The sequence below is a fragment of the Trachypithecus francoisi genome, unplaced genomic scaffold (genome assembly GCF_009764315.1).
Source record: "Trachypithecus francoisi isolate TF-2019V2 unplaced genomic scaffold, Tfra_2.0 Lachesis_group10, whole genome shotgun sequence".
NCBI lineage: Eukaryota > Metazoa > Chordata > Mammalia > Primates > Cercopithecidae > Trachypithecus > Trachypithecus francoisi.
Window position 1 is genome coordinate 85820091 of NW_022681455.1, and position 288358 is coordinate 86108448.

Below are 288358 nucleotides of genomic sequence, written 5' to 3' on the forward strand. Positions count from 1 at the left end.
GTGTGATTGCGTCTCACAGAGTTTAACTATTCTTTTCATTAAGCAGTTGGCTAACACTGTTTTCTATGAATCTGCAATAGGATATTTCTCAGTTCAATGAAACTTATGGTGACAAAGGAAATATCCTCAGATAAAAACTGGAAAGAAACTTTGTGAGAAACTGCTTGGTGTTGAGTTACTTCATCTCACAGAGTTACACCGTGTTTTCACTGAGCAGTCTGCTAACACTGTTTTGGAGGGATCTGCATTAGGATACTTGGGAATGCACTGAGCCAGTGGGGTAAAGGAAATATCCTCAGATTAAAAACCAAAAAGAAGCTTTCTGAAAGACTGCTTTGGATGTGTGAATTCATCTCACAGAGATACATGATTCTTTTCATGGATCACCTTGTAGCACTCTTTTGGGGAATCTAAGAAGGGATATTTGGGATTGCATTGAAGGCTAGGATGACAAGGAAATATCCTCAGATAAAACTAGAAAGGAAGTTTCTGAGAAACTGCTTTGTGATATGTGAAATCATCACACAGAGTTATATGGTACTTTTCATGAAGCAGTTTGCTAACACTCTTTTCATGGAATGTGCAAAGCGATATATGGGAGGACTTTGAGGGCTATGGGGACTAAGGAAATATCCACAGATAAAAATCAGAAAGAAGTTTTCTGAGAAACTGCTTTGTGGTATGCGAATTCATCTCACAGAGTTACACTACTTCATGGAGCCAATTGCTAGCACTCTTTTTGTGGAATCTGAGAATGGATATTTTTGATCAATTGAAGCCTATGGTGAGGAAGGAAATATCCTCAGATAAAAACCAGAAACAAGCTTTCTGAGAAACTGTTTTGTGATGTGTGAATCATCTCACAGAGTTACACCACTCTTTCCTGGAGCCATTGGCTAGCACTGTTTTTGTGGAATCTGACAAGGGATATTTTTGATTGCTTCGAAGCCTATGGTGACAAAGGAAGTAGCCTCTGATAAAAATCAGAAAGGAGTTGGGGGGGAGCAAGATGGCCGAATAGGAACAGCTCCAGTCGCCAACTCCCAGCACGAGCGACACAGAAGAACACTGATTTCTGCATTTTCAACTGAGGTACTGAGGTCATCTCACTGGGGAGTGCCGGACAATCGGTGCTGGTGAGCTGCTGCAGCCCGACCAGCGAGAGCTGAAGCAGGGCGAGGCATTGCCTCCCCTGGGAAGTGCAAGGGGGAAGAGAATCCGTTTTCCTTGCCAGGGGAACTGAGACACACAACACCTGGAAAATTGGGAAATTCCCACCCCAATACCACGCTTTAAGCAAATGGGCACACCAGGAGATTATACCCACACCTGGTCGGGAGGGTCCCACGGCCATGGAGCCTCCCTCATTGCTAGCACAGCAGTCTGCGATCTAACCACAAAGCAGCAGCGAGGCTGGGGTAGGGACGCACACCATTGCTGAGGCTTAAGTAGGTAAACAAAGCTGCTGGGAAGCTCGAACTGGGTGGAGCTCACAGCAGCTCAAGGAAACCTGCCTGTCTCTATAGACTCCACCTCTGGGGACAGGGCACAGCTAAAAAACAACAGGGGAAGCAGCAGAGGCCTGTGCAGACGTGAACGACTCTGTCTGACAGCTAAGAAGAGAGCAGTGGATCTCCCAACATGGAGATTGAGATCTGAGAACGGACAGACTGCCTGCTCAAGTGGGTCCCTGACCCCTGAGTAGCCTAACTGGGAGACATCCCCCACTAGGGGCAGTCTGACACCCCACACCTCACAGGGTGGAGTACACCCGACAGGAAGCTTCCAAAGTAAGAATCAGACAGGTACACTCGCTGTTCAGCAATATTCTATCTTCTGCAACCTCTGCTGCTGATACCCAGGCAAACAGGGTCTGGAATGGACATCAAGCAATCTGCAAAAGACCTACAGCTGAGGGTCCTGACTATTAGAAGGAAAACTGTCAAACAGGTAGAACACCTATACCAAAACCCCATCAGTACGTCACCATCATCAAAGACCAGAGGCAGATAAAACCACAAAGATGGGGAAGAAGCAGGGCAGAAAAGCTGGAAATTCAAGAAATAAGAGCGCATCTCCCCCTGCAAAGGAGCACAGCTCATCACCAGCAACGGATCAAAGCTGGTCAGAGAATGACTTTGACGAGATGAGAGAAGAAGGCTTCAGTCCATCAAACTTCTCAGAGCTAAAGGAGGAATTACGTACCCAGCACAAAGAAACTAAAACTCTTGAAAAAGGAGTGGAAGAATTGATAGCTAGACTAATTAATGCAGAGAAGGTCATAAATGAATTGACCGAGATGAAAACCATGACACGAGAAAAACGTGACAAATGCACAAGCTTCAGTAACTGACTCGATCAACTGGAAGAAAGAGTATCAGCGATTGAGGATCAAATGAATGAAATGAAGTGAGAAGAGAAACCAAAAGAAAAAAGAAGAAAAAGAAATGAACAAAGCCTGCAAGAAGTATGGGATTATGTAAAAAGACCAAATCTACGTCTGATTGGGGTGCCTGAAAGTGAAGGGGAAAATGGAACCAAGTTGGAAAACACTCTTCAGGATATCATCCAGGAGAACTTCCCCAACCTAGTAGGGCAGGCCAACATTCAAATTTAGGAAATACAGAGAATGCCACAAAGATACTCCTCCAGAAGAGCAACTCCAAGACACATAATTGCCAGATTCACCAAAGTTGAAATGAAGGAAAAAATCTTAAGGGCAGCCAGAGAGAAAGATCGGGTTACCCACAAAGGGAAGCCCATCAGACTAACAGCAGACCTCTCGTCAGAAACTCTACAAGCCAGAAGAGAGTGGGGGCCAATATTCAAAGTTCTTAAAGAAAAGAATTTTCAACCCAGAATTTCATATCCAGCCAAACTAAGTTTCAAAAGTGAAGGAGAAATAAAATCCTTTACAGATAAGCAAATGCTTAGAGATTTTGTCACCACCAGGCCTGCCTTACAAGAGACCCTGAAGGAAGCCCTAAACATGGAAAGGAACAACCAGTACCAGCCATTGCAAAAACATGCCAAAATGTAAAGACCATCGAGCATAGGAAGAACCTGCATCAACTAACGAGCAAAAAAACCAGGTAGTATCATAATGGCAGGATCAAGTTCACACATAACAATATTAACCTTAAATGTCAATGGACTAAATGCTCCAATTAAAAGACACAGACTGGCAAACTGGATAAAGAGTCAAGACCCATGAGTCTGCTGTATTCAGGAGACCCATCTCACATGCAGAGACATACATAGGCTCAAATAAAGGGATGGAGGAAGATCTATCAAGCAAATGGAGAACAAAAAAAAAGCAGGGGTTGCAATCCTAGTCTCTGATAAAACAGACTTTAAACCATCAAAGATCAAAAGAGACAAAGAAGGCCATTACTTAATGGTCAAGGGATCAATTCAACAGCAAGAGCTAACTATACTAAATATATATGCACCCAATACAGGAGCACCCACATTCATAAAGCAAGTCCTGAGAGACTGACAAAGAGACTTAGACTCCCATACAATAATAATGGGAGACTTCAACACTCCACTGTCAACATTTGACAGATCAACGAGACAGAAAGTTAACAAGGATATCCAGGAATTGAACTCATCTCTGCACCACGCAGACCTAATAGACATCTATACAACTCTCCACCCCAAATCAACAAAATATACATTCTTCTCAGCACCACATTGCACTTATTCCAAAATTGACCACATAACTGGAAGTAAAGCACTCCTTAGCAAATGTAAAAGAACAGAAATTATAACAAACTCTCTCTCAGACCACAGTGCAATCAAACTAGAACTCAGGACTCAGAAACTCAATCAAAACCACTCAACTACATGGAAACTGAACAACCTACTCCTGAATGACTACTGGGTACATAACGAAATGAAGGCAGAAATAAAGATGTTCTTTGAAACCAATGAGAACAAAGATACAACATACCAGAATCTCCGGGACACATTTAAAGCAGCGTGTAGAGGGAAATTTATAGCACTAAATGCCCACAAGAGAAAGCTGGAAAGATCTAAAATTGACACTCTAACATCACAATTAAAAGAACTAGAGAGGCAAGAGCAAACACATTCAAAAGCTAGCAGAAGGCAAGAAATAACTAAGATCAGAGCAGAACTGAAGGAGATTGAGACACAAAAAATCCTCCAAAAAATCAATGAATCCAGGAGTTGGTTTTTTGAAAAGATCAACAAAATTGACAGACCGCTAGCAAGACTAATAAAGAAGAAAAGAGAGAGGAATCCAACTTACAAGGGATGTAAAGGACCACTTCAAGGAGAACTATAAGCCACTGCTCAGTGGAATAAAAGAGGACACTAACAAATGGAAAAACATACCATGCTCATGGATAGTAAGAATCAATATCGTGAAAATGGCCATACTGCCCAAGGTTATTTATAGATTTAATGCCATCCCCATCACGCTACCAATGACTTTCTTCACAGAATTGGAAAAAACGGCTTTAAAGTTCATTTGGAACAAAAAAGAGCCTGCATTGCCAAGACAATCCTAAGTCAAAAGAACAAAGCTGAAGGCATCACGCTACCTGACTTCAAACTATACTACAAGGCTACAGTAACCAAAACAGCATGGTACTGGTACCACAGCAGAGATATAGACCAATGGAACAGAACAGAGTCCTCAGAAATAATACCACACATCTACAGCCATCTGATCTTTGACGAACCTGAGAGAAACAAGAAATGGGGAAAGGACTCCCTATTTAATAAATGGTGCTTGGAAAATTGGCTAGCCATAAGTAGAAAGCTGAAACTGGATCCTTTCCTTACTCCTTATATGAAAATTAATTCAAGATGGATTAGAGACTTTAATGTTAGACCTAATACCATAAAAACCCTAGAAGAAAATCTAGGTAGTACCATTCAGGACATAGGCACGGGCAAGGACTACATGTCTAAAACACCAAAAGCAATGGCAGCAAAAGCCAAAATTGACAAATGGGATATGATTAAATTAAAGAGCTTCTACACAGCAAAAGAAACTACCATCAGAGTGAACAGGCAACCTACAGAATGGGAGAACATTTTTGCAATGTACTCATCTGACAAAGGGCTAATATCCAGAACCTACAAAGAACTGAAAGAAATTTACAAGAAAAAAACAAACAACCCCATCAAAAAGTGGGCAAAGTATATGAACAGATATTTCTCAAAAGAAGACATTCATACAGCCAACAGACACATGAAAAAATGCTCATCATCACTGGCCATCAGAGAAATGCAAATCAAAACTACAATGAGATACCATCTCACACCAGTTAGAATGGCAATCATTAAGAAGTCAGGAAACAACAGGTGCTGGAGAGGATGTGGAGAGATAGGAACACTTTTTTTTTTTTTTTGAGACAGAGTCTCACTCTGTCGCCCAGGCTGGAGCGCAGTGGCCGGATCTCAGCTCACTGCAAGCTCCGCCGCCCGGGTTTACGCCATTCTCCTGCCTCAGCCTCCCGAGTAGCTTGGACTAGAGGCGCCTGCCACCTTGCCTGGCTAGATTTTTGTATTTTTTAGTAGAGACGGGTTTTCACCGTGTTAGCCAGGATGGTCTTGATCTCCTGACCTCGTGATCCGCCCGTCTCGGCCTCCCAAAGGGCTGGGATTACAGGCTTGAGCCACCGTGCCTGGCCAACAGGAACACTTTTACACTGTTGGTGGGATTGTAAACTACTTCAACCATTATGGAAAACAGTATCGCGATGCCTCAAGGATCTAGAACTAGATGTACCATATGACCCAGCCGTCCCACTACTGGGTATATACCCAAAGGGTTATAAATCATGTTGCTATAAAGACACATGCACACGTATGTTTATTGCAGCACTATTCACAATAGCAAAGACTTGGAATCAACCCAAATGTCCATCTGTGACAGACTGGATTCAGAAAATGTGGCACATATACACCATGGAATATTATGCAGCCATAAAAAAGGATGAGTTTGCATCCTTTGTAGGGACATGGATGCAGCTGGAAACCCTCATTCTTAGCAAACTATCACAAGAACAGATAACCAAACATCACATGTTCTCACTCATAGGTGGCAACTGAACAATGATATCACTTGGACTCGGGAAGGGGAATATCACACATCGGGGCCTATCATGGGGAGGGGGGAGGGGGGAGGGATTGCATTGGGAGTTATACCTGATATAAATGACAAATTGATGGGTGCTGACGAGTTGATGGGTGCAACACACCAACATGGCACACGTATACATGTGTAACAAACCTGCACGTTATGCACATGTACCCTAGAACTTAAAGTATAATAAAAAAGAAAGAAAAAAAGAAAAAAAAACCCTTAAAAAAAAACAGAAAGACACTTTCTGTGAAACTGCTCTGTGACGTGTAAATTCATCTCACAAATTAACAACAGTCTTTCATAGAAGAGTTTCCTAGCACTGTTTTTGTGGAAACACAGAAGTGAATCTTGGATAACATTGAATCCCATGGTGAATAATGAAATATCATCAGATAAAAAATGAAGAGAAGCCTTCTCAGAAACTGCTTTGTGGTGTATGAATTCATCTCATAGAGTTACAACACTGCTTTCATTAAGAAGTTTGCTAACACTGCTTTTGTAGAATCTGCAATGAGATATATGGGAGCACACTGAGGCCTGAAATATCCTCAGATGAAAACAAGAAAGAAGCTTTCCAAGATACTGCTTTGTGATGTGTGAGTTCATCTCACAGAGTTACACCACTCTTTCCTGGAGCCATTGGCTAGCACTGTTTTTCTGGAATCTGAGAAGTGATATTTTGGAATGCTTTGAAGCTTATGTTGACAAATGAAATATACTCAGGTGAAAGGTAGATAGAGGCCTTCTGAGAAACTGCTTTGTGATGTGTGAATTCATCTTACAGAGTTACACTACTTTTTCATGGAGCCGTTTGCTGGCACTGTTTTTGTGGAATCTGAGAACCTATTTTTTAGATCACTTTTAAACCTATGTTGACAAAGCAACTATCCTCAGACAAAAACCAGAAAGAGGCTTTCGGAGAAACTGCTTTGTGATGTGTGAATTCATCTCACAATGTTATACAACTCTTTCATGGAGCAGTTTGTTAGCACTGTTTTTATGGAATCTGAGAAGGGATATTTTTGATTGCATTGAAGCCTATGGTGACAAAGGAATTAGTCTCAGATAAAATCTAGAAAGAAGCTTTCTGAGAAACTGCATTGTGATGTGTGAATTCATCTCACAGAGTTACACCACTCTTTCATGGAGGAGTTTGCTAGCACTGTTTTTGTGAAATCACAGAAGTGATATTTTCAAAAGCTTAGAATCCTATAGTGAGAAATGAAATACCCTCAAATAAAAACTGGACAAAAGCCTTCTTAGAAACTGCTTTGTGGTGTGTGAATTCATCTCACAGAGTTACACCATTGCTTTCATTGAGAAGTTTGCTAATACTCTTTTCGCGGAATCTACAATGAGATATACGCGAGCGCATTGAGGCATGTGTTAAAAAAGGAAATACCTTCGGATAAAAAGAAGAAAGAAGCTTCCTGAGAAACTGTTTTATGATGTGAGAATTCATCACACAGAATTACACTACTCTTTCATGGAGCCGTATGTGAGCACTGTTTTTGTGGAATCTGAGAAGTGAAATTTTGTATCGCTTTGAAGCTTATAGTGACAAATAAAATATCCTCAGATAAAAACTAGGAAGAACGTTTCTGGGAAACTAGTTTGTGATGTGTGAATTCATGTCACAGTGTTACACAACTTCTTCATGGAGCCATTTGCTAGCACTGTTTTTGTGGAATCTGAGAAGGGATATTTTCGATCTCTTTGAAGCCTTTGGTGACAAAGGAAATATCCTCAGATAAAAACCAGAAAGAAGCTTTCCGAAAAACAGCTCTGTGATTTCTGAATTCATCTCAAAGAATTACACAATTATTTCTTTGGGCCTTTGGCTAGCTGTGTTTTTGTGGAATCTGAGAACAGATAATTTGGATCACTTTGAAGTCTATGGTGACAAAGGAAATAACCTCAGATGAAGACCAGAAAGAAGCTTTCTGAGAAACTGCTTTGTGACGTGTGAATTCATCTCACAGAGTTACAATACTCTTTCCTGGAGCCGTTTGCTAGCACTGTTTTTGTGGAATCTGAGAAGGGATAATTATGATCACTTTGAAGCCTATGGTGACAAAGGAAATATGCGCAGATAAAATCCAGAAAGAGGCTTTTTGAGAAACTGCTTTGTAATGTGTAAATTAATCTCACAGAATTACACAATTATTTCTTTGGGTCTTTGGCTAGCGCTGTTTTTGTGGAATCTGAGAACAGATAATTGGATCACTTTGAAGTCTATGGTGACAAAGGAAATAACCTCAGATGAAGACCAGAAAGAAGCTTTCTGAGAAACTGCTTTGTGATGTGTGAATTCATCTCACAGAGTTACAATACTCTTTCATGGAGCTGTTTGCTAGCACTGTTTTTGTGGAATCTGAGAAGGGATAATTATGATCACTTTGAAGTCTATGGTGACAAAGGAAATATGCGCAGATAAAATCCAGAAAGAGGATTTCTGAGAAACTGCTTTGTAATGTGTGAATTAATCTCAAAGTGTTACACAACTCTTTCATGGAGCCATTTGCTAGCACTGTTTTTGTGGAATCTGAGATGGATATTTTTGATTGCTTTGAAGTATATGCTGACAAAGGAAATATCCTCAGATAAAAATCGGAAGCAAGCTTTCTGAGAAATAGCTTCACGATTTGTGAATTCATCTCACAGAGTTACACCACTCTTTCATGCAACCATTCACTAGCACTGTTTTTGTAGAATCTGAGAAGGGATACTTTTTACCGCTTTGAAGCCTATGATCCCAAAGAAGTATCCTCTGAGAAAAACTAGAAAGAAGTTTTCTGAGAAACTGCTTTATGATGTGTGAATTCATCTCAAAAATTAACAACACTTTTTCATGGAAGATTTTAGCAGCACTGTTTTTGTGGAATCACAGAAATGATATCTTGGATAGTATTGAATCTCATGGTGAAAAATGAAATATCCTCAGATCAAAATTGGAGAGAAGCCTTCTCAGAAACTGCTTTGTGGTGTGTGAATTCATCTTACAGAGTTACAACACTGCTTTCATTGAGAAGTTTGCTAACATTGTTTTCACAGAATCTGCAAGTAGATATACAGGAGGGCCTTGAGGCCTGAAATATCCTCAGATAAAAACAAGAAAGAAGCTTTCTGAGAATCTGCTTTGTGATATGTGAATTCATCTCAGAGAGTTACACTACTCTTTCATGGATCCGTTTGCTACCACTGTTTTTGTGGAATCTGAGAAGGGATATTTTGGATCACTTTGTAGCCTATGGTGACAAAGGAAATATCCTCATATAAAAACCAGAAAGAAGCTTTCTGAGAAACTGCTTTGTGATTTCTGAATTCACCTGAGATTGACATCACTCATGGAGCCATTGACTAGCACTGTTTTTGTGGAATCTGATGCCCATGGAAACAAAGGAAATATCCTCAGCTAAAAACTAGAAAGAAGATCTCTGAGAAACTGCTTTGTGAGTTGTGAATTCATCTCACAGAGTTACACCACTCTTTCTTGGAGGAGTTTGCTAGCAGTGTTTTTGTGGAATCTCAGATGTGACATTTTGGATAGCATTGAATCCAATGGTGAAAAATGAAATATCCTCAGTTAAAAACTGGAGAGAAGCCTTCTCAGAAACTGCTTTGTGGTGTGTGAATTCATCTTACAGAGTTACAACACTGCTTTCATTGAGAAGTTTGCTAACATTGTTTTCACAGAATCTGCAAGTAGATATACAGGAGGGCCTTGAGGCCTGAAATATCCTCAGATAAAAACAAGAAAGAAGCTTTCTGAGAATCTGCTTTGTGATATGTGAATTCATCTCAGAGAGTTACACTACTCTTTCATGGATCCGTTTGCTACCACTGTTTTTGTGGAATCTGAGAAGGGATATTTTGGATCACTTTGTAGCCTATGGTGACAAAGGAAATATCCTCATATAAAAACCAGAAAGAAGCTTTCTGAGAAACTGCTTTGTGATTTCTGAATTCACCTGAGATTGACATCACTCATGGAGCCATTGACTAGCACTGTTTTTGTGGAATCTGATGCCCATGGAAACAAAGGAAATATCCTCAGCTAAAAACTAGAAAGAAGATCTCTGAGAAACTGCTTTGTGAGTTGTGAATTCATCTCACAGAGTTACACCACTCTTTCTTGGAGGAGTTTGCTAGCAGTGTTTTTGTGGAATCTCAGATGTGACATTTTGGATAGCATTGAATCCAATGGTGAAAAATGAAATATCCTCAGTTAAAAACTGGAGAGAAGCCTTCTCAGATGCTACTTTGTCGTGTGTGAATTCATCCCACAGACTTACATCATTGCTTTCATCAAGAAGTTTGCAATCAGTGTTGTTGCAAATCTGCAATGAAACACACAGGAGTGCATTGAGGACTAAAATATCCTCCGATAAAAACTAGAAAGAATCTTTCTAAAAAAGTGCTTTGTGATGTGTAAATTCATCTCACAGAGGTACACTACTCTTTCATGGAGCCGTTTGCTAGCACTGTTTTTGTGGAATCTGAGAAGAGGTATTTTTGATTTTTTTGAAGCCTATGATGACAGAGTAAACATCCTCAGACAAAAATCAGGAAGCAGCTTTCTGAGAAACTGCTTTGTGATGTGTGAATTCATCACACAGTGTTACACAAATCTTTCATGGAACCATTTGCTAGCACTGTTTTTGTGGAATCTGAGAAGGGATATTTTGGATCGCTTTTAAGCCTATGGTGACAAAGGAAATATCCTCAAATAAAAAGTAGAAAGAAACTTTGTGAAAAAATGCTTTGTGATGTGTGAATTCGTCTCACAGAGTTACACCACTCTTTCATGGAGCAATTTTTTAGTACGTTGTGTGTGGAATTACAGAAGTGATATTTTGGATAGCATAGAATCCTATGGTGAGAAATGAAATATCCTCAGATCAAAACTGGAGAGAAGCCATTTCAGAAACTGCTTTGTGGTGTGTCAATTCATCTCACAGATTTATACCATTTATTTCATTGAGAAAAAAATTTATTAACACTGTTTTCACAGAATCTGCAATGAGATATATGGAAGCACTTTGATGCCTGTTTTTAAAAAGGAAATATCTTCAGAAGAAAAGAAGAAAGAAGCTTTCTGAGAAACTGTTTTGTGATGTGAGAATTCATCACACAGTGTTTCACTCCTCTTTCATGGAACACGTTGTTAGGATTGTATTTGTGGAATCTGAGAAGGGAAATCCCCTCATATAAAAACTAGAAAAAGCTTTCTGAGGAAACATTTTCTGATGTGTGAATTCATTTCACAGAGTTACACTGTTATTTTCATGAAGCAGTTTCACAGCATTCTTTTTGGGGAATCTGCAATGGGCAATTTCAGAGCACATTGAAGTCTCTGGTATCAAAGGAAATATGCTCATATTCAAACAAGTGAAATATCCTCAAAAACATAAAGGAAATATCCTCATATAAAAAATTTTTTGATGGTTTGATTCATCTCACAGAGTTACATGATACTTTTTATGGATCAGTTTTGTTGCACATTTTTTGAGTAATCTGAGAAGGTGTATTTTTTATCGCATTGAAGCCTATGATGACAAAGGAAAGATTCTCAGGTAGAAACTAGAAATAAGCTTTCTGAGAGACTGCTTTGTGATGTGTGAATTCATCTCACAGAGGTACACTCTTCTTTTCATTGAGCAGTTTGCTAACACTATTTTCTTGGAATCTGCAATCGGATAGTTCAGATCACTTTGAAGCTTATGGTGACAAAAGAAATATCCTCATATAAAAATTAGAAAGAAACTTTCTGAGACACCACTTTGTGATGTGTTAATTCATCTCACAGAGTTACACAATTCTTTTCATGGATCAGTTTGGTAGAACTGTTTTGTGGAATCTGAAAGGGATATTTGGATTGCATTGAAGTCTATGGTGACAAAGGAAATATCCTCAGATAAAAACTAGAAGGAAGCTTTCTGGGAAACTGCCCCACGATGTGGGAATTCATCATACAGAGGTTCACCATTCGTTTAATGGAGCAGTTTCATAACACTGTTTCCATGGAATCACCAATAGGGTAATTTGGAGAGTATTGAAGCCTATGGTGACAAAGGAAATATCCTCAGATGAAAATCACAAAGAAGCTTTCTGTGAAACTGCCTTGCAATGTGTGAAATCATCTTACAGAGTTACACCATTCTTTTCATTGTGAAGTTTACTAACACGTATTCTGAGGAGTCTGCAATGGGATATTCTGGAGCACATTGAGGACTATGGTTTAAGAGAAATATTCTCTGTTAGAAACTAGAAAGAAGCTATCTGAGAAACAGCCTTGGATATGTGAATTAATCTCACAGAGTTACACCACTCTTTTCATAGAGCAATTTTGTAGCACTCATTTTGGGGAATCTGAGAAGGGATACTTTGAATAGCATTGAAGCCTAAGGTGACAGATGAAATATCCTCAGATCAAAACTAGAAAGAAGCTTTCTGAGAAACTGCTTTGTGATGTGTGAATTCATCTCACAGATTTACACCTTTATTTTCTTGCAGCAATTTGCTAACACTGATTTCATGGAATCTACATTAGGATATTAGGGAGCGCATTGAGGCCTAAGGTGACAAAGTAAATATCCTCAGACAAAAACCGAAAACAAGCTTTCTGAGAGACTGCTTTGTGATGTGTGAATTCATCTCAGAGATTTACACCTTTGTTTAAATGGAACAGTTTGCCAACACTGTTTTCATAGAATCTTCAGGGGTATATTTGTGAGCGCATTGAAACCTATGGTGACAAAGGAAATATCTTCAGTTAAAAACGAAAAAGAAGCTTTCTGTGAAATTGCTTTGTGATGTGTGAATTCATCTCACAACGTTACACCATTCTTTTCATAGAGAAGTTTGCTAACAATTTTTTCTTGGAATCTGCAATGAGATATTCAGGAGCACATTGAGGAATATGGTGAAAAAGGAACTATCCTCAGACCAGAACTAGAAATAATCATTCTGAGAAAATTCTTTGTGATGTGTGAATTCATCTCACAGAGTTATACATTTCTTTTCATAGAGCAATTTGCTAACACTCTTTTCATGGAATCTGCAAAGGATATTTGGGAGTGCATTAAGGCTTGTTGTGAAAAAGGAAATAACCTCATATAAAAACTAGAAAGAAGCTTTCTGAGAAACTGCTTTGTGATGTGTGAATTCATCTCACAGATATACACCTCTATTTTCTTGCAGCAATTTGCTAACACTGATTTCACTGGATCTACAGTAGGATATTTTGGAGCTCATTGAAGCCTATGGTGACAAAGTAATCTCCTCAGACAAAAACCAAAAACAAGCATTCTTAGAAACTGCTTTGTGATGTGTGAATTCATCTCACAAATTTACACTTTTCTTTAAGTGGAGCAGTTTGTCAACACTGTTTTCCTAGAATCTGCAAAGGTGTATTTGCAAGCACATTGAAACCTATGACGACAAAGGAAATATCCTCAGTTAAAAACCAAAAAGAAGCTTCTGTGAAATTGCTTTGTAACGGGTGAATTCATCTCACAGCATTACACCATTCTTTTCATAGAGAAGTTTGCTAATAATTTTTTCTTGAACTCTGCAATGGGATATTCAGTAGCACATTGAAGAATATGGTGAAAAAGGAACTATCCTCAGACCAAAACTAGAAAGAATCATTCTGAGAAAGTTATTTGTGATGTGTGAATTCATCTCACAGAGTTACACATCTCTTTTCATGGAGCAACTTGCTAACACTCTTTTCATGGATTCTGCAAAGGAATATTTGGGAGTGTATTAAAGCTTATGGTGAAAAAGGAAATAACCTCATATAAAAACTAGAAAGAAGCTTTCTGAGAAAATGCTTTCTGATTTCTGAAATCATATCTCAGAGTTAGACTGTTCTTTTCATTGAGTAGTTTGGTAACACTGTTTTCTTTGAATCTGCAATGAAATATTTTGGAGTGCATTGAAGCTTACGGGGACCAAGGAAATACCCTTAAACAAAAAGTAGAATGCTTTATGGGAAACCGCTTTATGATGTGTTAACTTATCCCACAGAGTTACACGATGCTTTTCATGGATCAGTTTTGTAGCACTCTTTTTGGGGAATCCGAGAAGGGATATTTTGCATTGCAATGAACCCTAGGGTGACAAATGAAATATCCTCAGACAAAAACAAGAAAGAAGCTTTCTGAGAAAGTTCTTTGTGTTGTGTGAATTCGTCTCACATAGTTACACCATTCTTTTCATTGAGCAGTCTGCTAACACTGTTTATGTGGAATCTGCAAAGGGATATTTGGGAGTGCATTGCGAACTGCAGTGGAAAAGGAAATATCCTCAGATAAAAACTAGACAGAAGCTTTCTGAGAAACTGCTTTATGATGTGTGAATTCATCTCAGAGTGTACACCACTCTCTTCATTGAGCTGTTTGAAAACACTGTTTTTGTGGAATCTGCAAAGGGATATTTGGGAGCGCATGGAGGCCTGTGGTGAAAAAAGAAATATCCTCAGATAAAAACTAGAAAGAAGCTTTCTGAGGCACTGTTGCGTGACATTTGAATTTATGTCACAGACTTACACTGTTATTTCATTGAGCTGTTTGAAAACACTGTTTTTGTGGAATCTGCAAAGGGATATTTGGGAGCGCATGGAGGCCTGTGGTGAAAAAAGAAATATCCTCAGATAAAAACGAGAAAGATGCTTTCTGATAAACTGATTTTTGATGTGTGAATTCATCTCACACAGTTACACTGTTTTTTCATTGAGCAGTTTGCTAACACTATTTTCTTGGAATCTGCAATGGTATATTTCAGAGCACATTGAAGCTTATGTTGACAAATGAAATACCCTCAGACAAAAACTAGAAAGAACTTACTGTGAAACTGCTTTGTTATTTGTGAATTCATTTCAGAAGGTTACAAGATATATTTCATGGAGCAGTTTGATAGCAGTGTTTCTCGGGAATCTGAGAAGGGATATTTGGATCACACTGAAGCCTATGTTGACAAAGGAAATACCCTCAGATAAAAAATAGAAAGAAGCGTTCTGAGAAAGTTATTTGTGATGTGTGAATTCGTCTCACAGAGTTACACCGTTCTTTTCATGGAGCCCTGTGTTAACACTGTTTTCGTATAATCTGCAAAGGGATATTAGGGAGGGCATTGAGGAATGTATTGACAAGGGAAATATCCTCACATAAAAAGTAGAAAGAAGCTTTCTGAGAAACTGCTTTGGGATGTGTGAATTCATCTTACAGAACTACTCTGTTCTTTTCATTGAGCAGTTTTCTAACGCTGCTCTCATGGAATGTGCAATGGTATAGTTTGGAACACATTGAAACTTATGGTAGCAAAGTAAATAACCTCAGATACAATCTACAAAGAAGCTTTCTGAGAAACTGCTTTGTGATGTGTGAATTCATCTCAGAGTGTTACACCACTCTCTTCATTGAGCTGTTTGAAAACACTGTTTTTGTGGAATGTGCAAAGGGATATATGGGAGCACCTTGAGGTCTATGGTGAATAAGGAAATAACCTCAGATAAAAACTAGAAAGAAGCTTTCTGAGAAACTGCTTTTTGATGTGTGAATTCATCTCACAGAGTTTCATTGTTCTTTTCATTGAGTAGTTTGCTAACACTGTTTTCTTGGAATCTACAGTGGGATATTTTGTAGCACTTTGAAGATTATGGTGACAAATGAAATATTCTCAGACAAAAACTAGGAAGAAGCTTCCTGAGAAAATGCTTTGTGATTTTTGAATTCATCTTACACAGTTACACAATTCTTTTCAAAGAGTAGTTTGGTAGCACTGTTTTGGGGGAATCTGATAAGGTATATTTGGGATCACATTGAAGCCTATGGTGACAAACGATATATCCTAAGATGAAAACTAAAAAGAAGCTTTCTGAGGAAGTACTTTGTGATGTGTGAATTTGTCTCACAAGGTTACAATTTTCTTTTCTTGGAACCGTTTGCCAACACTCCTTTCATGGAATCTGCAATGGGATATTTGGGATTGCATTGAGGCGTACGGTGAAAAACAAAATATTCTCAGACAAAAACTAGAAAGAAGCTTCCTGAGAAACTGCTGTGTGATGTGTGAATTCATCTCTCAGAGTTACACTGTAATTTTCATTGAGCACTTTGTTAACACTTTTGTCGTGGAATCTGCAAAGGGGTGTTTTGGAGTGCTTTGAGGCCTATAGTGAAAAAGTAAATATCCTCAGACAAAAACTACAGAGAAGCTTTCTGAGAAACTGCTTTGTGATGTATGAATTCATCTCACAGTGTTACATCATAATTTTCATTGAGCTGTTTGATAACACTGTTTCCATGGAATCTGCAAGGGATATTTTGGTGAGCATTGAGGCCTATGGTGAAAAACTAAATATCCTCAGATAAAAACTAGAAAGAAGCTTTCTGAGAAATTGCTTTTGATGTTTGGATTCATGTCACAGAGTTACACTGCTGTTTTGATTGAGCAGTTTTCTAATACAGCTTTCTTGGAATCTGCAATGGGATATTTTGGAGTGCATTGAAGCTTATCATGACAAAGGACATATTCTCTGACAAAAACTAGAAAGTAGCTTTCTGAGAAACTGCTTTGTGATGTATGTATTCATCTCACAGAATGACATCTTTCTTTTCATAGATCAGTTTGCTAACACTATTTTCTTGGAATCTACTAAGGTATATTTGGGAGCATGTTGAGGCCTATAGTGAAAAAGGAAAAATCCCTTGAAGAAAATTTAAAAGAAGCTGTATGAGAAACTACTTTGTGATGTGGGAATTCATCTCATTGAGTTACACCACGCTTTTCATGGAGCAGTTTTGTAGTACTGTTTTTGGCAAATCTGAGAAGGGATACTTTGAATTGCATTGAAGACTATGGTGACAAAAGGAATATCCTCAGATAAAAACTAGAAATATGCATTCTGAGAAATTCCTTTGTGATGTATGAATTCATCTCCCAGAGTTAACCCTTTATTTCATGGAAAAGTGGCTAACACTGTTTTTGGGCACTCTTCAAAGGGATATTTGGGAGTGCTTTGAAGCATACGGTGAGAAAGGAAATATTCTCCAATAAAACCAATAAGAAACCTTTTGTTAAACTGCTTTGTGATGTGTGAATTCATCTCACAGAGCTACACCTTTCTTTTCATGGAACAGCTTGGTAGCACTCATTTTGAGGAACTTGAAAAAGGATATTTTGGATTTCATTGAAGCATATGGTGACAAAGGAAATATCCTCAGGAAAAGAAACTAGAAGGAAGCTTTCTGGCATACTTCTTTGTGATGTGTCTATTCATCTCAGAGAGTAACACCTTCCATTTCATGGAGCCATTTGCAAATACAGTTTCGGGGAATCTAGAAAGGGATATTTTGGAGTGAGCTGAGGCCTGTTGTGGAAAAAAAAATCCTCATATAAAAAGTAGATAGAATCTTTGTGAGAATCTGCTTTATGATGTGTGAATTCATCTCACAAAGTTACACTGCTCTTTTCATTGAGCAGTTTACTAACACTCTTCCCTTGGAATGTGCAAGGGGATATTTTCGAGTGCATTTAAGCTTATTTTTACAAAGGAAATATCCTCATATAAAACCTAGATAGAAACTTTCTGAGAAACGGCTTTTTGATGTGTTAATTCATCTCACAGAGTTACACGATTCTTTTTATAAATCAGTTTTGTAGAACTGCTCTTGGGGAATCTGAGAAGGGATATTTGCAAGTGCAATGAGGAATATGGTAAAAAAGGAAATATCCTCATAAAAAAACCAGAAAGAAGATTTCTGTGAAATGGCTTTGTGATGTGTGAATTTATCTCACAGAGTTACACCATTATTTTCATTGAGAAGTTTGCTAACTATTTTTTTTTGTGGAATTTGCAATGGGATATTCCAGAGAGCACTGAGGAATATGGAGATAAAGGAAAGATCCTGTGATAAAAACTAGAAAGAACTTTTCTGAGAAACTAGTTCTGAGGTATATATTCCCCTAACAGAGTTACACCTTTTTTTTTCATGCAGCAGTTTTCTAACACCATTTTCGTGGAATCTGCAAAGGGATATTCGCGAGTGCATTGAGGCCTATTGTGAAAAAGGAAATATCCTCAGACCAAAACTAGAAAGAAGCTTTCTGAGAAACTGCTTTTTCATCTGTGAATTCATCTCACAGTGTTACATGGAGCAGTTTGGTAGCACTGTTTTCTTGGAATCTACAATGGGATATTTTGGAGCACATTGAAGCTTGTGGTGACTGCTCAGTGAAATAAAAGAGGACACAAAAAAATTGAAGAACATATCATGATCATGGATAGGAAGAGTCAATATTGTGAAAATGGCCATACTGCCCAAGGTAATTTATAGATTCTATGCCATCCCCACCAAACTACCAATGACTTTCTTCACAGAATTGGAAAAAAACTGCTTTAAAATTCACATGGAACCAAAAAAGAGTCTGCGTTGCCAAGAAAATTCTAAGTCAAAAGAACAAAGCTGGAGGCATCATGCTACCTGACTTCAAACTATACTACAAGGCTACAGTAACCGAAACAGCATGGTACTGGTACCGAAACAGCATGGTACTGGTACCAAAACAGAGATATAGACCAAGGGAACAGAATAGAGCCCTCAGAAATAATACCACACATCTAGAGTCATCTGATCTTTGACAAACATGACAAAAGCAAGAAATGGGGAAATGATTCCCTATCTCATAAATGGTGCTGGGGAAATTGGCTAGCCATAAGCAGAAAGCTGAAACTGGATCCTTTCCCTACTCCTTTTACAAAAATTAATTAAAGATGGATTAGAAACTTAAATGTTAGACATAATACCATAAAAACCCTAGAAGAAAACCTAGGTAGTACCATTCAGGACATAGGCATGGGCAAGGACTTCATGCTAAAACACCAAAAGCAAAGGCAACAAGAGCAAAAATTGGCAAATGGGATCTATAACTAGAAATACCATATGACCTAGCCACTGCATTACTGGGAATATACCCAAAGGATTATATAGCATGCTGCTACAAAGACACATGCCCACATATGTTTATTATGGCACAATTCACAATAGCAAAAATTGGAATCAACCCAAATGTCCATCAGTGACAGACTGGATTAAGAAAATGTGGCACATATACACAACAGAATACAATGCAGTCATAAAGAAGGATGAGTTTGTGTCGTTTGTAGGGGCATGGAGGCAGCTGGAAACCATCATTCTCAGCAAACTATCACAAGAACAGAAAACGAAACACCACATGTTCTGATTCATAGGTGGGAATTGAACATTGAGATCACTTGGACATGGGAAGGGGAACATCATACATCGGGGCATATTGTGGGGAGGAGGAAGGAAGGAGGGATGACATTGGGAGTTAAACCTGATGTAATTGACGTGTTGAAGAGTGCTGACGAGTTGATGGGTGCAGTACACCAACATGGGACATGTATACATATGTAACAAGGATCCACGATGTGCTCATGTACCCCAGAACTTAAACTATAATAAAAAATAAGAAAACTTTAATAAATAAAGTACTACTTGTAGCAATGGACTAGGTGCAGTGTAGACAGTACTGAACAAAGGAAAACAAACAAACAAAAAAGAAATATTCTAATATAAAAACTAGAAAGAAACTTTCTGAGAAATTTCTTTGTGATGCATTAATTCATCACACAGAGTTACCCATTTTTTTCCATGGAGCAGATTGTTAGTAATGTTTTTGTGTAATATTAGCAGGGATACTTTGAATCACATTGAAGCCCATGGTGACAAAGGAAATATCCTCAGATAAAAACTAAAAAGAAGCATTCTGAGAAACTTCTATGTGATGTGGGAATTCATCTCACAGAGTTACACTGTTCTTTTCAGTGAGCAGTCTGCTAACACTGTTTTCGTGGAATCTGCAACGGGATATTTGGGAGTGCATTGAAGCCTATGGTGACAATGGAAATACCCTCAGATAAAAACGGAATAGAAACTTTCTAAGAAGCTGCTTTGGAATGTTTCAATTTGTCCCACACGGTTAGTAGCTCTGTTTTTGGGAATCAAGAAGGGATACTTTGGATCGCATGGAAGTCTATTGTGAAAAAGGAAATATCATCAGATGAAAACTGGAAAGCAGCTTTCTGAGAAACTTCTTTGTGATGTGTAAATTAAACTCACAGAGTAGCATGATTCTTTTTTGGGAGCAGTTTGGCAAAACTGTTTTTGTGGAATCTGCAATAGGATATTTGGGAGTGCATTGAAGCCTATGATGGCCAAGGAAATATCCTCAGACAAAAAAACAAAATGAACCTATATGAGAAACTGCTGCAGTTGCTAACACTATTTTCGTGGAATCTGAAAAGGGGTATTCATGAGTGCAATGAGGCCTGTGGTGAAAAAGGAAATATCCTCAGACAAAAACTAGAAAGAAGGTTTCTATGAAAATGTTTTCTGATTTGTGAATAAATCTCACAGATTTACAGGATTCTTTTCATGGAGCATTTTGGTAGCACTGTTTTTGGAGAATCTGAGAAGGGCTATTTTGGATCATATTGAAGCCTATGGTCACAAAGAGAATATTCTCAGTTAAAAACCAGATGGAAGCTTTCTGAGAAACTGTTTTGTGATGCGTGTATTCATCTCATAGAGTTACAGGATCCTTCTCATGAAGCAGTTTGGTAGCACTGCTTGGGGGAAATTGAGAAGAGATATTTCAATTGCATTGACACCTATAGTGATAAAAGAATTATCCTCAGATAAAAACTACAAAGATCTTTTCTGAGAAATTGCTATGTGATGTGTTAATTCATCTCACAGTGTTACACGATTCTTTTCATGGATGGGTTTGCTAGCACTCTTTTTGGGAAATCTGCAATAGGATATTTGGGAGCACATTGGAGCACATGGTGACAAAGGAAATATCCTCAGACAAAAACTAAAAAGAAACTTTCTGAGAAGCACCTTTCTTTTCATGGAACAGTTTGCTAACACTATTTTCATGGAATCTGCAAAGGGATGTTCACGAGCACATTGAGGTCTTTTTCAAAAGGAAATATCCTCAGACAAAACCTAGAAAGAAGCTTTCTGAGAAATGCCTTTGTGATTTGTGAATTCATCTCACAGTGCTATCCGATTCTCTTTAGAGAGCACTTTGTTAACACTGTTTTCTTGGAATCTGCAATGGGATATTTTGGCGTGCATGGAAGCCTATGGTGAAAAACAAAATATCCTAACATAAAAACTGGAAAGCAGTTTTCTGAGAAACTTCTTTGTGATGTGTGAATTCATCTCACAGAGTAGAATGATTTTTTTTGGAGGAATTTTGTAAAACTGTTTTTAAAACTCCTTTTACACTGTATGCCTGAATGTGCTCCCAAATGTCCCTTCGTGAATCTGTCTGTGACGCAGGCTCAAAACTGCGTAATATAAAGAAAGTTTTCTCTATGTGACAAGAATAGGCTTATCTATCACATAGCAGTTTCACAGAAAGCTTCTTTCCAGTTTTTTTCTGGTTATACTTCCTTTTTCACCATAGCCATCCATATACTCTCGAATGTCCCATGATAGCATTTTCTCCAAACGGGATTCTGTAATACTCTATGAGAATAAAACTATAACTCTATGAATGGAACTCACACGTGACAAAGCAGCTCCTCAGATATCTTCCCGCCAGTATCTGTCTGAAGATATTTTCGTTTTCACCATAAGCCTCAAAGCGCTCTGAGTATCCCTTCGCTGACTCACCTAAAAGAGTGTTAGAATACTCCTCAATGAAAACAGAAGCTTAACTGTGTGAGTGGAATTCACGTGACCCAGAGCAGTATCACAGAGTGTTTCTTTCTCTTTTTTATTGGAGGGTATTTCTTTTTCACATATTCTTGAGAGCGCTCCCAAATGTCCTTGCTCAGGTTCCACAGAAACAGAGATATCAAACTGCTCAATACAAAGAATGATTTAACACTATGAGATGATTACACACATCACAAAGGAGTTGCTCTGAAATCTTCTCTGCAGTTTTCATCAGAAGACGTTTCCGTTCTCACCACAAGCCCAGGGGAACCACTAAATATCCCTTCACAAAGTCCTCAAAGACAGAGCTTCCAAACTGGGCAACCTAGTGTAAGCTTTAACTCTCTGAAATGAATGCACACGTCAGAGAGGAATTTCTCAGAACGCTTCTTTCCTGGTTTTAATTCAGGATATTTCACATTTTGCCAAATTCTTCAATTTGCTGCAAAATTTCACTTTTTCAGTTTTACAGGAACAGTGTTCTAAAACTGCCTTATGAGAAAAGAGGTATAATTCCCTGAGTGGAATGCACACATCACAAAGCAGTTCTCAGAAGGCTTCTCTCCAGTTTTTATGTGAAGATATCTGCTATTTACCCACAGGCCTGAATGAGCTCCCTAAAGTCCCTTCGCGTTTCCGTCCATTTCACAGTTTCAAAACTGTGTAATAGAAAAAAGTGTTATCTATTGGAGGAGAATAGACATATCTACCACAACGCAATTTCACAGAAAACTTCTTTCCAGGTTTGTCTGGTGATATGTCCTTTTTCACCGTAGCAGTCCATATATTCCCGAATGTCCCCTTGTAGCTTTTTCTCCAAACGGGATTCCCCAATCTTCTAGGAGAAAAAAAGTATAACCCTGTGAGTGGAATACACGTGTCACAAAGCAGCTCCTCAGAAATCTTCTCTCTGATATGTATCTGAAGATGTTTCCTTTTTCACAGAAAGCCTCACAGCGCTCCAGCATATCACTTCACAGACTAAACAAAAACAGTGTTAGAATACTGCTCAATGAAAACAGAAGCTTAATGGTGCGAGTGGAATTCACGTGAAAAAGAAGTTTCACAGAAAGTTTTCTTCTGTTTTTTATCAGAGGGTATTTCTTTTTCAGCATATTCTAGGAGCGTTCCCAAATGTCCTTTCTCAGCTTCCACAGAAACAGTGAGTTCCAGCTGCTCAATCCAAAGAATAATTTAATTCTCTGAGATGTGTACAAACATTAAAAGCAGTTACTCTGAAAGATTCTATCCAGTTTTCATTGGAAAGTGTTTGCTTTCTCACCACAAGCCTCCGGGCGCCATTTAATATCCTTTCACAGATTCTTCAAAGACAGAGTTTCCAAACGGGGCAACATAGTGTAAACTTTAACTCTCTGAAATGAATGCACACGTCAGAGCACAGTTTCTTGGAATCCTTCTTTCTGGGTTTCACTTCAGGATATTTCACTTTTCACCATAGTCTTCAATGCGCTGCAAAATATCGCTTTTTGAGTTTTACAGGAACAGTGTTCAAACACTGCCTTATGAGAAAAGAGGTATAAATCCCTGAATGGAATGCACACATCAAAGTACTTTCTCAGACAGTTTCTCTCCAGTTTTTATCTGAAGATAACCCCCTGTTCACCGTACGCCTGAATGCCCGGCTGAACCTCCCTTCGCAAATCCGTCCATGACAGACTTTCAAAACTGCGTAATGGAAAGAAGGTTTTATCCATGTGAAATGAATAGACATAACTATCACAAAGCAGTTTCACAGAAAAATTCTTTCCAGTTTTTGTGTGAGGATAGTTCCTTTTTCACCGTAGCCTTTCATATACTCTCGAATGTTCCCTGGTCGCTTTTTCTCCAAATGGGATATCCCATTCCTCTATGAGAAGAAAAGTATGTCTCTGTGAGTAGAATGCACACGTCACAAAGCCCCTCCTCGGAAATCTTCCCCCAGTATCTATCTGAAGACATTTCCATTTTCACCAAAAGCCTCAAATCGCTCCCGAGTATCCCTTAGCTGCTTAACCTAAAACATTGTTAGAATACTGTTCAGTGAAAACAGAAGTTTAACTGTGGGAGTGGAATTCAAGCGACCTAGAGAAGTTTCACAGACAGTTTCCTTCTTGCATTTATCGGACGGTATTACTTTTTCAGCGTATTATTTAGAGCGTTAACAAATGTCCTTTCTCAGATGTGACAGAAACAGTGATTTAAAACTGCTCAATCCAAAGAACGATTTAACTCTATGAGATGAATACAAACGTTACAAAGCAGTTGCTCTGAATGTTTCTCTCCAGTTTTCGTCAGAAGACGTTTACTTTCTCACCACAAGCCTCCGGGTGTCACTTAATATCCCTGCACAATTTCCTCAAAGACAGAGTTTCCAAACTGGGAGGGTTAGTGTAAGCTTTAACACTCCGAAATGAATGTGCACATCAGAGAGCAGTTTCTTGGAACGCTTTTTTTGGGGTTTTATTCCCAGATATTTAAATTTTCGCCATAGTCTTCAATACGCTGCAAAATATCTCTTTTTCACTTTTACAGGAACAGTGTTCAAACACTGCCTTGTGAGAAAGGAGGTGTAACTCCCTGAGTGGAATGCAGACATCACAAAGCAGTTTCTCAGAAAGTTTCTCTCGAATTTTTATCTGAAGATATCTCCTGTTTCCCCAGCAGCCTATATGTGCTCTTGAATGTGCCTTCGTGAATCCGTCCATGATGCTGGTTCAAAACTGTGTAATAGAAGGAAGGTTTCATCTATGTGAGATGAAGAGACACATCTGTCTCCAAGCAGTTTCACAAAAAGTTTCTTTCCAGTTTTTGTCTGAGGGTATCTCCTTATCCACCATAGCAGTAAATATACTCCTCAATGTCCCTGGTAGCTATTTCTCCCAACGGGATCCTGTAAACTCCTATGAGAAGAAAAGTTTAACTCTGTGTGGGCAATGCATACGTCACAAAGCATTTCTTCATAAATCTCCTCACGAGTATCTATCTGAAGATATTTCCGTTTTCACCATCAACCTCAAAGTGCTAACAATTATCCCTTAGTTGACTCACATAAAAGAGTCTTAGGATACTGCTCAATGAAAACAGCAGCTTAACTGCACTAGTGGTCATGATATTACCTAGAGTGGTTTCAGTGAATGTTTCCTTCTGGTTTTTATCAGAGGATATTCCTTTTTCAGCATATTCTTAAGAGCGTTCCCAAATGTTCTTTCTCAAGTTACACAGAAACAGTGATTTCAAACTGCTCAATCCACAGAATGATGTAACTCTTCGAGTTGAATACACACATCACAAAGCAGCTCTTCCGAAAAGTTCTCTCCAGTATTCATCGGAAGTCGTTTCCTTACTCACCACAAGCCCAGGGGTGCCTCTTAATAACACCTCAAAGATTCCAAAAAGACAGAGTTTCCAAACAGGGCAGTGTAGTGTAAGCTTTAACTCTCTGAAATGAATGCACACGTTAGAGAGCATTTTCCTGGAATGCTTCTTTTTGGGTTTCATTTCAGGATATTTCACTTTTCGTGAGAGTTTTCAACGCACTGAAAAATATCACTTTTTCACTTTTAGAAGAACCTTGATCAAACACTGCCTTAAGATGAAAGAGGTGTAACTCCCTCAGTGTAATGCCCAAACCACAAAGCAGTTTCTCAGAAAGCTTCCTCAAGTTTTTTTCTGGCGATACCTCCTTTTACACCATATGCCTGAATGTGCTCCCAAATGTCCCTTCTCGAATCTCTCCATGACGCAGTTTTAAAACTGCATAATATAAAGAAAATTTTCTCTATGTGAGATGAATAGACATATGTATCAGATAGCAGTTCACAGAAAGCTTCTTTCCAGTTTTTTTCTGAGTGTATTTCCTTTTTCCATAGCCGTCCATATAGTCTCGAATGTCCCAGGTAGCGTTTTCTCTAAAAGGGATTCCGCAATATTCTATGAGAATAAAAATATAACTCTATGAGTGGAATTCACACGTCACAAAGCAGCTCCTCAGATATCTTCTCTCCAGTACATGTCTGAAGATATTTTCATTTTCAACGTAAGCCTCAAAGTGCTCCCGAGTATCCCCTCATTGATTCACCTAAAAGAGTGTTAGAATGCTGCTCAATGAAAACAGAAGCTTACATGTGCGAGTGGAATTCACGTGACCAAGAGCAGTATCACAGAGTGTTTCCTTCTTTTTTATTGGAGGGTATTTCTTTTTCAGATATTCTAGAGAGCGTTCCCAAATGTCCTTGATCAGGTTCCACAGAAACAGAGATATCAAACTGCTCAATCCAAAGTTTGGTTTTTCTTTGTGATATGATTACACACATCACAAAGCAGTTGCTCTGAAAGCTTCTCTACAGTTTTCATAGGAAGACGTTTCCTTTCTCACCACAAGCCCAGGGGAACCACTTAATATCCCTTCACAAATTCCTCAAAGACTGAGCTTCCGAACTGGGCAACGTAATGTAAGCTTTAACTCTCTGAAATGAATGCACACGTCAGAGAGGAGTTTCTTGGAACGCTTCTTTCCTAGTTTTAATTCAGGATATTTCACATTTCACCAAAGTCTTCAATTCCCTGCAAAATATCACTTTTTCAGTGTTACAGTAACAGTATTCAAAAACTGCCTTATGAGAAAAGGGGTATAATTCCCTGAGTGGAATGCACACATCACAAAGCAGTTTCTCAGAAAGCTTCTCTCCAGTTTTTATGTGAGTATATGTCCTATTTCCCCACAGGCCTGAATGTGTCCCCTAATGTCCCTTCGCCTTTCCGTCCGCTAAGCAGTTTCAAAACTGCACAATAGAAAACAGTTTTATCTATAGGAGGTGAAATATCTACCACAACGCAGTTTCACAGAAATCTTCTTTCTAGTATTTGTCTGATGATATTCCCTTTTTTACCATAGCAGTCCACAGATTCTCGAATGTCCCCTTGTAGCTTTTTAATCAGATGGGATTCCCGAATCTTGTAGGAGAAAAAAAGTATAACCCTGTGAGTGGAATGCACATGTCACAAAGCAACTCCTCGGAAATCTTCTCTTTGGTATGTTTCTGAAGATGTTTCCTTTTTCACCGAAAGCCTCAAAGCGCTTCAGCATATCACTTCACAGACTAAACAAAAAGAGTATTAGAATAATGCTCAATGAATACAGAAACTTAACTGTGCGAGTGGACTTCACGTGACAAAGAGCAGTTTCACAGAAAGTTTTCTTCCGTTTTTTATCGGACGGTATTTCTTTCTCAGCATATTGTTAAGAGTGTTCCCAAATGTCCTTTCTCAGGTTCCACAGAAACTTTGAGTTCAAACTGCTCAATCCAAAGTTTCTCTCCAGTGTTCATCGGAAGACGTTTCCTTTCTCACCACAAGCCTCCAGGTGTCACTTAATATCCCTTCACAATTTCCTCAAAGACAGAGTTTCCAAACTGGGCGACTTAGTGTAAGCTTTAACACTCTGAAATGAATGTACACGTTAGAGAGCAGTCTCTTGGAACACTTTTTTTCTGGGTTTTATTTCCAGATATTTAAATTTTCGCCATAGTCTTCAGTACGCTGCAAAATATCTCTTTTTCACTTTCACAGGAGCAGTGTTCAAACACTGCCTTGTGAGGAAAGAGGTATAACTCCCTGAGTGGAATGCAGATATCACAAAGCAGTTTCTCAGAAAGTTTCTCTCCAATTGTTATCTGTAGATATCTCTTGTTTCCCCACCAGCCTGTATGTGCTCCCGAATGTCCCTTCGTGAATCCGTCCATGATGCAGTTTCAAAAGTAAGATAAAGACGGTTTCATCTACATGAGATGAATAGTCATATCTCTCACAAAGCTCTTTTACAGAAAGTTTCTTTCCAGTTTTTGTCTGAGGATATTTCCTTTTCTACCATAGCAGTAAATATACTCCTGAGTGTCCCCGGTAGCGATTTCTCCCAACGGGATTTCATAAAACCCCATGAGAAGAAAAGTTTAACTCTCTTTGCAAATACATACGTCACAAAGCATTTCTTCATAAATCTCCTCTCGATTATCTATCTGAAGATATTTCCATTTTTTCCGTTATCCTTAAAGGACTCCTGATTATCATTTAGCTGACCCATGTAAAACTGTGTTAGGATACTGCTCATTGTAAAAGAAAGCTTCACTGTGCCAGTGGACTTGATATGACCTAGAGTGGTTTCACAGAATGTTCCTTCTGGTTTTTATCACAGGATGCTTCTTTTTCAGCATATTCTTAAGAACGTTCCCAAATATACTTTCTCAGGTTCCACAGAAACAGTGATTTCAAACTGCTCAATCCAAAGTATGATTGAATTCTATGAGATGCGTACACACATTACAAAGCAGTTACTCCAAAAGATTCTGTCCAGTTTTCATCGGAAGGCGTTTCCTTTCTCACCACAAGCCTCCAGGCGCAACTTAATATCCCTTCACAGATTCTTCAAAGACAGAGTTTTCAAACGGGGCAATGTAGTGTAAACTTTAACTCTCTGAAATGAATGCACACCTCAGAGTGCAGTTTCTTGGAATCCTTCTTTCTGGGTTTTATTTCAGGATACTTCACTTTTCACCACAGTGTTCAACTAGCTGCAAAATATCACTTTTCATTTTTAGAGGAACCTTGTTCAAACACTGCTTTATGATGAAAGAGGTATAACTCCCTCCGTGGAATGGACACACCACAAAGCTTTTTCTCAGAAAGCTACTCTCCAGTTTTTTTCTGATGATATCTCCTTTTACACCATACAACTGAATTTTCTCCCAAATGTCCCTTTGCGAATCTGTCCATGACGCAGTTTCAAAACTGCATAATATAAAGAAATTTTTCTCTATGTGAGATGAATAGACATATTTATCACATAGCAGTTTCACAGAAAGCTTCTATCCAGTTTTTTTCTGAGTATATTTCTTTTTTCACCATAGTCGTCCTTATACTCTCGAATGTCCCCTGGTAGCGTTTTCTCCAAATGGGATTCCGCAATACTCTATGAAAAGAAAAATATAACTCTATGAGTGGAATTCACACGTCACAAAGCAGCTCCTCAGATATCTTCTCTCCAGTATCTCTCTGAAGATATTTTTGTTTTCACCGTATGCCTCAAAGCACTCCCGAGTATCCCTTAGCTGACTCACCTAAAAGAGAGTGAGAATACTGCTCAATGAAAAGAGAAACTTAGCTGTGTGAGTGGACTTCACATGACATAGAACAGTTTCCCAGAAAGGTTTCTTCTGTTTTTTATAGGAGGATATTTCTTTTTCAGCATTATCTTAAGAGCATTCCCAAATGTCCTTTCTCAGATTCCACAGAAACAGTGAGATTAAACTGCTCAATTCAAAGAATGACTTAATTCTATGAGATGTGTACACACATTACAAAGCAGTTACACAGAAAGATTCTGTCCAGTTTTCATCAGAAGGAGTTTCCTTTCTCACCACAAGACTCCGGGCACCACTTAATATCCCTTCAGAGATTCTTCAAAGACAGAGTTTCCAAATGTGACAATGTAGTTTAAACTTTAACTCTCTGAAATGAATGCACACTTCAGAGTGCAGTTTCTTGGAATCCTTCCTTCTGGGTTTTATTTCAGGAAATTTCACTTTTCGCCAGTCTTCTCTGCACTGCAAAATATCACTTTTTCAGTTTTACAGGAACAGTGTTCAAACCCTGCCTTATGAGAAAAGGGGTATAAATCCCTGAGTGGAATGCACACATCTCAAAGCACTTTCTCAGACAGCTTCTCTCCAGTTTTTATCTGAAGAAAACTCCCTTTTCACCATAGGCCTGAATGTCCTGCAGAAATTCCCTTCGCGATTCTGTCCATGAAAACTTTCAAAACTGGGTGACAGAAAGAAAGTTTTATCCATGTGAGATGAATAGACATATTTATCACAAAGCAGTTTCATAGACTGCTTCTTTCCAGTTTTTGTCTGAGGATAGTTGCTTTTTCACTATAGCCTTTCATATACTCCCGAATGTTCCCTGGTCGCTTTTTCTCCAAACGGGATTTCCCATTCTTCTATGAGAAGAAAAGTATATCTCTGTGAGTAGAATGCACAAGTCATTAAGCCTTTTAGGGAAATCTTCCTCCAGTATCTATCTAAAGGTATTTCCGTTTTCACCGGAAGCCTCAAATCGCTCCCGAGTATCCCTTAGCTGATTAACCTAAAACATTGTTAGAATACTGCTCAATGAAAGCAGAAGCTTAACTGTGTGAGTGAAATCAAGCGAACTAGAGAAGTTTCACAGACAGTTTCCTTCTGGCATTTATCGGATGTTATTTCTTTTTCAGCATATTATTAATAGTGTTCCCAAATGCCTTTCAGTGATTAAAATTGCTCAATCCAAAGAACGACTTTTCTCTATGAGATGATTACACACATCACAAAGCAGTTGCTCTGAAAGTTTCTCTCCAGTTTTCATCGGAAGACGTTTCCTTTCTCACCACAAGACTCCGGGTGTCACTTAATATCCCTTCATAATTTCATCAAAGACAGAGTTTCCAAACTGGGTGACTTAGTATAAGCTTTAACATTCTGAAATGAATGTACATGTCAGAGAGCAGTCTCTTGAAACGCTTTTTGCTGGGTTTTATTTCCGGATATTTCAATTTTCGCAATAATTTTCAGTACACTGCAAAATATCTTTTTTTCACTTTTACAGGAACAGTGTTCAAGCACTGCCTTCTGAGAAAAGGGGTATAACTCCCTGAGTGGAATGCAGACATCACAAAGCAGTTTCTCAGAAAGTTTCTCTCCAATTTTTTTCTGAAGATATCTCCTGTTTTCCCACCAGCCTGTATGTGCTACCGAATGTCCCTTCACGAATCCATCCATGTTGCAGTCTGAAAACTGCGTGATAGAAAGTCAGTTTCATCTATGTGAGATGAATAGACATAACTTTCACAAAACAGTTTCACAGAAATTTCTTTCCAGTTTTTGTCTGAGCATATTTCCTTTTCCACCATAGCAGTAAACATACTCGTGAATTTCCCCGGTAGCTATTTCTCCCAACAGGATTCCATAAACCCCTATGAAAAGAAAAGTTTAACTCTGTGTGGGAAATGCATACGTCACAAAGCATTTCTTCATGAATCTCCTCTCGAGTATCTATCTGAAGATATTTCCGTTTTCACCATTAGCCTCAAAGCACTCCCGATTATCCCTTAGCTGACTGAGCTAAAACAGTGTTAGGATACTGCTCAATGAAAACGGAAGCTTAACTGTGCGAGTGAACTTGATATGACCAAGAGCGATTTCACAGAATGTTTCCTTCTGGTTTTTAACGGAGGATATTTCTTTTTCAGCATATTCTTAAGAGCGTTCCCAAATGTTCTTTCTCAGGTTCCACAGAAACAGTGATTTCAAACTGCTCAATCCAAAGAATGATGTAACTCTACGAGAGGAATAAACACATCACAAAGCAGCTGCTCCGGAAGCTTCTCTCCAATTTTCATCGGAAGTCGTTTCCTAACTCACCACAAGCCCAGGTGCACCTCTTAATAACACCTCAAAGATTCCTCAAAGACAGAGTTTCCAAACTGGGCAATGTAGTGTAAGCTTTAACTCTCTGAAATGAATGCACACGTCAGAGAGCATTTTCTTGGAAATCTTCTTTCTGGGTTTTATTTCAGGATATTTCACTTTTCCCAATAGTTTTCAACACTCTGCAAAATATCACATTTTTACTTTTAGAAGAACCTTGTTCAAACACTGTGTTGTGTTGAAAGAGGTATAACTCGCTCAGTGGAACGCACACACCACAAAGCAATTTCTCAGAAACCTTCCCTCCAGTTTCTTTCTGATGATATTTCCTATTACACAGTTCACCTGAATGTGCTCCCAAATGTCCCTTCGTGAATCTCTCCATGACACAGTTTCAAAACTGCGTAATATAAAGAAAATTTTCTCTATGTGAGAGGAATAGACATACGTATTACATAGCCATTTCACAGAAAGTTTCTTTCCAGTTTTTTTCTGAGTATATTTCCTTTTTCACCATAGCTGTCCATATACACTCCAATGTCCCCTGGTAGCGTTTTCTTCAAACGGGATTCCTCAATACTCTATGAGAAGAAAACTGTAACTCTATGAGTGACATTCACACATCACAAAGCAGCTCCTCAGATATCTTCTCTCCAGTATCTCTCTGAAGATATTTTCGTTTTCACCGTAAGACTCAAAGCACTCCCGAGTATGCTTTGCTGACTCACCTAAAAGAGGGTTAGAATACTGCTCAATGAAAACAGAACCTTAACTGTGCTAGTGGAATTCACGTGACCTAGAGCAGTATCACAGAGTGTTTCCTTCTCTATTTTATGGGAGGGTATTTCTTTTTCATATATTCTTGAGAGCATTCCCAAGTGTCCTTGCTCAGGTTCCACAGAAACAGAGATATCAAACTGCTCAATCCAAAGAATGATTTAACCCTATGAGATGATTACACACATCAAAAAGCAGTTGTTCTGAAAGCTTATCTGCAGTTTTCTTTGGTAGACTTTTCCTTTCTCACCACAAGCCCAGGGGAACCATTTAATATCCCTTCACAAATTCCTCAAAGACAGAGCTTCCAAACTCAGCAACGTAGTGTAAGCTTTAACTCTCTGAATTGCATGCAGACGTCACAGAGGAGTTTCGTAAATGCTCTTTCCTGGTTTTAATTCAGGATATTTCACATTTCACCAAAGTCCTTAAATTCACTGCAAAAATCACTTTTTCCGATTTACCGGAACAGTGTTCAAAAATTACCTTATGAGAGAAGAGCTAAAATTCCCTGAGTGGAATGCACACATCACAAAGCAGTTTCTCAGAAAGCTTCTCTCCAGTTTTCATGTGAAGATATCTCCTATTTCCCCACAGGCCTGAATGTGCTCCCTAATGTCCCTTCACGTTTCCGTCCATTACACAGTTTCAAAACTGTGTAATAGAAAAATGTTTTATCTATGGAAGGTGAATAGACATGTATACCACAGCACAGTTTCACAGAAACATTCTTTCCTGTTTTTGTCGGATGATATTTCCTTTTTCACCATAGCAGTCCATACATTACCGAATGTCCCCTTGTAGCTTTTCCTCCAAACGGGATTCCCCAGTCTTCTAGGAGAAAAAAAGTATAACCCTGTGAGTGGAATGCACATGTCACAAAGCAGCTCCTCGGAAATCTTCTCCCCGGGATGCATCTGAAGATGTCTCCTATTTCACCGAAAGCCTCTAAGCACTCCAGCGTATCACACACAGAATAAACAAAAACAGTGTTACAATACTGCTAAATGAAAACAGAAGCTTAACTGTGCGAGTGGATATCAAGCGACAAAGACCAGTGTAACAGAAAGTTTTCTTCTGTTTTTATCGGAGGGTATTTCTTTTTCAGCATATTCTTAAGAGCATTTCCAAATTTCCTTTCTCAGCTTCCACAGAAAAGTGAGTTAAAACTGCTCAATCCAAAGAATGATCTAATTCTATGAGATATGTACACACATTACAAAGCAGTTACTTCGAAAGATTCTGTCCACTTTTCATCAGAAGACGTTTCCTTTCTCACCACAAGCCTCCGGGCGCCACTTAATATCTCTTCACAGATTCTTCAAAGACAGAGTTTCCAAACGGGGCAACATAGGGTAAACTCTAACACTCTGAAATGAATGCACACGTCAGAGCGCAGTTTCTTGGAATTCTTTTTTCTGGGTTTTATTTCAGGATATTTCACTTTTCACCATAGTCTTCAATGCACTGCAAAATATCACTTTTTCTGTTTTACAGAAACAGTGTTCAAACACTGCCTTATGAGAAAAGAGGTATAAATCCCTGACTGGAATGCACACATCTCAAAGCACTTTCTCAGACAGCTTCTCTCCAGTTTTTACCTGAAGATGACTCCCTTTTCACAGTACTCCTGAATGTCCTGCTGAACATCCCTTCCTGAATCTGTCCATGGCAGACTTTCAAAACTGCTTAATAGAAAGTTTTATCCATGTGAGATGAATAGACATACCTATCACAAAGCAGTGTCACAGAAAGCTTCTTTCCAGTTTTTTTCTGCGGATAGTTCCTTTTTCACCATAGCAGTCCATATATTCCCGAATATCCCCTGGTCGGATTTTCTCCAAACGGGATTTCCCATTCCTCTATGAGAAGAAAATTATATCTCTCTGAGTAGATTGCACACATCACAAAGCCACTCTTTGAAAATCTTCCTCCAGTATCCATCTAAAGACATTTCCGTTTTCATCGGAAGCCTCAGGTCACCCCCAAGTGGCCCTTAGCTGATTAGCCTAAAACTTTGTTAGAATACTGCTCAAGGAAAACAGAAGCTTAACTGTGCGAGTGGAATTCAAGCGACCTAGAGAAGTTTCTCAGACAGTTTCCTTCTGGCGTTTATCGGATGGTATTTCTTTTACAGCATATTATTAAGAGCGTTCTCAAATGTCCTTTCTCAGGTATCACAGAAACAGCAATTTAAAACTGCTCAATCCAAGAACGATTTATCTCTATGAGATGAATACACACATCACAAACAGTTACTCCTAAAGTTTCTCTCCAGTTTTCATCAGAAGACTTTTCCTTTCTCACCACAAGCCTCCAGGTGTCACTTAATATCCCTTCACAATTTCCTCAAAGACAGGGTTACCAAACTGGTCGACTTAGTGTAAGCTTTAACCCTCTGAAATGAATGTACACGTCAGAGAGCAGTTTCTTGGAATACTTTTTTCTGGGTTTTATTTCAGGATATTTCACTTTTCACCATAGTCTTCAATATGATGCAAAATATCACTTTTTCACTTTTACAGGAACAGTGTTCAAACACTGCCTTGTGAGAAAAGAGGTATAACTCCCTGAGTGGAATGCAGGCATCACAAAGCAGCTTCCCAGAAAGTTTCTCTCCAATTTTTATCTGAAGATATCTCCTATTTCCCTACAGGCCTGAATGTGCTCCCGAATGTCCCTTCGTGAATCCACCCATGATGCAGTTTGGAAAGTACATAATAGAAAGATGGTTTCATCTATGTGAGATGAAGAGACACATCTGTCTCCAAGCAGTTTCACAGAAATTTTCTTTCCAGTTTTTGTCTGAGGATATTTCCTTTTCCAGCATAGCAGTAAATATAGTCCTGAATGTCTCTGGTAGCTATTTCTCCCAACGGGATTCCATAAACCACTATGAGAAGAAAAGTTTAGCTCTTTGTGGGAAATTCATATGCCACAAAGTATTTACTCATAAATCTCCTCACGAATATATATCTGAAGATATTTTCGTTTTCACCATTAACCTCAAAGCGCTCACGATTATCCCTTAGCTGACTCATGTAATACAGTCTTAGGATACTGCTCAATGAAAACCAAGCTTAACTGCACGACTGCACTTCATGTTACCAAGAGCGGTTTCACAGAATGTTTCTTTCTGGTTTTTATCAGAGGATATTTCTTTTTCAGCATATTCTTAAGATCGTTCCCAAATGTTCCTTCTCAGGTTCCACAGGAGCAGTGATTTCAAACTGCTCAATCCAAAGAATGATGGAACTCTATGAGATAAATACACACATCACAAAGCAGTTGCTCTGAAAGCTTCTCTCCAGTTTTCATCGGAAGTCGTTTCCTTACTCATCACAAGATCAGTGGCGCCTCTTAATAACACCTCAAAGAGTCCTCAAAGACAGATTTTCCAAACTGGGCAATATAGTGTAAGCTTTAACTCTCTGAAGTGAATGCACACGTTAGAGAGTATTTTCTTGGAACACTTCTTTCTGGGTTTTGCTTCAGGATATTTATCTTTTTGCGATAGTTTTCACTTTTTCACTTTTAGAAGAACCTTGTTCAAACACTGCCTTATGATGAAAGAGGTATAACCCCCTTTGTGGAATGCACACACCACAAAGCAGTTTCTCAGAAAGCTTCTCTCCAGTTTTTTTCTGACCATATCTCCTTTTACACCATATGCCTGAATGTGCTCCCAAGTGTCCCTTTGGGAATCTGTCCATGACACAGTCTCAAAACTACATAATATAAAGAAAAGTTTCTCTATGTGAGATGAATAGACATATCTATCACATAGCAGTTTCAAGAAAGCTTCTTTCCAGGTTTTTCTGTGTATATTTCCTTTTTCACCATAGCCGTCCATATACTCTCGAATGTCCCCTGGTAGCGTTTTCTCCAAACGGGATTCTGCAATACTCTATGAGAAGAAAACTATAACTCTAAGAGTGGAATTCACACGTCACAAAGCAGCTCCTCAGATATCTTCTCTGCAGTGTCTGTCTGAAGACATTTTTGTTTTCCCCGTAAGCCTCAAAGCGCTCCACAGTATCCCTTCGCTGACTCACATAAAAGAGTGTTAGAAAACTGCTCAATGAAAACAGAAGCTTAACTGTGTGAGTGGAATTCTTGAGAGCGTTCCCAAATGTCCTTGCTCAGGTTCCACAGAAACAGAGATATCAAACTGCTCAATCCAAAGAATGCTTTAACTCTATGAGATGATTACACACATCACAAAGCAGTTGCTCTGAAACTTCTCTGCAGTTTTCAGCAGAAGACGTTTCCTTTCTCACCACAAGCTCAGGGAAACCACTTAATATCACTTCACAAATTCCCCAGAGGCATAGCTTCCAAACTGGACAACGTAGTGTAAGCTTTAACTCTCTGAAATGAATGCACACTTCAGAGAGGAGTTTCTTAGAATGCTTCTTTCCTGGTTTTAATTCAGGATATTTCACATTTCACCAAAATCTTCAATTCGCTGAAAAATATCACCTTTTCAGTTTTACAGGAACAGTGTTCAAAAACTGCCATATGAGAAAAGATGTAGAATTCCCTGAGTGTAATGCAAACATCACAAAGCAGTTTCTCAGAAAGCTTCTCTCCAGTTTTTTGGGAAGATATCTATTTCCTCACAGGCCTGAATGTGTTCCCTAATGTCCCTTCGCATTTCTGTCCATTACACAGTTTCAGAACTGCATAATTGAAAAAAATTTTATCTATGCAGGTGAATAGAGATATCTACCAAAACGCAGTTTCACAGAAAGCTTCTTTCCAGTATTTGTCTGATGATATTTCCTTTTTCACCATAGCAGTCCAAATATTCCCGAATGTCCCCTTGTAGCTTTTTCTTGAAACGGGATTCCCCAATCTTCTAGGAGAAATAAGTATAACTCTGTGATTGGAATGCACATGTCACAAAGCAGCTCCTCGGAAATCTTCTCTGCAGTATGTATCTGAAGATGTTTCCTTTTCCATCGAAAGCTTCAAAGCACTCCAGCATATCACTTCACAGACTAAACAAAAACAGTGTTAGAATACCGCTCAATGAAAACAGAAGGTTAGCAGTGCAAGTGGACTTCACGTGACAAAGAGCAGTTTCACAGAAAGTTTTCTTCTGTTTTTTATCTGAGGGTGTTTCTTTTTCAGCATATTCTTAAGAAAGTTCCCAAATGTCCTTTCTCAGGTTCCACAGAAACAGTGAGTTCAAACTGCTCAATTCAAAGAATGATTTAATTCTAGAGATGCGTACACACATTACAAAGCAGTTACTCCGAAAGATTCTGTCCAGTTTTCATTGGAAGGCTTTTCCTTTCTCACCACAAGCCTCCAGGCGCCACTTAATATGCCTTCACAGATTCTTGAAAGACAGAGTTTCTAAATGGGGCAATGTAGTGTAAACTTTAACTCTCTGAAATGCCTGCACACGTCAGAGTGCAGTTTCTTGGAATGCTTCTTTCTGGGTTTTATTTCAGGATATTTCACTTTTCGGCATAGTCTTCAATTTACTGCAAAATATCGCTTTTTCCATTTTACAGGAACAGTGTTCAAACACTGCCTTTTGAGAAAAGAGGTATAAATCCCTGAGTGGAATGCACACATCTCAAAGCACTTTCTCAGACAGCGTCTCTCCGTTTTTTATCTGAAGATAACTCCATTTTCACCGTATGCCTGAATGTCCTGCAAAAAATCCCTTCACGAATCCGTCCATGGCAGACTTTAAAAACTACGTAATAGAAAGAAAGTTTTATCCATGTGAGATGAATAGGCATATCTATCACAAAGCAGTTTCACAGAAAGCTTCTTTCCAGTTTTTCTCTGAGGATAGTTCCTTTTTCACCCTAGCTTTTCATATACTCCCGAATGTCCCCTGGTCGCTTTTTCTCCAAACGAGATATCCCGTTCCTCTGTGAGTAGAATGCACAATTCACAAAGTCACTCCTCAGAAATCTTCCCCCAGTATCTATTTAAAGATATTTCCGTTTTCACTGGAAGCCTCAAATCGCTCCCGAGTATCCCTTAGCTGATTAACCTAAAACATTGTTAGAATATTGTTCAATGAAAACAGAATCTTAACTGTGCGAGTGGAATTCAAGCGACCTACAGAAGTTTCACAGACAGTTTCCTTCTGGCGTTTATCGGATGGTATTTCTTTTTCAGCATATTATTAAGAGCGTTCCCAAATGTCCTTTCTCAGGTATCAGAGAAACAACGAATTAAAACTGCTCAATCCAAAGAACAATTTAACTCTGTGAGATGAATACACACATCACAAAGCAGTTGCTGCGAAAGCTTCTCTCCAGTGTTCCTTGGACGTCGTTTCCTTTCTCAACACAAGCCTCCGGCTGTCACTTAATATCCATTTACAATTTCCTCAAAGGGAGAGTTTCCAAACTGGGCGACTTAGTGTAAGCTTTAACACTCGGAAATGAATGTACACGTCAGAGAGCAGTTTCTTGGAACGCTTTTTTCTGGGTTTTATTTCCGGATATTTCAATTTTCACCATAGACATCAATACGCTGCAAAATATCTCTTTTTCACTTTCACAGAACAGTGTTGAAACAGTGCCTTTTGAGAAAAGAGGTAAAAGTCCCTGAGTGGATTGCAGGTATCACAAAGCAGTTTCTCAGAGAGTGTCTCTCGAATTTTTATCTGAAGATATCTCCTCTTTCCCCACCAGCCTGTATGTGCTCCCGAATGTCCCTTTGCAAATCCGTCCATGATGCAGTTTCAAAACTGCGTAATAGAAAGACGGTTTCATCTCTGTGAGATGAATAGACATATCTGTCACAAAGCAGTTTCACAGAAGGTTTCTTTCCAGTTTTTGTCTGAGTATATTTGCTTTTCCACCATAGCAGTAAATATACTCTTGAATATCCCCAGTAACTATTTCTCCCAATGGGATTCCATAAACCACTATGAGAAGAAAAGTTTAACTCTGTGTGGCAAATGCATACGTCACAAAGCATTTCTTCATAAATCTCCTCTCGAATATCTATCTGAAGATATTTCCGTTTTCACTGTTAGCCTTAAAGCACTCCCGGTTTTCCCTTAGGTGACTCATGTAAAACAGTGTTAGGATACTGCTCAATGAAAACGGAAGCTTAACTGTGAGAGTGGGGTTGATATGACCTAGAGCGGTTTCACAGAGTGTTGCCTTCTGGTGTTCATTGGAGGATATTCCCTTTTCAGCATACTCTTAAGAGCGTTCCCAAATGTTCTTTCTCAGGTTCCACAGAAACAGTGATTTCAAACTACTCAATCCAAACAATGATGTAACACTACGAGATGAATACACACAGAACAAAGCAGCTGATCCGAAAGCTTCTCTCCAGCTTTCATCGGAAGTCTTTCCTTACTCAAAACAAGCCAAGGGGCGCCTCTTAATAACACCTCAAAGATTTCTCAAAGACAGAGATTCCAAAATGGGCAATGCATTGTAAGCTTTAACTCTCTGAAATGAATGCACACGTTAGAGAGCATTTTCTTGGAACGCTTCTTTCTGGGTTTTATTTCAGGATATTTCACTTTTCGCGATAGTTTTCAACGTGCTGCAAAATATCACTTTTTCACTTTTAGAAGAACCTTGTTCAAACACTGCCTTATGATGAAAAGGTATAACTCCCTCCGTGGAATGCACACACCACAAAGCAGTTTCTCAGAAAGCTTCTCTCCATTTTTTTTCTGACAATATCTCCTTTTACACCATATGCCTGAATGTGCTCCCAAACATCCCTTCCTGAATCTGTCCATGAGGCAGTTTCAAAATAGCATAATATAAAGAAAATTTTCTCTTTGTGAGATGAATATGCATGTGTATCACATAGCATTTCAACAGAAAGCTTCTTTCCAGTTTTTTTCTGAGTATATTTCCTTTTTCAACATAGCTGTACATATACTCTGGAATGTCCCCTGGTAGCGTTTTCTCCAAACGGGATTTCACAATAATCTATGAGTAGAAGTCTGTAACTCTATGGGTGGAATTCACACGTTACAAAGCAGCTCCTCAGATATTTTCTCTCCAGTATCTGTCTGATGATATTTTCGTTTTCACTGTAAGCCTCAAAGAGCTCCCGAGTATCCCTTAGCTGACTCACATAACAGAGTGTTAGAATACTGCTCAATGAAAACAGCAGCTTAACTGTGTGACTGGAATTCAAGCGGCATGTAGAAGTTTCACAGACTGTTTCCTTCTGGCGTTTATTGGATGGTATTTCTTTTACAGCATATCATTAAGAGAGTTCCCAAATGTCCTTTCTCAGGTATCACAGAAACAGCGTTTTAAAACTGTTCAATCAAAAGAACGATTTAACTCTATGAGATGAATACACACATCACAAACAGTTACTCCTAAAGTTTCTCTCCAGTTTTCATCGGAAGAAGTTGCCTTTCTCACCACAAGCCTCCGGGTGTCACTTAATATCCCTTCATAATTTTCTCAAAGACAGAGTTTCCAAACTGGTCGACTTAGTGTAAGCTTTAACCCTCTGAAATGAATGTACACGTCAGAGAGCAGTTTCTTGGAACGCTTTTTTCTCGGTTTTATTTCTGGATATTTCAATTTTCGCCATAGTCTTCAATACGCTACAAAATATCTCTTTTTCACTTTTACAGGAACAGTGTTCAAACACTGCCTTATGAGAAAAGAGGTATAACACCCTGAGTGGAATGCAGACATCACAGAGCAGTTTCTCAGAAAGTGTCTCTCGAATTTTTATCTGAAGATATCTCCTGTTTCCCCACCAACCTGTATATGCTCCTGAAAGTCCCTTTGCGAATCCGTCCATGATGTAGTTTCAAAACTGCGTAATAGGAAGATGGTTTCATCTATGTGAGTTGAATAGACATATCTGTCACAAGGCAGTTTCACAGAAAGTTTCTTTCCAATTTTTGTCTCAGGATGTTTCCTTTTCTACCATAGCAGTAAATATACTCCTGAATGTCCCCAGTAGCTATTTCTCCCAAAGGGATTCCATAAACCCATATGAGAAGAAAAGTTTAACTCTGTGTGCAAAATGCATACGTCACAAAGAATTTCTTTATAAAGCTCCTCTCGAGTATGTATCTGAAGATATTTTCGTTTTCACCGTTTCCCTCAACGCGCTCCCGATTATCCCTTAGCTGATCCATTTAAAACACTGTTCGGATACTACTCAATGAAAACGGAAGCTTAATTGTGCGAGTGGACTTGATATGTCCAAAAGCGGTTTCACAGAATGATTCCTTCTGGTTTTTATCGGAAGATATTTCCTTTTCAGCATATTCTTAAGAGCGTTCCCAAATGTTCTTTCTCAGGTTCCACAGAAACAGTGATTTCAAACTGCTCAATCCAAAGAATGATGTAACTCAATGAGATGAATACACCCATCACAAATCAGGTGCTCCTAAAGCTTCTTTCCTGTTTTCATCAGAAGTCGTTTCCTTACTCACCACAAACCCATGGGTATCTCATACTAACATCTCAAAGATTACTCAAAGACAGAGTTTCCCAACTAGGCAATGTAATTTAAGCTTTAACTCTCTGAAATGAATGCACACGTTAGAGAGCATTTTCTTGGAACGCTTCTTTCTGGGTTTCGTTTCAGGATATCTCACTTTTCGCAATAGTTTACAATGCGCTTCAATATATCACATTTTCACTTTTAGAAGAACATTGCTCAAACACTGACTTATGATGAAAGAGGTATAACTCCCTCAGTGGAATGCACACAACAAAAGCAGTTTCTCACAAATCTTCTCTCCAGTTTTTTTCTGATGATATCTCCTTTTACACCATACACCTGAATGTGCTCCCAAATATCCCTTTGCAAATCTGTCCATGATGCAGTTTCAAAACTGTGTAATACAAAGAAAACTTTCTCTATGTGAAATGAATAGATATATCTATCACATAGCAGTTTCAAAGAAAGATTCCTTCCGGTTTTTTTCTGAGTATATTTCCTTTTACACCATAGCCATCCATATACTCTCGAATGTCCCCTAATAGTGTCTTCTCCAAACGGGATTCCGAAATACTCTATGAGAAGAAAAGTATAACTCTATGAGTGGAAATCACACGTCACAAAGCAGCTCTTCAGATATCTTCTCTCCAGTATCTCTCTGAAGGTATTTTCATTTTCACCGTAAGCCTAAAAACGCTCCCGAGTATCCCTTAGCTGACTCACCTAAAAGAGTGTTAGAATATTGCTCAATTAAAACAGAAGCTTAACTCTGCGAGTGGAATTCACATGACCAAGAGCAGTATCACAGAGTGTTTCCTTCTCTTTTTTATTGGAGGCTATTTCTTTTTCACATAATCTTGAGAGCATTCCCAAATGTCCTTGCTCAGGTTCCACAGAAACGGAGATATCAACCTGCTCAATGCAAAGAATGATTTAACTCTATGAGATGATTATACACAACACAAAGGAGTTACTGTGAAAGCTTCTCTGCAGTTTTCACTGGAAGACGTTTCCTTTCTCACCATAAGCCCAAGGGAACCACTTAATATCCCTTCACAAATTCCTCAAAGACAGACCTTCCATTCTGGGCAAAGTAGTGTAAGCTTTAACGCTCTGAAGTGAATGCACACGTCAGAGAGGAGTTTCTTAGAACGCTTCTTTCCTGGTTTTAATTCAGGATATTTCACATTTCACCAAATCTTCAATTCGCTGCAAAATATCACTTTTTCAGTTTTACAGGAACAGTGTTCAAAAACTGCCCTATGAAAAACGAGGTATAATTTCCTGAGTGGGATGCACACATCACAAAGCAGTTTCTCAGAAAGCTTCTCTCCAGGTTTTACGTGAAGATGTCTCCTTTTTCCCCACAGGCCTGAATGTGCTCCATAATGTCCCTTCGCGTTTCCGTCCATTAGGCAGTTTCAAAACTGCATAATAGAAGAAACTTTTATCTATTGGAGGTGAGTAGACATATCTACCACAACGCAGTTTCAGAGAAAGCTTCTTTTTCTGATGATATTTCCTTTTTCACCATAACAGTCCGTATATTCCCGAATGTCCCCTTGTAGCTTTTTCTGCAAACGAGATTCCCCAATCTTCCAGGAGAAAAAAAGTATAAACCTGGGAGTGGAATGCACATGTCACAAAGCAGCTACTCAGAAGTCTTCTCTCCGGTATGTATCTGAAGATATTTCCTTTTTCACCAAAAACCTCACTGCACTCTAGTATATCACTTCACAGACTAAACAAAAACAGTGTTAGAATACTGCTCAATGAAAACAGAAGGTTAACTGTGCGAGTGGACTTCACGTGACAAAGAGCAGTTTCACAGACAGTTTTCTTCTGTTTTTTTATCATAGGGTATTTCTTTTTCAGCATATTCTTCAGAGCATTCCCAAATGTCCTTTCTCAGGTTCCACAGAAACAGTGAGTTCAAACTGCTCAATCCAAAGAATGATTTAATTCTATGAGATGCATACACACATTACAAAGCAGTTACTCTGAAAGATTCTGTCCCGTTTCAAGGGAAGGCATTTACTTTCTCACCAAAAGCCTTCGGGCGCCACTTAGTATCGCTTCACAGATTCTTCAAAGAGTTTCCAAATGGGGCGACATAGTGTCAACTTTAATTCTCTGAAATGAATGCCCACATCAGAGCCCAGTTTCTTGGAATCCTTCTTTCTGGGTTTTATTTCACGATATTTCACTTTTTGCCGTAGTCTTCAATGCACTGCAAAATATCACTTTCTCAGTTTTACAGGAACAGTGTTCAAACACTACCTTATGAGAAAAGAGGTATAAATCCCTGAGTGGAATGCACACATCTCAAAGCACTTTCTCAGACAGCTGGTCTCCAGTTTTTATCTGAAGACAACTCCCTTTTCACCATATGCCTTAATATATTGCCGAACGTTTCTTAGCGAGTCCGTCCATGGCAGACTTTCAAGCTTTAACTCTCTGAAATGAATGCACACGTTAGAGTGCATTTCCTTGGAACGCTTCTTTCTGGGTTTTATTTCAGGATATTGCACTTTTTGCGATAGTTTTCAACGCGCTGCAAAAGATCACTTTTTCACTTTTAGAAGCACCTTGTTCAAACACTGCCTTAGGATGAAAGGGGTGTAACTCCCTCCGTGGAATGCACACACCACAAAGCAGTTTCTCAGAAAGCTTCTCTTCAGTTTTTTTCTGACGATATCTCCTTTTACACCATATGCCTGAATATGTTCCCAAATGTCCCTTCGGGAATCTAAATGATGCAATTTCAAAACTGCGTAATATAAAGAAAATATTCTCTATGTGAGATGAATAGACATATCTATCACATAGTAGTTTCACAGAAAGCATCTTTCCAGTTTTTTCTGAGTATACTTCCTTTTTTGACCATAGCCGTCCATATACTCTGGACTGTCCCCTGGTAGTGTTTTCTCCAAACGGAATTCTGCAATACTCTCTGAGAAGAAAACTATCATAGGGTATTTCACACGTCACAAAGCAGCTCCTCAGATATCTTCTCTCCAGTATCTGTCTGAAAGTATTTTCGTTTTCATCGTAAGTCTCAAAGTGCTCCCAAGTATCCCTTACCTGACTCACCTTAAAGAGTGTTAGAATACTGCTCAATGAAAACAGCAGCTTAACCGTGGGAGTGGAATTCACCTGACCTAGAGCAGTATCACAGAGTGTTTCCTTCTCTTTTTTATTGGAGGCTATTTCTTTTTCACATATTATTGAGAGCATTCCCAAATGTCCTTGCTCAGGTTCCACAGAAACAGAGATATTAAACTGCTCAATCCAAAGAATTATTTAACTCTATGAGATGATTCACACATCACAAAGCAGTTGCTCTGAAATCTTCTCTGCAGTTTTCATCGGAAGACATTTCCTTTCTCATCATAAGCCGAGGGGAACCACTTAATATCCCATCACAAATTCCTGAAAGACAGAGCTTCCAAACTGGGCAACGTAGTGCAAGTCTTAACTCTCTGAAATGAATGCACACGTGAGAGAGGAGTTTCTTAGAACTCTTCTTTCCTGGTTTTAATTCAGGATACTTCACATTAGGCCAAAGTCTTAAATTTGCTGCAAAATATCACTTTTTCAGTTTTACAAGAAAGGAGTTCTAAATCTGCCTTATGAGAAAAGAGGTTTAATTCCCTGAGTGGAATGCACATATCACAAAACAATTTCTCAGAAAGCTTCTCTCCACTTTTTATGTGAAAATATCTCCTATTTCCCCACAGGCCTGAATGTGCTCCCTAATGTACCTGCGCATTTCCGTCCATTACGCAGTTTCAAAACTGCATAATAGAAAAAAGTTTTATCTATGGGAGGTGAATAGACATATCTACCACAACTCAGTTTCACAGAAAGCTTCTTTCCAGTCTTTGTCTGATATTATTTCCTTTTCCACCATAGCAGTCCGTATATTCGCAAATGTCCCCTTGTAGCTTTTTCTACAAACGGGATTCCCCAATCTTCTAGGAGAAAAAAAGTATAACCCTGTGATTGGACTGCACATGTCACAAAGCAGCTCCTCAGAAATCTTCTCTCCGGTATGTATCTGAAGATGTTTCCTTTTTCACCGAAAGCCTCACAACACTCCAGTATATCACTTCACAGACTAAACAAAAACAGTGTTAGAATACTGTTCAATGAAAACAGAACCTTAACTGTGCGAGTGGACTTCACATGACAAAAAGCAGTTTCACAGAATGCTGTCTTCTTTTTTTTATTGGAGGGTATTTCTTTCTCAGCATATTCATAAGAGCGCTCTCAAATGTCCTTCCTCTTGTTCCACAGAAACAGTGAGTTCAAACTGCTCAATCCAAAGAATGATTTGATTCTAAGAGATGCTTACACACATTACAAAGGAGTGACTCTGAAAGATTCTGTCTGGTTTTCATCGGAAGGCTTTTCCTTTCTCACCACAAGCCTCTGGGCGCCACTTAACATGCCTTCACAGATACTGCAAAGACAGAATTTCCAAACGGGGCAACATAGTGTAAACTTTAAATCTCTGAAATGAATGCACAGCTCAGAACGCAGTTTATTGGAATCCTTCTTTCTGGGGTTTATTTCAGGATATTTCACTTTTCGCCACAGTCTTCAATGCGCTGCAAAATATCACTTTCTCAGTTTTACAGGAACAGTGTTAAAACACTGCCTTATGAGAAAAGAGGTAAAAATCCCTGAGTGCAATGCACACATCTCAAAGCACTTTATCAGACAGCTTCTTTCCATTTTTTATCTGAAGATAACTCCCTTTTCACCGTATGCCTGAACGTCCTGCCGAACGTCCCTTCATGAATCCATCCATGGTGGACTTTCAAAACTGTGTAATAGGAAGAAAGTCTCATCCATGTGAGATGAATAGACATATCTATCACAAAGCAGTTTCACAGAAAGCTTCTTTCCAGTTTTTGTCTGAGGATAGTTCCTTTTTCATCATAGCCTTTCATATACTCCCGAATGTCCCCTGGTCGCTTTTTCTCCAAATGGGATTTCCCATTCTTCTATGAGAAGAAAAGTATATCTCTGTGAGTAGAATGCACAAGTCATTAAGCCTTTTAGGGAAATCTTCCTCCAGTATCTATCTAAAGGTATTTCCGTTTTCACCGGAAGCCTCAAATCGCTTCCAAGTATCCCTTAGCTGATTAACCTAAAGCATTGTTAAAATACTGCTCAATGAAAACAGAAGCTTAACTGTGCAAGTGGAATTCACGTGACCTACAGAAGGTTCACAGACAGTTTCCTTCTGGCATTTATCGGATGGTATTTCTTTTTCAGCATATTGTTAAGAGCATTCCCTAAATGTCCTTTCTCAGGTGCCAGAGAAACAGAGATTTAAAACAGCTCAATACAAAGAATGATTTAACTCGATGAGATGATTACACACATCACAAAGCAGTGGCTCCAAAAGTTTCCCTCCAGTTTTCATCGGAGACATTTCCTTTTTCACAACATGCGTCCAGGTATCATTTAATATCACTTCACAATTTCCTCAAAGACAGAGTTTCCAAACTGAGCGGGTTAGTGTAAGCTTTAACACTCGGAAGTGAATGTACACGTGAGAGAGCAGTTTCTTGGAACGCTTTTTTCTGGGTTTTCTTTCCAGATATTTTAATTTTCGCCATAGTATTCAATACACTGCAAAATATCTCTTTTTCACTTTTACAGGAGCAGTGTTCAAACACTGCATTGTGAGAAAAGAGGTATAACTCCCTGAGTGGATTGCAGACGTCACAAAGCAGTTTCTCAGAAAGTTTCTCTAGAATATTTATCTGAAGATATCTCCTGTCTCCCCACCAGCCTGTATGTGCTCCCGAATGTCCCTTCGCGAATCCGTCCATGATGCAGTTTTAAAACTGCGTAATAGAAAGACCATTACATCTATGTGAGATGAAAAGACCTATCTGTCACAAAGCAGTTTCACAGAAAGTTTCTTTCCAGTTTTTGTCTGAGGATATTTCCTTTTCCACCATAGCAGTAAATATACTCCTGAATGTCTCCGGTAGGTATTTCTCCTAACGGGATTCCATAAACCCCTATGAGAAGAAATGTTTAACTCTGTGTGGGAAATGTATACATCGCAAAGCATTTCTTCATGAATCTCCTCTCAAGCATCTATCTGAATATATTTTCGTTTTCACCCTCAGTGTCAAAGCGCTCCCGATTATCCTTTAGCTGACTCACGTAAAACAGTGTAAGGATACTGCTCAATGAAAACGGAAGCTTAAGTGTGCGAGCAGACTTGATATGACCGAGAGCGGTTTCACAGAATGTTTCCTTCTGGATTTTAATGGAGGATACTTCTTTTTCAGCACGTTCTTAAGAGCGTTCCCGAATGGTCTTTCTCACGTTCCACAGAAAGAGTGATTTCAATCTGCTAAATTCAAAGAATAATGTAACTCTACGAGATGAATACACACGTCACAGAGCAGTTGCTCTGAAAGTTTCTCTTCAGTTTTCATCAGAAGCCGTTTCCTTGCTCACCACAAGCCCAGGGGCGCCTCTTAATAACACCTCAAAGATTCCTCAAAGACTGATTTTCCAAACTGGGCAATGTAGTGCAAGCTTTAACTCTCTGAAATGCATGCACACGTCAGAACGCAGTTTCTTGAAATCCTTCTTTCTGGGTTTTATTTCAGGATATTTCACTTTTCACCATAGTCTTTCATATACTCCCGAAATCTTCCTCCAGTATCTATGTAACGATATTTCCATTTTCACCAGAATCCCCAAATCGCTCTCGAGTATCCCTTAGCTGATTAACTTAAAACATTGTTAGAATACTGCTCAATGAAAACAGAAGCTTAACTGTGCGAGGGGAATTCAAGCGACCTAGAGAAGTTTCACAGACAGTTTCCTTCTGGCATTTATCGGATGGTATTTCTTTTTCAGCGTATTATTAAGAGCTTTCCCAAATGTCCTTTCTCAGGTATCACAGAAACAGCGATTTAAAACTGCTCAACCCATAGAACGATTAAACTCTATGAGATGAATACACACATCACAAAGCAGTTGCTCCAAAAGTTTGTCTCCAGTTTTCATCGGAAGACATTTCCTTTCTCACCACAAGCCTCCGGTTGTCACTTAATTTCCCTTCACAATTTCCTCAAAGACAGAGTTTCCAAACTGGGCTACTTAGTGTAAGCTTTAACACTCTGAAATGAATGTACCCATCAGAGGGCAGTTTCTTGGAATGCTTTTTTCTGGGTTTTATTTCCGGATATTTCAATTTTCGCCTTAGTCTTCAATAGGCTGTAAAATATCTCTTTTTCAATGTTCAGAATCAATGTTCAAATACTGCCTTGTGAGAAAGAAGTATAACTCCCTGAGTGGAATGGAGACGTCACACAGCAGTTTCTCAGAAAGCTTCTCTCCAATTGTTATCTGGAGATATCTCCTGTTTCCCCATCAGCCTTTATGTGCTCCTGAACATCCCTTCGAGAATCCATCCATGATGCATTTTCATAACTGCATAATAGAAAGACGGTTTCATCTATGTGAGATGAATAGACATCTCTGTCACCAAGCAGTTTCACAGAAAGTTTCTTTCAAGTTTTTGACTCAGGGTATTTCCTTTTCCACCATAGCAGTAAATATACTCCTGAATGTCCCCAGTAGCTATTTCTCTGAACGGGAATCCATAAACCCCTATGAGAAGTAAAGTTTATCTCTGTGTGGGAAATGCATATGTCACAAAGCCTTTCTTCATAAATCTCTTCTCAAGTATCTATCTGAAGATATTTCCATTTTCACCATTAGCCTCAAAGCGCTCCCAATTATCCCTTAGCTGACTCACTTAAAACAGTGTTAGAATACTGCTCAATGATAATGGAAGCTTAACTGTACAAGAGGAGTTGATACGACCTAGAGTGATTTCACAGAATGTTTCCCTCTGGTTTTTATCGGAGGATATTTCTTTTTCAGCATATTCTTAAGAGTGTTCCCAAATGTTCTTTCTCAGGTTCCACAGACACAGTGATTTCAAACTGCTGAATCCAAAGAGTGATGTAACTTTATGAGATGAATACACACATCACAAAGCAGTTGCTCAAAAGTTTGTCTCCAGTTTTTATCTGAAGACGTTTCCTTTCTCACCACAAACCCCCAGGTGTCAGTTAATATCCCTTCACAATTTCCTCAAAGACTGAGTTTCCAAACTGGGCGACTTAGTGTAAGCGTTAACACTCTCAAATGAATGTGTACTTTAGAGAGCAGTTTCTTGGAATGCTTTTTCCTGTGTTTTATTTCCGGATATTTCCATAGTCTTCAATATGCTGCAAAATATCTCTTTTTCACTTTTACAGGAACAGTGTCCGAACACTGCTTTGTGAGAAAAGTGGTATAACTCCCTGAGCGGAATGCACACATCACAAAGTAGTTTCTCAGAATGTTTCTCTCCAATTTTTACCTGAAGATATCTCCTGCTTCCCCACCAGCCTGTATGTGCTCCCGAATGTCCCTGCGTGAATCCATCCATGATGCAGTTTCAAAAATGCATAAGAGAAAGATGGTTTCTTCTATGTGAAATGAATACACATATCTGTCACAAAGCAGTTTCACAGAAAGTTTCTTTCCAGTTTTTGTCTGAGGATATTTCCTTTTCCACCATAGCAGTAATATACTCCTGAATGTCCCTGGTAGGTATTTCTCCCAATGGGATTCCATAAACCCCGATGAGAAGAAAAGTTTAACTCTGTGTGGGAAATACATACATCACAAAGCATTTCTTCATAAATCACCTCTCTATTACCTATCTGAAGATATTTCCGTTTTTACTGTTATCCTCGAAGGACTCCCGATTATCCCTTAGCTGACCAATGTAAAACAGTTTTAGGATACTGCTCAATGTAAAAGGAAGCTTAACTGTGCGAATGGACTTAATATGACCTAGAGTGGTTTCACAGAATGTTTCCTTCTCGTTTTTATTGGAGGATACTTCTTTTTCAGCATATTCTTAAGAGGGTAAGCAAAAACCCTTTCTCAGTTTCCACAGAAACAGTGAGTTCAAACTGCTCAATTCAAAGAATGACTTAATTCTATGAGATGTGTACACACATTACAAAGCAGTTACACAGAAAGATTCTGTCCAGTTTTCATCAGAAGGAGTTTCCTTTCTCACCACAAGCCTCCGGGAGCCACGTAATATCCCTTCACAGATTCTTCAAAGACAGAGTTTTCAAACTGGGCAATGTAGTGTAAAGTTTACCTCTCTGAAATGAATGCACACCTTAGAACGCAGTTTCTTGGAATCCTTCTTTCTGGGTTTTATTTCAGGATATTTCACTTTTAGCCACAGTCTTCAACACACTGCAAAATATCACTTTTTCACTTTTAGAAGAACCTTGTTCAAACACTGCCTTATGATGAAAGAGGTATAACTCCCTCTGTGGAATGCACACACCACAAAGCTGTTTCTCAGAAAGCTCCTCTCCAGTTTTATTCTGATGATATCTCCTTTTACACCATACACCTAAATGTGCTCCCAAATGTCCCTTTGCGAATCTGTCCATGACTCAGTTTCAAAACTGCATAATATAAAGAAAATTTTCTCTATGTGAGATGAATAGACATATCTATCACATAGCAGTTTCACAGAAAGCTTCTTTCCAGTTTTTCTCTGAGTATATTTCTTTTTTCACCATAGCCGTCTTTATACACTCCAATGTCCCCTGGTAGCGTTTTCTCCAAACGGCATTCCACAATACTCTATGAGAAGAAAAATAGAACTCTATGAGTGGAATTCACACATCACAAAGCAGCTCTTCAGATATCTTCTCTCCAGTATCTGTATGAAGATATTTTCGTTTTCACTGTAAGTCTCAAAGTGCTCACGAGAACTTCTTTTCATTGAGACGTTTCCTAACATTTTTGCGTGGAATCTGCAATGGGATATTCATGAGCACATTGAGGCCTATGGTGAAAAATAAAATATCTGTAGACAAAAATAGAAAGAAGCTTTCATAGAAAGTGCTTTGTGATTTGTGAATTCATGTCATAGAATTACACAATCCTTTTCATGAAGCATGTTGTTTGCACTGTTTTTGTGGAATTTGGAAAGAGATATTCATGAGAGCATTGAGGCAAATGATGACAAAGAAATTATCCTCAAACAAAAACTAGAAGGAAGCTTTCTGAGAAACTGCTTTGTGACGTGTGTATTCACATCACAGACTTACAGGATTCTATTCTTGGGGTAGTTTGCTAACACAGTTTTCATGGAATCTGCAATAGGGTATTTTCTGAGTGCATTGAAGCCTCCCAATGACAAAGGAAATAACCTCTGACAAAAACCAAAATAACCTTTTGGTCATACTGCTTTCTCTTTTCATTGAGAAGTTTGCTAACACTTTTTTCGTGGGATCTGCCTTGGGATATTCAAGAGCGCCTTGAAGAATATGATAAAAAAGGAAATATCCTCAGATAAAAACTAGAAAGAAACTTTATGAGAAACAGCTTTGTGATATGTGAATTCATGTTACAGAGATACACTATTCTTTTCGTGGATCAGTTTGGTAGAACTGCTTTTGGGGAATCAGAGAAGGGGCATTTTAAATGGCATTGAAGCCTATGGTGACAAAGGAAATATCTTCAGATAAAAGCTCGAATGAAGCTTTCTGAGAAAGTTCTTAGAGATGTGTGAATTCATCTCACAGATTTACACCTTTATTTTCATGAAGCAGTTTGTTAGCACTGTTTTTGTGGAATCTGAAAAGGGATATTTTGGAGTGCATTGAGGCCTATGGTGATAAATGAAATATCCTCAGATGAAAACTAGAAAAAGATTTCTGAGAAACTGCTTTGTGATGTGTGAATTCATCTCAGAGTTACACTGTTCATTTCATTGTGCAGTTTGCAAACACTGTTGTCTTGGAATCTGCAAAGGGATATTTCAGAGCACATTGAAGCTTATAGTGACAATGGAAATATCCAATATAAAAACGTGAAAGAAGCTTTTTGAGAAATGCGTTATGATGTGTTAATTCATCTCACGAAGTTACAAGGTTCTTTTCATGGATAAGTTTGGTGGCACGGTTTTTGGGAAATCTGAGAAGGGATATTTTGGATTGCAATGAAGCCAATGGTGACTAAGGAAATATCCTCAGAAGAAACTATAAAGAAGGTTTCTGAGAAAGTTCTTCATGATGGGTGAATTCATCACAAAGAGTTACACCTTTGCTTTCTTTGAGAAGTATGGTAGCACTGTTTTTATGGAATCTGTAAAGGGATATTTGGGAGCACATAGAGAAGAAATGGAAAAGAAATTTCTCCAGGGAAAAACTGGAGAGAAGCTTTCGCAGAAACTCCTTTGTGATGTGTGCATTCATCTCAATGAGCTAAACGTTTCTGTTCAGGGAGGACTTTGGCATCATTGCTTTTGTGGTGTCTGAGAAGGGATATTTGGGAGCTCATTGAAGCCTATGGTGACATAGGAAATATCCTCAGATGAAAACCAAAAAGATGCTTTCTGAGAAACTGCTTTACAAAGTGTGAATTCATCTCACAGATTTAAACCTTTCTTTTCATGGAACATTTGGCTAACCCTATTTTCGTGGAATCTGCAAAGCAATATTTGCAAGCGCATTGAGGCAAATGGTGAAAAAGCTGGAAAACACTGTATTTGTCGAATCTGCAGTAGAATACTTGGGAGCACATTGAAGTCTGTGGTGATAAAGGAAAGAAGCTTTCTGAGAAACTGCTTTATGATGTTTGAATTCATCTCACAGAGTTACACTCATCTCTTCAATGAGCAGGTTGCCAACACTGCTCCTGGAAACTGTATTGTGATATTTCGGAATGCATTGAAGCTGATATTGACAAAGGAAATGTCCTCAGACAAAAACTAGAAAGAATTTTTCTGAGAAACTTCTTTGTGATTTGGGAATTCATCTCATAGAGGTACATGATTCTTTTCATGGAGCAGTTGGGTAGCACTGTTTCTGTTGAAACTGAGAATGGATACGTTGGACCGCATTGAACCATAGGTTTACAAAGGAAGTAACCTCAGATAAAAACTAGAAAGATGCTTTCTGTGAAAGTTCTTTGTGATATGTGAATTCATCTCACAGAGATAGACATTTCTTTTCATGGAGACATATGCTAACATGTTTTCCTGGAATCTGAAAGGGGATATTTACAGCTCTTTGAGGTATATGGTGAAAAAGTAAATATCCTCAGATTAAAACTAGAAAGAATCTTTCTGAGAAACTGCTTTGTAATGTGTTGATTCATCTCACCGTGTTACACGATCCTTTTCATGGATCAGTTTGGTAGCAGTGTTTTTGGGGAATCTGAGAAGGAATATTTTGGATTGCATTGAAGCCTGTGGTGAAAAAGGAAATATCCTCAGATAAAAACTAAAAAGAAGTTTTCTCAGAAAGTTGTTTCTGATGTGTTAATTAGTTTCACAGAGTTACACCTTCGTTTTCATGGAGCAGTTTGCTAACACTGTTTTCCTGTAATCTGCAAAGGGATATTTGGGAGTGCATTGAGGCCTACAGTGAAAAAGGAAATATCCTCAGATAAAAACTGGAAAGAATCTTTTGGAGAAACTGCATTGTGATATCTGAGTTCATCTCACAGAGTTACACCATTTTTTTCATGGATCAGTTTGGTAGCACTATTTTTGGGGAATCTGAGAAGGGATATTATGAATCACATTGAAGCCTATGGTGACAAAGGAAATATCCTCAGATAAAATCTATAAAGTTACGTTCTGAGAATCTACTTTGTGATGTATGAATTCAGCTCACAGAGTTATATCGTTGTTTTCATTGAGCAGTTTGCTCACCCTGTTTTCGTGGAATCTGCCAAAGGTTATTTGGGAGTGCATTGAAGCCTATGGTCACAAAGGAAATATCCTCAGATAAAAACCAAAAGGAAGCTTTCTGAGAAACTCCTTTGTGATGTATTAATTCAGCTCACAGAGTTCCACAATCTTTTTCTAGGATCAGATTGGTTGTAATGTTTTTGGGGAATCTGAGAAGGGATATTTTGAATCATTTTGAAGCCTACAGTGACAAAGGAAATATCCTCAGATAAAATCTATAAAGCTACATTCTGATAATCTTCTTTGTGATGTGTAAATTCATCTCACAGAGTTACACCATTCTTTTCATGGAAAAGTTTTGAAGCACTGTTTTTGGGAATCTGAGAAGGGATATTTTGGATCACATTGAAGCCAGGGGTGACAAAGAAAATATCTCCAGAAAACACTAGAATGAAGCTTTATGTGATACTTTTTGTGATGTGTGAATTCATCTAACAGAGATACACGATTCTTTTCTTGGAGCTGTTTGCTAACAATGTTTTCGGGGAATGTGCAATAGGATATTTGGGAGCACATTGAAGACTAATACTAGAAAGAAGCTCTCTGAGAAACTGCTTTGTGATGACTGAATTCATCTCACCAATTTACACTTTTCTTTTCATGGAGCAGTTTGCTAACACTGTTTTCATGAAATCTGCAAAGGGATATTTGGGTGCACTTTGAGGCCTACGGTCAAAAAGGAAATATCCTCAGATAAAAACTAGAGAGAAGCTTTCTGAGAAACTGCTTTGTGATGTGTAAATTCATCTTCCTCAGTTACACAGTTCTTTTCATTGAACAATTTTCTATCACTGTTTTCTGGTTATCTGCAATGGGATATTTTGGAGCACATTTAAGCTTATGGAGAGAAAGGAAGTATCCACATATAAAAAACAGAGGGAAGATTTCTGAGAAACTGCTTTGTGATGTTTTAATTCCTCTCACACTGTTACACGATCTGTTTTATGGTTTAGTTTGGTAGCAGTGTTTATGGGGAATCTGAGAAGGGATATTCTGGATTGCATTGAAGCCTATGGTGAAAAAGGAAATATCCTCAGATAAAAACTAGAAAGTAGCGTTCTGAGAAAGTTCTTTGGGATGTGTGAATTCATCTCACAGAGTTACACCGTTCTTTTCATGGAGACGTCTGATAACACTGTTTTCATGGAATCTGCAATAGGATATTTGGGAGCACTTTGAAGCCTATCGTGACAAAGGAAATATCCTCAGATAAACACCAAAAATAAATTTTCTGTGACATTGCTTTGTGATGTGTGAATTCATCTCACATTCTTTTCATGGAGAAGTTTGCTAACATTCTTTATTTTTTAATATGCAAAGGGATATTCGGGAGCACATTATTGAGGAATATGGTGAAAAAGGAAATATCCTCAAATAAAAACTAGAAAGAAATTGTCTGAGAGACATCTGTGTAATATGTAAATTTATCTCACCGAGTTACACCGTTCTTTTCATGGAACAGTTTCATAGTACTGTTTTTGGGGAATCTGAGTAGGGATATTTTGGGTTGCATTGAATCCTATGGTGACAATGGAAATATACTCAGACAAAAAACAAAGAGAAGTTTTCTGAGACACTGCTTTGTGATGTGTGAATTCAACTCACACATTTACACCTTTCTGTTCATGGAACAGTTTGCTAAAACTGTATTCCTGGAATCTGCAAAGGGATATTCATGAGCACATTGAGGGAAACGGTGAAAAAGGAAATATCTTCAAACAAAAACTAGAAAGAGACTATCTGAGAAACTACTTTGTGATTTATAAATTCATCACACAGAGTTACACGATTATTTTCATGGAGCAATTTGGTAGCACTCGTTTTGGGGAATCTAAGAAGGGATATTTTGCATTGCATTAAAGCCTATGGTGACAAAGGAAATATCCTCAGATAGAAACTAGAAAGAAAATTTCCGGGAAATTTCATTCTGATGTGTAAATTCATCTCACAGAGTTACACCAGTATTTACATTGAGAGGTTTCACAACACTATTTTCTTGGAATCTGTAATGGGATACTCCAGAGTGCACTGAAGAATATGGTGAAAAGAGAAATATCTTCATATAAAAACTAGAAACAAGCTTTCTGAGAAACAACTTTGTGATGTGTGAATTCATCTCATAGAGTAACACTATTCTTTGCATTGAGCAGTTTGCTTACACTGTTTTCTTGGAATCAGCATTCTGATATTTTGGAATGCATTGAAGCTTATGGACACAAAAGGAATATTTTCCTGGCCGGATGCCATGGCCCAAGCCTGTAATCACAGCACTTTGGGAGGCTGTAGTTTGAGTAGTTTGCTAACACAGTTTTCTTGGAATCTGCAATGGGATATTTCATAGGTGCTTTGAAGTATATGGTGACAAAGGAAATACCCTCATGTAAAAACCATAAAGAACCTTTCAGACAAACTGCTTTGTGATGTGTTAATTCGTTTCATCAAGTTGCATGATACTTTTCATAGAACAGTGTGGTATCACTGTTTTTGGGGTATCTGAGAAGGGATATTTTGGATCGCATTGAAGCATATGGTGACAAAAGAAATATCCTCAGATACAAACTAGAAAGAAGCTTTCTGAGAGACTGCTTTCTGATGTGTGAATTCATCTCACAGAGGTACACTGTTCTTTTCATTGAGCAGTTGGCTAATACTCTTTTCTTGGAATCTGCAAAGGGATATTTCAGAGGGCTTTGAAGCTTATAGCCACAAAGGAAATATCCTCATTCAAAAACTAGAAAGAAGCTTTCTGAGAAACTGCTTTGTGATTTGTAAATTCACCTCACAGGGTTACACGATTCCCTTCATGGATCAGTTTTCTAGCACTGTTTTTGGGGAATCTCAGGAAGGATATATTGGATCACATTGAAATCAGTGGTGACAAAGGAAACATCCTTAGATTAAAGACCAGAAAGAAACTGTCTGAGAAAGTTCTTTGTGATGTGTGAATTTATCTCATGGAATCTGGAATGGGATATTTTGGAGTGCAATGATTCCTGTAGTGAAAAAGTAAATATCCTCAGATAAAAACTAAAAGGAAGCTTTCTGAGAAACTTCTTTGTGATGCGTGAATTCATCTCACAGAGTCACGCCCTTCTTTTCATGGAGCAGTTAGCTAACACTGTTGTCTTTGGATCTGCAAAAGGATCTTTGGGAGCACATTGAGGCCTATGGAGACAAAGGAAATATCCTCAGATAAAAAATAGAAAGAAGCTTTCTGAGAAACTGCTTTGTGATGTGTCAATTCATCTCACAGATTTACATCTTCTTTTAATTGATCAGTTTGCTAACACTGTTTTCTTGGAATCTTCAATGGGCTCTTTCAGAGGGCATTGAAGCTTATAGTGACAAAGGAAATATCCTCATATAAAAACTAGAAAGAAGCTTTCTGAGAAACCTCTTTGTGATTCGTAAATTCATCTCACAGAGTTACATGATCCTTTTCATGTAACAGTTTGGTAGCACTGTTCTTGGGGAATTTGAGAAGGGATATTTTAGATTGCATTGAAGCCTATGGTCACAAAGGTAATATCCTCAAATAAAAACTAGACAGAAGCTTTCTGAGAAAATTCTTTGTGAGGTGTTTTTCCATCTGACAGGGTTACACCTTTCTTTTCATGGATCAGTTTGCTAACACTGTTTTCATGGTATCTGCATAGGCATATGTTGGATCTCATTGAAGCCTGTGGTGAGAAAGGAAATGTCCTCATATAAAAACTAGAAAGAAGCTTTCTTTCTGAGAAACTGCTTTGTGATGTGTCAATTCATCTCACAGAGTTACACTTTTCTTTTCATTAAGCAGTTTGCTAACATTGTTTTCTTGGAATGTGCAATGGAATATTTCGGAGTACATTGAAGCTAATGGTGTTAAAGGAAATATCGTCAGACAGAAATTAGAAAGAAGCTTTTGGAGAAACTGCATTGTGATTTGTGAACGCATCCCACAGAGTTACACAATTCTTTTCATGGGGCCGTTAGTTAGCACTGTTTTTGGGGAATCTGAGAAGGGATATTGTGGATAGCATTGAAGCCTATGGAGAAAAAAGGAATATCCGCAGATAAAAACTAGATGGAAGCATTGTGAGAATGTTCTTTGTTAAGTGTGAATTCATCTCAAAAAGTTGCACCTTTCTTTTCATGGGGCCGTTTTCTAACACTGTTTTCATTTAATCTTCAAAGGGATATTTGGGAGCGCCCTTAATACTATGCTGAAAAACTAAATATCCCCGGAAAAAAACTACCAAGAGGCTTTCTGAGAAACTGCTTCAGGATGTGTGAATTCATCTCACAGAGTTACACTGTTCACTTCATTGACTGGTTTGCTAATACTGTTTTCTTGGAATGTGCAATATGATATTTCAGAGCACATAGAAGCTTATGGTGACAAAGGAAATATCCTCAGACAAAAACCAGAAAGAAACTATCTGAGAAACTGCTTTGTGATTTGTGACTTCATCTCACAGAGTTACACAATAATTTTCATGTTACATGTTGTAGCACTGTTTTGCAGGAATCTGAGAAGGGATAATTTGAATCATGTTGAAGCTTATGAAGACAAGGGAAATATCCTCTGATCAAAAACTGGAAACACGCTTTCTGAGAAATCACTCTGTGATGTGTTAATTCATCTCACAGAGTTACATGATTCTTTTCATGGATCATTTTGGTAGCACTGTTTTTGGGGAATCTGAAGAAGAATATTTTGGATCGCACTAAAGTCAATGGTGACAAAAGAAACATCTTTAGATAAAAACTAAAAAGAACCTTTCTGAGAAACTGCTTTGTGATGCGTGAATTCATCTCACAGAGTTACACCCTTCTTTTCATGGAGCAATTTGCTAACACTTTTTCAATGGAACTGCAAAGAAATATTTGGGAGTGCATTGAGGAATATGGTTAAAAAGGAAATATCCTCATATAAAAACTAGAAAGAAGCTTTCTGAGAAATTGCTTTGTGATGTGTGAGTTCATCTCACAGATTTACACTCCTCTTTTCATTGATCAGTTTGCTAACACTGTTTTCTTGGAATTTTCAATGGCATATTTCAGAGCTCATTGAAGCTTATGGTGTACAATGGAAACATCATCATGTAAAAACTAGAAACAAACATTCTGAGAAACTGCTTTGTGATTTTTAAGTTCATCTCACAGAGTGACATGATTCTTTTCAGGGATCCGTTTGGTAGCACTGTTTTTTGGGAATTTAAGAAGGGATATTTTGGATCACATTGAAGCCTATAGTGACAAAGGGAATATCCTCAGATAAAAACCAGAAAGAATCTTTCTGCAAAAGTTCTTTGTGATGAGTTTTTCTATCTCAAGGTGTTACACCTTCCTTTTCATGGAGCAGTTTCCTAACACTCTTTTCATGGAATCTGCAAAGGTGTATTTGGGAGTGCATTGAGGCCTATTGTGAAAGAGAGCTATCCACAGATAAAAACTAGAAAGAACCTTTCTGAGAAACTGCTTTGTGATGTGTGAATTCATCTCACAGAGTTACACCTTTCTTCTCATTGAGGATTTTGATAACACTGTTTTTGTGGAATCTGCAATAGAATATTCAGGTGTGAATTGAAGCCTATGTTGACAAAGGAAATATCCTCACATGAAAACGAAAAGAAGCTTTCTGAGAAACTGCTTCATGAAGTGTGAATTAAACTCACAGCGTTACCCTGTCATTTTGATTTAGTAGTGTGCAAACACTGTTTTCTTGGAATCTATGATGGGATATTTTGGAGCACACTGAAGCTTATTGTGTAAAAGTAAATATCCTCAGAAATAAAATAAAAAGAAACATTCTGAGAAACTGTTTTGTGATTTGTGAGTTCATCTCACAGAGTTACACAATTCCTTTTATGGATCATTTTTAAAGCACTGTTTCTAGAGAAACTGAGAAGAGATATTTTGGATTGCATTGGAGTCTACAGTGACAAAGGAAATATCCTCTGACAAAAACTAGAAAGAAGCTTTCTGAGAAAGCTCTTTGTGATGTGTGAATTCATCTCAGTGAGTTATACCTTCTTTTTCATGGAACAGTTTGCTGACACTGTTTTCCTGGAATCTGCAAAGGTATATTTCATAGCTTTTTGAAGCTTATGGTGATGAAGGAAATATCCTCACAAAAAAACTAGAAAGAAGGATGCTGAGAAACAGCTTTCTCATGAGTTACTTCACCTCACAGAGCTACAAAATTCTTTCATGTAGTAGTTTGGTAGCAATGTTTTTGGAGAATCTGAGAAGGGATATTTTGAATCACATTGAAGCCTATAGTGACAAAGGAAATATCCTCAGATAAAAACTAGAAAGAAGCTTTCTAAGAAACTGCTTTGTAATGTGTGAATTCATCTCACAGAGTTACACGATTCTTTCATGTAGTAGTTTGGTAGCAATGTTTTTGGGGAATCTGAGAAGGGATATTTTGGATCACATTGAAACCTATGGTGACAAAGGAAATATCCTCAGATAAAAACTAGAAATAAGCTTTCTAAGAAACTGCTTTGTAATGTGTGAATTCATCTCACAGAGTTACATGATTATTTTCATGGAGCAGTTTGCTAACACAGTTTTCATGTAATATGCAAAGGGATATGCAGAGAGGGATTGAAGTCTACGGTGACAAAGAAAATATCCTTAGATAAAAATCAAAAAGAAGCTTTCCAATAAGCTGCTTTGTGACGCGTGAATTAATCACACAGTATTACGCTGTTCTTTTCACTGAGCAGTTTACTCAACCTGTATTCTTGGAATCCGCAATGGGATATTTCAGAGAAAATTGAAGTTTATGGTGACAAAGGAAATGTCCTCAGACAAAAACTATAAAGAACCTTTCTGAGAAACTACTTTGTGACTTTTGACTTCATCTCACAGAGTTACACCTTTCTTTTTATGGAGACGTTTGGTAGCACTGTTTTTGGGAAATCTGAGAAGGGATATTTTGCTTCGCCTTAAAGCCTATGGTGACAAAGGAAATATCCTCTGATAAATACTGGAAAGAAGCTTCCTGAGAAACTACTTTGTGATGTGAGAATTCATCTCCCAATGTTACACCTTTCTTTTCATGGAGCAGTTTGGTTGCATTCATCTCACAGAGGTACACTGTTCTTTTCATTGAGCTGTTTGATAACAGTGTTTTAGTGGAATCTGCATAGTGATACATGGGAGCGCTTTGATGCCTATGGTGAAAAAGGAAATATCCTCAGATAAAAACTATAGAGAAGATTTTTGAGAAACTGCTTTGTGATGTGTGAGTTCATCTCACAGAATTATACTATTCTTTTCATTGAGCAGTTTGCTAACACTGTTTTCATGGAATCTGCAATGGTATATTTCAGAGAGCTTTGAAGCTTATAGTGACAAAGGAAACATCATCAGACAAAAACTAGAAAGAAGCTTTCCAAGAAACTGCTTTGTGAATCGTGAAATCATCTGACAGACTTACACTATTCTTTTCATGGAGGAGTTTGGTAGCACTGTTTTTGGGGAATCTGAGAAGGGATATTTTGGATCACATTGAAGCATTCGGTGACAAAGGAATTATCCTCAGATAAAAACTAGAAAGAAACTGTATGAGAAACTTCTCTGTGATTTGTTAATTCAGCTCACATGGTTACAACTTTCTAATCATGGCGCAGTGTGCTAACACTGTTTTCATGGAATCTGCAAAGGGATATTTCAGAGCATATTGAGGCCTATGGTGAGAAAGGAAATATCCTCAGATGAAAATGAGACAGAAGTTTTGTGAGAAACTGGTTTACGGTGTGTTAATTCGTCTCAAGGAGTTAATGATTCCTTTCATGGATCAGTTTGGTGGCACTGTTTTTCCGAAATCTGAGAAGGGATATTTTGGATCGCATTGAAGCCTATCTTGACAACGGAAATATCCTCAGATGAAAACTAGAAAGAAGCTTTCTGAGAAACTGCTTTGCAATGTGTGAATTCATTCACATAATTACAGTATTCTTTTCATTGAGCAGTTTCCTAACACTGTTTTCATGGAATCTGCAAAGGGATAAAATTAGGAGCACCATAAGGACTATAGTGAAAAAGGAAATATCCTCAGATAAAAGCTAGAAGAAATCATCTGAGAAACTTCTTTGTGATTGGTGAATTCATCTCACAAGTTACACTGTACTTTTCTTTGAGCAGTCTGATAACACTGGCTTCGTGGAATCTGTAATTGGATGCTTGGGAGTGCGTTGAAGCCTATGGTAACAGAGTAAATATCCTCAGATAAAAACTGAAAGGAAGCTTTTGGAGAAACTGCTTTGTGATGTGTGAATTCATCTCACAGAAGTACACCTTTCTTTTCATTGAACAATTTGCTTACAATGTTTTCTTGGAATCTGCAATCTGATATTTTTGAGTGCATTTAAGCTTATGGTGAAAAGGGAAATATCCTCATATAAAAACTAGAAAGAAGCTTTCTGAGGAACTGCTTTGTGATGGACGAATGCAGCATACAGAGTTACACCTTTCTTTTCATTGAGCAGTTTGGTGGCACCGTTTTGAGGGAATCTGCAAAGGGATTTTTGGTAACTCATAGAGGTCTATGGTGAAAAAGGAAATAACTTTAGATCAAAATTGGAGAGAAGGTTTTTGAATAACTGTTTTGTGATATGTGTATTCACCTCATAGAGATAAACCATTTTGTTGATTGAGCAGTTTGGCATCGCTGTATTTGTTGTGTCTGAGAAGGGATATTTGGGACTGCATTGAGGCTGAGGGTGGAAAAGTAAATATGCACAGATAAAAACTAGACAGCAGCTTTCAGAAAAATTTCTTTGTGATGGGTGAATTCATCAGACACAGTTACACTTTTCTTTTCTTTGACCAGTTTGGTAGCACCTTTTCTATGGAATATGCAAAGAGATATTCAGGAGCTTAGAGGCCTATGGTGAAAAAGGAAATAACTTCAGATTAAAACTTTCGAGAAGCTTTTTGAGAAACAGTTGAGTGATGTGTATATTCATCTCAGAGTTTAACATTTTTGTTGATTGAGAAGTTTGGCATCACTGTTTCTGTGGTATCTGAGTGGAGTTATTTGGGAGTATATTGAAGCCAATGGTGAAAAAGGAAATATTCTCACATTTAAACTAGAATGAAGGTTTCTGAGAAACTACTTTTGGATGGGTGAGTTCATCTCACAGAGATACACTGGTGTTTTCATTGAGCAGTTTGATAGCACTGTTTTCATGGAATCTGCAATAAGATATATGGGAGCGCATTGAAGCCTATGGTGACAAAGGAAATACTTTCAGATAAAAAACAAAAAGAAGCTTTCTAAGAGACTGCTTTGTGATGTGTGAATTCATCTCACAAAGTTACACTGCTCTTTTCATTGAGCAGTTTACTATCCCTGTTTTCTTGGAATCTGCAATGGGGTATATCAGAGCACATCAAAGCCTACGGTGATAAAGGAAATATCCTCATATAAAAACCAGAAAGAAGTGTTCTGAAAAACTGCTTTGTGGTTTGTGAATTCATCTCACAGAGTTACACTATTCTTTACATGGAGCAGTTTGGTAGCACCTTTTTTATGGAATCTGCAAAGGGATATTCAGGAACTCCTAGAGGCCTACGGTGAAAAAGGAAATAACTTCAGGTATAAACTGGAGAGAAGTTTTCGAGAAATTGTTTTTGATGTGTTTATTTATCTCATAGATTTTTACCTGTTTGTTGATTGAGGAGTTCTGCATCACTGTTTTTGTGGTATCTGAGAGGCTATATTTGGGAGCACATTGAAGCCTACAGTGAAAAAGGAAATATGATCAGATTTAAACTAGAAAGAAGCTTTCTGAGAAACTGCTTTGTGATGGGTGAATTCATCTCACAGAGTTACACCTTTCTTTTCATTGAGTAGTTTGTTAGTACTGTTTTTGTGGAATCTGCAGAGGGATATTTGGAGCATATTGAGGCCTAAGGTGAAAAAAGAATATTCTTCAGGTAAACATTGGAGAGAAGCTTTCTGAAAAACTACTTTATGATGTGTGCATTCATCTCATAGAGCTAAACGTTTCTGTTGAGTATGCACTTTGGCTTCACTGTTTTTGTGGACTCTGAGAAGGGATATTTGGGAGTACTTTGAAGCCTATGTTGGAGAAGGAAATATCCTCAGATAAAAACTAGAAAGAAATTTTCAGAGAAACTGCTTTCTAATTTGTGAATTCATCTCACAGAGTTAAAATTTCCTTTCATGGAGCAGTTTGTTAACACTATTTTTGTGGAATCTGAGAAAGGACATTTTGGATCACTTTCAAGCCTATGCTGACAAAGGAAATATGCTCAGATGAAAACTAGAAACAAGCTTCCTGACAAACAACTTTGTGATGGGTGAATTAATCTCACAGCGTCAAACCTTTCTTTTCAACGTTCAGTTTGGTAGCACTGTTTTGTGGAATCAGCAGTGGGATTTTTGGGAGTGCATAGAGGCCTAAGGTGAAAAAAGAAAATTCTTCAGGTAAAAACTGTAGAGAAGCTTTCTGAGAAACTCGTTTGTGAGGTTTGCATTCAGCTCATAGAGGTAAACATTTCTGTTGAGAGGGCACTTTGGTATCACTGTTTTTGTGATGTCTGAGAAGGGATATTTGGAAGTGCACTGAAGCCTGTGGTGGAAAAGGAAATATCCTGATATAAAAACAAGAAAGAAGCTTTCTGAGAAACTGCTTTGTAATGTTTTAATTCATCTCACAGTGTTACACAATTAGCAGGCTGGTAGCACTATTTTTGGGGAATGTGAGAATGGATATTTGGATTGCATTGAAGTCTATGGTGACAAAGGCACTATCCTCATATAAAAACTAGAAGGAAACTTTGTGAGAAAGTTCTTTGTGTTGTGTGAATTCATCCTACAGAGTTACACCTTTATTTCATGGAATAGTTTGTTAACACTATTTTCATGGAATTTGCAAAGGGATATTTGGGAGTGCATTGAGGCCTATGGTGAAAAAGAAAATATTCTCAGATAAAAACTAGAAAGAAGCTTTCTGAGAAACAGCTTTGTGATTTGTGAATTCATCTCACAAAGTTACACTGTTCTTTACATTTAGCAGTTTGCTAACAATGTTTTCATGGAAACTTCAATAGGATAATTCGGAGTGCATTGAAGCCCATGGTGACAAAGGAAATATCATCAGATAAAAACAAAAAAGAAGCTTTCTGACAAATTGCTTTGTGATGTGTGATTTCATCTCACAGATTTACACCGTTCTTTCTTTGATCAGTTTGCTAAAACTGTTTTCTTGGAATCTGTAATGTGATATTTTGGAGCACTTTGAAGTTTAGGGTGACTAAGAAAATATCCTCAGACAAAAACTAGAAAGAAGCTTTCTGACACACTCCTTTCTGATTTGTGAATTCATCTCACAGAGTTACACGATTCTTTTAAGGGAGCAGTTTGGTAGCACTGTATTTATGGAATCTTCAAAGGGATATTCGGGAGCTTATAGAGGCCTACGGTGAAAAAGGAAATAATCTCAGACAAAAACTGGAGAGAAGCTTTTCGAGAAACAGTTTTCTGATGTGTGTATTCATATCATAGAGTTTAACCTTTCTGATATTGAGCAGTTCGGCATCACAGTTTTTGTGGTATCTGAGAGGAGATATTTGGGAGAATCTTGAAGCCTACATTGAAAAAGGAAATATCATCAGATTTAAACTAGAAAGAAGCTTTCTGAGAAATTGCTTTGCAATCAGTGAATTCATCTCAAAGGGTTTCAATGTTTTCCCATTGAGCAATTTAGAAGACACGATTTTTGTGGAATCTGCAAAGGGATATTTGGGAGTGCATTGAGGCATATGGTGAAAAAGGAAATATCCTCAGATTTGAACTACAAAGAAGCTTTCTGGGAAACTGCTTTGTGATGGGTGAATTCATCTCATAGACTTACATCTTTCCTTTTATTTAACAAGTTGCTAACACCGTTTTCTTGGAAACTGCAGTGGGATATTTTGGAGCACATTGAACTTTAGGGTGACAAAGAAAATGTCCTCAGTCAAAAACTAGAAAGAAGCGTTCTGAAAAACTACATTCTGATTTGAGAATTTGTCTCACAGAGTTACATGATTCTTTACATGGAGCAGTTTGTTAGCACTGTTTTTGTGGAATCTACAAAGGGATATTCAGGAGCTCTAGGAGGCCTATGGTGAAAAAGGAAATAACTTCAGATAAAAACTGGAGAGAATCTTTAAGAGAAATGGTTTTTGATGTATTTATTCATCTCATAGAGTTTAACCTTTTTGCTCATTGAGCAGTTCAGCATCAGTCTTTTTGTGGTATCTGAGGTGGTATATTTGGGAGCACACAGAAGCCTATGGTGAAAAAGGAAATATCATCAGATATAAACTAGAAAGAAGCTTTCTGAGAAACTGCTTTGTGATGGGTGAATTTACCTCTCAGAGTTGCACCTTTCTTTTCATGGAGCAATTTGCTAACTCTATTTTCTTGGAATCTGCGAAGGACACTTTGAAGCACTTGGAAACTTATAGTGACAAATTAAATATCCTAATATAAAAACTAGAAAGAAGCTTTCTGAGAAAACGCTTTGTGATGTGTTAATTCACCTCACAGTGTTACACGATTCTTTTCATGGATCAGTTTGGTAGCACTGTTTTTGGGGAATCTGAGGAGGGATATATTGGATCGCATTGAAGCCTTGGTGACAAAGAAAATATCCTCCGATAAAAACTAGAAAGAAGCTTTATGAGAAAGTTGTTTGTGATGTTTGAATTCATCTCAGTTTTACATCTTTCTTTATATAGAGCAGTTTGCTAACACTGTTTACGTGGAATCTATGAAGGGATATTTCAGAGTACATTGATGCCTATAGTGAAAAAGGAAAAATTCTAAAATAAAAACTAGAAAGGAGCTTTCTGAGAAACAGTTCTGTGATGTGTGAATTCATCTTACAGAGTTACACCATTCGTTTCGTTGAGTATTTGATAACACTGGTTTCATGAAATCTGTAGTAGGATATTTGGGAGCACATTGAAGCCCAAGGTGACGAAGGAATTAACTTCAGATAAAAACTAGAATGAAGATTTCTAAGAAACTGCTTTGTGATGTGTGAATTCATCTCACAGAGTTACCCCCTTTATTTTCATTTACCAGTTTCCTAACACTGTTTTTGTGGAATCTGAAAAGGGATGTTAGGGAGTGCATTGAGGCCTATGGAGAAACAGGAAATATTATCAGATAAAAACTAGAAAGCATCTTTCTAAGAAACTGCTTTGTGAAGTGTGAATTCATCTTACAGAGTTACACCATTCTTTTCATTGAGCAGTTTGATAACACTGTTTTCATGGAATCTGCAATAGGATATTTTGAAGTGCGTTGAAGCCTCTGGTGACAAAGTAAATATCCTCAGATAAAATCCAAAAACAACGTTTCTGAGAAATTATTTTGTGATGTGTGAAATCATCTCACAATGTCACACCATTCTTTACAGTGAGAAGTTTGCTAACACTTTTTTCATGGAATTTGCAATGGGATATTTGTAAGCACATAGAGGAATATGGTGAAAAAGGAAATATCCTCACATAAAAACTAGTAAGAAACTTACTGAGAAACAGCTTTGTAATGCCTGAATTCATTTCACAGAGTTACACCGATTTTTTCATGCAGCAGTATGGTAGCACTTTTGTTAGGGGATCTGCAATAGGATATTTGGAAGCACATTGAAGCCTCTGGTGACAACAGAAATATCCTCAGACAAAAATCAAAAAGAAGATTTCTGAGAAACTGCTTTGTGATGCGTGAATTCATCTCACAAATTACACCTTTCTTTTCATGGAACAGTTTGTTAACAATATTTTTGTGGAATCTGCAAAGGTATATTATTGAGCGCATTGATGCCTATGGTGAAAAAGGAAATATCCTCAGGTAAAAACTAGTAAGAAGCTTTCTGAAAAACAGCTTTGTGATATGTGAATTTATTTCACAGATTTACACAACATTTACATGGAGCAGTTTGGTAGCACTATTTTAGGGGAATCTGAGAAGGGATATTTTGGATTGCCTTGAAGCCTATGGTGACAAAGGAAAAGTCCTCACATAAAAACTAGAGAGAAACTTTCCAAGAAAATTCTTTGTGATGTGTGAATTCAACTCACAGATGTACACTGTTCTTTTCATTTATCAGTTTGCTAACACTGTTTTCTTGGAATCCACAATGGGATATTTCGGAGCACATTTTAAGCCTATGGTGACGAAGGAAATATCCTCATATAAAAACTAGAAAGAAACTTTTTGAGAAACCACTTTGTGATGGGTTAATTCATCTCACAGAGTTACACAATTATTTTCATGGATCACTTCGGTAGCACTTTTTTTGGGGAATCTGAGGAGGGATGTTTTGGAACGTGTTGAAGCCTATGGTGACAAAGGAATTCTCCTCAGATATAAACCAAAAAGATATTCTGAGAAATTGCTTTCTGATGCGTGAACTTATCTCACGGAGTTACAGTGTTCTTGTCACTGAGCAGTTTGCTAAGACTTTTTTCATGGAATCTGCAATAGAATGTTTTGGATTACATTGAAGCTTATGGTGACAAAGGAAATATCCCCAGATAAAAAACAAAAAGAAGCCTTGTGTGAAACTGCTTTGTGATGCATGGTTTCAGCTCACAGAGTTACAACTTTCTTTTCATTGAGAAGTTTGCTACCACTTTTTTCATGGACTATGCAATGGGATATTTGGGAGCGCAGTGAGGAATATGGTGAAAAAGAAATATCCTCAGATAAAAACTAGATAGAAGATTTCTTAGAAACTGCTTTGTGATGTGTGAATTCATGTCACAGATCTACACCTTTCTTTTCATGGAGCAGTTTGCTAACACTTTTTTCCTCTAATCTGCAAAAGGTATATTTGAGAGCGCATTGAGGCCTATGGTGAAAAAGGAAATATCCTTAGATAGAAACTAGAGAGAAACTTTCTGAGAAACTGCTTTGAGATGTCTGAATTCATCTCACAAAGTTACACCACTCTGTTTATGGAGCAGTTTGGTAGCACTGTTTTTTGTGGAATCTATGAAGGGATATTTTAATCGCATTGAAGCCTATTTTGAAAAAGGAAATATTCTCAGATAAAAAGTAGAAAGAAGCTTTCTGAGATACTACTTTGTGATGTGTGTATTCAACTCACACAGTATCACTGTTCTTTCCTTGGAGCAGTTTGCTGAAACTGTTTATGTGGAATCTGCAATAGGATATAAGAGAGTGCACTGAAGAATATGGTGACAAAGGAAAGATCCTCAGAAAAAACAAAAAGAAGGATTCTAAGAAACTGCTTTGTGATGTGTGAATTCATCTGACAGATTTACACCTTTCTTTTCATGGAGTAGTTTGCTAACACTATTTTCATGGAACCTGCAAAGGGATATTCGAGAGCACAGTGAGGCCTGTGGTGTAAAGGGAAATATCCACAGACAAAAACTAGAAAGAAGCTTTCTGAGAAAGTGCTTTGTGATGTGTGAACAGTTACACTGTTCTTTTCATTGAGGAGTCTGCTAACACAGTTTTCTTGGAATCTGCAATGTCATATTTTGGAGCACATTGGAGCTTATGCTGACAAAGGAAATATCCTCATATAAAAACTAGAAAATTCTTTCTGAGAAACTGTGTTGTGGTAGGTTAATTCATCTCAGAGAGTTACAGAATTCTCTTCATGCATCAGTTTGGTAGCACTGTTTTTGGGTAATTTGAGAAGGGATATTCTCGATCACTTTGAAGCCTATGGTAACAAAGGAAATATCTTCAGATCAAAACTAGAAAGAAGCTTTCTCAGAAACTTCTTCATGATGTGTGAATTCATTTCACAGAATTACACGTTTCTTTTCCTGGATAAGATTGCTAAAACTGCATTCATGGAATCAGTAAATGGATATTTGGAGAGCATTGGGTCCTAGGATGTAGAGGGAAACATCCTCACATAAAAACTTGAAAGAATCTTTCTGAAAAAATGCTTTGGGCTGTGTAAATCCATCTTAGAGAGTTACAATGTTGTTTTCATAGAGCAGTTTGGTAACACTGTTTTCTTGGAATCTACAATCAGATATTTTGGAGCGCGTTCAGGCTTACGGTGACAAAGGAAACACAGTCGGATAAACACTAGAAAGACGCTTTCTGAGAAACTGGTTTGTGACTTGTGAAGTCAACTAACAGAGTTTCACCATACTTTTCATTGAACAGTTTGAAAACACTGTATTTGTCAAATCTGTAGTAGTAGACTACTTGGGAGCGCATTGAAGTCTGTGCTTACAAAGGATATATCCTCAGACAAAAACTAGAAAGAAGCTTTCTGAGAAACTGCTTTGTGATGTTTGAATTGATCTCACAGAGTTACACTCGTCTCTTCAATGTGCAGGTTGCCAACACTGTTCCCGGAAAATGCAATGTGATATTTCAGAGTACATTGAAGCTTACATTGACAAAGGAAATATACTCAGAGAAAAATTAGAAAGAAGCTTTCCGAGAGACTGTTTTGTGATTTGTGAATTCATCACACATAGTTACATGATTCTTTTCATGGAGCAGTTTGGTAGCACTGTTTTTGGGTAATCTGAGAAGGGATACTTTGGGTTGCATGGAAGCCTATGGTGACAAAGGAAATATCCTCAGACAAAAACTAGAAAGAAGCTTTCTGAGAAACTTCCTTGTGATGCGTGAATACATCTCACAGAATTAGAAGATTCTTTTCATGGAGGAGTTTGGTAGCACTGTTTTTGGGGAATCTGAGAAGGGATATTATGGATCACATTGAAGACTATGATGACAAAGGAAATATCCTCAGATAAAAAATAGAAAAAAGCTTTATGAGAAACTGCTTTGTTATGTGAGAATTCATATCACAGTGTTACACCATTGTTTTCATTGAGCTGTTTGATTACACTGTTTTCATGGAATCCACAAAGGGATATTTTGAAGCACTTTGAGGCCTACAGTGAAAAAAGAAATATCCTCAGATAAAAACTAGAAAGAAGCTTTCTGAGGAACTGCTTTGTGATGGGTGAATTCACCTCACAAAGTAATACTGTTCTTTTCATTGAGCAGCTTGCTAACCCTGTTTTGTTGCAATCTGCAATGGGATATTTCAGAGTCCATTGGGGCTTATGGTGACAAAGGATATATCCTCAGATATTCTAGATAGAAGATTTCTGAGAAACTGCTTTGTGAATTGTGAATTCATCTCAAAGAGTTACATGATTGTTTTCATGGTGTAGATTGGTTGCACTGTTTTTTTTATGGGTAGTTTTGTTTAATAAGCATTGAATTGAAAAATAGCTCAACATGACATCTTACAAAACATCTTAGAAAATACACAGCCCCATACACACCCTGCAACCTCCCCCCATAGGCACACTATTAGTATTGATGAGAGTGACACGAATATTAGCATAATCACAAATGTTTCTGCCTGTGTAGGAGTTACAGACACTTTACATTTTCAAACTGGGTTGACTATGTTTCTCTTTTGGCTTTTGCTTTGGCCTGCTGCATTATTTCAGCTCAGTGAATTTTTTTGATAACTTGTTACAACTCAGTTTCACACACTTGAATAATTCAAAGCCCTTTCACACATACACACAGACATACATATGCACACATCATGCATATACAAGCAAACATACGCACACATTCACATGTATGCACACTCAAACACACATTCATTCCTTCAACTAACACTTTTGATCTCATTCCATGCACATAAGTAGGTGGTGGGTACTATAAACATGGGGTGGTGGACTAATCAATAGCAGAGCCACAGTCATTGTCCTTGAGGAGCACTCAAGCAGGTGGAGATGGCAAGTTGAGAACTACAAGCAAGGAGTACTCCCTGACATGGAGTCAGAATGATTCACTCTCACGGAGGATGTGGGAACAAACTTCGTGAGAAGTTACCACCTGCATGGGTCTTCGCAGATGGAGAATGGGGGAAATGACATCTGAGCCTAAGAATATCAGAGCAAAAGGAAAATACTTAATGAGCAGTGGATGCTTGCTTGTTATGTTGGAGAACGATAGCTAAAATAGTGGTTCCTGTAGACACCAAGAACTCAGGTGTCTCATTTTTAGAATTTATCTTACATTCCAGAATAGCTGCTAGATCTCTAGTTATCACAATATTCAAAGCTGAAATAAAAGAAAAATTGGACTAAGGGGATAATAGCACATCATTTCAAGAGCTTCCCTGGCAACCTCACCTGCATACGTAGGCTTATATTACATCACCTAGAAGTATTCACATTACCCTAACTAGCTACAAGAGTGTTTGGTCAATGCAGTCTTTATCCAGCTTTCTGACCACCCTAAAATAAAATGAAAGTTCTGATTCAATGTGAGAAGAACTAAACAGATACTGGATAGATAACCAGCAGTCACTACTATAGAAAAACGGAGAAGTTTTGTGGCCATTTTACTTGGGAAAAGAATGCATTCAATTTTGGACATGTTGAATGAACCAGGTAATGTTAAATTATGTGGCTATTTTGGACAATCTAGGTTCTAAGAGTGTTACTGTTCTCAAGATTACAGATGTATGCTAAGATCTGTGGAGCACATATCATTTATATTTATAAACATTACTGTCAAATTGAATGTGGTAGATAAAGAGAAGAAAATGTTATGGATATTTTCCATTTCGGCTAAATAAATAGCATTGTCATTTTCTCACAGTGAGAATTCCTCTTGAGAACTTTAATGAATAAATGTCTCTTGCTGGAAAGGGTTGCAAATTACAGAAAGAAGTCAGAGGCATTTTTCTTAATTATTTGCTGTTGCTTGCCATCACAAGAGACATTTCACTGTCTTTCACTGTAAGTGAATCTATCACATTTTTTCTCTTAAGTTAAAGTGTTTTATTTTTCATTTTTTATTTTTTAATTTTTTTTAAATTATACTTTAAGTTCTAGGGTACATGTGCATAACGTGCAGGTTTGTTACATATGTATGCTTGTGCCATGTTGGTGTGCTGCACCTATCAACTCGTCAGCACCCATCAATTCGTCATTTATATCAGGTATAACTCCCAATGCAATCCTTCCCCCGTCCCCCCTCCCCATGATAGGCCCCGATGTGTAATGTTCCCCTTCCCGAGTCCAAGTGATCTCATTGTTCAGTTCCCACCTATGAGTGAGAACATGCGGTGTTTGGTTTTCTCTTCTTGTGATAGTTTGCTAAGAATGATGGTTTCCAGCTGCATCCATGTCCCTACAAAGGACGCAAACTCATCCTTTTTATGGCTGCATAATATTCCATGGTGTATATGTGCCACATTTTCTTAATCCAGTCTGTCACAGATGGACATTTGGGTTGATTCCAAGTCTTTGCTATTGTGAATAGTGCCACAATAAACATACGTGTGCATGTGTCTTTGTAGTAGAGTAATTTATAATCATTTGGGTATTACCCAGTAGTGGGATGGCTGGGTCATATGGTACATCTAGTTCTAGATCCTTGAGGAATTGCCATACTGTTTTCCATAATGGTTGAACTAGTTTACAATCCCACCAACAGTGTAAAAGTGTTCCTAATTCTCCACATCCTCTCCAACACCTGTTGTTTCCTGACTTTTTACTGATTGCCGTTCTAAGTGGTGTGAGATGGTATCCCATTGTGGTTTTGATTTGCATTTCTCTGATGGCGAGTGATGATGAGCATTTTTTCATGTGTCTGTTGGCTGTATGAATGTCTTCTTTTGAGAAATGTCTGTTCATATCCTTTGCACACTTTTTGATGGGGTTGTTTGTTTTTTTCTTGTATATTTGTCTGAGTTCTTTGTAGATTCTGGATATTAGCCCTTTGTCAGATGAGTACATTGCGAAAATTTTCTCCCATTCTGAAGGTTGCCTGTTCACTCTGATGGTAGTTTCTTTTGCTGTGCAGAAGCTCTTTAATTTAATCATATCCCATTTGTCAATTTTGGCTTTTGCTGCCATTGCTTTTGGTATTTTAGACATGAAGTCCTTGCCCATGCCCATGTCCTGAATGGTACTACCTAGGTTTTCTTCTAGGGTTTTTATGATATTAGGTCTAACATTTAAGTCTCTAATCCATTTTGAATTAGTCTTCATATAAGGAGTGAAGAAAGGATCCAGTTTCAGCTTTCTACTTATGGCTAGCCAATTTTCCCAGCACCATTCATTAAATAGGGAGTCCTTTCCCCATTTCTTGTTTCTCTCAGGTTTGTCAAAGATCAGATGGCTGTAGATGTGTGGTATTATTTCTGAGGACTCCGTTCTGTTCCATTGGTCTATATCTCTGTTTTGGTACCAGTACCATGCTGTTTTGGTTACTGTAGCCTTGTAGTATAGTTTGAAGTCAGTTAGCGTGATGCCTCCAGCTTTGTCCTTTTGACTTAGGATTGTCTTGGCAATGCGGGCTCTTTTTTGGTTCCAGATGAACTTTAAAGCCGTTTTTTCCAGTTCTGTGAAGGAACTCATTGGTAGCTTGATGGGGATGGCATTGAATCTATAAATAACCTTGGGCAGTATGACCATCTTCACGATATTGATTCTTCCTATCCATGAGCATGCTATGTTCTTCCATTTGTTAGTGTTTTTGGGGAATCTGAGAAGGGATATTGTGGATCGCATTGAATACTATGCTGACAAAGGAAATATCCTCAGATAAAAATTAGAAAGAAGCTTTCTGCAAAAGTTCTTTTTGATGTCTTAATGTCTCAGAGAGTTACAGCATTCTTTTCATTGAGCACTTTGCTACACTGTTTTCATGGAATGTGCAAAGAGATATATGGAGTGCATTGAGGCCTATGGTAAAAAAGGAAATATCCTCAGATGAAAACTAGAAAGAAGCTTTCTAGGAAACTGCTTTTTGATATGTGAATTCATCTCACAGTGGTACACTGTTCTATTCATTGAGAAGATTGCTAACACTGCTTTCTTGTAATCTGCAAAGGGATATTTTGAAGCACATTGAAGCTTAGGGTGACAAAGGAAATGTCCTCATATAAAAATTAGAAAGAAGCTTTCTGAGAAACTCCTTTGTGATTTGTGAATTCTTCTCAAAGAGTTACACAAATCTTTTCATGGAGCAGTTTGGTAGCACTGTTTTTGGGGAATCTGAGAAGCGATATTTTGGATCACCTTGAAGCTTATGGTGTCAAAGGAAATATCTTCATGTAAAAAATAGAAAGAAGCTTTCTGAGGAACCACTTTGTGATGTATTAATTCATCTCACAGAGTTACATGATTCATTTCATGGATCAGTTTCATAGCACAGTGTTTGGGGAATCTTAGAAGGGATATTTTGGATCACACTGAAGCTTATGGTGACCAAGGATATATCCTCATATAAAAACTAGAAAGAAGCTTTCTGAGAACCTGCTTTGAGATGAGTTAATTCACCCATAGAGTTACACAATTATTGTCATTTATCACTTAGGTAGCACTGTTTTGGGGGAAACTGAGAAGAGATATTTTGGATCACATTGAAGCCTCTGGTAACCTAGGAAATATCCTCAGCTAAAAACTACAAAGAATATTTCTGAAAAATTCTTTGAAATGTGTGAGTATATCTCACACAGTTACACCTTTCTGTTCATTGAGCAGTTCACTAACACTGTTTTCTTGGAATCTGCAATGGAATATTTCATAGCACATTGAAGCTTATGGTGCCAAAGGAAATATCCTAAGACAAAAACTAGAAAGAAGCTTTCTGAGAAACTACTTTGAGATTTGTGAATTCATCTCACCCAGTTACATTATTCTTTTCATGTAGCAGTGTGGTAGCACTGTTTTTGTGGAATCTGACAAGAAATATTTTGGATCGCACTGAAGCCTATGGTGACAAAGGAAATATCCTCAGATTAAAACTACAAAGAAGTTTCTGTGAAAGTTCTTTATGATGTGTGAATTTATCTCACAGAATTACACTTTTCTTCTCATTGAGCAGTTTGTTTACACTGTTTTTGGGGAATCTGAAAAGGGATTTTTGGGAGCTCATAGTGGCCTATGGTGAAAAAGGAAAAATCTTCAGTTAAAAACTTGAGAGAATGCTTTTGAGACACTCTTTTGAGATGTGTGGATTCACCTCATAGAGATAAACCATTTGTTTTGATGGAGCAGTTTGGCATCACTGTTTTTGTGGTGTCTGAGAATGGATATTTGGGAGCGCATTCAGTCTAACGGTGGAAAAGTAAACATGCTCATATGAAATCTAGAAATTAGCTTTCTGAGAAATTTCTTTGTAATGGGTGAATTCATTACCCAGAGGTAAACCATTCGTTTCATTGAGCAGTTTGGTAACTCTGTTTTGTGGAATCTACAAAGGGATACTCTGATTGCAGAGAAGCCTATGGTGGAAAAGGAAATACCCTCAAATAAAAACTAGAAAGAAGTTTTCTGAGAGACTATTTTGTGATGGGTGAATTCATCTCACAGAGTTCAATCATTCTTTTCATTGAACAGTTAGGTACCACTGTTTTTGTGAAATATGCAAAGGTATATTCGGGAGTGGATAGAGGCCAAGGTTGAAAAAGGAAATATCTTCAGGTAAAAACTGGAGTGAAACTTTCTGATAACTCCTTTGTGATGCAGGCTTTCATCTCATAGAGGTCAAGCTTTCTGTTGAGAGAACAGTTTGATATCACTGCTTTTGTGGTATCTGAGAGGGGATATTTGGGAACGCATGTAAGCTGATGTTGGAAAAGGAAATATTCTCAGACAAAAACTAGAAGGAAGCATTCTGAGAAATATCTTTGTGTTGGTGAATGCATCACACAGTGTTACATGATTCTTTCCAGGGATCAATTTGTTAACACTGTTTTTGGGGAATCTGAGAAAGGATATTTTGGATCACATTGAAGCGTATGGTGGCATAGGAAATATCCTCAGATAAAAGCTAGAAAGAAAGTTTCTGAGAAAGTTCTTTCTGATGTGTGAATTCATCTCATAGAATTACACCTTTCTTTTATGGAGCAGCTTGCTAACATTGTTTTCGTGGAACCTGCAAAGGGATATTTGGGAGCGCATGATGGTCCATAGTTAAAAAAGAAATATCCACAGATATATACTAGAATGAAGCTTTCTGAGAAACTGTTTTGTGATTTGTGAATTCATCTCACAGAGATACATGATACTTTTCATGGAACAGTTTGGTAACACTGTTTTTGGGGAATCTTAAAAGTGATACTTTGGATCACATTGAAGTCTGTGGTTACAAAGGAAATATCCTCCTTAAAAACTAGAAAGAAGCATTCTGAGAAACATCCTCAAGATGGGTTAATTCACCTCACAGCATGACATGATTCTTTTCATGGATCAGTCTGTTAGTACTGTTTTGGTGGAACCTGAGAAAGGATATTTTGGATTTCATAGAAGCCTATTGTGAAAAAGGAAATATCCTCAAATAAAAAACAGATAGAAGGTTACTGAGAAAGTCCTTTGTGATGTGTGAATTCAACTCACAGAGCTAGAAATTTCTTTTCATGGAGGAGTTTGCTTACACTGTTTTTGTGGAATGTGCAAAGGGATATTTGGCAGCGCATTGAGGTCTATAGTGAAAAAAGAAATATATTCAGGTAAAAATCAGAAAGAAGCTTTCTGAGAAACTGCTTTGAGATGCGTGAATATATCTCACACAGTTACACTCTTCTTTTCATCGAGGAGTCTGCTAACACTGTTTTCTTGGAAACTGCAATGGGGTATTTCGGAGTGCAATGAAGCTTATGGTGACAAAGGAAACATCTTCATATAAGAACTACAAAGTAGCTTTCTGAGAAACCACTTTGTGAAGTCTTAATTCATCTCACAGTGTTACACGATTCTTTTCATAGATCAGTTTGGTAGCACCGTTTTTGGGGAAACTGAGAAGGGATATTTTGGATAGCATTGAATCCTATGGTGACTAAGGAAATATCCTCTGATAAAAACTAGAAAGAGGCTTTCTGAGAAAGTTCTTCGTGATGTGCGAATTCATCTCACAGAGTTACACCTTTCCTTTCTTGGAGTAGTTTGCTAACACTATTTTTGTGGAATCTGCAAAGGAATATTTGGGAGCACCTAAAGGCCTATAGTGAAAATGGAAATATCCTCAGATAAAAACTAGAAAGAACCTTTCTCAGAAACTGCTTTGTGGTGTGTGAATTCATTCCACAGAGTTACACTGTACTTTTAATGGAGCTATTTGCTAACACTGTTTTCGTGGAATCTGTAATAGAATATTTGGGAGTGCATTGAAGTCTATGGTACAAAGAAAATATCCTCAGGTAAAAACCAAAAAGCAACTTTCTAAGAAACTGCTTTGTGAGGTGTGAATTCACCTCACAGAGTTACAGTGTTCTTTTCATTGAGCAGTTTGCTAACACTGTTTTCTTGTAATCTGCAATGGGATATTTCTGAGCTCATGGAAGCTTATGGTAAAAAAGGAAATATCCTCAGACAAAAAGTAGAAAGTTTCTGAGAAACTGCTTTGTGATTTCTGAGTTCACCCCACAGAGTTACACGATTCTATTGATGGAACAGTTTGGTAGCACCCTTTTGGGGAATCTGAAAAGGGATACTATGTGTTGGATTGAGGTCTTTGGTGAAAAAGAAAATATCCTCAGATAAAGCTAGAAAGATGCTTTCTGAGAAACTTTTTGTGATGTGCAAATTCAACTCACAGAGTTACCCTGTTCTTTTCATTGAGCAGTTTTCTAACACTGTTTTCTTGGAATGTGCAATGGGATATTTCGGAGCACATTGAAGCTTTTTGCGACTAAGGAAAAATCCTCAGACAAATAAAGAGAGAACCTTTCAGAGAAAATGCTTTGTGATTTGTTAATTCAACTCTCAGTGTTACATGATTGTTTTCATGTATCAGTTTGATAGCACTGTTTCAGGAGAGACTGAAAAGTGATATTTTAGATCACATTGAAGCCTATGTGACAAAGGAATTATCCTCAGATAAAAACTAGAAGGAAACTTTCTGAGAAATTTCTTCATGATGTGGGAAATCATCTCAGGGAGTTCCACCTTGGTTTTCATGGAGCAGATTTCTAATGCTATTTTTGAGGAAACTGCAAAGAGATATTTCGGAGCACATTCAGGCCAATAGTGAAAAAGAAAATATCCTCAAATAAAAACTAGAAAGAAGCTTTCTGAGAAACTTCTTTGTGATGTGTGAATTCACCTCACAGAGTTACATGATTCTTATCATGGGGCAGTTTGTTAGCACTGTTTTTGGAGAATCTGAGATGGGATATTGTGCATCGCATTGATGACTATGGTGACGAAGGAAATATCCTCACACAACAGCTGGAAAGAAGCTTTCTGAGAAAGTTCTTTGTGATGTGGGAATTCATCTCACAGAGTTACACCTTTCTTCCCATGGAGCAGTTTGCAAACCCTGTTTTTGTGGAATTTGCAAAGTGGTATATGGGAGAGCAGTGAGGCCTATGGTGAATAAGGAAATATCTGTGATTTGCGAATTCATCGCAGAGAGTTACACGATTCTTTTCATGGAGATTTTGGTAGCACTGTTTTTGGGGAATATGAGAAGGGATATTATGGATTGCATTGAAGCCTATGGTGACAAAAGGAATATCCTCAGATAAAAACTAGAAAAAAAAAATCTTCTGAGAAACTGCTTTGTGAAGAGTTAGTTCATCTCACAGAGTTACACAATTCTTTTCATGGATCAGTTTGGTAGCACTGTTTTGGGGGAATCTGAGAAGGGATAATTTGGATCTCGTTGAAGCCTATGGTGACAAAGGAAATATCCTCAGATAAAAACTGGAAAGAAGCTTTCTGAGAAAGTTCTTTGTGACGTGTGAATTCATCTCACAGAGTTACACCTTTCTATTCACAGAGCAGTTTGCTAACACTGTTTTTGTGGAATCTGCAAAGGGATATTTGGGAACGAATTGAGGCCAATCATAAAGAAGGAAATATGACCAGAAAATACCAAAAGGAAGCTTACTGAGAAACGGCTTTCTGATGTGTGGATTCACCTCACAGATCTACACTGTTATTTTCATTGAGCAATTTGCTACTACTGTTTTCTTGGTATCTGCAATCTGATATTTCAGAGCTCATTGAAGCTTACAGTAACAACGGAAATATCCTCATATAAAAACTAGAAAGAAGTTTTCTGAGAACCTGCTTTGTGATATGCTAATTCATCTCACAGAGATACACGATTCCTTTCATGGATCAGTTGGTTAGCGTCGTTTTGAGGAAACTTAAAAGGGATATGTTGGATCGCATTGAAGAATATGGTGACAAATGAAATATTCTCAGATAAGTAATAGAAAGAAGCTTTCTGACAAAGTTCTTTGTGATGTATGAATTCATCTCACAGAATTGCACCTTTCTTTTCATGGAGCTGTTTTTGACACTATTTTCGTGGTATCTTTTAAGAGATATTTTGGAGTGCATTTAGGCCTATAGTGAAAAAAACAAATATATTCATATAAAAACTTGAAAGCACCTTTCTAAGAAACTGCTTTATGATGTGTGACTTCATCTCACAGAGATACACTGCTCTTTTCACTGAGCAGTTTGATAAAACTGTATTCATGGAATCTGCAATAGGATATTTGGGAGCACATTGAATCCTATGGTGACAAACGAAATATCTTCAGATAAAAAACAAAACTAAGTTTTCTGAGAAACTACTTTGTAATGTGTGAATAGATCTCTCAGAGTTACACTGTTTTTTTCATTGAGAAATTTGCTAACACTGTTTTCTTGGAATCTGCAATACGCTATTTTGGAGCATATTGAAGCATATGGTGATAAAATAAATGTCCTCAGAGAAAAACTAGGAAGAAGCTTTCTGAGAAACAGCTTAGTGATTTCTGAATTCATCTCACAGGATTACATGATTAATTTCATGGAGCAGTTTGGTAGCACTGGTTTTGGACATCTGAGGAGGAATAATTTGGATCGAATTGAAGCTTATGGTGACAAAGGAAATATCCCCAGATAAAAAGTAGAATGAAACTTTCTGAGAAAGTTCTTTGTGATGTGTCAATTCATTTCACAGAGTTACATGATTCTATTCATGGATCAGTTTGGTAGCAGTGTTTTTGGGGAATCTGGGAAGGGTTATTTTGGATCGCATTGAAGTCCATTTTGACAAAGGAAATATACTCATATAAAAACTGCAGACAAGCTTTCTGTGAAACTGCTTCATTATGTGTTAATTCATCTCACTGAGTTAAAACTTTCTTTTCATGGAGTAGCTTGCTAACACTGTTTTTGTAAAATCTGCATGGGGATATTTGGGAGCAAAATGTTGCCTATAGTGTAAAAGGAAATATTCTCAGGTAAAAACTAGAAAGAAGGTTTCTGAGAACCTGTTTGTGATGTGTGAATTCATCTCACAGTGGTACACCCTTCTTTCTATTGCCCATTTGGGGACAGTGTTTTCATGGAATCTGCAATAGGATATTTGGTAGCACACTGTAGACTATGGTGACAAAAGAACTATACTCACAGAGAAAGAAAAAAGAAGCTTTCTGACAAACTGCTTTCTTATGTGTGAATTCATTTCACAGAGTTACACGTTTCTTTTCATTGAGCAGTTCAGTGGCACTGTTTTTGGGCAATCTGAGAATGTATGCTTTGAATCACAGTGAAGCTTGTGGTGACAAAGACTATTTCCTCACAAAAAAAGAGGCATACTGGCAAATTGCTTTCTGATGTGTGAATTCATCTCACAGAGTTACACTGTTCTTTTCATTGAAGAGTTTGCTAACACTGTTTTCTTAGAATCTGCAATGGGATATTTTGGAGTGCATTGAAGCATATGGTGACAAAGGAAATATCGTCAGCCAAAAAGTAGAAAGTTTCGGAGAAACTGCTTTTGTGATTTGTGAATTCATCTCAGAGGGTTACACGATTCTTTTCATGGAGGAGTTTGTTAGCACTGTTTTTGGGAAATCTGAGAAGGGATTTTTTGATTGCATTGAAGCCTTTCGAGACAAAGGAAATATCCTCAAATAAAAACTAGAAAGAAGCTTTCTGATAAACTTCATTGTGATGTGTGAATTCATCTCACAGTGTTACACCTTTCTTTTCATGTAGAAGTGTGCTAACTTTTTTTCATGGAATCTGCAAAGGTACATTTGGGAGTGGTTTGGGGAAAATGATGATAAAGGTATCATCCTCAGAAAAAAACTAGAAAGAAGATTTCTGAGAAACTGATTTGTGATTAGTGAATTCATCTCACAGAGTTACAGTGTTCTTCTCATTGAGCAGTTTGCTAACACTGTTTTCTTGAAATCTGCACTGGGATATTTCAGAGTGCATTGTAATTTATGGTGACAAAGGAAATAAATACATATAAATACAAAAAAGAAGCTTTCTGAGAATCTGCTTTGTGATGTGTTAATTCATCTCACTGAGTTACACCTTTCTTTTCTTGGAGCAGATTGCTAACACTGTTTTTTTTTTTTGGAATCTGCAACGGGATATTTGGGAATACATTGAGACCTATAGTGAAAAAGCAAATATCCTGAGATAAAAACAAGAAAGAAGCATTTTGAGAAACTGCTTTGTGGTGTGTGATTTCATCTCACAGAGATACAAGGTTCTTTTCATTGAGCGGCTTGATAACACTGTTTTCGTGGAATCTGCAATAGGATATTTGGGACCACATTGAAGCCTGTGGTGACAAAGGAAACATTCTCACATAACAACCATAAAGAAGCTTTCTGAGAAATTTCTTTGTGTTATGTGAATTCATTTCATGGAGATACACTGTTCTTTTCATAGAGCAGTTTGGTAGCACTGTTTTTGGGGAATCTGAGAAGGAATATTTTGGATCACATTGAAGTCTTTGTTGACAATGTAAATATCCTCAGATTAAAACTAGAAAGAAGCTTTATGAGAAAGCTGTTTGTGACTTGTGAATTTGTCTCACAGTGTTACACCTTTCTTCTCATGGAGCCAATTACTATCGCTGTTTTCATGGAATCTGCAAAGGTATATTTGGGAGAGCATTGAGGCCTCTGGTGAAAATGAAAATATTCCCAGATAAAAACAAGAAAGAAGCTTCCGGGCAAAGTTCTTTGTGATGTGTGATTTCAGCTCACAGAGTTACACCTTAGTTTTCATGGACCAGTTTGCTAACACTGTTTTCGTGGAATCTGCAAAGGGATATTTGAGAGTGCATTGAGGCATATGTTGATAAAGGAATTATCCTCAGAGAGAAACTAGAAAGAAGCTTTCTGAGAAACTGCTTTGTGACGTGTGAATTCATGTCACAGAGATACAATGCTCTTTTCATTGTGGACTTTTTTAATACTGTTTTCTTGAAATCTGCAATGGTGGATTTCGGAGTGCATTGAATATTCTGGTGACAAAGGAAATATCATCATATAAAAACTAGAAAGAAGCTTTCTTAGAAACCACTTTGTGATGTGTTAATTCATCTGTCATCTCACAGAGTTGCACAATTCTTTTCATGGATCAGTTTGGTAACACCGTTTTTGGGGAACCTCAGAAGGGACACTTTGGATTGCATTGAAGCCTATGGTGACTAAGGAAATATCCTCAGATAAAAACTAGAAAGAAGCTTTCTGAGCGAGTCGTTTGTGATGTGTGAAATTATCTCACAGAGTTACACCTTTCTTTTCATGGGGCAGTTTGATAACAGTTTTTGTGGATTCTACAAAGGGATATTTGGAAGCACATTGATGTCAATAGTGGAAAAAGAAATATCCTCAGATAAAAACTAGAAAGAAACTTTCTGAGAAACTGCATCATTATGTGTAAATTAAACTCACAAAGTTACACAATTCCGTTCTTTCAGGAGCTTGCTACCACTGTTTTCTTGGAATCTGCAATGGGATATTTCAGAGTGCATTGAAGCTTACAGTTACAGAGGAAATATCCTAATATATAAACAAGAAAGAAGATTTCAGAGAAACTGGCTTGTGATATTTTAATTAATATCACAGAGGTACACGAATCCTTTCATGGATCAGTATGGTAGCACTGTCTTTTGGTAATCTGAAAAGGGATACTTTGAATCACATTGAAGCCTTTGGTGAAAAAGGAAATATCCTCATATAAAAACTTGATAGAAGCTTTCTGAGAAACCGCTTTGTGATGTGTTAATTCATCTCACAGAGTTACACTATTCTTTTCATTTGGCAGTTTGCTAACACTGTTTTCCTGGAATCTGCACAGGGATATTTGGGAGTGAATTGAAGTCTATGGTGAAAAGGGAAATATCCTCAGATAAGAACTGCAAAGGTTTCAGAGAAAGTTCTTTGTGATGTGAGAGTTCATCTCAGAGAGTTACACCTTTCTTTCTTGTAGCACTTTGCTAAGTGGAATCTGCAAAGGGATATGTGGGAGTGCTTTGAGGCCTATAGTGAAAAAACAAATATCCTCAGAGAAAAATTAGAAAGGAGATTTCTGAAGAACTACTTTGTGATGTGTGAATTGAACTCACACAGTTACACTGTTCTTTTCATTGAGCAGTTTCCCAGCACTGTTCTTGGAATCTACAATGGGATATTTTGGAGCACTTTGAAACTCATTGTAAAAAGAGAAATAACCTCAGAAAAAACTAGAAAAAAGCTTTCTGAGAAATGGCTTTATGATTTGTGAAGTCATCTCACAGGTTTACACAATACTTTTCATGGAGCAGTTTGGTAGCACTGCTTTTGGAGAATCTGAGAAAAGACATTTTGGATCACATTGAAGCCAATGGTGACAAAGGAAATATCCTCAGAGGAAAAGCAGAAAGAACTTTCTGAGAAAGTTCTTTGTGATGTGTGAATCCACCACACAGTGTTACGTCTGTTGTTTTATGGAGCAGTTTGCTAAAACTCTTTTTCTGGAATCTGCAAAGTGATATTTGGGTGTACATTGAGGCCTATGGTGAAATGGAAATGTCCTCAGATAAAAACTAGAAAGAAGCTTTCTGAGAAACTGCTTTGTGATGTGTGAATTCATCTAACATAGTTATACTGTTCGTTTCATTCAGCAGTTTGCCTACAGTATTTTCTTGTAATCTGCAATGGGATATTTTGAGGTGCATTAAAACTTAGAGTGACAAAGGAAATATCCTCAAATAAAAACTACAAAGGAGCTTTTTGAGAAACAGTATTGTGATGTGTTAATTCATCTCACAGAGTTACAGGATTATTTTCATGGATCACTTGGTTAGCACTGTTTTGGAGAATCTGAGAAGGGATATTTTGGATTGCATTGAAGAATATGGTGACAAATGAAATATTCTCAGATAAGAACTAGAAAAAAGCTTTCTCACATAATTCGTTGTGATGTGTGAATTCATCTCACAGAGTTACACCTTTCTTTTCATGGAGCAGTTTGCTAACACTGTTTTCATGGAATCAGCAAAGGGATACTTGGGAGCACATTAGGGCCTATAGTGAATAAAAAAAATACTCATAAAAAAGCTAAAAAGGAGCTTTCTGAGAATCTGCCTTATGATCTGTGAATTCATCTCACAGAGTTACACAATTCTTTTCATTGAGCAGTTTGACAATACTGTTTTTGTGGAATCTGCAATAGGATATTTGGGAGCACATAGAAGCCGATGGTGAAAAAAGAAGTGTCTTCACATAAAAAACAAAGAGAAGCTTTCTGAGAAACTGCTTTTTGATGCTGAATTAATCTCACAGTGTTACACTGTTCTTTTCATTGAGGAGTTTGCTAACACTGTTTTCCTGCAATCTGCAATGTGATATTTTGAAGCACATTGAAGCTTATGGTAACAAAGGAATTGTCCTCAGAGAAAAACTAGAAAGAAGCTTTCTCAGAAACTGCTTTGTGATTTATGAATTCATCTCACAGAGTTACATGATTCTTTTCATGGAGCAGTTTGGTAACACTGTTTTTGGGGAGTCTGAGAAGGGATATTTTGGATCACATTGAAATCTTTTGCGGCAAAGGAAATATCCTCAGATTGAAACTAGAAAGAAGTTTTCTTGAAAGCTCTTTGTGATCTGTGAATTTATCTCACAGTGCTACACCTTTCTTTTCATGGAGGAGATTGCTAACTCCATTTTCGTGGAATCTGCAAAAGGATATTTTGCAGTGCATTGAGGCCTCTGTTGAAAAAGGAAATATCACCAGATAAAAAATTGAAAGAAGCATTTGGACAGATTTATTTGTGATATGTGAATTCATCTCACAGAGTTACAATGTTCTTCTCATTGTGCAGTTTGTTAACACCGTTTTCTTGGAATCTGCAATGGAATATTTCAGAGCACATTGAAGCTTGTGGTGACAAAGGAAATATCATCACATAAAAACTAGAAAAAAGCTTTCTGAGAAACTGCTTTGTGATGTGTTAGTTCATCTCACAGAGTTACACTGTCCTTTTTTTGAGCAGTTTGCTAACACTGTTTTCTTAGAATCTGCAATGGGATATTTGGAGCTCATTGTAGCTTATGGTGAAAAAGGAAATATACTCAGTCAAAACTAGGACAGTTTCTTTGTGAGAAACTGCTTTGATATTTGTGAATTTATCTCACAGTGTTACCTGATTCTTTTCATGGAGCAGATTGGTAGTACTGTTTTTTTGAGAATCTGAGAAGGGATATTTTGGATCTCATTCAAGCCTATGGTGGCAAATGAAATATCCTCAGAGAAAAACTAGAAAGAAGGTTTCTGAGAAACTTCTTTGTGATGTTTGAATTCATCTCACAGATTTACACATTTCTTTTCTTGGAGTAGTTTGCTATCACTGTATTCCTGGAATCTGCAATGGGATATTTGGGAATGCTTTGAGCCTGTAGTGAAAATGGAAATATCCTCACATAAAAACTAGATAGAAGCTTTCTGAGAACCTGCTTTGTGATGTGTGAATTCATCTCACAGAGTTACACCATTCCTATCATTGAGCAGTTGGCTAACACTGTGGTCTTAGAATCTGCTATGGGATATTTCAGAGATCATTGAAGTTTAGAGTGACAAAGGAAATATCCTCAGACAAAAACTAAAGAGAAGGTTTTCGAGAAACTGCTTTGTGATTTGTGAATTCATCTCACAGAGTTGCACAATTCTTTTCAAGGAGCAGTATTATAGCATTGCTTTTTGGGAATCGGAGAAGGGATATTTTTAATCGCATTGAAGCCTATGGTGACAAAGGAAATATCCACCGATAAAAAGTAGAAACCAGCTTTTGGAGAAGCTTCCCTGTGATATATTTATTCATCCAACAGGGTTACACATTTCTTTTCATAGAGGAGTTTCCTAACACTGTTTTCATGGAATCTGCAAAGAGATATTTGTGATCACTTAGAGATCTATAGTGAAAAAGAAATATCCTCAGATAAAAAAAAGAAAGAAGATTTCTGAGAAACTGCTTTGTAATGTGTGAATTCATCTCACAGAGTTACAATGTTATTTAAATTGAGCAGTTTGATAACACTGATTTCTTGGAATCTGCATTAGGATACTTGGGAGCTCATTGAAGTCTATTGTAACAAAGGAAATATCCTCAGGTAAAAACCAAAGAGAATCATTCTGTGAAACTTCTTTGTGGGGGGGGGGCGGAGCAAGATGGCCGAATAGGAACAGCTCCAGTCTCCAACTCCCAGCGCGAGCCACACAGAAGACCGGTGATTTCTGCATTTTCAACTGAGGTACTGAGGTCATCTCAGTAGGGAGTGCCGGACAATTGGTGCTGGTCAGCTGCTGCAGCCTGACCAGCGAGAGTTGAAGCAGGGCAAGGCATCACCTCACCTGGAAGCACAAGGGGGAAGGAAATCCGTTTTCCTAGCCAGGGGAACTGAGACACACAACACCTGGAAAATCGGATAACTCCCACCTCAATACTGCGCTGTAAGGAAACAGGCACATCAGGAGAATATATCCCACACCTCGCCGGGAGGGTCCCACACCCACGGAGCCTCCCTCACTGCTAACACAGCCGTCTGCGGCGATCTATCCGCAAGGCAGCAGCGAGGCTGGGGGAGGGGCGCCCGCCATTGCTGAGGCTTAAGTAGATAAACAAAGCCGCTGGGAAGCTCGAACTGGGTGGAGCTCACAGCAGTTCAAGGAAGCCTGCCTGTCTCTGTAGACTCTACCTCTGCGGACAGCGCACAGCTGAAGTCCAGTAGGGGAAGCAGCGGGGGCCGGTGCAGATGCGAACGACTCTGTCTGACAGCTTTGGGGACAGCCGTGGATCTCCCAACGCGGAGGTTGAGATCTGAGAATGGACAGACTGCCTGCTCAGGTGGGTCCCTGACCACTGAGTAGCCTAGCTGGGAGACATCCCCCACTAGGGGCAGTCTGACACCCCACACCTCACAGGGTGGAGTACACCTCTGAGAGGAAGCTTCTAAAGGAAGAATCAGACAGGTACACTCGCTGTTCAGCAATATTCTATCTTCTGCAAACTCTGCTGCTGATACCCAGGCAAACAGGGTCTGGAGTGGACCTCAAGCAATCTCCAACAGACCAACAGACAGCCCTTCTGATTGTCAGACGGAAAACTATCAAACAGGAAGGACACCTATACCAAAACCCCATCAGCACGTCACCATCATCAAAGACCAGAGACAGATAAAACCACAAAGATGGGGAAGAAGCAGGGCAAAAAAGCTGGAAATTCAAAAAATAAGAGCGCATCTCCCCCTGCAAAGGAGCGCAGCCCATCGCCAGCAACGGATCAAAGCTGCTCAGAGAATGACTTTGACGAGATGAGAGAAGTAGGCTTCTGTCCATCAAACTTCTCAGAGCTAAAGGAGGAATTACATACCCAGCACAAAGAAACTAAAAATCTTGAAAAAAGAGTGGAAGAATTGACAGCTAGACTAATTAATGCAGAGAAGATCATAAACGAAATGACAGAGATGAAAACCATGACACAAGAAATACGTGACAAATGCAAAAGCTTTAGTAACCGACTCGATCAACTGGAAGAAAGAGAATCAGCGATTGAGGATCAAATGAATGAAATGAAGCGAGAAGAGAAACCAAAAGAAAAAAGAAGAAAAAGAAATGAACAAAGCCTGCAAGAAGTATGGGATTATGTAAAAAGACCAAATCTACGTCTGATTGGGGTGCCTGAAAGTGAGGGGGAAAATGGAACCAAGTTGGAAAACACTCTTCAGGAGATCATCCAGGAGAACTTCCCCAACCTAGTAGGGCAGGCCAACATTCAAATTCAGGAAATACAGAGAACGCCACAAAGATTCTCCTCCAGAAGAGCAACTCCAAGACATATAATTGCCAGATTCACCAAAGTTGAAATGAAGGAAAAATCTTAAGGGCAGCCAGAGAGAAAGGTCGGGTTACCCACAAAGGGAAGCCCATCAGACTAACAGCAGACCTCTCGGCAGAAACTCTACAAGCCAGAAGAGAGTGGGGGCCAATATTCAACGTTCTTAAAGAAAAGAATTTTCAACCCAAAATTTCATATCCAGCCAGACTAAGCTTCAGCAATGAAGGAGAAATAAAATCCTTTACAGATAAGCAAATGCTTAGAGATTTTGTCACCACCAGGCCTGCCTTACAAGAGACCCTGAAGGAAGCCCTAAACATGGAAAGGAACAACCGGTACCAGCCATTGCAAAAACATGCCAAAATGTAAAGACCATTGAGGCTAGGAAGAAACTGTATCAACTAACGAGCAAAATAACCAGTTAATATCATAATGACAGCATCAAGTTCACACATAACAATATTAACCTTCAATGTAAATGGACTAAATGCTCCAATTAAAAGACACAGACTGGCAAACTGGATCAAGAGTCAAGACCCATCAGTCTGCTGTATTCAGGAGACCCATCTCACATGCAGAGACATACATAGGCTCAAAATAAAGGGATGGAAGAAGATCTACCAAGCAAATGGAGAACAAAAAACAGCAGGGGTTGCAATCCTAGTCTCTGATAAAACAGACTTTAAACCATCAAAGATCAAAAGAGACAAAGAGGGCCATTACATAATGGTAAAGGGATCAATTCAACAGGAAGAGCTAACTATCCTAAATATATATGCAACATAGGAGCACCCACATCATAAAGCAAGTCCTTAGAGACCTACACAGTGACTTAGACTCCCATACAATAATAATGGGAGACTTCAACACTCCACTGTCAACATTAGACAGATCAACGAGACAGAAAGTTAACAAGGATATCCAGGAATTGAACTCATCTCTGCACCAAGCGGACCTAATAGACATCTATAGAACTCTCCACCCCAAATCAACAGAATATACATTCTTCTCAGCACCACATCGCACTTATTCCAAAATTGACCACATAATTGGAAGTAAAGCACTCCTCAGCAAATGTACAAGAACTGAAATTATAACAAACTGTCTCTCAGACCACAGTGCAATCACACTAGAACTCAGGACTAAGAAACTCAATCAAAACCGCTCAACTACATGGAAACTGAACAACCTGCTCCTGAATGACTACTGGGTACATAACAAAATGAAAGCAGAAATAAAGATGTTCTTTGAAACCAATGAGAACAAAGATACAACATACCAGAATTTCTGGACACATTTAAAGCAGTGTGTAGAGGGAAATTTATAGCACTAAATGCCCACAAGAGAAAGCAGGAAAGATCTAAAATGGACACTCTAACATCACAATAAAAGAACTAGAGAGGCAAGAGCAAACACATTCCAAAGCTAGCAGAAGGCAAGAAATAACTAAGATCAGAGCAGAACTGAAGGAGATAGAGACACAAAAAACACTCCCGAAAAATCAATGAATCCAGGAGTTGGTTTTTTGAAAAGATCAACAAAATTGACAGACCTCTAGCAAGACTAATAAAGAAGAAAAGAGAGAGGAATCAATAGATGCAATAAAAAATGATAAAGGGGATATCACCACTGACCCCACAGAAATACAAACACACTATCAGAGAATACTATAAATGCCTCTACGCAAATCAACTAGAAAATCTAGAAGAAATGGATAATTTCCTGGACACTCACACTCTCCCAAGACTAAACCAGGAAGAAGTTGAATCCCTGAATAGACCAATAGTAGCCTCTGAAATTGAGGCAACAATTAATAGCCTACCTACCAAAAAAAGTCCAAAACCAGATGGATTCACAGCTGAATTCTACCAGAGGTACAAGGAGGAGCTGGTACCATTCCTTCTGAAACTATTCCAATCAATAGAAAAAGAGGGAATCCTCCCTAACTCATTTATGAGGCCAACATCATCCTGATACCAAAGCCTGGCAGAGACACAACAAAAAAAGAGAATTTTAGACCAATATCCCTGATGAACATCGATGCAAAAATCCTCAATAAAATACTGGCAAACCGGATTCAGCAGCACATCAAAAAGCTTATCCACCATGATCAAGTGGGCTTCATCCCTGGGATGCAAGGCTGGTTCAACATTCGCAAATCAATAAATGTAATCCAGCATAAACAGAACCAAAGACAACAACCACATGATTATCTCAATAGATGCAGAAAAGGCTTTTGACAAAATTCAACAGCCTTTATGCTAAAAACGCTCAATAAATTCGGTATTGAGGGAACGTACCTCAAAATAATAAGAGCTATTTATGACAAACCCACAGCTAATATCATACTGAATGGGCAAAAACTGGAAAAATTCCCTTTGAAAACTGGCACAAGACAGGGATGCCCTCTCTCACCACTCCTATTCAACATAGTGTTGGAAGTTCTGGCTAGGGCAATCAGGCAAGAGAAAGAAATCAAGGGTATCCAGTTAGGAAAAGAAGAAGTCAAATTGTCCCTGTTTGCAGATGACATGATTGTAGATTTAGAAAACCCCACTGTCTCAGCCCAAAATCTCCTTAAACTGATAAGCAACTTCAGCAAAGTCTCAGGATACAAAATTAATGTGCAAAAATCACAAGCATTCTTATATACCAGTAACAGACAAGCAGAGAGCCAAATCAGGAATGAACTTTCATTCACAATGCTTCAAAGAGAATAAAATACCTAGGAATCCAACTTACAAGGGATGTCAAGGACCTCTTCAAGGAGAACTACAAACCCTGCTCAGTGAAATCAAAGAGGACACAAACAAATGGATGAACATACCATGCTCATGGATAGGAAGACTCAATATCGTGAAAATGGCCATACTGCCCAAGGTGATTTATAGATTCAATGCCATCCCCATCAAGCTACCAATGAGTTTCTTCACAGAATGGAAAAAACTGCTTTCAAGTTCATATGGAACCAAAAAGAGCCCGCATTGCCAAGACAATCCTAAGTCAAAAGGACAAAGCTGGAGGCGTCACGCTACCTGACTTCCACTATACTACAAGGCTACAGTAACCAAAACAGCATGGTACTGGTACCAAAACTGAGATATAGACCAATGGAACAGAACAGAGTCCTCAGAAATAATACCACACATCTACAGCCATCTGATCTTTGACAAACCTGAGAGAAACAAGAAATGGGGAAAGGATTCCCTATTTAATAAATGGTGCTGGGAAAATTGGCTAGCCATAAGTAGAAAGCTGAAACTGGATCCTTTCCTTACCCCTTATACGAAGATTAATTCAAGATGGATTAGAGACTTAAATGTTAGTCCTAATACTATAAAAACCCTAGAAGAAAATCTAGGTAGTACCATTGAGGACATAGGCATGGGCAAGGACTTCATGTCTAAAACACCAAAAGCAATGGCAGCAAAAGCCAACATTGACAAATGGGATCTAATTAAACTAAAGAGCTTTTGCAAAGCAAAAGAAACTACCTTCAGAGTCAACAGGCAACCTACAGAATGGGAGAAAATTTTTGCAACCTACTCATCTGACAAAGGGCTAATATCCAGAATCTACAAAGAACTCAAACAAATATACAAGAAAAAAACAAACAACCCCATCAAAAAATGGGCAAAGATATGAACAGGCATTTCTCAAAAGAAGACATCCATACAGCCAACAGACACATGAAGAAATGTTCATCATCACTCGCCATCAGAGAAATGCAAATCAAAACCACAATGAGATACCATCTCACACCAGTTAGAATGGCAATCATTAAGAAGTCAGGAAACAACAGGTGTTGGAGAGGATGTGGAGAAATAGGAACACTTTGACACTGTTGGTGGGATTGTAAACTAGTTCAACCATTATGGAAAACAGTATGGCAATTCCTCAAGGATCTAGAACTAGATGTACCATATGACCCAGCCATCCCACTACTGGGTATATACCCAAGGATTATAAATTATTCTACTACAAAGACACATGCACACGTATGTTTATTGCGGCACTATTCACAATAGCAAAGACTTGGAATCAACCCAAATGTCCATCTGTGACAGACTGGATTAAGAAAATGTGGCACATATACACCATGGAATACTATGCAGCCATCAAAAAGGATGAGTTTGCATCCTTTGTAGGGACATGGATGCAGCTGGAAGCCATCATTCTTAGCAAACTATCACAAGAACAGAAAACCAAACACCGCATGTTCTCACTCATAGGTGGGAACTGAACAATGAGATCACTTGGACTCGGAAAGGGGAACATCACACACTGAGGCCTATCATGGGGAAGGGGGAGGAGGGAGAGATTGCATTGGGGAGTTATACATGATATAAATGATGAATTGATGGGTGCTGACGAGTTGATGGGTGCAGCACACCAACATGGCACAAGTATACATATGTCACAAACTTGCACGTTATGCACATGTATCCTAGAACTTAAAGTATAATAAAAAAGAAAAAGAAACTTCTTTGTGACTTGTCAATTCACCTCATAGAGATACACCGTTCCTTTCATTGAGACTTTTGCTAACACTTTTTTCCTGGAATCTGCAATGGGATATTCCAAGCTCATTGAAGAATATGGTGAAAAAGGAAATGTCCTCAGATAAAAACTAGAAAGAAGCTTTCTGAGAAACTGCTCTGCTATGTGTCAATTCATCTCACAGAGTTATACCATTATTTTCATGGAACAGTTTTGTAGCACTGTTTGTAGAGTCTGAGAAGGGATATTTTGGATTGCATTGAAGCCTATGCTGACAAAGGAAATATCCTCAGATAAAACTTCATAAGCCTTTCTGAGGAACTTCTTTGTGATGTATGTATTCGTATCTTAGAGTATCACCTTTCTTTTCATGGAGCAGTTTGCTGACACTGTTTTCACAGAATAAACAAAGGGATATTTGGGAGCGAGGTGAGTCCTATGTTGAAAAATGAAATGTCCTCAGATAAAAACTAGAAAGAAGCTTTCTGAGAAATTGCTTTGTGATGTGTGAATTCATCTCACAGATTTACAACTTTGCGTCCATGGAATCATTTGCACACATTGTTTTCATGGAATCTGTAAAGTGATAATTGGGAGTGCATTGATGCCTGTGGTGAAAGAGGAACTATCCTCAGATAAAAACCAAAACAAGCTTTCTGTGAAACTGCTTTGTGAGATGTGAAATCATTTCACCAAGTTACCCGTTCCTTTCATTGAGAAGTTTGCTAACACTTTTTTCTTGGAATCTGCAATGGAATATCCTGGAGAGCACTGAGGATTATGGAGAAAAAGGAAATATCCTCAGATAAAATCTAGAAAGAAGCGGTCTGATAAACGACTCTGTGATTTGTGAATTCATCTCACAGAGTTACACCATTCTGTTCATGGAGCAGGTTGGTAGCACTTTTTTTGGGATGTGAGAGTGGATATTTTGGACAGCATTGAAACTTATGCATGACATCTGGAAATATAATCAGAGAAAAACTCACAAGAAGCTTTCTTAGAAACTTCTTTGTGATGTGTGCATTCATCTCTCAGAGTAACACATTGCTTTTCATGGAGAAGTTTGCTAACACTCTTTTTGTGAAATCTACAAAGTGATATTTCGGAGCAAGGTGAGACCTATGGTGATAAGAAAAATATCCTCAGATAAAAAGTAGAAGGAAGCTTTCTGAGAAACTGCTTTGTGATGTGTGAATTCATCTCACAGAGTTACACCATTCTTTTCATGGAGCAATTTGCTAAGAATGTTTTCGTGGAATCTGCAGTAGGATATTTCCGAGTGCATTGAAGCCTTTGGTGACAAACGAGATATCCTCAGACAAAAACCAAAAAGAAGCTTTCTGTGAAAGTGCTTAGTGATGTGTGGATTCATCTGACAGAGTTACACTTTTGTTTTCATGGCATAGTTTGGTAGCACTAATTTGTGGAATCTGAGAAGGGATTTTTTTTATGACACTGAAGCCTATGATGACAAAGGAAATATTCTCAGACAAAAACTAGAAAGAACCTTTCTGAGAAACTGAAAGTGATGTGTAAATTCATCTCACAGCTTTACACAGTGGTCTTCATTGTGCAATTTGCTAACACTGTTTTCTTGGAATCTGCAATCTGATATGTTGGACCACATTGAAGCTTAGGGTGACAAAGGAAATATCCTCATCTAAAAACTAGAAAGATGCTTTCTGAGAAACTGCTTTGCTATGTGTTAATTCATCTCAGAGAGTTACATGATTCTTTTCATGGATCAGTTTTGTAGCACTGTTTTTGGGAAATCTGAGAAGAGTTACTTTCAATCGCAATGAAGCCTAGGGTGACAAAGGAAATATCCTCAGATAAAAACTAGAAAGAAGATTTCTGAGAAAGTTCTTTTTCATGTGTGAGATCATCTCACAGAGTTACACCTTTCTTTTCATGGAGCACTTTGCTAATGCTGTTTTCTTGGAATCTGTCAAGGAATACTTGGGAGCACTCTGAGGCCTGTGGAGAAAAAGGAAATATCTTCAGATAAAAACTAGAAATATCCTTTCTGACAATCTGCTTAGTGATGTGTGAATTCTCTCACAGCATTAAACTGTTTTCTTCATTGAGAAGTTTGCTAACACTTTTTTCATGCAATCTGCAATGGGATATTCAGTAGCGCTTTGAGAAATATGGTGAAAAAGGAAATGTCCTCAGATAAAAACGAGAAAGAATCTTTCTGAGAAACAGCTTTGTGTTGTGTGAATTCATCTCACAGAGTTACACCATTCTTTTCACGGAGCAGTTTGGTAGCCCTGTTTTGGGGGTATCTAAGAAGGGATATTTTGGATCGCATTGAAGCATATGGTGACAAAGGAAATATCCTCAGATAAAAACTGGAAAGAAGCTTTCTGAGAAGTTGCTTTTGTGATGTGTGTATGCATCTCACAGAGTAACAGCCTTCTCTTCAGGGAATACTTTGCTAACACTGTTTTAGTGCAACCTACAAAGGGATATTTTAGAGTGAGTTGAGGCGAGTTGAGGTGAGTTGAAATATCCTTCTCTGAGGAAATATCCTCAGAGAAAAACTAGAAAGAAGCTTTCTGAGAAATTTCTCTGTGTTGTGTGAATTCATCTCACAGAGTTACACCTTTCTTTCCTTGGAGCAGTTTGCTAACACTGTTTTCATAGAACCTGCAAAGGGATATTTGGGAGTGCATTGAAGCCTAACGTGAAAAAGGAAATATCCACAGATGAAAATCAAAACGAAAGTTTCTGAGAAACTGCTTTGGGATGTGTGAATTGATCTCACAGAATTTCACTTTTATTTTCATTGAGCAGTTTACTAACACTGTTTTCTTGGAATGTGCAATGAGATATTTTGGAGCACATTGAAGCATAGATTGACAAAGGAAATAGTCTCAGACAAATACCAAAAAAAAAAAAAAAGGAAGCTTTCTGTGAAACTACTTTGTGATGTGTGAATTCATCTTACAAAGTTACATCATTCTTTTCTTTGAGAAGTTTGCTAACACTTTATTTCGTGGAATCTGCAATGGGATATTTGGGAGCGCATAGAGGAATATGGTGAAAAGGGAAATATTCTCACATAAAAACTAGGAAGAAGCTTACTGAGAAACTGCTTTGTGATGTGTGAATTCACTTCACAGAGTTACACCATTATTTTCATGGAGCAGTATGGTAGCATTGCTTTTGGGAAATCTGCAATAGGATATTTGGGAGTGCATTGAACCCTATGGTGACAAAGGATATATCCTCAGACAAAAAACAAACAGAAGCTTTCTGAGAAACTGCTTTGTGATGTGTGAATTTACCTCACAAATTTACACTTTTCTTTTCATGCAGCAGTTTGCTAACACTATTTTTGTGGAATCTGTAAAGAGATATTCATGAGCCCATTGAAGCTGATGGGGAAAAGGAAATATCCTCAGACAAATACTAGAAAGACGCCTTCTGAGAAACTCCTTTGTGATCTGTGAATTCATCTCACTGAGTTACACGATTCTTTTCATTGAGCAGTTTGGTAGCACTGTTTTTGGGGAATCTGAGAATGGATATTTTGGATCGCATTGAAGCCTATGGTGACAAAGGAAATATCCTCAGATAAAAAGTAGAAAGAAGCTTTCTGAGAAACAGCTTTGTGATGTATGAATATATCTCACAATGTTACACCATTCTTTTCATGGAGCAATTTGGTAACTCTGTTTTTGGGGAATCTGAGAAGGGATATTTTGATGGCATGAAGAATATGGTGACAAAGGAAATATCCTCAGATAATAATTAGAAAGAAGTTTTCTGAGAAACTTCTTTCTGATGTGTGTTTTCATCTCACAGAGTAACAAGTTTCTTTTAATGGAGGAGTTTGCTAACAATGTTTTCGTGGAATCTACAAAGGGATATTTTGGAGCGAGTGTAAGCCTATGGTGGAAAATAAAGTATCGTCAGATAAGAACGAGAAAGAAGCATTCTGAGAAACTTCATTGTGATGTGTTAAATTATCTCACAGAGTTACACTTTTCTTTTCATGGAACAATTTGCTAGCATTGTTTATGGGGAATCTGAGAAGGCATATTTTGGATCACATTGAAGCCTATGGTGGCAAAGGAAATATCCTGAGATACAAATGAAAGGGAAGCTATCTGAGAAATTTCCTTGTGATGTGTGAATTAATATCACAGAATTGCACGTTTCTTTTCATGGAATAGTTTGCTAACACAGTTTTCATGGAATATACAAAGGGATATTTGAGAGTGCATTGAGGCCTATGGTGAAAATGGAAATATCCTCATATATAAACTAAAAAGAAGCTTTATGAGAAACTCCTTTGTGATTCGTGAATTCATCTCACAGAGTGACACTGCTCGATTTGTTGAACAGTTGTCTAAACTGTATTCTTGGAATCTGCAATCTGATATTTTGGAGGGTATTAAAGCTTATTGTGACAAAGGAAATATCCTCATATAAAAACAAGAAAGAAGTTTTCTGAGAAACCGCTTTGTGATGTTTAAATTCATCTCACAGAGTTACACGTTTCTATTCATGGCGCAGTTTGGTAGCACTGTTGTTGGGGAATCTGAGAAGGGATATTTCGGATCACATTGAGGCATATGGTGACAAAGGAAGTATCCTCAGATAAAAATCAGAAAGAAGCTTTTTGAGAAAACTCTTTGTGATGTTTGAATTCAACTCAATGATTTATTCCTTTGTTTTCTTGGAGCTGTTTGCTAACACTATTTTCATGGGATCTACAAAGGAATATTTGGGAGTGAATTTAGACCTATAGTGAAAAAGGTAATATCCTCAGATAAAAACTAGAAAGAAGCTTTCTGAGAAACTGCTTTGTGATGTGTGAATTCATCTTCCAGAGTTACATTGTACTTTTCATTGAACAGTTTGATAACACTGCTTTCATGGAATCTGCAATAGGATATTTGGGAGCACGTTGAAACCTATGGTGACAAAGTTACTATGCTCAGATAAAAGCCAAAAAGAAGCTTTCTGAGAAAGCTGTTTGTGATATGTGAATTCATCTCACTGAGTTACACCATTCTTTTCATTGAAAAGTTTGCTGACACTTTACTCATGGAATCTGCAATGGGATATTCTGGAGTGCATTAAGGAATATGATGAAAAAAGAAATATCCTCAGGTAAGAACTAAAAAGAACCTTTTTGAGAAACAGCTTTGTGATGTGTGAATTCATCTCAGAGAGTTACACCACACTTTTCATGCAGCAGGTTAGTAGCACTGTTTTGGGGGAATCTGAGAAATGATATTTTGAATTGCATTGATGCCTATGGTGCAAAAGGAAATACCCTCACATAAAAAGTGGAAAGAAGCTTCCTGATAAACTTCTTTGTGATGTGTGAATTCGTCTCACAGAGTTACATGATTGTTTTCATGGATCAGTTTGGTAGCACTGTTTTTGGGGAATCAGAGCAGGGATACTTAAGATCGTATTGAAGATATCTTGACAAATGAAATATCCTCATATTAACAGTAGAAAGAACTTTTCTGAGCAAGTTATTTGGGATGTGTGAATTCATCTCACGGAATTACACCTTTCTTTTCATGGAGCAGTTTGCTAACATTGTTTTCACAGAATCTGTGAAGGGATATTTAGGAGAGCATTGAGGCCTTTGTTGAAAAAGGAAATATCCTCAGATAAAAACTTGAAAGAAACTTTCTGAGAAACTGCCTTGTGATGTGTGAATTCATCTTACAGAGTTACACTGTTCTTTTCATTGAGCAGTTTGTTAACACTATTTTCTTGGAAACTGCAGTGAGATATTTTGGACTGCACTGAAACTTACAGTAACAAAGGAATTATCCTCAGATAAAAACTAGAAAGAAGCTTTCTGACAAACTCGGTTGTGATGTGTTAATTCAATTCACAGAAAAACATGATTCTTTTCATGGTGCAGTTTGGTAGCACTGTTTTTGGGGAATCTGAGAAGGGATATTTTGGATCGCATTGAGGAATATGATGACAAAGAAAATATCCTCAGATAAAAATTAGAAAGAAGCTTTCTGAGAAACTGCTTTTTGATGTGTGAACTCATCTCACAGAGTTACACCATTCTTTTCATGGAACACTTTGCTAACAGTGTTTTCATGGAATCTGCAAAGGGAGATTTGGGAGAGTATTGAGGTGTACAGTGAAAAGGAAAATATCCTCAGATTAAAACTAGAAAGAAGCTTTCTGATCAACTGTTTTGTGATATGAGAATTCATCTCAAAGAGTTACTCTGTTCTTTTCATTGAGCAGTTTGCTAACACTCTTTTCTTGGAATCTGCAATGGGATATTTTGGAGCTCATTGAAGCTTACGGTGACAAAGGTTATTTTGGTCTATGGTGAAAAAGTAAATATCTTCAGATAAAAAATAGAAAGAAGATTTCTGAGAGACTTTTTGTGATGTGTGAATTCACCTCACAAGGTTACACCTTTCTTTTCATGGAGAAGTTTGCTTACAATCTTTTCATGGAATATTCGAATGATAATTGGGAGGGCACTGTGGCCTCTGGTGAAAATGGAAACATCCTCATATAAAAACAAGAAAGAACCATTCTGAGAATTCACTTTGTGATATGTTAATTCATCTCACAGAGTTCACGATTCTTTTCATCAAGCAGTTTGGTAGCACTGTTTTGCGGAATCAGGAAGCAATATTTTGGATCGTATTGAAGTCCATGGTGGCTAAAGTAATATCCTCAGACACAACTAGAAAGAATATTTCTGAGAAACTTCTTTGTGATGTGTGAATTCATCTCGCATTGTTACACCTTCCTTTTCATGGAGCTGTTTTGTGGCACTGTTTTTGGGGAATCTGAGAAGGGATATTTTGAACTGCCTTGAAGTGTATTGTGGCAAAAGAACTATCATCAGTTAAAAACTAGAAAGAAGCTTTCTGAGAAACTGCTTTTGATGTGTGAATTCATCTCGTACAGTTATACTGTTCCTTTCATTTAGCAGTTTAATAACACTGTTTTCATGGAATCTACAATAGGATATTTTCAATCACATTGAAGCCTATGGTGACATAGGAAATATCCTCAGATAAAAACTAGAAAGCATTTTTCTGAGAAAGTTCTTTGTGATGCGTGATTTCATCTCACAGAGTTACACCATTTTTTTTGCAAGGAGCAGTTTGCTAATACTGTTTTCATGGAATCTGTAAAGGGATATTTGGGAGCACATTGATTCATTTAGTGAAAAATGAAATACCCTCAGATAATAAGGAGAAAGATACATTCTGAGAAGCTGCTTTGTGATATGTGAATTCATGTCACCGAGTTACAGTTCTTTTCATTGAGAAGTTTACTAACACTTTTCTCGTGTAATCTGCAATGGCATATTTAGGAGCACATTGAGGACTAAGGTGAAAAGGAAATATCCTCAGAAAAAATCCAGAAAGAAGCTATCTCAGAAATTGCTTTGTGATGCGTGAATTCATCTTACAGAGTTGCACTGTTCTTTTCATTGAGCAGTTTGATAACACTATTTTTTTGGAATCTGCAAAGGAGTATTTGGGAGTGCATTCAGGCTGATGGTGAAAAAGGAAATACCCTCAGATAAAAACGAGAAAGAAACTTTCTAAGAAACTTCTTTGTGATGTGTGATTTCAACTCACAGAGTTATACTATTTTTTCATGGAGCAGTTTGCTAACACTCTTTTCGAGGAATCTGCAAAGTGATATTTGGGAGTACATTAAGGCCTATGTTGTTACAGAAAATATCCTCAGAAAAAAACTAGAAAGAAGCCTCCTGAGAAACTTTTTTGTGATGTGTGAATTCCTCTCACAGACTTATACCATTGTTTCCTTGAGCAGTGTGATAACAGTGGTTTCATAGAATCTGTAATAGAATAGTTGAGAGTGCATTGAAGCCGCTGGTGACAAAGGAACTATCCCCAGATAAAAAGCAAAACGAAGCTTTCTGAGTATCTGCTTTGTGATATGTGAACCCATCTCACAGAGTTACACCATTCTTTTCATTGAGAAGCTTGCTAACACTTTTTTCGTTTAATCTGTAAAGGGATATTCCAGAGCAAATTGAGGAATATGGTGAACAAGGAAATATCCTCAGATAAAAACTAGAAGAAAGTTATCTGAGAAACACCTTTGTGACATGTGCATTCATCTCACAGAGTTACACCATTCTTTTCATAGAACAGGGTCATAGGACTGTTCTTGGGGAATCTGAATAGAGATATTTTGGGTCACATTGAAGCCTATGGTGACAAAGATAATGTCCTCAGACAAAAACGAAAAAGAAGCTTTCTGAGAAACTGCTTTGTGATATGTGAATTCATCTCACAGATTTACACCTTTCTTTTCATGGAGCAGTTTGCTAACACTGTTTTCCTGGAATGTTCAAAGTGATATTCACGAGAGCATTGAGGCAAAGAGTGAAAAAGGATATATCCTCAGACAAAAACTAAAAAGAAGCTTTCTGAGGAACTGCTTTGTGATTTGTGAATTCATGTCAGAGAGTTACACGATTCTTTTCTTAGAGCAAATGAAATATCCCCACATAAAAACTAGAAAGAAGCATTCTGAGAGACTGCTTTCTGATTTGTTAATTCGTCTCACAGAGGTACACTGTTCTTTTCATTGAGTAGTTTGCTAACACTGTTTTCTGGGAATCTGCAAAGGGATAATTTAGAGTGCTTTGAAGCTTATGGTGACAAAGAAAATAGCCTCGTATAAAAAATGGAAAGAAGCCCTGAGAAACTGCTTTGTGATTTGTAAATTCACCTCACAGGGTTTCACGATTCCCTTCATGGATCAGTTTGCTAGCACTGTTTTTGGGGAATCTGAGAAAGGATATTTTGAAACTCATTGAAGCCAATGGTGACAACGGAAACATCCTTAGATAAAAACTAGGAAGAAGCTTTCTGAGAAACTTCTTTCTGATGTGTGAATTCATATCACAGAGTGGCACCTTTCTTTTTATGAAGAAGTTTGCTAACACTGTTTTCATGGGATCTGCAAAGGAACATTTGGGAGTGCAATGAGGCCTATGGTGAAAAAGGAAATATCATCAGATAAAAACTATAAAGAAGCTTTCTGAGAAATTGCTTTGTGATATGTGAATTCATCTCAGAGTTACGCTGTTCTTTTCATTGAGCAGTTGGCTAATACTGTTGTCATGGAATCTGCAATGGGTTATTTCACAGCGGGTTGAAGCTAAGGGTGACAATGGAATATCCTCAGACAAAAGAAAAAGAAGCTTTCTGAGAAACTGCTTTTTGATTTCAGAGGTTTACAAGATCCTTTTCATGGAGCAGTTTGGTACCACCATTTTTCGGAAGTCTGAGAAGGGACATTTTGGATCCCTTTGAAGACTATGGTGACACAGGAAATGTCCTCAGATAAAAACTAGAAAGAATTTTCTAAGAAAATTTTTGTGATGTGTGAATTCATCTCAAAGAGTTATACTGTTCTTTTCATTGATCAGTTTGATAACACTGTTTTCTTGGAATCCACAATCAGATATTTTGGAGGGCATTTTGAACTTATGGTGATAAGGCAAATACCCTCATATAAAAACTAGACAGAAGCTTTCAGAGAAACCATTTTGTGATGCGTTAATTCATCTCACAGAGTTACACAACTCTTTTCATGAATCAGTTTGGTAGCCCTGTTTTGGGGGAATCTGAGAAGGGATATTTTAAATCTCTTTGAAGCCTATGGTGACAAAGTTAATATCCACAGTTAAAAACCAAAAAGAACTTTCTGAGAAACTGCTTTTTGATGTGTACATTCATCTCACAGAGTATCACGATTCTTTTCTTGGAGGAGTTTGCTGAAATTCTTTTCATGGAATCTGCAATAGGATATATGGGAGAGCATTGAAGAATATGGTAACAAAGAAAATATCCTCAGACAAAATCCAAAAAGAAGCTTTCTAAGAAACTGCTTTGTGATGTGTGAATGCATCTCACAAGTTTACACCTTTCTTCTCACGGAGCTGTTTCCTAAAACTATTTTCGTGGAATCTGCAAAGGGATATTGCGAGCACAGTGAGGCCTATGGTGAAAAGGAAATATCCTCAGACAAATACTAGAAAGAAGTTTTCTGAGGAACTACTTTGTGATGTGTGAATTCATCTCAAAGTGTTTACACTGTTCTTTTCATTGAGGAGTTTGCTGACACTGTTTTCCTGGAATCTGCAATGGGATATTTTGGAGCACATTGGAGATAATGGTGACAAAGGAAATATCCTCATATAAAAACTAGAAGAATTGTTTGTAAGACACCGCTTTGTGTCGTGTAAATTCATCTTACAGGGATACACTGTTCTGTTCATTGAGCAGATTGCTAACACTGTTTTCTTGGAATCTGCAATGGATTTTTTTTATTGAATTGAAGCTTATGATGACATAGGAAATATCCTCAGTTTTAAACTAGAAAGAAACTTTCTGAGAAACTGCCTTCTGATGTATGAATTCATCTCACAGACTTACACATTTTGTTTCATTGAGCAGTTTGTTAAATCTGTTTTTCTGGAATCTGCAAAGGGATATTCGGGAGCCCATAGAGTCCAATGGCAAAAAGGAAATATCTCCAGGTGAAAACTGGAGAGAGACATTCTTAGAAATTCCTTTTTGATGTGTGCATTCATCTCATAGAGTTAAACGTTTCTCCTGAGGGAGCATTTTGACAACACTGTTTTTATGGTGTCTGAGAAGGAATATTTCAGAGTGCATTGAAGCTGAAGGTGGAAAAGGAAATATCCTCAGATAAAAACTAGAAAGAAGCTTCCTGAGAAACTGCTTTGTGATGTGTGAATTTATCTCACAGTGTTGAACCTTTCTATTCATTGTCCAGTGTGGTAGCACTGTTTATGTGGAATCTGCAGTGGGATATTTGGGAACAAATAGAGGCATAAGGTGTAAAAAGAAAATTCTTCTGGTAAAAACTGGAGAGAAGCTTTCTGAGAAACTGCTTTGTGATGTGTGCATTCATCTCATAGAGATAAACTTTTCTGTTGAGGGAGCACTTTGGTATCACGGTTTTTGTGACATCTGAGAAGGAATATTTGGGAGCACATTAAAGCCTATGGTGGAAAAGGAAAATAGACTTGTATAAAAACCAGAGAGAAGCATTCTGAGACAACACTGTGATGTGTTAAACAATTCTTTTCATGGAGCATTTTGGTAGCACTGTTCTCGGCGAATCTGAGAGGGAATATTTTAGAACACATTGAAGCCTACGGTGACAAAGCAAACATCCTCAGATAAAAACTAGAAAGAAGTTTTCTGGGAAATTTCTTTGTGAAGTGTGAATTTGTCTCACAGAGTTACACCTTTCTTTTCATGGAGCAGTGTAGTAACCCTGTTTTCTTGGAATCTGCAATGGGATACTTCAGAGCATATCGAAGTTTATGGTGACAAAGGAAAGATCCTCAGATAAAAGCTAGAAAGAAGTTTTTTGAGAAACTTCTTTGTGATTTGTGAATTCATCTCATGGAGTTACACCATTGTTTTCTTGAAACAATTTGGTAGCAGTGTTTTTGGGGAATTTTAGTAGGGATATTTTGGATTGCATTGAAACCTATGGTGACAAAGGAAATATCCTCAGATAAAACCAGAAGGAAGCTTTCTGAGAAACTTGTTTTGATGTGTGAATTCGTCTCACAGAGTTACACCTTTCTATTCATGTAGTAGTTTGCTGAAACTCTTTTTGTGGAGTCTGCAAAGGGATATTTGGGAGGACAATGAGGCCTATGGTGAGAAAAGAAATATCCTCAGATAAAAATTAGAAAGAAGCATTCTGACAAACTGCTTTGTAATGTGTGAATTTATCTTACAGAGTTAAACCATTCTTATCATAGACAAGTTTGCTAACACTGTTTTCTTGGAATTAGCAATAGTTTATGTCATAGCCAATTGAAGCTTAAGGTGACAAAGAAATTATCCTCATATAAAAATTAGAAAGAAGTTTTCTGAGAAACTGCTTTGTGATTGGTGAATTCATCTCACAGAGTTACACCTTTTTTTCATGGAATGTTTAGGTAGCACTGTTTTGGGGGGATCTGAGAATGGATATTTTGGATTGCATTGATGCATATGGTGACAAAGGAAATATCCTCAGATAAAAACTGGAAAGAAGCTTTCTGAGAAACTGCTTTGTGATGTGTGAATTCATCTCACGGAATTACATGGTTCTTTTGATTTGCCAGTTTGTTAACACTGTTTTCTTGAAGTCTGCAATGTGATATTTTGGAGTGCATTGAAGCTTATGGTTACAAAGAAAATATCCTCAGGAAACACCAAAAAGAACCTTTCTGAGAAACTGCTTTGTTATGTGTGAATTCATTCAACAGATTTATACCTTTCTTTTCATGGAGCAGTTTGGTAGAACTCTTTTTGGGTATTCTGAGAAGAAATACTTTGGATCACATTGAAGCCTATGGTGCAAAGCAAATATACTCAGATAAAAACTAGAAAGAAGTTTTCTGAGAGATTTCTTTGTGAAGCATGAATTCGTCTCACAGGGTTACACATTTCTTTTCATGGAGCAGTGTGCTAACACTGTTTTCTTGGAATCTGTAATGGGACACTTCAGAGCACATCAAAGCTTATGGAGACAAAGGAAATATCCTCAGAAATAAACTAGAAATAAGCTTTCTGAGAAACTTCTTTGTGATGTGTGAATTCATCTCACAGAGTTACACGATTCTTTTCTTGGAGCCATTTGCTAACACTGTTTTCATGAAATCTGCAATAGGATATTTGGAGTGCATTGAAGACTATGGTGAAAAAGGAAATACCCTCAGACAAACCAAAAAGAAACTTTCTGAGAAACTGCTTTGTGATGTGTCAATTCATCTCACAGATTTACACTGTTGTTTTCATGAAGCAGTTTGCTAATGCTGTTTTTGTTGAATCTGCAAAGGGATATTCACGAGTGTATTGATGCCTACGGTGGTAAAGGAAATATCCTGAGACAAAAACTAAAAAGAACCTTTCTGAGAAACTGCTTTGTGATTTGTGTATTCATCTCATAGAGTTATACAATTCTTTTCATGGAGCAGTTTGGTAGCCCTGTTTTGAGTGGATCTAAGAAGGGATATTTTCGTTCGAATTGAAGCCTGTGGTGACAAAGGAAATATTTTCAGATAAAAGCTATAAAGAAGATTTCTGAGAAACTCCTTTATGATTTGTTAATTGATGTCACAGAGTTTCACCTTTCTTTTCATGGAGCAGATTGCTAACAGTTTTCATGGAATACGCAAAGGAATACTTGGGAGCACATCGAGGTCTATATCGAATAAGGAAATATCTTCAGTTGAAAACTAAAAAGAAGCTTTCTGAAAAACCACTTTGTAATGTGAAAATTCGTCTAACAGAGTTACATTGTTCTTTTCATTCAGCAGTTTGCTAACACTGTTTTCGTGAAATCTGCAATAGGATACTTGGGAGCACATTGAAGTCTATATTGACAAAGGAAATATCCTCAGGAAAAAAAACAAAAAGAAGCTTATTGTGAACTGCTTTGTGATGTGTGAAATCATCTCACAGAGTAAAAAGGACTTTTCATTGAGAAATTTGCTAACATTTTTTCCATTTAATCTGCAATTGGATATTCAGGAGCTCATTGAGGAACATGGTGAAAATGGAAATGTCCTCAGATGAGAACTAGAAAGAAGCTTTCTGAGAAACAGTTTTGGGATGTGTAAATTCATCTCATAGTGTGACACCATACTTTTCATGGAGCAGTTTTTTAGCACTATTTTTTTGGTATCTGAGAAGGGATATTTTGGATCACATTGAAGCCTAGGCTGACAGAGAAAATATGTTCAGATAAAAACTAGAAAGAAGCTTTTGAAAAAACTTCTTTGTGATGTGTGAATTCATCTCACAGAGTTACACGATTATTTTCATGGAGCATATTGTTGAAACTCTTCTCGTGAAATCTACAATATGGTATTTTGAGCACATTGAAGCCAATGGTGTCAAAGGAAATATCCTCAGACAAAAAAACAGAAAGAAGCTTTCTGAGAAACAGATTTGTGATGTGTTAATTCATCTCACAGTGTTACACGATTCTTTTCATAGATCGGTTTGGTAGCACTGTTTTTCAGGAATCTGAGATGGGATATTTTTGATCGCATTGAGACCTATGGTGACAAAGGAAATATCTTCAGATAAAATCTAGAAAGAAGCTTTCTGAGGGAGTTCTTTGTGATGTGTGAATTCGCCTTGCAGAGTTACACTTTTGTTTTCATGGAGCAGTTTGCTAACACTGTTTTCCTGGAATATGCTAAGGGATATTTGGGAGCACATTGAGGCCTATTTTGAAAAAGGAAATATCCTCTGATAAAACTTGAAAGATGTGTTCTGAGAAACTGCTTTGTGATGCGTGAATTCATCTCAAAGAGTTACACTGTTCTTTTCATTGAGTAGTTTGCTTACACTTTTTTTTGGAATCTGCAATCTGATATTTCAGAGCACGTTGAAGCTTATGGTGACAAGGAAATAACCTCATGTAAAAACTAGAAAGAAATTTTCTGAGGAATTGCTTCGTGATGTGTTAATTCATCTCATAGAGTTCCAGGATTTTTCCAATGTAGTGCTTGGTAACACTGCTTTTGGGGAATCTGACAAGGGATATTTTCCATTGCATTCATGACTATGATGACACATTTAAAGTCCTCAGATGAAAAGTTGAAAGAAGCTTTCTGAGAAACTTCCCTGTGATGTGTGAATTCATTTCACAGAATGACACCGTTCTTTTCATGGAGCATTGGTTAACACTGTTTTCCTGGAATTTGCAAGAGGATATTTGGGAGCACATTGATGTCTATGATGACAAAGGAAATATCCTCATAGAAAGACAAAAAAGAAGCTTTTGGAGAAACTGCTTTGTGATGTGTGAATTCAACTCACAGAGTTACACTGTACTTTTCATTTGATCAGTTTGCTAACATTGGTTTCTCGGACTCTGCAATGGGATTTTGTGGAGAGAATTGAACTTTAGGGTGACAAAGGAAATATCCTCAGACAGAAACTAGAAAGAAGCTTTCTGATAAACTTATTTGTGTTTTGTGAATTCATCTTACTGAGTTACATGATCCTTTTCATGGAGCAGTTTGGTAGCACTGTTTTTGGGGAATCTGGGTAGGGATACTTTGGATAGCACTGGGGCATATGGTGACAAAGGAAATATCCTCAGATAAAAACTAGAAAGAAGTTTTCTGAGAAATTTCTTTGAGATGTGTTAATTCATCTCACAGTGTTACACCTTTCTTTTCATGGAGCAGTTTGATCATACTGTTTTCAAGGAATCTGCAATAGGATATTTGGGAGTGCATGGAATCCTATGGTGATGAAGGAACTGTCTTCAGATAAAAAACAAAAAGAAACTTTCTGTGAAATGACTTTGTGATGTGTGAATTGACCTCACAGAGTTACACCATTCTTTTCATTGAGAGGTTTGCTAACACTTTTTTCATTTATTCTTCAATGGGGTATTCAAGATCACATTGAAGAATATGGTGAAAAATGAAATATCCTGAGATAAAAATTAGAAAGAACCTGGTGAAACCCCATCTCTACTAAAAATTACAAAAAACTATCTCAGCATGGTGTTGGGCATCTCTAGTCCCAGCTACTTGGGAGACTGAGACAGGAGTATGGTGTAAACCCGGGAGGCATAGCTTGCAGTGAGCTGAGATCTGGCCACTGCATTCCAGCCTGTGCAACAAAGCAAGACCCCATCTCAAAAAAAAAAAAAAATAGAAAGAAATTTTGTGAGAAAGAACATTGTGATATATGAATTCATCTCACAGAGTTACACCTTTCTTTTCATGTAACAGTTTGGTAGCACTGTTATGGGGAATCTGAGAAGGGATATTTGGACCACAGTGAAGCCTATGGTGACAAAGGAAAAATCCTCAGATAAAAACTAGAAAGAAGCTTTCGGAGAAAGTTCTTTGCGATCTTTGCATTCATCTCACAGAGTTACACCTTTCTTTTCATCGCACAGTTTGCTAACACTGCTTTTGTGGAATCCGCAAAGGGATATTTGGGAGCATATTGAGGCCTATGGTGGAAAAGGTAATATCTTCAGATAAAAACTTGGAAGCAGCTTTCTGAGAAACTGGTTTCTGATGTTACTATTCATCTCACAGAGATAAATCATCCATTTCATTGAGCAATTTGGTAACACTGTATTTGTGGAATATGCAAAGGGATATTCGGTAGAGGATAGAGTCCAATATTGAAAAAGAAAATATCCTCAGGTAAAAACTATAGAGGATGTTTCTGATAACTATTGTGATGTGTGCATTCATCTCATAGAGGTAAAATTTTCTGTTGAGAGAGCAGTTTGGCATCACTATTTTTCTGGTGTCTCAAAACGGATATTTGGGAGCGCATGGAAACCAATGGTGCAAAAGTACATATCCTGAGGAAAAAACTAGAAAGGAGCTTTCTAAGAAATTTCTTTGTGATGGGTCAATTCATCACACAGAATTACACCTTTGTTTTCTTTTATTAGTTTGGTAGCACTATTTCTATGGAATCTGCAAAGGGATGTTTTGGAGCTCCTAGAGGCCTATGGTGAAAATGGAAATAAATTCAGATAAAAACTAGGGAGAAGCTTTTTGAGAAACGGTTTTATGATGTGTGTATTCATCTCAAAGAGTTTAATGTTTTTGTTGATTAAGCAGTTTGGTATCACTGTTTTTGTGGTATCTGAGAGGAGTTATTTTTGAGCACATTGAAGCCTATGATGAAAAAGGAACTATCCTCAGATTTAAGCTGGAAAGAAGCTTTTTGAGAAACTGCTTTGTCATGGGTGAATTCATCTCACAGAGTTACACCTTTCTTTTCATTGAGCAGTGTGGTAAAGCTGTTTTTGTGGAAACTGCAAAGGGATATTCGAGAGCGCATAGAGTCCAATGGTGAAAAAGGAAATATCTTCAGGCAAAAACTGGAGAGAAGCTTTCTGAGGAACTTCTTTGTGATGTATGCATTCATCTCATAGAGCTAAACATTTCTTGAGGGAGCACTTTGGCATCACTGTTTTTGTGGTATCTGAGAAGGGATTTTTGGGATTGCATGAAGCCTATGGTGGAAAAGGAAATATCCTCAAATGAAAAGTAGAAAGAAGCTTTCTGAGGAAGTGGTTTGTGATGTGTGAATTTATCTCATGGAGTTACACCTTGCTTTTCATCATGCAGTTTGCTACCACTGTTTTCATGGGATCTGCAAAGGAGTATTTGGGAGCACATTGAGGTCTATAGTGAATAAATAAATATCCTCAGATAAATATTAGAAAGACTCTTTCTGAGAAACTGCTTGGCAATGTGTGAATTCATCTCACAGAATTACATTGTTCATTTCATTCAGCATTTTGCTAACACTGTTTTTGTGGAATATGCAATAGCATATTTGGGAGCACACTGAAGAGTATGGTGACAAAGCAAATATCCTCAGATAAATACTAGAAAGAAGTTTTTCTGACAAACAGTTTTATCATGGGTGAATTCATCTCACAGAGTTATACCATTCCTTTCATGGAGCAGTTTGGTAGCACAGTTTTCAGGGAATCAGAGAAGTGATATTTTGGATCACACTGAAGCCTATGGAGACAAAGGAAAGATTCTCAGATAAAACCTAGAAAGAAGCTTTCTGAGAAAGTTATTTGTGATGTGTGCATTCAATTCACAGAGTTACACCTTTCTTTTCATGGAGCAGTTGGCAAACACTGTCCTCGTGGCATCTGCAAAGGGACATTTTGAGTGCGTTTAGGCCTAGAGTGAAAAACAAAATATCGTCAGATAAAAACGGGAAAGAATCTTTCTGAGAAATTGCTTTGTGATGTGTGAACTCATCACACATATTTACACCCCTCTTTTTATTCAGCAGTTTGCTAACACTGTTTTCTTGGAATCCACAATGGGCTATTTTGGGATGCTTTGAAGCTTATGGTGACAAAGGAAATATCCTCCTATTAAAGCTAGAAAGAATTTTTCATAGAAACTGCTTTGTGATGTGTTAATTCGTCTCACACAGTTACTAGATTCTTTTCATGGATCAGTTTGGTAGCACAGTTTTTGGGGAAACTGAGAAGGGATATTTTGGATCACATTGAAGCCTATGGTGACAAAGGAAATATCCTCAGATAAAAACTAGAAAGAAGCTTTCTGAGAAAGTTCTTTGTGATGTGTGAATTTATCTCATACAGTTACAATATTCTTTTCATGGAGCAGTTTGCTAACACTGCTTTCCTGGTGTCTGCAAAGGGATGTTTGGGAGCTATTTGAGGCCTATGCTGAAAAAGGAAATATCCTCAGATAAAAACAATAAAAAAGCTTTCTGAGAAACTGCTTTCTGACATGTGAAATCATGTCACAGATTTACATCTTTCTTTTCATTGTGCAGTTTGGTAGCACTGTTGTTGGGCAATCTGCAAAGGGATTTTCAGGAGTTCATAGAGGAATATGGTGTAAAAGGAATTATCTTCAGATAAATACTGGAGAGTAGGTTTTTGATAAACTGTTTTGTGATGCGTGCATTCACCTCATAGAGATAAAATATTTTGTTGATTGAGCAGTTTGGCATCACTGTTTTTGTGGTGTCTGAGAAGGGATATTTGGGAATGCATTGAGACTGATGGTGGATTAGTAAATATGCACAGATAAAAACTAGAAAGAAGATTTCTGAGAGACTGTTTTGTGATGTGTGAATTCATCTCAAAGAGTTAAATCTTTCTTTTCATTTAGCAGTTTGTTAACACTGTTTTTGTGGAATATGCAAAGGGATATTCAGGAGCGGATAGAGTTCAATGTTGAAAAAGGAATTATCCTCAGGGAAAAACTGGAGAGAAAGTTTCTGATAACTCTTTTGTAATGTGTGCAATCCTCTCATAGAGCTAAAGCTTTCTGTTTGGAGAGTACTTTGACATCACTGTTTTTGTGCTGTCTGAGAAGGGATATTTGGCAGCACATTGTAGCCTATGGTGACAAAGGAAATATCCTCAAGTAAAAACTAGAAAGAAGATTTCTGTGAAACTACTTCACCATGTGTGAATTTAGCTCACAGAGTTACACTGTTGTTTTCATTGAGCAGTTTGATAACACTGTTTTCGTGGAATCTGCAATAGGATATTTTCGAGTGCATTGAAGCCTACGGTGACAAAGGAAATATCCACAGACAAAAAACAAAAAGAAGCTTTATGAGAAACTGATTTGTGATTTGTGAATTCATCTCACAAATTTGCACCTTTCTTTTCATGTAGCAGCTTACTAACACTGTTCTTTTGGAATCCAGAAAGGGATATTTGTGAGTGCCTTGAGGCCTATGGTGAAAAAGGAAATATCCTCACATAAAATCTAGAAGAAGATTTCTCAGAAACTGCCTTCTGATGTGTAAATTCATCTCACAGATTTACACTGTTCTTTTCATTGAGAAGTTTGCTAATACAGTTTTCTTGGAATCTGCAATGGGATATTTAGGAGCGCATTGAAGTTTATGGTGATCAATGAAAAACTAGAAAGAAGCTCTCTGAAAAACTGCTTTGTGGTGGGTTAATTCAACTAACAGAGTTACATGATCCTTTTCATGGATCAGTTTGGTAGCCCTGTATTTGGGGAATCTGCACAGGGATATTCGGGAGCTCATAGAGAATAATTGTGAAAAAGGAAGTATCTTCAGATAAAAACTGGAGAGAAGGACTTTGAAAAACTGTTTTGTGATGTGTGTATTCACCTCAGAGAGATAAACCATTTTTTTGATTGAGCAGTTTGGCATCAATGTTTTTGTGGTGTCTGAGAAGGGATATTTGGTAACGCATTGAGGCTGATGGTGGAAAAATAAATATGCTGCACAGATGAAAGCTAGAAAGGAGCTTTCCGAGAAACTTCTTTGTGATGGGTGAATTCGTCTTGCAGAGGTAAACTACTCTTTTCATTGAGCAGTTTGTTAACCCTGATTTTGTGGAATCTACAAAGGGATATTCAGAGCACAGAGAAGACTATGGTGAAAAAGGAAAAACCCTCAGATGAAAACTAGAAAGAAGCTTTTGGAGAGACTGTTTTGAGTTGGGTGTGTTCATCTCACAGAGTTAAATCTTTCTTCTCATTGAGCAGTTTGGTAACATTGTTTTTATTGAATCTGTAATGGGATATTTTGGAGCACATAGAGGACCAAGATGAAAAAAGGGAAGTCTAAAAGTAAAAATTGGAGAGAAGCTTTCAGAGAAAATCGTTTGTGATCTGTGCATTCACCTCATAGAGCTAAATGTTTCTGCTGAGGGAGCACTGTGACGTCACTGTTTTTATGGTGTCTGAGGAGGGATATTGGGAGCACATTGAAATCTATGGTTTAAAGGAATTATTCGCATATAAAATTAGAAAGAAACTTTCTGAGAAACTGCTTTGTGATGTGTGAGTTCATCTCACAGAGTTACATGATTCTTTTCATAGAGGAGTTGTTAGCCCTGTTTTTGGGGAATCTGAGAAGGGATTGTTTGGATCGCAATGAAGCCTATGGTGACAAAGGAAATATCCTCTGATAAAAACTAGAAAGAAGCTTTCTGAGAAAGTTCTTTGGGATGTGTGAATTCATCTCACAGAGATATATCTTTCTTTTCATGAAGCAGTTTGTGTACACTGTTTTTGTGGAATCTGCAATGGGATACTTTGGAGCACATTGAGGAAAATAGTGAAAAAGGTAATATCCTCTGACAAAAACTAAAAAGAAATTGTTTGGAAACTGCTTTGTGATATGTGAATTCATCTCACAGAGTTACGTCATACTTTTCAGTGGGCAGTCTGATAACACTGTTTTCGTGGAATCTGTAATAGGATACCTGGGAGCACATTGAAGCCTATGGTGACAAAGGAAAATCCTCAGGTAAAAACCGAAAAGAAGCTTTCTAAGAAACTGCTTTATGATGTGTGAATTTATCTCACAGAGTTACACAATTCTTTTCATGGAGCAACTTGGTAGCAGTGTTTTTGGGGAATCTCAGAAGTGATATTTCAAATCGCATTGAAGCCTATGGTGACTAAGGAAATATCCTCAGAAAAAAAACAGACAGAAGCTTGCTGAGAAACTGCTTTGTGATTTGCGAATTCATCTCACAGAGTTAGACATTTCTTTTCATGTAGCAGTCTGTTAACACTGTTTTCATGGAATTGGCAAAGGGACATATGGGAGCACATTTAGGCCTATTGTGAAAAAAGAAATATCCTCAGTTAAAAAGTAGAAAGAAACTTTCTGAGAAACTTCTTTGTGATGTGTGAATTCATCTCACAGTGTTACAATCTTCTTTTCATTGACAAGTTTGCTAACACTGTTTTATTGGAATCTGCAATGGGTTAATTCGGAGTGTATTGAAACTTATGTTGACAAAGGAAATATCCTCAGAAAAAGACTAGAAAGAAGCTTCCTGAGAAACTTTGTGATAGGTGAATTCATCTCACAGAGTTACACCTTTCTTTTCGTTAGCATTTTGCAAACACCGTTTTTGTGAAGACTGCAACAGGATATTTTGGAGTGCATGGAGTCCAATGGTGAAATATTAAATATCTTCAGGTAAAAACTTGAGAGAAGCTTTCTGAGAAACTCTTTTGTGAAGTGTGCATTCATCTCATAGATTTAAACGTTTCTGTTGAGGGAATACTTCGGCATCACTGTTTTTATGGTGTCTGAGAAGGGATATTTGGGAGTGCATCGAAGACTATGGTGGAAAAGGAAATAACCTCATATAACAACTAGAAAGAAGGATTCAGAGGAACTGTTTGTTATGTGTTAATTCATCTCACAGAGTTACACGATTCTTTCCATGCAACGGTTTTTTAGCATTGTTTTTGGGAAATTGGAGATGAGATATTTCGCATTGCATTGAAGTCTATGGTGACAAAGGAAATATCCTCAGACAATAACTAGAAAGAACCTTTCTGAGAAACTTCTTTGTGATGTGTGAATTCATCTCATGAGTTAGACCTTTCTTTTCATGGAGCAGTTTGCTAACATTGTTTTTGTGGAATCTGCAAAGGGATATTTGGGAGTGAATGGAGGCCTATGGTGAAAAAGGAAATATCCTCATATAAAAACTAGAAAGAAGATTTCTGAGAAACCGCCAAGCGATGTGTTAATTGATCTCATAGAGTTGCACAATCCTTTTCAAGGAGCAGTTTGGTCGCACAATTTTTGTTGAATCTGAGAAGGGAAGTTTTGGATAGCATTGAAGACTTTGGTGACAAAGGAAATATCCTCAGATAAAAATTAGAAAGAAGCTTTCTGAGAAAGTTCTTTGTGATGTGTGAATTAATCTCACAGAGTTACACCTTTCTTTTCACGGAGCAGTTTGCTAATACTGTTTTCATGGAAACTGCAAAGGGATATTTGGGAGCACATTGAGGCCTACAGTGAAACAGGAAATATCCTCAGATAAAAACCAGAAAGAAGCTTTCTGAGAAACTGCTTTGTGATGTGTGAATTCATTTCACAGAGTTAAACCATTCTTTTCCTTGAGCAGTTTGGTAACAGTGTTTTCATGCAATATGCGATAGGATATTTTGGAGCGCATGGAGCCTATGGTGACAAAGGAACTATCCTCAGGCGAAAACTAAAAAGAAACTTTCTGAGAAACTGCTTTGTGATTTTTGAGGTCATCTCACAGAATGACACGATTTTTTTCATGCAGCAGAGTGATCACACTGTTTTTATGTAATCTATAATGTTGAAAATGGAAATATCCTCAGATTTAAACTAGAAAAAAGTGGATGGTGGGAAAGAAAATATCCTCAGAGAAAAACAAGAAAGAAGTTTTCCAAGAAATTTCTTTGTGATGGGTGAATTCATCACAGAGTTACACCTTTGTTTTCTTTGAGAAGTTTGGTAGCACTGTTTTATGGAATCTACAAAGTGATATTGGGAGCTCTTAGAGGCCTACAGTGAAAAAGGAAATAATTTCCTATAAAAACTGTAGAGAAGGTTTGTGAGAAACGTTTTTTGATGGATCTATTCATCTCATAGAGTTTAACATTTTTGTTTATTGAGCAGTTTGACATCACAAGTTTTTGTGGTATGTGAGAAGAGATATTTGGGATCAAACTGAAGCCTATAGTGAAAAAGGAAATATCTTCAAATTTAAACTAGAAAGAAGCCTTCTGAGAAACTGCTTTGTGGTGGGTGAATTCATCTCACAGAGTTACATCTTTCTTTTAATTCAGCAGTTTGGTAACACTGTTTTGTTGGAAACTCCCAAGGGATATTCTGGAGCACATAGAGTTCAATTGCAAAAAAGGAAATATCTTCAGGTGAAAACTGGAGAGAAGCTTTCTGAGAAACTCCTTGGTGATGTGCATTCATCTCATAGAGCTAAATGTTTCTGTTAAGGGAGCACTTTAGCATCACAGTTTTGTGGTGTCTTAGAAGGGATATTTGGGAATGCAATGAAGCCTATGGTGGAAAAGGAAATATCCTCAGATAAAAATTAGAAAGAAGCTCTCAGAGAAACTACTTTGTGATGGGTGAATTTTTCTCACAGAGTTAAACCATTCTTTTCATTGCACAGTTTGTTATCTCTGTTTTTGTGGAATCTGCAGTGTGATATTTGGGAGCACGCAGAGGTCTAAGAAGAAAAAAGAAAATTCTTCAGGTAAAAATTGGAGAGAAGCTTTCAGAGAAACTCATTTGTGATGTGTGCATTCGTCTCATAGAGCTAAACATTTCTGTTGAGGGAGCACTTTGGCATCACTCTTTTGGTGGTGTCAGAGAAGGGATATTTGGGATCACGTTGAAGCCTATGGTGGAAAAGGAATATCCTCAGATAAAAACTAGAAAGAAGCTTTCTGAGAAAGTTCTTTGTGATGTGTGAATTAATCTCACAGAGTTACACCTTCTTTTCACGGAGCAGTTTGCTAATACTGTTTTCATGGAAACTGCAAAGGGATATTTGGGAGCACATTGAGGCCTACAGTGAAACAGGAAATATCCTCAGATAAAAACCAGAAAGAAGCTTTCTGAGAAACTGCTTTGTGATGTGTGAATTCATTTCACAGAGTTAAACCATTCTTTTCCTTGAGCAGTTGGTAACAGTGTTTTCATGCAATATGCGATAGGATATTTTGGAGCGCATGGAGCCTATGGTGACAAAGGAACTATCCTCAGGCGAAAACTAAAAAGAAACTTTCTGAGAAACTGCTTTGTGATTTTTGAGGTCATCTCACAGAATGACACGATTTTTTTCATGCAGCAGAGTGATCACACTGTTTTTATGTAATCTATAATGTTGAAAATGGAAATATCCTCAGATTTAAACTAGAAAAAAGTGGATGGTGGGAAAGAAAATATCCTCAGAGAAAAACAAGAAAGAAGTTTTCCAAGAAATTTCTTTGTGATGGGTGAATTCATCACAGAGTTACACCTTTGTTTTCTTTGAGAAGTTTGGTAGCACTGTTTTATGGAATCTACAAAGTGATATTCGGGAGCTCCTAGAGGCCTACAGTGAAAAAGGAAATAATTTCCTATAAAAACTGAAGAGAAGGTTTGTGAGAAACGTTTTTTGATGGATCTATTCATATCATAGAGTTTAACATTTTTGTTTATTGAGCAGTTTGACATCACAAGTTTTTGTGGTATCTGAGAAGAGATATTTGGGATCAAATTGAAGCCTATAGTGAAAAAGGAAATATCCTCAAATTTAAACTAGAAAGAAGCCTTCTGAGAAACTGCTTTGTGGTGGGTGAATTCATCTCACAGAGTTACATCTTCTTTTAATTCAGCAGTTTGGTAACACTGTTTTGTTGGAAACTCCAAGGGATATTCTGGAGCACATAGAGTTCAATTGCAAAAAAGGAAATATCTTCAGGTGAAAACTGGAGAGAAGCTTTCTGAGAAACTCCTTGGTGATGTGCATTCATCTCATAGAGCTAAATGTTTCTGTTAAGGGAGCACTTTAGCATCACAGTTTTGTGGTGTCTTAGAAGGATATTTGGGAATGCAATGAAGCCTATGGTGGAAAAGGAAATATCCTCAGATAAAAATTAGAAAGAAGCTCTCAGAGAAACTACTTTGTGATGGGTGAATTTTTCTCACAGAGTTAACCATTCTTTTCATTGCACAGTTTGTTATCTCTGTTTTTGTGGAATCTGCAGTGTGATATTTGGGAGCACGCAGAGGTCTAAGAAGAAAAAAGAAAATTCTTCAGGTAAAAATTGGAGAGAAGCTTTCAGAGAAACTCATTTGTGATGTGTGCATTCGTCTCATAGAGCTAAACATTTCTGTTGAGGAGCACTTTGGCATCACTCTTTTGGTGGTGTCAGAGAAGGGATATTTGGGATCACGTTGAAGCCTATGGTGGAAAAGGAAATATCCTCAGATAAAAACTATACAGAAGCTTCCTGAGAAACTGCTCTGTGATGGGTCAATTTATCTCACAGAGTTACATCATTCTTTTCTTTGAGCACTTTGTTAGCACTGTTTTTGTGGAATCTGCAGAGGGATATTTCAGAGTGCATAGGGGCGTGAGGTGAAAAAAGAAAATTCTTCAGGTAACAACTGGAGAGAAACTTTCATAGAAACTCCTTTGTGATATGTGCATTCAACTCATAGAGCTATACATTTCTGTTGAGGGAGTCTTTGGCATCACTGCTTTTATGGTGTCCGAGAAGGGATATTTCAGAGTACATTGAAGCTTCTGGTGGAAAAGGAAATATCCTCAGATAAAACCAAAAAGAAGAATTCTGAGAAACTGCTTTGTGATGTGTGAATTCATCTCACAGAGTTACACTGTTCTTTTCATTGTCCAGTTTGCTAACACTATTTTCGTGGAATCTTCAAAGGGATATTCACGAGTGTATTGAGGCCTATGGTGAAAAACGAAATATCCTCAGAGAAAAACTATAAAGAAGCTCTGTGAGAAATCCCTTCCTGATTTGTGAATTCATCTCACCGAGTCACAAGATCGTTTTCATGGAGCAGATTGGTAGCATTGTCTTTGGGGAATCTGTGGAGGGATATTTTGGATCGCATGAAGCCTGAGGTGATAAAAGAAATATTCTGAAATAACCAGTAGAGAAAAGTTTCTGAGAAACTTCTTTGTATTGTGTGAATTCATCTCACAGAGTTACAGCTTTCTTTTCATTGAACAGTTTGCTAATGCTTCTTTCGTTGAATTTGCAAAGAGATATTTGGGAGCGCATTGATGCCTATAGTGATAAAATAAATATACTCAGATAAAAACTACAAAGAAGCTTCCGAGAAACTGCTTTGTGATGTGTGAATTCATCTCAAAGAGCTACACCTTTCTTTGCCTTGAGCAGTTTGGCAACACTTTTCGAGAAATCTGCAATTGGATATTTGTGAGTGCATTGAATCCAATGGTGACAAATAAAATATTCTCAGATAAACAAAAAAGAAGCTTTCTGAGAAACTGCTTTGTGATGTGTTAATTCACCTCACAGAGTTACACTGTTCTTTCATTGAAGGTTTGATAACACTGCATACTTGGATTCAGCATTGAGATATTTTGGGGCACATTGAAGCTTACGGTGACAATTAAAATATTCCCAGACAAAATCTAGAAAGAAGCTTTCTGAGAAACCACTTTGTGATTCGTGAATTCATCTCACAGAGATAAAAGATTATTTTCATGAAGCAGTTTGGTAGCACTGTTTTTGGGAAATCTAAGAAGGGATATTTTGGATCACATTGAACCCTATGGTGACAAAGGATATATCCTCAGATCAATACCAGAAAGAACCTTTCTGCGGAATTTCTTTGTGTTATGAGAATTCATCTCACAGAGCGACACCTTTCTTTCATGGAACAGCTTGCTAACACACTTTTGCTGGAATGTGCAATGTGATGTTTTTGAGCACATTGAGGCCTATAGTGAAAAAGGAAATATCCTCAGATAAAAACTTGAAAGAATTTTTCTGAGAAACTGCTTTGTGATGTGTAAATTCAACTAACAGAGTTACACATTTCTTTTCATTGAGCAATTTGATAACATTGTTTTCGTGGAATCTGCAATAGGATATTTGGGAGCGCATTGAAGCCTATGGTGACAAAGGATATATCCTCATATAAAAAACTAAAAGAAGCCTTCTGAGAAACTGTTTTGTGATCTGTGAATTTATCTCACAGTGTTAAGATGTTGTTTTCATTGAGCAGTTTGCTAAAACTGTTTTCTTGTAATCTGCATTGGGATATTTCGGAACGCATTGAATCTTATGGTGACAAAGGAAATATCCTCAGACAAAAACTAGAAAGAAGTTTTCTGAGAAACTGCTTTCTGCTTTCTGAATTCATCACACAGAGTAACAACTTCCTTTTCATGGAGAAATTTGGTAGCACTGTTTTTGGGGTATCTGAGAAGGGACATTTTGGATCACCTTCATGCCTATGGTGACAAAGGAAAAATCCTCAGATAAATACTAGAAAGAAGCTTTCTAAGAAACTTTTTTGTGATGTGTGAATTCATCTCACAGAGTCACACATGTCTTTTCATGGAGCAGTGCTAACACTGTTTTTGTGGAATCTGAAAAGTGATATTTGGGAGTGCATTGAGGCCTACAGTGAAAAAGGAAATATCCTCAGATATAAGTAGAAAGAAACTTTCTTTGTGATGTGTCCATTCATCTCACAAAGATTCACTATTCTTTTCATTGAGCTATTCACTATTCTTTTCTTGGTATCTGAAAGTAGATACTTTGAGCGCATTGAAGCTTACGGTAAGAAAGGAAATATGCTTAGACAAAAACTAGAAGGAAGCTTTGTGAGAAACTACTTTGGGATCCGTGAATTCATCTCACACGGTTACATGATTCATCTCATGGATCAGTTTTGGAGCACTGTTTTTGGGGAATCTGAGAAGGGATATTTTGGATCACGTTGATGTCTACAGTGAAAAGGGGAATATCCTCAGTTAAAGTCTAGAAAGAACTTTCTGAGAAAGTTCATAGTGATGTGTGACTTCATCTCACTGATTTACACATTTCTTTTCATGGAGCACTTTGCCAACACTGTTTTCGTTGAATCTGTAAAGAGATATTTCGGAGCATATTGAAGCTTATAGTGAAAAAGGAAATATCCTCAGATGAAAACTAGAAGGACTCTTCCTGAGAAATCACTTTGTGATGTATTAATTAATCTTACAGAGTTGCAGAATACTTTTCATGGAGCAATTTGCTGGTATTGTTTTTGGGGTATCTCAGAAGGGATATTTTGGATCGCATTGAAGCATAGGGTGACAAAGTCAATATCCTCAGATAAAAACTAGAAAGCGGATTTCTGAAAAAGTTCTCTGTGATATGTGAATTCATCTCACAGAGTTACACCTTTCTTTCTTTTCATTCAGCAGTTTGTTAACACTGTTTTTGTGGAAACTGCAAATGGATATTTGCAAACGCCTTCAAGCCTATAGTGAAAAAGAAAACATCCTCAGATAAAAACTAGAAAGAAACTTTGAGAAAGTTCTCTGTATTGTGTGATTTCATCTCACAGAGCTACACCTTTCTTTCATGGAGGAGTTTGCTAACACTGTTTTCGTGGAATTTGCAAAGGGATATTTGGAAGAACATTGAGGCCTAGAGTGAAAAAGGAAATATCCCCAGATAAAAACTAGGAAGAAGCTTTCTGAGACACTGTTTTGTGAGGTGTAAATTCATCTCACAGAGTTACACCATCCTTTTCATTGAGCAGTTTGATAACCATGTATTGGTGGAATCTGCAAAACAATATTTGGAAGTGTATTGAAGCTTTGATGACAAGGGGTATATCCTCAGATAAAAACGAAAAAGAAGCCTTCTGAGAAACTGCTTTGTGATGTGTTAATTCATCTGACAGAGTTACACTGTTCTTTTCATTGAACAGTTTGTTAACACTGTTTTCTTGGAATCTGCAATGGGATGTTTCAGAGCGCATTGAAACTTATATTGACAAAGGAAAAATGCTCAGAGAAAAGCTAGAAAGAAGCTTTCTGAGAAACTGGGATCCGTGAATTCATCTCATAGAGTTACACCTTTCTTTTCACGGAGGAGTTTGTTAGCACTGTTTTTGGGGAATCTGAGAATGGATATTTTGGATCCCATTGAAGCCTATGGTGACAAAGGAAATAACATCAGATAAAAACTCGAAAGAAGTTTTCTAGAAAATTCTTTGTGATGTGTGAATTCATGTCACAGAGTTACACTGTTCTTTTCATTGATCAGTTTGCTAACACTGTTTTCTTGGAATCCACAATGGTATATTTCAGAGTGCATTTTAATCTTATGGTGACAAATGAAATATTCCCAGATAAAAACCAAAAAGAAGCCTTCTGTGAAACGGCTTTGTGATATGTGATTTCATCTCAGAGAGTTAGTTACAAGTATATTTTCAATGAGAAGTTTGCTAACACTGTTTTCATCGAATCTACAAAGGGATAATTGAGAGCGCTTTGAGGCCTGTGGTAAAAAAGGAAATATCCTCAGATATAAACTAGAAAGAAGCTTTCTGAGAAACTGCTTTTTGATGTGTGTATTCATCTCACAGAGTAGCATAATTCTTTTCTTGGAGCAGTTTGCTGAAACTGTTTTCGTGGAACCTGCAATAGGATATTTGGAGGCACATTGAAGAATATGGTGACAAGGAAAATATTCTCAGACAGTAACCAAAAAGAAGCTTTCTGTAACACTGTTTTCTTGGAATCTGCAATGGGATATTTTGGAGTACATTGGAGCTTATGGTGACTAAGGAAATATCTTTATATAAAAACTAGAAGAATTCTTTCTGGGAAACTGCTTTATGATGGGTTAATTCATCTTGCAGAGTTACAAGGTTCTTTTCGTGGATCTGTTTGGTAGCACCTTTTTTGGGGAATCTGAGAATGGATATTTTTAATCATTTTGAAGCCTATGGTGTAAAAGAAAATATCCTCAGATCAAAACTAGAAAGAATGTTTCTGAGAAACTTCTTCATGTTGTGTGAATTCATCTCACAGAGTTACAGGTTTCCTTAATAGAGTAGTTTGCTAACACTGCTTTCATGGAATATGCAAAGGTAAATTTTGAAGCACATTTGATCTCATGGTGAAAAAGGAAATATCCTCACAAAAAAAACAAGAACGAAGCTTTCTGAGAAACTGCTTTGTGATGTATGAATTCATCTCAGAGACTTACAATGTAGTTTTCATTGATCAGTTTGCTAACACTGTTTTCTTGGAAACTGCAATCGGATACTTCAGAGTGCATTGAACCTTATGGTGATAGAGGAAATATCCTCAGATAAAAACTAGCAAGAAGCTTTCTGAGAAACTACTTTGTGATATGTAAATTCATCTCACAGAGTTACACCTCTCTTTTCATGGAGCATTGGCTAACACTGTTGTCGTGTAATCTGCAAATGGATATTTGGAGCGCTTTGAGAGCTATGGTGGAAAAGGAAATACCCTCAGATGAAAACTAGAAAGAAGCTATGTGAAGAAATGCTTTGTGATGTGTGAATTCATTGCACAGTGTTATGCTGTACTTTTCATTGTGCAGTTTGATAACACAGTTTTGGTGGAGTCTGCAATAGGACATTTGGGGGCGCAGTGAAGCCTATGGTGACAAAGGAAATATTCTCAGCTAAAAGCTGGAAATAATCTTTCTTAGAAACTGCTTTGTGATTTGTGAATTAATCTCGTAGAGTTACAGGATTGTTTTCATGAATCAGTTTAGTAGCCGTGTTTTTGAGGAATCTGAAAAGGGATACTTTGATGCCTTGGAAGTCTATGGTGAACAGGAAATATCCTCAGATCAAAATGAAAAGGGAGCTTTCTGACAAACTTTTTTGTGATGTGTGAAGTCACTTCACAGAGTTACACTGTTCTTTTCATTGAAGAGTTTGCTAACACTGTTTTCTTGGAATCTGCAGTGGGATAATATGGAGTGCATTGGAGCTCATCCTGACAAAGGAAATATCCTCAAACAAAAACTAGAAAGAAGTTATCTGAGAAACAGCTTTGTGATTTGTGAATTCATCTCACAGCGTTACACCTTACCTTTCACGGACTAGTTTGGTGGCACTGTTTCTGGGGAATTTCAAATGGGATATTTTGGATTGCATTGAAGCCTATGGTGACAAAGGAAATATCCTGAGATAAAAACTAGAAAGAAGTTTTCTGAGAAACTTCTTTGTGATGTGTCAATTCACCTCACATAGTTACACTTTTCTTTCCATGGAATTGTTTTACTAACACTGTTTTCATGAAATCTGCAAAGGGATATTTTGGAGCATATTGAGGCCTATGTTGAAAAACGAAATATCCTCAGATAAAAACCAGAAAGAACCATTCCGGGAAACTGCTTTCTGATTTGTGAATTCATCTCACAGATTTACACTGTTCTTTTCATTGAGAAGTTTGCTAACACTGTTTTCTAGGAATCTGCTCTAGGATATTTTGGAGCGCATTGTAGCCTATGGTGACAAAGGAAATATCCTTAGATAAAAACTAGGAAGAAGCTTTCTGAGAAACTGCATTGTGATTTGTGAATTCTTCACACAGAGTTTCACGATTCTTTTCATGGAACAGTTTGGTAGCACTGTTTTTGGGGAATCTGACAAGGGATATTTTGGTTCACATTGAAGTCTATGGTGACAAAATAAATAGCCTCAGAAAGAAACTAGAAAGAAGCTTTCTGAGAAAGTTCCTCATGATGTGTGATTTCATCTCACAGAGTTAAACCTTTCTTTTCTTGGAGAAGTTTACTCACACTGTTTTCATGGACTCTGCAAAGGAATATTTGGGAGTGCGTTGTGGTATTTGATGACAAAGGAAATATGCTAAGATTAAAACTAGAAAGAATCTTTCTGAGAAACTACTTTGTGATGTGTGAATTTATCTCACAGAGTTACACTGTTCTTTCATTGAGCATTTTGCTGACACTGTTTTCGTGGATTCCACAAAGGGATATTTCAGAGTTCATTGAGACCTATAGTTATAAAGAAAACATCTTCAGATATAAGCTAGAAAGAAGCTTTCTGAGAAATTGCTTTGTGACGTGAGAATTCATCTCACAGTTACACCATTCAATTTATTGAACAGTTTGCTAACGCCATTTTCTTGTACTCTGCACTGGGATATTTTGGAGCTCATTGAAACTTATAGTGACAAAGGAAATATCCTCAGATAAAACTTAGGAAGAAGTTGTTGAGAAACTGCTTTTTGATTTGCGAATTCTTCTCACTGAGTTTCACTATTCTTTGCATGGATCCGTTTGGCAACATTGTTTTTGAGGTATCAGAGAAGGGATACATTGGTTTGCATTGAAAACTATGGTGACACAGGAATTATTCTCAGATAAAAACTAGAAAGAGGCCAGGCGCGGTGGCTCCAGCCTGTAATCCCAGCACTTGGGAGGCCGAGACGGGCGGATCACGAGGTCAGGAGATCGAGACCATCCTGGCTAACACAGTGAAACCCCGTCTCTACTAAAAATACAAAAACTAGCCAGGCGAGGTGGCGGGCGCCTGTAGTCCAGCTACTCGGGAGGCTGAGGCAGGAGAATGGCATAAACCCGGGAGGCGGAGCTTGCAGTGAGCTGAGATCCGGCCACTGCACTCCAGTCCAGGCGACAGAGCGAGACTCCGCCTCAAAAAAAAAAAAAAAAAACTAGAAAGAAGCTTTCTGAGAAACCTCCTTGCTATATGTGAATTCACCTCACAGAGTTACACTGTTCTACTCATTGAGCAATTTGCTAGCAATGATTTCATGGAATCTGCAATGGGATATTTTGGAGTGCATTGAAGCTTATGGTGACAAAGGAAATATCTTCAGACAAAAACTGGAAAGCAGCATTCTGAGAATCCGCTTTGAGACTTTTGAATTCATCTCACAGAGTTACAACTTTCTTTTCGTTGAGCTGTCTGATAAAATTGTTTTAGTGGAATATACAATTGATAAATTGGAGTGCATTGAGGCCTGTGTTGAAGAAGGAAATATCCTCAGATAAAAACTATAGAGAAGTTTTTTGAGAAACTGCTTTGTGATGTGTGAGCTCAACTCACAGAATTACACTGTTTTATTCATTGAGCAGTTTGCCAAAACTGTTTTCATGCAATCGGCCATGGGATATTTCAGAGCACATTGAAGCTTCTGGTGACAAAGGAAATATCCTCTGACAAAAATTAGAAAGAAGCTTTCTAAGAAACTACTTTGTAAATAGTGAATTCATCTCACAGATTTACACAAATCTTTTCATGGAACAGTTTGGTAGCACTGTTTTTGGGGAATCTGAGAAGGGATATTTTGGATTTCATTGAAGCCTATGGTGACAAAGGAAATATCCTCAGAAAAAGCTAGAGAGAGGCTTTCTGAGAAATTTCTTTGTGATGTGTGAATTCATCTCAAGGAGTTACAGCTTTCTTTACATGGAAGAATTTGCTAAGACTGTTTTCATGGAATCTAAAAAGGGATATTTGGGAGTACATTGAAACCTATGGTGAAAAAGCAAGTGTCCTCAGATAAAAACTAGAAAGAAGCTTTCTGAGAGACTGGTTTGTGATGTGTGAATTCATCTCACAGAGTTACATAATTCTTTTCATGGAGCAGTTTCATAGCACTGTTTTTTGGGAATCTGAGAAGGTATATTTTGGATTGCATTGAAGCATATGTTGAAAATGGAAATATCCTCAGATAGAAGCTTTCTGAGAAACTGCTTTGTGGTGGGTGAATTCATCTCACTGTATTACACTGATTTTCTTAGTTTCCAGTTTACTAACACTACTATCTTGGAATCTGCAATGACATATTTCAGAGCAAACTGAAGCTCATGGTAACAGAGGAAATTTTCTGATAGAAAAAGTCGTAAGAAGCTTTCTGAGAAATGATTTTGTGATATGTTTATTATTCTCACAGAGTTACATGAATATTTTCTTGGATCAGTTTGGTAGCACAGTTTTTGGGGTATGTGAGAAGGTATATTTTGGTTTGCATTGAAGCCTATGGTGAAAAAGGAAATATCCTCAGAAAAAAACTATAAAGACATTTTCTGAGAAAGCTCTTTTCAATGTGTGAATTCAGCTCACATATTTACACCTTTTTTTGATGTAGCAGTTTGGTAACACTGTTTTTTGTGTAATCTGCAAAGGCATATTTGGGAGCGCATGGCAGCCTATGGTGAAAAACAAAATACTCCCAGATAAAGACTACAAAGAAATTTTTTGAGAAACTGCTTTGTGATGTGTGAATTCATGTCACTGTGTTGCACTCTTCTTTTCATTGAACAGTTTGCTAAAACTTTTGTTGTGGAAACAGCAATGTGATATTTCAGAGCCCTTTGAAGCTTGTGGTGACAATGGAAATATCCTCAGACACAAACTAGAAAGAAGCCTTCTGAGAAAATAGTTTGTGATTTGTGAATTCATCTCGCAGAGTTGCACGATTCTTTCCATGGATCAGTTGGGCAGCATTGTTTTTGGGGAATCAGAGAAGGGATATTCTGGATCGCATTGAAGCCTATGGTGACAAAGGAAATATCCTCAGATAAAAACTAGAAAGCAGCCATCAGAGAAAATTCTTTGTGATGTGTGAATTCATCTCACAGAGTTACAGCTTTCTTTTCACGCAGCAGTTTGCTAACACTGTATTCGTGGAATCTGCAAAGGGATATTTTGGAACGCATTGAGGCTCATGGTGAAAAGGGGAGTATCCTCCGATTAAATCTAGGAAGAACGTTGCTGAAAAACTGCTTTGTGAGGTTTGAATTTATCTCACAGAGTTACACTGCTCTTTTAATTGAGCAGCTTGCTAAAATTGTTTTCGTGGAATCTACAAAGGGATATGTTGGAGCACATTCAGGCCTTTGGTGAAAAAGGAAATATCCTCAGAAAAAATGTAGAAAGAAGTTCTCTGAAAACTTCCTTGTGACGTGTGAATTCATCTCACAGTTTTACACTGTCCTTTTCATTGAGCAGTTTCCTAACACTGATTTCTTTGAATCTGCATTTTGATGTTTCAGAGCGAATTGAAGCTTACGGAGACATAGGAAATATCATAACAGAAAAAGTAGAAAGAAGCTTTCTGAGAAACCACTTTTTGGTGTGTTAATTCATCTCACTGAGTTACACAATTCTTTTCATGGAGCAATTTTGTAGTACTGTTTTTGGGGAATCTGAGAAGGGATATTTTTAATGGTATTGAAGCCTATTGGGACAAAGGAAACCTTCTCAGATAAAAACTAGAAAGAAAGTTTCTGAGAAACCTCTTTGTGATGTCCGAATTCAACTCACAGATATACACTATTCTTTTTATGAATCAGTTTGGTAGCACTTTTTATGGGGAATCTGAGAAGAGATATTTTGGATCACATTGAAGTCTATGATGACAAAGGAAATACCCCCAGATGAGAACTAGAGAGATATTTCTGAGAAAGTGCTTTGTGATGTGTGAATTCACCTCACAAATTTACACCTTTCTTTTCATGGAGGAGTTTGCTATCACTATTTTCGTGGAATCTGCAAAGGAAGGAATATTTGAGATCGCGTTGAGGCCTAGGGTGAAAAAGAAAATATCCTCTGACAAAAACTAGAAAGAAGCTTTCTGTGAAACTGCTTTGTGATTTGCGAATTCATCTCACACAGTTGCATGATTCTTTTCATGGAGCAGTTTGGTAGCACTGTTTTTGGGGAATCTGAGAAGGGATATTTTCGATCTCCTTGAAGCCTGTGATGACAAAGGAAATATAATCAGATGAAAACTAGGAAGAAGCTTTCTGAAAATCTTCTTTGTGATATGTGTATTCATCTCAAAGAGTAAAACTTTTCTTTTAATGGAGCAGTTTGCTAACTGTTTCTGTGGAATCTGTGAAGTGATATTTGGGAGTGAGTTGAGACCTATGGTGCAAAAGGAAATATGCTCAGATAAAACTAGAAAGAAGCTTTCTGAGAAACTGCTTTTTGATATGTGAATTCATCTCACAGAGTTACACCAATCTTTTCATGGAGCAGTTTATTAACACTATTTTCCTCGAATATGCAATAGGAGATTTTGGAGTGCAATGAAACCTATGGTAACAAATGAAATATCCTCAGACAAATACCAAAAAGAAGCTTTCTGATAAACTACTTTGTGATTTGTGAATTCATCTCACAGAGCTACACGATTATTTTCTTGGAACAGTGTGGTAGTGCTGTTTTCGGGGAACCTGAGAAGGGATATTTTGGATCACATTGAATACTGTGGTGACAAAGGAAATATCCTAAGATTAAAACTAGAAAGAAGCATTCTGAGAAACCGCTTTGTGATGTGTGAATTCATCTCACAGAGTGACACCTTTCTTTCCATGGAGCAGTTTGCTAACACTGTTTTGGTGGGATCTGCAAACAGATATTTGGGAGCGCATTGAGACCTATGGTGAAAAAGGAAATATCACCAGATAAAAACTAGAAAGAAGCATTCTGAGAAACTTTTTTGTGATGTGTGAATTCATCTCACATAGTTACACTGTTTTTTTCATTGAGCAGCTTGCTAACACCATTATCATGGAATCTGAAAAGGGATATTTCAGAGCGCATTGAAGCTTACAGTGTCCAAGGAAATTTCCTCATATAGAAACTAGAAAGAAGGTTTCTGAGAAAAATGCTTTGTGATTTGTGAATTCATCTTACAGAGCTACACGATTCTTTTCTTGGAGCAGATTTCTTTCTGATGTGTTAATTCATCTCACAGAGTTACATAATTCTTTTCATGGAGCAGTTTGGCAGGCCTGCTTTTGGAGAATCTGAGAAGGGATATTTAGGATCGCATTGAAGCCTAGGGTTACAAAGGAAATATCCTCCGACAGAAACTAGAAAGAAGCTTTCTGAGAAAGTTCTTTGTGATGTGTGAATTCATCTCATGGAGTTACAGCATTCTTTTCATTGAGAAGAGTGCTAACACTTTTTTCATGGAATCTACGATGGAATATTCGGGAGTACATTCAGGACTATGGTGAAAAAGGAAATATCCTCAGATAAAAACTAGAATGAAGATTTCAGAGAAACTACTTTTGGATGTGTGAGTTCATCTCACAGAAATACAATGTTTTTCTCATTGAAAAGTTTGATAACACTGTTCTCGTAGAATCTGCGATAGGATATTTGGGAGCATATTGAAGAATATGGTGAAAAAGGAAATAACCCCAGATGTAAAACAAAACAAGCTTTCTGAGAAACTGTTTTGTCATGTGTGAATACATTTCACAGAGTTGCACTTTTCTTTTTATGGAGCAGTTTGCTAGCACTGCTTGCGTGGAATCTGCAAAGGGATATGTGGGAGGGGGTGAGGCCGATCGTAATAAAGGAAATATACTCAGACAAAAACCAAAAATAAGATTTCTGAGAAACTGATTAATGATGTGTGAATTGATCTCAGAGATTGACACCTTTCTTTTCATGGATTAGTTTGCTATAAGTATTTTCATGGAATCTGCAAAGGGATATTTGTGCACACATTGAGGGCTATGGTGAAAAAGGAAATATCCTCGGACAAAACTTAGAAAGAAGTTTTCTGATAAACTGTTTGTAATGTGTGAATTCACTTCATAGAGTTACACTGTTTTTTTTCATTGACAGTTTGCTAACACTGTTTTGTTGGAATCTGCAATCTGATATTTCAGAGCGCATTGAAACTTAGAGTGAAAAAGGAAATGTCCTCAAATAAAAACTAGATAGAAGCTTTCTGAGAAAGTGCTTTGTGATATATTAATTCATCTCACAGACTTACACAATTCTTTCCATGCATCAATTTGGTAGCACTGTTTCTGGGGAATCTGAGAACAGATATTGTGGATCGCATTGAAGCCTGTGATGAAAAAGGAAATAGCCTCAGACAAAAACTGGAAGGAAGTTTCTGAAGAATTGTTTTGTGATTTGCGAATTCATCTGACAGAGTTAAATGATTCTGTTCTTGGAGCAGTTTGCTAACACTGTTGTTGGGGAATCTGCAATAGGATACTTGGGAGTGCATTGAAACATATGATGACAAATGAAATATCCTCAGATAAAAACCAACGAAACCTTTCTGAGATACTGTTTTGCAATGTGTGAATTCATCTCACAGATTTACACGTTTCTTTTCATGGAGCAGTTGCTAACACTGTTTTTGTGGAATCTCCCAGGGGATCTTTGCAAGTGAATTTAGGCCTACAGTGAAAATGGAAATATACTCATACAAAAACTAGAAAGAAGCTTTCTGAGAAAATGCTTTGTGATTTTTGAATTCATCCTTCAGAGTTACACCATTCTTTTCATGGAGCAATTTGGTTGCACTGCTTTTGGGGAATCTGAGAAGGGATTATTGGATCACATTGACACATATAATGATGAGGCACATACACTTTTCTTTTAATGGAGCAGCTTGCTGACACTGTTTTCCTGGAATCTGCAAAGGGATATTTGGGAGCACCTTGAAGCCTATGGTGGAAAAGGAAATATCCCGATAAAAACTAGAAAGAAACTTTCTGAGAAACTTCTTTTTGATGTGTGAATTCATCTCACAGAGGTACATGCCTCTTTTCATTGAGAAGATTGCTAACATTTTTTTCATGGAATCTGCCATGGGATATTTGGGAAAGCATTGAGGAATATAGTGAATAAGGAAATACCCTCAGTTAAAAAAATAGAAAGATGATTTCTGAGAAGCAACTTTGTTATGTGTGAATTCACCTCACAGAGTTACACTGTTTTTTTTCATTGACAGTTTGTTACCACCGTTTTCTTGAAATCTGCAATCTGATATTTCAGAGTGCATTGAAACTTAGGGTGAAAAATGAATTATCCTCAAATAAAAAGTAGAAAGAAGCTTTCTGAGAAAGTGCTTTGTGATGTATTAATTCATCTCACAGACTTACACAATTCTTTTCATGCATCAGTATGGTAGCACTCTTTTTGGGGAATCTGAGAACAGATATTGTGGATCACATTGAAGCCTATGGTGAAAAAGGAAATATCCTCAGATAAAAACTGGAAGGAAGTTTCTGAAAAACTGTTTTGTGATTTGTGAATTCATCTCACAGAGTTAAATGATTCTATTCTTGGAGCAGTTGCTAACACTGTTTTTGTGGAATCTCCCAGGGGATCTTTGCAAGTGAATTTAGGCCTACAGTGAAAATGGAAATATACTCATACAAAAACTAGAAAGAAGCTTTCTGAGAAAATGCTTTGTGATTTTTGAATTCATCCTTCAGAGTTACACCATTCTTTTCATGGAGCAATTTGGTTGCACTGCTTTTGGGGAATCTGAGAAGGGATTTATTGGATCACATTGACACATATAATGATGAGGCACATACACTTTTCTTTTAATGGAGCAGCTTGCTGACACTGTTTTCCTGGAATCTGCAAAGGGATATTTGGGAGCACCTTGAAGCCTATGGTGGAAAAGGAAATATCCCGATAAAAACTAGAAAGAAACTTTCTGAGAAACTTCTTTTTGATGTGTGATTCATCTCACAGAGGTACATGCCTCTTTTCATTGAGAAGATTGCTAACATTTTTTTCATGGAATCTGCCATGGGATATTTGGGAAAGCATTGAGGAATATAGTGAATAAGGAAATACCCTCAGTTAAAAAAATAGAAAGATGATTTCTGAGAAGCAACTTTGTATGTGTGAATTCACCTCACAGAGTTACACTGTTTTTTTCATTGACAGTTTGTTACCACCGTTTTCTTGAATCTGCAATCTGATATTTCAGAGTGCATTGAAACTTAGGGTGAAAAATGAATTATCCTCAAATAAAAAGTAGAAAGAAGCTTTCTGAGAAAGTGCTTTGTGATGTATTAATTCATCTCACAGACTTACACAATTCTTTTCATGCATCAGTATGGTAGCACTCTTTTTGGGGAATCTGAGAACAGATATTGTGGATCACATTGAAGCCTATGGTGAAAAAGGAAATATCCTCAGATAAAAACTGAAGGAAGTTTCTGAAAAACTGTTTTGTGATTTGTGAATTCATCTCACAGAGTTAAATGATTCTATCTTGGAGCAGTTTGCTAACACTGTTGTCGGGGAATCTGCAATAGGATACTTGGGAGTGCATTGAAACTTATGGTGACAAATGAAATATCCTCAGATAAAAACCAGTGATAGCTTTCTGAGATACTGCCTTGTAATGTGTGAATTCATCTCACAGATTTACACGTTTCTTTTCATGGAGCAGTTTGTTAACACTGTTTTCGTGTAATCTGTCAGGGGATGTTTGCGAGTGCATTCAGGCCTACAGTGAAAATGGAAATAAACTCATACAAAAACTAGAAAGAAGCTTTCTGAGAAACTGTTTTGTAATTTTTGAATTCATCCTTCAGAGTTACACCATACTTTTCATGGAGCAGTTTGGTTGCACTCTTTTTGGGGAATCTGAGAAGGGGTTTATTGGATCACATGGACGCCTATAATGATGAGGCACATACACTTTTCTTTTAATGGAGCAGCTTGCTAACACTGTTTTCGTGGAATCTGCAAAGGGATATTTGGGAGCACCTTGAAGCCTATGGTGGAAAAGGAAATATCCCGATAAAAAGTAGAAAGAAACTTTCTGAGAAACTTCTTTTTGATGTGTGAATTCATCTCACAGAGATACACCCCTCATTTCATTGAGAAGATTGCTAACATTTTTTTCATGGAATCTGCCATGGGATATTTGGGAACGCATTGAGTAATATAGTGAGTAAGGAAATACCCTCAGTTAAAAAAATGGAAAGATGATTTCTGAGAAACAGCTTTGTGATGTGTGAATTCATCTCACAGATTTACATCATTCTAATTATGGAGCAGTTTGGCAGCACCGTTTTTGGGGAATCTGACAAGGGATATTGTAGATTGCATTGAGGCCTATGGTGAAAATGCAATATCCTCAGATAAAAACTAGAGAGAAGCTTTCTGAGAAACTACTTTGTGATATGTAAATTCATCTCACAGAGTTACACTGTTCTTTTCATTGAGCAGTTTGCTAACACTGTTTTCGTGGAATCTGCAAAGGGATATTTGGGAGCACCTTGAAGCCTATGGTGGAAAAGGAAATATCCCGATAAAAAGTAGAAAGAAACTTTCTGAGAAACTTCTTTTTGATGTGTGAATTCATCTCACAGAGATACACCCCTCATTTCATTGAGAAGATTGCTAACATTTTTTTCATGGAATCTGCCATGGGATATTGGGAACGCATTGAGTAATATAGTGAGTAAGGAAATACCCTCAGTTAAAAAAATGGAAAGATGATTTCTGAGAAACAGCTTTGTGATGTGTGAATTCATCTCACAGATTTACATCATTCTAATTATGGAGCAGTTTGGCAGCACCGTTTTTGGGGAATCTGACAAGGGATTTTGTAGATTACATTGAGGCCTATGGTGAAAACGCAAATATCCTCAGATAAAAACTAGAGAGAAGCTTTCTGAGAAACTACTTTGTGATATGTAAATTCATCTCACAGAGTTACACTGTTCTTTTCATTGAGCAGTTTGCTAACACTGTTTTCTTTTAATCTGCAATATGATATTTCAGAGTGCTTTGAAGCTTATGCTGACAAGGGAAATATCCTCATACAAAAACCAGAAAGATGCTATGTGAGAAATAGCTTTGTGGTGTGTTCAATCATCTCACAGATTTACACCATGCTTTTCATGGAGCAGTTTGGTAGCACTGTTTTTGGTTAATCTGATAGGGGATATTTTGGATTGCATTGAAGCCTATGGTGACAAAGTAAATATACTCAGATAAAAACTAGAAAGAATCTTTCTTCGAAAGTTTTTGTCATGTGTGAATTCATCTCACAGAGCTACACTTTTCTTTTCATGGAGTAGTTTGCTGACACTGTTTTCATAGAATCTGCAAGAATATATTTCAGAGTCCATTGAGGCTTATAGTGAAAAAGTAAATATCCAGAGATAAAAACTTGAAGGAAGATTTCTGATAAACTGCTTTGTGATTTGTGAATTCATCTCACAGAGTTACACCACTCTTTTCATTCAGCAGTTTGATAACACTGTTTTCATGGAATCTGCATTAGGATATTTGGGAATTCATTGAAGCCTATGGTGACAAAGGGAATATCCTCAGGAAAAAAACAAAAAGACACTTTCTGAGAGACTGCTTTGTAAAGTGTGAATTCATCTCACAGAGTTACACTGTTCTTTCATTAAGCGGTTTGGTTAGACAGTTTCCTTGGAATCTGCAATGGGATATTGTGGAGTGAGTTAAAAATTATGGTGACAAAGGATATATCCTCAGATTAAAACTAGAAAGAATCTTTCTGAGAAACTGCTTTCTCTTGTGTTAATTCATCACACAGAGATACATGATTGATTTCATGGATCAATTTGGTAGAACTGCTTTTGTGATGTCTGAGAAGGGATATTTGGGAGCACATAGATGTTTATGGAAATATCCTGAGATAAAAACGGGAAAGAAACTTTCTGTGAAACTTCTTTGTAACGGGTGAATTGGTCACACAGAGTTACACCTTTATTTTCTTTGAGCAGTTTCTTAGCACTGTTTTTATGGAATCTGCACAGGGATATTCAGGAGCTCCTGGGGCCTATTGTGAAAAAGCAAACAACTTTAGATAAAAACTGGACAGAAGCTTTTCGAGGAATAGTTTTGTGATGTGTGTATTCATCTCATAGAGTTTAACCTTTCTGTTGATTGAGCAGTCCGTCATCACTGTTTTTGTGGTACCTGAGAAGATTTATTTAAGAGCACATTGAAGCCTATGATGACAAAGGAAATACAATCAGACAAAAAAGAAAAAAAAAAATTTCTGAGAACCTATTTTGTGATGTGTGAATTCATCTCATGGATTTATACCTTTATTTTCATGAAACGGTTTGCTAATACTATATTCGTGGAATCTGCAAAGGGATATTTGCAAGCACATTGAGGCAAATGATGAAAAGGACATATCCTCAGACAAAAAGTAGAAAGAAGCTTTATGAGAAACTGCTTCGTGATGTGTTAATTCATCTCACAGAGTTACACAATTCTTTTCATGGAGCAGTTTGGTAGCACTGCTTTTGGGGAATATGAGAAGGAATATCGTGGATCGCATTGAAGCCTATGGTGACAAAGGAAATATCCTCAGATAAAATCTAGAAAGAAACTTTCGGAGAAACTTCTTTGTGATGTGTTAATTAACTTCAGAGCGTTACAGTGTTCTTTTCATTGAGAAGGGTGCTGACACTTTTTTCATGGAATCTGTGATGGGACATTCCAGATCACATTGAGGGCTGTGGTCAAAAAGTAAATATCCTCAGATAAAATCTAGAAAGAAGCTTTTGGAGAAGCAACTTTTGGATGTGTGAATTCACCTCACAGAGATACACTGTTACTTTCATTGAGCAGTATGATAACACTGTTTTTGTGGAATCTGCAATAGGATATTTTGGAGCACATTGAAGCCTATGGTGACAAAGGAAATATACTAAGAAAAAAACCAAAAAGAAGCTTTCTGTGAAACTTCTTTGTGATGTGTGAATTCAACTGACGGATTTACACCTTTCTTTTCATGGAGCACTTTGCAAACACTATATTCGTGGAAACTGCAAAGGTATATTTGCAAGTGCATTGAAGCAAATGGTGAAAAAGAAAATACTCTCAGACAGAAACTGGAAAGATTTCTGAGAAACAGCTGTGTGATGTTTGAACTCATCTCACAGTGTTACACCATACTTTTCAAGGAGAAGATTGGTAGCACTGCTTTAAGGGAAATTGAGAAGGAATACTTTGGATAACATTGATGCCTATGGTGACAAAGGAAATACCCTCAGATAAATACTAGAAAGAAGTTTTCTTGAAAAGTTATTTGTGAAGTGTGAATTCATCTCACAGAGATCCACAGTTAACTTCATTGAGGAGTTTGATAATACTGTTTTCGTGGAGACTGTAATAGCATATTTGGGAGTACATTGAAGAATATGAAGATAAAGGAAATACCCCCAGACAAAAACCAGAAAGAAGCTTTCTAAGAAACTTTTTTGAGATTTGTGAATTCATCTCACAGAGATACACCTTCCTTTTCATGGAGTAGTTTCCTAACACTGTTTTCATGGAATCTGCAAAGGGATAATCATGAGTGCATTCAGCTCTATGGTGAAAAAGGAACTATCCTCAGACAACAACCAGAAAGAAACTTTCAGAGAAACTGCTTTGTGATTTGTGAATTCATCTCACAGAGATGAATTCACAGAGATGAATTACACGATTCTTTTCATGGAGCAGTTTAGTAGCACTGTTTTTGGGGAATCTGAGAAGGGATCTTTGGATCTCATTGAAGCTTATGGTGACAAAGTAAAGATCCTCAGATAAAAACTAGAAAAAAGCTTTCTGAGAAACAGCTTTCTGAAGAGTTAATTCATCTCACAGAGTTAGACGATTCATTTCATGGATCAGTTTGGTAGCACTGTTTTTGGGGAATCTGAGAAGAGATCTTTTGGGTCACATTGAAGCCTATGGTGACAAAGGAAATATCCTCAATTAAAAACTAGAAAGAGGGTTTCTGAGAAACTACTTCAGCATGTGTGAACTCACCTCACAGAGTGACACTGTGGTTTTCAATGAGCAGTTTGATAACACTGTTTTCGTGGAATCTGCAATAGGATATTGGGGAGAGCATTGAAGCCTATGGTGAAAAAGGAAATATCCTCTGACAAAAACCAAACATAAGCTTTCTCATAAACTACTTTGAGATGTGTGAATTCATCTCACAGATATACACCTTTCTTTATATGGAGCAGTGTGCTAACACTATTTTTGTGGAATCTGCAAAGGGATATTCATGAGCACATTGAGGCAAATGGTGAAAAAGGAAATATCCTCTGATAAAAACTAGAAAGAAGCTTTCTGTGAAAGTTCTTTGTGATGTGTGAATTTATTTCACAGGGTTGCACCTTTCTTTTCATGTGGCAGCTTGCCAACACTGTTTTTGTGGAATACACAATGGAATATTTTGGAGTGCTTTGAAACTTATGGTGACAAAGTATATATCCTAAGACAAAAATGAGAAAGAAGCTTTCTGAGAAAGTTCCTTGTGATGTGTGAATTCGTTTCACAGATTTGCACCTTTCTTTTCACGTAGCAGTTTGCCAATGCCGTTTCTGTGGAATACATAATGGAATATTTCAGAGTGCTTTGAAGCTTATGGCGACAAAGGATATATCCTCAGACAAAAACTAGAAAGAAGCTTTCTGGGAAACTGCTTTGTGATGTCTTAATTCATCTCACAGAGTTAAATGATTATTTTCAAGGACCAGTTTGGTAACAGTGTTTTTGAAGAATCTGAGAAGGATCGCATAGAAACCTATGGTGACAAAGGAAATATTCTCAGATAAAAACTAGAAAGAGGCTTTCTGAGAAAGTTCTTTGTGATGTGTGAATCCATCTCATGGAGTTACACCTTTCCTTTCATGCAGCACCTTACTAACATTATTTTCATCGAATCTGCAAAGGGATATTTGGGAGTGTATTGAAGCCTATAGTGTAAAGGGAAATAGCCTCAGATAAAAACTAGAAAGAAACTTTCTGAGAAACTGCATTGTTATGCGTAAATTCATCTCACAGAATTACACTGTTCTTTTCATTGAACAGTTTGCTAACAGTATTTTCTTGGAATCCGCAATGGGATATTTCAGAGCACATTGTAGCTTATGATGACAAAGGAAATATCCTCATAAAAAAAAAACAGAAAGAAGCATTCTGAGAAACTGCTTTGTGATGTGCTAACTCATCTCAGAGAGTTGACAATTCTGTTCATGGAGCAGTTTGGTAGCACTGTTTTTGGGGAATCTGAGAAGAGATATTTTGGATAGCATTGAAGTCAATGATGACTAGGAAATATCCTCAGATAAAAAAACTGGAAAGAAGCTTTCTGAGAAACTTGTTTCTGATATGTGAATACGCCTCACAGAGATACAACTTGCTTTTCATGGATCAGTTTTCCAGCACTGATTTTGGGGAATTTGAGAAGGGATATTTTGAATCGCATTGAAGCATATGGTGACAAAGGAAATATCTTCAGATAATAACTAGAAAGAAGCTGTCTGAGAAATTTCTTTGGTATTTGCAATTTCATCTCACAGAGTCACAACTTTCTTTTCATGAAGCAGTTTTGTATCACTGTTTTCCTGGAATCTGCAAGGCATATTTGGGAGAACATTGAAGCATACAGTGAAAAGGGAAACATCCTCATTTAAAAACGAGAAAGAAGTTTTCTGGGAAACTGCATTGTGATGTGTGAATTCACTTCACAGAGTTACTCTGTCGTTTTCATTGACCAGTTTGTAACATTGTTTTCATGGACTCTGCCATATTATAATTTGGAACACATCGAAGTCCATGGTGACAAAGGAAATATCATCAGATAATAACTAGAAAGAAGCTTTCTGAGTAACTGCTTTCTGATGTGTGAATGCATTTCACACAGTTACACTGTTCTTTTCATCCAGCAGTTTGCTAACACTGTTTTCTTGGAATCTGCAATGGAATATTTTGGAATGCCTTGAAGCTTATTGTGGCAAAGGAAATATTCTTATGTAAAAACTAGAAAGAAGCATTATGAGAAATGACTTTGTGATGTGCTAATTCATCTCACTCGGTTACATGATTCTTTTCATGGAGCCGTTTGGTGGCACAGTTTTTGGGGAATCTGAGAAGGGATATTTTGGATCGCATAGAAGTCTATGGTTACTAAAGAAAAATCCTCAGATAAAAATAAGAAAGATGCTTCCTAAGAAAGTTCTTTGTGGTATGTGATTTCATCTCACTGAGTTACAACTTTCTTTCCATGGAGCAGTTTGCTAACACTGTTTTCATGAAATCTGCAAAGGGATATTTGGGAGCGCATTGAGGCCTAAGGTGTAAAAGGAAATATCGTCAGATAAAAGCTAGAAAAAAGATTTCTGAGAAACTGTTTTGTGATGTGTGAATTCATCTTTCAAAGTTATACTGTTGTTTTCATTGAGCATTTTGCTACCACTGTTTTCTTGGAATCTGCATTGGGATATTTCAGAGCACATTGAAGCTTATTTTCACAAGGAAATATCGTCAGACAAAAACTAGAAAGAAAGTTTCTGAGAAGCACGTTAGTGATGTGTGAATTCATTTCACAGAAGTACACCACGGTTTTCATGGAGCAGTTTGGTAGCACTGTTTTTGGAGAATCTGAGAAGGGATATTTTGAATCACCTTGAAGCCTATGGTGATAAAGGAATATCCTCAGATAACTAGAAAGAAGCTTTCTAAGAACCTTGTTTGTGATGTGTGAATTCATATAACTGATATACACCATCTTTTCATATACCAGTGTGCTAACAATGTTTGCATGGAATCTGCAAGGGATATTTGGGAGTGCATAGAGAACTATAGTGAAAAAGGAAATATCCTCACATATAACTAAAAAGAAATTGTCTGAGAAACTGCTTTGTGATGTGTGAATTCATCTCACAGAGTTACACCATACTTTTTATTGGGCAGTCTGATAACACTGGTTTCATGGAATCTGTAATAGGACACTTGTGAGCACACTAAAGCTTATGGTGAAAAAGGAAATATCCTCAGATAAAAAATGAAAAGAAGCTTTCTGAGAAACTGCTTCATGATGTGTGAATTCATCTCACAGAGGTACACTGTTCTTTGCATTGAGCAGTATGCTAACACTGTTTTCGTGGAATCTACAAAAGGATATTTTGGAATGCATTGAAACCTATGGTGAAAAATGAAATATCTTCAAATAATAACTAGAAAATTGCTTTCTGAGAAATTGCTCAGTGATGTTTGAATTCATCTCAGGGGGTATACTGTTCTTTTCATTGAGCAATTTGGTACCACTGTTTTCTTGGAATCTGGAATGTGATATTTCAGAGCGTATTGAAGCTTAATTTGGCAAAGGAAATATCCTCACATATAACTAAAAAGAAATTGTCTGAGAAACTGCTTTGTGATGTGTGAGGTCATCTCACAGAGTTACACAACAGTTTTCATGGAGCAGTTTGGTAGCAGTGTTTTTGGGGAATCTGAGAAGGGATATTATGAATCACCTTGAAGCCTATGGAGACAAGGGAAATATATTCAAATAAAAACTAGAAAGAAGCTTCTGAGAAACTTGTTTCTGATATGTGAATACGTCTCACAGAGATACAACTTGCTTTTCATGGATCAGTTTTCCAGCACTGATTTTGGGGAATTTGAGAAGGGATATTTTGAATCGCATTGAAGCGTATGGTGACAAAGGAAATATCTTCAGATAATAACTAGAAAGAAGCTGTCTGAGAAATTTCTTTGGTATTTGTGATTTCATCTCACAGAGTCACAACTTTCTTTTCACGAAGCAGTTTTGTATCACTGTTTTCCTGGAATCTGCAAGGCATATTTTGGAGAACATTGAAGCATACAGTGAAAAGGGAAACATCCTCATTTAAAAACGAGAAAGAAAGAAAGAAGTTTTCTGGGAAACTGCGTTGTGATGTGTGGATTCATTTCACAGAGTTACACTGTTGTTTTCATTGAGCAGTTTGTAACACTGTTTTCATGGAATCTGCCATATTATAATTTGGAACACATCAAAGTCTATGGTGACAAAGGAAATATCATCAGATAATAACTAGAAAGAAGCTTTCTGAGTAACTGCTTTCTGATGTGTGAATACATTTCACACAGTTACACTGTTCTTTTCATCAAGCAGTTTGCTAACACTGTTTACTTGGAATCTGCAATGGAATATTTTGGAACGCCTTGAAGCTTATTGTGGCAAAGGAAATATTCTCATGTAAAACCAGAAAGAAGCATTCTGAGAAATGACTTTGTGATGTGCTAATTCATCTCACACGGTTACATGATTCTTTTCATGGAGCCGTTTGGTGGCACTGTTTTTGGGGACTCTGAGAAGGGATATCTTTGGATCGCATAGAAGTCTATGGTTACTAAGGAAAAATCCTCAGATAAAAATAAGAAAGATGCTTTCTAAGAAAGTTCTTTGTGGTATGTGATTTCATCTCACTGAGTTACAACTTTCTTTCCATGGAGCAGTTTGCTAACACCGTTTTCATAAAATCTGCAAAGGGATATTTGGGAGCACATTGAGGCCTAAGGTGTAAAGGAAATATCTTCAGATAAAAACTAGAAAGAAGGTTTCTGAGAAACTGTTTTGTGATGTGTTAATTCATCTTTCAAAGTTACACTGTTGTTTTCATTGAGCATTTTGGCACCACTGTTTTCTTGGAATCTGCACTGGGATATTTCAGAGCACATTGAAGCTTATTTTCACAAAGGAAATATCGTCAGACAAAAACTAGAAAGAAAGTTTCTCAGAAACACGTTTGCGATGTGTGAATTCATTTCACAGAAGTACACCACGGTTTTCATGGAACAGTTTGGTCGCACTGTTTTTGGAGAATCTGAGAAGGGATATTTTGAATCACCGTGAAGCCTATGGTGATAAAGGAATATCCTCAGATAAAAACTAGAAAGAAGCTTCCTAAGAACCTTGTTTGTGATGTGTGAATTCATATAACTGATATACACCATCTTTTCATATACCAGTGTGCTAACAATGTTTGCATGGAATCTGCAAAGGAATATTTGGGAGTGCATTGAGAACTATAGTGAAAAAGGAAATATCCTCACGTATAAACTAAAAAGAAATTGTCTGAGAAACTGCTTTGTGATGTGTGAATTCATCTCACAGAGTTACACCATACTTTTTATTGGGCAGTCTGATAACACTGGTTTCATGAAATCTGTAATAGGACACTTGGGAGCGCACTAAAGCCTACGGTGAAAAAGGAATATCCTCAGATAAAAAATGAAAAGAAGCTTTCTGAGAAACTGCTTCATGATGTGTGAATTTATCTCACAGAGGTACACTGTTCTTTGCATTGAGCAGTATGCTAACACTGTTTTCGTGGAATCTACAAAAGGATATTTTGGAATGCATTGAAACCTATGGTGAAAAATGAAGTATCTTCAAATAATAACTAGAAAATTGCTTTCTGAGAAATTGCTTAGTGATGTTTGAATTCATCTTAGGGGTTATACTGTTCTTTTCATTGAGCAGTTTGGTACCACTGTTTTCTTGGAATCTGGAATGTGATATTTCAGATCGTATTGAAGCTTATTTTCGCAAAGGAAATATCCTCAGACAAAAACTAGAAAGCTTCTGAGAAACACCTTTGTGATGTGTGAGGTCATCTCACAGAGTTACATAACAGTTTTCATGGAGCAGTTTGGTAGCAGTGTTTTTGGGGAATCTGAGAAGGGATATTATGAATCACCTTGAAGCCTATGGTGACAAGGGAAATATATTCAAATAAAAACTAGAAAGAAGCTTTCTGAGAAACTTGTTTGTGATGTGTGAATTCAGCTCACAGAGGTACACCTTTCTCTTCATGTAGCAGTTTGTTAACACTCTTTTCGTGGAATTTACAAGGGAATATTTGGGAGAGCATTGAGAACTATAGTGAAAAAGGAAATATCCTCAGATAAAAACTAGAAAGAAATTGTCTGAGAAATTGCTTTGTGATGTGTAAATTCATCTCACAGAGTTACATCGTACTTTTCATTGGGCAGTTTGTTAACCCTGGTTTCAAGGAATCTGTAATAGGATACTTGGGATTGCATTGAAGCCTATGGTGACAAAGGAAATATCCTCGGATAAAAACTAGAAATAAGTTTCTAAGAAACTCCTTTGGATGCAGGACTTCATCTCACAGAGATACACCATTCTTTTCATTGAGCAGTATGCGAACCCTGTGTTCGTGGAATCTGCAATAGGATATTTTGGAGCGCATGGAAGCCTTAGGTGAAAAATGAAATATCTTCAAATAATAACTAGAAAATAGCTTTCTGAGAAGCTGCTTAGTGATGTGTCAATTCATCTCACAGAGTTACACTGTTCTATTCATTGAGCACTAGGTTAATGCTGTCTTCATGGAATCTGCAAAGGGATATTTTGAGTCACTTTGAAGCCTATGGTGACAAAGGGAATATCCTCAGATAAAAACTAGAAAGAAGCTTTCTGAGAAACTTCTTTGGATGTGCAAATTCATCTCACAGAGCTACACCTTTCTCTTCATGTAGCAGTTTGCTAATAATGTTTTCATGGAATCTGCAAATGGATATTTAGGAGCACATTGAGGACTACAGAGAAAAAGGAATTATCCTCAGATAATAACTAGAAAGTAATTGTCTGAGAAACTGCTTTGTGATATGTGAATTCATCTCACAGAGTTACACTGTACTTTTCACTGTGCAGCCTGATAACACTAGTTTCGTGGAATCTGTGATAGGACACTTGGGAGCACATTGAAGCCTATGGTGACAAAGGAAATGTCCTCAGATAAAAATTGAAAAGAAGCTTTCTGAGAAACTTCTTTTTGATGTGTGAATTCATCTCACAGAGTTACACCGTTCTTTTCATTGAGCAGTATGCTGACACTGTTTTCATGGAATCTGCAATAGGATATTTTGGAGTGCATTGAAGCCAATGCTGAAAAAGGAAATATCCTCAAATAGTAACTAGAACATAGCTTTCTGAGAAACTGCTTAGTGATGTGTGAAGTCATACCCCAGAGTTACACTGTTCTTTCCTTTGAGCAGTAGGTTAACACTGTCATCTTGGAATCTGCAAAGGAATATTTCAGAGTACATTGAAGCTCATGGTGACATCGGAAATGTCCTCATATAATAACTAGAAAAAAGCTTTCTGAGAAACTACTTTGTGATGTGTTAATTCATCTAAGAGAATTACATGATACTTTTCATGAAGGAGTTTTATAGCATTGTTTTTGGAGAATCTGAGAAGGAATATCTTGGATCACTTTGAAGCCTATGGTGACCAAGGAAATATCTTCAGGTAAAAACTAGAAAGAAGATTTCTGAGGACCTTCTTTGTGATGTTTGAATTTGTCTCACAGAATTATGCCTTTCTTTCAGTGGAGGAGTTTGTTAACAATGTTTTCGTGAAATCCGCCAAGGGATATTTTGGAGCACATTGAGGCCCTATGGTGATAAAAGAAATATCCTCAGATAAAAACTAGAAAGTAACTTTCTGAGAAACTGTTCTGTGATGTGTGAATTCATCTCACAGAGATACATTGTTCTTTTCATGGAGACGTTTGTTAACACTATTTCATTTGAATATGCATCGGGATATTTCAGAGCACATTGAAGCTTATGGTGACAAAGGAAATATCCTTAGACAAAAACCAGAAAGAAACTTTCTGAGAAACTGTTTTGTGATGTGTTGATTCAACCAACAGAGTTACATGATGCTTTTCATGGATCAGTTTTGTATCTCTGTTTTTCAGGTATCTGAGAGGGGATATTTTGGATTACATTGAAGCCTATGTTGAGAAAGGAAATATTCTCAGATAAAAACTAGAAAGGAGCTGTCTGAGAAATTTATCTGTTATTTGTGAATTCATCGCACAGAGTTACACCTTTCTTTTCATGGAGCAGCATTGTAACACTATTTTCGTGTAATCTGCAAAGGCATATTTGGGAGCATATTAAGGCATATAGTGAAACGGGGAAAATCCTCATTTAAAAATGAGAAAGAAGTTTTCTGGGAAACTGCATTGTGGTGTCAATTCATCTCACAGGTTTACACTGTTCTTTTCATTGAGCAGTTTGATGACACTGTTTTCATGGAATGTGCCATATTATATTTGGGAACACATTGAAGCCTATTGTGACAAAGGATATATCCTCAGATATACAACAAAAAGAAGCCTTCTGAGAAACTGCTTGGTGATGTGTGAATTCATCTCACAGAGTTACACAGTTCTTTCACTGAGCTGTTTGTGAAAAGGGTTTTCTTGGAATCTGCAATGGGATATGTCAGAGTGCATTGAAGCTTATGGTGACAAAGGCAATATCCTCATACCAAAACCAGAAAGAAGCTTTCTGGTAATCGCTTTGTGATGGGTTAATTCATCTCACAGAGATACACAATTCCTTTAATGGAGCAGTTTTGTAGTACTGCTTTTGGGGAATCTGATAAGGGATATTTTGGATTGCATTGAAGACTAAGGTGACAAAGGAAATATCCGCAGACAAAACCAAAAAGAAGCTTTATGAGAAACTGCTTTGTGACCTGTGAATTCATCTCACAGAGTTACATGATACTTTTCATGGATCAGTTTGGTAGCACTGTTTTTCTGGAATCTGAGAAGGGATATTTTGGATCGCATACAAGCCTATAATGACAAAGAAAATATCCTCATACCAAAACCGGAAAGAACCTTTCTGATAATCACTTTGTGATGGGTTAATTCATCTCACACAGATACACGATTCCTTTAATGGAAGAATTTCATAGCACTGTTTTTGGGGAATCTGATAAGGGATATTTTGGATCGCATTGAAGCCTAAGGTGACAAAGGAAATATCCTCAGACAAAACCAAAAAGAAGCTTTATGGGAAACTGCTTTGTGACTTGTGAATTCATCTCACAGAGTTACATGATATTTTTCATGGATCAGTTTGGTAGCACTGTTTTTCTGTAATATGAGAAGGAATATTTTGGATCGTATACAAGCCTATGGTGACAAAGGATATATAATCAGATAAAAACTAGAAAGAAGCTTTCTGAGAAACTTCGTTGTGATGTGTGAATTCATCTCATCGAGTTACACCTTTCTTTTCATGGAGGAGTTTCCTGCCACTCTTTTCGTGTAATCTGTAGTGGGATATTTGGGAGTGCATTGAGGCCTATGGAGACAAAGGAAATATCCTCAGATAAAAACTAGAAAGAAGCTTTCTGAGAAACTGCTTTGTGATGTGTGAATTCATCTCACCAAGATACACTGTTCTTTTCTTTTGTCTTTTTTTTTTTTTTTTTTGAGATGGAGTCTCGCTCTGTCACCCAGGCTAGAGTGCAGTGGCCAGATCTCAGCTCAATGTAAGCTCTGCCTCCCGGGTTTATGCCATTCTTCTGCCTCAGCCTCCCAAGTAGCTGAGACTATAGGTGCCCACCACCTCGCCCGGATAGTTTTTTTGTGTGTGATTTTTAGTAGAGACGGGGTTTCACCATGTTTGCCAGGATGGTCTCAATCTCCTGACCTCGTGATCCACCTGTCTTGGACTCCAAAAGTGCTGGGATTACAGGCTTGAGCCACCACGCCCGGCTACACTGTTCTTTTCATTGAGCAGTTTGATAAAACTTTTTCGTGGAATCTGCAATAGGATATTTGGGATCGCATTGAAGCCTATGGTGACAATGGAAATATTCTGAGATTAAAAACCAAAAAGATGCTTTCTTAGTAACTGCTTTTTGATGTTGAATTCATCTCAGAGAGTTACACTGTTGTGTTTATTGAGCAGTTCACTAACAGTGTTTTCTTGGAATCTATAATGGGATATTTCAGAGCCCATTGAAGCTTATGGTGACAAAGGAAATTTCCTCAGACAGAAACAAGAAAGAAGCTTTCTAAGAAACTGCTTTGTGATTTGTGAATTACCTAACAGAGTTACACGTTTCTGTTCATGGAACAATATCCTAGCACACGTTTCAGGGAATTTGCAATGGGATTTTTGGGAAGGCATTGAGTCCTTTGGTGAAAAAGGAAATATCCTCAGATTAAAACTAGAAAGAAGCTTTCTGCAAAACTGCTTTGTGATGTGTAAATTCATCGCACAGTGTTACAGTATTCATTTCATGGAGCAGATTGCTAACACTCTTTTCTTGGAATCTGCAATGGGATATTTCAGACTGCATTGAATCTTATGGTGAAAGGGAAATATCCAAATATAAAAACTAGAAAGAAGCTTTCTGAGAAACTTCGTTGTGATGTGTGAATTAATCTTACTGAGTTACAACCTTCTTTTCATGGAGGAGTTTCCTCCCACTCTTTTCGTGTAGTCTGCAATGGGATATTTGGGAGTGCATTGAGTCCTATGGAGACAAGGAAATATCCTCAGATAAAAACTAGAAAGAAGCTTTCTGAGAAACTGTTTTGTGATGTGTGAATTCATCTCACAGAGTTACAGTGTTCTTTACAGTGAGCAATTTGATAGAACATTTTCATGGAATCTGCAATAGGATATTTGGGATCACATTGAAGCCTGTGGTGACAAGGGAAATATTCGCAGATAAAAATCCATAAGAGGAGTTACTGGGGTCATCTCACTGGGGAGTGCCAACTGGTGCTGGTCAGCTGCTGCAGCCCGACCAGTCAGAGCTGAAGCAGGGCGAGGCATTGCCTCACCTGGGATATGCAAGGGGGAAGGGAATCCCTTTTCCTAGCCAGGGGAACTGAGACACACAAAACCTGGAAAATCAGGTAATTCTCACCCCAATACTGTGCTTTAAGCAAATGGGCACACCAGGAGATTATACCAACACCAGACCAGGAGGGTCCCACGGCCACAGAGCCTCCCTCATTGCTAGCACAGCAGTCTGCGATCTAACCACAAGGCAGCAGCGAGGCTGGGGGAGGGGTGCCCGCCATTGCTGAGGCTTAAGTAGGTAAACAAAGCTGCTGGGAAGCTCGAACTTGGTGGACCTCACAGCAGCTCAAGGAAACCTGCCTGCCTCTGTAGACTCCACCTCTGGTGACAGGGCACACTAAACAACAACAGGGGAAGCAGCAGAGGCCTGTGCAGACTCAAACGACTCTGTCTGACAGCTTTGAAGAGAGCAGTGGATCTCCCAACATGGAGATTGAGGTCTGAGAACGGACAGACTGCCTGCTCAAGTGGGTCCCTGACCCCTGAGTAGCCTAACTGGGAGACATCCCCCACTAGGGACAGTCTGACACCCCACACCTCACAGGGTGGAGTACACCCCTGAGAGGAAGCTTCCAAAGGAAGAATCAGACAGGTGCACTCACTGTTCAGCAATATTCTATATTCTGCAACCTCTGCTGCTGATACCCAGGCAAACAGGGTCTGGAGTGGAACTCAAGCAATCTCCAACAGACCTACAGCTGAGGGTCCTGACTATTAGAAGGAAAACTATCAAACAGGAAGAACACCTATACCAAAACCCCATCAGTACGTCACCATCATCAAAGACCAGAGGCAGATAAAACCACAAAGATGGGGAAGAAGCGGGACAGAAAAGCTGGAAATTCAAAAATAAGAGCACATCTCCCCCTGCAAAGGAGCGCATCTCATTGCCAGCAACAGATCAAAGCTGGTCAGAGAATGACTTTGACGAGATGAGAGAAGAAGGTTTCAGTCCATCAAACTTCTCAGAGCTAAACAAGGAATTACGTACGCAGCGCAAAGAAATGAAAAATCTTGAAAAAAGAGTGGAAGAATTGAGAGCTAGAATAATTAATGCAGAGAAGGTCATAAATGAAATGACAGAGATGAAAACCATGACACGAGAAATACGTGACAAATCCACAAGCTTCTATAACTGACTCGATCAACTGGAAGAAAGAGTATCAGCGATTGAGGATCAAATGAATGAAATGAAGCGAGAAGAGAAGCCTAAAGAAAAAAGAAGAAAAAGAAATGAACAAAGCCTGCAAGAAGTATGGGATTATGTAAAAAGACCAAATCTACGTCTGATAGGGGTGCCTGAAAGTGAGGGGGAAAATGGAACCAAGTTGGAAAATACTCTTCAGGATATCACCCAGGAGAACTTCTCCAACCTACTAGGGCAGGCCAACATTCAAATTCAGGAAATACAGAGAACACCACAAAGATACTCCTCGAGAAGAGCAACTCCAAGACACATAATTGCCAAATTCACCAAAGTTGAAATGAAGGAGAAAATCTTAAGGGCAGCCAGAGAGAAAGGTCGGATTACCCACAAAGGGAAGCCCATCAGACTAACAGCAGACCTATCGGCAGAAACTCTACAAGCCAGAAGAGAGTGGGGGCCAATATTCAACATTCTTAAAGAAAAGAATTTTAAACCCAGTTTTTTATATCCAGCCAAACTAAGTTTCATCAGTGAAGGAGAAATAAAATCCTTTACAGATAAGCAAATGCTTAGAGATTTTGTCACCACCAGGTCTGCCTTACAAGAGACCCTGAAGGAAGCACTAAACATAGAAAGGAACAACCGGTACCAGCCATTGCAAAAACATGCCAAAATGTAAAGACCATCGAGGCTAAGAAGAAACTGCATCAACTAACGAGCAAAATAACCAGTTAATATCATAATGGCAGGATGAAATTCACACACAACAATATTAACCTTAAATGTAAATGGACTAAATGCTCCAAATAAAAGACACAGACTGGCAAGCTGGATAAAGAGTCAAGACCCATCAGTCTGCTGTATTCAGGAGACACATCTCACATGCAGAGACATACATAGACTCAAAATAATGGGATGGAGGAAGACCTACCAAGCAAATGGAGAGCAAAAAAAAAGCATGGGTTGCAATCTTAGTCTCTGATAAAATAGACTTTAGACCATCAAACATCAAAAGAGACAAAGAAGGCCATTACATAATGGTAAAGGGATCAATTCAACAGGAAGAGCTAATCATCCTAAATATATATGCGCCCAATACAGGAGGACCCAAATTCATAAAGCAAGTCCTTAGAGACTTACAAAGAGACTTAGACTCCCATAAAATATTAATGGGAGACTTCAACACTCCACTGTCAACATTACACAGATCAACGAGACAGAAAGTTAACAAGGATATCTAGGAATTGAACTCATCTCTGCAGCAAGTAGACCTAATAGACATCTATAGAACTCTCCACCCCAAATCAACAGAATATACATTCTTCTCAGCACCACATCACACTTATTCCAAAACTGACCACATAATTGGAAGTAAAGTACTCCTCAGCAAATGTCAAAGAACAGACATTATAACATCTGTCTCTCAGACCACAGTGCAATCAAACTAGAACTCAGGACTAAGAAACTCAATCAGAACCGCTCAACTACATGGAAACTGAACAACTTGCTCCTGAATGACTACTGTACGAACGAAATGAAGTACATAACGAAATGAAGGCAGAAATAAAAATGTTCTTTGAAACCAATGAGAACAAAGATACAACATACCAGAATCTCTGGGACACATTTAAAGCAGTGTGTAGAGGGAAATTTATAGCACTAAATGCCCACAAGAGAAAGATGGAAAGATCCAAATTTGACAATCTAACATCACAATTAAAAGAACTGGAGAAGCAAGAGCAAACACGTTCAAAAGCAAGCAGAAAGGAAGAAATAGCTAAGATCAGAGCAAAACTGAAGGAGATAGAGACACAAAAAACCCTCCAAAAAATCAATGAATCCAGGAGTTAGTTGTTTGAAAAAATCAACAAAATTGACAAACCGCTAGCAAGACTAATACAGAAGATAAGAGAGAAGAATCAAATAGACACAATAAAAAATGATAAAGGGGATATCATCAAGGACCCCACAGAAATACAAACTACCATCAGAGAATACTATAAACACCTCTACACAAATCAACTAGAAAATCTAGAGGAAATGGATAATTTCCTGGACACTTACACTCTGCCAAGACTAAACCAGGAAGAAGTTGAATCCCTGAATAGACTAATAGCAGGCTCTGAAATTGAGGCAATAGTTAATAGCCTACCCACCAAAAAAAGTCCAGGACCAGATGGATTCACAGCTCAATTCTACCAGAGGTACAAGAAGGAGCTGGTACCTTTCCTTCTGAAACTATTCCAATCAATAGAAAAAGAGGGAATCCTCCATAACTCATTTTATGAGGCCAACATCATCCTGATACCAAAGCCTGGCAGAGACACAACAAAAAAAGAGAATTTTAGATCAATATCCCTGATGAACATCGATGCAAAAATCCTCCATAAAATACTGGCAAACCAGATTCAGCAGCACATCAAAAAGCTTATCCATCATGATCAAGTGGGCTTCATCCCTGGGATGCAAGGCTGGTTCAACATTCGCAAATCAATAAACGTAATCCAGCATCTAAACAGAACCAAAGACCAGAACTACATGTTTATCTCAATAGATGCAGAAAAGGCTTTTGACAAAATTCAAGAGTCTTTCATGCTAAAAACGCTCAATAAATTCGGTATTGATGGAACGTACCTCAAAATAATAAGAGCTATTTATGACATACTGAATGGGCAAAAACTGGAAAAATTCCCTTTGAAAATTGGCACAAGACAGGGATGCCCTCTCTCACCACTCCTATTCAACATAGTGTTGGAAGTTCTGGCTAGGGCAATCAGGCAAGAGAAAGAAATCAAGGGTATCCAGCTAGGAAAAGAAGAAGTCAAATTGTCCGTATTTGCAGATGACATGATTGTATATTTAGAAAACCCCATCGTCTCAGCCCAAAATCTCCTTAGTTGATAAGCAACTTCAGCAAAGTCTCAGGATACAAAATTAATGTGCAAAAATCACAAGCATTCTTATACACCAGTAACAGACAAGCAGAGAGGCAAATCAGGAATGAACTTCCATTTACATTTGCTTCAAAGAGAATAAAATAACTAGGAATCCAACTTACAAGGGATGTAAAGAACCTCTTCAAGGAGAACTACAAACCACTGCTCAGTGAAATAAGAGGACACTAACAAATGGAAGAACATACCATGCTCATGGATAGGAAGAATCAATATCATGATAATGGCCATACTGCCCAAGGTTATTTATAGATTCAATGCCATCCCCATCAAGCTACCAATGACTTTCTTCACAGAATTGGAAAAAACTGCTTTAAAGTTCATATGGAGCCAAAAAAGAGCCCGCATTACCAAGACAATCCTAAGTCAAAAGAACAAAGCTGGAGGCATCATGCTACCTGACTTCAAACTATACTACAAGGCTACAGTAACCAAAACAGCATGGTACTGGTTCCAAAACAGAGATATAGACCAATGGAACAGAACAGAGTCCTCAGAAATAATACCACACATCTACAGCCATCTGATCTTTGAAAACCTGAGAGAAACAAGAAATGGAGAAAGGATTCCCTATTTAATAAATGGTGCTGGGAAAATTGGCTAGCCATAAGTAGAAAGCTGAATCTGGATCCTTTCCTTACTCCTTATATGAAAATTAATACAAGATGGATTAGAGACTTAAATGTTAGACCTAAAACCATAAAAACCCTAGAAGAAAACCTAGGTAGTACCATTCAGGACATAGGCATGGGTAAGGACTTCATGTCTAAAACACCAAAAGCAAAAGCCAAAATTGACAAATGGGATCTAATTAAACTAAAGAGCTTCTGCACAGCAAAAGAAACTACCATCAGATAGAACAGGCAACCTACAGAATGGGAGAAAATTTTTGCAATCTACTTATCTGATAAGGGGCTAATATCCAGAATCTACAAAGAACTCAAACAAATTTACAAGAAAAAAACAAACAACCCCATCAAAAAGTGGGCAAAGGATATGAACAGACATTTCTCAAAAGAAGACATTCATACAGCCAACAGACACATGAAAAAATGCTCATCCTCACTCGCCATCAGAGAAATGCAAATCAAAACCACAATGAGATACCTTCTCATACCAGTTAGAATGGCAATCGTTAAAAAGTCAGGAAACAACAGATGTTGGAGAGGATGTGGAGAAATAGGAACACTTTTACACTGTTGGTGGGATTGTAAACTAGTTCAACCATTATGGGAAACAGTATGGCAATTCCTCAAGGATCTAGAACTAAATGTACCATATGACCCAGCCATCCCACTACTGGGTATATACCCAAAGGATTATAAATCATGCTACTTTAAAGACACATGCACAGGTATGTTTATTGCGGCACTATTCGCAATAGCAAAGACTTGGAATCAACCCAAATGTCCATCTGTGACAGACTGGATTAAGAAAATGTGGCACATATACACCATGGAATATTATGCAGCCATAAAAACGGATGAGTTTGCATCCTTTGTAGGGACATGGATGCAGCTGGAAACCATCATTCTTAGTAAACTATCAGAAGAACAGAAAACCAAACACTGCACGTTCTCACTCACAGGTGGGAACGGAACAATAAGATCACTTGGACTCCGGAAGAGGAACATCACACATCAGGGCCTATCATGGGGAGGGGTGAGGGGGTAGGGATTGCATTGGGAGTTATACCTGATATAAATGACGAATTGATGCGTGCTGACGAGTTGATGGGTGCAGCACACCAACATTGCACAGGTATACATATGTAACAAACCTGCACGTTATGCACATGTACCCTGGAACTTAAAGTAAAATAAAAAAATAAATCAAAAAAATCAAAAAGATGCTTTCTTAGAAACTGCTTTGTGATGTGTGAATCCACTCCACTTCATAGAGCAGTTTGCTAACACTCTTTTCTTGGAATCTGCAATGGGATATTTCAGAGCACATTGAATCTTATAATGAAAAGGAAATATCCTAATATAAAACTAGAAAGATGCTCTGAGAAACTGATTTGTGATGTGTTAATTAATCTCACAGAGTTACAGGGTTCTTTTCATGTATCAGTTTCATAACACCGTTTTTCAGTAATCTGAAAAAGGATATTTTGAATCGCATTGAAGCCTAGGGTGACAAAGGTAATATCCTCAGATAAAAACTAGAAAGAAGCTGTCTGAGAAATTTCTTTGTGATACGTGATTTCATCTCATGGAGTTACACCTTTCTTTTCATGAAGCAGTTTTCTAAAACTATTTTTGTGGAATGTGCAAAAGGATATTTGGGGGTGCTTTTATGTGTGTAGTGAAATCAGAAATATCTGCATATAAAAATGAGAAAGAAGTTTTCTGAAACTGCTTTGTAATGTGTGAATTCATCTCACAAAGTTACACTGTCATTTTCATTGAGCAGTTTGATAGCACTGTTTTCATGGAATTTGCCATATTATGTTTGGGAGCACATTGAAGCCTGTGGTGACAAAGGAAATAGCCTCAGATAAAAAATAGAGAGAATCTTTCCGATAAATTTTTTGCAAGGGATGAATTCATTACACAGATTTACACATTTGCTTTTTTTCAGCAGTTTGGTAGCACTGTTTATATGGAATCTGCAAAGGGATATTCAGGAGATTGTAGAGGCCTATGGTGAAAAAGGAAATAACTTCAGATAAAAACTTCAGTGAAGCTATTCGAGAAGTGGTTTTGTGATGTGCATTCATCTCATAGAGTTTAAAATTTTGTTCATTGAGCAGTTCAGCCTCACTGTTTTTGTGGTATCTGAGAGGAGATACTTGGAGAGCCTTGAAGCCAGTGTTGAAAAAGGAAATATCCTCAGATGTAAACTAGAAAGAAGCTTTCTGAGAAACTGCTTTGTGATGGGTGAATTCATCTCACAGAGTTACACCTTTCTGTCCACTGAGCAGTTTTTTAACACTGTTTTTGTGGAATCTGCAAAGGGATATTCGGGAGTGCATAGAGTCCAATGGTGAAAAAGGAAATATCTTCAGGTACAAAGTTGAGAGAAGCTTTCTGAGAAACACCTTTGTGAAGTGCACATTCATCTAATAGAGTTAAAGGTTTCTGTTGAGGGAGCACTTTGGCCTCACTGTTTTTGTGGTGTCTGAGAAGGATACTTGGGAGCACATTGAAGCCTATGGTGGAAAGGAAAATATCCACATATAAAAACTAGAAAGAAGCTTTCTGAGAAACCACTTTGTGATGTGTTAATTCATCTCACAGAATTACATGATTCCTTCTATGGAGCAGATTGGTAGCACTGTTTTTGGGGAATCTGAGAAGGGATATTTTTGATCGCATTGAAGTCTATAGTGACAAAGGAATTATCCTAAGATAAAAACTAGAATGAAGCTGTCTGAGGAACTGCTTTGTGATGTGTGAATTCATATCGTAGATTTACACTGTTCTTTTCATTGAGCAGTTTGATAAAACTGTTTCGTGGAATCTGCAGTAGGATATTTGGGATCTCAATGAAACCTATGGTGACAATGGAAATATTCTCAGATAGAAACCAGAAAGAAGCTCTCTGAAAAACTGCTTTGTGATGTATGAATTCATATCACAGATTCACACCACTCCTTTCATTGAGCAGTTTGCTAACATTGTTTTCATGTAATTTGCAATACGATATTTTGGAGTGCATTGAAGCCTATGGTGACAAAGGAAATATCCTCAGATAAAAACTAGAAAGAAACATTCTGAGAAACTGCTTTGTGATTTGTGAATTCACGTCACAGAGTTACACGTTTCTTTTCATGGAGCAGTTTGCTAGCACTGTTTTCATGGATTCTGCAATGGGATATTCGGGAGCTCCTGGTGGTCTAGAGTGAAAAAGGAAATAACTTCAGATAAAAACTGGAGAGAAACTTTTCCAGAAACTGTTTTGTGATGTGTGTACTCCTCTGAAGGTTTTTAACCTTTTCTTTGACTGAACACTTCAGCATCACTGTTTTTGTGGTATCTGAGAGGAGATATTTGGGAGCACTTTGAAGCCTAGGGTGAAAAAGGAAATATCCTCAGATTTGAACTAGAAATAAGCTTTCTGAGAAACTGCTTTGTACTGGGTTCATTCATCTCACAGATTTACACTTTTCTTTTTATTTAGCAGTTTGGTAACACTATTTTGTTGAATCTGCAAAGGGATATTGGGGAGCGCAGAGTCCAATGGTGAAAAAGGAAATATCTTCAAGTAAAACTGTACAGAAGCTTTCTGAGAAACTCCTTTGTGATGAGTGCATTCATCTCATAGAGCTAAATGTTTCTGTTGATGGAGCACTTTGGCATCACAGTATTGATGGTGTCTGAGAAGGGATATTTGGGAGCACATTGAAGCCTGTCATGGAAAAGGAAATATCCTCATATAAAAACTAGAAAGAAGTCATCTGAGAAAATGCTTTGTGATGTGTTAATTCATCTCACAAAGTTACATGATTCATTCCATGGAATAGTTTTTTAGCACTGTTTCTAGGGAATCTGAGAAGGGATATTTTGGATCATGTTGAAGCCTATGGTGGCAAAGGAAATATACTCAGAAACTAGAAAAAAGCTTTCTGTGATACTGCTTTGTGCAGTTTCATGGAGCAGTTTAATAACACTGTTTTCTTGGATTCTGCAAAGGGATATTTGGGAGTGCATTGAGACCAATAGTGAATTCATCTCACAGTGTTACACTGTTCTTTTCTTTGAGCAGTTTGCTAACGCTGTCTTCTGGCAATCTGCAATGGGATATTTCGGAGCACATTGAAGCTTATGGTGACATATTAAATATCCTCATACAAAAAACAGAAAGATGCTTTCTGAGAAGCAGCTTCATGACGTGTTAATTCATATCACAGAGTTACACGATTCCTTTCATGGATCAGTTGGTAGCACTATATTTGTGGATCTGAGAAGGGATACTTTGTATAGCATAAAGCCTATGATGACATGGAAATATGTCTCAGATAAAAAGAAGAAAGAACTTTCTGAAAAAGTTCTTTGTGATGTGTGAATTCATCTCACAGAGTTACACCGTTCTTTCATTGAGGTGTTTGGTAACCTTGTTTTCGTGTTATCTGCAAAGGGATTTGGGAGCGCCTGAGTCCTAGGGTGAAAAACATACTATCGTCAGATTGAAACTAGAAAGAAGCTTTCTGAGAAACTGCCTTGTGATGTGTGAGTTCATGTCACAGAGTTACACTGTTCTTTTCATTGAGCGGTTTGCTTACACTGTTTCTGTGGAATCTAAAAGGGGATATTTGGAGCACATGAGGCCTTATAGAAAAAGAAATATTCTGAGATAAAATAAAAAGAAGCTTTCTGAAAAACTGCTTGTGATATGTGAATTCATCTCACATAGTTGTAGTGTTCTTTTCATTGAGCTGTTTGATAACACTGTTTTCGTGGAAACTGCAATAGGATATTTGGGAGGGCATTAAAGCCTATGGTGATAAAAAACCAATGAGAAGCTAACACTGTTTTCTTGGAATCTGCAATAGGATACTTTGGAGAGCACAGAAGCTTACAGTGACAAAGGAAACATCCTCATATAAAAAGTAGAAAGGGGCTGGGTGCGGTGGCTCAAGCCTGTAATCCTAGCACTTTGGGAGGCCGAGACAGGCAGATCGCAAGGTCAGGAGATCAAGACCATCCTGGCTAACACGGTGAAACCCCGTCTCTACTAAAAACTACAAAAACTAGCCAGGCGAGGTGGCGGCGGCGCCTGTAGTCCCAGCTACCTGGGAGGCTGAGGCAGGAGAATGGCATGAACCTGGGAGGCAGAGCTTGCAGTGAGCTGAGATCCGGCCACTGCACTCCAGCCTGGGTGACAGAGCGAGACTCCGTCTCAAAAAAAAAAAAAAAGTAGAAAGAAGCTTTCTGAGAAACCGCTTTGTGTTGTGTTAATTTATCTCTAAGAAGTTCATGATTCTTTTTATGTAGCAGTTTGGTTGCACTATTTTTGGGGAAACTGAGAAGGGATATTTGGGATCATATTGAAGTCTATGGTGACAAAGTAAATATCCTCAGATAAATACTAGAAAGAACGTTCTAAGAAAGTTCTTTGAGACGTGTGAATACATCTCACAGTGTTACACGTTTCCTTTCATGGAGCAGTATAATAACACTGTTTTCTTGGATTCTGCAAATGGATATTTGGGAATGCATTGAGACCAATAGTGAAAAAGAAAATATCCTTAGATAAAAACTGGAAAGAATCTTACTGAGAAAAAGCTCTGTGAGGTGTGAATTCATCATACAGAATTTACATTGCTCATTTAATTGAGCAGTTTGATGACACTGTTTTCATGGAATCTGCAATAGGTTATTTCAGAGTTCATTGAAGCCAATGGTGACAAAGGAAATATCCTCAGACAAAAACCAAAAAGAAGCTTACTATGTAACTCCTTTGTGGTGTGTAAATTCATCTTAGCTAGTTACAGCATTCTTTTCATTGAGAAGTTTGCTAACACCTTTTTCATGGTATCTGCAATGGGATATTCTGGAGCACATTGAGGAATATGTTGACAGAGGAGATATCCTCAGTTAAAAACTACAAAAAACTTTCTAAGAAACTGCTTGTGATGTGTGAATTCTTCTCACAGAATTACATGATTCTTTTCTTGGAGCAGTTTGCTCTGAGAAAAGCTATTTGGGAGCGCATGAAAACAATATTGACAATGGAAATATACTCAGACAAAAACCAAAAAGAAGGTTCTCAGAAACAGCTTTGTGATTTGTGAATTCATCTTACAGGGTTCCTTGATTATTTTGATGGAGGTGTTTGGTAGCCCTGTTTTTGGGGAATCTGAGAAGGGATATTTTTGATTGCATTGAAGTCTATGGTGGCAAAGGAAATATCCTCAGATAAAAACTAGAAAGAAGCTTTCTGAGAAACTTCTTTGTGATGTGTCAATTCATATCAAAAATTTCTACCTTTCTTTTCATGTAGGAGTTTGCTAACACTATTTTATGGAATCCTCAAAGGAATATTCGTGAGTGCATTGAGGCCTATGGTGAAAAAGGAAATGTCCTCAGACAAAAACTAGAAAGAAGCTTTCTGAGAAACTGCTTTATGATTTGTGAATTTATCTCACAGAGTTACACAATTCTTTTAATGGAGTAGTTTGGTTACACTGTTTTTGGGGAATCTGAGAAGGGATATTTTGGATTGCCTTGAAGCGTATGTTGACAAAGAAATATAAATAGATAAAAACTGGAAAGAAGTTTACTGAGAAACTTCTTTATGATGTGTGTATTCATCTCACAGAGCAACACCTTTCTTTTCATGGAACAGTTTGCTAACAATGTTTGCATGCTATCTACAAAGTGATATTAGGGAGCAAGTTGCCACCTATGGTGTAAAAGGAAATATCCTCAGAGAAAAACTAGAAAGAAGCTTTTTGAGAAACTGCTCTGTGATGTGTGAATTCATCTCATGGAATTACACCACTAGTTTCATGGAGCAGTTTGCCAATACTGCTTTCTTTGTATCTGTAATATTTTGGAGAGCTGAAGCCTGTGGTGACATACGAAATATCCTCAGACAAAAACTGAAAAGAAACATTCTGTGAAACTGCTTTGTAATGTGTGAATTCATCTCCCACAGTTACATCTTTCTTTTTATGGAGCAGTTTGCTGACACTGTTTTCATGGAATCTGCAAAGGTTTATTCGGGAGCACATTGAGGCTTATAGTGAAAAGGATATATCAACAGATAAAAACCAGAAGAAGGTTTCTGAGAAACTGCTTTGTGGTTTTGTGGTGTGTGAATTCATCTTACAGTGTTACATTTTTCTTTTAATTGAGCAGTTTGCAAACACTGTTTTCTTGGAATCTGCAATGGGATAGTTAGAGCACTTTGAAGTTTATGGTGACAAAGGAAATATCCTCATATAAAAACTAGAAAGAAGCTTTCTGAGAAATTGCTCTGTGATGTGTTAATTCAACTTACAATGTTACATGATTCTTTTCATGGAACAGTTTGGTAAAACGGTTTTTGGGGAATCTGAGGAGGGATATATTTGTTTGCAATGAAGCCTATGGTGACAAAGGAAATATCCTCAGATATAAACTAGAAAGATGCTTTCTGAGAAAGTCCTTTGTAACGTTTGAATTCATCTGACAGCTTTACACTTTTCTCTTCATAGAGCAGTTTGCTAACACTGTTTTCATGGAATCAGCGAAGAGATATTTGGGAGCGCATTTAGGCCTATGGTGAAAATGGAAATATCCTCAGATAAAAACTAGAAAAAAGCTTTCTGAGAAACTGCTTTGTGATGTGTGAATTCATCTTACGGAGTTACACCATTCTTTTCATTGAACCTATTGGTAACACTGGTTTCGTGGAATCTGCAATAAGATATTTGGGAGCACATTGAAGCCAATGGTGACAAAGGAAATATCCTCAGATAAAAACCAAAAAGAAGCTTTATGTGAAACTGATTTGTGATGTGTGAATTCATTTCTCAGAGTTACACCATTTCATTGAGAAGTTTACTAACGTTGTTTTCACAGAATCTACAAAGGGATATTTGGGAATGAATTAAGGCCTACGGTGAAAGAAGAAATATCGTGAAACACAAGCTAGAAAGAATCTTTTTGAGAAATTGCTTTGTGAAGCATTAACTCATCTCACAGAGTTACAGCACTCTTTTCATGGAACAGTTTGGTAGCACTGTTTTTGGGGAACCTGAGAAGTGATATATTGAATTGCATGGAAGCCTATGGTGACAAGTGAAACATCCTCAGATAAAAATTAGAAGAATATTTCTTAGAAACTGTTTTGTGATGTGTGAATTCGTCTCACAGAGTTACACGATTCTTTTCTTGCAGCAGTTTTTTAACACGGATTGCATGGAATCTGCAATACAATATTTGGGTGCACATTGAAGCCTATGGTGACAAAGGAAATATCCTCAGATAAAAACTAGAAAGAATTTTTCTGATAAAGTTCTTTGTGATGTGTGAATTCATCTCACAGAGTTACCCCTTTCTTTTCATGGAGCAGTTTTCTAAAACTGTTTTTGTGGAATCTGCAAAGGGATATTTGGGAGCACATTCAGCCTATGGTGAAATAGGAAATATCCTCAGACAAAAAACTAGAAAGTAACTTTCTGAGAAACTGTTTTGTGTTGTGTGAATTCATCTTACAGAGAAAACACAGTACTTTTCATTGAGCAGTTTCATAACACTATTTTCGAGGAATCTGCAACAGTATATTTTGGAGTGCATTGAACCCTCTGGTGACAAAGGAAATATCCTCAGACAAAAATCAAAAACAAACTTCTGTGAACCTGTTTTGTGATGTGTGAAGTCGTCTCACAATGTTACACTGTTCTTTTGATTGAGAAGTTTGCTAACACATTTTTCAAGGAATCTGCATAGGGATATCAGGGAGCACATAGAGAAATACGGTGAAAAAGGAAATATTTTCAAATAAGAACTGGTAAAAACATTACTGAGAAACAGCTTTGTGATGTGTGAATTCGTTTCACAGATTTACACTATGTTTTTCATGCAACAGTATGGTAGCCCAGTTGTTGGGGAATCTGCAATAGGATATTTGGATGCGCATTGAAGATTATGGTGACAATGGATATATCCTCAGACAAAAAACTAAAAGAAGCTTTCTGAGAAACTGCTTTGAGATGTGTGAATTTATTTCACAAATTTACACCTTTCTTTTCATGGACAAGTTTGCTAACACTATTTTTTGTGGAATCTGCAAAGGGATATTTGTGAGCTATTGAGGCCTAGGGTGAAAAAAGGAAATAACCCCCGACAAAAAATATAAAGAAGTTGTCTGAGAAACTACTTTGTGGTTTGTGAATTCATCTCACAGAGTTACACAATACTTTTCATGGAGCAGTTAGGTAACACTGTTTTTGGGGAGTATGAGAAGTGATATTTTGGATAGCATTAAAGCCTATGCTGACAAAGGAAAGGTCCTCAGATAAAAACTGAAAAGAAGCTTTCTGAGAAAGTACTTTGTAATCAGTGAATTCATCTCACAGAGGTACACCTTTATTTTCATGGAGCAGTTTGATAACACTGTTTTCATGATATCTACAAAAGGATATTTGGTAGCGAGTTGAAGCCTATGGTGAAAAAGGAAATATTCTCAGATAAAAACTAGAAAGAATCTTTCTGAGAAACTGCTTTGTGATGAGTCAATGCATCTCACAGATTTACATCTTTGTTTTCACGGAGCAGTTTGCTAATACTATTTTCGTGAAATCTTCAAAGAGATATTTGTGAGCGCATTGAGGCCTATGGTGAAAAAGGAAATATCCTCAGAGAAAAACTAGAAAGAAGCATTCTGAGAAACTTTTCTGTGATTTGGAATTCATCTCACAGAGTTACACAATTCTTTTCATGGATCAGTTTGGTAGCACTGTTTTTGGGAAATCTGAGAAGGGATATTTTGGATCATACTGAAGCCTATGGTGACAAAGGAAATATCCTCAGATAAAAACTAGAAAAAAGCTTTCTAAGAAACTGCTTTGTGATGTGGGAATTCATCTCACAGAGTTACAATTTTCTTTTCATGGAGCAGTTTGCTAACTCTGTTTTCATGGATTTTTCAAAATGACATTTGGGAGCACATTGAGACCTATATTGAAAAAGGAAATATACTCAGATAAAAAATACAAAGATGCATTCTGAGAAATTGCCTTGTGATGTGTGAATTTATCTCAAGCAGTTACACTTTTCTTTGCATTGAGAAATTTGATTACACTGTTTTTGGGAATCTGCAATACGATATTTGGGAGTGCGATGAAGCCTACGGTGACAAAGAAAATATCCTCAGATACACCAAAAAGAAGCTTTCTGAGAAGCTGTTTTATGATGTGTGAATTTACCTCACACAGTTACACGGTTCTTTTCATTGAACAATTTTCTAACACTCTTTTCTTGCAATCCACAATGGGATATTTCTGAGCAAATTGAATCTTATGGTGACAAAGGAAATATCCTCAGACAAAAACCAGAAAGAAGCTTTCTGAGAAACTGCTTTGAGATTTGTGAATTCATCTCACAGAGTTACTCTATACTTTTCATGGAGCAGTTAGGTAGCACTGTTTTTGGGGAATATGAGAAGGGATATTGTGATTAGCATTGCAGCCTATGGTGACAAAGGAAATATCCTCAGATAAAAGTTTAAAAGAAGCTTTCTGAGAAAGCACTTTGTGATGTGTGAATTCATCTCATAGAGGTGCACCTTTCTTTTCATGGACTCGTTTGATAACACTGTTTTCATGTTATCTACAAAAGGATATTTGGGAGCAAGTTGAAGCCTATTGTGAAAAAGGAAATATCCTCAAATAAAAACTAGAAAGAATCTTTCTGAGAAACTGCTTTGTGATGTGTGAAAGCCTCTCACAGATTTACACCTTTCTTTTCATTGAGTAGTTTGCTAACACTATTTTCTTGGAATCATCAAAGTGATATTCATGACTGCATTGAGGCCTATGGTGTAAAAGGAAATAACGTCAGAGAAAAACTAGAAAGAAGCTTTCTGAGAAACTGCTTTCGGATTTCTGAATTCATATCACAGAGTACCACCATTCTTTTCATGGATCAATTCGGTAGCACTGTTTTTGGGGCATCTGAAAAGGGACATTTTGGATCGCATTGAAGCCTATGGTGTCAAAGGAAATATCCTCAGATAAAAACTGGAAAGAAGCCTTCTGAGTAACTTCTTTGTATGTGTGAATTCATCTCACAGAACTACACTGCTCTTTTCATTGAACAGTTTCCTAACACTCTTTTTGTGGAATCTGCAAAGGGATATTTGGGAGCGCATTTAGGCTGATGGTGAAAAAGGAAATATCCTCAGATAAAAACTAGAAAGAAGCTTTCTGAGAAACTGCTTTGTGATGCGTGAATTCATCCCATGGAGTTACAATGTACATGTCACTCAGCAGTTTGCTCACACTGTTTTGTTGGAATCTGCAGTGGGATACTTTGGAGCACATTGAAGATTATGATGACAAAGGAAATAATAAACCAATAATAAACCAAAAATAAGCTCTCTGAGAAACTGCTTTGTAATATGTGAATTCATATCACAGTGTTACACTGTTCCTTGAATTCAGAAGTTTGCTTACACTTTTCTCGTTTAATCTGCAATGGAATATTTGGGCCCACCTTCAGGAATATAGTGAAAATGGAAATATCCTCAGATAAAAACTGAAGAGAAGCTTTCTGAGAAACAACTTTGTGATGTAAGAATTCATCTCACAGAGTTGCACCACTGTTTTCATGGAGCAGTTTGGTAGCAGTGTTTTTGGGGAATCTAAGAAAGGGTATTTTGAATGACATTGAAGTATATGATGACAAAGGAAATATCCTCAGACAAAAAGTAGAAGGAAACTTTCTGAGAAAGTTCTTTGTGATGTGTGAATTCATCTCACACAGTTACACCTTATTTTCATGGAGCAGTTTTCTAATACTGTTTTCGTGGAGTCTGCAAAGGGATATTTGTGAGTGCATTGAGGCTTACAGTGAAAACAGGAAATATCCTCAGATAAAAACGAGAAAGAAGCATTCTGAGCAACTGCTTTGTGATGCGTTAATCCATGTCAGAGAGTTGCATGATTCTTTTCATGGATCATTTGGTAACACTGTTTTTGGGGAATCTGAGAAGGCATATTTTGGATCGCATTGAAGCCTGTGTTGACAAAGGAAATATCCTCAGAATAAAACAAGAAAGAAGTTTTCTGAGAAAGTAGACTGAGATGTGTGAATTCATCTCACAGAGTTACATGGTTCTTTTCATTGATCGGTTTGATAACACCGTTTTTGTGGAATCTGCAATAGGATGTTTGGGAGCACATTAAATCCTTTGGTGACATAGGAAATATCCTCAGATAAAAACCTAAAAGAAGCTTTCTGAGAAACTGCTTTGTGATGTGTGAATTCACCTCGTAGAGTTACACTGTGCATTTCGTTGAGCAGTTTGCTACCACTGTTTTCTTGCAATCTGCAAGGGGATATTTCAGAGCACATTGACGATTATGATGACAAAGTAATATCCTCAAACAAAAACTAGAAAGAACTTTCTGAGAAACTGCTATGTGATTTGTGAATTCATCTCACAGAGCTACATGATTCTTTTCATGGATCAGTTTTGTGGCACTGTTTGTGGGGAATCTGAGGAGATATTTTTGATCACTATGAAGCCTAAGGTGACAAAGGAAATATCCTCAGATAAAAACTAGAAAGAAGCTTTCTGAGAAACTTCCTTGTGATGTGTGAATTCATCTCACAGAGTTACACCTTTCTTTTCAGGGAGTGTTTTGCTAACACTTTCTGTGGAATCTGCAAAGGGATACTGGGGAGTGCCTTAGGACCAATAGTGAAAAACGAAATATCCTGAGACTAAAACGAGAAAGAAACATTCTGAGAAACCACTTTGTTATGTGCTAATTCATCTCACAGAGCTACATGATTCTTTTCATTGTCCAGATTGGTAGTACTGTTTTTGGGGAATCTGAGAAAGGATATTTTGCATCACTTGAAGCCTAGGGTGACAAAGGAAATATCCTCAGGTAAAATCTAGAAGAAACTTTCTGAGATACTTCTTTGTGATGTGTGAATTCATCTCACAGAGTTACTCCATTCTTTTCATTGAGAGGTTTGCTAACACCTTTTTCATTGAATCTGCGATGGGATATTCTGGAGTGCACTGAGGCCTATGGTGAAAAAGGAAATATCCTCAGGTAAAAAGCAGAAAGAAGCTTTCTGTGAAACTACTTTTGGATGTGTGAATTCATCTCACAGAGATACACAGTTGTTTTCATTGAGCTGTTTGATAACACTGTTTTCGTGGATTCTGAAATAGGATACTTGGGAGTGCATTGAATTCTATGGTGCCAAACGAAATATCTTCAGAGCACAACCAAAAGAAACTTTCTGAGAAACTGCTTTGTGATGTGTGAATTCATTTCAGTTTTACACTTTTCCTTTCATGGGGCAGTTTGGTAACAGTTTTTTCATGTAATCTGCAAAGGGATATTCATGAGTGCTTTGAGGCCTACAGTGAATAAGGAAATATCCTCAGACAAAAACTAGAAAGAAGGTTTCTGAGAAACTGCTTTGTGATCTCACAGAGTTACACCTTTCTGCTCATTGAGCAGTTTGGTAGCCCTGTTTTTGGCGATCTGCAAAGGCATTTCTGGGAGCTCATAGAGGCCTTTGGTGAAAAAGGAATTATCTTCAGATAAAAACTGGAGAGAAGGTTTTTGAGAAGCTGTTTCATGATATGTGTATTCACCTCATAGAGGTGAACCACTCTGTTGATGGAGCAGTCTGGCATTACTGCTTTTGTTGTGTCTGAGAAGGGATATTTGCAAGCTCATTGAAATTGATTGTGGAAAAGTAAATATGCACAGATAAAAACTAGAAAGAAGTCTTCTGGGAAATTTTTTTGTGATGGGTGTTTTCACCTCCCACAAGTAAACCATTCTTTTCATTGAACAAGTTGGTAACCCTGTTTTTGTTTATTCTATAAAGGGATATTCAAAGAACACAGAAGCCTATGGTTAAAAAGGAAATACCCATAGATAAAAACTACAAAGAAGCTTTCTGAGGAACTGTTTTGTAATGAATGAATTCACCTAACAAAGTTAAATCTTCCTTTTCATTGAGCAGTTTGGTAACACTGTATTTGTGGAATATGCAACGGGATATTAAGGAGCAGACAGAGGCCAAGGTTGAAAAAGGAAATATCTTCAGGTAAAAACTGGAGAGAGAGTTTCTGAAAAGTCCTTTGTGATGTGTGCATTCATCTCATAGAGGTAAAGCTTTCTGTTGAGAGAGCAGTTTGGCATCATTGTTTTTGTAGTGTCTGAGAAGGGATATTTGGGAGTGCATGGAAGTCAATGGTGTAAAAGGAAATATCGTGAGATAAACACTAGAAAGAAGCTTTCTAAGAAATTTCTTTGTGATGGGTGAATTCATCACACAGAATTACACCTTTGTTTTCTTTGAGCAGTTTGATAGCATTTGATTTTATGGAATCTGCAAAGGGATATTTGGGAGCACATTTAGATGTAAAGTGAAATAAGAAATTTCTCAAAGTAAAAACTGGAGAAAGCTTTTGGAGAAAATCCTTCCTGATGTCTGCATTCATCTCATATTGCTAAAAGTTTCTATTGAGGGAGGACTTTGGCATCACTGTTTTTGTGTTGTCTGAGAAGGGATATTTGGGTGTGTTTGAAGTCTATGGTGACAAAGGAAATATCGTCAGACAAAAACCAAAAAGAAGCTTTCTGATAAACTGCTTTGTGATGTGTGAATTTATCTCACCAATTTACACCTTTCTTTTCATGGAGCAGTTTGCTAACACTATTTTCGTGGAATCTGCAAAGGGATATTTGCGACTGCATTGAGGCAAATGGTGGAAAAGGAAATAGCCTAAGACAAAAACTAGAAAGATGCTTTCTGAGAAATCACTTTGTGGTTTATGAATTCATCTCACAGAGTTACACCATTCTTTTCATGGAGCAGTTTGGTAGTGCTGCTTTTGTGAAATCTGAGAAGGGATATTTTGGAAAGCATTGAAGCCTATGGTGACAAAGGAAATATCCTCAGATAAAATCTAGAAAGAAACATCCTGAGAAACCTCTTTGTGATGTGTGAGTTCATCTCACAGAGTTACACTGTTCTTTTCATTGAAAAGTTTGTTAACACTACTTTTGTGGAATCTGCGGTGGGATATTCCTGAGTGCATTGAGAAATATGGGTGAAAAAGGAAATATCCTCAGATAAAAACTAGCAAAAAGCTTTCTGAGAAACAGCCATGTGATGTGTGAATTCATCACACAGAGTTACACCTTTCTTTTCATTGAACAGTTTGGTAGCACTGTTTTTGGAGAATCTGAGGGGAGGTATTTTGGATAGCTTTGAAGCCAATGATGACAAAGGAAATATCCTCAGATAAAAACTAGAAAGAAGGTTTCTGAAAGTTATTTGCAATGCGTGAATTCACTTCACAGAGTTACACCTATCTTTTCATGGAGCAGTGTGTAGACACTGTTTTGGTGGAATCAGAAAAGCGATACATGGGAGAGCATTGAGGCCTATGGTGAAATAGGAAATATCGTCAGATAAAAACTAGAAAGAAGCTTTCTGAGAAACTACTTTTGGATGTGTGAATTCATCTCACAGAGATACAATGCTGTTTCCATTGAGCAGTTTGATAACACTGTTTTCATGGAATCTGCAAAGGGTTATTTGGGAGCACTTTGAGGCCTATTGTGAAAAAGGAAGTATCCTCAGATTAAAATCAGAAAGAAGCTTTCTGAGAAACTGCATTGTGATGTGTGAATTCAACTCACAGAGTTACACTGTTCTTTTCACTGAGCAATTTGCTTATACTGTTTTCTTGGAATCTGAAATCTGATATTTCGGAGTGCATGGAAGTTTATGGTGACAAAGGAAATATCCTCACATAAAAACTAGAAAAAAGCTTTATGAGAAACTGCTTTGTTATGGGTGAATTCAACTCACAGAATTACACCTTTCTTTCCATTGAGCAGTTTCAAAGCACTGTTTTTGGGGAATCTGCAAAAGGATTTTTGGGAACTCATAGGGCCCCATGGTGAAAAAGTAAATATCTGCAGATCAAAACTGGAGAGAAGCTTTTTGAACAACTGTTTTGTGATATGTGTATTCACCTCATAGAGATATACCATTTTGTTGATTGAGCAGTTTGGCATCACTGTATTTGTGGTGTCTGAGAAGTGATATTTAGGAGCGCATTGAGGCTGATAGTGGAAAAGTAAATATGCACAGATGAAAACTAGAAAGGAGCTTTCAAGGAAATTTCTTTGTGACAATTGAATTCATCAGACACAGTTGCAACTTTCTTTTCTTTGAGCAGTTTCATAGCACTGTTTCCAGGAGTCTGCAAAGGGATATTTGGGAGCTAGTAGCAGCCTAGGGTTAAAACGGAAATAACTTCAGATTAAAATTTTGGAGAAGCTTTTTGAGAAACGGTGTTGTGATGTGTATATTCATCTCAGAGTTTAACGTTTTTATTGCTTGAGAAGTTCAGCATCACTGTTTTTGTGGTATCTGAGAGGAGTTATTTTGGAGCACATTGAAGTCCATGTTGGAAAAGGAAATATTCTCATGTTTAAACTAGAAAGAAGTTGTCTGAGGAACTACTTTTGGATTTGTGAATCCATCTCAGAGGTACACTGGTGTTTTCATCGAGCAGTTTGATAACACTGTTTTCATGGGATCTACAATAGGATATTTTGGAGCACATTGAAGCCTATGGTGACAAAGGAAATACCTTCAGATAAAAACCAAAAGAAACTTTTTGAGAAACTGCTTTGTGATGGGTCAATTCCTCTCACAGAGTTACACTGTTCTTTTCATTGAGTAGCTAGCTAACACTGTTTTCCTGGAATCTGCAATGGGATATTTTGGAGCACATTGAAGTTTAGAGTGACAAAGGAAACAGCCTCGTATAAACACTAAAAAGAAGCTTTCTGAGAAACCGTTTTGTGATGTGTTAATTCATCTCAAAGAGTTACATGAAAATTTTCATGGATCATTTTGTGAGCAGTGTTTTTGGGGAATCTGAGAAGGGATATTTTGGATCACATTGAAACCTATGGTGACAAAGGAAATATCCTCAGATAAAAACTAGAAAGAAGATTTCTGAGAAAGTTCTTTGTGATGTGTGAATTAATCTCACAGAGCTACACCTTTCTTTTCATGGAGTGGCTGTTTTCTTGTAATCTCTAAAAGAAACACTGTTTTCTTGTAATCTCTAAGGGAATATTCCAGAGCACATTGAAGTCTATAGTGATAAACGAAATATCCTCAGACAAAAACTAGATAGAAAATCTCTGAGAAACTGCTTTGTGGTGTGTGAATTCATGTCAAAGATTTACACGTTTCTCTTCATGGAGCAGTGTGTTCACACTGTTTTCATCTAATATGCAAAGGTATATTTGAGAGTGCATTGTGTCCTATGGTGAAAAAGGAAATATCCTCACATAAAAGCTAGAAAGAAATATTCTGAGAAACTGCTTTGAGGTTTGTGAATTCATCTCACAGAGTTACACCATTCTTTTCATGGAGCAGTTCGGTAGCACTGTTTTTGGGGAATCTGAGAAGGGATATTTTGGATCACATTGAACAGTATTTTGAAAAAGGAAATATCCTCAGATAAAAACTGGAAAGAAGCTTTCTGAGATAGTGCTTTGTGATGTGTGTATTCACCTCACAGAGTAGCATGACTGTTTTCTTGGAGCAGTTTGTTGAAACTGTTTTCATTAATCTGCAATAGGATACTTGGTAGTGCACAGAAGAATATGGTGACAAAGGAAATATCCTCAGACAAAAACCAAAAAGAAGCTTTCTGAGAAGCCAGTTTTTGATGTGTGAATTAATCTCACAGATGTACACATTTTTTTTCATGGAACACTATGCTAACACTATTTTTGCTTAATCTGCAAAGGGACATTCACGAGCACATTGAGGCCCACGATGAAAAAGGAAACATCCTAAGACAAAAACTGGTAAGAAGCTTTGTGAGAAATTGCTTTGTGATGTGTGAATTCATCTCACAGAGTTACACTGTTTTATCATTGAGGAGTTTGCTAACACAGTTGTCTTGGAAACTGCAGTTACATATTTTGGAGTGCATTGGAGCTTATGCTTAAAAGGAACTATCATAATATAAAAACTAGAAAATTCTTTCTGAGAATTTGAGTTGTGGTGAGTTAATTCATATCACAGAGTTACAAGATTCTATTCAGGGATCAGTTTGTTAGCACTGGTTTGGGGTAATCTGAGTCGGGATATTCTCGATTGCTTTCAAGCCTATGGTAACAAAGGAAATATCCTCAGATCAAAACTAGAATGAAGATTTCTCAGCAACTTATTCATGATGTGTGAATTCATTTCACAGAGGTACACTTTTTTCATGGATCAGATTGCTAACAGTGCTTTCGTGGAATCTGTAAAGGCATATTTGGAGGGCATTGGGTCCTAGGAAGAAAAAGAAAATATGCTCACATAAAAATTAGAAATAATCTTTCTGAGAAACTGCTTTGTGATGTGTGAATTCATCTCAGAGAGTTACAACGTTGTTTTCATTGAGCAGTTTGCTGACACTGTTTTCTTGGAATCTGCAATCAGAGATTTTGGAGTGCATTGGAGCCCATGGTGACAAAGAAAATAAACTCAGATAAAAACTAGAAAGAAGTTTTCTGAGAAACTGGTTTGTGATTTGTGAATTCATCTCACAGAGTTACACCATTCTTTTCATTGAGCATTTGAAAACACTGTATTTGTCGAGTCTGCAGTAGAATATTTGGGAGTGCATTGAAGCCTATGATGACAAAGGAAATATTCTCAGATAAAAACTAGAAAGAAGCTTTCTGAGAAACTGCTTTGTGATGTGTAAATTCATCTGACAGTTACACTTATCTCTTCAATGAGCAGGTTGCCAACACTGTTTTCTTGGAAATTGCAATGTGATATTTCAGAACGCATTGAAGCTTATGTTGACAAAGGAAATATCCTCAGACCAAAACTAGAAAGACGCTTTCTGAGAAACTGTTATGTGATTCTTGAAAACATCTCACAGAGTTACACGATTCTTTTCATGGAGCAATTGGGTAGCACTGTTTTTGGGTAATCTGAGAAGTGATATTTTGGTTCTCATTGAAGTCCATGGTGACAAAGGAAATATCCTCAGACAAAAACCAGAAACAAGCTTTCTGAGAAACTTCCTTGTGATGTGTGAATTAATTTCACAGAATTACATGATTCTTTTCTTGGAGCAGTTTGATAGCACTGTATTTGGGCAATCTGAGAAGGGATATTTTGGATCGCATTGAAGACTATGGTGATAGTTTAAATATCCTCAGATAAAAATGAGAAAGAAGCTTTCTGAGAAACTCCTTTGTGGTTTGTGAATTCTTCTCACAGACTTACCCAATTATTTTCATGGACCAGTTTGGTAGCACTGTTATTGGGGTATCTGTGAAGGGATATTTTGGATCACATAGAAGCCTAGTTTAACAAAGGATATATTCTCAGATGCAAACTAGAAAGAAGCTATCTGAGAAACTTCTTTGTGATGTATGAATTCATCTGACAGAGTTACACCTTTCTTTTCATGGGGCAGTTGAATAACACTGTTTTTGTGGAATCCACAAGGGATATTTGGGAGTGACTTGAAGTTTATGGTATCAAAGGAAATATCTTCACATAAAAATAAAAAGAAGCTTTCTGAGAAACCACTTTGTGATGTGTTAATTCATCTCACAGAGTTACATAATTCTTTCATGGATAAGTTTGGTAGCACTGTTTTTGGGGAAACCAAGAAGGGATATTTGTGTCACATTGAAGCTCTTGGTGACTAAGGAAATATCCTCACATAAAAACTACCAAGAAGCTTTCTGAGAAAGTTCCCTTTAAATGTGTGATTTCATCTTACAGGTTTACACCTTTTTTCATGGAGCTGTTTCTTAACACTGTTTTCGTGGAATCTGCAAAGGGAAATTTGGGAGTATATTGTGGCCTAGAGTGAAAAAGGAAATATCCTAAGATAAAAATTAGCAGGAAACTTTCAGAGAAACTGCTTTGTGATGTGTGTATTCATCTGACAGAACTACACCATTCTTTTCATTGAGCCGTTTGATAACACTTTCTCGTGGAATCTACAAAAGGATATTTGGGAGTGCATTGAAGTCTATGGTGACAAAGGAAATATCCTCAGATGAAAACCAAAAAGAAACTTTCTGAGACACTACTTTCTGTTGTGTGAATTCATGTCACCAAGTTACACTGTTATTTTCATTGCACAGTTTGCTAACACTGTTTTCTTGGAATCTGCAATGGGATATTTTGGAGCACATTGAAGCTTATGGTGACAAAGGAAATATCCTCAGACAAAAATTAGAAAGAAGCTTTCTGATAAACTGCTTTGTTATTTGTGATTTCATCTCAGAGTTTCATGATTATTTTCATGGAGCAGTTTGTTAGCACCATTTTTTCAGAATCTGATGAGGGACATTGTGGATTGCATTGAAGTCTGTGGTGACAAAGGAAATAACTTCATATAAATACTAGAAAGAAGCTTTCTGAGAAACCACTTTGAGATGTTTTAATTCATCTCACAGCATTACATGATTATTTTCAAGGATCAGTCTGTTAGCACTGTTCTGAGGAATCTGAGAAAGGATACTTTGTATCATATTGAAGCCTATAGTGACAAAGGAAATATCCTCAGATAAAAACTAGAAAGAAGCTTTCTGAGAAAGTTAACTGGGATGTGTGAATTCATCTCACAGAGACACACCATTCTTTTCATGGTGCAGTTTGCTAACACTGTTTTCATGGAATCTGCAAAGGGATGTTTGGGAGCGCTTTGAGGCCTATAGTGAAAAATGAAATATTATCATTGAAAAACTAGAAAGAAACTTTCTGAGAAAATGCTTTGAGATGTGTGAATTCATCTCACAGAACTACGCCATTCCATTCATTGAGCAGCTTGATAAAACTTTTTTCATGGAATCTGCAGTAGGATATTTGGGAATACATTGAAGCCTATGGTGACAAAGGAAATATCTTCAGATGAAAACCAAAAAGAAGCTTCCTGAGAAACGACTTTGTGTTGTGTCAATTCACCTCACAGAGATATACCGCTCTTTTCATTGCACAGTTTCCTAACACTGTTTTCTTGGAATCTGTAATGGCATATTTCGGAATGAATTGAAGCTTATGGTGACAAAGGAAATATCCTCAGACAAAAACTATAAAGAAGCTTTCTGAGACACCGCTTTGCGATTTGTGAATTCATCTCAGAGTTTCAGAATACTTTTCATGGGGCAGTTTGTTAACACCATTTTAGGGGAATCTGAGAAGGTATATTTTGGATGGCATTGAAACCTAAGGTGACAAAGGAAATATCCTTATATAAAAACTAGAAAGAAGCTTTCTCAGAAACTACTTTGTGATATGTGAATTCATCTCACAGAGTTACACGATTCTTTCCATGGATCAGTCTGTTAGCACTGTTTCTGTGTAATCTGAGAAGGGATATTTTGGATCATATTGAAACCTATGGTTACAAAGAAATGTCCTCGGATAAAAACTAGAAAGAAGGTTTCTGAGAAAAGTCTTTCTGATGTGTAAATTCATCTCACAGAATCACACCTTTTGTTTCATTGAGCAGTTTGGTTGAAGCTGTTTGTGGGAAATCTGAAAAGGTATTTATGGGAGCTCATAGAGGCCTATGGTGAAAAAGGAAATATCCTCAGATAATAACTAGAAAGAACCTTTTTGAGAAACTGCTTTGTGATGTGTGAATTCATCTCACAGAGTTGCACTGTCCTTTTCGTTTAGCAGCCTTCTAACACTGTTTTCTTGGTATCTGCAATGTGATATTTCAGAGCACATTGAAACTTATGGTGACAAAGGAAATATCTTCATATAAAAACTAGCAAGAAGTTTTCTGAGCAACTGCTTTGTGATGTGTTAATTCATCTCATTGACTTTCATGAGTCTTTTCATTGATGTGTTTGGTAGCACTGTTTTTGGGTAAACTGAGAAGGGATATTTTCGATCGCATTGAAGAATGTGGTGATTAAGGACAAGTCCTCAGACGAAGACTAGATAGAAGCTTTCTGAGAAAATTCTTCATCATATGAGAATTCAACTCACAGAGTTACAACATTCTTTTCATGGAGCAGTTTGCTAACACTGTTTTGGAAGTGTTATTTGGCACCACATTGAGGCCTATAGTGAAAAAGGAAATATCCTCAGATAAAAACTAGAAAGAAGCTTTCTGAGAAACTGATTTGTGGCATGTGAATTTATCTCACTGAGTCACACTGCTGTTTTCATTGAGTAGTTTGGTCCCACTGTTTTTTTGAAATCTGCAATGGGATATTTTGGAGTGCACTGAACCCTATGGTGACAGATAAAAACCAAAAGGAAGCCTTCTGAGAAACTGTTTTGTGATGTGTGAATGCATCTCAGAGAGTTACATCTTTCTTTTTATGGAGCAGTTTGCAACACTGTTTTCATGTAATCTGCAAAGGGATATTTTGGAGTGCTTTGAGGCCTATGTTGAAATCAAAAAGAAACTGTCTGAGAAACTGCTTTATGATTTGTGAATTGATCTCACAGAGATGTATGGTTCTTTTCATTCTGCAGTTTGCTTACACTGTTTTCTTGGAATCTCCAATGTTATATTTCAGAGCCTATTGAAGTTTATGGTGACAAAAGAAATATATAAAAACAAGAAAGAAGCTTTCTGAGAAACGACTTTGTGATGTTTTACTTCACACAGAGTTACACGTTCTTTTTATGGATCATTTTGATAGCAGTGTTTTGGGGAATCTGAGGATGGATAGTATGGATCGCATAAAAGCCTAAGGTGATTAAGGAAATATCCTCAGATAAAACCTGGAAACAAGCTTTCTGAGAAACTGCTTCGTGATGTGTTAATTCATCTCACTGAGTTAAAACGTTCTTTTCATGGAGCAGTTTGCTAACACTGTTTTCATGGAATCTGCACTGGGATATTTAGGAGCACAATGTTGTCTATAGGGAAAAAGGAAATATCCTCAGATAAAAACTAGAAAGAAGCTTCCTGAGAACCTGCTTTGTGATGTGTGAATTCAACTCACAGTGGTACACCGTTCTTTTCATTGCCGAGTTTGCTGACACTGTTTTCCTGGAATCTGCAATAGGATATTAGGGAGCGCATTGAAGTCTATGGTGACAAAAGAAATATGCTCACAGAAAAAGCAAAAAGAAGCTTTCTGAGAAACTGCTTTGTGATATGTGAATTCATCTCACAGAGTTACATGATTCTTTTCATGGAGCAGTTTGGTGCACTCTTTTTGGGCAATCTGAGAAGGTATATTTTGAATCACACGAAGCATATGATGACAAAGGAAATACTTTCAGATAAAAACCAGAAAGAATCTTTCTCAGAAAGTTCTTTGTGATGTGTTAATTCATCTCAAAGTGTTACACTGTACTTTTCACTGAGCAGTTTGCTAACACTGATTTCTTGGAATCTGCAATGGGATATTTGGGAAAGCATAGAGGCCTATAGTGAAAAAGGAAAAACACTCATAGAAAAATTAGAAAGAAGCTTTCTGAGAAATTGTTTTGTGATGTATGAATTTAACTCACTGAGTTACAATGTTCTTTTCATTGAGCAGTTGCATAATACTGTTTTCTTGGAATCTGCAATGGCATATTTCAGAGTGAATTGAAGCTTATTGTGAAAAAGGAAATATCCTCAGACAAAAACTAAAAAGAAGCTTTCAGAGAAACTGCTTTGTAATGTGTGAATTCATGTCAGAGAGTTACACTGTTCTTTTCATTGAGCAGTTTGCTAACACTGTTTTCTTGGAATCTGCAATGGGATATTTCAGAGTACATTGAGGCTCATGGTTGCAAATGATATATCCTCATAAAATAACTAGAAAAATGTTTTCTGAGAGACCGCTTTGTGATTTGTGAATTCATCTTGCAGAGTTACACACTTTTCAAGGAGTTGTTTTGCAGCACTCTTTTTGGGGAATATGAGAAGGGATATTTTGGACCACATTGAAGCCTAAGGTGACTAAGGAAATATGCTCAGATAAAAACTGGAAAGAAGCTTTCAGAGAAAGTTCTTTGTGATGTGTGAATTTATCTCACAGAGTGAGACCTTTCCTTTAATGGAGCAGTTTGATACCACTGATTTGTGGAATCTGCAAAGGGATATCAGGGAGCACATTGAAGCATATGGTGACAAAGGAAATATCTCCATGGAGAAACCAAAAAGAAGCTTTCTGAGAATCTGATTCCTGATGTGTGAATTCAGCTCAAAGAATTACACTGTTCCTTTCATTGACCAGTTTACTAACACTGTTTTCTTGGAATCAAAAAAGAGACTTTCTGTGAAACTGTTTTGTGATGTATGAATTCATCTCACAGAGTTACACCATTCTTTTCATTGAGCAGTTTGATAGCTCTGGTTTCGTGGATTCTGCAATATGATGTTTGGGAGCACTTGGAAGCCTAGACTGACAAAGGAAATATCTGCAGATAAAAACCAGAAAGAAGCTTTCTGAGAAACCACTTTGTGATGTGTTAATTCATCTCACAGAATTACACGATTCTTTTCATGGATCAGTTTGATAGCACTGTTTTTGGGAATATGAGAAGGGATACTTTGGATCGCATTGAAGACTATGGAGACTAAGGAATTATCCTTAGATTAAAAACAAAATGAAGCATTCTGAGACAGTTCTTTGTTATGTGTGAATTAATCTCAGAGAATTACACCTTTGTTTTCCTGGAGCAGTTTGCGAACACTGTTCTGGTGGAATCTGCAAAGGAATATTTGGGATACATTGAGACTTATAGTCAAAAAGGAAATATCCTCAGATAAATATTAAAAAGAAGCTTTCTGGGAAACTACTTTGTGATGTGTGAATCCATCTCACAGAGTTACACCATTCTTTTCATTGAGCAGTTTGATAACACTGTTTTCGTGGAATCTGCAATAGGATATTTGGGAGCACTTTGAAGCCTATGGTGACAAAGGAAATATCCTCAAATAAAAACCAAAAAGAATCTTTCTGAGAAACTGCTTTGTGATGTCTCAATTCATCACACTGAGTTACACTATTCTTTTCATTGAGCAATTTGCTAACACTTTTTACCTGGAATCTGCTGTGGGATATTTTGGAGTGCATTGAAATTTTTTGTGAAAAAGTAAATATCCTCAGACAAAAGCTAAAAAGAAACATTCTGAGAAACTGCTTTGTGATTTTTGAATTCTTCTCACAGAGTTACATGATTCTTTTATTGGAGCCATTTGATAGCACTGTTTTTGGGGAATCTGAGAAGGGATATTTTACATTGCATTGAAACCTATGGTGACAAAGAAAGCACCCTCAGTTAAGAACTAGAAAGAAGGTTTCTGAGTAAGTTCTTTCTGATGTGTGAATTCATCTCACAGAGTTACACCTTTCTTTTCATGGAGCAGTTTAGAAACCCTGTTTTCATGGAATCTGCAAAGGGATATTTGCGAGTGCCTTGAGTCCTATAGTGAAAAAACAAATATCCTCAGATAATAACTAAAAAGAAGTTTTCTGAGAAAATGCTTTATGATGTGTGAATTCATCTCACAGAGTGACACCATTCTTTTCATTGATCAGTTGGCTAACACTGTTTTCATGGAATCCGCAATAGGATATTTGGGAGTGCATTGAACTCTATGGTGACAAAGAAACATTGTCGGACAAAAACCAAAAAGAAGGTTTCATAGAAACTGCTTTGTTATTTGTGAATTTATTTCACAGAGGTACATGATTCTTTTCATAGAGGAGTTTTGTAGCACTCTTTTTGTGGAATCTGGGAAGGGATATTTTGGATCACATTGAAGCCTATGGTGTCAAAGGAAATATCCTCAGATAGAAACTAGAAAGAAGCTTTTGGAGAAAGTTGTTTGTGATGTGTTAATTCAACTCACCGAGTTACACCTTTCTTTTCATGGAGAACTGTGCTAACAGTGTTTTTGTGGAATCTACAATGGGATTTTTAGGAGTGCTATGGAGCCTATGGTTTTAAAGTTAATATCCTCAGAATAAAACTAGAAAAAAGCTTTCTGAGAAACTGCTTTGTGACTTGTGAATTCATCTCACAGAATTACACTGTTCTTTTCATTGAGTAGTTTGCTAACACTGTTTCATGAAATCTGCAATAGGATATTTGGGAGCGCATTGAACTCTACGGTGAGAAGGGAAATATCCTCATAGAAAAACCAAAAAGAATCTTTCTGGGAAACTGCTTTGTAATGTGTGAATTCAACTCCCAGAGTTACACTGTTCTTTTCTTTGTGCAGTTTGCTAACACTGTTTTCTTGGAATCTACAATGGGATGTTTTGGAGCACATTCAAGCTTATTGTGAAAAAGTAAATATCCTCAGAGAAAAACTGGAAGGAAATATCATGATAAACTGCTTTGGAATTTGTGAATTCATCACACAGAGTTCACGATTCTTTTCATGAATCATTTTGATAGCACTGTTTTTGGGAAATCTGACAAGGGAAGTTATGGATCACATGGAAGCCTATGCTGACAATGGAAATATCTTCAGATGAAAACTAGAAAGAAGCGTCTGAGAAAGTTCCTTGTGATGTGTGAATTCATCTTAGAGATTTTCACCTTCCTCTTCATGGAGCAGTTTGCTAACACTGTTTTTGTGGAATCTGCAAAGGGATAATTGGTAGTGAATTGAGGCCTATGTTGAAAAAGGAATTATCTGCAGATAAAAACTAGAAAGAAGCCTTCTGAGAAACTGCTTTGTGATATTTGAAATGATCTCACAGAGTTACACCATTGGTTTCATGAATCAGTTTGCTAGGAATTTTATTGGGGAATCTGAGAAGGGATATTTTCATCACATTGGAGCTTATGCTTACTAAGGAAATATCCTCATAGAAATACTAGAAAGAAGCATTCTGAGAATCTTTTTTGTGATGTTTGGATTCAAGGCACAGTGTTACACTATTATTTTCATGGAGAAATTTGCTAGCCCTGTTTACCTGGAATCTACAATGGCATATTTCGGAGTTCATTGAAACTTAGTGTGAAAAAGGAAATATCCTCAGAGAAAAACAAGAAACAAGCTTTTGGAGAAACTGCCTTGTGATGTGTGAATTCATATCAGAGAGATACACTGTTCTTTTCATTGAGCAGTTTGCTAACACTCTTTTCTTGGAATCTGCAATGGTATATTTCGGAGCACATGAAGCTTATGGTGACAAAGGAAATATCCTCATATAAAAACTGGAAAGATACGTTCACAGAAACTGCTTTGTGATATGTTAATTAATCCTACAGTGTTACAGGATTGTTTTCATGGATCAGTTTGGTAGCACTGGTTTGGGGGAATCTGAGATGGCATACTTTGGATCGTATCAAAGCCTATGGTTACGAAGGGAATATCCTCAGATAAAAACTAGAAAGAAGCTTTCAGAGAAAGTTCTTTGTGATATTTGAATTTATATCACAGAGTTACACTTTTTTTTCTTTGAACCATTTGATAACACTGTTTTTGTGGAGCCTGCAATAGGATATTTGGGACTTCCTTGAAGCTTATGGTGACAAAGGAAACATCCTCAGAAAGAAACTAGAAAGAAGCTTTCTGAGAAACTGCTTTATGATGTGTGAATTCTTCTCACAGTGATACTCTGAACTTTTCATTGAGTAGTTTGCTAACACTGTTTTCATGAAATGAGCACAGGGACATTTCAGAGCGCATTGAGGCTTATAGTGAAAAAGAAAATATCCTCAGATACAAATTAGAAAGAAGCTTTCTGAGGAAGTTCTTTGTGATGTGTGAATTCATCTCACAGAATTACACTTTTCTTTTCATAGAGCAGTTTGCTAACACTGTTTTTGTGGAGTCTGCAAAGGGATATTTGGGAGCTCATTGAGGCCTATCATGAAAAAGCAAATATCCTCAGATAAAAACTAGAAAGAAGCTTTCTGAGAAACTGCTTTTTCATGTGTGAATTCATCTCACAGAGATACACCATTGTATTCATTGAGCAGTTTGATAACACTGTTTTCCCAGAATCTGCAATGGGATATTTCGGAGCACATTTAAGCTTACGGTGACAAAGGAAATATCCTCAGACAAAAACTAGAATGAAGTTTTCTGAGACACTGCTTTGCGATTTTTGAATTCATCTCACAGAGATACATGATTCTTTTCATGGAGTAGTTTGGTTACACTGTCTTTCAGGAATCTGAGAAGGGATATTTTGGATCGCATTGAATATTTTGGTGACAGAGGAAATATCCTCATATAAATACTCAAAAGAAGCTTTCTGAGAAACTGCTTTGAAATGTGTTAATTCATCTCGCAGTGTTACATGATTATTTTCATGGATCAGTCTGTTAGCATTGTTTTTGGGGTATCTGAGAAAAGATATTTTGAATCGCATTGAAGCCTATGGAGACAAAGGAAATATCCTCAGATAAAAGCTAGAAAGAAGCTTTCTGAGAAGGTTCTTTGTGATGTGTGAATTCATCTCACAGTGTTACACCTTTCTTTTAATTTAACAGTTTCCTAACACTGTTTTTGTGGAATCTACAATAGGATATTTGGGAATGCATTGAAGCCTATGGTGACAAAGAAAATATCCTTAGATAAAAACCAAAAAGAATCTTTCTGAGAAACTGCTTTGTGATGTGTGAATTCATCTAACAGAGTTACACTGTTCTTTTCATTAAGCAGTTTGCTAAAACTGTTATCTTGGAGTCTGAATGGGATATTTCAGAGCACTTTGAAGCTTATGATGACAAAGCAAATATCCTAAGAAAAAAACCGAATGAAGCTTTCTGAGAAACAGCTTTGTGACTTTTGAATTCATCTCAATGAGTTACACTATTCTTTTCATGTAGCAGTTAGTAGCACTGTTTATCGGGAATTTGAGAAAGGATATTTTGGATCACATTGAAGCCTATGGTGACAAAGGAAAAATCCTCCTATAACACTAGAAAGAAGCTTTCTGAGAAACTTCTTTGAGATGTGCTAATTCATCTCACAGCGTTACATAATTCTTTTCATGGATCATTCTGCTAGCACTGTTTTTCAGGAATCTGAGAGAGGATATTTTGGATCACATTGAAGCCTATGGTGAAAAAGGAAACATCCTTAGATAAAAACCAGAAAGAAGTTTTCTGAAGAATTTTCTTCAGGATGTGTGAATTCATCTCACAGTGTTACACCTTTCTTTTCATGGAACAGTTTGCTAACACTGTTTTCGTGGAATCTGCAGTGGTATATTTGGAATCACTTTGAGGACTGTGGTGACAAAGGAAATATCCATACTTAAAAACCAAATAGAAGCTTTCTGAGAAACTGGCTTGTGGTGTGTGAATTCGCCTCACAGAGTTACAGTGTTCTTTTCATTGAGCAGTTTGCTAACACTGTTTTCTTGGAATCTACAATGGAATATTGTGGAGCGCATTGAAACTTATGGTGACAAAAGAAATGTCCTTAGTCAAAAACTAGAAAAGCTTTCTGAGAAACAGCTTTGTGATTTGTGAATTCATCTCTATGAGTTACATCATTCTTTTCATGGAGAAGCTTGCTCAAACTATTTTTGTGGAATCTGCGAGGGGATATTCTGGAGCACATTGAGTCCTGTGGTGAGAAAGGAAATATGCTCAGATAAAAACTAGAAAGAAGATTTCTGAGAAACTGCACTATGATGTGTGAATTCATCTCACAGAGTTACACTGTTCTTTTCGTTTGGCTGTTTGATAACTCTGTTTTGTTGCAATCTTCAATGAGGATTTTGGAGCACATTGAGGCTTATGGTGACAAAGGAAATAGCCTCACATAGAAATTAGAGAGAAGCTTTCTGAAAACATGCTTTGTGATGTGTTCAATTCATCTCACAGCACTACACGATTCTTTTCATGGATCAGTTTCATAGCACTGTTTTAGGGGAATCTGATAAGGATATTTTGGATCACATTGAAGCCTCCGGTAACAAAGGAAATAAACTCAGATAAAAACTAAAAATAAGTTTTCTGAGAAAGTTCTTAGTGATGTGTGAATTCACCTCACAGACTTAAACATCTCTTTTCATGTAGTAGTTTGCTACACTCTTTTTGTGGAATCTGCAAAGGGGTATTTGGGAGTGTATTGAGGCCTATAGTGAAAAAGAAAATATCCTCACATTAAAAATTAGAAGGAAGGTTCTGAGAAACTGCTTTGTGATGTGTGAATTCATCTCAGAGAGTTACACCATTCTTTTCATTGAACAGTTTGATAACACTGTTTTCATTGAATCTGCAGTAGGATATATGGGAGCACATTGAAGCCTATGGTGACAAAGGAAATATCCTTAAAAAAAAAAAAAGAAGCTTTCTGAGAAATTTCTTTTTGATGTGTGAATTCAACTGACAGGTTTACGCCTTTCTTTTCATGGAGCACTTTGCAAACACTATTTTCATGGAAACTGCAAAGGTATATTTGCAAGTGCATTGAGACAAATGGTGAAAAAGGAAATATTCTCAGACAGAAACTGGAAAGATTTCTGAGACACAGCTTTGTGATGTTTGTACTCATCTCATAGTGCTACACTATACTTTTCATGGAGAAGATGGGGAGCACTGTTTTTGGGGAAATTGAGAAGGAATACTTTGGATTGCATAGATGTCTATGTTGACAAAGGAAATACCCTCAGATGAAAACTAGAAAGAATCTTTCTTAAAAAGTTATTTGTGTGGCCAGGTGCAGTGGCTCAAGCTTGTAATCCCAGCACTTTGGGAGGTCGAAACAGGCAGATCACAAGGTCAGGAGATCAAGACCATCCTGGCTAACACGGCGAAACCCCGTCTCTACTAAAAAATACAAAAAACTAGCCAGGCGAGGTGGTGGATGCCTGTATTTCCAGCTACTCGGGAAGCTGAGGCAGGAGAATGGCATAAACCCGGGAGGAGGAGCTTGCAGTGAGCTGAGATCCGGTCACTGCACTCCAGCCTGGGTGACAGAGTGAGATTCCGTCTCAAAAAAAAAAAAAAAGAAAGTTATTTGTGATGTGTGAATTCATCTCACAGAGGTCCACAGTTGTTTTCATTGAGGAGGTTGATAATACTGTTTTCGTGGAGTCTACAATAGCATATTTGGGAGTGCATTGAAGAATATGAAGAGAAAGGAAATATCCCCAGACAAAAACCAGAAAGAAGCTTTCTGAGAAACTTTTTTGAGATTTGTGAATTCATCTCACAGAAATACACCTTCCTTTTCATGGAATAGTTTGCTAACACTGTTTTTGTGGAATCTGCAAAGGCATAATCACAAGCACATTGACGTGTATGGTGAAAAAGAAACTATCCTCAGACAAAAACCAGAAAGAAACATTCAGAGAAACTACTATGTGATGTGTGAGTCCATCATACAGAGTTTAACCATTCTTTTAATTGAGAACTTTGAGAACACTGTTTTCATGGAATCTGCAACAGGATATTTGGGAGCGCATTGAAGCCTATGGTAACAAAGGAAATATCTTTAGATAAAAAATAGAAAGAAGCTTTCTGAGAAACTTCTTTGTGATGTGTGAATTCATCTCACAGAATTACACTGTTCTTTTCATTGAGCAGTTTGCTAACACTGTTTTCTTGGAATCTGCAATGAGATACTTCAGAGTGCATTGAAGCTTATGGTGTCAAAGGAAATAACTTCAGACAAAAACTACAAAGAAGCTTTCTGAGAAACTGTTTTCTATTGTGTGAATTCATCTCATAGAATTCCAGTTTCCTTTCATGGTGCCATTTGTTAGCACTGCTTTTGTGGAATGTGGGAAAGGATATTTTGGATCGCACTGAAGTCTAGGCTGACAAAGGAAATATCCTCAGATAATAACTAGAAAGAAGCTTTCTGAGAAACTATTTTGTGATGTGTGAATTCATCTCAGAGAGCTACATCTGTCTTTTCATGGAGCAGTTTGTTAACACTGTTTTCATTGAATCTGCAAAGGTATATTTGGAAGCACATTGAGGCCTATGGGGAAAAAGGAATTATCCTCAGATAAAAACTAGAAAGAAACTTTCTGAGAAAGTTCTTTGTATTGTGTGCATTCATCTCACAGAGTTACAACTTACTTTTCATGGAGCAGTTTTCTATCATAGTTTTCATGGAATCTTCAAAGGGATATTTGGGAGTACATTGAGGCCTGTAGTGAAAAAGGAAATATCCTCATAGGAAAACCGAAAAGAAGCTTTCTGAGAAACTGCTTTGTGATGTGTGAATTCATCTCAGAGTTACACTGTAATTTTCATTGAACAGTTTGATAACACTGTTTTCGTGGAATCTGCAATAGGGTATTTGCTAGTGCATTGAAGACTATGATGACAAAGAAAATATCCTCAGAGAAGTTTTCAGAGAAACTGCTTTGTGATGTGTGAATTCACTTCAAAGTGTTACAATGTTCTTTTCTTTGATCCTTTTGTTAAAGGAAATATCTTCATGGAAAAAACAAAAAGAAGCTTTCTGAGAAACAGTTTTGTGATGTATGAATTCATCTAACAGAGTTACATATAGAAAATATCCTGAGACAAAAACCAGAAAGAAGCTTTCTGGGAAACTGCTTTGGGCTTTGTGATTTCCTCTGACAGACTTCCACAATTCCTTTCATTTAGTAGTTTGGTAACAGTGTTTCCGGGGAATCTGAGAAGGGATATTTGGATCACATTGAAGCCTATAATGACAAAGGAAATATCTTCAAATAAAAACCAGAAAGAAGATTTCTGAGAAAGATTTGGTGATGTGTGAATTCATCTCACAGTGTTACACCATTCTTTTCATGGAGCAGCTTGCTAGCACTCTTTTCATAGAAACTACAAAGGCATATTTGGGAGTGCAATGAGGCCTATGGTGGAAAAGGAAATATCCTCAGATAAAAACGAGAAAGAAGTTTTCTGAGACACTGCTTTATGATGTATTAATTCGACTCACAGAGTTACACGATTGTTTTCATGGATCCATTTGGTAGCACTGTTTTTGGGAAGTATGAGAAGGGATACTTTGCATCGCATAGAAGAATATGGTGACAAAGGAAATATCCTCAGATAAAAACGAGAAAGAAGCTTCCTGAGAAACTGCTTTGTGATGTGTGATTTCATCTCACAGAGTTATAATTTTCTTTCCTTGTAGAGGTTTGGTAATCTCTTTTTGTAAAATCTACAAAGGGATATTTGGGAGAGTATTGAGGCCTATAGTGAAAAAAGAAATATCCTCAGACAAAAACTACAAAGAAGCTTTCTGAGAAACTACTTTGTAATGTGTGAATTCAACTCACAGAGGTACACTGTCCTTTTCATTGAGCAGTTTGCAACCACTGTTTCCTTAGAATCTGCAATGGGATATTTCAGAGGGCATTTAAGCGTATTTTGAAAAAGGAAATTTCCACAGAAAAACACTAAAAAGAAGCTTTGTGTGAAACCGCTTTGTGGTGCGTTAAATCATCTCACAGAATTGCATGATTATTTTCATGGATCAGTTTCATAGCACTATTTCTGAGGAATCTGAGAAGGTATATTTTGGATGGCATTGGAGCCTATGGTGACAAAGGAAATATCCTCACACAAAAACGAAAAAGAAGTTTTCTGAGAAACTTCTTGTGTGATAAATTCATCTCACAGAGTTTCAACTTCTTTTCATAGAGGAGTTTCTTAACACTGTTTTCGTGGAATCTGCAAAGGGATATTTTGGAGCACATTGAGGCCTACAGTGATAAAGGAAAAACGTTCAGATAAAAACTAGAAAGAAGCTTTCTGAGAAACTCCTTTGTGATGTGTGAATTCATCTCACTGAGTCACACTGTTCTTTTCATTGAGCAGTTTGCTAACACTGTTTTCTTGGAATCTGCTATGGGATACTTCAGAGTACATTGAAGCTTATGGTGTCAAATGAAATAATTTCAAACACTAACTAGAAAGAAGGTTTCTGAGAAACCGTTTTGTGATGTGTCAATTCATCCCACACAGTTACACAATTCTATTCATGGATCAGTTTGCTAGCAGTGTTTTTGGGGAATCTGAGAAGGGATATTTTGGATTGCATTGAAGCCTATGATGACAAACGAAATATCCTCAGATAAAAACTAGAAAGAAGATTTCTGAGAAAGTTTTGGTGATGTGTGAATTCATCTCATAGAGTTACACCTTTCTTTTCATGGAGCAGCTTGCTAACACTCTTCAAAGAAACTGCAAAGGCATATTTGGGAGCACAATGAGGCCTATGATGAAAAATGAAATATCCTCAGATAAAAACGAGAAAGAAGTTTTCTGAGACACTGCTTTATAATGTGTTAATTCAACCCTCAGAGTTACATGATTCTTTTTGCTGATCCGTTTGGTAGCACTGTTTTTGGGAAGTCTGAGAAGGAATACTTTGCATCGCATAGAAGAATATGGTGACAAAGAAAATATCCTCAGATAAAAACGAGAAAGAAGCTTTCTGAGAAACTAATTTGTGATGTGTGATTTCATCTCACAGAATTACAATTTTCTTTCCTTGTAGAGGTTTGGTAACCTGTTTTCACAAAGTCTGCAAAGGGATATTTGGGAGAGCATTGAGGTCTACAGTGAAAAAGGAAATATCCTCAGACAGAAACTACAAAGAAGCTCTCTGAGAAACTGCTTCGTGATGTGTGAATTCAACTTACAGAGGTACACTGTCGCTTTCATTGAGCAGTTTGCAACCACTGTTTTCTTGGAATCTGCAATGGGATATTTCAGAGAGTATTTAAGCTTATTTTGAAAAAGGAAATATCCACAGAAAAACACTAAAAAGAAGTTTTGTGTGAAACCGCTTTGTGGTGTGTTAAATCATCTCACAGAATTGCACGATTCTTTTCATGGATCAGTTTCATAGTACTATTTTTGAGGAATCTGAGAAGGTATATTTTGGATGGCATTGAAGCCTATGGTGACAAAGGAAATATCCTCACACAAAAATCAAAAAGAAGCTTTCTGAGAAATTTCTTGCAGTGTGTGAATTCATCTCACAGAGTTTCAACTTTCTTTTCATGGAGGAGTTTCTTAACTCTGTTTTCGTGGAATCTACAAAGGGATATTTTGGAGTGCATTGAGGTCTACAGTGATAAAGGAAAAATCTTCAGATAAAAACCAGAAAGAAGCTTTCTGAGAAACTCCTTTGTGATGTGTGAATTCATCTCACAGAGTTACACTGTTCTTTTCATTAAGCACTTTGCCAACACTGTTTTCTTGGAATCTGCAATGGGATATTTCGGAGTGCATTCATGCTTATGGTGACAAATTAAATAATATCATATAAACACTAGAAGAAGCTTTCTGTGAAATCATTGTGTGATGTGTTAATTCATGCCACACAGCTACACAATTCTTTTCATGAATCCGTTTGCTGGCAGTGTTTTGGGGGAATCTGAGAAGGGATATTTTGGATCACATTGAAGCCTTTGGTGACAAAGGAAATATCCTCATATAAAAACTGGAAAGAAACTTTCAGAGGAACCGCTTTGTGATATGTTAATTCATCTCATGGAGTTACGGGTTTCTTTTCTTGGAGCACTTTGCTATCACAGTACTGTTTTCTGGGAATCTGCAGAGGTTTATTTGGGAGCACATTATGGTCTATGGTGAGAAAATAATTATCCTCATATAAAAACGAGAAAGAAGCTTTCTAACAAACTACTTTGTAATGTGTGAATTCATCTCACAGAGTTAGACCATACTTTTCATGGAGCAGTTGGTAGCACTCTTTTTGGGGATCTGAGAAGGCATATTTTGGATTTCATTGAAGTCTATGGTGACAAAGAAATTATCCTCTGATAAAAATCAGAAAGAAGCTTTCTGAGAGACGTCTTTGTGAAGTGTGAATTCACCTCACAAGGTTACACCTTTCTATTCATGGAACAGTTTGCTTACAATCTTTTCATGGAATCTGCGAAGGGATATTTGGGAGAGCATTGTGGCCTATGGTGATAAAGGAAATATGCTCACATAAAAACGGGAAAGAAGTTCTCTGAGAAACTGCTTCATAATATGTTAATTCATCTCACGGATTTTCACGATTCTTTTCATAGATCAGCTTGGTAGCACTGTTTTTGGGTAATCTGAGAAGGGACACTTTGAATTGCATTGAAGAACATGGTGACAAAGGAAATATCCTCAGTTAAAACTAGAAAAAAGCTTTCTGAGAATAATCTGTGTGATGTGTGAATTCATCTCACAAACTTACACTGTTCGTTTCATGGAGCAGTTTGTTAACACTATTTTCTTGGAATCTACAAAGGGATATTTGGGAGCACATTGAGGTGTACAGTGAAAAGGGAAACATCCTCAAATAAAAACTAGAAAGAAGCTTTCTGAGAAAATGTTTTGTGATGTGAGAATTCATCTCAAAATTACACTGTTCATTTCATTGAGCAGTTTGTTAAGACTGTTTTCTTGGAATCTGCAATGCGATATTTCAAACCTCCTTGAAGCTTATGGTGACAAAGGAACTATCCTCATGTAAAAACTAGAAAGAAGCATTCTGAGAAACTGCTTTGTAATGTGTTAATTCATCTCACAGAGTTCAAGATTCTTTTCATCAAGCTGTTTGGTAGCACTGTTATTGCAGAATCGAGAATGGATATTCGGATCATATTGAATTCTATGGTGATTAAGGAAATACTCCCAGATAAGACTAGAAAGAAGATATCTGCGAAACTTGTTTGTTATGTGTGAATTCATCTCACATTGTTACACATTTCCTTTCATGGAGCGGTTTTCTGTCACTGTTTTCGGGGAATCTGAGAAGGAATATTTTGAACTGCATTGAAGCATGTGGTGACAAAGGAAATGTCCTCAGTTAAAAACTAGAAAGAAGCTTTCTGAGAAACAGTTTTGTGATGTGTGAATTCATCTCACAAAGTTACACCGTTCCTTTCATTGAGAAGTTTAGTAACACTGTTTTCATGGAATCTACAATAGGATATTTTGGATTGCATTAAAGCCTAAGGTGACATAAGAAATATCCTCAGATAAAAACTATAAAAAAAAAGGTTTCTGAGAAAGTTCTTTGTGATATGTGATTTGATCTCACAGAGTTACACCATTTTTTTAAAGGAGAAGTTTGCTAACACTGTTTTTGTGGAATCTGCAGAGGGATATTTGGGAGCACATTGATTCATTTAGTGAAATAGGAAATATCCTCAGATAATAACTATAAAGAATCTTTATGAGAAACTGCTTTATGATGTGTGAATTCATCCCACAGAGTTTCACCACTCTTTCCTGGAGGAGTCTGATAACACTGGTTTCATGGAATCTGTAATATAATAATTGTGAGCGCAATGATGGCTAAGGTGACAAAGGAAATATCCTCAGATAAAAACCAAAAGGAAGCTTTCTCGGAAACTGCTTTGTGGTGTGTGAATCCATGTCACAGAGTTACACCATTCTTTTCACTGAGAAGTTTGCTTGCACTTTTTTCGTTTAATCTGCAATGGGATATTTTGGAACGCATTGAGAACTATGGTGAAAAAGGAAATATCCCCAGATAAAAGCTAGAAAGAAGCTCTCTCAGAAACTGCTTTGTGATGTGTGAATTCATCTTACAGAGTTGCACTGCTCTTTTCTTTGAGCAGTTGGATAACACTGTTTTCATGGAATATGCAAAGGGATATTTTGTAGCACTTTCAGGCCTATGGTGAAAAAGGAAATACCCTCAGATAAAAATGAGAAAGAAGCTTTCTGAGAAACTTCTTTGTGATGTGTGATTTCAACTCACAGAGTTTTACTTTTTTTTTTCATGGAGAAGTGTCCTAACACTGTTTTCGTTGAATCTGCAAAGTGATATTTGGGAATATATTGAGGCCTATAGTGATTAAGCAAGTAACCTCAGAAAAATACTAGAAAGAAGACTTCTCAGAATCTTCTTTGTGATGTGTGAATTCATCTCACAGAGTTACAGCATTCTTTCCTTGAGCAGTCTGATAACACTGGTTTCGTAGTACCTGTAATAGGATACTTGGGAGTGCATTGAAGCTTATGGTGACAAAGGAAAGATACTCAGATAAAAAACAAAATGAAGCTTTCTGAGTATCTGTTTTGTGATGTGTGAATCCATGTCACAGAGTTCCACTGTTCTTTTCATTGAGAAGTTTGCTAACACTTTTTTCATTTAATCTGCAAAGGAATATTCAGGAGCGAACTGAGGAATATGGTGAAAAATTAAATATTCTTAGATAAAAACTAGAAAGAAGTAATCTGAGAAACATATTTGTGATATGTGAATCCATCTCACAGAGTTACACCATTCTTTTCATAGAACAGTGTTGTAGCATGGTTTTCGCAGAATCTAAGTAGGGATACTCTGGGTCATATTGAAGCCTATGGTAACAAAGGTAATATCCTCAGACAAAAACCAAAAAGAAGCTTTCTGAGAAACTTCTTTGTGATATGTGTCTTCATATCACAGATTTACACCTTTTTTTCATGGAACAGTTTGCTAACACTATTTTCCTGGAATGTTCAAAAGGATATTCATGAGAGCATTGAGGCAAACAGTAAAAAAGGCTATATCCTCAGACAAAAACTAGAAAGAAGCTTTCTGAGAAACTCCTTTGTGATTTGTGAATTCATCTCACAGAGTTACATGATTCTTTTCTTGGAGCAGTTTGGTAGCACTCTTTCTGGGGAATCTGAGAAGGTATATTTTGGATCACATTAAAGTCTATGATGACAAAGGAAATATCCTCAGATAAAAACAAGAAAGAAGCCCTCTGAGAAAGTTCCTTGTGTTGTGTGAATTCATCTCACAGAGTTACACTGCTCTTTTCATTGAGCTGTTTAGTAAGACTTTTTTCATGGAATCTGCATTAGGATATTTGGGAGTGCATTGAAGCTTATGGTGACAAAAGAATTATCCTCAGATAAAAACCACAGTTATGCTGTTCATTTCATTGAACAGTTTACTAACACTGTTTTCTTGGAATCTGCAATGGGATATTTCGGAGCGCACTGAAACTTATAGTGAAAAAGTAAATATCCTCAGACAAAAACTAGAAAGAAGCTTTCTGAGAATCTTTGTGTTGTCAAATTTTCTCACAGAGTTACATGATTCTTTTCATGGTTCAGTTTGGGAGCACTGTTTTTGGGGTATATGAGATGGATATTTTGGTTCACACTGAAGCTTATGGTGACAAAGGAATATCCTCAGACAAACATTGCAAAGAAGCTTTCTGAGAAACTGCTTTGTGATTTCTGATTTCATCTCACAGAGTTGCACAATTCTTTTCATGAAGCAGTTTTCTAACACTCTTTCTGTGGAATCTGAAAAGGAATATTTGGGAGTACATTGAGGCCTATATTGAAAAAGGAAATATCTTCAGATAAAAACTAGAAAGAAGTTTTCAGAGAAACTTCCTTGTGATGTGTGAATTCATCACACAGAATTACACTGTTCTTTTCATTGAACAGTTTGCAAACACTGTTTTTTTGGAATCTGCAATGGGATATTTTGGTGTGCATTGAAGCTTATTGTGACAAAGGAAATATCCTCAGAAAAAGCTAGAAAGAAGATTTCTGAGAAACTGCTTTCTGATGTGTGAGTTCATCTCATAGAGTGACATGATTCTTTTCATGGGTCAGTTTGGTAGCACTGTTTTGGGGGTATATGTGAAGGGTTATTTTAGATTGCATGGAAACCTGTGGTAACAAAGGAAATATCCTCAGGTTAAAAACCAAAAACATCTCTCTGAGAAACTGCTTTGTGATGTGAGAATTCATCTCACAGAGTTACACTGTACTTTTCATTGAGCAGTTTGCTAACACTGTTTTGGTGGAAACTGGAAAGGGGTATTTTTGAGCGCCTTCAGGCCTATAGTGAAAAAGGAAATATCCTCAGTTAAAAACTAGAAAGAAGTTTTGTGATAAAGTTCCTTGTGCTGTGTGAACTCACCTCACAGAGCTACACCTGTCTTTCACAGAGCAGTTTGCTAACACTGTTTTCGTGGAATCTACAAAGGGATATTTCAAAGCATATTGGGCCTTATAGTGAAAAAGGGAATATCCTCAGATAAAAACTAGAAAGAAGGTTTCTGAGAAACTGCCTTGTGATATTTAAACTAATTTCACAGACTTACACTGTTCTTTTCATTGAGCAGTTTGATAACACTCTTTTCATGGAATCTGCAATAGGATATATGGGAACGTATTGAACTCTATGGTGACAAAGGATGTATACTCAGATAAAAACCAAAAAGAAGCCTTCTGAGAAACTGTTTGGTGATGTGTGAATTCATCTCACAGTGTTACACTGCTCTTTTCATTGAGCAGTTTGCTAACACTGTTTTCCTGGAATCCGCAATGGGATGTTTCAGAGAGCATTGAAGTTTATGGTGACAAAGGAAATATCCTGAGACAAAAACCAGAAAGAAGCTTTCTGAGAAACTGCTTTCTGATTTGTGAATTCGTTTCACAGAATTAAACATTTCTTTTCATGGTGCAATTTGATAGGATTGTTTGTGGGGAAGCTGAGAAGTGATAATTTGGATCGCATTGAAGCATATTCTGACAAAGGAAATATCCTCAGATAAAAACTAGAAGGAAACTTTCTAAGAAAATTCTTTGTTATGTGTGAATTCGTCTCACAGAGTTACACTGTTCTTTTCATTGAGCAGTTTACTATCACTGTTTTCTTCGAATCTGCATTGTGATATTTCAGAGTGCTCTTTAAGGTTATAGTGGCAATGGAAATACCCTCATAGGAAAACCATAAAGAAGCTTTCTGAGAAACCATTTTGTGATGTGTTAATTCATCTCACAGAGTTACACGAGTCCTTTCATGGATCAGTTTGGTAGCACTGCTTTTGGGGAATCTCAGAAGGGATATTTTGGATAGCATTGAAGACTATGGTGACAAGAGAAATATCCACAGATAAAAACCAAAGAGAACTTTCTGAGAAACTACTTTGTGATGTGTAAATTCATCTCACAGAGTTACACCTGTCTTTTAATGGAGCAGTTTGGTAATACTGTTTTTGTGGAGACTGCAAAGGGATATTTGGGAGTGCATTGAGGTCTATAGTGAAAACAGAAATATCCTCATATAAAAACTAGAAAGACATTTTCTGCAAAAGTTCTTCGTGTTGTGTGAATTCATCTCAGAGAGCTACACCTTTCTTTCATGGAGCAGTGTGCTAACACTGTGTTAGTGGAATCTGCAATGGGATATTTGGAAGCACATTGAGGCCTGCAGTGAAAAAGGAAATATCCCCAGATAAAAACTAGAAAGAAGCTTTCTGAGAAACTGCTTTGCCATGTGTCAATTCATCTCACAGAGTTGCACCGTTCTTTTCCTTGAGCAGTTTGACAACTCTGTTTTCGTGGAATCTGTAATAGGGTATTTGGGAACCTGTTGAAGCCTATACGCGCTAAAGAACAGGGTTACACTGTTTTTTTCATTGAGCAGTTTGCTAACACTGTTTTCTTGGAATCCGTAATGGGATATTTCAGAGCACAATTTTAGCTCATGCTGACTGTGGAAATACCCCCATATAAAAACTAGAAAAACTGTTTCTGAGAAACCATTTTGTGATGAGTTATACACCTCAGAGGGTTACACTATTCTTTTCATGGATCAGTTTTGGAGTACTGTTTTGTCAGAAACTGAGAAGGGATATTTTGGAGTGCATTGGAGCTTATGGTCAAAAAGGAAACATCCTCAAATAAAAACCAAAAAGAACTTTCTGAGAAACTGCTTTGTGATTTGTGAATTCAACTCACAGTGCTACACTCTACTTTTTGTGAGCAGTTTCCTAACACTGTTTTCTTGGAATCCACAAAGGGATATTTCGGAGTGCATTGAAGCTTATAATGACAAAGGAAATGCCCTGATGAAAATACTAGAAAGAAGATTTCTGAGAAACCACTTTGTGATGTGATAATTCATCTCACAGAGTTACACGACAGTTTTATGAAGTAGGTTGGTAGCATTGTTTTTGTGGAATCTCAGAATTTATATTTTTGATTGCATTGAAGCCTATGGTGACAAAAGGTATATCCTCAGATAAAAACTTCGAAGCAGATTTCTGAGAAAGTTCTTTATGATGTGTGAATTCATCTCACAGAATTAAACTTTTCTTTTCATGGAGCAGACTGCTAATACTGTTTTCGTGGAAACAACAAAGCGATATTTGCGAGTGCCTTCAGGCCTATACTGAAAAAGTAAATATTCTCAGATAAATACTAGAAAGAAGATTTCTGAGAAAGTTCTTTGTGTTGTGTCAATTCATCTAACGGAGCTACACTTTTCTTTCATGGAGCATTTTGCTGACACTGTTTTCTTGGAATCTGCAAAGGGATATTTGGAAGCACATTGAGGCCTATAATGCAAAAGGAAATATCCTAAGATAAAAACCAGAAAGAATCTTTCTGAGAAACTGGTTTGCAATCTGTAAATTCATCTCACATAGTTACACCATTCTTTTCATTGAGCATTTGATAACACTGTCTTCATGGAATCTTCAATAGTTTGGGAGCATATTGAAACCGATGGTGACAAAGGACATATCCTCAGATAAAAACTAAAAAGAAACATTCTGAGAAACTGCTTTGTGATGTATGAATTCATCTCACAGAGTTACACTCTTCCTTTCATTGTCTAGTTTGTTAACACTGTTTTCTTGGAATCCGCAATGGGATGTTTCAGTGCTCTTTGAAGTTTATACTGACAAAGGAAATATGTTGACAAAAACTATAAAGAAGCTTTCTGGGAAACTGGTTTCTGATTTGTGAATTCATCTCAAGCGTTGCACCTTTCTTTTCATGGAGCAGTTTGGTAGCACTGCTTTTGAGGAATCTCAGAAGGGATATGTTGGATGGTATTGAAGTCTATGGTGACAAAAGAAATATCCTCAGATAAAAAATAGATGGAAGCTTTCTAAGAAAATTCTTTGTGGTGTGTGAATTCATCTCACAGAGTTACACTGTTCTTTTCATTGAGCAATTTGCTAACATTGTTTGCTTGAAATCTGCAGTGGGATATTTCAGAGCACATTTTAAGCTTGTAGTGACAAAGGAAATACCCTCATATAAAAACTAGAAAGACGATTTCTGAGAAACCGCTTTGGGATGTGTTAATTCATCTCACAGAGTTAGACAATGCCTTTCATGGAGCAATATTGTAGCACTGTTTTTGGGGAACCTCAGAAGGGATATTTTTGATCACTTTGAGGCCTATGTTGACAAAGAATATATTCTCAGATACGAACTAGAAAGCAGCTTTCTGAGAAAGTTCTTTGTGATGTGTGAATTCATCTCACAGTGTCACACCTTTCTTTTCATGGAGAAGTTTGCTAACACTATTTTTGTGGAAACTGCAAAGGATACTTGCATGCACATTCATGCCCACAGTGAAAAAGGAAGTATCTTCAGATAAAAACTATAAAGAAGCTTTCAGAAAAATGTTTTGTGATGTGTGAATTCAACTCACACAGTTACACTTTTCTTATTATTGAGCTGTTTCATAACACGGTTTTTGTGGAATCTGAGAGAGGATATTTAGGAGTACAGTGAAGCCTACGGGTCAAAGATATATCCTCAGATAAAAACCAAAAATAACTTTCTGAGAAACTGCTTTGTGATGTGTGAATTCATCTCATAGATTTACACTGTTCTTTTCATTGAGCAGTTAGCTAACACTGTTTTCTTGGAATCTGCAATGGGATATTTTGAAGTGCATTGAAACTTATGGTGACAATGGAAATATCCTCAGACAAAAACCAGAAAGAAGCTTTCTGAGAAACTTCTTTATGGTTTTTCAACTCATCTCATAGAGTTACAACTTTCTTTTCATGGAGCAGTTTTGTAGCACTGTTTTTGGGGAATCTGTGAAGGGATACTTTATATTGCACTAGTCACAATAGCAAAGACTTGGAATCAACCCAAATGTCCATCAGTGACAGACTGGATTAAGAAAATGTGGCACACATACACCATGGAATACTATGCAGCCATAAAAAAGGATGAGTTTGTATCCTTTGTAGGGACATGGATACAGCCGGAAACCATCATTCTCAGCAAACTATCGCAAGAACAGAAAACCAAACACCGCATGTTCTCACTCATAGGTGGGAACTGAACAATGACATCACTTGGACTCAGGAAGGGGAACATAACACATCGGGGCCTATCATGGGGAGGGGGAAGGGGGGAGGGATTGCACTGGGAGTTATACCTGATATAAATGACGAATTGATGGGTGCTGACGAGTTGATGGGTGCAGCACACCAACATGGCACAAGTATACATATGTAACAAACCTGCACGTTATGCACATGTACCCTAGAACTTAAAATATAATAAAAAAAGAAAATAAATAAAAAGAAAAAAAATAAAAGCTATGGTGACAAAGGATATATACTCAAAGAAAAACTAGAAAGCAGCTTTTAGAGAAAGTTCTTTCTATGGTGTGAATTCATCACACAGACTTAAGCTTTTCTTTCATGGAGCAGTTAGCTAACACTATTTTCCTGGAATCTGCAAAGGTATATTTGGGAGAACATTGAGGCCTATAGTGTAAAAGGAAATATCCTGGGATAAAAACAAGAAAGAAGCTTTCTGAGAAACTGTTTTGTGATGTGGAAGTTAATCTCACAGAGGTACACTGTTCTTTTCATGAAGAGTTTGATAACACTGTTTTCATGGAATCTGCAATAGGAAATTTTGGAACACATTTAAGCCTATGGTGACAAAGGATATATCTTCAGACAAAAACCAAAAAGAATCTTTCTGAGAAACTGCTTTATGATGTGTGAATTCAACTGACAGAGTTACCCCTTCTCTTCATGGAGCAGTTTTGCTAACACTGTTTTCGTGGAATCTCCAAAGGGATAATGGGAGCACAATGCGGCCTACAGTGAAAAAGGAAATATCCTCAGATAAAAACTAGAAAGAAGCTATCTCAGAAACCAATTTGTGATGTGTGTATTCATCTCACATGGTTATTCTACCCTTTTCATTCAGCAGTTTATAAATCCTTTTTTTTGGAATCTGCAAATGGGATATTTCAGAGCGCATTTTATGCTTATGGTGGCAAAGGAAATGCCCTCATATAAAAACTAGAAAGAAGATTTCTGAAAAATCATTTTGTAATGTGTTAATTCATCTCATAGAGTTACACAACTCTTTTCATGGATCAGCTTTATAGCACTGTTTTTTGGGAATCTGAATAGGGATATTTTCGATAGCATTGAAGCCTATGGTGACAAAGGAAGTATTCTCAGAACAAAAAAAAAAAAAAAGAACTTTTGAGAAACTGCTTTGTGATGTGTGAATTCATCTCACAGAGTTACACTGTTCTTTCATTGAGCAGTTTGCCAACACTGTTCTCTTGGAATCTGCAATTACATATTTCCAAATGCCTTGAAACTGATGGTGACAAAGGAAACATCATCAGAAAGAAGCTCTCTGAGAAACTGCTTTGAGCTGTGTGAATTCATCTCACAGAGTTACACTGTTCTTTCATTGAGTAATTTGCTAACACTGTTTTCTTGGAATCTGCAATCGGATATTTTCGAGTGCATTTTAAGCTTAGGGTGACAAAGAAAATCAGCTCATATAAAAACTAGAAAGAAGCTTTCTGAGAAACCATTTTGTGAAGTGTAAATTCATCTCGCAGAGTTACACGATTCTTTTCATGGGTCGATATGGTAGCACTGTGTTTGAGGAATCTGAGAAGGGATATTTTTAGTCACATTGAGGTCTACAGTGACAGAGGAAATATCCTCAGATAAAAAGCTAAAAGAACGTTCTGAGAAATTGTTTTCTGATTTGTGAATTCATTTCACAGAGTAACACCTTTCTTTTAATGGAGTAATTTGGTAGTACTGTTTTTGGGGAATCTGAGAAGGGATATTTTGGATCGCATTGAAGTCTATGGTGACAAAGGAAATATCCTCAGATAAATACTAGAAAGAAGATATCTTAGAAACTTCTTTGTGGTTAGTGAATTCATCTAACGGAGTTACATCTTTCTTTTCATGGAGCACTTTGCTAGCATTCTTTTCATGGAAAATCCAAAGGGATATTTGGGAGTGCATTGAGGCCTATGGTGGAAAAGGAAATATCCTCAGATAAAAACTAGAAAGAGGTTATCTGGCCGGGCGCGGTGGCTCAAGCCTGTAATCCCAGCACTTTGGGAGGCCGAGACGGGCGGATCACAAGGTCAGGAGATCGAGACCATCCTGGCTAACACGGTGAAACCCGTCTCTACTAAAAAAAAAAAATACAAAAATCTAGCCGGGCGAGGTGGCGGCGCCTGTAGTCCCAGCTACTGCGGAGGCTGAGGCAGGAGAATGGTGTAAACCCGGGAGGCAGAGCTTGCAGTGAGCTGAGATCCGGCCACTGCACTCCAGCCCGGGCGACAGAGCAAGACTCCGTCTCAAAAAAAAAAAAAAAAAAAAAAAAAAAGAAAGAGGTTATCTGAGAAACCACTTGTGATGTGTGAATTCATCACACAGAGTTACTCTGCTCTGTTCTTTGAGCAGTTTACTAACCCTTTTTCTTGAATCTGCAAAGGGATATTTCAGAGTGCATTTTAAGCTGATGGTGGCAAAGGAAATGCCCTCATATAAAAACTAGAAAGAAGCTTTCTGAGAAAGAATTTTTTGATGTGTTAATTCATCTGTGTCAGTTTTGTACAACTGTTTATGGGGAATCTGAGAAGGGATATTTTGGATCGCTTGAAGCCTATGGTGACAAAGGAAATATCCTCAGAAAAAAAAACATGAAGAACTTTCTGAGAAACTGCTTTTTGATGTGTGAATTCACCTCACAGAGTTACACTGTTCCATTCATTGAGCAGTTTGTCAACACTCTTTTCTGGGAATCTGCAATGGGATGTTTCACAAAGCATTTAAACTGATGGTGACAAAGGAAATACCCTCATAGAAAAACTAGAAAGAAGCTTTCTGAGAAACCATTTTGTGATATATTAACTTATTTCACAGAGTTATATGATACTTTTCATGGATCAGTTTTCAGCACTGCTTTGCGGGTATCTGAGTAGGGGTATATTTAATTGCATTGAGGCCTATGGTGACAGAGGAAATATACTCAGATAAAAAACAAAAAGAGCTTTCTGAGAAACTGTTTTCTGATTTGTGAATTCATCTCACAGAGTAACACCTTACCTTTCATGCAGCAAGTTGCTAGCACTGTTTTTGGGGAATCTGAAAAGGGATACTTTGGATCGCATTGAAGATTATGGTGACAAAAGAAATATCCTCAGATAAAACAAGAAAGAAGCTTTCTAAGAAACTCTTTGTGATGTGTGAATTCATCCCATGGACTTACAGCTTCCTTTTCATGGAGCAGTTTGCTAACACTGTTTTTGTGGAATCTGCATAGGGATATTTCGGAATGCATTGAGGCCTATAGTGAAAAAGAAATATCCTCAGATAAAAAGTAGAAAAAGCTTCCAGAGAAACCACTTGTGATGTGCTAATTCATATCACAAAGATAAAATATGCTTATCTTTTTTTTATTATACGTTAAGTTCTAGGGTACATGTGCATAACGTGCAGGTTTGTTACATACGTATGCTTGTGCTATGTTGGTGTGCTGCACCCATCAACTCGTCAGCACCCATCAATTCGTCATTTATATCAGGTATAACTCCCAGTGCAATCCCTCCCCCCTTCCCCCCCCCATGATAGGCCCCCATGTGTGATGTTCCCCTTCCTGAGTCCAAGGGATGTCATTGTTCAGTTCCCACTTATGAGGGAGAACATGCAGTGCTTGGTTTTCTGTTCTTGTGATAGTTTGCTAAGAATGATGGTTTCCAGCTCCATCCATGTCCCTACAAAGGACGCAAACTCATCCTTTTTTATGGCTGCATAGTATTCCATGGTGTATATGTGCCACATTTTCTTAATCCAGTCTGTCACAGATGGACATTTGGGTTGATTCCAAGTCTTTGCTATTGTGAATAGTGCCGCAATAAACATACGTATGCATGTGTCTTTATAGCAGCATGATTTATACTCCTTTGGGTATATACCCAGTAGTGGGATGGCTGGGTCATATGGTACATCTAGTTCTAGATCCTTGAGGAATCGCCATACTGTTTTCCATAATGGTTGAACTAGTTTACAATCTCACCAACAGTGTAAAAGTGTTCCTATTTCTCCACATCCTCTCCAGCACCTGTTGTTTCCTGACTTTTTAATGATTGCCATTCTAACTGGTGTGAGATGGTATCTCATTGTGGTTTTGATTTACATTTCTCTGATGGCCAGTGATGATGAGCATTTTTTCATGTGTCTGTTGTCTGTATGAATGTCTTCTTTTGAGAAATGCCTGTTCATATCTTTGCCCACTTTTTGATGGGGTTGTTTGTTTTTTTCTTGTATATTTGTTTGAGTTCTTTGTAGATTCTGGATATTAGCCCTTTGACAGATGAGTAGATTGCAAAAATTTTCTCCCATTCTGTAGGTTGCCTGTTCTATCTGATGGTAGTTTCCTTTGCTGTGCCAAAGCTCTTTAGTTTAACTAGATCCCATTTGTCAATATTGGCTTTTGCTGCCATTGCTTTTGGTGTTTTAGACATGAAGTCCTTGCCCATGCCTATGTCGTGAATGGTACTACCTAGGTTTTTTTCTAGGGTTTTTATGGCATTAGATCTAACATTTAAGTCTCTATTCCATCTTGAATTAATTTTCGTATAAGGAGTAAGGAAAGGATCCAGTTTCAGCTTTCTACTTATGGCTAGCCAATTTTCCCAGCACCATTTATTAAATAGGGAATCCTTTCTCCATTTCTTGTTTCTCTCAGGTTTGTCAAAGATCAGATGGCTGTAGATGTGTGGTATTATTTCTGAGGACTCTGTTCTATTCCATTGGTCTATTTCTCTGTTTTGGTACCAGTACCATGCTGTTTTGGTTACTGTAGCCTTGTAGTATAGTTTGAAGTCAGGTAGCGTGATGCCTCCAGCTTTGTTCTTAGACTTAGGATTGTCTTGGCAATGCGGGCTCTTTTTTGGTTCCATATGAACTTTAAAGCTGTTTTTTCCAATTCTGTGAAGAAACTCATTGGTAGCTTGATGGGGATGGCATTGAATCTATAAATAACCTTTGGCAGTATGGCCATTATCACGATATTGATTCTTCCTATCCATGAGCATGGTATGTTCTTCCATTTGTTTGTGTCCTCTTTTATTTCACTGAGCAGTGGTTTGTAGTTCTCCTTGAAGAGGTCCTCTACATCCCTTGTAAGTTGGATTCCTAGTTATTTTATTCTCTTTCAAGCAATTGTGAATGGAAATTCATTCATGATTTGGTTCTGTGTTTGTCTGTTAGTGCTGTATAAGAATGCTTGTGATTTTTGCACATTAATTTTGTATCCTGAGACTTTGCTGAAGATGCTTATCAGCTTAAGGAGATTTTGGGCTGATATGATGGGATTTTCTAAATATACAATCATGTCATCTGCAAACAGGGACAATTTGACTTATTCTTTTCCTAACTGGATACCCTTGATTTCTTTCTCTTGCCCGATTGCCCTAGCCAGAACTTCCAACACTATATTGAATAGGAGTGTTGAGAGAGGGCATCCCTGTCTCGTGCCAGTTTTCAAAGGGAATTTTTCCAATTTTTGCCCTTTCAGTATGATATTGGCTGTGGTTTTGCCATAAATAGCTCTTATTATTTTGAGGTACGTTCCATCAATACCAAATTTATTCAGCTTCTTTAGCATGAAGGGCTGCTGAAATTGTCAAAAGCCTTTTCTGCATCTATTGAGATAATCATGTGGTTCTTGTCTTTGGTTCTGTTTCTATGCTGGATTACGTTTATTGATTTGTGAATGTTGAACCATCCTTGCATCCCAGGGATGAAGCCCACTTGATCATGGTGGATAAGCTTTTTGATGTGCTGCTGCATCTGGTTTGCCATTATTTTATGGAGGATTTTTGCATCGATGTTCATCAGGGATATTCTTCTAAAATTCTCTTTTTTTGTTGTGTCTCTGCCAGGCTTTGTTATCAGGATGATGTTGGTCTCATAAAATGAGTTAGGGAGGATTCTCTCTTTTTCTATTGATTGGAATAATTTCAGAAGGAATGGTACCAGCTCCTCCTTGTACCTCTGGTAGAATTCAGCTGTGAATCCATCTGGTCCTGGACTTTTTTGTTTGGTAGGCTATTAATTATTGCCTCAATTTCAGAACCTGCTATTGGTCTATTCAGGGATTCAACTTCTTCCTGGTTTAGTCTTGGAAGAGTGTAAGTGTCCAGGAAATTATCCATTTCTTCTAGATTTTCTAGTTGATTTGCGTAGAGGCATTTATAGTATTCTCTGATGGTAGTTTGTATTTCTGTGGGGTCGGTGGTGATATCCCCTTTATCATTTTTTATTGCATCTGTTTGATTCCTCTCTCTTTTCTTCTTTATTAGTGTTGCTAGTGGTCTGTCAATTTTGTTGATTTTTTCAAAAAACCAACTCCTGGATTCATTGATTTTTTGGAGGGTTTTTTATGTCTCTATCTCCTTCAGTTCTGCTCTGATCTTAGTTATTTCTTGCCTTCTGCTAGCTTTTGAATGTGTTTGCTCTTGCCTCTCTAGTTCTTTTCATTGTGATGTTAGAGTGTCAATTTTAGATCTTTCCAGCTTTCTCTTGTAGGCATTTAATGCTATAAATTTCGCTCTACACACTGCTTTAAATGTGTCCCAGAGATTCTGGTATGTTGTATCTTTGTTCTCATTGGTTTCAAAGAACATCTTTATTTCTGCCTTCATTTCGTTATGTACCCAGTAGTCATTTAGGAGCAGGTTATTCATTTTCCATGTAGTTGAGTGGGTTTTGATTGAGTTTCTTGGTCCTGAGTTCTAGTTTGATTGCACTGTGATCTGAGAGACAGTTTGTTATAATTTCTGTTCTTTTACATTTGCTAAGGAGTACTTTACCTCCAATTATGTTGTCAATTTTGGAATAAGTGCGATGTGGTGCTGAGAAGAATGTATATTCTGTTGATTTGGAGTGGAGAGTTCTATAGATGTCTATTAGGTTCGCTTGGTGCAGAGATGAGTTCAATTCCTGGATATCCTTGTTAACTTTCTGTCTCGTTGATCTGTCTAATGTTGACAGTGGAGTGTTGAAGTCTCCCATTATTATTGTTTGGGATCTAAGTGTCTTTGTAAGTCTCTAAGGACTTGCTTTAGGAATTTGGGTGCTCTTGTATTGGGTGCATATATATTTAGGATAGTTAGCTCTTCCTGTTGAATTGATCCCTTTACCATTATGTAATGACCTTGTTTGTCTCTTTTGATCTTTGATGGTTTAAAGTCTATTTCATCAGAGACTGGGATTGCAACCCCTGCTTTTTTTTTTGTTCTCCATTTGCTTGGTAGATCTTCCTCCATCCCTTTATTTTGAGCCTATGTATGTCTCTGCATGTGAGATGGGTCTCCTGAATACAGCAGACTGATGGGTCTTGACTCTTTATCCAGTTTGCCAGTCTGTGTCTTTTAATTGGAGCATTTAGCCCATTTACATTTAAGGTTAAGATTGTTATGTGTGAACTCAATCCTGCCATTATGATATTGACTGCTTATTTTGCTCGTTAGTTGATGCAGTTTCTTCCTAGCCTCAATGGTCTTTACATTTTGGCGTGTTTTTGCAATGGTTGGTACTGGTTGTTCCTTTCCATGTTTAGGGCTTCCTTCAGGGTTTCTTGTAAGGCAGTCCTGGTGATGACAAAATCTCTAAGCATTTGCTTATCTGTAAAGGATTTTATTTCTCCTTCACTGATGAAACTTAGTTTGGCTGGATATGAAATTCTGGGTTGAAAATTCTTTTCTCTAAGAATGGTGAATATTGGCCCCCACTCTCTCCTGGCTTGTAGAGTTTCTGCAGAGAGATCTGCTGTTAGTCTGATGGGCTTCCCTTTGTGGGTAACCCGACCTTTCTCTCTGGCTGCCCTTAAGGTTCTTTCCTTCATTTCAACTTTGGTGAATCTAGCAATTATTTATCTTGGAGTTGCCCTTCTTGAGGAGTATCTTTGTGGCATTCTCTGTATTTCCTGAATTTGAATGTTGGCCTGCCCTACTAGGTTGGGGAAGTTCTCCTGGATGATATCCTGAAGTGTGTCTTCCAACTTGATTCCATTTTTCCCCTCACTTTCAGGCACCCCTATCAGACGTAGATTTGGTCTTTTTACATAATCCCATACTTCTTGCAGGCTTTGTTCATTTCTTTTTCTTCTTTTTTCTTTTGGTTTCTCTTCTCACTTCATTTCATTCATTTGATCCTCAATCACTGATACTCTTACTTCCAGTTGATCGAGTCAGTTACTGAAGCTTGTGGATTTGACACGTATTTCTCGTGTCATGGTTTTCATCTCTGTCATTTCATTTATGACCTTCTCTGCATTAATTATTCTAGCTATCAATTCTTCCACTCTTTTTTCAAGATTTTTGGTTTCTTTGCGCTGGGTACATAATTCCTCCTTTAGCTCTGAGAAGTTTGATGGACTGAAGCCTTCTTCTCTCATTTCGTCAAAGTCATTCTCTGACCAGCTTTGATCCGTTGCTGGCGATGAGCTGCACTCCTTTGCAGGGGGAGATGTTCTCTTATTTTTGAATTTCCAGCTTTTCTGCCCTGCTTCTTCCCCATCTTTGTGGTTTTATCTGCCTCTGGTCTTTGATGATGGTTACGTACTGATGGGGTTTTTGTCTAGGTGTCCTTCCTGTTTGATAGTTTTCCGTCTGACCATCAGAAGGACTGTCTGTTGGTCTGTTAGAGATTGCTGGAGGTCCACTCCAGACCCTGTTTGCCTGGGTATCAGCAGCAGAGGTTGCAGAAGACAGAATATTGCTGAACAGCGAGGGTACCTGTCTGATTCTTCCTTTGGAAGCTTCCTCTCAGGGGTGTACTCCACCCTGTGAGGTGTGGGGTGTCAGACTGTCCCTAGTGGGGGATGTCTCCCAGTTAGGCTACTCAGGGGTCAGGGACCCACTTGAGCAGGCAGTCTGTCCGTTCTTAGTTCTCAACCTCCATGTTGGGAGATCCACTGCTCTCTTCAAAGCTGTCAGACAGAGTCGTTCACGTCTGCACAGGCCTCTGCTGCTTCCCCTTTTGTTGTTTAGCTGTGCCCAGTCCCCAGAGGTGGAGTCTACAGAGACAGGCAGGATTCCTTGAGCTGCTGTGAGCTCCCCAGCAGCTTTGTTTACCTACTTAAGCCTCAGCAGTGGTGGGCGCCCCTCCCCCAGCCTCACTGCTGCCTTGTGGTTAAATCGCAGACTGCTGTGCTAGCAATGAGGGAGGCTCCGTGGCCGTGGGACCCTCCCAGCCCGTGTGGGTATAATCTCCTGGTGTGCCCGTTTGCTTGAAGCACAGTATTGGGGTGGGAGTTATCCGATTTTCCAGGTGTTGTGTGTCTCAGTTCCTCTGGCTAGGAAAAGGGATTCCCTTCCCCCTTGTGCTTCCCAGCTGAGGCAATGTCTCGCCCTGCTTCAGCTCTCGCTGGTCGGGCTACAGCAGCTGACCAGCACCAATTGTCCAGCACTCCCCATTGAGATGACCCCAGTATGTCAGTCGAAAATGCAGAAATCACCGGTCCTCTATGTCGCTCACGCTGGGAGTTGGAGACTGGAGCTGTTCCTATTAGGCCATCTTGCTCCGCCCCCAGTCTGGTCTAATTCTTCAAAATATGCTTTTCATTGAGCAGTTTGGTAGCACTGTTTTTGGGGAATCTAAGAAGGGATATTTTGGATCGCTATCAAGCCTATAGTAACCAAGGATATATCCTCAGATCAATACAAGAAAGAAGCTTTCTGAGAAGTTATTTGTGTTATGTGTTTTCATCTCACAGAGCAACAGCTTTCTTTCATGAAGCAGTTTGCTAATGCAGTTTTTGCAGAATCGGTAATGGGGTATTTTGGAGCACATTGAGTTCTATAGTGAAAACGTATATATCCTCAGATAAAAAACAGAAGGAAGCCTACCAAGTCACTGCTTAGTGATCTGAGCATTCACCTCACACAGTTAAACTGTTCATTTCTTTGAGCAATTTGCTATTGCTGTTTTCTTGTAATCCACAATGGGATGTTTTGGAGTGCATTGAAGCTTATAGTGACAAAGGAATATCCTCAGATAAATACTAGAAAGAAGATATCTTAGAAACTTCTTTGTGGTTAGTGAATTCATCTAACGGAGTTACATCTTTCTTTTCATGGAGCACTTTGCTAGCATTCTTTTCATGGAAAATCCAAAGGGATATTTGGGAGTGCATTGAGGCCTATGGTGGAAAAGGAAATATCCTCAGATAAAAACTAGAAAGAGGTTATCTGGCCGGGCGCGGTGGCTCAAGCCTGTAATCCCAGCACTTTGGGAGGCCGAGACGGGCGGATCACAAGGTCAGGAGATCGAGACCATCCTGGCTAACACGGTGAAACCCCGTCTCTACTAAAAAAAAAAAAATACAAAAATCTAGCCGGGCGAGGTGGCGGGCGCCTGTAGTCCCAGCTACTGCGGAGGCTGAGGCAGGAGAATGGTGTAAACCCGGGAGGCAGAGCTTGCAGTGAGCTGAGATCCGGCCACTGCACTCCAGCCCGGGCGACAGAGCAAGACTCCGTCTCAAAAAAAAAAAAAAAAAAAAAAAAAAAAGAAAGAGGTTATCTGAGAAACCACTTGTGATGTGTGAATTCATCACACAGAGTTACTCTGCTCTGTTCTTTGAGCAGTTTACTAACCCTTTTTCTTGGAATCTGCAAAGGGATATTTCAGAGTGCATTTTAAGCTGATGGTGGCAAAGGAAATGCCCTCATATAAAAACTAGAAAGAAGCTTTCTGAGAAAGAATTTTTGATGTGTTAATTCATCTGTGTCAGTTTTGTACAACTGTTTATGGGGAATCTGAGAAGGATATTTTGGATCGCTTGAAGCCTATGGTGACAAAGGAATATCCTCAGAAAAAAAAACATGAAGAACTTTCTGAGAAACTGCTTTTTGATGTGTGAATTCACCTCACAGAGTTACACTGTTCCATTCATTGAGCAGTTTGTCAACACTCTTTTCTGGGAATCTGCAATGGGATGTTCACAAAGCATTTAAACTGATGGTGACAAAGGAAATACCCTCATAGAAAAACTAGAAAGAAGCTTTCTGAGAAACCATTTTGTGATATATTAACTTATTTCACAGAGTTATATGATACTTTTCATGGATCAGTTTTCAGCACTGCTTTGCGGGTATCTGAGTAGGGGTATATTTAATTGCATTGAGGCCTATGGTGACAGAGGAAATATACTCAGATAAAAAACAAAAAGAGCTTTCTGAGAAACTGTTTTCTGATTTGTGAATTCATCTCACAGAGTAACACCTTACCTTTCATGCAGCAAGTTGCTAGCACTGTTTTTGGGGAATCTGAAAAGGGATACTTTGGATCGCATTGAAGATTATGGTGACAAAAGAAATATCCTCAGATAAAACAAGAAAGAAGCTTTCTAAGAAACTCTTTGTGATGTGTGAATTCATCCCATGGACTTACAGCTTCCTTTTCATGGAGCAGTTTGCTAACACTGTTTTTGTGGAATCTGCATAGGGATATTTCGGAATGCATTGAGGCCTATAGTGAAAAAGAAAATATCCTCAGATAAAAAGTAGAAAAAGCTTCCAGAGAAACCACTTGTGATGTGCTAATTCATATCACAAAGATAAAATATGCTTATCTTTTTTTTATTATACGTTAAGTTCTAGGGTACATGTGCATAACGTGCAGGTTTGTTACATACGTATGCTTGTGCTATGTTGGTGTGCTGCACCCATCAACTCGTCAGCACCCATCAATTCGTCATTTATATCAGGTATAACTCCCAGTGCAATCCCTCCCCCCTTCCCCCTCCCCATGATAGGCCCCCATGTGTGATGTTCCCCTTCCTGAGTCCAAGGGATGTCATTGTTCAGTTCCCACTTATGAGGGAGAACATGCAGTGCTTGGTTTTCTGTTCTTGTGATAGTTTGCTAAGAATGATGGTTTCCAGCTCCATCCATGTCCCTACAAGGACGCAAACTCATCCTTTTTTATGGCTGCATAGTATTCCATGGTGTATATGTGCCACATTTTCTTAATCCAGTCTGTCACAGATGGACATTTGGGTTGATTCCAAGTCTTTGCTATTGTGAATAGTGCCGCAATAAACATACGTATGCATGTGTCTTTATAGCAGCATGATTTATACTCCTTTGGGTATATACCCAGTAGTGGGATGGCTGGGTCATATGGTACATCTAGTTCTAGATCCTTGAGGAATCGCCATACTGTTTTCCATAATGGTTGAACTAGTTTACAATCTCACCAACAGTGTAAAAGTGTTCCTATTTCTCCACATCCTCTCCAGCACCTGTTGTTTCCTGACTTTTTAATGATTGCCATTCTAACTGGTGTGAGATGGTATCTCATTGTGGTTTTGATTTACATTTCTCTGATGGCCAGTGATGATGAGCATTTTTTCATGTGTCTGTTGTCTGTATGAATGTCTTCTTTTGAGAAATGCCTGTTCATATCTTTGCCCACTTTTTGATGGGGTTGTTTGTTTTTTTCTTGTATATTGTTTGAGTTCTTTGTAGATTCTGGATATTAGCCCTTTGACAGATGAGTAGATTGCAAAAATTTTCTCCCATTCTGTAGGTTGCCTGTTCTATCTGATGGTAGTTTCCTTTGCTGTGCCAAAGCTCTTTAGTTTAACTAGATCCATTTGTCAATATTGGCTTTTGCTGCCATTGCTTTTGGTGTTTTAGACATGAAGTCCTTGCCCATGCCTATGTCGTGAATGGTACTACCTAGGTTTTTTCTAGGGTTTTTATGGCATTAGATCTAACATTTAAGTCTCTATTCCATCTTGAATTAATTTTCGTATAAGGAGTAAGGAAAGGATCCAGTTTCAGCTTTCTACTTATGGCTAGCCAATTTTCCCAGCACCATTTATTAAATAGGGAATCCTTTCTCCATTTCTTGTTTCTCTCAGGTTTGTCAAAGATCAGATGGCTGTAGATGTGTGGTATTATTTCTGAGGACTCTGTTCTATTCCATTGGTCTATTTCTCTGTTTTGGTACCAGTACCATGCTGTTTTGGTTACTGTAGCCTTGTAGTATAGTTTGAAGTCAGGTAGCGTGATGCCTCCAGCTTTGTTCTTTAGACTTAGGATTGTCTTGGCAATGCGGGCTCTTTTTTGGTTCCATATGAACTTTAAAGCTGTTTTTTCCAATTCTGTGAAGAAACTCATTGGTAGCTTGATGGGGATGGCATTGAATCTATAATAACCTTTGGCAGTATGGCCATTATCACGATATTGATTCTTCCTATCCATGAGCATGGTATGTTCTTCCATTTGTTTGTGTCCTCTTTTATTTCACTGAGCAGTGGTTTGTAGTTCTCCTTGAAGAGGTCCTCTACATCCCTTGTAAGTTGGATTCCTAGTTATTTTATTCTCTTCAAGCAATTGTGAATGGAAATTCATTCATGATTTGGTTCTGTGTTTGTCTGTTAGTGCTGTATAAGAATGCTTGTGATTTTTGCACATTAATTTTGTATCCTGAGACTTTGCTGAAGATGCTTATCAGCTTAAGGAGATTTTGGGCTGATATGATGGGATTTTCTAAATATACAATCATGTCATCTGCAAACAGGGACAATTTGACTTATTCTTTTCCTAACTGGATACCCTTGATTTCTTTCTCTTGCCCGATTGCCCTAGCCAGAACTTCCAACACTATATTGAATAGGAGTGTTGAGAGAGGGCATCCCTGTCTTGTGCCAGTTTTCAAAGGGAATTTTTCCAATTTTTGCCCTTTCAGTATGATATTGGCTGTGGTTTTGCCATAAATAGCTCTTATTATTTTGAGGTACGTTCCATCAATACCAAATTTATTCAGCTTCTTTAGCATGAAGGGCTGCTGAAATTGTCAAAAGCCTTTTCTGCATCTATTGAGATAATCATGTGGTTCTTGTCTTGGTTCTGTTTCTATGCTGGATTACGTTTATTGATTTGTGAATGTTGAACCATCCTTGCATCCCAGGGATGAAGCCCACTTGATCATGGTGGATAAGCTTTTTGATGTGCTGCTGCATCTGGTTTGCCATTATTTTATGGAGGATTTTTGCATCGATGTTCATCAGGGATATTCTTCTAAAATTCTCTTTTTTTGTTGTGTCTCTGCCAGGCTTTGTTATCAGGATGATGTTGGTCTCATAAAATGAGTTAGGGAGGATTCTCTCTTTTTCTATTGATTGGAATAATTTCAGAAGGAATGGTACCAGCTCCTCCTTGTACCTCTGGTAGAATTCAGCTGTGAATCCATCTGGTCCTGGACTTTTTTGTTTGGTAGGCTATTAATTATTGCCTCAATTTCAGAACCTGCTATTGGTCTATTCAGGGATTCAACTTCTTCCTGGTTTAGTCTTGGAAGAGTGTAAGTGTCCAGGAAATTATCCATTTCTTCTAGATTTTCTAGTTGATTTGCGTAGAGGCATTTATAGTATTCTCTGATGGTAGTTTGTATTTCTGTGGGGTCGGTGGTGATATCCCCTTTATCATTTTTTATTGCATCTGTTTGATTCCTCTCTCTTTTCTTCTTTATTAGTGTTGCTAGTGGTCTGTCAATTTTGTTGATTTTTTCAAAAAACCAACTCCTGGATTCATTGATTTTTTGGAGGGTTTTTTATGTCTCTATCTCCTTCAGTTCTGCTCTGATCTTAGTTATTTCTTGCCTTCTGCTAGCTTTTGAATGTGTTTGCTCTTGCCTCTCTAGTTCTTTTCATTGTGATGTTAGAGTGTCAATTTTAGATCTTTCCAGCTTTCTCTTGTAGGCATTTAATGCTATAAATTTCGCTCTACACACTGCTTTAAATGTGTCCCAGAGATTCTGGTATGTTGTATCTTTGTTCTCATTGGTTTCAAAGAACATCTTTATTTCTGCCTTCATTTCGTTATGTACCCAGTAGTCATTTAGGAGCAGGTTATTCATTTTCCATGTAGTTGAGTGGGTTTTGATTGAGTTTCTTGGTCCTGAGTTCTAGTTTGATTGCACTGTGATCTGAGAGACAGTTTGTTATAATTTCTGTTCTTTTACATTTGCTAAGGAGTACTTTACCTCCAATTATGTTGTCAATTTTGGAATAAGTGCGATGTGGTGCTGAGAAGAATGTATATTCTGTTGATTTGGAGTGGAGAGTTCTATAGATGTCTATTAGGTTCGCTTGGTGCAGAGATGAGTTCAATTCCTGGATATCCTTGTTAACTTTCTGTCTCGTTGATCTGTCTAATGTTGACAGTGGAGTGTTGAAGTCTCCCATTATTATTGTTTGGGAATCTAAGTGTCTTTGTAAGTCTCTAAGGACTTGCTTTAGGAATTTGGGTGCTCTTGTATTGGGTGCATATATATTTAGGATAGTTAGCTCTTCCTGTTGAATTGATCCCTTTACCATTATGTAATGACCTTGTTTGTCTCTTTTGATCTTTGATGGTTTAAAGTCTATTTCATCAGAGACTGGGATTGCAACCCCTGCTTTTTTTTTTGTTCTCCATTTGCTTGGTAGATCTTCCTCCATCCCTTTATTTTGAGCCTATGTATGTCTCTGCATGTGAGATGGGTCTCCTGAATACAGCAGACTGATGGGTCTTGACTCTTTATCCAGTTTGCCAGTCTGTGTCTTTTAATTGGAGCATTTAGCCCATTTACATTTAAGGTTAAGATTGTTATGTGTGAACTCAATCCTGCCATTATGATATTGGCTGCTTATTTTGCTCGTTAGTTGATGCAGTTTCTTCCTAGCCTCAATGGTCTTTACATTTTGGCGTGTTTTTGCAATGGTTGGTACTGGTTGTTCCTTTCCATGTTTAGGGCTTCCTTCAGGGTTTCTTGTAAGGCAGTCCTGGTGATGACAAAATCTCTAAGCATTTGCTTATCTGTAAAGGATTTTATTTCTCCTTCACTGATGAAACTTAGTTTGGCTGGATATGAAATTCTGGGTTGAAAATTCTTTTCTCTAAGAATGGTGATATTGGCCCCCACTCTCTCCTGGCTTGTAGAGTTTCTGCAGAGAGATCTGCTGTTAGTCTGATGGGCTTCCCTTTGTGGGTAACCCGACCTTTCTCTCTGGCTGCCCTTAAGGTTCTTTCCTTCATTTCAACTTTGGTGAATCTAGCAATTATTTATCTTGGAGTTGCCCTTCTTGAGGAGTATCTTTGTGGCATTCTCTGTATTTCCTGAATTTGAATGTTGGCCTGCCCTACTAGGTTGGGGAAGTTCTCCTGGATGATATCCTGAAGTGTGTCTTCCAACTTGATTCCATTTTTCCCCTCACTTTCAGGCACCCCTATCAGACGTAGATTTGGTCTTTTTACATAATCCCATACTTCTTGCAGGCTTTGTTCATTTCTTTTTCTTCTTTTTCTTTTGGTTTCTCTTCTCACTTCATTTCATTCATTTGATCCTCAATCACTGATACTCTTACTTCCAGTTGATCGAGTCGGTTACTGAAGCTTGTGGATTTGACACGTATTTCTCGTGTCATGGTTTTCATCTCTGTCATTTCATTTATGACCTTCTCTGCATTAATTATTCTAGCTATCAATTCTTCCACTCTTTTTTCAAGATTTTTGGTTTCTTTGCGCTGGGTACATAATTCCTCCTTTAGCTCTGAGAAGTTTGATGGACTGAAGCCTTCTTCTCTCATTTCGTCAAAGTCATTCTCTGACCAGCTTTGATCCGTTGCTGGCGATGAGCTGCACTCCTTTGCAGGGGGAGATGTTCTCTTATTTTTGAATTTCCAGCTTTTCTGCCCTGCTTCTTCCCCATCTTTGTGGTTTTATCTGCCTCTGGTCTTTGATGATGGTTACGTACTGATGGGGTTTTGTCTAGGTGTCCTTCCTGTTTGATAGTTTTCCGTCTGACCATCAGAAGGACTGTCTGTTGGTCTGTTAGAGATTGCTGGAGGTCCACTCCAGACCCTGTTTGCCTGGGTATCAGCAGCAGAGGTTGCAGAAGACAGAATATTGCTGAACAGCGAGGGTACCTGTCTGATTCTTCCTTTGGAAGCTTCCTCTCAGGGGTGTACTCCACCCTGTGAGGTGTGGGGTGTCAGACTGTCCCTAGTGGGGGATGTCTCCCAGTTAGGCTACTCAGGGGTCAGGGACCCACTTGAGCAGGCAGTCTGTCCGTTCTTAGTTCTCAACCTCCATGTTGGGAGATCCACTGCTCTCTTCAAAGCTGTCAGACAGAGTCGTTCACGTCTGCACAGGCCTCTGCTGCTTCCCCTTTTGTTGTTTAGCTGTGCCCAGTCCCCAGAGGTGGAGTCTACAGAGACAGGCAGGATTCCTTGAGCTGCTGTGAGCTCCCCAGCAGCTTTGTTTACCTACTTAAGCCTCAGCAGTGGTGGGCGCCCCTCCCCCAGCCTCACTGCTGCCTTGTGGTTAAATCGCAGACTGCTGTGCTAGCAATGAGGGAGGCTCCGTGGCCGTGGGACCCTCCCAGCCCGGTGTGGGTATAATCTCCTGGTGTGCCCGTTTGCTTGAAGCACAGTATTGGGGTGGGAGTTATCCGATTTTCCAGGTGTTGTGTGTCTCAGTTCCTCTGGCTAGGAAAAGGGATTCCCTTCCCCTTGTGCTTCCCAGCTGAGGCAATGTCTCGCCCTGCTTCAGCTCTCGCTGGTCGGGCTACAGCAGCTGACCAGCACCAATTGTCCAGCACTCCCCATTGAGATGACCCCAGTATGTCAGTCGAAAATGCAGAAATCACCGGTCCTCTATGTCGCTCACGCTGGGAGTTGGAGACTGGAGCTGTTCCTATTAGGCCATCTTGCTCCGCCCCCAGTCTGGTCTAATTCTTCAAAATATGCTTTTCATTGAGCAGTTTGGTAGCACTGTTTTTGGGGAATCTAAGAAGGGATATTTTGGATCGCTATCAAGCCTATAGTAACCAAGGATATATCCTCAGATCAATACAAGAAAGAAGCTTTCTGAGAAGTTATTTGTGTTATGTGTTTTCATCTCACAGAGCAACAGCTTTCTTTCATGAAGCAGTTTGCTAATGCAGTTTTTGCAGAATCGGTAATGGGGTATTTTGGAGCACATTGAGTTCTATAGTGAAAACGTATATATCCTCAGATAAAAAACAGAAGGAAGCCTACCAAGTCACTGCTTAGTGATCTGAGCATTCACCTCACACAGTTAAACTGTTCATTTCTTTGAGCAATTTGCTATTGCTGTTTTCTTGTAATCCACAATGGGATGTTTTGGAGTGCATTGAAGCTTATAGTGACAAAGGAAATATCCTCAGACAAAAACTAGAAAGAAGTTTTCCGGCAAACTGCTTTCTGATTTCTGAATTCATCTCACACACTAACACCTTTCTTATCATGGAGCAATTTGGTAGCACTTTTTGGGTCATCTGAGAATAGAAATTTTGGATCGTCTTGAAGCCTATGGTGACAAAGAAAATATCCTCAGATATAAACTAGAAAGAAGCTTTCTGAGGAACTTATTTGTGATGTGGGAATTTATCTCACAGAGATACGCCTTTGTTTTCATGGAGCCGTTTACTAACACTGCTTTCATGGAAACTCCAAAGTGATGTTTGGGAGTGCAGTGAGACCTCTATTATAAAAAAGTCCTCAGATATTAAGTAGAAAGAAACTTTCTGAGAAACTACTTTATGATGTTTGAATTTAACTACAGAGTTAAACTGTTTTTTCATTGAGCTGTTTGCTAACACTGTTTTCTTGATATCTGAAATGGGATATTTTGGAGCTCATTGAAGCTTAAAGTGACAAAGAAAATATCCTCAGATATTTCAGCATGCATTGAGGCCTATAATGAAAAAGGAATTACCCTCAGATGAAAACTAGAAAGAAGTTTCCTGAGAAACGGTTTGTGATGTGTTATTTCATCTCAAGGAGTTATATGATTCTTTTCATGGATCAGTATGGTAGCACTGTTTTAGTGGAATCTGCAAAGGGATATCTGGGAACTCCTAGAGACCTATGGTGAAAAAAGAAACCACTTCAGATAAAAACTGGAGAGATGGCTTTTGCGAAATGGTTTTGTGATGTGTGAATTCATCTCACAGAGTTAAACCTTTCTTTTCATTGAGCAGATTGGTAACACTGTTTTTGTGGAATCTGCAAAGGGATATTCGGGAGCCCATAGAGTCCAATGGCAAAAAAGGAAATATCTTCAAGTAAAAACTGGAGAGAAGCTTTCTGAGGAATTCCTTTGTGACTTGTGCATTCATTTCATAGAGATAAACTTTTCTGCTGAGGGAGCACTTTCACATCACTGCTTTTGTGGTGTCTGAGAAAGGATACTATGCAGCACATTGAAACCTAAGGCAGAATAGGAAATATCCTCAGATAAAAACTAGAAAGAAGCTTCGTGAGAAACTGCTTTGTTAAGTGTGAATTTGTCTCACAGAGATAAACCTTTCTATTCATTGTAAAGTGTGGTAGCACTGTTTTTGTGGAATATGCAGAGGGATATTTGGGAGCACATAGAGGTATAAGGTGAAAAAAGAAAATTCTTCAGGTAAAAACTGGAGAGAAGTTTTCTCAGAAACTCTTTTGTGATGTGTGCATTCATCTCATAGAGACAAACTTTTCTGTTGAGGGAGCACTTTGGCATCACTGTTTTTGTGGTGTCTGGGAAGGAATATTTGGGAGCGCATTGAAGCCTGTGGTGGAAAAGGAAATAGCCTGATATGAAATCCAGAAAGAAGCATTCTGAGACAACACTGTGATGTGTTAATTCTTCTCACAGCATTACAACATTCTTTTCATGGAGCAGTTCGGTAGCACTGTTTATGGCGAATCTGAGAGGGAGTATTTTGGATCACATTGAAGGTTATGGTGACAAAGCAAATATCCTGATAAAAACTAGAAAAAAGTTTTCTGAGAAATTTCTTTGTAAAGTGTGAATTCGTCTCACAGAGATACACCCTCCTTTTCATGGTGCAGTTTGTTAACACTGTTTTCTTGGAATCTGCAGTGGGATACTTCAGAGCATGTCAAAGCTTACATTGACAAAGGAAATATCCTCAGAAAAAAACTACAAAGAAGCTTTCTGAAGAACTGCTTTGTGATTTGGGAATTCATTTCGCAGAGTTACACTATTCTTTTCGTGTATCAATTTGGTAGCAGTGTTTTTGGGGAATCTGAGAATGGATATCTTGGATCACATTGAAACCTATGGCGACAAATGAAGTATCCTCAGATTAAAAACAAGAAGGAAGCTTTCCGAGAAACTTGCTGGTGATGTGGGAATTTGTCTTACAGAGTTATACCTTTCTGTTTATGTAGCAGTTTGGTTAAACTTTTTCTGTGCAGTCTGCAAAGGGATATTTGGGAGGACATGAGGCCTATGGTGAGAAAGGAAGTATCCTCAGATAAAAACTAGAACGAAGCATTCTGATAAACTGCTTTGTGATGTGTGAATTCAACTTACAGAGTTACCCCATTCTTTTCATTGAGAAGTTTGCTAACACTGTTTTCTTGGAATTTGCAATAGATTATTTCAAAGCCGATTGAAGCTTAGGGTGACAAAGGAAATATCCTCATATAAAAACTAGAAAGAAGATTTCTGAGAAACCACTTTGTGATTTGTGAATTCATCTCATAGTTACATGATTCTTTTCATAGATCAGTTTGGTAGCAGTATTTTTTTGGAATCTGAGAGGGTATACTTTGTATTGCATTGAATACTATGGTGACAAAGGAAATATCCTTAGATAAAAACTAGAAAGAAGCTTTCGGAGAAACTTCTTTGTGATGAGTAAATTCGACTAACAGGTTACACCTTTCTTTTCATGGAGCAGTTTGCTAACACTGTTTTCCTGTAATCTGCAATAGGATATTCTGGAGTGCATTGAGGCCTATAGTTTAAAAGGAAATAACCTCAGATAAAAATTAGAAAGAAGCTTTCTGAGAAACTGCCTTGTGTTGTGTGAATTCATCACACAGAGATATACTGTACTTTTCAATGACCAGTTTGCTTACACTGTTTTCTTGGAATCTGCAATGGGATATGTCAGAGTGTAGTGAAACTTAGGGTGACAAAGGAAATATCCTCAGACAAAAACTAGAAAGAAGCTTTCTGGGAAAGTGCTTTGTGATTTCTGAATTTATCTCACAGAGTTACACGATTCTATTCATGGCACAGTTTGATAGCACTGTTTTGGGGGAATCTGAGAGGGATATTTTGGATTGCATTGAAGCCTATGGTGACAAAGGAAATATCCTCAGAAAGAAACTAGAAAGATGCTTTCTGTGAACGTTCTTCATGATGTGTAAATTCCTCTCACAGTGTAACACCATTCTTTTCATGGAACAGTTAGGTAGCACTGTTTTGGGGGGATCTGAGAATGGATACTTCAGATTGCATTGAAGCATATGGTGACAAAGGAAATATCCTGAGATAAAAATTGGAAAGAAGCTTTCTGAGAAACTGCTTTGTGATTTGTGAATTCATCTCACAGAGTTGTATGATTCTATCCATGGAGCAGTTTGGTAGCTGTTTTTGGGGAATCTGAGAGGGAATATTTTGGATTACATTGAAGACAATGGTGACAAAGGAAATAGTCTCAGATAAAAACTAGAAAGAAGCCTTCTGACAAACTGCTTTGTGACATGTGAATTCATCTCACAGTGTTACTTGATTGACAAGTTGGCTAACACTATTCTCTTGGAATGTGCATCGGGATATTTTGGAGCACATTGAAGTTTATGGTGATGAAGGAAATATCCTCAGACAAAAACCAAAAAGAATCTTTCTGAGAAACTGCTTTGTGATGTGGGAATTCATCCAACAGATTTAATCTTTCTTTTCATGGAGAAGTTTGGTAACACCGTTTTTGGTTAATGTCAGAAGGAACATTTATGATCACATTGAAGCCTAGCATGGCAAACGAATTATCCTCAGATATAAAATAGAAAGATGCTTTCTGAGAAACTTCCTTGTGACGCCTGAATTTATTTCACAGAGGTACACGATTTTTTTTCACAGAAGAGTTTGCTAACACCACTTTCGTGGAATTTTCAAAAGGATATTTGGGAGTGCATGGAGGCCTATTGTGAGAAAGGAAATATCCTCAGATAAAAATTAGAAAGAAATATTCTGAGAAACATCTTTGTGATATGTGAATTCATCTCACAGAGTTACACCATTCTTTTCATGGAACAGCTTGGTAACACTGTTTCTAGGGAGTCTGAGAAGGAATACTTTGGGTTGGATTGAAGCCTTTGGTGACAAAGGAAATAACCTCACATTAACACTAGAAAGAAGCTTTCAGAGAAAGTTCTTTGTAATGTGTGAACTCATCTCACAGAGTTACATGATTCTTTTCTTGGAGTAGTTTTCTAACACTGTTTTCATGGAATCTGCAGCAGGATATTTCGGAGCACATTGAAGACTATGGTGAAAAATGAAATATCCTCAGAAAAAATCAAAAAGAAACTTTCTGAGAAACTGCTTTGTGATGTGTTAATTTATCTCACAGATTTACACCATTGTTTTCATGGAGCAGTTTGCTAACACTGTTGTTGGGGAAACTGCAAAGGGATATTCACGAGTGCATTGAGGCCTATGGTGATAAAAGAAATATCCTGAGACAAAAACTAAAAAGAAACTTTCTGAGAAACTGCTTTGTGATTTGTGTATTCATCTCATAGAGTTATACAATACTTTTCATGGAGCAGTTTGTTAGCACTGTTTTTGGGGAATCTGAGAAGGGATATTTTTGATCACATTGAAGACTATGGTGACAAAGGAAATATCTTCTGATAAAAGCTATAAAGAAGATGTCTGAGAAACTCCTCTGAGATTTGTGAATTGATGTCACGGAGTTACACCTCTCTTTTCATGGAGCAGTTTGGTAGCACTGTTTTTGGGGACTCTGAGAAGGGATATATTTTATCACATTGAAGTCTCAGGTGACAAAGGAAATATCCTCAGCTAAAAAATAGAAAGAATATGTCTGAGAAACTTCTTTGTGATGTGTGAATTCATCTCACAGAGTTACACTTTTCTTTTCATGGAGAAGTTTTCTAACACTGATTTCCTGGAATCTGGAATGGGTATTTAGGAGCACATTGAGGCCTAAATAGAAAAAGAAAGTATCCTCAGATAAAACTTAGACAGAAGCTTTCTGAAAACCTGCTTTGTAATGGGTGAATTCATCTCAGAGAGGTACACTGTTCTTTTCATTGAGCAGTTTGCTTACATTGTTTTCTTGGATTCTGCAATCTGATATTTCAGAGAGAATTGAAGCCTATGGCGACAAAGGAAACATCCTCAGATAAAAACTAGAAAGAAGCTTTCTGAGAAACTTCTTCATGATGTGTGAATTCATCTCGCAGAGTTACCCCTTTCTTTTCATGGAGCAGTTTGGCAACACTGTTTTTGCGGAATCTGCAAAGGGATATCTGGGAGTGCATAGAGTCCAATGGTGAAAAAGGAAATATCTTCAGGTAAAAACTGGAGAGAAGCTTTGTGAGAAACTCCTTTGTAAAATGTGCATTCACGTCATAGATCTATATACTTCTATTGAGGGAGCACTTTGACATCACTGTTTTTGTGGTGCCTGAGAAGGGATATTTGGGAGCTCATGAAATCTATGGTGAGAAAGGAAATATCCTCAGATAACAACTAGAAAGAAAGTTTCTGAGGATGTTGTTTGTGATGTGTGAATTCATCTCACAGACGTACACCTTTCTTTTCATGGAGTAGTTTGCTAACACTGTTTTCATGGAATCTGCAAAGGAATATTTGGGAGCGTATTGAGGTCTATAGCAAATAAGGAAATATCCTCAGATAAAAACGAGAAAGAAGATTTCTGAGAAACTGCTATATAATGTGTGAATTTATCTAACAGAGTTACATTGTTCTTTTCATTCAGCAGTTTGCTAACATTGTTTTCATGGAATCTGCAATCGGGTATTTGGGAGCACATTGAAGTCTGGGTTGACAAATGAAATATCCTCAGATAAAAACCAAAAGGAAGCTTACTGTGAAACTCCTTTGTCATGTGTGAAATTATCTCACAGAGTTTCTAACTTCTTTTCATTGAGAAATTTGCTAACACGTTTTTCATTCAATCTGCAATTCGATATTCAGGAGCACATTGAGGAATATGGTGAAAATGGAAATATCCTCAGATGAAAACTAGAAAGAAGTTTTCTGAGAAACAGTTTTGGGATGTGTAAATGCATCTCACAGGGTTACACCATTCTTTTCATGGAGCTGTTGGGTAGCACTGTTTTATTGGTATCTGAGAAGGGATAATTTGGATCGCATTGAAACCTAGGTAGACAAAGCAAATATCGGCAGATAAAAACTAGAAAGAAACTTTCTAAAAAACTTATTTGTGATGTGTGAATTTATCTCACAGAGTCACACGATTCTTTTCATGGAGCAGTTTGTTAACACTGTTCTCGTGGAATCTGCAGTAGGATATTTTTTAGCACATTGAAGCCTATGGTGTCAAAGGAAATATCCTCAGACAGAAAACCAAAAAGAAACATTCGAGAAACTACTTTGTGATGTGTTAATTCATCTCACAGATTTACACCAATATTTTCATTGAGCAGTTTTGTGACACTGTTTTTGTGGAATCTGCAAAGGGATATTCGAGAGCTTATTGAGACCTATGGTGCAAAAGGAAATATCCTCAGACAAAAGCTAGAAAGATGATTTCTGAGAAACTGCTTTGTGATTTGTGAATTGATCTCATGGAGTTGCATGATTTGTTTCATGGAACAGTTTGGTAGCACTGTTTTTGGGGAATCTGAGAAGGGATATTTTGGATTGCATTGAGGCCTATGGTGACAAAGGAAATAGCTTCAGATAAAAACTAGAAAGAAGCTTTCTGAGAAAGTTCGTTGTGATTTTTGAATTCAACTCACAGAGTTACATTTTTCTTTTCATGGAGCAGTTTGCTAACACTGTTTTGGTGGAATCTGCAAAGGGATATTTGGGAGCGCAATGAGACCTACAGTGAAAAAAGAAATATCATCAGATAAAAACTAGAAAGAATCTTTCTGAGAAACTTCTTTCTGATGTGTGAATTCATCTCACAGAGTTATGCCATTCTTTTCATTTAGCAGTTAGCTAACACCATTATCTTGGATTCTCAAAAGGGATAACTGAGAGTGCATTGAAGCTTAAAGTGACCAAGGGAATTCCCTCATATAAAAACTAGAAAGAAACTTTCTGAGAAAATGCTTTCTGATGTGATAATTCATCTCACAGAGTTACATGATGCTTCTCATGGAGCAGTTTGGTAGGCCTGTTTTTGGGGAGTCTGAGAAGGGATATTTTGGATCACATTGAAGCCTAGGGTGACAAAGGAAGCATCCTCAGATAAGAATTAGAAAGAAACTTTCTGAGAAAGTACTTTGTGATGTGTGAATTCATCTTGCAGAGTAACACCGATTTTTCCATTGAGCAGTTTGATAGCACTGTTTTCATGGAATCTGTAATAGGATATTTTGGAGCACATTAAAGCCTAGGTGACCAAGGAAATATCCTCAGAAAATAAACAAAACAAGCTTTCTGAGAGCTGCTTTGTGATGTATGAATTCATCTCACAGAGTTACGTTCTTCTTTTCATTGAGCAGTTTTCTAACACTATTTTCTTGGAATCTGCAATGGGATATTTCAGAGTGCATTAAAGGTTAGGGAGACAAATAATATATCCTCAGACAAAAACTAGAAAGAAAACTCCTGAGAAACTGCTTTGTGATTTGTGAAGTCATCTCATTGATTTACATGATTCTTTTCATGGAACAGTGTGGTAGCACTGTTTTTGAGGACTCTGAGAAGGGATATTTGGATGGCATTTAAGCCTATGGTGACAAAGGAAATATCCTCAGATAAAAAATAGAAAGAAACTTTCTGAAAAACTTCTTCACGATGTGCAAATTCATATCACAGAGTTAGACATTTCTTTTCAAGGGGCAGTTTGATAATACTCTTTTCATGTAATCTGCAATGGGATATTTGGGAGGGCATTGAATCCTATGGTGAAAAATCAAATATCCTCAGATAAAAACTAGAAAGAAGCTTTCTGAGAAAGTTCTTTATTTTGTGTGAATTCAACTCACAGAGTTACACCTTTCTTTTCATGGAACAGTTTTCTAACACTGTTTTGTTGGAATTTGAAAAGTAATATTCGGGAGTGCATTGAAGCCTGTTGTGAGAAAGGGAATATCCTCAGAAGAAGATTTCTGAGAAACTGCTTTGTGATGTATGACTTCATCTCAGAGTGTTACACCTTTCTTTTCTTGGAGCAGTTTGTTAAAACTGTTCTCATGGAATCTGCAAAGGGATATTTGGGAGTACATTGAAGCCTACAGTGAATAGGAAGTATTCTCAGATAAAAACTAGAAAGAAGCTTTCAAGGAAACTGCTTTCTGATGTTTGAATTCATCTCACAGATTTACACCATTCTTTTCATTGAACAGTTTGATAACACTGTTTTCGTGGAATCTGCAATCTTAATATTATATTTGGGAATGCATTGAAGCTTAGGGTGAGTAAGGAAATATATTCAGACAAAACTTAGAAAGAAGCTTTCTGAGAAATCGCTTTGTGATATGTCAATTCATCGCACTGATTTACACGATTCTTTTCATGGAGCCCTTTGTTAGCACTATTCTTGTCGTGTCTGATAAGGGATATTTGCAAGCAAATGGAAGCTGATGGTGGAAAAGGAAATATCCTGGGATAAAAACTAGAAAGAAGCTTTCTGAGAAATTTATTTGTGATGCATGTATTCATCACATAGAATTAAACCATTGTTTTTCTTGAGTAGTTTGGTAGCATTGTTTTAATGTAATTTGCAAAGGGATATTGGGGAGTTCCTACAGGCTTTCAGTAAAAAAGGAAATAACGTCAGACAAAAACTGTAGAGAAGCTATTGGATAAATAGCTTTGATACGTTTTCTGAGAAACAGCTTTTTGATATGTGAATTCATCTCACAGAATTATACCATTCTATTAATAGAATACTTTGGTAGCACTGTTTTTGGGATCTGAGAAGGAATATTATGGATCGCATTGAAGCCTATGGTGACAAAGGAAATATTCTGATAAAATCTAGAAAAAAACTCTGTGAGAAACTTCTTTGTCATGTGTGAATTCATCTCACGGGGTTTCACGACTCTTTTCATGGATTGCTTTTGTAGCACTGTTTTTAGGGAATCTGAGAAGGGATATTTTGGATCACATTGAAGCCTGTGGTGGCAAAGGACATATCCTCAGATAAGAAACAAAAAATTTTCTGAGAATCTGCTTTGTGATGTGTGAATTCATCTCACAGATGTACACTATTCTTTTTATGGAGCATCTTGGTAGCACTCTTTTTCTAGAATCTGAGAAGGGCTATTTCGGGTCGCATTGTAGCCTATGGTGACAAAGGGAACATTCTCAGTTAAAAACTAGATAGAACTTTTCTGAGAAACTGCTTTGTGATGTGCATATTCATCTCACGGAGTAGCACAATTCTTTTCTTGGAGCAGGTTGCTAAAATTGTTTTCATGGCTTCTGCAAAGGGATATTCAGTAGTGCAATGAGCAATATGGTGAAATAGGAAAGGTCCTCAGATAAAAACTAGAAAGAAGCCTTCTGAGAAACAGTTTTGTGATGTGAGAATTCATTTCACAGAATTACACCACAATTTTCATGAAGCAGTGTGGGAGTACTGTTTTTGGGGAACTCAAGAAGGAATATTTTGAATTTCATTGAAGCCTGTGGTGACAAAGGAAATATTCTCAGATAAAAACTAGAAAGAAGCTTTCTGAGAAAGTGCTTTCTAATGTCTGAATTCATCTCAGAGAGGTACAATGTTATTTTCATTGCACAGTTTGTGAACACTGTTTTCTTGGAATCTATAATTGGATCAGATATTTCAGAGTGCATTGAAGCTTATGGTGACAAAGTAAATATTCTCTTATAAAAGCTAGAAAGAAGCTTTCTGAGAAACCACTTTGTGATGTGATAATTCATCTAGCCGAGTTACACGATTGTTTTCATGAATCAGTTTGGAAGCATTGTTTTTGGGGAATCTGCAATAGGATATTCAGGAGTGAATTGAAGCCTATGATGACAAAGAAAATATACTCAGACAAAAAATTTTTTGAGAAACTGCTTTGTGATATGTGAATTTCTCTCAGAGATTTACACCTTTATTTTCATGGAGCTGTTTGCTAACACTATTTTCGTGGGATCTGCAAAGGGATATTCATGAGTGCATTGAAGCTTATGTTGACAAAGGATAGTTCCTTTTTCACCATAGGACTCAGTGCACTCCATAATATCCCAATGCAGATTCCAAGAAAACAGTGTTAACAAACTGCTTAATGAAAAGAACAGTGTAACTCTGTGAGATAAATTCACAAATCACAAAGCAGTTTCTCAGAAAGTTATTTTTGCTTTTTATCTGAGGATACTTTCTTTGTCACCATAGGCTTCACTGAGTTCTAAAATATTTCTTCTCAGATTCCCCAAAAACCGTGCTACCAGACTGATCCATGAAAATAACTGTGTAATTCTGTGAGCAAGATTAACACAGAACAAAGCGGCTTCTCAGAAAGCTTCTTTCTAGTTTTTATATGTGTATACTTCCTTTCTCACCATAAGGTTCAATGTGCTCCGAAATATCTCATTGCGGATTATAAGTAAACAGTGTTAGCAAACTGCTCAATGAAAAGAACAGTGTAAATCTGTGAGGTGAATTCACACATCACAAAGCGGTCCTTCTGAAGGCTTCTTTATGGTTTTTAACTGGGAATATATCCCCATAGTCTTCAATGTTCTCCCAAACATCCTACTGCAGATTTCACAAAACAGTGTTAGCAACTGCTCTATGACAAGAATGGTGTAACTCGGCGAGATGAATTCACACATCACAAAGTAGTTTCTCCGAAAGCTTCTTTTTATTATTCAGATGAGGATATTTCCTTTTTCTCTATAGGCCTAAATATGCTCACAAATACCCCTTTGCAGATTCCACAAAAACAGTGTTAGCATACTTCCCCATGAAAAGAAAGTTATAACACTGTGAGATGAATTCACACATCACAAAGAACTTTCTCAGAAAGCTTCTTTCTGGTTTCTACCAAGGATATTTCCTTTGTCAGCATGGGCTTCAACCCAATCCAAAATATCCCTTTTCAGATTCCCCAAGAACAGTTTTAACAAACTTCTCCGGTTTCGCCCCCTCCGACGCCACCGAGGCCCGGCGCCTGCCTCCCCACACCCTCGTCCCACAGACGCCACAACAGTGGCCATGATGGTGCTTCCACGGGAGGATAAGCTGAGCCAGGATGAGATCGTGCTGGGCACCAAGGCCATCATCCAGGGACTGGAGACTCTGCGTGGGGAGCATCGTGCCCTGCTGGCTCCTCTGGTTGCACCTGAGGCCGGCGAAGCCGAGCCTGGCTTGCAGGAGCGCTGCATCCTCCTGCATCGCTCCCTGGAAGCCATTGAGCTTGGGCTGGGGGAGGCCCAGGTGATCTTGGCACTGTCGAGCCACCTGGGGGCTGTAGAATCAGAGAAGCAGAAGCTGCGGGCGCAGGTGCAGCGCCTGGTGCAGGAGAACCAGTGGCTGCGTGAGGAGCTGGTGGGAATGCAGCAGAAGCTGCAGTGCAGTGAGCAGGCCGTGGCCCAGCTGGAGGAGGAGAAGCAGCACCTGCTGTTCATGAGCCAGATCCGCAAGTTGGATGAAGACACTTCCCCTAACGAGGAGAAGGGGGACGTCCCCAAAGACACACTGGATGACCTGTTCCCTAATGAGGATGAGCAGAGCCCAGCCCCTAGCCCAGGAGGAGGGGATGTGTCTGGTCAGCATGGGGGCTACGAGATCCCGGCCCGGCTCCGCACCCTGCACAACTTGGTGATCCAATACGCCTCACAGGGCCGCTACGAGGTAGCTGTGCCACTCTGCAAGCAGGCACTCGAAGACCTGGAGAAGACGTCAGGCCACGACCACCCTGACGTTGCCACCATGCTGAACATCCTGGCACTGGTATATCGGGATCAGAACAAGTATAAGGAGGCTGCCCACCTACTCAATGATGCTCTGGCCATCCGGGAGAAAACACTGGGCAAGGACCACCCAGCTGTGGCTGCGACACTAAACAACCTGGCGGTCCTGTATGGCAAGAGGGGCAAGTACAAGGAGGCTGAGCCGTTGTGCAAGCGGGCACTGGAGATCCGAGAGAAGGTCCTAGGCAAGTTTCACCCAGATGTGGCCAAGCAGCTCAGCAACCTGGCCCTGCTGTGCCAGAACCAGGGCAAAGCCGAGGAGGTGGAATACTACTATTGGCGGGCACTGGAGATCTATGCTACACGCCTTGGGCCCGATGACCCCAATGTAGCCAAGACCAAGAACAATCTGGCTTCCTGCTACCTGAAGCAGGGCAAGTACCAGGATGCAGAGACCCTGTACAAGGAGATCCTCACCCGTGCTCATGAGAAAGAGTTTGGTTCTGTCAATGGGGACAACAAGCCCATCTGGATGCATGCAGAGGAACGGGAGGAAAGCAAGGATAAGTGCCGGGACAGCGCCCCCTATGGAGAATATGGCAGCTGGTACAAGGCCTGTAAAGGAGACAGCCCCACAGTCAACACCACCCTGCGCAGCTTGGGGGCCCTATATCGGCTCCAGGGCAAGCTGGAAGCCGCACACACACTGGAGGACTGTGCCGGCCGCAACCGCAAGCAGGTTTTGGACCCCGCAAGCCAGACCAAGGTGGTGGAACTGCTGAAAGATGGCAGTGGCGGGCGGGGAGACTGCCGTGGCAGCCGAGATGTGGCCGGGGGTGCCGGGCCCCGGTCTGAGTCTGACCTCGAGGATGCAGGACCTACAGCTGAGTGGAGTGGGGATGGCAGTGGTTCCTTGTGGCGCAGCGGCTCCTTTGGGAAGCTACGAGATGCCCTGAGGCGCAGCAGTGAGATGCTGGTAAAGAAGCTGCAGGGGGGCAGCCCTCAGGAACCCCCTAATATCAGGATGAAGCGGGCCAGTTCCCTCAACTTCCTCAACAAGAGCGTGGAAGAGCCGACCCAGCCTGGAGGCACAGGTCTCTCTGACAGCTGCACTCTCAGCTCCAGCTCCATGGACCTCTCCCAACGAAGCTCCCTGGTGGGCTAATGCTGAAGGGGCAGCCAGTCACCAGAGCGCCCACCTGGCACACCCCCCTCACCTCAGCCCTGCTCATGGGCCTGCTGCTTGTCCCGCCTGTCTCTCCCACAGCCCCTGTCTTTTCTGTTCAATCTCAGAGTAACATTCTCCCTTGTCATCTCAGCCTGAGCCCTGGAGGCTGGGCCTGCCCACTCCAGCTCGATCCCTTATTTATTCCTTCCAGCAGGGCCCTCTTCCTTAGGTTCAGGGCCAGCAGGAGGTGCCAGCTGGAGTCTCCACCATAGACTCAGTGGCCTGGCCTCCCCAGACCCTAGAGCCAAGAACACTAAGCACTCGCCGGCCCTTCAACACCCTCGCCCTCCCTCCCGACTGAACCCTGCCGTTGCTTCTGTATATAGAGAAATAAGTTATTGGCCGCACCCCACCCTTCAGTCCACGGTACTACCCGGGCCTCCCCTCGTCCCTCCTCTAGTGGTACCGCCCAGGCCTTAATCACCCCCATTCCGTGCAGTGGTATCTCCCAGGCTCCACATTATCGGAGTGGCGCCTCCCAGGTGGCTCCCAGGACCTTCTCGTGCTCCTCCTGGCCTCTGAGGGATGCGTCCTACCCCGCCATCGCCCCGTGCCCCAGGACGGGGACCTCCCCTTAGTCAGTCCTCCGACCGCCAGGCCCTGCCCCGCATCCCGGCCTTATGCACTGCTCCTCCCACCCGGCCCCGCCCAGGCAGGGCCCGACCCCGCACCGGGCACCGCCCACCGAGCCATCCTGCCACGCCTCTCCCACGCCTGCAGCTTTTCGCCAGGGGCGGTGACGGTCCCTTGGTGGCAGGAGGGGCTCCCCCTGTTGCGGGTGAGGTGGCTGCTCTCTATTTTCAGATGTTGCTGTAGAAATAAAGACGGTTTGAATCTGAAAAAAAAAAAAAAACTTCTCCATGAAAAGAATCATGTGACTCTATGAAATGAATTCACAAATTAGAAAGCAGTCTCTCAGAAATCTTCTTCCTGATTTTTGTCAGAGGATATTTCTTTTCTCACCATATGCTTCAATGTGATCTGAAATATCTCATTACAGATTCTGAGAAAACAGTGTTAGCAAACTGCTCAATTAAAAGAACTGTGTCACTCTGTGAGATAAATTGACACATCACACTGCAATTTCTTGGAAAGCTTCTTTCTAGATTTTGTGTGAGGATATTTCCTTTTTCAAAATAGGTCTCAATGTGCTTGCAAATATCCCTTTACAGATTCCACAAAATTAGTTTTAGCAAACTGCTCCATGGAAAGAAAGGTTTAAATCTCTGAGATGAATTCACACATCACAAAGTAGTTTCTCAGAAAGTTTCTTTTTGTTTTTTTTCTGAGGATAATTCCTTTGTCACCATATGCTTCAATGCACTCCCAAATATCATATTGCACATTCCCAAAAACAGTGCTACAAAACTGATCCACGAAAAGACTCATGTAACTCTGTGAGATAAATTAACACACCACAAAGTGGTTTCTCAGAAAGCTTCTTTCTTATTTTTATACGAGGATATTTCCTTTGTCTCCATAAGCTTAAATGCACTCTGAAATATCCGATCTGATTGTAGATTCCAAGAAAATATCCGATCTGATTGTAGATTCTGCTCAGGGAAAAAAAATTTTAACTCTCTGAGATGAATTCACACATCACAAAAAAGTTTCTCATAAAACTTCTTTCTAGTTTTAGTCTGAGGATATTTTTGCTTTTCAAAAAAGGCCTCAGTGCATTCATGAATATCTCTTTGCAGATCCCACAAAAATAGTGTTAGCAAAGAGCTCCATGAAAATAATAATGTAAATCTCTGAGAGGAATACCACAAAAACCTTAGAAGAAAACCTAGGTAATACCATTCAAAAACACCAAAAGCAATGACAGGAAAAGCAAAAATTGGCAAATGGGATCTAATTAAACTAAGGAGCTTCTGCACAGCGAAAGAAACTACCATCAGAGTGAACAGGCAACCTAGAGAATGGGATAAAATTTTTGCAATACTCATCTGACAAAGGGCTAATATCCAGAATATACAAAGAACTCAAACAAATTTACAAGAAAAAAAAAAACAATCCCATCAAAAAGTGGGCAAAGGATATAAACAGACATTTCTCAAAAGAAGACATTCATACAGCCAACAGACACATGAAAAAATGCTCATCATCACTGGCCATCAGAGAAATGCAAATCAAAACCACAATGAGATACCACCTCACACCAGTTAGAATGGCAATCATTAAAAAGTCAGGAAACAACAGATGCTGGAGAGGATGTGGAGAAATAGGAACACTTTTACCCTGTTGGTGGGATTGTAAACTAGTTCAACCATTATGGAAAACAGTATGGCGATTCCTCAAGGATCTAGAACTAGATGTACCATATGACCCAGCCATCCCACTACTGGGTATATACCCAAAGGATTATAAATCATGCTGCTATAAAGACACATGCACACATATGTTTATTGCGGCACTATTCACAATAGCAAAGACTTGGAATCAACCCAAATGTCCATCTGTGACAGACTGGATTAAGAAAATGTGGCACATATACACCATGGAATACTATGCAGCCATAAAAAAGGATGAGTTTGCGTCCTTTGTAGGGACATGGATGGAGCTGGAAACCATCATTCATAGCAAACTATCACAAGAAGAGAAAACCAAACACCGCATGTTCTCCCTCATAGGTGGGAACTGAACAGTGAGATCACTTGGACCCCGGAAGGGGAACATCACACACCGGGGCCTATCATGGGGAGGGGGGAGAGGGAGGAATTGCATTGGGAGTTATACCTGATATAAATGATGAATTGATGGGTGCTGACGAGTTGATGGGTGCAGCACACCAACAAGGCACAAGTATACATATGTAACAAACCTGCACGTTATGCACATGTACCCTAGAACTTAAAGTATAATAAAAAAATTAAAAAACAAAAACTAGAAAGCAGCTTTCTGAGAAAGTTCTCTGTGATGTGTTAATTCATCTCACAGAGTTACACCTTTCTTTTCATGCAGGAGTTTGCTAACACTGCTTTGGTGGAATCTGTAAAGGGATATTTGGGAGCACATTGAGTATTATAGTTAAAAAGTAAATATCCTCTTACATTTACTAGAAAGAAGCTTTCTCAGGAACTGCTGTGTGATGTGTGAATTCATCTCACTGAGTTACATGATTCTTTTCATGGATCAGTTTGGTAGCACTGTATTTGGGGAATCTGAGAAGGGATATTTTGAATTACATTGAAGTCTATGGTGACAAGGGAAATATCCTCAGATTAAAAACTACATAGAAGCTTTCTGAGAAAATTCTTTGTGATGTGTGAGTTCATCTAAAGGGTTACACATTTCCTTTCATGGAGCAGTTTGCTAACACTGTTTTCGTGGAATCTGCAAAGGGATATTTGGGAGAGCATGGAAGCCAATGATGGAAAAGGAAATACCCTGAGATAGAAACTAGAAACAATCTTTCTGAGAAATTTCTTTGTTTTGGGTGAATTCATCACACAGAGTTACACCTTTGTTTTCTTTGAGCAGCTTGGTAGCACTATTTTAATGGAATCTGCAAAGTTATATTTGGGAGCTCCTAGAGGTTTATGGTTAAAAAGTAAATAACTTCAGGTAAAAACTGGAGAGAATCTTTTCGAGAAATGATTTTGTGATGTGTGTGTTCATCTCATAGAGTTTAACTGTTTAACCTTTTTTTGATGGAGCAATTCAGCAACACTGTTTTTGTGGTACCTGAGAGGTGTTATTTAGGAGTACATTGAAGCCTTTAATGACAAAGGAAATATCGTCAGAAAACAACCAAGAAGAAGCTTTCTGTGAAACTGCTTTGTGATGTGTGAATTCATCTCACCGAGTTTTACCATTCCTTTCATTGAGAAGTTAGCTAATAATTTTTTCGATTAATCTGCAATGGGATATTCGAGAGTGTATTGAGGATATTTGGGAGTGCATTGAGGCCTATGGTGAAAAAGGAAATATCCTCCGATAAAAACAAGAAAGATATTTTCTGAGAAACATCTTTGTGATATGTGAATTCATCTTCCAGAATCACACAATTCTTTTCATGGATCAGTTTGGGAGCACTGTTTTTGGGGAATCTGTGATGGGATATTTTGGAACACGTTGAAGCCTATTGTGACAAAGGAAACATCCTCAGATATATACTAGAAACACGCTTTCTGAGAAACTTCTTTGTAGTGTATGAATTCATCGTACAGAGTTACACCATTCTTTTTTTTTTTTTTTTGAGACGGAGTCTCGCTCTGTCACCAAGGCTGGAGAGCAGTGGCCAGATCTCAGCTCACTGCAAGCTCTGCCTCTTGGGTTTACACCATTCTCCTGCCTCAGCCTCCCGAGTGGCTGGGACTACAGGCACTCACCACCTCGCCCGGCTTAGTTTTTTGTATTATTTAGTAGAGATGGGGTTTCACCATGTTAGCCAGGATGGTCTTGATCTCCTGACCTCGTGATCCACCCATCTCGGCCTCCCAAAGTGCTGAGATTACAGGCTTGAGCCACCACGCCCGGCCGAGTTACACCATTTTTTTAATTGATCAGTTTGCTAACACTCTTTTCATGGAATCTGCAAAGGTATACATTGGAGTGCATTGAGACCTATGGTGAAAAAGAAAATAATCTCAGATAAAAAGTAGAAAGAATCTTTATGAGAAACTGCTTTGTGATGTGTGAATTCATCTCACTGTATTACACTGAAGTTTTCATTGAGCAGTTTGCTAACACTGTTTTCTTGGAATCTGCAATGGGATATTTTGGAGTGCATTGAAGCTTATGGTGACATAGGAAATATCCTCATATAAAAACTAGAAAGAAGCTTTCTGAGAAACCACTTCATGATATGTTAATTCATCTCACAGTGTTACATGATCCTTTTTATGGATCAGTTTGGTAACAGTGTTTTTGGGGAATCTAGGAAGCGATATTTCAATCACATTGAAGCCTATGGTGACAAAGGAAATATCCTCAGATAAAAACCAGAAAGAAGCTTTCTGAGAAAGTTCTTTGTGATGCATGAATTCATCTCAGAAAGTTACACGTTTCTTTTCATGGAGCAGTTTGTTAACACTGTTTTCATATAATATGCAATGGAATATTCTGGAGTGCATTGAGGCCTATAGTGAAAAACTAAATATCCTCATGTAAAAACTAGAAGGAAGCTTTCTGAGAAACAGCTTTCTGATGTGTGAATTCATCTTACAGATTCCCCCAAGACAGTGCAACCAAATGATTAAATGAAAAGAATCATGTAACTCTGTGAGATGAGTTAACACATCACAAAGCGGTTTCTCAGAAAGCATCTTTCTACTTTATATGAGGATATTTCCATTGTCACCATAAGCTTCTGTGTACTCCAAAATATCCCATTACTGCCTGGAAGAAAACAGTGTTAGCAAACTGCTCAATGAAAAGTACAGTGTAACACTGTGACATGAATTCACACATGACAAAGCAGTTTCTCAGATAGCTTCTTTCTAGTTTTTAACTGAGGATATTTTCTTTTTCACCATAGGCCTCAATGTGCTCCCAATATATGCCTTTAGATATTCCACAAAATCAGTGTAGGCAGACTGTTCCATGAAAATAAATGTATAACTCTGTGAGATGAATTCCCAGATTGCAAAGTAGTTTCTCAGAAATTTGTTTTTGGTTTTTATTTGGGGATATTTTCTTTGTCACCAAAAGCTTCAATGTGCTCCCAAATATCCCAATGCAGATGCCACGAAAGCCGTGTTATCAAACAGCTCAATGAAAAGAATAGTGTAACTCTGTGAGATGAATTCACACATCACAAGACAGTTTCTCATCAAGCTTCTTTCTCCTTTTAACTGAGGGTATTTCCCTTTTCACTATAGTTCTCAATGCACTATGGAGATTAACAAATAACATTTTGGAGATTCCACGAAAAAAGTGTTAGTAAACTACTCAATGAAAAGAACAGTGTAACTCTGTGAGATGAATTCACACATCACAAAGCAGTTTTTCAGAAAGCTGCTTTCCAGTTTTTACCTGAGGATATTTAGTTTTTCACCATAGGCCTCAATAAGCTCCCCAATATCCCTTTACAGACTCCAAGAAAACAATGTTAGAAACGGCTCCATGAATAGAAGGGTATACCTCTGTGAGATGAATTCACACATCACAAAGAACTTTCTCAGAAAGCTGCTTTCCAGTTTTTATCTGAGGATATTTCCTTTGTCACCATAGGCTTCAATGCGATCCAAAATATCCCTTCTCCCATTCCCCAAAAACAGTGTTATCAAACTGCTCAATGAAAAGAATTGTGTAACTCTGTGAAATGAATTCACACATCACAAAACTGTTTTTCAGAAAGCTTCTTTCTAGTTTTTATCTGAGGATATTTCCTTTTTCACCTTATTCCTCAGTGCACTCGTGAATATCCCATAGCGGATTCCAAAAAAATGTGTTAGAAAATGTCTCAATGAAAAGAACGGTGTAACTTTGTGAGATGAATTTACACATCACAAAGAACTTTTTCAGAAAGTTTCTTTCTAGATTTTATCTCAGGATATTTCCTTTGTCACCAAAGCTTCAATATGATCCAAAATATCCCTTCTCAGATTCCCCAAAAATAGTGCTACCAAAGTGCTCCATGAAAATAATCATGTAACTCTGTGAAATGAATTCACAAATCACAAAGGAGTTTCTCAGAAAGCTTCTTTCTCGTTTTTTCTGAGGATAATTCCTTTTTAACCATTTGCCTGAAGGTGCTCGGGAATATCCCTTTGCAGATTCTACAAAAATAGTGTTAGCAAACTACTCCATGAAAAGAAAACTGTAATTCTCTGAGTAGAATTCACCCATCACAAAGCTGTTTCCCAGAAAGTGTCTTTCCAATTTTTATCAGGGATATTTTCTTTGACACCATAGGCTTCAATGTGCTCCCAAATAACTCCTCTCACATACCACAAAAGCAGAGATGCCAAACTCCTCAATTAACAGAAAGGTTCAATGGAAATGAATGAATTGTTTACCTTAGGAAATTTCCTTTTTCACCATAGGCCTCAAGGCGCTCCCAAATCTCCCTATACAGATTACAGGAAAGCAGTGTTAGCAAACTAGGCCATGAAAAGATCGATGTAACTCTGTGAGAGGAATTCACAGGTCACAAAGAACTTTCTCAGAAAGCTTCTTTCTAGCTTTTATCTGAGGATATTTCCTTTGTCACCAGAGCCTTCAATGTAATCCAAAATATTTCTTCTCCCATTCCCCAAAAACAGTGTTCCCAAATTGATCCATGAAAATAATCGTGTAACTCTGTGAGATGAAATTAGATATCACAAGATGGTTTCTCAGAAACCTTCTTTCTGGTTTTTGTCTGAGGATATATCCTTTGTCACCATAAGCTCCTATGCACTCCAACATATCCTATTGTAGATTCCAAGAAAACTGTTAGGAAACTGCTTAATGAAAATAACAGTGTAACACTGGGAGATAAATTCACACATCACAAAGCAGCTTCTCAGAGAGCTTCATCCTAGTTTTTATGTGAGGATATTTCCTTTTTCACTCTAGGCCTCAATTTCCTCCCAAATATCCCTTTGGATGTTCCAACAAAACAGTGTTAGCAAACTGCTCAAGGAAAAGAACAGTGTAATACTGTGAGATGAATTTACACAGCAGAAAGCAGTTTCTCAGAAGGCTTCCTTCTAATTTTTACCTGAGGATATTTAGTTTTTCACCATAGGCCTCAATGTGCTCCCAAATATATCTTTGCAGATTCCATGAAAACAGTGTTAGCAAACAGTCCCATGAACAGTAAGCTGTAACTCTGTGAGATGAAAACACACATCACAAAAAACTTTCTCAGAACGCTTCTTTCTAGTTTTTATCTGAAGGTATTTCCTATGTCAACATGGGCATCAATGCGATCCAAAATATCCCATCTCAGATTCCCCAAAAAGAGTACTCCCAATCTGCTCCATGAAAAGACTCATGTAACTCTGTGAGGTGAATTCAGAAATCACATAGCAGTTTCTCAAAAAGCTTCTTTCTAGTTTTTGCCTGAGGATATTTCCTTTTTCACCATGAACTTCAATGTCCTTTGAAATATCCCATTGCAGATGCCCAGAAAACATTGTTAGCAAACAGCTCAATGAAAAGTGTAACCCTGTGAAATGAATTCACACATCAAAAAGCAATTTCTCAGAATACTTCTGTCTAGTTTTTATGTGAGGATTTTTTTTTTCACCATTGGCCACAAAGCCCTCCGAAATACTCCTTTCCAAATTCCACAAAAACAGTGTTTTCAAACAGCTCAATTAAAAGAATGGTGTGACTCTGTGAGGTGAATTCACGCATCATAAAGCAGTTTCTCAGAAAGCTTCTTTCTTGTTTTTATCTCAGGATATTTAGTTTTTCAACATAGGCTTCAATGCCCTCTGAAATCTACCATTGCAGATTTCAAGAAAACAGTGTTAGCAAGCTGCTCAATGAAAAGAACAGTGTAACACTGTGAGGTGAATTCACACATCACAAAGCAGTTTCTCAGAAAGCGTATTTTTGGTTTTTATCAGAGGATATTTCCTTTGTCACCATAGGCTTCAAAGCACTCCCAAATATCCTGTTGCAGATTCCATAAAAAGAGTGTTATCAAACTACCCAATGTACAGAACCTTGTAACTCTGTGAGATGAATTCATACATCGCAAAGCAGTTTCTCAAAAAACTTTTTTCTCGTTTTTTTGTGATGATATTTCTTTTTTCACTATAGGCCTCAAAGCATTCCCAAATATCCCTTTGAAGATATTATGAAAACAATGTTAGGAAACTGATTCATGAAAAGGAATGTGAAACTCTATGAGATGAATTCACACATCACAAATAACTTTCTCAGAAAGCTCCTTTTAGTTTTTATCTGATGATATTTCCTTTGTCAACACAGGCTTTAGTGGGATCCAAGCATGCCTTCTCAGATTCCCTAAAAAAGTGTTACCAATGATCCATGAAAAGAATTGTGCAACTCAGTGAGATGAATTCACACATCACAAAGCGGTTTCTCAGAAAGCTTCTGTTGGGTTTTTCCCTGAGGATATTACCTATGTCATCATAGGCTTTAATGCACTCCAAAATATCCTATTGCAGATTCCACAAAAACAGTGTTACCAAATTGCTCAATGAAAAGAACCATGTAATTGTGTGAGATGAATTCACACATCACAAACTACTTTCTCAGTAAATTTCCTTCTAGTTTTTTTCTGACGATATTTCCTTTCTCAACACAGGTTTCAATGCGATTAAAATAAGCCTTCTCAGATCCCCCCAAAACAGTGTTACCATTGTCCCATGAAAAGAATTGTGCAACTTTGTGAGATGAATTCACACATCACAAACCATTTTCTCAGAAAGATTATTTTTGGTTTTTATCTGAGGATATTTCCTTTGTCACCATAATATTCAATGAGCTCTCATATATCCCACTGCAGATTCCAAGAAAACAGTGTTAGGAAACTGCTGAGTGAAAACTACAGTGTAACCCCATAAGATGATTTCACACATCACAAAGCAGTTTCTCAGAAAGCTTCCTTCTAGTTTTTATCTGAAGATAATTCCTTTTTCAACATAGGCCTCAATTTGCTCCAATATATCCCAAAAGTAGTGTTAGGAGACCACTCAATGAAAAGAACAGTGTAACCCTGTGAGATGAATTCACCCATCACAAAGCAGTTTCTCAGAAAGTTTCCTTTGGGTTTTTATCTAAGAATATTTACTATGTCACCATAGGCTTTAATGAGATCAAAAAATCCTATTGTACATTCCACAAAAACAGTGTTATCAAACTGATCAATGAAAAAAACTGTGTAACTCTTTGAAATAATTCACACATGACAAACTACTTTCTCAGAAAACTTCTTTCTAGTTTAATTATGAGGAGATTTCCTTTGTCAACACAGGCTTCAATGCGATCCAAATTATGCCTTCTCAGATTCCCTAAAAACAGTGTTACAAAATGATCCATGAAAAGAATCATGCACCTCTGTGAGATGAACTAACACATCAAAAAGTGGTTTCCCAGAATGCTTCTTTCTCGTTTTTATCTGAGGATATTTCATTTTTCACTATAGGTCTCAATACACTCACAAATATCCCTTTGCAGATTCCACGTAAACAGTGTTAGAAAACTGCTCCATGAAAAGAAAGGTGTAACTCTGTAAGATGAATTCATGCATTACAAAGAACTTTCTCAAAAAGCTTCTTTCTAATTTTTATCTGAGGATATTTCCTTTGTCACCATAGGCTTGAATGCAATTCAAAATATCATTTCTCAGATTACACAAAAACAGTGCTACCAAACTGCTCCATGGAAACAGTGGTGTAACTCTGTGAGATTAATTCATACATCACAAAGCTCTTTCTCAGACAGCTTTTTTCTAGTTTTTGTCTGAGGATATTTCCTTTGTCACTATATTTCTGAATGTGTGCCCTTACATCAGATTGCAGACTATAAGAGAAAAGTGTAAGCAAACTTCCCAATGAAAAGAATGGTGTAACTCTGTGAGATGAATTCAAACATAACAAAGCAGTTTCTCAGAGAGCTTACTTTTGGATTTTATCTGAGGATATTTCCTTTGTCACCATAATCTTCAATGCACTTTGAAGTATCCCAATGCAGATTCCAAGAAAACAGTGTTAGCAAACTGCTGAGTGAAAAGTACAGTGTAACTCCGTGAGATGAATTCACAAATCACAAAGCAGTTTCTTAGAAAGCTTCTATGTAGTTTCTATCTGAGGATAACTCCTTTTTCAAGATAGTCCTCAAGTTGCTCCAAAATATCCCTTTGCAGATTCCACAAAAAGAGTGTTAGGAAACTGTTAAATGAAAAGAGCGTTACAACTCCATGAGATGAATTTTCACAAACAAAGAAGTTAGTCAGAAGGCTTCTTTCTAGTTTTTATCTGAGGATATTTCCTTTGCACCCTTGGCTTCAATGCAATCCAAAATATCCCTTTTCAGATTCCAAAAAAACAATGCTACCAAGTTGCTACATGAAAACTATAGTGTAGCTCTGTGAGATTAATTTACGAGTCACAAAGCTGTTTCTCAGAAAGTTTCTTTCTAGTTTTTGCCTGAGGATATTTCCTTTGTCACCCTAAGCTTCAATACACTCTGAAATATCTCATTGCAGATTCCAAGAAAACAGTGTTATTAAACTGCTCAATGAAAAGAACAGTGTAACTCTGTGAGATCAATTCACACATCACTAAGGAGTCTCTCAGAAAGGTTCTTTTTTGTTTTTATCTGAGGATATTTCCTTTGTCACTATAGGCTTCAATGCTCTCCCAATATCACTTTGCAAATTCCACGAAAACAGTGTTAGCAAACTACTCCAAGAAAAGCGAGCTGTCACTCTGTGAGATGAATTCACACATCACAAAGAAATTTCTCAGAATGCTTCTTTCTAGTTTTTATGTGAGGATATTTCCATTGTCACCCATGGCTTCAATGCGATCCAAAATATCCCTTCTGAGATTCCTCAAAAACAGTGCTACCAAACTGCTCCATGAAAAGAATCATGTAACTCAGTGATGAATTCACAAATCAGAAAGCACTTTCTCAGACAGCTTCTTTCTAGTTTTTGTCTGAGGATATTTTCTTTGTCACCATAATCTTCGGTAGGCTCTGAAATATACCATTGCAGATTCAGTGAAAACAGTGTTAGTAAACTGCTTGATGAAAAGAACAGTGTAATGCTGTGAGATGAATTCACACATTGCAAAGCAGTTTCTCAGAAAGCAGCTTTCTAGTTTTTATCTCATAATATTTCCTTTTTCACCTTAGGCCTCAATACGCTCCCAAATATCCCTTTGCACGTTCCACGAAAACAGTGTTAGCAAACTGCTCCATGAAAAGAAATGTGTAACTTGGTGAGACGAATTCACACATAATGAAGGAGTTTCCCAAAAAATTTCTTTCTACTTTTTATCTGAGGACATTTTGTCAATATAGGCTTCCTTGTAATGCAAAATATCCCTTCTCAAATTCCCCAAAAACAGTGATACCAAACTAATCCATGAAAAGAAAGGTGTAACTCTCTTAGATGAATTCCCAAGTCATGAAGCAGTTTCTCCGGAAGCTTCTTTCTACTTTTTGTCTCAGGATATTTCCTTTGTCACCATAAGCTTCAATACGCTCTGAAATATCTCATTGCAGATTCCAAGAAAATAGTGTTAGCAAACTGCCCAAAAAAAGAACAGTGCAACTCTGTGAATTCAATTCACACATGGTGAAGCAGTCTCTCAGAAAGCTTATTTTTGGATTTTATCTGAGGATATTACCTTTGTCAACATAGACTTCAGTGTGCTCCCTAATATCCCTTTGCAGATTCCACAAAAACAGTGTTAGCAAACTACTCAATGAAATGAACAGTGTAACTCTGTGAGTTGAATTCGTACATCACAAATCTGTTTCTAAAAAGCTTCTTTCAAATTTTTATCTGTGGATACTTCCTTTTTCAAGATAGGCCTCGATGCACTCCCCAATTTCCCTTTGGAGGTTCCACAAAAACAGCGTTAGCAAATTGCTCCGTGAAAAGAAAGCTGAAGCTCTGTGAGATGAATTCACACATCACAAAGAACTTTCTCAGAAAGCTTCTTTTTAGTTTTTATCTGAGGATATTTCCTTTTACACTATATTCCTGAATGTACATCCGAATATCCCACTGCAGATTAAACGAGAAAAGTGTTAGCAAACTTCTCAATGAAAAGAACGGTGTGTCTCTGTGAAGTGAAATCACACATAACAACGCAGTTTCTCAGAAAGCTTTCTCAGAATCTGAGAAAGATTTCATGCTATCTGCAATAGGGTATTTGAGAGAGCATTGAAGCCTATGGTGACAAAGAAATATCCTCAGATAAAAACCAAAAAGAAGCCTTCTGTGAAACTCCTTCATGATGTGTGAATTCATCTCACCGAGTAACACCCCTCTTTTCATTGAGAAGCTTGCTGACACTATTTTCGTTTAATCTGAAATTGGATATTCAGGAGTGCATTGAGGAATAAGGTGAAAAACTAAATATCCTCAAAACTAGAAAGAAGCTTTCTGAGAACCTACTTTGTGATGTGTGAATTGATCTCACAGAGTTACACTGTTCTTTGCATTGAGCAGTTTACTTAGACTCTCTTTGTAATCTAAAATCTGATATTTCTGAGTGCATTGAAACTTATGGTGACAAAGTTAATATCCTCATATAACAACTAGAAAGAAGCTCTCTGAGAATCCGCTTTCTGATGTGTTAATTCATCTCACAAAGTTACATAATTACTTTCATAGAGCAGATTGGCAGCCCTGTTTTTGGGGCATCTGATGAAAAGGGATATTTTGGATAACATTGAAACCTATGATAACAAAGGAAATATTCTCAGATAAGAACTAGAAAGAAAGCTTCTGAGAAAACTCTTTGTGATATGTGAATTCATCTCACTGAGATACACCTTTCTTTTCATGGAGCAGTTAGCTAACATGGTTTTCGTGGAATCTGCAAAGGGATATTTGGGAACGCTTTGAGACCTATGGTGAAAAAGGAAATATCCTCAGATAAAAACTAGAAAAAAAGCTTTAGAGAATCTGCTTCGTGATGGGTGAATTCATTTCACAGAGTTATACCTTTCTTTTCATTGAGCAGTTTGGTAGCACTCTTTTTGGGGAATCTCCAAAAGGAAATTCTGGAAGTCATAGAGGCCTATGGTGAAAAGGGAAACATCTTCAGATAAAAACTGGAGAGAAGGTTTTTGAGAAACTATTTTGGGGAGGTGTGCATTCATCACATAGAGATAAACTATTTTGTTGATTGAGCAGTTCTTCATCACTGTTTTTGTGGTGTCTGGGAAGCAATATTTGAGAGTACATTGAGGCTGATGGTGGAAAAGTAAATAGGCAAAGATAAAAAATAGAAAGGAGCTTTCTGAGAGATTTATTTGTACTGGGTGAACTCATCTCCCAGAGGTAAATCATTCTTTTCATTGAGCAGTTTGGTAACCCTGGTTTTGTGTTATGTACAAATCTACATTTGGAGCGCAGAGAAGATTATGGCAAAAAAGGAAATATCTTCAGATAAAACTAGAATGAAGCTTTCTGAGAGACGGTTTTAAAAAAAAATTTTTTATTATACTTTAAGTTCTAGGGTACATGTGCATAACGTGCAGGTTTGTTACATATGTATACTTGTGCCATGTTGGTGTGCTGCACCCATCAACTCGTCAGCACCCATCAATTCGTCATTTATATCAGGTATAACTCCCAATGCAATCCCTCGCCCCTCCCCCCTCCCCATGATAGGCCCCAGTGTGTGATGTTCCCCTTCCCGAGTCCAAGTGATCTCATTGTTCAGTTCCCACTTACGAGTGAGAACATGCAGTGTTTGGTTTTCTGTTCTTGTGATAGTTTGCTAAGAATGATGGTTTTCAGCTGCATCCATGTCCCTACAAAGGACGCAAACTCATCCTTTTTTATGGCTGCATAGTATTCCATGGTGTATATGTGCCACATTTTCTTAATCCAGTCTGTCACAGATGGACATTTGGATTGATTCCAAGTCTTTGCTATTGTGAATAGTGCCGCAATAAACATACGTATGCATATGTCTTTACAGCAGCATGATTTATAATCCTTTGGGTATATACCCAGTAGTGGGATGGCTGGGTCATATGGTACATCTAGTTCTAGGTCCTTGAGGAATCACCATACTGTTTTCCATAATGGTTGAACTAGTTTACAATCCCACCAACAGGGTAAAAGTGTTCCTATTTCTCCACATCCTCTCCAGCACCTGTTGTTTCCTGACTTTTTAATGATTGCCATTCTAACTGGTGTGAGGTGGTATCTCATTGTGGTTTTGATTTGCATTTCTCTGATGGCCAGTGATGATGAGCATTTTTTCATGTGTCTATTGTCATTATGAATGTCTTCTTTTGAGAAATGTCTGTTCATATCCTTTGCCCACTTTTTGATGGGGTTGTTTACTTCAAACTATATTACAAGGCTACAGTAACCAAAACAGCATGGTACTGGTACCAAAACAGAGATATAGACCAATGGAACAGAACAGAGTCCTCAGAAATAATACCACACATCTACAGACATCTGATCTTTGACAAACCTGAGAGAAACAAGAAATGGGGAAAGGATTCCCTATTTAATAAATGGTGCTGGGAAAATTGGCTAGCTGTAAGTAGAAAGCTGAAACTGGATCCTTTCCTTACTCCTCATATGAAAATTAATTCAAGATGGATTAGAGACTTAAATGTTAGACCTAATACCATAAAAACCCTAGAAGAAAACCTAGGTAGTACCATTCAGGACATAGGCATGGGCAAGGACTTCATGTCTAAAACACCAAAAGCAATGGCAGCAAAAGCCAATACTGACAAATGGGATATGATTAAACTAAAGAGCTTCTGCACAGCAAAAGAAACTACCATCAGAGTGAACAGGCAACCTACAGAATGGGAGAAATTTTTTGCAATCTACTCATCTGACCAAGGGCTAATATACAGAATCTGGAAAGAACTCAAACGAATTTACATGAGAGACTGTTTTGTGATGGGAGAATTCATCGCACTGAGTTAAATCTTCATTTTCATTGAGCAGTTTTTTATCAATCTTATTGTGGAATATGCAAGGGATAATCAGGAGCAGATAGAGGCCAATGTTGAAAGAGGAAATATCCTCAGGTAAAAACAGGACAAAAACTTTCAGAAAACTACTTTGTGGTGTGATCTTTCATCTCATAGAGGTAAAGCTTTCTGTTGAGAGAGCAATTTGGCATCCCTGTTTTTGTGGTGTCTGAGAAGGGATATTTGGGATTGCATGGAAGCCAATGGTAGAAAAGGAAATATCCTCAGTTAAAAACTAGAAAGAAGCTAAATAAGAAAGTTCCTTGTGATGTGTAAACTCATATCACAGAGTAACCCCTTTCTTTTCATGGAGCAGTTCCATAACACTGTTATCATAGATTCTGCAATGTTATAATACGAATCACATTGAGGCCTATAGTGAAAAAGGAAATATTCTTAGATAAAAATTAGAAAGAAGTTTTCTGAGAAACTACTTCTTTCATGTGTGAATTCATCTTACACAGTTACACTTTTCTTTCCTTGGAGTAGTTTGATAACACTGTTTTCGTGGCATCTGCAATGTGATACTTGGGAGCCCATTGAGGCCTATAGTGAAAAAGGAAATATCCTCAGATATAATGAGAAAGAAGTTTTCTGAGGAACTGCTTTGTGATGTGCTAATTCATCTCTCAGAGTTACATGATTCTTCTCATGGATCAGTTTGTTATCACTGTTTTTGGGGAATCTGAGAAAGGATATTTTGGATCTGATTGAAGCCTATGGTGACAAAGGAAATATCCTCACATAAAAACTAGGAAGTTTTCTGAGAAAGTTCTTTGTGATGTGTGAATTCACCTCACAGAGTTATACCTTTCTTTTCATGGATCAGTTTGCTAACACTGTTTTTGTGGAATCTGCCAAGGGATATTTGGGAGCACATTGAGGCATACAGTGAAAAGGGAAATATCCTCATATAAAAACTAGAAAGAAGGTTTCTGAGAAACTGCTTTGTGACTTTTGAATTCATCTCACAGAGTAACACCATTCTTTCCATTGAGCAGTTTGATAACATGGTTTTCATAGAATTTGCAATGTTGTACTTGGGAGCACATTGAAGCCTAAGGTGATAAAGGAAATATCCTCATATAAAAACCAAAAGTATCCTTTCTGAGAAACTCCTTTGTGATGTGTGAATTCATCTCACCAATTTATGCTGTTCTTTGCATTAAACAGTTGCTACCACTGTTTTGTTGGAATCTGCAATGAGATATTTCGGAGCATAATGAAGCTTATGGTGACAAAGGAAATATCCTCAGACAAAAACTAGAAAGAAGCTTTCTGAGAAACCACTTAGAGCTGTGTTAATTCATCTCACAGAGTTACATGATTCTTTTCATGGATCAGATTGGTAGCATTGTTTTTGGGGAATCTGAGAAGGGATATTTTGGATGGTATTGAAGCCTATGGTGACAAAGGAAATATCCACAGATAAAAACTAGAAAGAAACTTTCCGACAAAGTTCTTTGTGAAGTGTCATTTCATCTCAGAGAGGTACACTGTTCTTTTCATTGAGCAGTTTGATTACACAGTTTTCATGGAATCTGCAAGGGATATTTGGGAGCTCATTGAGGCCTATAGTGAAAAAGGAAATATCTTCAGATAAATGCTAGAAAGAAACTTTCTGAGAAACTGCTTTGTGATGTGTGAATTCATCTCACAGAGTTACACCGCTTTTTTCATTGAGAAGTTTATTAAAACTTTTTTCATTTAATCTTCCATGGGATATTTGGGAGGGTATTGAGGAATATGGTGAAAAAGGAAATATCCTCAGAAAACAACTGGAAGGAAGATTTTTGAGATACAGCTTTGTACTCACAGAGTACCATCACTGTTTTCATGGAGCACGTTGATAGCACTGTTTTTGGGGAATCTGAGGGGAATATTTTGAATGGCATTGAAGCCTATGGTGTCAAAGGGAAAATCCACAGATAAAAACTAGAAATAAGCTTCCTGAGAAAGTTCTTTGTGAAGTGTCATTTCATCTCAGAGGTACACCATTCTTTTCGTGGAGCAGGTTGCTAACAGTTTTCGTGGAATCTGCAAAGGTATATTTCGGAGAACATTGAGACCTGTAGTGAAAAAGCAAATATCCTCAGATATAAACGAGAATGAAGTTTTTGGATAAACTGATATCTGATGTGTTAATTCATCTCTTAGAGTTACATGATTCTTTTCGTGGATCAGTTTGGTGGCACTGTTTTTCTGGAATCTGAGAAGGGATATTTTGGATCACATTGAAACCTGTGGTGACACAGGAAATATCCTCAGATAAAAACTAGAAAGAAACAAAGAAACTTTCTTTTTTTTTTTTTTTTTTTTTTGAGACGGAGTCTTGCTCTGTCGCCGGGGCTGGAGTGCAGTGGCCGGATCTCAGCTCACTGCAAGCTCCGCCTCCCGGGTTCACGCCATTCTCCTGCCTCAGCCTCCCGAGTAGCTGGGACTACAGACGCCCGCCACCTCGCCCGGCTAGTTTTTTGTATTTTTTAGTAGAGACGGGGTTTCACTGTGTTCGCCAGGATGGTCTCGATCTCCTGACCTCGTGATCCGCCTGTCTCGGCCTCCCAAAGTGCTGGGATTACAGGCTTGAGCCACCGCACCCGGCCGAAACAAAGAAACTTTCTAAGAAAGTTCTTTGTGATGTGTGAATTCATCTCACAGAGTTACACCACTGTTTTCATTGAGCAGTTTTATAACTCTGTTTTCATGGAATCTGCAAAGGGATGATTGGGAGCACATTGAGGCCTATGGTGAAAAATTTCATATCCTCAAATAAAAACTAGAAAGAAGGTTTCTAATACACTGCTTTTCGATGTGTGAATTCATCTCACAGAGTTACATGATTGTTTTCATTGAGCAGTCTGATAAAACTGGTTTTGTAGAATCTGTTATAGGGTACTTGGGAGCACATTGAAGTCTAGGATATCAAAGGAAGTATCTTCAGATAAAAACTAGAGAGAAGCTTTCTGAGAAACAGCTTTGTGGTGTGTGAATTCCTCTCACAGAGTTACACCACTGTTTTCATGGAGCAGTTTGGTAGCACCGTTTTTGGGGAATCTGAGGAGGAATATTTTGGATGGAAATACCCTAAGATAAAAAAGAGAAAGAAGCATTATGAGAAAACACTTTGTGATGTGTTAATTCATCTCACAGAGTTACACAATCTTTTCGTGGATCATTTAGTAGCACTCTTTTTGGCGAATCTGAGAAGGCATATTTTGGAACGCATTGAAACCTGTGTTGACAAATGAAATACCCTCAGAAGACAACTAGAAAGAAGCTTTCTGAGAAGGTTCTTCATGATGTGTGAATTCATCTCACAGAGTTACACCTTTAGTTTTTTTGAGCAGTTTGGTAACACTGTTTTTATGAAATCTGCAAAGGGATATTCAAGATCACCTAGAGTCCAAAGGCGAAAAGGAAGTGCCTTCAGGTAAAAGCTTGAGAGAAGCTTTCTGAGAAACTCCTTTGTGAAGTGTGCATTCATATCATAGAGGTAAACGTTTCTGTTGAGGGAGCACTTTGGCATCACTCTTTTTGTGGTGTCTGAGAAGGGATATTTGGGAGCCCATTGAAGACTATGTTGGAAACGGAAATGTCTTCATATAAAAATTAGAAAGAAGCCTTCTGAGAAACTGCTTTGTTATGTGTTAATTCATCTCACAGAATTACACAATTATTTCCATGGAGCAGTTTGGTAGCACTGTTTTTGGGGATTCTGAGAGGGGATATTTTGAATTGCATTGAAACCTATAGTGACAAAGGAAATATCCTCAGATAAACCCTAGAAAGAAGCTGTCTGAGAAAGTTCTATGTGATGTGTGAATTCATCTCACACAGTTACACCTTTATTTTCATGGAGCAGTTTGCTAACACTGTTTTCGTGGAATCTGCAAAGGGATATTTGGGACAACATTGAAGCCTGTGGTGAAAAAGGAAATATCCTCAGATAAAAACCAGAAAGAAGCTCTCTGACAAACTGCTTTGTGATATGTGAATTCATCTCACAGATTTACACCACTCTTTTTATTGAGCAGTTTTTTTTAACAATGTTGTCACGCAATTTGTAATAGGATATTTTGGAGCACATTGAATCCTATGGTGACAAAGGAAATATCCTCAGACAAAAACTGGAAAGAAGCTTTTTGAGAAACTGCTTTGTGATTTGTGAATTCATCTCACAGACTTACAGGTTTCTTTTCATGGAGCAGTTTGCTAGCACGGTTTTTATGGATTTTGCAATGGGTTATTCGGGAGCTCCTTGCAGCCTACAGTGAAAACAGAAATAACTTCAGATAATAACTGAAGAGAAACTTGTCCAGAAACGTTTTTGTGAGGTGTGTATTCATCTGAAAGAGTTTAACCTTTTCTTTGATTGAACACTTTGGCACCACTGTTTTTGTGGTATCTGAGAGGAGATATTTGGGAGCACATTAAAGACTATGTTGAAAAAGGAAATATCCTCAGATTTGAACTCAAAAGAAGCTTTCTGAGAAACTGCTTTGTGGTGGGTGAATTCATCTCACAGACTTACACCTTTCTTTTTATTCAGCAGTTCAGTGACACTGTGTTTGTTAAATCTGCAAAAGGATATTCGGGAGTGCAAAGAGTCCAAAGGCAAAAAAGGAAATATCTTCAGGTAAAAACTGGAGAGAAGCTTTCTGAGAAACTCCATTGTGATGTGTGCATTCATCTCATAGAGCTAACTGATTCTGATGAGGGAGCACTTGGCATCACAGTTTTGGTGGTGTCTGAGAAGGGGTATTTGGGAGCTCATTGAAGCCTATGGTGAAAAAGGAAATATCCTTATATAAAAACAAGAAAGGGCAGACACAGTTGCGTGAAGGGTTCCTGCTATCCTTGGTGCTGTGGGGCAGAGCTAGTTCCTCTCTAGCTCAACCAGGTTTGGACATATTTGACTCTTTCCCCCCAGGTTGAATTGACCAAAGCAATGGTGATGGAGAAGCCTAGTCCCCTGCTGGTGGGGCAGGAATTTGTGAGACAATATTACCCACTGCTGAACCAGGCCCCAGACATGCTGCATAGATTTTATGGAAAGAACTCTTCTTATGTCCATGGGGGATTGGATTCAAATGGAAAGCCAGCAGATGCAGTCTATGGACAGAAAGAAATCCACAGGAAAGTAATGTCACAAAACTTCACCAATTGCCAAACCAAGATTCGCCATGTTGACGCTCATGCCACACTAAATGATGGTGTGGTAGTCCAGGTGATGGGGCTTCTCTCTAACAACAACCAGGCTTTGAGGAGATTCATGCAAACGTTTGTCCTTGCTCCTGAGGGATCTGTTGCAAATAAGTTCTATGTTCACAATGATATCTTCAGATACCAAGATGATGTCTTTGGTGGGTTTGTCACTGAGCCTAAGGAGGAGTCTGGAGAAGAAGTAGAGGAACCTGAAGAAAGACAGCAAACACCTGAGGTGGTACCTGATGATTCTGGAACTTTCTATGATCAGGCAGTTGTCAGTAATGACATGCAAGAACATTTAGAGGAGCCTGTTGCTGAACCAGAGCCTGATCCTGAACCAGAACCAGAACAAGAACCTGTATCTGAAATCCAAGAGGAAAAGCCTGAGCCAGTATTAGAAGAAGCTGCTCCTGAGGATACTCAGAAGAGTTCTTCTCCAGCACCTGCAGACATAGCTCAGACAGTACAGGAAGACTTGGGGACATTTTCTTGGGCATCTGTGACCAATAAGAACCTTCCACCCAGTGGAGCTGTTCCAGTTACTGGGATACCACCTCATGTTGTTAAAGTACCAGCTTCACAGCCCTGTCCAGAGTCTAAGCCTGAATCTCAGATTCCACCACAGAGACCTCAAAGGGATCAAAGAGTGTGAGAACAGTGAATAAATATTCCTCCCCAAAGGGGACCCAGACCAATCCTTGAGGCTGGAGAGCAAGGTGACATTGAACCCTGAAGAATGGTGAGACACCCTGACAGTCACCAGCTCTTCATTGGCAACCTGCCTCATGAAGTGGACAAATCAGAGCTTAAAGATTTCTTTCAAAATTATGGGAACGTGGTGGAGTTGCACATTAACAGTGGTGGGAAATTACCCAATTTTGGTTTTGTTGTGTTTGATGATTCTGAGCCTGTTCAGAAGGTCCTTAGCAACAGGCCCATCATGTTCAGAGGTGAGGTCCGTCTGAATGTCGAAGAGAAGAAGACTCGAGCTGCCAGGGAAGGTGATCAATGAAATAATCGCCTTCAGGGACCTGGAGGCCTTCAAGGTGGGCTCGGTGGTGGAATGAGAGGCCTTCCCCGTGGAGGCATGGTGCAGAAACCAGGATTTGGAGTGGGAAGGGGGCTTGCACCATGGCAGTGAATCTTCATGGATCTTCACGCAGCCATACAAACCCTAGTTCCAGCAGAATGGTGAATTTCTTCTACCAGCCTTTGGTATCGGAGTATGACACCAGTCTGCTATAAACTGCTTAAGTTTGTATAATTTTACTTTTCTTGTGTGTTAATGGTGTGTGCTCCCTCTCCCTCTCTTCCCTTTCCTGACCTTTAGTCTTTCACTTCCAATTTTGTGGAATGATATTTTAGGAATAATGGAATTTTAAAGAAGAAAAAAAAAAGACTGAATTTCCTTGCTTACTTTGCATATACAGACTGGATTTTTTTTTAACAGGCATTTCCCCAAAGGAATGTCTTGTGCAATACTGACATTTGGTATGTTTCATTCATTGGAATATTTCTTATTTTCTACGTGTTTCAAAAGCCTGTAAGAAATACAGGATTTGATAATATTTTGAAGGCAGGAAAAACCCAAATTGTTTCTTCTTTGAGAGTCATGACTACCTTCTAGTGTGGAGAAATTGCCATAGGAAAATTTGACAATTTTGATTCTCACTGGTATGTTTAAAAACTGAATAAAAGGAATAGAAATTTTCTTTTGAAAAAGGATCACAAAACAATTCTAAAACCTACTGTTTTTACCATTGAAATTTAAATTGTGATAATAGGTTTTAAATGTCTAGAATGCAACTGACAGACTTTTCTTGAACTGTTGTTTTTTAAAGTAGTTTTTTCATGTTTAATTTGTATTTGTAAAAAAACAAAAAGCAAAAAAATTCCCAAGACTCAGATAACAACCAGAGCAAAACTGTTGTGCATTCTATTTATCTTTGATTTCAGTCTTGGCAATTGTTTAAACAAAAATAATTTTTAAAAAATCTAGATTTGTTTTATTAGGTCCAGAGTATGTGGGGAATTACAGAATCCCTCTTTCATCACTTTGTGTATGTCTTTTGTTAACTTGTTTGTTATGCCTTATTCTAAAATTGAGTCTCAAACTGGAATGCCTTCTAAGACAGATGATTCTATAGAGGTTCTTTGACCTAAAGAGTTAAGCATTTGTGTTTTTATTCTGGTATCTAATCAGATTCCTAATCATAGCCCGTAAGAAGGAATGTTACTTTAATATTGGACTTTGCTCATGTGCTCATGTCCGCATTTTTTTTCTTAAAATCATAGCCATATGGTAAATTTTCTATTTTGTTATGGTTCTCTTTTATTGATTGGCATGCAGTGGGTGTTACTTGGAAATGTATTTTTTAATTTTTTTATTAAATTTTTATTAAAATATTTCTGGAAGAAAATTTAATCTGGCAATATAGACTAAAACAAAACAAAACAAAACAAGAAAGAAGCCTTCTGAAAAACCGTTTTGTGATGTGTTAATTGATCTCACAGAGTTACATGATTCATTCCATGGAGCAGTTTGTTATCACTGTTTTTGGGGAATCTGAGAAGGCATATTTTGGATTGTATTGAAGCCTAGTTTAACAAAGGAAATATCCTCAGAGAAATACCAGAAGTAATCTTTCTGAGAAACTTCTTTGTTTTGTGGGAATTCAACTTACAGAGTTACATGATTCTTTAAATGGAGGAGTTTGCTGACGTTGTTTTCATAGATTTTGTAAAGGGATATTCGGGAGTGCATTGAGGTCAATGGTGAAAACAGAAATATTCTCAGATAAAAACTAGACAGACGATTTCAGAGAAACTGCTTTGTGATGTGTGAATTCAGCTCACAGAGTTACACTGTCCTTTGCATTGAGCAATTTGCTTACACTGTTGTCTTGGAATCTGCAATCTGATATTTTGGAGTGCATTGAAACTTATGGTAACAGAGGATATATCCTCATATAAAAAATAGAAAAGCTTTCTGCGAATCCGTTCTCTGATGTGTTAATTTATCTCACAAATTTACATAATTACTTTCATGGAGCAGATTGGTAGCACTGTTTTTGGCACATCTGAGAAGCGATATTTTGGATCACATTGAAACCTATGGTGACAAAGGAAATATCCTCAGATAAAAACGAGAAAGTAGCTGTCTGCGAAAGTTCTTTGTGATGTGTGAATTCATCCCACAATGTTACACCTTTCTTTTCATGGAACTGTTTGCTAACACTCTTTTCATGAAATCTGCAAAGGGATATTTTGTTGCACTTTGAGGCCTATACTGAAAAAAGAAATATCTTCAGATAAAAACTAGAAAGAAGTATTCTGAGAAATTGCTTTGTGATGTGTGAATTCATCACCCAGAGTTACACCATTCTTTTCATTGCAACGTTTGCTAACACTGTTTTCATGGAATCAGCAATAGGATATTTGGGAGCATATTGAAGCCTATGAAGACAAATTAAATATCCTCGGATAACAAACCAAAAAGAAGTTTTCTGAAAACTGCTTTGTGATGAGTGAATCAGTCTCACAGAATTACACTGTTGATTTCATTGAGCAGTTTGATAACACAGTTTTCTTGGAATCTTCAATGGGATGTTTTGCATCATACAAAAACTAGAAAAAAGCTTTCGAGAAACGAATTTGTGATGTGTTAATTCATCTAACAGGGTTACACGATCCTTTTCCTGGATCAGTTTGGTAGCACTGTTTTTGGGTAATCTGAGAAGGAATATGTTGGATCACATTGAAGCCTATGGTGACAAAGGAAATAACCTCAGGTAAAAACTAGAAAGAACGTTTCTGAAAAAGTTCTTTCTGATGTATTAATTTATCTCAAATAGTGACACATTTATTTGCATAGAGAAGTTTGGTAAAACTGCTTAACTGGGTTCTGCAAAGGGATATGTGGGAGCACATTGAGACCTAAGGTGAAAAAGGAAATATCCTCAGATAAAAACCAGAAAGAAGCTTTCTGAGAAACTGCGTTGTGATGTGTGAATTCTCCTCACCGAGTTTCATTATTCTTTTCATTGAGCAGTTTCTGAACACTCTTTTCTTGGAAGCTACAATGGGATACTTTGGAGCACTTTGAAGCTTATGGTGACAAAGGAAATATTCTCATATAAAAACTAGAAAGAAGCTTTCTGAGAAAGTACTTTCTGATGTGTTAATTCATCCCACAGAGTAACACCTTTATTTTCATGGAGCAGTTTGCAAGCACAGTATCACTGGAATCTGCAAAGCGATATTTTTGAGTGCATTGAGGTCTACAATGAAAAAGGAAATATCCTCAGATAAAAACTAGAAAGAATCTTTCTGAGAAACTGCTTTGTGATGTCTGAGTTCATCTCACAGAGTTACACCATCATTTTAATTGAACAGTTTGGTAGCACTGTTTTTGGGGAATCTGAGAAGGAATATTTTGGATTGCATTGAAGTCCAAGGTCACTAAAGAAATATCCTCAGATAAAAACTAGAAAGAAGCTCTGAGAAAGTTATTTGTGATGTGTGAATTCATCTTACAGATTTACATCTTTCTTTTCATGTGGCAGTTTGTTAAAACTGTTTTCATTTAATCTGCAAAGGGATATTTGGGAGCACATTAAGGCCTATAGTAGAAAAGGAAATACCCTGAGATTAAAACTAGGAAGAACCTTTCTGAGAAACTGTTTGGTGATGTGTGAATTCATTTTACAGTGTTACACTGTTCTTTTCAACGAGCAGTTTGTTCACACTGTTTTCGTGGAATCTGAAAAGGGATTTTTGGGAGCACATTGAAGCCTATGTTCACAAAACAAATATCCTCAGATAAAAACGAAAAATAAGCTTTCTCAGAAACCGCTTTGTGATGTGCTAATTCACCTCACAGTGTTACACGATTCTTCTCATGGATCAATCGGGTAGCACCGTTTTTGAGGAATCTGAGACGGGACATTTTGGATCGCATTGAAGCCTATGGTGTGACAAAGGAATTATCATCAGATAAAAAGTAGAAAGAAGTTTTTGAAGAAACTTCTTTGTGATGAGTGAATTCGACTCAGAGGGATGCACCTTTCTTTTCATGGAGCAGTGCTAACACTGTTTTCTTGGAACCTGCAAATTGATATTTGGGAGCACATTGAAGCCTATAGTGAAAAAGGAAATATCCTCAGATATTAAATAGAAACTTTCTGAGAAACTGCTTTTTGATGTGTCAATTCATCACAGAGTTATGCCTTTCTTTTCATTTAGCGTTTGTTATCACTGTTTTTGTGGAAACTGCAAAGGGATATTTGCAAATGCCTTCATGCCTATAGTGAAAAATGAAATATTCTCAGATAAAAACTAGAGAGAAGCTTTCTGAGAAAGTTCTTTGTGTTGTTTGAATTCATCTCACAGAGCTACACCTTTCTTTCAAGGAGGAGTTTCCTAACACTGTTTTCATGGAATCTGCAGTAGGATATTTCAGAGGGCATTGAAGTTTATGGTGAGAAAGGAAAAATCCTCAGACAATAAGTAGAAAGATGTTTCAGATAAAAACTGGGAAGGATCATTCTGAGAAAGTTTCTTGTGATGTGTGAATTCATCTCACAGAGTTACACCATTCTTTTCATTGAGCAGACTGATAACACTCATAACATGGGATCTGCAACAGGATATTTGGGAGTGCATTGAAGACAAAGGTGACAACGAAAATATCCTCAGGAAAAAAAACAAAAAGAAGCTTTATGTTAGACCATTTGTCAAAGTGTGAATTGAACTCACAGAGTACACTGTTCTTTTCATTGAGGAGTATGTTAACACTGTTTTTTTGGAATCTGCAATGAGATATTTTGGAGTGCATTGAATCTTAGGGTGACAAAGGAAATATCCTCAGGCAAAAACTAGAAAGAAGCCTTCTGAAAAACTTCTTTGTGGTTTGTGAATTCATCCACACAGTTACATGATTCTTTTCATGGAACAGTTTGGTAACACTGTTTTTTTGGAATCTGAGAAGGGATATTTTGGATCTCATTAAGGCCATGAGTGACAAAGGAAATATCATCAGATAAAACCTAGAAAGAAGCGTTCTGAGTAACTTCTTTCTGATATGTGAATTCATCTCACAGAGTTACACTGCTCTTTTCATTGAGCAGTTTCCCAACACTCTTTTTGTAGAATCTGCAAAGGGATATTTTAGAGCTAATTGAGGCCTATGTTGAAAAACAAATTATCCTCAGATAAAACCAAGAAAGAGGCTTTCTGAGAAACTGCTTTGCGATGTATGAATCCATCTCACAGAGTTACACTGTACTTTTCACTCAGCAGTTTTCTAACACTGCTGATTCTTGAAATCTGCAGTGGGATATATCAGAGCTCATTGAAGATTGTGGTGACAAAGGAATTATCCTCAGATAAAAACCAAAAATAGGCTTTCTGAGAAAGTGGTTTTCTTTTCATTGCGAAGTTTTCTAACACTTTTCTCATTAAATCTACAATGGGATATTCGGGGGCACATTCAGGAATATAGTGAAAAAGGAAATTTCCTCACATAAAAACTAGAAAGAAGTCTTCTGAGAAAGTCCTTTGCATGTGTTAATTCATCTCACAGGGCTACAATTTTCTTTTCATGGAGCAATTTGATAACACTTTTTTTGTGGAATCTCCAAAGGGATATTGGGGAGTGCATTGAGGGCTATCTTGAAAAAGGAAGTATCCACAGATAAAAAGTACAAAGAAGCTTTCTGAGTAACTGAATTATGATGTCTGACTTCATCTCACAGAGTTAAACTGTTCATTTCACTGAGTAGTTTGCTAACACTGTTTAAATGGAATCAAATCTGCAAAGGGATATTTGGGAGCACATTGAAGCATATGTTGAAAAAGGAAATATACTCAGATAAAAACCAAAATGAAGTTTTCTGAGAAATTGCTTTGTGATGTGTGAATTCATCTCACCGAGTTGCAGCTTTTTGATTTGTGAATTCATTTCATAGAGGTAATCGATTCTTTTCATGGAGCAGTTTGGTAGCACTGTTTTTGGAGAATATGAGAAAGGATATTTTGAATTGCTTCGAAGCCTATGGTGACAAAGAAAATATCCTCTGAGAAAAACTAGATAGAAGCTTTCTGAGAAAGTTCTTTCTGATGTGTGAATTCATCTCATAGAGTTACACCATTCTTTTAATGGATCACTTTGCTAATACAGTTTTTGTGGAACCTGCAAAGGGATATTTGGGAGAGCATTGAGGCCTCTTGTGAAAAAGGAAATATCCTCAGATAAAAATGAGAAAGAAGGTTTCTGAGAAACTGCTTTGTGGTGTGTGAATTCATCTCACTGAATTACTCTGTTCTTTTCATTGATCAGTTTGCTAACACTGTTTTCTTGGAATCTGCAATGGAATATGTCAGAGTCCATAGAAGCTAATGGAGACAAAGGAAATATCCTCACACAAAAACCAGAAAGAAGCTTTCTGAGAAATTGCTTAGTGATGTGTTAATTCACTTCACAGAGTGACATGATTCTTTTCATGGGTCAGCTTGGGAGCACTGTTTTTGGGACATCTGAGAAGTGATATTTTGGATTGCATTGAAGCCTATGGTGACAAAGGAAATATCCTCAGATAAAAAGGAGAAAGAAGCTTTCTGAGAACCTGCTTTGTCATGTGGGATTTCATCTCACAGACTTACACCTTTCTTTCCATGGAGCAGTTTGCTAACACCGTTTTTGTGCAGTCTGCAAAGGGATATTTGTGAGTGCATTGAGGCCTATGTTGAATAAGGAAATATCCTCAGATAAAAACTAGAAAGAAGGTTTCTGAGAAACTGCTTTCTGATGTATGAATTCATCTCACAGAGTTACACTGTTCTTTTCATTGAAAAGTATGCTAACACTGTTTTCGTGGAATCTGCAAATGGATAACTTGGAGCACATTGAACCTTATGGTGACAAAGGAACTAGAACTATAGGCATTGAACCTACTCCTGAGAATTCAAATTCCTCTGTGCTACCTATTACACCCCATTCTAAGTAAGGTCAGCTAAATAAGCTATCGGGCCCATACCCCAAAAATGTTGGTTATATCCTTCCCATACTAATTAACCCACTAGCCCAACTTGTTATTTATTTTACCATAATCATAGGTACTTTCATTACATCACTTAGCTCCCACTGGTTTCTTGCCTGAGCGGGCCTGGAAATAAATATATTAGCTTTTACCTCAATCCTAATTAAAAAAGCAAATTCTCGCTCCACAGAAGCTGCCACTAAGTATTTCCTTGTACAATCCACCGCATCTATAATTCTCATAATAGCAATTATATACAATAATTTATTCCCCGGACAATGGGCCATAATAAATAATCCTAACCAACTCTCAGCCCTAATCATAATAGTAGCCGTTGCTATAAAACTAGGAATAGCCCCCTTTCACTTTTGAATTCCAGAAGTCACCCAAGGAACACCCTTAATCCCTGGTTTACTTCTCCTTACATGACAAAAACTAGCTCCTATTTCAATTATATACCAAATACACCCATCAATTAATACAAGCACTCTTCTAGCCCTATCAACCCTATCCATCATAGCAGGCAGCTGAGGAGGCCTCAATCAAACACAACTACGTAAAATTCTAGCATACTCTTCAATTACACATATAGGCTGAATGATAATAACACTAACATATAATCCAAATATTACAATTTTTTATCTATTTACATATATTATTCTAACAACCACCGCATTCCTAGCCCTAAGCCTGAATTCAAACACCACAACCCTGATATTATCACGCACATGAAATAAATTAACCTGATTAATACCACTAATATCATCCACTCTTCTATCCATAGGAGGCCTACCCCCACTAACCGGCTTTCTACCCAAATGAATTACCATCCAAGAACTTACAAAAAACAACAACTTTATTATACCCACTATTATAATTATTATAGCTCTACTCAATTTATATTTTTACCTATGCCTAATTTATATCACTTCTATAACACTACTCCCTACATCCAATAATACAAAAATAAAATGACAATTCGAAAATACAAAACCCATGCCCCTCATCCCCCCACTCATTATTCTCACCACATTCCTTTTACCATTATCCCCAACAACTCTAACTATTTCCTAGAAATTTAGGTTAAATAAGACCGAAAGCCTTCAAAGCTCTAAGTAAGTTAAGTATACTTAATTTCTGAAATATATTAAGGACTGCAAAACTCTACTCTGCATCAACTGAACGCAAATCAGCCACTTTAATTAAGCTAAGCCCCTACTAGATCAATGGGACTCAAACCCACAAAAACTTAGTTAACAGCTAAGCACCCTAATCAACTGGCTTTAATCTACTTCTCCCGCCGCAGGGAAAAAAGGCGGGAGAAGCCCCGGCAGAGATCTTAGACTGCTCCTTTGAATTTGCAATTCAACATGAAAATCACCTCGGGGCTGGTAAAAAGAGGGCTCTACCTCTGTCCTTAGATTTACAGCCTAATGCTTACTCAGCCATTTTACCCTTTTCACCTATGCTCATTAACCGCTGACTATTCTCCACAAATCACAAAGATATTGGAACCTTATATTTATTATTTGGCGCATGAGCTGGAACTGCAGGCATAGCTATAAGCCTTCTTATCCGAGCCGAATTAGGCCAACCCGGTAACCTATTAGGCAACGATCATATCTACAATGTTATCGTTACAGCCCATGCATTTGTCATAATTTTCTTTATAGTTATACCCATCATAATTGGAGGATTCGGAAACTGATTGGTGCCTTTAATAATTGGAGCTCCTGATATAGCATTTCCCCGTCTAAACAACATAAGCTTCTGACTTCTTCCACCATCCTTCCTACTTCTTCTCGCATCAGCCATAGTAGAAGCCAGTGCAGGGACAGGTTGAACAGTTTATCCTCCTTTAGCGGGAAACTTATCTCACCCAGGAGCTTCTGTAGACTTAACTATTTTTTCACTTCATCTAGCAGGCATCTCCTCTATTCTAGGAGCTATTAACTTTATTACAACTATTATTAATATTGTTGTATATTAATATTGTTGTATATTCTAGGATATCCTCAGACAAAGACTAGAAAGAATCTTTCTGAGAAACGGCTTTCTTATTTGTGAAGTCATGTCACAGAGTTACACAGTTCCTTTTATGGAGCAGTGTGGTAGCACTATTTTTGGGGAATCAGAGAAGGGATATTTTGAGTTGCATGGAAGCCTGTGGTGACAAAGGAAATACCCTCAGACAAAAAGTAGAAAAAAGCTTTCTGAGAAACTCCTTGGTGATGTGTGAATTAATCTCACAGAGTTACACCTTTCTCTTCATGGAGCACTTTTCTAACACTGTTTATGTGGAATCTACAAAGGGATATTTGTGAGTGCATTAAGGCTTAAGGTGAAAAAGGAAATATCTTCAGATAAAAATGAGAAAAAATCATTCTGAGAAACAACTCTGTGATGTGGTAATTCATCTCAAAGAGTTACATCATTCTTTTCATGGATCATTTGGTAACACTCTTTTTGGGGAATCTGAGAAGGCATATTTTCGATCTCATTGAAGCATATGTTGACAAAGGAAATATCATCAGAATACAACTAGAAAGTTTTTTTCTGAGAAAGTAGTTCCTGATGTGTGAATTCTTCTCACAGAGTTACATGGTCCTTTTCATTTATCAGTTTGATAACATTTTCTTGTGGAATCTGCAATAGGATATTTGGGAGTGCATTAAAGCCTATGGTGACATAGGAAATATCCTCAGATGAAAACCCAAAAGAAGCTTTCTGAGAAGCTGATTTGTGTTGTGTGAATTCATCTCACAGAGTTACACTGCTTTGTTCATTGAGCAGTTTCCTAACACTCTTTTTGTGGAATCTGCAAAGGGATATTTTCAAGCAAATTGAGGCCTATGTTGTAAAAGGAATTATCCTCAGATAAAACCTAGAAAGAAGCTTTCTGAGAAACTGCTTTGTGATGTGTAAATTCGTATCACAGAGTTACACTGTACTTTTCACTCAGCAGTTTGCTAACATTGCTGATTCTTGGAATCTGCAGTGGGATATATCGGAGCACAATGCAAATTATGGTGACAAAGAAAATATCCTCCAATAAAAACCAAAACTAAGCTTTCTGAGAAACTGCTTTGTGATCTGTGAATTCATATCACACAGTTACACCGTTCTTTTCATTGAGAAGCTTGCTAACACTTTTCTGATTTAATAAGCACTCTGATATTCGGGTGCACATTCAGGGATATAGTGACAAAGGAAATATCCTCAGATAAATCAAGAAAGAAGCTTTCTGAGAAAGTTCTTTGTGAAATGTGAATTCATCTCATAGAGTTACACCATACTTTTCCTGGAGCAGTTTGCAAACACAGTATTTGTGGAATCTGCAAAGTGATATTTTGGAAATCATTGAGGGCTATTTTGAAAAAGGAAATATCCTCAAATAAAAATGAGAAAGAAGGTCTCTGAAAAACTGCTTTGTGATGTGTGAATTCATCTCACTGAGTTACACTGTTCTTTTCATTGAGCAGTTTGCTAACACCATTTTCATGGAATCTGCAATGGGATATGTCAGAGAGCATAGAAGCTTATGCTTCTATGCACTGCGACATAGGTGACAAAGGAAATATAAAGGATAAAAAAGAGAAAGATGCTTTCTGAGAAACTGCTTTGTGATGTGTGATTTCATCTCACAGAGTTATTCCTTTCTTTCCATGGAACAGTTTACTAACACTGTTTTCATGGAATCTGCAAAGGAATATTTGGGAGAGCATTGAGGCTCGTAGTGAAAAAGGAAATATCCTCAGATATTAACTAGAAAGAAACTTCGTGAGAAACTGCTTTGTGATGTGTTAATTCATCTCACAGAGTTACACTGTTCTTTTCATTGAGCAGTTTGCAACCACTGTTTTCCTGAAATCTGCAATGGGATATTTTGGAGCGAATTGAAGCTTATTTTGATAAATGAAATATCCTCAGGCAAAAATTAGAAGGAAGCTTTGTGTGAAACAGCTTTGTAGTGTGTTAATACGTCTCACAGAGTTTCACGATTCTTTTCATGGATCAGTTTGGTAGCACTGTTTTTGAGGAATCTGAGAAGGGATACGTTGGATCCCACTGAAGCTTATGGTGACAAAGGAAATATCTTCAGACAAAAACTAAAGAGATGTTTCTGAGAAACTTCTTTGTGATGTGTGAATTCATCACACAGAGTTACACCTTTCTTTCATGGAGCAGTTTGGTAACACTGTTTTTGTGGAATCTGCAAAGGGATATTTTGGAGCACATTGAGGCCTGTGTTACACCATTCTTTTCATTGAGAAGTTTGCTAACACCTTTTTCGTTTAATCTGCAATGGGATATTTGCTCATGCCTTGAGAACTAAGGTGAAAAAGGAACTATCTTCAGATAAAAACTAGAAAGAATCTCTCTCAGAAACTGCTTTCTGATGTGTGAATTTATCTTACAGAGGTGCGCTGTTCTTTTCCTTGAGCAGATTGGTAACACTGTTTTTGTGGAATCTGTATAGGGATATTTGGGTAGGCATTCAGGCCTATGCTGAAAAAGGAAATACCCTCAGATAAAAACGAGAAAGAATCTTTCTGAGGAGCTTCTTTGTGATGTGTGATTTCATCTCACAGAGTTATGTCATTTTTTTCATGGAGCAGTTTGCTAAACCTGTTTTTGTGGAATCTGCAAAGTGATATTTGGGAGAACATTGAGACCTACACTGAAAAAGCAAATATCCTCAGAAAGGACTAGAAAGAAGCCTACTGAGAAACTTCTTTGTGATGTGTGAATTCATCTCAAAGAGTTACACCATTCTTTCCTTGAGCAGTCTCATAACACTGGTTTCATGGAACCTGGAAAAGGATATTTGGGATTACATTGTAGCCTATGTTGACAAAGGAAATATCCTCAGATAAAAACCATAAGGAAGGTTTCTGAGTATCTGCTTTGTGATGTGTGAATTCATATCACAGAGTTACACCATTCTTTTCACTGAGAAGTTTGATATCACTTTTTTCGTTTAATCTGCAATGGGATATTCAGGCACACATTGAGGAATATGGTGAAAAAGGAAATAGACTCAGATAAAAACTAGAAAGAAGGTTTCTGAGAAACACCTTTTAATGTGTGAATTCAGCTCACAGAATTACAACACTCTTTTCGTGGAGCAGTTTGGTAGCACTGTTTTTTGGGTATGTGGGAGGGGATTTTTTGATTTGCATTGAAGCTTAAGGTGACAAAGGACATATCCTCAGATAAAAATGAGAAAGAAAGTTTCTGAGAAAATTCTTTGTGATGTGTGAGTTCGTCTCAGAAAGTTACACCTTTCTTTTCATGGAGGAGTGTGCTAACACTGTTTTCATGGGATATGCAGTGGGACATTTGGGAGGGCATTGAGGTCTCTAGTGAAAAAGTAAATATCCCCATGTAAAAACTAGAAGGAAGCTTTCTGAGAAACAGCTTTGTGATGTGTAAATTCATCTTACAGAGTTATGCCATTCTTTTCAATGAGCAAATTGATGACTGTTGTCATGGAATCTGTAATAGGGTATTTAGGAACGCACTGAAGCCTATATTGGCAAAGGATATAACCTCAGATAAAAACCTAAAAAGGAGCTTTTGGTGAAACTGCTTTTTGATGTGTGAATTCATCTCACTGAGTAACACCATTCTTCTCATTGAGAAGTTTGCTAACTTTTTTTTGTTTAATCTTCAGTGGGATATTTGGGAGCACATTGAGGAATATGGTGGAAAAGGAAATATCCTCAGATAAAACTAGAAAGAAACTTTCTGAGGAACTGCTTTGTGATTGGTGAATTCATCTCACAGAGTTACACTGTTCTTTGCCTTGAGCAGTTTCCTTACATTGTTTTCTTGGAATCTGCCATTTGATAGTTCTGAGCACATTGAAGCTTACGGTGACAAAGTAAATGTCTTCATAGAAAAACTAGAAAGAAGCTTTCTGAGAAGATACATTTTCATGCGTTAATTCATCTCATAAATTTACACAATTCTTTTCATGGAGCAGCTTGGTAGCACTCTTTTTGGTGCATCAGAGAAGGGATATTTTGGATCGCATTTAAATCTATGGTGACAAAGGAAATATCCTAAGATAAAAACTTGAAAGACGCTTTCTGAGAAAGTCTTTTGTGATGTGTGAATTCATCTCACAGAGTTACACTTTTCTTTTCATCGAGCAGTTTGCAAACACTATTTTCATGGAATCAGCAAAGGGATATATCTGAGCACTCTGAGGCCTATGGTGAATGAGGAAATATCCTCAGATAAAAACTAGAAAGAAGCTTTCTGAGAAACTGCTTTGTGATGCGTGAATTTGTCTCGCAGATGTAGACTGTTCTTTTCATTTCCCAGTTTGCTAACACTCTTTTCTTGGATTCTGCAACGGGATATTTCTGAGCATATTGAAGCTTAGGGTGACAAAGGAAATGTCCTCATATAAAAACTAGAAAGACGCATACTGAGAAACTGCTTTTTGATATGTTAATTCAGTTCACAGTGTTACACAATTGCTTTCATGGATCAGTTTGGTAGCACTGTTTTTGGGGAATCTGAGAAGGGATATTTTTGATCACATTGAAGCCTAGGGTGACAAAGGAAGCATCCTCAGATAAAAACTAAAAAGAGGCTTTGTGAGAAAGTTTTTTGTGGTGTGTGAGTTCATCTCACAGAGTTACACCTTTCTTTTCATGGAGGAGTTTGCTAATACTGTTTTTGTGGAATCTATAAAGGGATATTTGGGAGTGCATTGAGGCCTCAGTAATATCCTCAGATAAAAACTAGAAAGAAGCTTTCTGAGAAAGAAGGTTGTTGTGAATGCATCTCACATAGTTACATTGTTGTTTTCATTGACCGGTTTGATAACACTATTTTCGTGGACTATGCAATAAGATACTTGGGAGTGAATTGAAGCCTATGGTGACAAATTAAATGTCCTCAGACTAAAACCAAAAGGAAGCTTTCTGAGAAACTGCCTTGTGATGTGAGAAATCATCTCACAGACTTACACATTTCTTTTGATGGAGCAGTTTGCTAACACTATTTTCGTGGAATCTGCAAAGGGCTGTTCATGGGTGCATTGAGGCAAATGATGAAAAAGGAAATATCCTCTGAAAAAATCTAGACAGAAGATTTCTTAAATGTTTCTTTGTGATGTGTGAATTCATCTCACAGAGTTACACCATTTTGTTCATTGAGAAGTTTGCAAACACTTTTTTCCTGGAATCTGGGATGTGTTATTCCAGAGTGCATTGAGGAATATGGTGAATAAAGAAATATCCTCAGATAGAAATTAGAAAGAAGCTTTCTCAGAAACAACTTTGTGATGTGTGAATTCATATCACAGAGTTGCACCTTTCTTTTCATGGAGCAGTTCAGTAACACTGTTTTTGGGGAATCTCAGAAAGGATATTGTGGACTGAATTGAAGCCTAAGGTGACAAAGGAAATATCCTCAGATAAAAACCAAAAAGAAACTTTCTGTGAAACTGCTTTGTGATGTGTGAATCTGGCTCACCAAGTAACACTGTTCTTTTCATTGAGAAGAATGTTAACACATTTTTAGTTTAATCTGCAATGGGATATTGGGAAGCTCATTGAGGAATATGGTGAAAAAGGGAATACCCTCAGATAAAAACGAGAAAGAAGCTTTCAGAGAAACTCCTTTGTGATGTGCACATTCATCTCATAGAGGTAAAAGTTTCTGTTGAGGGGACACTTTTGCATCACTGTGTTTGTGGTGTCTGAGAAGGGATATCTGAGGGCACATTGAAGCCTATAGTGGCAAAGGAAATATCCTCAGGCAAAAACAAAAGGAATCTTTCTGAGAAACTTCTTTCTGATGTTTGAATTTATCTCACAGATTCACACCCTGCTTTTCATGGAGCAGTTTGCTAACACTGTATTCATGGAATCTACAAAGGGATATTCAGAAGTGCATTGAGGCAAACGGTGAAAAAGGAAATATTAACATACAAAAACTAGAGAGAAGCTGTATGACACACTTCTTTGTGATTTGTGAATACATCTCACAGTGTTACATGATTCTCTTCATGGAGCAATTCGATAGTACTGCTTTTGGGGAATCTAAGAAGGGATAATTTGGATCGCATTGAAGCCAACCATGACAAAGGAAATATCGTCATAAAATCTAGAAAGAATCTTCCTGAGAAACTTCTTTGTGATGTGGGAATTCATCTCACAGAGTTACACCATTCTTTTCAGTGAGAAGATGGGTAACACTGTTTTCTTGGAATCTGTGATGGGATATTCTGGAGTGCATTGAGGCCCATGGTGAAAAAGGAAATATCCTCAGATAAAAACTAGAAAGAAGCTTTCTGAGAAACAGCTGTGTGATGTGTGAATTCATCTCACAGAGTTACACCATTCTTTTCTTCAAGCAGTTTGGTAGCACTGTTTTTGGGGAATCTGAGAAGGGATGTTTTGGATCGCGTTGAAGCCTACGGTGACAAAGGTAATATCCCCAGACAAAAACCAAAAAGAATCTTTCTGAGAAACTTCTTTGTGATGTTCATATTCATCTCATATAGTTACACCTTTCCTTTCATGGAGACATTTGCTAACACTGTTTTTGTGGAATATGCAAAGGGATATTTGGGAGTGCTTTGAGACCTGTGGTGAAAAAGGAAATATTCTTAGATTAGAACTAGAAAGAAGTTTTCTGAGAAACTGCTCTGTGATGTGCGAATTCATCTCACAGAGGTACACTGTTCTTTTCATTGATCAGTTGGCTAACACTGTTATCTTGGAATCTGCAATGGGATATGTTGGAACGCATTCAAGTTTAGGGTGACAAAGAAAATATCCTCAGACAAAAACTAGAAAGAAGCGTTCTGAAAAACTTCTTTGATTTGGAATTCATCTCACAGTTACACAATTCTTTACATGAAGCAGTTTAGTAGCACTGTTCTTATGGAATCTGAAAGGGGATATTCGGGAGCTCCTAGAGGCCTACAGTGAAAAAGGAAATAACCAGATAAAAACTGGACAGACGGTTTTCGAGAAACGGTTTTTGATGTGTGTATTCATCTCATAGAGTTTAACCTTTTCGTTGATTGAGCAGTTTGACATCACTGTTTTGGTGGTATCCGAGAGGAGACGTTTTGGAGCACATTGAAGCCTATAGTGAAAAAGGAAATATCCTCAGATAAAAACTGGAAAGAAACTTTCTGTGAAACTGCATTGTGATGTGTGAATTCATATCACAGAGTTAGACCATTATTCTCATTAAGCAGTTTGATAACTCTGTTTCCATGGATTCTGCAATAGGATATTCACGAGCTCTTTGAAATCTATTGTGACAAAGAAAATATAATCATAAGAATCAAAAAGAAGTTTTCTGAGAAACAGCTTTGTGATGTGTTAATTCATCTCATGGAGTTTCACGATTCTTTTCAAGTATCGGTTTGGTAGCACTGTTTTTGGAAATCTTAGAAGGGACATTTTGGATTGCATTGAAGCCTATGGTGACTAAGGAAATATCCTCAGAAAAAAAAACTAGAAAGAAGCTTTCTGAGGGAGATCTTTGTGATGTGTGAATTCACCTAACAGAGATACAACTTTCTTTTTGTGTAGCAGTTTGGTAACACTGTTTTTGTTGAAACCACAATGGGATATTTTGGACTGCATTGAAGCCTATTCTGACAAAGGAAATAACCTCAGACAAAAACTGGAAAGAAGATTTCTGAGAAACTGCTTTGTGATTTTTGAATTCATCTCACAGAGTTACACGATTCTTTCCATGGAGGAGTTTGGTTACACTGTTTTTGGGGAATCTGAGAGGGGATATTAAGAGTGAATGGTGACATAGGAAATACCCTCAGATAAAAACTAGAAAGAAACTCTCTGAGAAAGTTATTTGAGATGTGTGAATTAATCTCACAGAGGTACACATTTCTTTTCATGGAGCAGTTGATAACTGTGTTTTCGTGGAATCTGCAAGGGGATATTTGAGAGCCCATTGGGGCCTATGGTGAAATAGGAAATATCTTCAAATAAAAACTAGAAGGAAGCTTTCTGAGAAACGGCTTTGTGAAGTGTGAATTTATCTTACAGAATTTCACCAATCTTTTCATTAAGCAGTTTGATAACACTGTTTTCATGTAATCTGCAGTAGGATATTTGGGAGGGCATTGAAGCCTATGAAGACAAAGGATCTATCGTCAGATAAAAACAAAAGAAGATTTCTTTGAAACGGCTTTGTGATGTGTGAATTAACCTCATAGAGTTACACCGTTCTTTTCATTGAGAAGTTTGCTAACAATTTTTTCGTTTATTCTACAATGGGATATTTGAGAGCACCTTGAGGAATATGGTGAAAATGGAAATATCCTCAGATAAAAACTAGAAAGAAGTATTGTGAGAAACAGCTTTGTGATATGTGAATTCATCTCACAGAGTTACACCTTTCTTTTCATGGAGCGGTTTGGCAGCACTGTTTTTGGGGAATCTGAGAAGGGATATTTGCCAATGCATTAAAGCCTATAGTGGAAAAGGAAATATCCTCAAATAAAAAGTAGAAGAAATCCTTCCAAGAGATTGTCTTGTGATGGGTGAATTCATCTCACAGAATTCCAACGTTCTTAACATTGAGCAATTTGCTAGCAATGTTTTCACGGTATCTGCAATAGGATATTTGGTAGCACATTGAAACCTATGGTGACAAAGGAAAATCCTCAGATAAAAACCAAAAGGAAGCTTTCTGAGAAACTACATTGTGATGTGTGAATTCAATCTACAGAGTTACACTGTTCTTTTCATTGAGAAGTTTGTTAACACTCTTTTCTTGGAATCTTCAATGGGATATTTTAGAGTGCATTGACGCTTAAGGTGACAAAGGATGTATCCTCAGATGAAAACCAAAAAGAAACTTTCTGTGAAACTGCCTTGTGATGTGTGAATTTATCCTACAGAGTTACACCGTTATTTTCATTGAGAAGTTTGCTAACACTATTTTCGTGGAATCTGCAATGGGATATTACGGAGTGCTGTGAGGAATACGGTGTAAAAGGAAACATCCTGAGAAAAAAATTAGAAAGAAGCTTTCTGAGAAACAGCTTTGTGATTTGTGAATTCATCTCACATAGTTACATCATTCTTTTCATGGACCAGTTTGGTGGCACTGTTTTTGGGTTATCTGAGAAGGGATCAGTTGAATTGCATTGAAGTCTACTGTGACAAAGGAAATATCCTCACACAAAAACCAAATAGAAGCTATCTGAGAAAATGCTTTGTGAAGTGTGAATTCATCTCACAGATTTATACCTTTCTTTTTATGGAACAGGATGCTAACAGTATTTTCTTGGAATGTGCAATGGGATATTTCAGAGCGCATTGAAGCTTATGGTGACAAAGCAATTATCCACAGATAAAAATTAGGAAGAAGCTTTCTGGAAAAGTTCTTTGTGACGTATAAGTCATCTCACAGAATTATACATTTCTTTTCGTGAAACAGTTTGCGAACACTGTTTTCGTAGAATTCGCAAAGTGATATGTGGGAGCACGTTGAGGCCTATTGTGAAAAAGGAAATATGCTCAGATAAAAACTGGAAAGAAGCTTTCTGAGAAACTGCTATCTGATGTGTGAATTCATTTCACAGAGTTACACTTTCATTTCATGAAGCAGTCTGTTACCACCGTTTCTGCGGTATCTGAGAAGGGATATTATGGATCCCATTGAAGCTTTTGCTGAAAAAGGAAATATCTTCAAATAAAAACTAGAAAGAAGCTCTCTGAGAAACTTCTTTGTCATGTGTGAATTCATCTCACAGAGTTACACCTTTCTCCTCCAGAAGCAGTTTGCTAACACTGTTTTCTTGAAACCTGCAATGGGATATTCCTCAGCACAAAGAAGCTCATGTTGAAAAAGGAAATATTTTCAGATAAAAACTACAAGGAATCTTACCGAGAAACTGCGTTGGGATATGTGAATTCATCTCACAGAGTTACAACTTCATTTCATGGAGCAGTCTGTTACAATTGATTTTGGATAATCTGACAAGGGATATTTTGTATCACATAGAAGCCCACTCTAACAAAGGAAATATCCTCAAATAAAAACGAGAAAGAAGCTTTCTGACAAACGTCTTTGTGATGTGTGAAATCATCTCACAGAGTTACACTTTTCACTTCATGAAGCAGTTTCCTAACACTGTTTTCATGGAATCTGCAAAGTGATATCTGGGAGCACCTTGAAGCCTATGGTGAAAAAGGAAGTATCCTCAGATGAAAACTAGAAAGAAGCTTTCTGAGAAACTTCTTTGTAATGGGTTAATTCATCTCACAGAGTTACACTGTTCTCTTCATTCAGCAGTTTGCTTACACTGCTTTCCTGGAATCTGCGATAGGATATTTGGGAGTGCTTTGAAGCTATTGGGGACAAAGGAAATATCCTCAGATAAAAAGCAAAAAAAAAAGCGATCCAAGAAAGTGCTTTGGATATGTGAATTCATCTCACAGAGTAACATGGTTCTTTTAATGGATCATTTTGTTATCACTCTTTTTGGGGAATCTGTGAAGGGATATTTTGGATCACATTGAGCCTACGATGACAAGGAAATAGGCTCAGATAAAAACTAGAAAGAAGCTTTCTTAGAAACTGCATTGTGATGTGTGAATGCAACTCACAGAGTTACACTATTCTTTTCATTGATCAGTTTGTTAACACTGTTTTCTTTAAGTCTGCATTGGGATATTTCTTAGCCAAATGAAGCTTGTGGTGACAAAGGAAATATCCTCAGATAAAAACTAGAAAGAAGCATTCTGAGAAACTGCTTTGTGATATGTGAATTCATCTCACAGAGTTATACGTGACTCTCCATGAAGCAGGCTGATAACACTGTCTTTGTAGAATCTGCAAAGTGATATTTGGGAGCCCATTGAGGCCCATGGTGAGGAAGGAAATATCCTCAGATAAAAAGTAGACAGAAGCGTTCTGAGAAAAGGCTTTCTGATGTGTGAATTCGTCTCACAGACTTACACTTCCTTTTCATGGAGCAGTCTGTTAAAACTCCTTTCTGGCAATCTGAGAATTGATATTTTGGATCGCATTGAAGCCTATGCTGACAAAGGAAATATCCTCAAATAAAACGACATAGAATATTTCTGAGAAACTTTTTCATAATGTGTGAATTCATCAGACAGAGATCCATCTTTCCCTTCATGAAGCAGTTTGCTGACACTGTTGTCGTGGAATCTGCAAAGTGATATCTGGGAGCACATTGAGTCCTATGTTGAGAAACGAAATAACCTCAGATAAAAACTGGAAAGAAGTCATCTGAGAAACTGCATTGTAATGTGTGAACGAAACTCACAGAGTTACACTTTTCCTTTCATTGATGAGTTTGCTAACACTGTTCTCTTGAAATCTGCAATGGGATATTTCTTAGCACAATGAAGCTTATGCTGAAAAAGGAAATATCCACAGATAAAAATTGAAAAGAAGCGTTCTGAGAAACTGCATTTTGATGAGTGAATGCAAATCACCGAGTTCCACTTTTCTCTTCATTGATCAGTTTGCTAACACAGGTTTGCTAACGCAGCGCTAGCAAACTGCTTCATGAAGACTAAGTTGGAACTCTGTGAGATGAATTCACATATTACAAAGAAGTTTCTCAGAAAGCTTCTTTCACGTTTTTCATTGAGGATATTTCCTTTATAAGTGTAGGCTTCAATGCGAACCAAAGTATCCCTTTTCAGATTCCTCAAAGACAGTGGTACTACACTGCTCTAAGAAACGTAAGTGTAACTCTGTGAGATGAATTCAAATATTACAAAGCAGTTTCTCAGAAAGCTTTTTTCTAGTTTTTATCTGCTGATATTTCCTTTGCCACAGGAAGGATCATTGTGCTAAGGGATATCCCATTGCAGATTTTAAGAAAACAGTGTTAGCAAACTTATCGATGTATACAAAAGTGTAACTCTATGAATTGCATTCACAGGTCACAATGCACTTTCTCAGAATGCTTCTTTCCAGTTTTTATCTGAGAATATTTCCTTTTTCACCATAGCCCTCAAAGTGCTCCAAAATATTAATTTCCAGATTCCACAAAAACAGAGTGAGCAAATGGCTTCATGAAGAGAAATGTGTAACTCTGTGAGATGAATTCACATATCACAAAGCAGTTTCTCCAAAAGCTTCATATCAGTTTTTCTCTGAGGATATCTTTTTTGTCCTTATACTCTTCAAAGCCATCTGAAATATCAGTTCTCAGAATCCACAAAAACAGTGTTAGCAAACGGCTGCATGAAACACTGGTGTAACTCTTTGAGATGAAGTCACATATCAGAAAGCAATTTCCAGACAGATTCTTTCACGTTTTTATCTGATAATATTTCGTCACAGTAAGCTTCATTGCGTTAAGAAATATCCCATTGCAGATTTCAAGAAAACTGTGTTAGCAAACTGATCAACGAAGAGAAAAGTGTAACACTGTGAGTTGCATTCACACATCACAATGCAGTTTCTCAGAACGCTGCTTCACAGTTTTTATCTGTGGATATTTCCTTTTTTACCATAGGCCTCAAAGTGCTCCGAAAGATCACCTTACTGTTTCCACGAAAACAGTGTTAGCAAACTGCTTCATGAAGACTAAGTTGGAACTCTGTGAGATGAATTTACATATCATAGAGAGTTTCTCAGAAAGCTTCTTTCACGTTTTCAATTGAGGATATTACCTTTTTCAGCATACACCTCAATGCGAAATAAAGTATCCCATCTCAGACTCCCCAAAGACAGTGGTACTAGACTGCTCCATGAAACGTAAGTGTAACATTGTCAGATGAATTCACATATCACAAAGCAGTTTCTCAGAAAGTTTCTTTCACCTTTTTATCTGAGGGTATTCCCTTTGTCACCATAAGCTTCATTGCACTAAGAAATATCCCAATGAAAATTTCAAGAAAGCTGTGTTAGCAAACTGATCAATGAAGAGAAAAGTGAAACTCTGAATTGCATTCACACATCACAATGCAGTTTCTCAGAACGTTTCTTTTCAGGTTTTTTTTGATGATATTTACTTTTTCACCATAGACCTCTGTGTCATCCCAAATATCACTTTGCAGATTCTACAAGAACACTCTTAGCGAGAGGCTTCACGAAGAGAAACGTGGAACTCAGTGAGATGAATTCACATATCTCAAAGAAGTTTCTCAGAAAGCTTCTTTCTCGTTTTTATCTTAGGATATTTCCTTCGGTCTCATAGATTTCAAAGCGATCCGAAATATGAGTTCTCAGATTCCACAAAAAGAACGATAGCAAATGGCTCCAGGAAATGCAGGTGTAACTCAGATAGTTGAATTCACACATCACCAAGCAGTTTCTGAGAAAGCTTCTTTCACGTTTTTATCTGAGGATATTTCCTTTATCACCGAAAGCTTAATTGTGCTAAGAAATATCCTATTGTAGATTTCAAGAAAACTGTGTTAGCAAACTGATCAATGAAGAAGAAAGTGTAACATTCTACGTTGCATTCACACACCACAGTGCAATTTCTAAGAACGCTTCTTCACAGTTTTTATCTGTGGATGTTTCCTTTAACACCACAGGCCACAAAGCTATCCAAAATATCACTTTACAGATTCCACGAAAATAGTGTTAGCAAACTGCTTCTTGAAGCTTAAGCTGTAACACTGTGAGATGAATTCATATAACACAAAGAAGTTTCTCAGAAAGCTTTTTCGCGTTTTTAAAATGAGAATATTTCCTTTTTCAGCGTAGGCCTCTTTGCGAACAAAATTATCCCGTTTCAGACTCCACAAAGACAGTGGTAATAGACTGCTCCAGGAAACGAAAGTGTAACTCTGTGAGAAGAATTCACACATCATAAAGCAGTTTCTCAGAAAGCTTTTTTCAAGTTTTTATCTGAGGATTTTTCCTTAGGCTGCATAGTATTCAAAGTGATCCAAAATATCAGTTCTCAGATTACAAAAAAACAGTGATAGCAAATGACTCAACGAAAAACAGGTGTAACTCAGAGAGCTGAATTCACACATCACAAAGCAGTTTCTCAGAAAGGTTCATCACGGATTTTCTCTGAGGATATTTCCTTTGTCCTTATACTCTTCAAACACATCCGAAATATCAGTTCTCAGAATCCACAAAAACAGGGCTAGCAAACAGCTGCACGAAATAATGGTGTAACTCTGTGAGATGAAGTCACATATCAAAAAGCAATTTCTCAGAAAGCTTCTTACACGTTTTTATCTGAGGATATTTCCTTTGTCACCATAAGCTTCATTGCGCTAAGAAATATCCCATTGCAGATTTCAAGAAAACTGTGTTGGCAAACTGATCAAAGAAGAGAAAAGTGTAACTCCATGAGTTGCATTCATACATCAAAATGCAGTTTCTCAGAATGCTTCTTTGAAATTTTTATCTGTGGATATTTTCTTTTTGACCATAGGCCTCAAAGCTGTCGGAAATATCACTGTACAGATTCCACGAAAATAGTGTTAGCAAATTACTTCATGAAGACTAAGTTGTAACTCTGTGAGATGAATTCACATATCACAAAGAAGTTTCTCAGAAAGCTTCTTTCATGTTTTTAATTGAGGATATATCCTTTTTCAGTGTAGGCCTCATTGCAAACCTAATTATCCCATCTCAGACTCCCAGAGACAGTGGTAATACGCTGTTTCATGAAAAGTATGTGTAATCCTGTGAGAAGAATTCACAAATCACAAAGTAGTTTCTCAGAAATCTTCTTTCACGTTCTTATCCGAAAATATTTCCTTTGTTACTGTAAGCTTCATTGCACTAAGAAATATCCCATTGCAGATTTCAAGAAAACTGTGTTAGCAAACTGATCAATGAATAGAAAAGTATAATTCTGTGAGTTGCATTCACACATCACAATGGAGTTTCTCAGAACGCTTCTTTGCAGTTTTTATCTGTGGATATCTCCTTTTTCATCATAGGCCTCAAAGTGCTTCGAAATATCACTGTACAGATTCCACGAAAACTGTGTAAGCAAACTACTTCATGAAGACTGAGTTGAAACTTTGTGAGATGAATTCACGTATTCTGAAGAAGTTTCTCAGAAAGCTTTTTTCACGTTTTCAATTGAGGATATTTCCTTCTTCAGCATAGGCCCCAATGCTAACAAAATTATCCCGTGTCAGACTCCCCAAAGATAGTGGTACTAGACTGCTCCATGAAACGTAAGTGTAACTCTGTGAGAAGAATTGACACATCACAAAGCCATTTCTGAGAAAGGTTCATTCCAGTTTTTCTCTGAGGATATTTCTTTTCTCCTTATACATTTCAAACCCATCCAAAATATCAGTTCTCAGAATCCACAAAATCAAAGTTAACAAACAGCCAGACGAAATAATGGTGTAACTCTGTGAGATGAAGTCACAAATCAGAAAGCAATTCCTCAGAAAGTTTCTTTCACGTTTTAATCTGAGAATATTTCCTTTATCACTATAAGCTTCATTGTGCTAAAAAGTATCCCATTGCAGATTTCAAGAAAACTGTGTTAGCAAACTGATCAATGAAGAGGAAAGCGTAACTCTGTGTATTGCATTCACTAAACACAGTGCAGGTTCTCAGAACGCTCCTTTGCAGTTTTTATCTCTGGATATTTCCTTTTTCATCATAGGCCTCAAAGCCCTCCAAAATATCACTTTACAGATTCCACGAAAGCAGTCTTAACGAACGGCTTCATGAAGAGAAATGGGGAACTCTGTGAGATGAATTCACACATCTCAAGGAAGTTTCTCAGAAGGCTTTTCTCTCGTTTTTATCTGAGAATATTTCCTTTGGCCGTATAGTCTTCAAAGCAATTCGAAATATCAGTTCTCAGATTCCACAAAAACAGCGATAGCAAACGGCTCCATGAAATACACGTGGAACTCAGAGAGTTGAATTCACACATCACAAGGCAGTTTCCCAGAAAGCTTTTTTCTCTTTAGAAATGAGGATATTTGTGGTCTTAGATCACCCCCGTGTGTCTCATTTCAGATCTTGCCAAAACACTGTGAGCAAGCATCTCAATGAAAACAATGATAGAACTCAGTGAGCTGAACTCACCCACAACAAAGAAGTTTCTGAAAAGGCTTCTCTGCAGTGTTAGTCTGAGAATATTGCATTATTCACCCTGTATTTATCCTGGGATTCAACGAAATCCAAGGCTTCACTTCCAAGATTATACAATATCAGCGCTAGTAAACTCCTTCCTAAAAGAGTGGTTGTAACACTGTGAGATGAATTAACACATCACAAACCAGTTTCTCAGAAAGCTTCACTCTGGATTCTCTCTGAGGTTATTTCGTTTGTCCTTATACTTTTCAAAACCATCTGAAACATCAGTTCTCAGAATCCACCAACACAGGGCTAGCAAACGGCTGCATGAAATAGTGGTGTAACTTTGTGAGATGAAGTCACATACCAGAAAGTAATTTCTCATAAAGCTTCTTTCACGTTTTTATCTGAGGATATTTCCTTTGTCACTGTAAGCTTCATTGCGCTAAGAAATATCCCATTGCAGATTTCAAGAAGACTGTGTTAGCAAACTGATCAATGAAGAGAAAAGTGTAACTCTGGGAGTTGAATGCACACATCACATTGCAGATTCTCAGAAGCTTCTTTGCAGTTTTTATCTCTCGATATTTCCTTTTTCACCATAGGCCTCAAAGCGCTTCGAATTATCACTGTAGAGATTTCACGAAAACTGTGTAAGCAAACTACTTCATGAACACTAAGTTGGAACTCGGTGAGATGAATTCACGCATCACAAAGAAGTTTCTCAGAAAGCTTCTTTTACGTTTTTAATTGTGGATATTTCCTTTTTCAGCGTAGGCCTCAATGTGAACCATAAGATCCCGTGTCAGACTCCCCAAAGATAGTGGTACTACACTGCTTCATGAAATGTAAGTGTAAATCTGTGAGAAGAATTCACACATCCCAAAGCAGTTTCTCAGAAAGGTGCATTCCGGTTTTTTTTTAAGGATATTTCCTTCCTCCTTATACACTTCAAACCCGTCCGAAATATCAGTTCTCAGAATTCTCAAAATCTGGGCTAGCAAACAGCTGGATGAAATGGTGGTGTAACTCTGTGAGATGAAGTCACAGATCAGAAAGTAATTTCTCAGAAAACTTCTTTCATGTTTTTGTCTGAAGATATTTCTTTTGTCACTGTAAGCTTCATTGCGCTAAGAAATATCCCATTGGAGATTTCAAGAAAACTGTTAACAAACTGATCAACGAAGAGGAAAGCGTAACGCTGTGAGTTGCATTCACACATCAAAATTCGGTTTCTCAGAACGCATCTTTTCTGTTTTTATCTGACCATATTTTCTTTGTCACCATAGCCCTCAACGCCCTCCCCAATATCGCTTTGCAGAAACCCCAAGAGAAGTCTTAATGAACGGCTTCATGAAGAGAAATGTAGAACTCTCTGAGATGAATTCACACATCTCAAGGAGGTTCCTCAGAAGGCTTTTTTCTCATTTTTTATCTGAGGATATTTCCTTTGGCTATATAGTCTTCAAGGGGATCTGAAATATCAGTTCTCAGATTCCACAAAAACAGCGATAGCAAACGGCTCCAAGAAATAAACGTGGAACTCAGAGAGTTGAATTCACACATCACAAGGCAGTTTCTCAGAAAGCTTCTTTCCCATTAGAGATGAGGCTATTTGTGGTCTTAGAGCGCCCCCATGTGTCTCATTGCAGATTCCGCCAAAACACTGTGAGCAAGCATTTCAATGAAAGCAATGATGGAACTCAGTGAGCTGAATTCACCCACAATAAACCAGTTTCTGAGAAGGCTTCTCTGCAGTGTTATTCTGAGAATATTGCATTATTCACCCGATATTCACCCTGGGATTCAATGAAATCTAGGCATCACTTTCGAGTTATAAAATATCAGCACTAGCAAACTCATCTATGAAAGAGTGGTTGTAACTCTGTGAGATGAATTAACACAGCACTAACCAGTTTCTCAGAAAGCTTCATTCTGGGTTCTCTCTGAGGGTATTTCCTTTGTCCTTTTACTTTCAAAACCATCCGAAATATCACTTCTCAGAATCCACCAACACAGGGCTAGCAAACGGCTGCACGAAATAGTGGTATAACTTTGTGAGATGAAGTCACGTATCAGAAAGCAATTTATCAGAAAGTTTCTTTCACGTTTTTATCTAAGGATATTGCTTTGTCACGGTAAGCTTCATTGCGCTAAGAAATATCCCATTGCAGATTTCAAAAAGACTGTGTTAGCAAACTGATCAATGAAGAGAAAAGTGTAACTCTGGAAGTTGCATGCACACTTCACAATGCAGGTTCTCAGAAGCTTCTTCGCAGTTTTTATCTGTGGATATTTCCTTTTTCACCATAGGCCTCAGAGCGCTTTTAAATATCACTGTACAGATTCCACGAAAACTATGTAAGCAAACTACTTCATGAAGACTAAGTTGGAACTCTGTGAGATGAAGTCACGTATAAAAAAGAAGTTTCTCAGAAAGCTTCTATCACGTTCATAATTGAGGATATTTCCTTTTACAGTGTAGGCCTCCATGCGAACCATAATATCCAGTGTCAGACTCCCCAAAGATTGTGGTAGTAGACTGCTCCGTGAAATGTAAGTGTAACCCTGTGAGAAGAATTCACACATCACAAAGCACTTTCTCAGAAAGGTTCATTCCGGTTTTTCTCTGAGGATATTTCCTTATTCGTTATATACTTCTAACCCATCCGAAACATCAGTTCTCAGAATCCACAAAATCAGGGCTGGCAAACAGCTGGACGACATAGTGGTGTAACTCTGTGAGATGAAGTCACATATCAGAAAACAATTTCTCAGAAAGTGTCTTTGACGTTTTTATCTGAGGATATTTCCTTTGTCTCCATAAGCTTCATTGTGCTAAGAAATATCCCTTTGCAGATTGCAAGAAAACTGTGTTTAAAAACTGGTCAATTAAGAGAAAAGTGTAACCCTCTGAGTTGCATTAACACATCACAATTCAGTTTCTCAGAACGCTTCTTGGCAGTTTTTATCTGTGGATATTTCCTTTGTCACCATAGACTTCAAAGCACTCCAAAATATCACTTTACAGATTCCACGAAAACAGTGTTAGCAAACTGCTTCACAAAGAGTGAGTTGGAACTCTGTGAGATGAATTCACATGTGAGAAAGAAGTTTCTTATAAAGAGTCCTCCACGTTTTTAGTTGAGGATATTTCCTTTTTCAGCATAGGCCTCAATGCGAACAATAATATCCCGTGTCAGATTTCCCAAAGATAGTGGTACTACACTGCTCCATGAAACGTAACTGGAATTCTGTGAGAAGAATTCACACATCACGAAGTAGTTTTTGAGAAAGATTCATTCCGAATTTTCTCCTAGGGTATCTCCTTTGTCCCTATACTCTTCAACCCATCCAAAATATCGGTTCTCAGAACCCACAAAATCAGGGCTAGCAAACAGCTGGACGAAATAGTGGTGTAACTCTGTGAGGTGAAGACACATATCAGAAAGTAATTTATCAGAAAACTTCTTTCACGTTTTTGTCTGAGGATATTTGTTTTGTCACCATAAGCTTCATTACGCTAAGAAATATCCCATTGCAGATTTCAAGAAAACTGTTAGCAAACTGCTCAATGAAGAGGAAAGCATAATTCTGTGAGTTGCATTCACTCATCACAATTCAGTTTCTCAGAATGCTTCTTTTCAGTTCTTATCTGACCATATTTCCTTTGTCACCATAGCCCTCTACGCCCTCCCCAATATCACTGTGCAGAAACCACGAGAGCAGTCTTAATGAACTGCTTCCTGAAGAGAAACGGGGAACTCTGTGAGATGAATTCACACATCTCAAGGAAGTTCTTCAGAAGGCTTTTTTCTCATTTTTATCTGAGGATATTTCCTTTGGCCCTATAGTCTTCAAAGGGATCCGAAATATCAGTTTTCAGATTCCACAAAAACAGCGATAGAAAGCGGCTCCACGAAATACACGTGGAACTCAGAGAGTTGAATTCACACATCACAAGGCAGTTTCTCAGAAAGCTTCTTTCCCGTTAGAGATGAGGCTATTTGTGGTCTTAGACCGCCCCCGTGTGTCTCATTGCAGATACTGCCAAAACACTGTGAGCAAGCATCTCAATGAAAACAATGATGGAACTCAGTGAGCTGAATGCACCCACAACAAACCAGTTTCTGAGAAGGCTTCTCTGCAGTGTTATTCTGAGAATATTGCATTATTCACCCTATATTCACCCTGGGATTCAACGAAATCGAAGGCATCACTTCTGAGATTATACAATATCAGCGTTAGCAAACTCCTTCATGAAAGAGTGGATGTAACTCCGTGAGATGAATTAACACATCACAAACCAGTTTCTCAGAAAGCTTCATTCCGAATTCTCTGAGGATATTTCCTTTGTCCTTATACTTTTCAAAACCATCCGAAATATCAGTTCTCAGAATCCATGAACACAGTGTTAGCAAACGGCTGCACGAAATAGTGGTGTAACTTTGTGAGATGAAGTCACACATCAGAAAGCAATTTCTCAGAAAGCTTCTTTCATGTTTTATCTGGGAATATTTCCTTTGTCACTGTAAGCTTCATTGCATTAAGAAATATCCCATTGCAGATTTCAAGAAAACTTTGTTAGCAAACTGATCAATGAAGAGAAAGGTGTAACTCTGGGAGTTGAATGCACACGTCACAATTCAGTTTCTCAGAAAGCATCTTCGCAGTTTTGGTCTCTGGATATTTCCTTTTTCACCATAGGCCTCAAAGCGCTCCAAAATATCACTTTAAAGATTCCACGAAAACTGTTAGCAAACTGCTTCATGAAGACTAAGTTGGAACTCTGTGAGATGAATTCACATATCACAGAGAAGTTTCTTAGACAGCTTCTTTTACGTTTTTAATTGTGGATATTTCCTTTTTCAGCGTAGACCTCAAAGCGAACCATAATATCCCGTGTCAGACTCCCAAAAGATAGTGGTACTAGACTTCTCCATGAAACGTAATTGTAACTCTGTGAGAAGAATTCACACATCACTAAGAGGTTTCTCAGGAAGGTTCACTCCGGTTTTTCTCTGAGGATATTTCCTATGTCCTTATATTCTTCAAACCCATCCGAAATATCAGTTCTCAGACTCCACAAAATCAGGGCTAGCAAAGAGCTGGACGAAATAGTGGTGTAACTCTGTTTGATAAAGTCACATATCAGAAAGAAATTTCTCAGAAAATTTCTTTCACGTTTTTATCTCAGGATATTTCCTTTGTCACCGTAAGCTTTATTGCGCTAAGAAATATTCCATTGCAGATTTCAAGAAAACTGTGCTAACAAACTGATCAATGAAGAGAAAAGTCGAACTCTGTGAATTGCATTAACACATCACAATGCAGTGATGCTTTTTCATTTTTTATCTGAGGATGTTTCCTATTTCAGCATAGCCCTTTGTGCCCTCCCAAATATCATATTGCAGTTTCCACGAGAACACACTTAGCGAACAGCTTCATGAAGAGAAAGGTGGATATCTGTAAGATGAATTCCCAGATCTCAAGGAAGTTTCTCAGAAAGCTTCTTTCAGGTTTTTATCTTAGGATATTTCCTTTGTCAGCATAGGCTTCGTTGCACTAAGAAATATCCCATTGCAGATTTCAAGAAAACTGTGTTAGCAAACTGATCAATGAAGAGAAAAGTGGAACTTTGTGAATTGCATTAACACATCACAATGCAGTTTGTCAGAACGCTTCTTTACATTTTTTATCTGACGATATTTTCTTTTTCATCATAGCCCATTATGCCCTCCCAAATACCACAATGCAGATTACCCAAGAACAGACTTAGTGAACGGCTTCATGAAGACAAAGGTGGATCCCTGTGAGATGAATTCAAACATCTCAATTAAGTTTCTCAGAAAGCTTCTTTCACCTTTTTTCTGAGGATATTTCCCTTGTCACTGTAAGCTTCTTGCACTAAGAAATATTCCTTTGCAGATTTGAAGAAAACTGCGTTAGCAAACTGATCAATGAAGAGAAAAGTGTCACTCTGTGAGTTGCATTCACACAACACAGTGCAGTTTCTCAGAACTCTTCTTCGCTTCTTCGCAGTTTTTATCTGTGGATATTTCTTTTTTCCCATAGGCCTCAAAGTGCTCTGAAATATCAGTTTAAAGATTCCATGAAAAGAGTGTTAGCAAACTGCTTCCTGAAGACTACGTTGGAACTGTGTGAGATGAATTCACATATCACAAAGAAGTTACTCAGAAAGCTTCTTTCACGTTTTTACCTGAGGATATGTCCTTTTTCAGCATAAGTCTCAGTGCGAACCATAATAGCTCGTGTCAGAATCCCCAAAGATAGCGGGACTAGACTGCTCCGTGAAACGTAAGTGGATCACTGTGAGAAGAATTCACACATCACAAAAAAAGTTTCTCAGAAATCCTTTTTTTTTTCTTTGCGTTGCAAATTTATTTTTTTTATTTTTTATTTTTATTATACTTTAAGTTCTAGGGTACATGTGCATAACGTTTATATCATGTATAACTCCCCAATGCAATCCCTCCCTCCTCCACCCTCCTCATGATAGGCCCCAGTGTGTGATGTTCCCCTTCCTGAGTCCAAGTGATCTCATTGTTCAGTTCCCACCTATGAGTGAGAACATGCAGTGTTTCGTTTTCTCTTCTTGTGATAGTTTGCTAAGAATGATGGTTTCCAGCTGCATCCATGTCCCTACAAAGGACGCAAACTCATCCTTTTTGATGGCTGCATAGTATTCCATGGTGTATATGTGCCACATTTTCTTAATCCAGTCTGTCACAGATGGACATTTGGGTTGATTCCAAGTCTTTGCTACTGTGAATAGTGCCGCAATAAACATACGTGTGCATGTGTCTTTGTAGTAGAGTAATTTATAATGCTTTGGGTATATACCCAGTAGTGGGATGGCTGGGTCATATGGTACATCTAGTTCTAGATCCTTGAGGAATCGCCATACTGTTTCCATAATGGTTGAACTAGTTTACAATCCCACCAACAGTGTCAAAGTGTTCCTATTTCTCCACATCCTCTCCAGCACCTGTTGTTTCCTGACTTTTTAATGATTGCCATTCTAACTGGTGTGAGGTGGTATCTCATTGTGGTTTTGATTTGCATTTCTCTGATGGCGAGTGATGATGAGCATTTTTTCATGTGTCTGTTGGCTGCATGAATGTCTTCTTTTGAGAAATGCCTGTTCATATCCTTTGCCCACTTTTTGATGGGGTTGTTTGTTTTTTTCTTGTATATTTGTTTGAGTTCTTTGTAGATTCTGGATATTAGCCCTTTGTCAGATGAGTAGGTTGCAAAAATTTTATCCCATTCTCAAGGTTGCCTGTTCACTCTGATGGTAGTTTCTTTTGCTGTGCAAAAGCTCTTTAGTTTAATTAGATCCCATGTGTCAATTTTGGCTTTTGCTGCCGTTGCTTTTGGTGTTTTAGACATGAAGTCCTTGCCCATGCCTATGTCCTGAATGGTACTACCTAGATTTTCTTCTAGGGTTTTCATGGTATTAGGTCTAACATTTAAGTCTCTAATCCATCTTGAATTAATTTTCGTATACGGGGTAAGGAAAGGATCCAGTTTCAGCTTTCTACTTATGGCTAGCCAATTTTCCCAACACCATTTGTTAAATAGGGAATCCTTTCCGCATTTCTTGTTTCTCTCAGGTTTGTCAAAGATCAGATGGCTGTAGATGTGTGGTATTATTTCTGAGGACTCTGTTCTGTTCCATTGGTCTATTTCTCTGTTGTGGTACCAGTACAATGCTGTTTTGGTTACTGTAGCCTTGTAGTATAGTTTGAAGTCAGGTAGCGTGACGCCTCCAGCTTTGTCCTTTTGACTTAGGATTGTCTTGGCAATGTGGGCTCTTTTTTGGTTCCATATGAACTTGAAAGCAGTTTTTTCCAATTCTGTGAAGAAACTCATTGGCAGCTTGATGGGGATGGCATTGAATCTATAAATCACCTTGGGCAGTATGGCCATTTTCACGATATTGATTCTTCCTATCCATGAGCATGGTATGTTCTTCCATTTGTTTGTGTCCTCTTTTATTTCACTGAGCAGTGGTTTGTAGTTCTCCTTGAAGAGGTCCTCTACATCCCTTGTAAGTTGGATTCCTAGTTATTTTATTCCCTTTGAAGCAATTGTGAATGGAAGTTCATTCCTGATTTGGCTCTCTGCTTCTCTGTTACTGGTGTATAAGAATGCTTGTGATTTTTGCACATTAATTTTGTATCCTGAGACTTTGCTGAAGTTGCTTATCAGCTTAAGGAGATTTTGGGCTGAGACGATGGGGTTTTCTAAATATACAATCATGTCATCTGCAAACAGGGACAATTTGACTTCTTCTTTTCCTAACTGGATACCCTTGATTTCTTTCTCTTGCCTGATTGCCCTAGCCAGAACTTCCAACACTATGTTGAATAGGAGTGGTGAGAGAGGGCATCCCTGTCTTGTGCCAGTTTTCAAAGGGAATTTTTCCAGTTTTTGCCCATTCAGTATGATATTAGCTGTGGGTTTGTCATAAATAGCTCCTATTATTTTGAGGTACGTTCCATCAATACCGAATTTATTGAACGTTTTTAGCATAAAGGGCTGTTGAATTTTGTCAAAAGCCTTTTCTGCATCTATTGAGATAATCATGTGGTTCTTGTCTTTGGTTCTGTTTCTATGCTGGATTACGTTTATTGATTTGCGAATGTTGAACCAGCCTTGCATCCCAGGGATGAAGCCCACTTGATCATGGTGGATAAGCTTTTTGATGTGCTGCTGAATCTGGTTTGCCAGTATTTTATTGAGGATTTTTGCATCGATGTTCATCAGGGATATTGGTCTAAAATTCTCTTTTTTTGTTGTGTCTCTGCCAGGCTTTGGTATCAGGATGATGTTGGCCTCATAAAATGAGTTAGGGAGGATTCCCTCTTTTTCTATTGATTGGAATAGTTTCAGAAGGAGTGGTACCAGCTCCTCCTTGTACCTCTGGTAGAATTCAGCTGTGAATCCATCTGGTTCTGGACTTTTTTTGGTGGGTAGGCTATTAACTATTGCCTCAATTTCAGAGCCTGCTATTGGTCTATTCAGGGATTCAACTTCTTCCTCGTTTAGTTTTGGGAGAGTGTAAGTGTCCAGGAAATTATCCATTTCTTCTAGATTTTCTAGTTGATTTGCGTAGAGGCATTTATAGTATTCTCTGACGGTTGTTTGTATTTCTGTGGGGTCGGTGGTGACATCCCCTTTATCATTTTTTATTGCGTCTAGTTGATTCCTCTCTTTTCTTCTTTATTAGTCTTGCAAGCGGTCTGTCAATTTTGTTGATCTTTTCAAAAAACCAACTCCTGGATTCATTGATTTTTTGGAGGGTTTTTTGTGTCTCAATCTCCTTCAGTTCTGCTCTGATCTTAGTTATTTCTTGCCTTCTGCTAGCTTTTGAATGTGTTTGCTCTTGCCTCTCTAGTTCTTTTAATTGTGATGTTAGAGTGTCAATTTTAGATCTCTCCTGCTTTCTCTTGTGGGCATTTAGTGCTATAAATTTCCCTCTACACACTGCTTTAAATGTGTCCCAGAGATTCTGGTATGTTGTATCTTTGTTCTCATTGGTTTCAAAGAACATCTTTATTTCTGCTTTCATTTCGTTATGTACCCAGTAGTCATTCAGGAGCAGGTGTTCAGTTTCCATGTAGTTGAGCGGTTTTGATTGAGTTTCTTAGTCCTGAGTTCTAGTTTGATTGCACTGTGGTCTGAGAGACAGTTTGTTATAATTTCTGTTCTTGTACATTTGCTGAGGAGTGCTTTACTTCCAATTATGTGGTCAATTTTGGAATAAGTGCGATGTAGTGCTGAGAAGAATGTATATTCTGTTGATTTGGGGTGGAGAGTTCTATAGATGTCTATTAGGTCCGCTTGGTGCAGAGATGAGTTCAATTCCTGGATATCCTTGTTAACTTTCTGTCTCGTTGATCTGTCTAATGTTGACAGTGGAGTGTTGAAGTCTCCCATTATTATTGTATGGGAGTCTAAGTCTCTTTGTAGGTCTCTAAGGACTTGCTTTATGAATCTGGGTGCTCCTGTATTGGGTGCATATATATTTAGGAGAGTTAGCTCTTCCTGTTGAATTGATCCCTTTACCATTATGTAATGGCCTTCTTTGTCTCTTTTGATCTTTGATGGTTTAAAGTCTGTTTTATCAGAGACTAGGATTGCAACCCCTGCTTTTTTTTGTTCTCCATTTGCTTGGTAGATCTTCCTCCATCCCTTTATTTTGAGCCTATGTATGTCTCTGCATGTGAGATGGGTCTCCTGAATACAGCAGACTGATGGGTCCTGACTCTTTATCCAGTTTGCCAGTCTGTGTCTTTTAATTGGCGCATTTAGGCCATTTACATTTAAGGTTAATATTGTTATGTGTAAACTTGATCCTGTCATTATGATATTAACTGGTTATTTTGCTCGTTAGTTGATGCAGTTTCTTCCTAGCCTCGATGGTCTTTACATTTTGGCATGTTTTTGCAGTGGCTGGTACCGGTTGTTCCTTTCCATGTTTAGGGCTTCCTTCAGGGTCTCTTGTAAGGCAGGCCTGGTGGTGACAAAATCTCTAAGCATTTGCTTATCTGTAAAGGATTTTATTTCTCCTTCACTGATGAAACTTAGTTTGGCTGGATATGAAATTCTGGGTTGAAAATTCTTTTCTTTAAGAATGTTGAATATTGGCCCCCACTCTCTTCTGGCTTGTAGAGTTTCTGCCGAGAGATCTGCTGTTAGTCTCATGGGCTTCCCTTTGTGGGTAACCCGACCTTTCTCTCTGGCTGCCCTTAAGGTTCTTTCCTTCATTTCAACTTTGGTGAATCTGGCAATTATGTGTCTTGGAGTTGCTCTTCTGGAGGAGTATCTTTATGGTGTTCTCTGTATTTCCTGAATTTGAATGTTGGCCTGCCCTACTAGGTTGGGGAAGTTCTCCTGGATGATATCCTAAAGAGTGTTTTCCAACTTGGTTCTATTTTCGCCCTCACTTTCAGGCACCCCTATCAGACGTAGATTTGGTCTTTTTACATAATCCCATACTTCTTGCAGGCTTTGTTCATTTCTTTTTCTTCTTTTTTCTTTTGGTTTCTCTTCTCGCTTCATTTCATTCATTTGATCCTCAATCGCTGATACTCTTTCTTCCAGTTGATCAAGTCGGTTACTGAAGCTTTTGCATTTGTCACGTATTTCTCGTGTCATGGTTTTCATCTCTGTCATTTCGTTTATGATCTTCTCTGCATTAATTAGTCTAGCTGTCAATTCTTCCACTCTTTTTTCAAGATTTTTAGTTTCTTTGTGCTGGGTACGTAATTCCTCCTTTAGCTCTGAGAAGTTTGATGGACTGAATCCTTCTTCTCTCATCTCATCAAAGTCATTCTCTGACCAGCTTTGATCCGTTGCTGGCGATGGGCTCGCTCCTTTGCAGGGGGAGATGCGCTCTTATTTTTTGAATTTCCAGCTTTTCTGCCCTGCTTCTTCCCCGTCTTTGATGATGGTGACGTACTGATGGGGTTTTGGTATAGGTGTCCTTCCTGTTTGATAGTTTTCCGTCTGACAGTCAGAAGGACTGTCTGTTGGTCTGTCAGAGATTGCTTGATATCCACTCCAGACCCTATTTGCCTGGGTATCAGCAGCAGAGGTTGCCGAAGATAGAATATTGCTGAACAGCGAGTGTACCTGTCTGATTCTTCCTTCGGAAGATTCCTCTCAGGGGTGACTCCACCCTGTGAGGTGTGGGGTGTCAGAGTGCCCCTAGTGGGGGATGTCTCCCAGCTAGGCTACTCAGGGGTCAGGGACCCACCTGAGCAGGCAGTCTGTCCGTTCTCAGATCTCAACCTCCATGTTGGGAGATCCACGGCTCTCCCCAAAGCTGTCAGACAGAGTCGTTTGCGTCTGCACCGTTCTCCGCTGCTTCCCCTATTGGACCTCAGCTGTGGGCTGTCCCCAGAGGTGGAGTCTACAGAGACAGTCAGGCTTCCTTGAGCTGCTGTGAGCTCCACCCAGTTCGAGCTTCCCAGCGGCTTTGTTTACCTACTTAAGCCTCAGCAATGGTGGGCACCCCTCCCCCAGCCTCGCTGCTGCCTTGCGGATCGATCGCCGCAGACTGCAGACTGCTGTGTTAGCAGTGAGGGAGGCTCCGTGGGCGTGGGACCCTCCCGGCCAGGTGTGGGATATATTCTCCTGGTGTGCCTGTTTCCTTAAAGCACAGTATTGGGGTGGGAGTTACCCGATTTTCCAGGTGTTGTGTGTCTCAGTTCCCCTGGCTAGGAAAACGGATTTCCTTCCCCCTTGCGCTTTCAGGTGAGGCGATGCCTCGCCCTGCTTCAGCTCTCACTGGTCAGGCTGCAGCAGCTGACCAGCACCGATTGTCCGACACTCCCTAGAGAGATGACCC

The 288358-nt window shown here is 37.9% G+C and overlaps 2 protein-coding genes and 1 long non-coding RNA gene across 3 annotated transcripts; 2 read left to right on the top strand and 1 right to left on the bottom strand.

Moving 5' to 3' along the window:
- The first annotated feature begins 37973 nt into the window (after nt 1–37973).
- On the top strand, nt 37974–229958 carry LOC117088583 (kinesin light chain 2-like). Its single transcript, XM_033219841.1, has 2 exons — nt 37974–38023; nt 227083–229958. Exons 1-2 carry the CDS (start codon nt 37974–37976, stop codon nt 229040–229042), a joined length of 2010 nt encoding a protein of 669 aa, XP_033075732.1. The 3' UTR covers nt 229043–229958.
- Nucleotides 229959–249537: 19579 nt separating this feature from the next.
- Nucleotides 249538–251901, top strand: LOC117087729 (ras GTPase-activating protein-binding protein 1-like). The gene has a single exon (XM_033218287.1). It carries the CDS (start codon nt 249657–249659, stop codon nt 250566–250568), a length of 912 nt encoding a protein of 303 aa, XP_033074178.1. The 5' UTR covers nt 249538–249656; the 3' UTR covers nt 250569–251901.
- A 6122-nt stretch (nt 251902–258023) lies between these two features.
- On the bottom strand, nt 258024–259503 carry LOC117087730. Its single transcript, XR_004438892.1, has 3 exons — nt 259419–259503; nt 259234–259236; nt 258024–258034 (listed from the first exon to the last, which is right to left on the bottom strand). It is a non-coding gene; the product is annotated as an uncharacterized LOC117087730 (long non-coding RNA).
- Between the last annotated feature and the right edge of the window lie 28855 nt (nt 259504–288358).

Excerpts from the sequence above, each read along its gene's own strand:
- LOC117088583 (XM_033219841.1), top strand. The coding sequence starts at position 37,974 with ATGTCCCCTGGTCGCTTTTTCTCCAAACGAGATATCCCGTTCCTCTGT. Across the intron at positions 38,024-227,082 it reads GATATCCCGTTCCTCTGTGA|TTTTAACAAACTTCTCCGGT; the intron begins GTAGAATGCACA and ends CCCCAAGAACAG.
- LOC117087729 (XM_033218287.1), top strand. The coding sequence starts at position 249,657 with ATGGTGATGGAGAAGCCTAGTCCCCTGCTGGTGGGGCAGGAATTTGTG.